This window comes from Notolepis coatsorum, assembly GCF_963971535.1.
Source record: "Notolepis coatsorum genome assembly, chromosome: 6".
NCBI lineage: Eukaryota > Metazoa > Chordata > Actinopteri > Aulopiformes > Paralepididae > Notolepis > Notolepis coatsorum.
Genome location: NC_140170.1, coordinates 141,391,646 through 141,680,003, shown reverse-complemented (window position 1 = coordinate 141,680,003; position 288,358 = coordinate 141,391,646). Strand labels below are relative to the sequence as shown.

Sequence of the window (288,358 nt, the reverse complement as noted above, 5' to 3'; positions counted from 1 at the left end):
ACAACCAAGCCTTGCAGATGTTCTTGGCCGACAAACAGTGTGAGTTTGTCCTTAATGCTCCATCAGCAAGCCACGCCGGTGGTGTTTGGGAGCGTCAGATACGAAATGTTCTGAATGCCACCCTGACTCAAAGCCAAGGCAGACTTGATGATGCCTCCCTCAGAACACTGTTTTATGAGGCCATGGCTATTGTTAATAGCCGTCCCTTAACAGTAGATGGAATAAATGACCCCACTTCTCTAGAGCCTCTGACCCCCAATCACCTAGTTCAAATGAAGTCAAATGTTGCCCTTCCGCCTCCAGGAGAGTTTGTGAGAGAGGATTTGTACAGTACAAAGCGTTGGCGCCGGGTTCAGTATCTTATTGAGCAGTTCTGGAGTCGTTGGAAGAGGGAGTACCTCCTAAACATCTCAACGCGTCAGAAGTGGCATGTGGCCCGGCGTAATCTCAAAGTTAATGATGTAGTCATCATAAAGGAGGACCTCCTCCCAAGAAACCAGTGGCAGTTGGGGCGAATAGTGGAAAGAACTGTAGACGGGGATGGCCTAGTACGAAGAGTGAGATTGCAAGTCGGAGATAGGAACTCAAAAGGGCTTGGCGCTCAGTCTAAACTCTCAACCATAGAAAGACCAGTTCAAAAGCTAGTGGTTCTCCTCGAAAGTGAATAATAGGTCGTAGACATGCATACATACAGTAGCATGACGATGCTTATTTGCATAATTTTCTAAAGTCAAGATAAATGGTCTTTTGGTCTTAAATGATTCATGATTATTTTTGTGTTGTATCATGAAGTGATTGGGGGGAGTGTAACGGACCACTTGAGATTAAACATGTCTAGACAATATCCTATAATATTCAGTATGTATGTATGCCTTGAAATGATGTGTGGGATTTTACCGAAGTTCGATACCCGTAGGCCTATATAAATCTGTCCCTATTGGCACACCGTAGATCAAAAGCTGGAAGCGCCTGTTAAGTGATGTAGTCGGCAGCAGGAAAGTTTGGTGCGTCTTTTTGTATCGCCTTTGTATTCCTGTGCGACTTTTTATCCTTTTGTATCCCCATTTATTGATTGTGTGTTTTAAACAGAAGAAAGGACCTTTTCGGTTTACATTCCTTGGAGAGCGCCGCAAGGTATGCTTTGTTGTTTATTTGATTATGGTTGTAACTTTGTATAATGTAATTTGTGAATGAATGATTTTATGTCTTGTGTAGGAATGTAATCCTTGTAGTTTTGATACCAATGTTATTTAGTTTAGTGTTTGTACTGTGCTGTGGAAACTGTTATGTGAAATGTTTGTTTGTCTGTTTATGTACGTTTCCAATGCAGTTTTCACGGTGCTAAGATGACATCACGGATGGACAATTTAATAAAGATCGTCTTATGCATCAGTCGAGACTCTGTCGTTTGGATCCAAGGGCTGTAACCAGGGCCGGACTGGGGAAATAATTCATACCGGGAGATATAGCGCGAAATATAGCCCCAATCAGGCCACTTTTTAAGTGGGGGGTCTGGGGGTCCCCCACTCGGAAATTTTTTGTTACAAAGACTTAATTTCCTGCATTCTGGTGAATTTTAGTGCATGTGAATCACAAACTAATGAGCCAACAATTGCTTAGTACAATGTACTGTTATGAACCTCAAATAAAACTGTTGTGGCACTAGCAATGGTACTCTCTCCACTTTCAAAAAGAAAAAAGCAAGAGCACAACATATTTTTCTATTTACTATTATAATACAGTTAACCACTCTCTCCACCTATTCAAACAAGGCAAGAGCACAATACCATATTCACTTTACTGATGCACTACCCATCAACAGTTAAAATAGCCCTTTACACAAACATTAAATAACAGACCTTTCATTACAATACTATAATAACAGTAGCCACTGCCAGAATAGTGACACATGTATCACGTGTGGTGAGCACACGCATGCATGCACAACGAAGACAGAAGATTGCGTTGTCTCAATCATTTTAACTATAAAATGAGCTCAAAGTATGAGCTCACTGACTGAAATTTCCAACAAAAAGCATCAATTGTCAAATAATACTGATCACATTAACTAGACTAGATGTTTTTGTTTTTTTTGATAACTTTGCAGTGATTATGTTTGTAGCCAATGTGGCAAAGGTGTGTAATCTTTGAATTATCTTGGAATTATTTTGACTCTCTCTTTCATAAATTGTTTATTCAACTTCAGCCCCAATCATAACCACCACATATTGTTTTTTGTAATGTCAGATTTAACAACTCCTTTTGGGAGTGTGCCATCTGCCATTCCATTCGCCGCCTCCACGGTCAATCAGTTGTATCGCCTGGTCCCACCTCCACCAATCACAAGCGGCAGCACGGCTCCATTGTGTGTGTGTGTGTCCGCGTGAGGGAGAGAGAGTCAGATAGTTCTCCAACTCTGTCGCAGACAGTGAAATCCTGGTTGTTCCCCACCCACCTGGTTATCTAAAAACTATCGCGCCGCGCCGCCGCCACAACTAGAAACAATGGCCTGGCAAAAAAAAAAAAAAAAAAGTATAATAAAAGAATATATATAATATTTTCTTTTTTTATATAATTTTTTTTTTATCTGTGCAGGCCAGGCCACCGGGAAAACTCACGGTGCTCCCGATGGCCAGTCCGGGCCGCCTGTAGCTGTTCCGCAACCGTTGCTATTTCCGGGGTAGGCCTGATTGGCCCCGACAGGCACGTGACCCGCCGCGGCCACGCCCCGCGGCAGCCTCAGGACGCGGCAACGAGGCTGCTGTGGTTCACAGGCGCACAGGGCACAGGCGCTTTCCGCCTTCAATGCCGCCCGCAGCATTAGGAAGGAGTTCGCGGCGCCTTTCACATCGCAGTCATCAGTCATAATAATCGCGCCGCAGTCGGCAGTCATGCAATCATTTATCATTTAACATTTGAAAGGCATACATTGTTGTATGAAATAAAATAGTATAGAGACATATGTACAGCGTCGCGCCGCAGTCGGCAGTCATGCAATCATTTATCATTTAACATTTGAAAGGCATACATTGTTGTATGAAATAAAATAGTATAGAGACATATGTACAGCGTCGCGCCGCAGTCGGCAGTCATGCAATCATTTATCATTTAACATTTGAAAGGCATACATTGTTGTATGAAATAAAATAGCGGGGAGAATATGCTCACGCGAGCGGCATCGCTGAGCTCTGGTGACGGTCTTATTGGGGCTTATGCCGAGAACAGCAGTAACACAACATTGCAACTGTTGTGTTACTGCTTTCTGACCGAATTAGTCATTCATTTGTAGCTATAAAGACATATTCATAATCCAACATATGTGTAAAGAAACAACATATTCCGATTGGAAGGACTCCCAGCTCCTTCCTGCTCGCGTCTCACAGGGCTGAGCTGTGCACGGCTTTAGTCTCACTCGAGTGAGGAGGAGCGGAACTTCGGAAGACCGCTAGTTCTCCAACATACAGCGGTGTGTTCTTCAGAATGTACCGGGAGAAACGTTTACTGTACCCCGCAGACATAATAAGCATATAAGCAGTGCTTACTAACGTTATTAGTTACGTTATTTCTGACTGAATTAGTCATTCATTTGTCTAGCACAGTCTCTAACAGTGTAACAGTAAGAAGCATTTTGGATAAAAGTATTCTGTACTTCTGTATGACAACAATGTATGCCTTTCAAATGTTAAATGATTAAATGATACACAGCGAAATCTACGCTCTCGCCTCTCATCCTGCTTTCGCCAACGGCAGCGATGTGAAAGGCGAAGCGAACTCCAGCAGTAGCGCGCTTGCCGCTGGGGCTGCCGCGGGGCGTGGCCGCGGCGGGTCACGTGCCTGTCGGGGCCAATCAGGCCTACCCCGGAAATAGCAACGGTTGCGGAACAGCTACAGGCGTCCGGGCCTGGCTGTAACAGTACTGTATATCTGTGTTAAAGTTAGAGGTTATATGATTGCTAGTAACTGTCTAACTATGCATAACTGTTTCCACTAGAGGGCGCTATAGGCGGAGCCGCTAATGCTACCGCCAGGTGGAGGGTATTTAAGGAGATGTCTCCTCCCCCTCTATCTCTTCGCACCTGCCTCTGACGGAGAGGAGAACTCATGTGCTGCTGTGTGCAATTGTAAATAATAAACCACGCCAATTAAAGGCTGAAGGGAGAAACCATGTCTCATGAACATATTATTGTCGCCCCATAGCCAGACTCTGTCAACAATCTGTATGTCATGTATGTCATAAATGTCATGATTAGATTAGATGATTAGATTAGATTAGATTTTTATATCTGTATATCTGTATGTTGTGTATGTCATAAATGTCATTATGAATTGAAAATAGGGGACCCTGATGTAAACAAGACGAAAGTCTTTCTCTGGTCTGCATCCCCTTAACAATTGTGTGTATTGAGCTGTACTGTACCCATTCTGCAATCTGTTAATTCAAGTTTTCAATCAATTCAATCAATCAATTACAGGTTTTTACGACTGCTTTGATGCATTTTGCACATCAGAGTTTCAATGTGCAAAACTCTTAACACAGAATGCTATACTGCTCATTTTGGGTTCAAAATGCAATATAGCATGCAAAATATAAATACCAGTGTCAAATCAGAGAATAGTATAATTTATGCAAAAGCTTATAACAGCACCAAAACATTATATATTTCAAACAATTAAGTGAACAACTGAACCAAATTAGATTATATGTCCTGCAAAACTGTATCATAGTGTCAGAACAGTGGATATGTTCATCGTTGAAGTTTAATTATTGGTGCACTTTTCAAATACAACGGTCATTATCAAATAATGTGGTCAAACACAATATACTTGTTACCAAAATAGACTATGCAATGGTCATTTCCTCATAACCCCTGTGATAGACTGCAGTATAGTGCTTGTGTCTTTATGAAAGACAAACAAAATATATGATTACAGTATTTGAAGTTTAATCATTACAGTAAAGAAAAATACATACAGTAATGCTCTGTATTGTACAGTAAAAACAAAAACAGTTACAGTAAACAAACTATTGTAAAGAACAGTAAAAAAGGGTTACTTGGTGCTTTTTCAATGTTCACCCAATAGTCGTGAGGCTGATTGACTGGATATTTTCGAAGACTCCGTTATCAGCTATTACAGTAACACAGAATGCTATACTGCAAATTTTTGGTTCAAAATGTAATACAGCATGCAAAATTACCGTAAAATACCAGTGTCAAATCAGAGAATAGATTATGCAAACGTTTACAGTATCACAACGAAAGACAGGGTCGTGGACGGGGTCGTGGTCGTGGCCAAGGAGGCAGAAGAACATCTGTCTCAAATGAAATTATAACCACAATTGTTGACCACGTAATACAGTAAACCGAGATCTAACACTGGCTGAAGCTGGCAGGGTGGTGCAGCCAAACCTGAACAGGTCAACGGTGGCTCATTATACGATTTTTTACAGTAAGAGAGATAATCGGTAAGTCAATATGTGTAATTTACTGTACAGTAAATGTATATTGAAATTACAGTAATTGTGAAATTGATATTGTTGTCTGTTACAGTATATTTCATAAATACTAAAAGTGTGGGTGTGAATTATTTTTGTAATTGTTATCTTTACTGTACATTAGAACTGAACGAGCAGCGCGTTTTTTTCCGTAGCCTATGTTTGCGGAGACGCTCTCTGATTGGCCACTGACGTTTCTGGTCATGTGACATCTGCGCCAATCGTGTGACGCCTGTTTCTATCACCGGTTAAGCTTAGGCACTCTTTCGAAGTTGGTTAAGGTTAGAGTTTGTCTTAGAGCAGGGCGATAGAACACCAGCCCTGATTCCAAACTCTAACCTTAACCAACTTCGAAAGAGTCACCTAAGCTTAAAGGCCAACCTTCACGTTGTATTTTTGTTCAATAAACAATGTGGACTAGGCCAACGGTGACTTTCATGAAGAAGGGAAAAAAAAGTATTGAAATTGACCCAGTTTTAGCGTTTTTATCAAACATTTTGTCTGCCCAACACAATCACCACGCACATGGATATTTTAATCAATGGTTCATAACGTGCGTGTGTAATCGAAATGATCGTCACAACAGGTGCAGGGCACCAGGGGGCTCACCAGGGGGCGCTGAGAGTCACACACAGCTAGTGGCAGGCACTGCAGGCAGAGAGCCTTGCTACCATAGATATAGGCTTGCGTACTACTAGCCGAATGAAAATGTATTTAACACGAACCTAAACTAACGTTACAACTAACCTAACGTTTGTTTAGGTTTGTGTTAACGTTAGATAATGTACAAAATAAACGTATTCCGCTGCTATAGACGTCGCTCTTTTATTTTGAAACCCCCCAGAAAGGAAGTCATTATATTAGCTTTAGTGTTAGCTCCAAAATAAAGTCTGAATTTCATGTGAGAAAAACAGCCAAGGGTCCTCAGGGCGTGAAAGCGGAACGCTCAGCCAGTATTCACATAACTAAGGTTATAGGATAACCTTTGTTATGTTTCATCACTGTCTGAGCGTTCCGCTCTACCTATGGGAACTAAAGGGGGAGCGGGACACGCAGCCACTGATAGATGCACCCCTTGAGGTCCCTTATGACCATCAAGGCGGGGAGGAGGATCCCATCCCCCGCTCGTCCTAACGAGGAGCGGGAAGATAGAACTCTGAGCCATTATGCGTAATAGGGCACAGCCACCCTAGGACGCACAACGTGAGTGGGACCATGTGTAAAAACACCCTGCGGTCCACATCCCCACACACTCCTGCTAGCCCACATGGTGGCAGGATGCAGGAGAAGTCCCGGTACTCAGGACTGCATGGGAGACAGAGCTCAGTTGTTTGGACAGTGCCTTACCCGTGTTAGGGCCACCGTAACAGACAAATAGTTGACTCGTATCACATTAGTGCTAAGACGCATCCTCTCCAAATTCAACCTCTCGGCAGCCAAGCAGGTGGTTGAAACACCAAGCCGTGTGCCTGAGAGAGGGCCTGCGGTGACCATGGTATAGGCCACGGCGGGGCCACTAGGAGTTGAATTGGGGCTGGGAACCACAAGGCTGCGCCTCGGTCCGGCGCAACCAGGATCAAAGTCCTGTGCCCCTGACGTACCTGCTCCAACAGCTGGTTTATCAGATGTATGGGGGGAAACGCATATAGAATCCCGGGTGGCCACGGGTATGTCGAGAACGCATCCACTCCCAGAGGGGGGTTGTCCTTCCGACTGACTGAGAACCACAGGGAGCACTGGTGGGACTTACTGCTTGCAAACAGGTCCACCGCCGCCTCCCCGAATCGGTTCCAGATCAGTCTGACCATGTCTGGGTCCAGTCCCCACTCGTCTGGGTGGGGACCTCCTCGTGACATCAAATCTGCACCCGCATTCTGCTAGCCGGGAATGTAGAGAGCCCTCAGGCTGAGCAGATTGTGGGATGCCCATAGCCAGAGTCTGACAGCCGCTTGGTGGAGACGGGGGGAGCGCACTCCTCCCTGTCTGTTGATATACGACGCTGACGCCATGCTGTCTGGCCTGCCCATCACATGAGGGCAGAGCCGTTTGAGGACTAGAAGCACTGCCTCCAATTCCAACACATTGATATGTAGGGTAGACAGAGCAGGCCAACTGCCTCCTACCTCGTTGGTCCGACATGTCCCCCCCATCCTGTGAGGGAGGCGTCGGAGAAGACCGTCACGTGCGACGTGCTGCTGCCCATGGGGACACCGTCGGTAAGGGTCCCTGGCTTCCTCCAGTGGTTGAGGTCCCCTATCACTGAAGTGGGGACTCTCAGGCGCCTCCGCTTGCCTCTCACAGGGTCTATTTTCATACGGAAAAACCACCTCTGTATTTTCCTCATAAAGAGGAGACCAAGCGGGACCACGGAGTGGGTAGACGCCATCCTGCCGAGCAGGCGCATTACGGACCGGGCCGTAACCGTCCTGCCAGGATGGAACTCCCTGAGCGCACCGAGAATATCCTCTCATGTCGCTCTGAGAGAGTTGCCCTCATGGAACTTGAGCTTAGAATCAAGCCCAAGTACTTCACCTGCTGGCTGGGAAGAGGAGTACTCTTCTTCCAGTTCACAGCAAAACCGAGGCTGGTAAGGTGTTCCACCACCTGCCTGGTGGCGTCTATGCTTTTACCAACCGGTTCGTGTTTCCGGGTTCCCGTTTTGTGCTCTGATTGGCCACTGACCTAAGCTAGTACGCACCCCTCGCTATGAGCGTAGAGAGAGAAATAATGCGTGGACTCTTTGAAATGGGTACGCCCTACTGCCTCCAGGAACAGCTGTTTCCGCGTGACTTTATGTGCGCTAAAGTTCAAGTTTAAAGTGCTTAGAAATGCCGGTAAATGCCGGTTCATTCATGCTTTGAGGCACGCTTCCTGACAGGATTTTATAATATTGTATTTTATAATATTGTAGCTTGACAATTTTAAGAAACTACGCTCTCAGCTGAGAGTTAAGAAACGACGCTCTCAGCAGTCACTACGCTCTCAGCTGAGAGTCAAGAAACGACGCTCTCAGCAGTCATCTTATGCAGCATCACTTTTCACATATAAAAACAAAAGTAGAACTGTAATGTGGAGTGGACTTAAACATATTTACAATTAGCAGCTCTCAGCTGAGAGTCAAGAAACGACGCTCTCAGCAGTCACTACGCTCTCAACTGAAAGTCAAGAAACGACGCTCTCAGCAGTCATCTTATGCAGCATCACTTTTCACATCAAAACAAAAGTAGAACTGTAATGTGGAGTGGACTTAAACATATTTACAATTAGCATTTTATAAAGTAGAACTGTAATGTTTACTTTCTCAGTCAGTGCTAAGTGCAGCATCCCTTTTCACATCAAAACAAAAGTAGAACTGGAATGTGGACTTTCGCATATTATTAACATTGACAAAATGTTGAGGACCAACACAGGATGATTCAAATGAATTCATTAAATGTGCTGCCCATGAAATTGGCATTCATAGTCCCATGAATACAGAGGTGCTTCACACTACTGACCGACGCAGCTGAGCTGAGAGTGTCGTTTCTTAAAATTGTATATTATAAAATCCTGTCAATACAATATTATAAAATCCTGTCAGGAAGCGTGCCTCAAAGCATGAATGAACCGGCATTTACCGGCATTTCTAAGCACTTTAAACTTACCAGAACTTTAGCGCACATAAAGTCACGCGAAAACAGCTGTTCCTGGAGGCAGTACTGTGATACGCATTTCAGTGTCCTGCTACGCTCATAGCGAGGGGGGCGTACTAGCGTAGGTCAGTGGCCAATCAGAGCGCAAAGCGGGAACCCGGAAACAAAAACCGGTTGGTAAAAGCATAGACGCTGCCTGGTGTGAGACCTGGTGACCTCCTCCGACCGGCTGAGGACCAGAATGTCATCCAGGTAGAATAAAATTCGTATTCCCTGATGATGCAGAGGTCCCAGCGCAGTCTCCAAGCACTTGGTGAAAGTGCGAGGGGCCAGAGAGTAACGGAACGGTAGTCTCTGGTATTCGTACGCTATTCCCTGAAAAAGGAAGTGCAGGAATTTCCTGTGAGGAGGGAAAATCGGGATGTGAAAGTACGCATCCTTCAGGTCTATAGAGGTGAACCAGTCTCCCACTCTGACTGCATGCAGCAGGTGTTTGACGGTCAACATTCTGAACCGTCTCACCGCAATCAATTGATTGAACGAGGACAGGTCCAGTATGGGTCTGATACCAAGAATCAAGAATCAAGAATCAAGAGGTTTATTTGTCACATACATACCAGGGCATACAGTGTGTGTGTGTGTTTGTTTTTCTATCCTGCTGGGGTCCAAGACCTGACATATCACTCACGCCGTGGGGACCCATTTTCCCCATGGGGACCGAGTCCTGGTCCCCACGGGCACGAGCATTGCAATCAATAGAAAATAGCTTTCTGATATGCCTGGTGCTGTAAAAAAAATTTTTTTTTTAAAAGGTCCCTTGGAGGTAAATTTTCAAGACTTTGTGGTATTACGGTGTGTGAGTTTGCTTGGCGGGGTCCGTTTCCTGATTCAGTGTGTGTGTGTGCCCTTGTGGTTACACACGGTATTGCGTGTGTGCGCTCTTGTGGTTACACACGGTATTGCGGTGTGTGTGTGTGTAAGTGTGTGTAATCATATAATCTATGACTGTTAGTTCAACCTCCACAACATTTGGTCATTTGTGCACATAGTAGCACTATAAAAACCATAGTCCTCATTTCATTGCACTGTAAATTAAATTACTGTATTCAAAGGATTGAACATTTTATTAACAGATTGCAGAATGGGTACAATACAGTACGGCTCAATACACACAATTGTTAACACTTTCAGAGCCGGCCGTGTTTTCCTTTTTACCCCCTTGAATGCCCATCAACCACTTCAATGTTAGCGTTAATATCGCCTAATCTATGTTTTAAATTATGGCTATGTGTCTAATCTGCCCGTCGCTTATCAATGACTCATTTTCCAGTCAACATTGTCAAAGCGGATTGTTTTTTTATCGGTTCATTTCCGTTTTATAGCATTTTGAAAAGCCCTCGTTTTCACGGAAAATAAAATGATTCCGTGATAAACGCCCTGTACTGGAATATTCTAGAACGTTGTAATTTTTCTGCCTATTTATGAATCGTTTTCAAATAAACGCTAGATTATCAATAGTATATGTGTACGTATGCACGCTGGTGCCGCAAGCTGAAAATCGATTCTCTTAGTTCCTGATCGCTCGCACAGCCAAACAGCCATATCACACATAGGGGAAAAGCTTATATCTCCTTGAAAACAGGTCTGATTATCCTAAGACTGGTCAAATAGATTCCTTACCTGAGATCAGATGGTATCCAAAAAGATTATTCCAATTCCTGATCGCCATTCCAAAAATCAATCCTTTTATTGATCCAATGCTACGTACTGTAAAGACATATTACACGCTGTTCTGATGGGCGGCTCGGGGTAGTTTCAAGTTTCTTTAATAGTTGTCATACAGAAGTACAGAATACTTTTATACAAAATGCTTCTTACTGTTACGCTCCAGAGACTGTGCTAGACAAGATAAGTATGAAATAAAATAGTATAGCATGTAAAATAGAAGTAAAAATAGAGGTCACAGTGTTCAGTATAGACATATGTACAATGTTCGATGCAGAATAGAAGTAACTGAGTTACCATACAATATACAATATACTATGTGTAGCAGGGTGGATTATCCCTGCTTCGTGGGAACGGTTGCTGGCAGTCACAAGGTAGCTGGACACAGTAGAGCTCCGTCTGACTGCACCCTCGTCTTTGGGCCTGGAGCGTCAACCTGGGACCCGGTAGTGGGAGTGAATGGGGCCCGGGATTTACCAACCTGGTTTGGTGCTCTGGTCCTCCTCGCCTCTCTGGGGCGGTCAGCAGTACTCCCCAACTCGCTCTCACTTCCCTGATTACCTCCTTGGGCCCTCCCACACCTAGTGACTGATATACCTAAATAGATTCGTCCCTCCCGCAAGCAGTACCCTCCCTTGATGACCACTAGAAACCTTACAATGAAAAGGGGAGAGTGGGGTAGGAAGGGGTTGATTATGTTAACGTTACCCACACCGAAAGAGTTGTTAAACGGCTCATGGATAGACACGCACACAGAACTCCCATCTAATTCTTTAATGTTAATTCTACTGGTCAGTTACAATGATTTAATAATAGTGACCAAATGGACTGAAGTCCCACTATAGTTCCGTTTGTAACTCCATACCTCATAAACACGTATATTATACACCCACCTCTGGGTTAATATCAGGGATAATATACTTCACTGTGTTTGACTCATCGCCCACGTCTGGGTCTTCACCCTGTATAATACCTCTGACAGGCTTTAATTATACGGCAAGAATAATACCTCTCTAGGCTTTATTTATAATACACCAGGTCTGTAACCTCCCCACAGGGAAAGGGTTAATTAGATGGGAAAATATTATTAAACACAAACACGTTATCACACTCAAAGAAAATGAAAAGAAATCACAAGGTGGGCCCACCAATACCTAACCAAGTCCTATGCTAATGCCGGCATGTATTGTTAATGGGGTACCCCTAGAACTGTGGTTAGCAACGTTAGCTTCGCCCGCAGGCTGCACCACACTGTGTACTGTGTAATAGATCCGGAGCATTGATGCTCAATTGTACTCAACCCAAAATGGCGGCCGCGCCGCACCACCACCGTCCGGGTGGCAAGATGGCGCCGAACGCTCTCGTCGCGGGTGCTAGCAGGCGGGGCTGGAGCAGGGGCAGTAGTGAGCTGAGAGCGTGTGCTGGGTGTTGGCGACCTCTGCCGGTCGGGACGATCTCCCGTGTTGGCCTGAAGTCAGCCGGTGCAGAACGGTTGTAAACAGCCGGTGCAGAGTCGACGGTGCGCATATATAAACTCGCCCTCACTCACACTGAAGCTACACTCTGGGTCCCAAACAGCCCACCTGCTACACGATTATACTGTGGCGCAACGTGGTTGACTATACCACCGGTCTTCTTCAGCGCCTAGCGCTAGGGTTGCACTGGAGTCGATATAGCCGTTAGCCGCACGCTAATTATACCGTCACACTGCTACTGTAACCCGACAACTATGGACGTCAGTCCCGTGGCTCAGTCTCTCGTACTCACGCACTATCACGGATACTCTTAAGATAACCCGTCGCTCGCTCCGGCGGGGCTCTCTGGGGGTTCTTTAACGGGGCTATTCCAAAGCACCTCCCGTTGCAGCTGCGACCGTTCACAGCAACATCCCAAGCATAAGAGGCTCGCCTTCCCTCTTCCGTCCCCATTTACTTGCTCCCCCGGCTCTCTGGTACGCTCTCTGCCTGCCACAGCCCCCTGCTGGTCGCCAACTAGCCAACTCACTAGCTGGGTGAGTGAATATGGTCCAGCGATACTGTTCATAATCCATCTTCCAGCGAGTAGACCAAGGAGGAGCCTGCGTCATTGTTCCAGGGAATATTAATGGAAACTAATTAGAATGTCTTGGTGCACAAAGGGGAGATAAAAGGCAAGTCAGCACATCTGAATAATAGGCATATTTTCAGGTTGCTACATATGCAATGTACTAATATACAATACTATATAGTGCAAAGCAGAAATGGGATGAGGTACAATTTAGGTACAATTTACAGTAAGGTGTACGAGTTGTAGTGCAAATCCTTTACCAATAAATATAAAGTGTAAAGTGTGTTTAGGTGATCTAAAGTGTGGAGAGTGGGTGCTGCAGTGTGTTGTTTGTTTAAGTGAGTGTGTGGGTGTGTGTGCTGTGTGCATTTGATGGTTGTTGCATAGTGTTTATTGTTCGTTGAGCAGCCTGATGGCCTGGGGATAGAAGCTTCTTCTGAGTCTTTCTGTGCTCGCCTTAAGACTCCGGTATCGCTTGCCTGACCGCAGCAGTTCAAAGAGGCAGTTGTTTGGGTGGCTGGAGTCCTTGATGATTCGCTTCGCCTTACCCCTGCACCGCTTGTTGTAAATGTTCTGGAGGGTGGGAAGCCCCCCTCCAATTGTGCGTTCGGCTGAACGTGTCACTCTTTGTAGTCTGCTACGGTCTTGTGCAGTGCTATTCCCAAACCAGGAGGTGATGTTGCCAGTCAGGATGCTCTCTATTGTACATGAGTAGAAGTTCTTAAGGATCTTCTGACTGACTTGGAACTTCCTTAGGCGCCTGAGGAAGTAGAGGCGTTGTCGTGCCTTCTTCACAACACTGTCAATGTGTGTGGTCCATGTCAAAACCTCGGATATGTGGGCTCCGAGGTACTTGAAACTGTTCACTCTCTCGACCTGTGCCCTGTCGATGCTGAGGGGGCTGTAGTCCTTGACCCCCGACCTCCTGAAGTCCACAATCATCTCTTTTGTTTTGCTGACGTTCAGGGAGAGGCAGTTCTCCTGACACCACTGTGACAGATTCTCTACCTCTTCCAGGAAGGCCCTCTCGTCGTTGGCAGAGATCAGGCCCACCACTACTGTGTCATCAGCAAATTTGATGATTGTGTTGTTGTTCCGCTGTGCCACGCAGTCATGTGTGTACAGGGAGTAGAGGAGGGGGCTCAGAACACAGCCCTGGGGGGCCCCTATGTTGAGCGTGATGGATGAGGAGGTGCCTGCTCTTACCACCCGGGGTCTGCCCGTCAGGAAGTCCAAGACCAGGGGCGTCCATTTCGTATGGCAAGGTATGGCACTCGCCATACCTTGGCAAATAAAAATGTAAAAAAATAAAATAAAAAAAAATTACAATTTTTTATGTTGATTTAGAATTCGAATGTCAACATTATGAACGAAGCTTCGAACTATTCGGTACAGCCCTAGCATGTTTTGATATTGTCAATTATCTCACTTTTACTAGGTGACTTTTACTGTGACTAACTGAAATATGCCAAAAAAAAGGAAAATGGACATAGGGAGTTTTTTTTATCAAAGGGCAGCAGAGACAAGTGATACAGGGACACAGGTAAGGTCTGGCTTAGTGATTATAATAGTGCAGTTCAGCATTCAGTAACCCATACTTTTTGTGAATGTGTTTTTGATACTACATTCTGTTGAACACACACCTCAAAACCGTACCTAAGGAAAATTGGCTCAATTGCAAGAAAAGTAATAGACAGTTATGATATTACATTCTGCATAATTCGTATGCAAAATATTGTGGTTCCCTGCTTTAGTCTGTTGACACATTTCTATACTAAAAATGCTTGTGTAGTCCTGTGTCATACCTAAATGTCATATAACTGAATTGTATAGAAACAACTCACCAAAAGTGACTATTGCACAACTGATTTGACAAAAAAAATCCACCAAGGGGGGGAAAACCCCCCTTCACCCCCCCCTCCCCCCTCTTCTCCATACCTTGCCTTTCACTGAAAGGACGCCACTGTCCAAGACCCACTGGCAGAGGTCATAGTTCAAGCCCAGGTCCCTGAGCTTGGCTATGAGTTTGGAGGGGACTATGGTATTGAATGCTGAGCTGTAGTCGATGAACTGCATTCTCACATAGTTCCCCTGCCTCTTGTCCAGGTGTGATGCTGCTGTGTGCAGCACATGGGCTATGGCGTCCTCCGTGGACCGGTTAGGGCGGTATGCAAATTGCAGGGGGTCCAGGTTGATGGGGAGGGAGGAACAGATGTAGCCCTTCACTAGCTTCTCAAAGCACTTCATGGCTATGGAGGTGAGAGCTACAGGGCGGTAGTCGTTGAGGCAAGCGGGCGTAGATTTTTTGGGTACAGGGATGATGGTGGACTTCTTCAGACAGGTGGGGATGACAGCCTGTTCTAAGCACAGGTTAAAGATGTCAGTGAATACCGGGGCCAGTTGGTCGGCACAGACTTTTAGGACGCGGCCGGGGATGCCGTCCGGTCCTGCTGCCTTCCTGATATTCACTTTTTTAAAGGTCCGCCTCACCTCATGCTCTGTTACCCTGAACACTGATTCTCCATCAGCAGACCCCCCCCCCATTGCCGTGGTTTGTAGGCTGGTGTTGTTATTCACAGCCTCAAACCTCGCATAGAAGGTATTGAGATCATTAGGTGGATCCAAAGAGAACCAACATCTTCTGAGCATGTCTCCTCATGTTTGGAAAGTTCTCCTCCTTGAGAGCAGAGTAGAACTCTAGCAGTGACTTAAAGTGCTCTTTCAGTAGTGAATCAGACTGCAGGTCAATGAGTTCAAGCTGAAGAACTATCAACACTGCAGGTAAAGGGAGAGGAAAACAGCTGCATTTCATCCTCAACCTTTTTGAAATCTTGAAAACGCCTTGAAAATTCATCATGCAGTGCTCCCAACATGGATGAGTACCTGTGCCGGTGATCAGCTGATGGTTTGACTTCTTTCAGGGTTTTCATGTGTTCGAGATTGTTGCTGTCTAGTTGCCTTGAAATTAATTGCAACTTTGTCATGAAGGCTTTCACATGGCTATGCATTTCATGAGCAAAAATGCCCTTGCCCTGCAGTTGTGTGTTCAGTAGGGATGGGTACCGTTCACATTTGAACCGATACGGTACCGGTACCTGTGAATCGATACCGGTACCCAACGGTACCTTTTTTCGGTACTTTAGTCTCTAAAAATGTAATCTACCTACCTCAGTTGTAAAAAAAAAAATCAAAACTTCAAATTTGATCAAAAACCACACTTTCGACAGTTTTTGGCTTGCCATTGCCCCGACTGCTTTGTTGTTGAATCAAGTCAAATCCTAGGTAAGCGTATATTGTGCGTGTGAACATTGACATGAAAAAAAATAAAAAATAAAAAATAAAAAAGATAAAAAAAGAAAATATTACATTTAAAAAATTAAAATAAAAATTATTATCATGTAATCTTTTGCGGGCCGGTCAGAATCATCCCGCGGGCCGTATTTGGCCCGCGGGCCGTACAATGCCCAGGTCTGGTCTAGACCCTTTAGAAAGGCTGGGTCCCATCAGGCTGTATACAGTCATTTGGTCCCCATAAGGTAGTATAAACCCGTAGATTTCAGATTTTAAATTTTTTTGAGAGTTTGGAAAATGTCAAGTGATTTTTGTGTTAACAACATTTCTTTTATGATTTTAGCAGTTAAAATCATGTCTCTAGACTCTTTAGAAAGGCTGGATCCCATCAGGCTGTATACAGTCATTGGTCCCCCCTGTTACGGTGGAGGTAGGTAGAATACAGTTTTGCAGAAAGGGAAAGGTATGGAGGAGGCAGAGACGAGGATTGAAGCTTGGAGAGGGAGTTTACTGTAGAATCCAGTGCAATACAAAGAACATACAGAAACTACTTAACAACCTACTCAACAAAACAACAAACACTAACACTTACTATAGGATGACAGCACAATACGGCGTGGACAGGAAACGGGGAAGGAGACAGGAGGAATGTCGCCACAAGGAAGGGAGGACAGACAGACACCTAAATACCCCAACTAATTAACAATTAGAAACACCTGGCCAACACAGAAACACAACAACCTAGACACCAGTCAATGACAAACACAAAAGCAACTCATAACAACCCAAACAGTACACCAAATCACACAAGGGAAGGGAAAGTCAATGACAGCACACACCAGGACACCACATTGATCACACTATTAATTAATGTTAAAATAGTAGTCAGGATGTCCAGTGTACTGGACCGCACCGTCTGCGGATGGCCACCAGAGGGTAGGAGACCAATGTTAGGTAGAGAGCCACTGTTGGGTGGAGGGCACTGCCCAGTGTTAGGTGGAGGGCACTGCCCAATGTTACCATCCTGCCCAGTCCAGCCAGGACCGGGCCTAGGATCGTGACACCCCCCGATGTAGCATAAACCCGTATAGGAGTGTGTGTGTGTGTGTGTGTGTGTGTGTGTGTGTGTGTGTGTGTGTGTGTGTGTGTGTGTGTGTGTGTGTGTGTGTGTGTGTGTGTGTGTGTGTGTGTGTGTGTGTGTGTGTGTGTGTGTGTGTGTGTGTGTGTGTGTGTGTGTGTGTGTGTGTGTGTGTGTGTGCTCATGTGTATTTGTGAATGGAGAGTTCAGTGTTCAGTGTTCTGATGGCCTGGGGGAAGAAGCTGAGCCGGAGTCTCTCTGTTCTTGCAGCGTGTGACCGTAGGCGCTTGCCTGACCGCAGCAGCTTAAACAGGCTGTTGTTGGGGTGGTGAGGGTCTTTCATAATTCTGCAGGCTCTGGATTTGCACCTCCTGTTATATAAGTCCTGCAGCCGGGGTGGTAGTGTAGTACCCGTAGTAGTATGCTCAGCTGAGCACACCACTCTCTGGAGTGCCTTCCTGTCCTGTGCCGTGCTGTTTCCAAACCAAGCAGTGATGTTTCCAGTCAGAATGCTCTCTACAGCCCCGGAGTAGAAGGAGTGGAGTATCTTCCCCGATACTCTGAACTTCCTTAGCCTATCTCAGGTGATAGAGGCGCTGTTTCGCCTTTTTCACCACAGAATGTGTGTAGACCATGTCAGGTCCTCTGTGATGTGGACTCCCAGGTACTTGAAACTGCTCACCCTGTCCACGATAGCCCTGTTTATCCACAGTGGCGTGTGTGTCCCCTGCAGTATTCTCCTAAAATCCACGATCAGCTCTTTGGTTTTACCAATGTTCAGGAGTAGGCTGTTATCCCGGCACCAGCGTGCCAGTACATAAACCTCCTCCCGATAGGCCTTCTTGTCATTGTTAGAGATCAGCCCCACCACCACTGTGTCGTCCGCAAACTTCACTATGGAGTTGGAGCTGAACCTGGCCACACAGTCATGTGTGTACAGTGAATACTGCAGGGGGCTGAGAACGCAGCCCTGGGGGGACCCAATACTCAGGGTGATTTTACTGGAGGTATGACCCCCCACCCTGACCACCTGGGGCCTGTCACTTAGAAAGTCCAGGATCCAGGCGCTCATGGCGGAGCTCAGACCCAGATTGATCAGCTTGTCAACCAGTCTGGTGGGGACTATGGTGTTGAAAGCTGAACTGTAGTCAATGAACAGCAATCTCACATAGTCCCCCTTCTGACTGTCAAGGTGAGATAGTGTGTTGTGTAGCACTTGGGAGACCGCATTGTCAGTGGACCTGTTTGTCCTGTATGCAAACTGCAGTGGGTCCATGTTACTGGGGAGGGAGGCACAGATGTAATCCTTGACCAGCCTCTCAAAGCATTTCATGACCACAGAGGTGAGTGCCACCGGTCTGTAGTCATTAAGGCCTGCTGGGGAGGAGTTTTTTGGCACAGGGATTATGGTAGACATTTTGAAGCAGGCAGGGACCACGGACTCAGCCAGGGATAAATTGAATATGGATGTAAATACTGGGGCCAGCTGGTTTGCACAGGACTTAAGTATTCATCCTGATATCCCATCTGGGCCTGCCGCTTTCCGAATATTTACACCCATGAACATTAATCTCACACTGTGTTCCGTCAATGAGAGAGTGTGTCCCCCCCCCGTGGATGAGCCCCCCCTTCCCGCGGCAGCCGGCGCGTCAGTGACGTCCTTAGCCGGTAAGCTAACGTCGCCACTGCTCACCCCAAACCTGGCGTAAAAGGAGTTGAGTTCATCCGCGAGAGAGGCATCGGCACTCACTATTGAGGGGGGGCTGACTTTATAATCAGTTATCGTTCGTACTCCCCGCCATAAGCCTCTCGTGTCGTTCTGTGCCATCTGTGTCTCCATCTTGTTCACATATCGCCGTTTAGCAGTTCGCACCTCCTTGCGTAGCATATAGGCTGCTACCTTATACTTTTCCATATTTCCCGATGCACGGCCCGAGTTGTAGGCAGCGGTACGAGCATTCAGGGCCACTCGGATGGAATTGTCCACCCAGTTTCTGGTTTGGGAAAACCTGCACCTTCTTCGTGGGGACAATACAGCCAGCTAACGTTGCTATAAAGCTATCAACAACATCAGCATATTCACTGATGTCACTGGAGCTCGACCGGAGCATGTCCCAGTCGACGTCCTCCAGTGCGTCTTGTAGCGTGGCCTCTGAGCTCTCGGACCACTGCTTCACCTCTCGCGACACAACAGCCTCTCAGGCTCGTTGTTTATAGCCAGAAGAAATATGTCGTCGTGGTCAGATTTACTTAGCGTTTTCGATAAAGATATATAAAGCGATATACCCCCCGTTTTCTTGGGCACCAGAAAATATCAGGAGTAGACCCCATTCATCACGTCCTCCAGTGGGACCGTGATAATGGCCTGCTTCGCCAACAGAGATTGAATCTCGTCGGCCAGGGCTATCACTGCTGCGGCCTCTGATAACAGAGTATGGTTCAAACCCATAAACGGAGGGTGAGCTGGCACTGACCTTCTAAGAATTGTAGATAGGAGGCCCGGTCCCTCCCGCTGTGCATTGCAATTGCACCCATGGTGGGACCCAGACAGAAAGGGGGGGTTTGAAACCAGGGGAACCCCCAACGTCAACTCGCTTATGCTTGTGCCAGAGGACGGATGACGCTGTTCCCCAGCTGAGCTGTGTCCCGTCTTAGTTATACACTGGGGATCACCTGCTCTGCGGCTTTACATATACACAGTGTGATCTTTACTATTCTGTGAGTAGAAAGAACCATTCTCACACTGCAACCCTGTAATGATATTACTATCATTAAAATTACGCATGCTCGACACACTGCTGCCGCTGTTAGGACCTGTGGTCTGGACAGGGGAAGCACAAGCGTAATACCCAGGCTGGTGAGGGCGGGGCTGGGGAAACCCACGCTGTGACACTACGTCCCTGTGACGCGGCCAGGGGTTCCCTCTCTGACGAGCCAAGAGCACACGCCGAGCGTGTGGTAGAAGAGCCTTCCGAAAATACAACATTCTCATAGACAGACTCACGCCTAGCAAGGGCCTGGGTATCAGCCTCTGCCATGCGAAGTGATTTGTCGGGCTGCTTACGTTTCCTGGCAGGAATAGTAATGCGGCCCAACGCCTGAGGAGGAACAGAGCCCCTATTTTCATCTTGCATACGAGGGGATGAACAAAGAGTTTTGCTAGACACAGTGCAATGAAGGCACCGGTCTAATCCCCGGGGGGGAGCCGCGCACTTCATATTCGCCTGGACCTACAGCCGCCCGGGTCTGTCGGTACCGTGGGCCCCTTGTCTCTGTTTCATTTAGCGTTTTGCATGCCAGGGTGCCCCGGGCAGGGGTCGCAAAGCCGCTGGTCAGGGGTCTCGCAGCAGCCGCTGATGAGACAGTACTCTCTCCTCTGGCTGTGGGGTGCGGGGCGGTGTGGGGGACCCGGGTATAGGCCGACGACTCCGCTGAGAAACCAAAAAGTCCATCCTCGGAGAGGGGTGCGATGAGGAGAGAGATTCTCTTCCTTCAGGGGCGACTGCTCCAACCAAAGATGTCTATGCATCAACGTTGTAAGCGTTGTCACTCTCCCTGAGGCTATAGCTTGCAGCTGTGTTAGTTGCAGTATAACCTAGGAACCCTGCACGAGGGTCTTGGCGTCATCTGGGCCCATGACCCCACCGCCCGACACCACCTTTGACAGAAAGGCAGCTAGCTGAGCAATGTTAGTCGCTGCTGCCAGGTTCTGTACTGCAGCGGTATAGGCCTCGTCAGCCATCTTCCGGGCCGACTCGCCTCCCGGCGTTGGCTTCCGGTCGGGGTGCCACTCCACTATTTCTGGGCAAAGGACCAAGGCAAGCGGCTAGTCTAAGCACGGCACGCCGGTCCTAATCCCCCTGACCAGGCCCTCTACCTGTGTAGAAGGTAGATAAGCCTCGGTCAGGCCCTTAACACTAGACACCACCTGCCCTTTAGTGACATAAGGGTTAATCGGGGGAAAACCCGGACACAGCAGGCCCTGCCCGCTGCTTGGGTCCCCCCCGAAGCACTTCCCCACCATGCCATCGGCCGGCGGGGGTACAGGGAGTGGTACCCCGTTGGCTGTGGCCGTGAACGCCATAATACTGGGGAAAACACGTAATAACATTGCTTGTTGTCTGCGTTCCCCCAGTTACCTTACCTAAGCGCGGCGCGGTTCAGCTAATGCTTGCCGCGTGATGACGCTCTCCAGCCCTCTACCAAACCGCGATGGCGATCGGGTCCAGCATCGGGCACCCAGCAATACTCCATCTGGACACACAATGTTCTTTACTTTCTGCTTTCTCTTCATAACTCCTAGTATCCACTCTTATCCGGTGCGTGTGAGCAGCCTTCTCGCATGAAAAAACTAAGGAAGGAGGAAGTATGGGCGTGGCCGTGGTAGATGTAAAGGTGCAAGTAGACGTTTTTTTCAACGAACACTCTAGGTGCTATGGACAACGAATATATCCCCATAGGTAGAGCGGAACGCTCAGACAGTGATGAAACATAACGCTATGCACTGGCAGCCTAAAGGCTCGATCAGGGCTAAGACTAAATAGATTATTATTAGAACTTAAATTACTCTCCAGAGCAGTTTTATAAATATAGACTTTTGTTCTGTGTGTTCTTTCCTCTGTGTGTGTATCTCCCTCTCTCTCTCTCTCTCTCTCTCTCTCTCTCTCTCTCTCTCTCTCTCTCACACACATGCTGTCTTTCTCACACACACACTCTCTCTCATGCACACATACTGTCTCTCTCTCTCACTTTCTCTCTCACAGACACACAGTCTCTATCTCTTTCTCTCTCACACACACACACACACACTCTCTCTCTCACACACACACGTACAGTACACACACTGTGATTTGTTCAGCACGTTCTCCTCTCTCAGAATGTCTGTGTATTTATGAGACCTGAATGCCACATAAATTCTCTTTCAGAGCTTAGTTGGCAACAACACTAAACCTGAATTCTATTCCCATCCCAGACTGTTAGCCCAGAGTACCACACCATGCATGAATGCACCGAGAGAGAGAGAGAGAGAGAGAGAGAGAGAGAGAGAGAGAGAGAGAGAGAGAGAGAGAGAGAGAGAGAGAGAGAGAGAGAGAGAGAGATACAGACAAACACACACACAAATACACATAGACAGACACACACACACACACTGTGCCAAGCAGTGGGCCGTCTGTCTCACTTATTTTTGTTAAGGCTAATGGTTTCGTTCTGGGAAAATCTCCCTTTTCCCGTGCCTTGAAAAGACCATCCTGAGAATCTCCCTTTCCCCCCAATTAAACAGACCATCCTGAGCAGGGTATGTGAAAGAGACACCACAGTATGCACGTGGAAAGGAAAGGTTTACAAAAATGTGTTTGTAGACATGCTGAAGGACAGGTGTGTGTGTGTGTGTGTGTGTGTGTGTGTGTGTGTGTGTGTGTGTGTGTGTGTGTGTGTGTGTGTGTGTGTGTGTGTGTGTGTGTGTGTGTGTGTGTGTGTGTGTGTGTGTGTGTGTGTGTGTGTGTCTCTGTGCACCACATACTGTATGTTTCATTGGGAATTGTTGTTGTATTGTGAATTCATTTGCTGGCTGCAAGATCAACTGCCCCTAATATACATCTAATACGATGTATATTATTGTCCATTTTCATGGAAACCTTAATTGTTTTACATAGCACATGGCACATACAATACACAGTACATACTGTAGACACCACCACAAGACATGATACAATAAGATAAGATAAGATATTCCTTTATTGATCCCCTTGGGGAAATTTGGGCATCAGCATGGGGGAGGGGGGAGGGGGGATACAGGTATGGGCATGGTAATAGTAGAATACATAAATAAGGCAATCAAATTATAGTAAAGATAAAACTAAGCAGTGACAATATAATTAACTCTGAATATAAGAATATGAGCAAGTAAACAGTGTAATCAAAGGTGCATATGAGGGTTTGTATGCCCTATCAGTTATATTATATATTACAATAGATATGGTCAATAAAACACATACAACAATAATATACTGAATATATACTCTGAGTAAGTAAAGTAAACAGTATAGATAAGGTACCCTAACTGGCGATCTTGTTAAAAAATACTCTACTCTATATACCTTAATCCATGAGCATAAACATGAATTGACTCCCCATACCGACTCAGTAGTAGCTGCTTTCCTATCACATCTGGGTAATCATTTTGATGATTTTTGGCCGATCATCATAGAAAATCACCATTCGCTGTAATAGGCTGTTCACTACAACACATGTCTGGCATAGCAATAAAGCAAAGTCAAACAATGTGTGGAGAGAAAGGATGACTGCCAGCAATACTACTGTTCTAACTTCTGGAAACAGACTACAGCTAAATCAAACCAGCGCTGTCACATGCACAGTTAGACAAGGGTGGTAAACTAAGTACTTTTACTCAAGTACCAGACTTAAAGCGTTTTGTGTTGATATACTGTACTGTACGTTTTTAACGTAAATCAACGTCAAGCTTCAATAGGGGCATATGTTTGTTCAATGCATGAGACTAATATGTTAGAAATAACTTTGCTCACTGAACCAACATACTGTAGGGTGACCATATTTTGATTTCCAAAAAAGAGGACATGCTGGCCCCAGCCTCGAGATACTTAATGATACTTTGCACAATCGAAGCAGGCATGGCCACCTTCATTTCACTATGTCTTGTGTATGTACTGTACTGTATGTGATGAATAAACCTCTTGAATCTTGAATCTCTACTCAAAGTTTACTCAAAGATGCCTTTATTGTTTTAACCTCTTAACATGCACCCAGAAAAGCGGGGAATTTTTCACCAATAAAAATTACTTTTAGTGCTAATGAGTAACATAGGGCTGAACATGAGTTGAACTTGTGTACTCACGTTTTTGTGTAGTAGTTGCAATATTCCAAAATAATATATATTTTTTGAATAAGCTGGAAAACACAGCAAATCCATAGCCTGAAGTCTTACGTGTGTTGTCAGGCGCCTTACAAATACATTTGATTTTGATTTGATTATCAATAAGGTGATATCTGGAACACACAAACACACTATTTTTTAAATCACATGCCATGAAACTCTGGGACCTGGCTGAATTTAAGACTGCACAAATCATGTTTAAAGCACGAAACAATTCACTCCCGGGTAACATCCAAAAATTCTGTTATAGAGAGGGGGGTTACAATTTAGAGGAGAGTCTAACTTCAAGAAACAGGCTGTTGATTCAACAATGTATGTATATTTCAGTTTGTGGAGTGAATATGAGTTGCATAAGATAATAGAGTGTACTGAAGGTATACTGAATACTGTCTATCTGTATGTCATGTATGTCATATTATGTTATGATGAATTGAAAATGGGGGACCCTGATGTAAACAAGACAAAAGTCTTTCTCTGGTCTGCATCCCCTTAACAATTGTGTGTATTGAGCCGTACTGTATTGTACCCATTCTGCAATCTGTTAATAAAGTTTTCAATCAATCAATCAATCAATCAAGGGGGTAGGAATACATACGTTTACACTTCATCCTACTCCTGCTTGTTTTTTTTTAATCTGTTTATTACTTGTTTTTTATTATTATTTATTTTCAATTTATGTTCGAAATAAATAAACGCATTCATTCAAGATATTGTGTGAGCAAAAGTATAGTTAATTTACTCATACAGTATGTAACATCCTCTGGCCTCGCGCGGATCTCACAGCTGTGCCCGCACAGTGCAATACTCCAATTCAGCCATTGGCAATTCAGCCATTGGGTGGGTGGCGCTGCTGAGCGGCCCTCACAGCGCGGCCGTCAGAGGCTAGCGCGGCCGTCAGAGCGCGGCCCAGAGAGCGCCGCTGGCTCTGCGGCTCTGCAGCTGCATGCTTCTCCGGGAGTCCGGGGTGATAATCTGGCGCGCCGCATAAAAAGTCGCACGCTGGGGCGGCTAGGTGGTGTAGTGGGCAAGGCACTCGCCACCAGTGTGGAGACGCTAGGATTCGCGTGTTCGAATCCAGCTCTCCACATTGTTTTCAGTTTAGCTGGTCGTCCGCAGTAATACACATTGGCCGTATTACGGGGAGGGAAAACTGAAGGGTGGGGATCGAACGTTGTGAACAAGCGACTCCTACAAGTCGGTTGGTGCGCCTGCGCAGTAGAATCAGGAAGTGTCGGGGGCAGCGTGAGCCTCCCACGCGTTACTCCTCGACACTGAGAGATCGAGCTGCGCAGGTGAAAAGATGCGACTACTGTTACCTCAAGTACCGGAGGGGACTTGTGCTATGTATGACTTAGTCCACATTGCAGCCGGCTTGTGGGAGGCAAGAAACAGCGTTCGTGACAGGGGAGGGTTGAATTGGATGATACGAAATTGGGATGGGAGAAAATATAGAAAAATGGGAGAAAAAGTGGATAAAAAAAAAAAAAAAGTCGCACGCCTGACATATCGGCATGTAACCGAGAACCGAGAACCGAGGCACGGATTTTGGCGATTCAGATGGCATTCGAACGGCAACGAATTGATTGATTGATTGATTGATTGATTGAAAACTTTATTAACAGATTGCAGAATGGGTACAATACAGTACAGCTCAATACACACAATTGTTAAGGGGATGCAGACCAGAGAAAGACTTTCGTCTTGTTTACATCAGGGTCCCCCAATTTCAATTCATCAGGAATGGCGCTTTAATTCGGTCATTTATATGTTCGGCGAAAAATGCAGTCCCGAGCCTTCAGATGCTCGCAAAGGGCCGTGAAACTGAAACTGAAACTGAAAAACAATGAAACCCGGACATTACCATGAATTTATAAACCCCCCCCCGGACGCCCCGGACAGGGCATGAAAAGAGGACATGTCCGGGCAAAAGAGGACGTTTGGTCACCCTAACATACTGTAAAAGAAAATGGAGACCGTAACATGTGTAAGCTAACTGGATTTAGCCGTGTAGCACACTGTAGCCTGAAATGTGTTGTAGTAAGAATTGTTAGACTGTAACACCTTGTTTAAAAGAACACGCCAACATTATGGGAAATGCGCTTACCGTCTTGTCCAGAGTCAGAAAAGAAGATATATACCAGTTTCCTCTCTGTGCATTCAGTGGAAAGCTATCCCGCTGCAAGCTAGCCTAGCTTAGCAGAAATTTATGGAAACCGATATGGATCAGCTCGCCTAGCTGTTGACCAAAAACACCTCTCCCAGAGTTTTAAGCTAGGCTAGCAGATCCGTATATGCTTCCATTCATTTGTGCTAAGCTAAGCTAGGCTAGCTTGCAACCAGATAGCTTTGAATGCACAGAGGACATCTGTATGTATCTTCTTATCTTGTCTGTCAAATATTCCATAGGTATTATATCAAAAATAACCTTGTGCCACCCAGCTATTGTTGGAGGTCTATCCATTTCAGTAAAATACTTTTTCTTGCACAGAAAGTAAGGATATAGGCTATAGGGGTCTTTTGGAATCTATACTTTTAAGTTGCATGACTGGCAGTCCAAACAATAAACACATAGGGTATTTGTCTAATTGTCCAATAGGGTTGTTGACAGAGTCACCTGGGGAGCAAAATAACAGTCATGACGACGAGGTCTTCTTTAGCCTTAACTGGCGTGGTTTATTTCATATGTACATTTCCACCACGAGACCTGCTCTCCGTGAGAGCTAGAGAGAGACAGTAAGAGATAGAAGGGGAGGGAACATTCCCTTATATGTGATACATGACGTCAGCTACAATAGCTGCGTCTCCTTACGCCTATAGCGCCCTCTTGTGGAACAGTTAAAGTGCAGTTACATTCAAGCATATTATTACTTACACTTAACATTCCCACTTATGAATGACGTGTATACTGTACAACTTTTCCAAGAAAAAATACAGTTCAAAAACATCAAAAGAACATGGCAGTCAATATTACATAACAGGCAATATTTTACACACCAAACATGACCCCTGCAAATGTTTCAATTTCAGTTTGGAGACAGGCTTGGTCATAGCGTCTGCAACCATGTCGTCTGTAGGACAGTAAACGAGTGTCATCTTTTCTTCTCTGATGACAGATCTAATGAAATGATATTTTATATCCACATGTTTACACCTCTGTCGGCACACAGGGTTTCTGGCAAGTGCAATGGTTCCCTGGTTGTCTTCATAAACAACAGTTTTCTTATATACATAGGTATCCATTCCTTCGAGCAGTTGTTCTAGATAAATACATTCCTGTATTGTCAAAGCTAGAGCCATATATTCGGCTTCACAAGTTGATAGTGCCACTGTGGGCTGTTTCTTTGTTTTCCATGACGTATTATATTATTATTCCCTACAGCCCTGTAACAACCCCAACCCACTCCCCCCTCCTTCCGTAAATGCCGCTGCCTATGACGGCTGCCAGTCTGTTTGCGGTGGTGAATATGCATATGTTTGTCTCAAGGCTCTGTACCATTATTACTATCTAAAATGTAATAATTGTGGAATATTACTGTAATGAGCTGTATGTGTATGATCCAAGCGTCCTATGATCCTCATAGGAGCATAACAGAAAAAAGCATTCCATGTGAAGGTATTCTGTATCTTTGCATGTCAACTAATAAAGAAACTTGAACTTGAAACTGTCTGTACCCATGCTCACACAATACCCTGTGGTACTTCTCCTGTCTGTGGCGTCTGTCGCCCAATCTGCATCACTATAGGCTTGAAGCCCTAAGCCCTCGCTGCTCTTTCTGAAACAAAGCTGTTTATCTGCTGTGCCTTTGAGATAACGAAAAACATGTTTTGTTGTAATCCAGTGCTCTTCTGTGGGATCAGCAAAATGCTGTGATAACTTACTCACTACAAAACATAGGTCAGGGCGAGTACATGTTGTCAAATAAATGAGGCTGCCTACAGCTTCTCTGTACATTTTTACATCTGTACATTTTTGAGCATCCTCATTGTAGTCTAGCTTTTTATCATGTGGTGTTTCCCTAGTTCTACATTCTTGCATGTCAAAACGATTCAGGATCTTTTCCACATATCTCTTCTGGGATATTTTTACACAACTGGCAGACTGTTCGAAGTTCATGCCTAGAAAATGTTTTAACCTACCTAGGTCTTTCATTTTGAATCTGGTGGAGAGCATACCTTTCACCTGCTCTAGGTTTCTAGTGTTGTCTGCTGCGATGATTAAATCATCCACCCAAAACACAATTATCACTTTTCCTGACTCTTTTGACTCCTTTGTGTAAACACAGGGGTCTACTGGGTTCTGTATTAAGTGATCTTCGATTAGGCATGTATGAAGCATCTCGTTCCAATTTCGCCCAGACTGTTTCAGGCCGTAAATGGATTTTTCTAGCTTACACACTACCTTCTCTCCTTTCTTCTCGTAACCTTCAGGTTGTTCCATATATATTTCTCTATCAATGGGCGCGTGCAGGTAGGCTGTCTTCACATCCATCTGGTGTAAAATCAAGTCGTCTTCAGCTGCCTTCTGCATCACTACCCGTACACTGGTCAGATTGGCTGTAGGGGAGAATGTCTCACCGTAGTCTATTCTTTCCATCTGACTATAACCTTTAGCTACAAACCTGGCCTTGTACTTGTCATTAGGGATGTCCCGATCGCCTTTTTTTGCTCCAGATCCGATCCCGATCATGTGATTTTAAATATCTATCGATCCGATCGTTTCCGATCCGATCTTTCACATTAGTAATCCATTTTGACGCACTTTTGTCAGAAACTGGCAGAGCGAGACAAGCCCATCTGTTGCCTATAGTCCGGGGCGCGAGCGCGGAGGCTTTTGTTATTACATTCACCCTGAGAAATGTGCTTCTGCTTCATATGAGAAATATTAAAAGTTTCAATATATGTTTGCACATTAGTATACATTCAGTGTTCGACTTACGTAATGGTCCATTCTGGTCTGAAACGCAGACGATAATCCTCAGTCACGTTATCCTCCAGGTGAAAAGTTAGTCTGAAAACTTCGCCTCCAGCCTGTCCTCCTTGCAAACATTGCAACTGGCTTGACTTTCTATTTTAAAATGCTTAGTTCCAAACCTCTGACATTAAGTCTAGCTGCTCAAGTCAGTGGATATTAACCGTGTTTCGGGAGCGACGTGTTGTACTGTTGATGTGGAGCGTGTAGCGTGTAGCCGGTCTAAATTAAAGGTAATGTGTTTGTTGCAACGGTGTAAATTAAAGGGGAATGTGTTGGGCACGGTGGTGTAGTGGTTAACACTGTCGCCTCACAGCAAGAAGGTCCAGGGTTCGATTCCCACTTGGGGACCAGGTTTCCATGATGCCAGGTACTCAGGTGGGGTATCTCCCAGGCCTTTCTGTGTGGAGTTTGCATGTTCTCCCCGTGCTCGCAAGGGTTTCCCCCCCGATAAGATAAACCCAATGGAAAAACATGCACAACAGATTGCTAACGCTGTGGCGTCCTTGACGAAGACGGACAGGAGCACTTGGATTGGTCCCCGGGGCGCGGCTCACGCTGACGCCCTATCTGCTCCCGGCTGCCCATGGGGGGAAGGACAACGGGATGGGAAAAGTGCAGAGAGACATTTCATCGGCGACTCAGTGCATGTGTGTGTGTGTTCCTGTGGGTCGCCCATCTCGCGTGTGTGTGTTAAACTGCATGACAAATAAAGACTTCTAGTCTAACAATTATTTGTTGTGGACAATTATTCTGCTCTGTGTGACAATAAATACATTAATGATGATATATTATATGTAATTTAAAACCAAAACTAAGGCCTCCGTATGAGTTTAAGACGTGGACATGGTCATGTTTGTTGAATAAAAATTTTCTTTTTTTGACTGCCGATTTTCTATTATTATTTTTTCCCGATCCCCGATCCTCTGAAAAGCACGTGATCGACGCCGATCCCGATCACGTGATATCAGGGGATATCATGGCCTCTTTAACACTTTGAGTGCCAGCAGGGGGCGCACGATTTAGTGATTGAGTGCCAGCGCTGTAGTCAATGGCAGGGCGAGCACATTTGCGAACGCATAAACTATATCTTAAATTATGGCTATGTGTCTAATACGCCCGCCGCTTATCAATGACTTGCTTGCAGTCAACATGTACGAAACGGATTGTTTTTTTATCTGTACATTTCTGTTTTATACCATTTTAAAGAACGCTCGTTTTTGTAATTTTTTTGAAAATAAAAAAGATTCTGTGATAAACGCCCTTTAGTGGAATACACAAAAAACTTTGTAATTTTTCGGCCTATTTATGAATCGTTTTCAAATAAAAGCTAGATTATCGATAGTATATGTGAACTTATGCACGCTTGAGAAGTGGGCTGAAAAATCGATTATCTATTTCCTGATCAGCACACACACACACATACACATATAGGGGACACGTTGATATATATGTGAAAAAAACTCTGATTACCCCAAGACTGGTAAAATAGATTCCTTACCTCAGATCAGATGTTCTCCAAAAAGATTATTCCAATTCCTGATCGCCATTCCAAATATCGATCGCGTTTATTGATCCAACGCTGGGTGCTCGAAACACATATTCCACGCTGTTCTGAGGGTCGGCAATGACTGAAATCAGCTTGGGTTAATGCCTGATAAGTAAAATGTGGATTCAGAATTTTTTTTTCCCCATGCATGTTCATTCAGTCCAATCCAATGGGTGCATTACCATCCGGGAGACGATAGGGGGCAGTATTTTCCCTGTTCGAGCTCAAAGCCAGTCCCAATGGTAACGGGAGGCTAGATTGATGAAAAATTTATGGAAATCGCTAATAAAAAAAATTATGATTAAATAACGAGATTTCTCGTCATTGGCACGAATGGCACGTATGGCATGAACTAACGAGATTTCTCATGGCTGGCACTCAAAGTGTTGGTCTGAGGTACACCACTCACTACTCTGTAGCAGTAATCTATGCTGGTAAGTGTACTGTCATCCTCGTCACCTTCTCTCTGGGCATAGTCTTTCAGATACTTTGGGGGTTTATGTTCCCGGGGGGGATGTCTCCCACTGCATGTGACGTCACCCTAGGGTGCTTCTTGTCATCATCCTCTGGGGGCTGTTGACCGTCTGTCTGCATGTCTGTGCTCAGTACACTAGGCTGTGGTGTCTCTCTTTCCTCACACCCTACTCTGGAGTCCAGCTCTGGCTCCTGTGTCTGTGTCTCGTTCTCATGTTGTCTTTGTGACAAACTTTACTAACCTGTGCTTTTGCACTTTCCCCTTACCAGGATAATAGACTAGAAAAGCGGGGCTGCCCTTGTCATGCCCTACAAAAAGTCCTTTTTCACACCTGGATTCGAGTTTTCCTCTGTCCTGTTGGTAAGCATAACACACTGACCCAAACTTGTGCATCCTGGCTAGATCACACCTTTTTCAGGTGTGATCAGTGCTGTATATGGGGTGGTGCCTGTGTGCCTAAAACACAGATTTCTGGTGTAAGCGGCTTCTTGTACCGCATAATGTCATAGACTCTTAGGTAAGTTACCATCTATTAGCTTACACCTAGCCATTTCGAAAAGAGTGCGTCCTTCCCTCTCTGCTATCCCGTTCTGGTGCGGGGAGTAAGGACAGGACGTCTCGTGTCTGATCTTGTTCCTTCTCAGCAGTGACTGAAACTCTCTATTTGTGAATTCTGTTCCGTTATCGGACCTTAAGCATTTTATGCTGCCATACGGAGCTACATCTGCAAGGAATTTTTCTGTGGCCTGGAGTGTGTCACTCTTTGCTCTGAGAAAGTAAACAAACACTGCCCCTGTACACACATCTGTGAAAGACTGCACATATTTAAAGCCACCTATGGACTCATTATTTACTGGACCGGCTAGATCTGTGTTAACTAGCTCAAGTGGTGTCTTTACCTTTTCCGTGGGACCTCTGTTCCTTGTTTGAGTGAACTTTCCCTTTATACACAGATCACATTCTTTGTTAGGTCTATGCTTTTCACCGTTAATGTGCATGCATACTGTCACCGCCTGCAGCTTCAGTATATCCTCGTAATTACATTGACCCATGATCTCATGCCATGTCTGAATATCATGACTGACATTACACATATCATTTTCATTACATTCTGTTTGTAGATAATACATTCTCTTGTACACCTCAATGTTAAATCTTGTACCGTCAGGCTCCACAAGAACATCGTTACCTTCATTGAAGAACACTTTGGCACCGTTTGCAGTAGCAAGATACAAGTTAAATTAACACACCACACATAAATGGGAAACAGCAGGGATATTCGCCAGGGAAATAGTTTTTAGTTCAATGTCATATCGGCTGCCTCTCCGGATATTGTAGATGTTACCAGTCCTGCACAGTCCTTGTGCAGATCACTATACTGTAAAGAAACGTTTTTATGGCACATCGTTTTTCCTGGAAGCAAGATAACAAGCATCTGAAATACATACAGAAGTTTTAAGGCAGAAAATGTATTTTATATGTAAGCAATGAGAAGTGGTAGATCATCATGTATATGCTCGAACAAGGGTGTTTGGCTCTATATATATACTGTTTTAATCAGTCTGCTTCAGGATGGAGAGGTTGGTCATGAGCCCATTGTGGAAAACTTTATAGAATGGTGTGACAAGCACTTCCTGAAGTTAAACGTGACAAAAACTAAAGAGATGGACATTGACTTCAGAAAAACCTCCCAACCATAATTAAGGGCTCACCTGTTGAGAAGGTTGATCTACTACAAGTACCTAGGAACAGTAGTTGACAACAAGTTAAACCACAATCAGAATAAAAAAAAAATCTGCAGAGACTCTACTTCCTGCGCAAACTAAACACTTTTAATGTGGACAAACTATATATTTTTTATCCACTTTTTTCTCCTCCTTTTTTTCTGTGATTTTTCTCCCATCCCAATTTCCTCTCGTGCCAATTCGCCCTCCCCTGTCTTGATCGTTGCTCGCATGTGCCCCCCACTGGTCGGTCGTAGGGAGGGTAGATAGATACTATCGCATGTCCCTCCGATACATGCGGAGTCAGCCCGCCACTTCTTTTTCACCTGCCAGCGCGGACTCTCATTGGCGATGTGTAACATGTGGGAGGCTCACACTACCCTCGCCATCTCCTGTCCTTGCTGTGCAGGCGCCCTGACCGACCTGTAGGAGTCGCTGTTTACAACGACCAGATTACCACCCACCGGCTTCCCTCCCGCTGACTCTGCCAATCGAGCCAGTATGACGGCCGGCCAAGCCGGAGGCAACGCTGACAGCCGGATTCGATACCAGTATCTCTCGCGTTGGTGACAAGCGCAATGTCCGCTGCGCCACCAGACCCGGCGCCATGGGCGGGCATTAGGGGGCCGGGCCCGCCCACTGAGTCAGCTGTGCCCACCCTGAAAAAAAATATATATATTTTTTTTTAATCAAAGTCGACTATCCAAATCCTTAGTCGGGGACAGCCCTAGTGGGCACTGATGTCAACAACAACACTACTGAAGCTAGCACGGCTTCGTTTTCTACCCTCAAGAACGTCTTTACAGAACATCGCCTTAGTATGCTTCATCGACGCAAGGCCAATTTAATTCAGTTGGCATTTGAGAAGGACTTAACAAAAAAGTTCAGGAATGAGTGGAGGGGCAGTGTTTTAAGAAGATTTCACTCTGTCCCCAAACGCCCCTTGCCGCTCTACTAATGATGGTGAGTAGCCTGTGGAGGAATTTTGTTTGCTCTTTTATGCACCTTATTTTTGTCAGTTCAGTTCAGTTTGTCAGTGAATTCAGAAGTGTTGAATAAATGGAGACTTTTCAAAGATATAGAATAGAATAGAATAGAAATTTATTATCCTGAGGGAAATTTGACACTGCAAATCACTCAACATTAAACATTTAGACAGAACAAGTCACGAATAAGAATAACAAAACAAATGGCCTAAGAATAGAATAAAATGAAATAGAATAAAAATAGAATAAAAGATACAGTAAATAAATACAGTAAAAATATACTGAAGTCTACAGTAGGTGTAATATTGCACAGTGCTGTTTAAAAAGTAAGAGTCCAGGGCCCTCATTCATCAACGTGACTTACGCACAGATATGTGCTTAAGCTGTGCGTACGACCATTTCTAAGCAAAGAGTGGGATTCATCAATTTCAACTTGAACTTGACTTCGTGCTTATATTTACGCACAGCTCGGAGCATGCGTAGCTGACGCCCAGTGGTAGAACATCGTTACTACGGCATAAGCGCTCCTCAGTTCTGCATTAGTTTCAACGCGGAAATAAGCTTCCGTGCATTAGTTTCAACACTGGCGTGTTCAACTTCTGTATGACCCGTAATTCATAATAGTTCATTGTGAAATAGCGACAGTAGTGTAATTATAACGGGCTCACACGCGAACAAGAGGTTGGCCTGCTTGTTTGGCACGGGGGGGGCAGACGCAGAACACCAACCTCCAAACGCGATTAAATATTGTTTCAAATAAAAAGCTAATTATTTTGTGTGTCATGTTTCCAAATAAGATTGGCCACGAAATGCTTTCTACTTCAATTTGTTGGTTAGAATAGATGACCTCTGTTGAAACTTCACTGAGACTAACAGTCTATTTGTGAGCTCCCGCACAGATGTGATAATAATAATAACAATAATAATAATAATAATGATAATAATAATAATAATAATAATAATAATAATAATAATAATAATAATAATAATAATAATAATAATAATAATAATAATAATAATAATAATAATAATAATAATAATAATAATAATAATAATAATAATAATAATAATAATAATAATAATAATAATAATAATAATAATAATAATAATAGCTTCATTTTATATAGCGCCTTTCAAGAGACCCAAGGCCGCTTTACATAGATAGGGGGGGGGGGGGAATAACAAAGTAACAAACATAGTGGACAGACACAACATATAAATATGATGATGGAATTCATTCAAGTCCTCTCCACCCTCGGGTCTTTGCCACCGGCACGGTCCATCGTGATATTGGAGATGGATCGAGCAATAGACTGTTACTGTAGCTGTCAAAGCTCCATCACAAATGCAGTTATGTGAATAGAAAGGGATTCCACTCAGTCAATGTTGCGATGCGCATTTGCCTGATACATGTTGTTGCTGCATGCCGGGAGGAAAGGCATGCTGCATGTTTTCAATTCATTAAATAAAACGGATACTTTTCGCAAGGGTTTACTGACTGTCATACAAATAATCAACCAACTACATACTGTAACTTTTCAGTGCACGTTCTTATTTACATTGTGACAACAGCCTTGTGAGTTCCCGCAGTGACACGCACACAGACATGATGGAATTCAAGTTCAAGTTTGTATTGATCACATATAGGCAGGCTACACATGTCGTATAGGCTACATCATACATGCATGGCAGTGAGATTCATTGTTCTTGTATATGCTCTCGTATTATTGTTTATATAGGCTACCCAATACTGACATCAAAATAGATTGTATGCCTCTAGAAATCATATGCAGCAGGTAGAAAATTGACGGAAAATCCGTCGCGATTTGGAATAAAATTGAGGAGAACTTTAATCCCTGGGTATTAATCAAACAAAACGGGAAAAGGCAGTCATATTCCAGCACGTCTTTATTAGTGTTTGCGCTGCCCAGGCAGCAATGGTTAATAGATATCATATCCGACATCACCGTACGTGTACACGTCTGTCAGCCTGTCACATAACACGCTTCCCTCGGCTTAGTCCATTTTTCCACATTTCATGGGGGTATTCCATTACCGTATATGGTTAATCGGGGCGGTTCTGGTATGCAAATACTTAAAACAGTGCACGAGCTCAAACGTAGGATCAAAGTCATATTTATCAACACGGAGAAGCATAGGACCTGTGTACGCACGGTTGATAAATCCCAATATTTCTGTGCATACACACATTCTAAATTCTGTGCTTACGTGTGGAAATAGAACATTTTCTACGTCACGTTGATGAATGAGGGCCCAGGAAGATGGTAACTGTCACTTTGTGCTCAGTGATTCCTGATGAATTGAAAATGGGGGACCCTGCTGTAAACAAGACAAAAGTCTTTCTCTGGTCTGCATCCCCTTAACAATTGTGTGTATTGAGCTGTACTGTATTGTACCCAATCTGCAATCTGTTAATAAAGTTTTCAATCAATCAATCAATCAATGCAGTGAGGCACAGTGATGCATTGTATAGTCTGATGGCTGTCGGAATGAAGGACTTCCTGTGCCGTTCAGTGCTGCATTTAGGTAGTGTGAGCATAACATGCTCCTCCTGTCAGCCAAGTCTGTGTATAGTGGGTGGGAGGGGTTTTCCCTGATGGCCTGGAGCTTAGCAAGGTTCCTCCTCTCCGCCACCCTCGCTAGAGTCCAGCTCCACCCCAACCACGCTACTGGCCTTCCTGACCATCTTATCCAGCCTGTTTGTGTCCCCTGCTCTCAGTCCGCTGCCCCAGCAGGTCTGTTATATATATCCGTTCAGTGAATGTGAATGTTCTTAAGATAGAGAGAAATTAGATTTTTCAATTGCCTCTCTGCTGTTTAGTTAGCACCGTGGGCAGCTGAAATGTATAAAAGGGAACCTGTGTTGAAAAACCATTGTGCCCCCCCGAGAAAATGTTATGCCCCCCCACTAATTTGTTTCTGCAGCCCGGTCTGTGCGCCACCCAGCCACCCTGGACAAAACATTTTTGAAAAGTTTGTCCCTTAATAACCTCTTAGTCCGGAGCCCTATTTTCAGAAAATTCGCCTAAAATACATACCTAAGCAAATGGAATATTGCTCCACTTCTACAAGGTCCATTTGCATATTCTTGGTATCTCGCGACATCTATGGACCTCAGTGAATGTATTGCCAGTGTCAGAAATATTGTGTCTATTACTAGGCTTGCTTAAATTGTGATGAAATAAAGGAGAATATGAATTATGATTTTAGTACTTTGATCATGTGAATGAAACCCTCACACAATCCCATCTTTCTAAGTACCGCCCATAAATATGACCACTCCAATCTGTCAAAGGCCTTCATCGCGTCTAAGGACATGACAGCCGTAGGGGTTGCGACATCCTTACTGGCATCAATCACGTGCAGTAAACGTCTGATATTATCCGTGACCAGTCGGCCTCGTATAAAGCCGGTCTGATCGGGGTTCACCAGAAATGTCATATGCTTTTGGAGACGGATGGCTAGCACCTTAGCAAATAGCTTGAGATCGGCTCCGAGGAGACTTAAGGGTCTATAGCTGCCACATTCAGTGGGGTCCTTATCTTTCTTGAGTAGAACAGATATAAGCGCCATATTGACATCCCTGGAAAAATTGCCCTCCTCGACTGAGTGTAAAATCATTGAGAGTAATAAGGGACCAAGTATATCCCAAAACGCAGTGTATAGCTCCGGTGGGATGCCGTCCCAACCTGGAGCCTTGCCCCGCTGCATGTCCGCAATTGCTTCCCTGAGTTCCTCCAGTGTGATAGGTTCAGTTAACTGCTTTGCGTCCTCCTCTGAGACTTGTGGTAGGTTTATTTGATCAAGATAGCCCTCCAGCTTGGCGTGATCAAGGACCACTTCTGACTCGTATAGGTTGGAATAAAATGAGCGAAATGTGTCATTGATTTTCTTGGGGTCGGTGGTTATCTCCCCCTGTTGGTTCTTAATGGCAGGGACATCCGCAAATTGATCGCTGGCCCGTATTTTCATAGCCAGTAGGTGACTAGGTCTAGAGCCATGAAAGTAGTAGTGTTGTCTTGTTCTGTGCATTTGGAATTCAGACTGTTGTCTCAAAATGGAGTTTATCTCCTTTTTCACCACTTTAATTTGGAGTTCCAGATGGTTAGAATATTTGCGCTGCATAGATGACATCAATGCTTTATGCTGCTCTTCCAATTCCACCAACTTGGATAGGCGCCCCTTGCGGAGATTGGATGCAAATAGAGTGGTATTACTCCTAATAAACCCCTTGACCGCATTCCACAGAATTCTGGGGTCTTGCACCGAACCAGCATTAAACTGCATGAATTCAACGAGTTTCTCTCTAAATTGAAGATTAAATTCATCGTTCTTCAGCAGTGTTGAGCTAAAGCGCCATCTAGGGGCACGAGACGTCAATTTGCTGAGTGAACCCTTAAGGAGGATGTATTTGTGGTCTGACAGTGCAATTGGCTTTAATTCAACGTCAAAACTCTCGAATAGCCTAGGGGAGGAGAAGACATAATCAATTCTGGAGAAAGTCTTATGTCTCGCGGAAAAGAAAGAGTAGTCTCGCGAGGTTGGGTTGAGTACCCGCCACATATCCATAACCCCGGTGTCTTTAGACCAGCCACGTAGGGCCGCGGACGCCTGCTTTTGTTCGTGGGAGACTTCATCTCTGGATTTATCAACCAATGGATCCCACATGGCATTGAAATCAGCACCCACTATGAATGAGTACTCAGGTAATTTCAGCATCTCTGTAGTGAGTGCAGTATAAAATTGTGCATCATACACATTAGGGGCGTATGCAGCTATAAGAGCAATTTTCCTGTTAGTGTATTCCATTTTTGCTATAGTGATTCGTCCTTCAGCATCCGACCACACGTCTATTAGTTTAATATTTAGCTTCCGCTTAGCCACTATGGCTACCCCCCTGGATCTAGTGCTAAAAGAGGATGAACCTATATTATGATAAAATTTGTTCGCAAGTTTAGCACTGTCAGCCTTCAAAAGATGTGTTTCACTCAGCAAAGCCACATCGACCTCCTGTCTCTTCATCCATGTAAGTACACTTGTGCGTTTATGGTGGATATTAAGCCCCCCTGAATTCCAGATAAATTCTTTTTAAATTAGCCATAGTCCAACCAGGTTGCAGTATGATTGAACATGATTCCCCTGAAGTATAGTACCATAATATATACACAACCCCACGCTAAGGACCTGTTGGGCGAGAGGAGACATACAATAGAACGAGCAAAAAGAAATAAGAAACAAAAAAAAAACGATTTTTTTCCCTATATTTTAAGGCGTACACATTAAGTCCATTGACAACATGGTTTGACTCCCAAGCATTAGCATCCTGGAGAAAAATAGAAGAAAACATAGTAGCCCCACATAGACTGAAGGACATAGCATACACTAAACTACCAATCAAGCACTGTGAACGAAAATTTGGCCCCATAATTACTCATGCGATCCGGATATGGCGTGAATCACAAAAAAAAAATCCTAACCCACAAAAATGGCACAATCATACTCCCTTATTCAATAACAATGCACTCTTAATTGGAAAACGACCTATAAGATTCCCTATATGGGAAGAGCAAGGCATACACTCATTAGGGGATGTTTTTAACAAACAGGGTTTTTGTAGTGATAAAGAAATACGCAAAAAATGTAATCTCACCAAGTCCACATGGCTTTTTCACAAACAGTTAGAGCTATGTTTGAAGTCTCACGGTGTTCCATTAGACAGACCAATTGAACACCACAGATACCACAAATTCTTCTACGCAAGAGAGACATCGAGAGGTTTTGTTTCAGAATTTTATCATCAATTACTAACGTCCTCGTATGAAACCCTCCAACTTGACTCTGTCTGGAGGAGGGATATACCAGACCTGGAAAATGACTTTGATTGGCAAGGAGCCTGGGCAAATGTCCGACTTACATCAAGGAACCCGGATCATCAACAAATCAATCTTAACTATATTCACAGGACATACTTGACTCCTATAAGACTGTGCCGAATGGGGCTTAAACAAGATTCCAAATGCACCCAATGTGCAAATGGGGACGAAGGGACATTTATGCACATGTATTGGGACTGCTCACCAGTTAAGGCATTCTGGAAAGATGTGACCCAACAAATATCAAAACTCGTATCTTGGAATATACCTGTACACCCCTCGGTATTATTATTAAATGATGTTTTTGAGTTTGCAGTGAATCCACAGCTAAAGAGATTGGTTTTATCGGGTATCACAGTAGCCAAAAAGCTGATCGCATCACGCTGGTTTCAACCGGAAAAAATGTGCCGTAAAGTTTGGTTTCTTACATATCTCGATGTAATTTACCATGAAATATCTACAGCAAGAATTCTGGGTCTCAATGAATCCAAAATAAATAAATAATAAAAGCTAGCTTATAATGGTAGTGTCTGGTTAGGTGCGAGGGATAGTGGAGGTACTTCTCAAGGTGGGGTCCGGGAGGGGGGGGTTCGAGCTGAGCATATGTGTGTAGGTTTTTTTAGATAACAGGTATTAGGGGTATATCTTATATAAGACAACTAACTAAAATGTGATCTCATTGGATGTGCCCTGACAATTAATGCTTGTATATCTTATCGTGTGTTGTCATGTTTGTTTATGTTTGTTTAAAAAATAATAAAAAAATAAAATACAAAAAAAAAAAAAGATAGAGAGAAATTAGATTTTTCAATTGCCTCTCTGCTGTTTAGTTCAGCACCGTGTGCAGCGCCAAGCAAGCCACAGCGCCGTTGTCCCAGCTGAAACGTATAAAAGGGAACCTGTGTTGAAAAACCATTGTGCCCCCCCGAGAACATTGTATGCCCCCCCACTAATTTGTTTCTGCAGCCTGGTTCAACAACCTCCTCGAATGGACGGATCATAATCATATTCAGTTTGTTTGAGTGAAGATCTTCAACCCGCCCGGTCCAAGCCAAACGGAGATAATAAACAGTAAACAAACGTAATATCCCTCGCGCCGCTTACTGGGTAGCCCAAGTGCTGTATGATAAAAAGGCAATAGATAAATAAAAATGAAAAAAGAGTATAGGGCGTCTGAATTACATTCAATTAGTCCGTAAACATATCCGTGCTGAAACAGTGCCGTATAGAGAAGTCAGTATTACCGTCTCGGGGATTGCATAAGCAGCGGATGCGAGTGGTTACCCCAATGCCTGGCTGGCTAGCTAGCCGGTGTGCTAAACGCACATGTGCAGCAAGGATGGTAGCTTGGTTAGCTTGTATGCTAGCCGAACCCACAAGTGGAATCAGCCCCGCTCCCACGGGGAAGCAGCCTGGTAGCTAGCACGCTAGCAGGCCCCGCGCGAAACCCGCCTCAGTTACCCGCTCCGGCCTCTCTCTGCCTGTCGCTCTGCGCATGCTCCACCGCAGCCCGCTCGCTCCCCCCCGTCGGAGCGACCTTGCTGTTTCTTCGGATATATTCCTCCGCCTCGGTTGGTGATTTGAACAGCCGGTTGCATGAAACCTCTCCCCGACCCGTCTTCACCTTTAACGTTGCTGGGAACAGCAGAAACACCTCCACAGCTCGCTCCCGTGCCAGGTCCATAGCTCCTGCGAACGCCCTGCGTTGTCTGGCCGTATGGTCGCTGAAGTCAGCGGAGAATCTCAACGTACATCCATTTGCACCGGAGGTTTCTGCCTGGCCTCTCTCAGTATGTGCTGCCTCATCTGGAATCTCAGGCAGCAGAAAATAAATGTGCGGGGGTACGCACGACCGCCCTTCATCTGTAGCGGGCCTGAAAATCCTGTGTGCTCTTTTGATCTCCGGCCGAGCTATCTTGGGGAACCATTTTGGGACCATTCTTTCAAGATACCCAATCGGGACGTCATCTTCCGTCTCATCAGGCAGACCGTAAATCCTCACATTGCACCTCCTTCCGCGGTCCTCCAGGTCTGCCGCCTTCAGTTCACAATCACGCAGCCTGTCCTCCAAGTTTAATATCCCCGCGACGTTGGTCTCAGCCGCCTGTACGACCGCGGACATACCCTCTTCCGCCACGGTTAACCGGGTGCCTATTACAGCCACCTCCTCTTGTAACACATCCACCCTGCCCGTTAGCTTAGCCAGGATAGCGTCCGTCTCCTCTCGGAATATCGCCCTGATGAGATCTCTATCCACCTGGTTCAGGGTTCCCAACTTGCACTGCTCATGTTTAGACATAGTTCCGACTTCTGGAAAATTAAATGGTGTAAAAAATTAAAAGTATTCAAGGATAATGTGGTCCGGTTGCTGAGCACGGAAAAATCTGCCAGCCATGCGCTGTGGGGCAAAACCGGAAGCGAGTCGGACATATATCTCTTGAAACTATTTCTTTATATTTATATCCATCTTTATATTTGTATGTGCATGTACGACTGTATTCATGTTACTGTGTTCTCAAATAAAAAATAAAAACCCACTGCCACACCTGGCAGCAGGGGGGAGGGGGAAATGCAATTATCTGTATGTTAGAACTTAGAAGTGACATTTGACTTTGTGATCCCAGCCTCAGAAAACGAGTCCTCCTATGGGGCTCAATGGCTACCATACAATGGCACCCGGCACACATCACACTACACAATGGCTGAACTAACCACCCCTCCCCCAGCACCTAGCCAGGGCCCTCATGCATCAACGTGTTCTACGCACAGATCTGTGCGTAACCCGTGCGTACGATCATTTCTAAGCAAAGAGTGGGATTCATCAACTTCAACTTGAACTTGACTTCGTGCTTACATCTGCGCACATTTCGGACCTGGCGTACCTCGCGCCCAGTGGTAGAATATATTATTACAACAAGGAAATGAGCTTCTGTGCATAATAACACTGGATGTTCTATGAACCGTAGTTCATTATAGTTCATTGTAAAATAGCAACAGTAGTGTAATTATGGTCAAAACCCTATAAATAGCATTTGGAATAATAGATCTTTCTCTCAGAATGAATGCAGCATGTCATATATGTTACGATGAATTGAAAATGGGGGACCCTGATGTAAACAAGACGAAAGTCTTTCTCTGGTCTGCATCCCCTTAACAATTGTATGTATTGAGCTGTACTGTACTGTACCCATTCTGCAATCTGTTAATAAAGTTCTCATTCATTCATTCATTCATGGTTTATATAGCGTTATCGGAATATACGGGGTGTAGGCTACTGACTGACTGCGCTCCGCGTAGCTTGATTGATTGATTGATTGAAAAGTTTATTAACAGATTGCAGAATGGGTACAGTGTACAGTACAGCTCAGTACATACAATTGTTAATTGGGGATGCAGACCAACTTTCGTCCTGTTTACATCAGGGTCCCCCATTTTCAATTCATCATAAATCATAAAGCTCAACTCGTTATTATTTTGCGCACAGACCGCCGAAACACGGGAACGTTTTGATTATATTTAAAAGGCTTTACGTTAAACGAAACAAGTGGAATTTCGAAGCTGTAAGCAGAATAAGTCATATGAATATAGTGTTCTTCCCCCTTTTTACTGTACAAGAAAGAATAGAAAACGCATTGCAATGACACCATGCAGATAGTGGACAGACTATATGATGGAATTCAAGTTCATGTATTGAAAGGCAGGATACATCATACATGCAGTGAGATTCATTGTTCTTGTATATGCTCTCGTATTATATTGTTTATATAGGCTACCCAATACTGACATCAAAATAGATTGTAGTAGTATGCCTCTAGAAATCATGCAGCAGGTAGAAAATTGACGGGAGATCCATCGCGATTTGGAATAGAATTGAGGAGAACTTTAATCCGTGGGTATTAATCAAACAACACGGGAAAAGGCAGTCATATTCCAGCGCGGTCTTTATTAGCCGACAACAAAATAGATGCCTCTAAAAATCATATAGCCAATCGAACACAACTAATAAAGGCATTCATATTGTACAGCATGGTTATAATGACACACAACACAACCAACGCCAAACAGTGGTCAACGAACGGTCTTTATTAGTATTTTGAGCTGTCCAGGCAGAATTGCAGCAATGGTCTTAGGGAGCCGTTGATATCTGACATCACCGTTTACAAATCCGCCTTTTATTTATCCACCTCCGTTACGAGGACCTCCACCTCGGTGTCTGTGTAGTTTCTCTTTTTCGTTCGCTTTGCCATCCTCCAACATTCCACGCACAGGGATTCCCTCATGGTATTTGAAGGGGAGGGCCTGACCATATTTGGTTGGTCGGGGCGGTTTTGGTATGCAAATACGTGAAAGCGTGCACGAGCTGCGGCGCAGGGCCAAGGTGGGATTCATCATGACAGGTGTGCGTAGAGCCTGCTTACGCACGTGTGATGAATGCCGACTTCCCTGTGCGTGCGCTAGTTCTAAATTCCGTGCTTACGTGTGGAAGTAGGTCAAGGTCAAAGTCCACGTTGATGAATGAGGGCCCAGGTGTGGCAGTGGGTTTACATTTTTTATTTGAGAACACAGTATTTACAATTGTACATGCACGTACAGTACATGTGTAATGTTGAATAATCACTCGGTTGGTTTAGTATAAACACTCTTTATTCAACATCAGGTATGGGTTGACTCGGAACACGACTGCATGCTTAGCCGGCTACTCCCCGGGGTGGTCCTGCGCATGCTCCGTCCTGTTATAGGCTGACTCCTGTTACACAGGTATCATGCACAGCGTAATATAGTCCCTGATGTTACTAGACATAACATTACATCTTCCCTCCTTTGAGTAGCTTAACCTGAGGGAAGTAAACCAATTAAACTATCTAGCAGTCCATGGAACATGACTACAATATTAACCTTAGCTATTTTAATTAACATATTATACTTATTATTAACGTTAGTGAATGCTTTTAGAGTTTCTTTTCAAGCCCTGTCACATGAACCTGAACTAGACTCCCGGGTCGACTACCGGTTGCCCACATAGGTGCCGAGGATTATTCTGCCTCATTGGCTCCCTACGCACTCACTATACAGTCTTTCAGGTGAAAAAGTCTTTCAGATGTGATGGCTTTTTAACCACTCTGCCTCTCAACGTGGTGACCGTGGCTGGTGTCTGGATTGGTGTCACCGTCTCTAGCTGTCGTTCGTCTGCTTCCTCCTCGATTACCCCGTCTGCTTCCTCTTCCTCCTCATGCTCGGGCTGGGGAAGTGGTGAAGTCAGCAGACGCAGGTGTCGCCTGTTCCTGCGAAGAACACCGCCTCCGGTGCGGATGAGGTATGACCTTGGGGCACTGCATTTGTCCAGGACAGTGGCAGTTGTAGTCCACCCTTTTTGACTGTCAAGTTTGACAGCAACAGCGTCACCCGGCTTGAGTAGGGGCAATGGGCGGCTTGAGTGACGTCTGTCATAGTGGTGTTTGTAGGCAGCCTTGGCTCTGGAGTCTGCTGCCCTCACCAGTCTGATGTCTGGCCACCGGGGAATAAGCTTTTCCTCCAATATGGGTACAGGAGTACGTATCTGGCGGCCCAGCATCAATTGGGCTGGACTGTATCCTGTTGCCTGGATGGGAGTTGCTCTGTAGCTGAGAAGAGCGAGGGCTGGATCCTTCTGTTTCAGAATGTGTTTAGCCGTCCTCACTGCTCTCTCAGCAGCTCCATTTGCTTGTGGGAAATGTGGGCTCGTTGTGACATGGTGAAAGTCATAGTCCTTTTCAAACTGCTGAAACTGATGCCCACAGAACTGAGGCCCATTATCCGTCACCAGGGTCGTGGGACAGCCCCACCTTGCAAAGATGGCGCTGAGGCGAGACCTCACTGTGGCGCTTGTCATGTCTGGTAGGTAGACAAGGTCGATATACCTTGAGAAGTAGTCGACTACAACCAGGTAGTTTCTTTTGTCCACTTCGCAGATATCCGCAGCCACTCTTGACCAGGGTCTGTCGGGTAGAGGCGTTGGCATGAGCGGCTCTCTGTTCTGGGTGGGTTTTGTCACCTGGCACTGTTTGCAGTGTTCTATCCACTTCTGCAGGGCTTTACCGACGCCCGGCCACCAGACGCTCTGCTTGGCGCGTTCACGGCACTTCACAATGCCCATGTGGCCGTCGTGCAGTCGTTCCACTATTACTGCCCTCATGCATTTGGGAATAACGATTCTGTCGCCATAGATGAGCAGGTTGCGGCATACTGAAAGGGAATCTTTCACTGCGTAGTATGGCATGATGTTGCTTGGCACTTTGGATGCGTATCTTGGCCAGCCATTTCTCACAAACTGTATCACCGTCTGTAGCTCTGGGTCTTCTTTTGTGCGCTCTTTAACCTCATCCAGACGTGAACTTGACATTGGCCATGCTGCCTGTGTGGCTTCCTCTAGAGCCGCTATGTCGTCTGACAGCTCAACCGTCTCCAGGTGCAGCGCTGCAGAAGGATGCCTTGAGAGCGTGTCTGCTACTACAAGCAGTTTGCCTGGGACATACACCGCTTTCGCGTTGAATCGCATCATCCTCAGGAGCAGTCGTTGACAACGAAGTGGCACTGCATCAATGTCTTTGAGGTTGAAGAGTGGGACCAATGGCTTATGGTCTGTTTGAATGGTGAAGTTGTCCAGGCCGTATAGGTATTTGGAGAACTTTTCACATGCCCAGACTGCCGCCAGACACTCCTTCTCAATCTGAGCATATCTTGTCTCAGCATCTGTCAAGGTGCGAGAACAGTATGCGACTGGCAATAATTGTCCACTGTGATTTTGAAGGAGAACACCTCCTAATCCATAGCTGCTGGCGTCGGCACTTACAACTGTCGGCTTGCTGACATCATAGAAGGCTAATATGGGCGCCTCTGTCAACATCTGCTTGACTTTAGTGAAAGCCTTGTCTTGTGCCGGGCCCCACACCCATGCTGTGTCAGCTTTCAGTAGGTCATTGAGTGGGTGTGTGACATCTGCTAGGTTGGGCAGATAGCGTCCAAGATAGTGCACCATGCCCATGACCCGCTTCAGATCTGTGGTGTTTCCAGGGGGCTGGATGTTTCTTATGGCCTCCACTTTTCCCATGTCAGGCCTGACACCACGCTTGTCCACGATGTGGCCTAAAAACTGGACCTGTGACTGTCTCAGTTTGCATTTTTCTTCGTTGAGCTTCAATCCAGCATCGCTTAGCGTTTTCAGTACCGTCTTCAGGCGTTGGTCATGCACCTCTGTGGTTTCTCCATAGACTATTATGTCATCCATGAAGGCTGCTGCACCTGCGTGGTCCTTGAGAAGATTATTCATCTCCCTCTGAAATATTTCTGGAGCGCTGGATATACCAAACGGAAGGCGGTGGAAGAAATATCTTCCGAATGGCGTGATGAACGTTGTTAATTTGGCACAGTCCTTTTCCAGAGGAATTTGCCAAAATCCTGTAGCAGCGTCCAGCAGTGAGAACATGCTTGAGCCGGCCAGCTTGGGGAGTATATCATCTAGAGTCGGTAAGATATACTTCTCTCTCTGCACGGCTTCGTTGAGGCGATTTAGTCCCACACATATTCTCACTCGACCATTCTTTCGTGGCACAACCACCATCGGGGCACACCATTCAGTTGGTTCTGTTATTTCCTCAATAACTCCACATTTGACCATCCGCTGAAGCTCCTCCTTCACTTTAGGGAGTAAGGGTACAGAGACTCTGCGAGATGTGTGGACAGAGTAGGGTACTGCACCTTCCCTCAGTTTTATTTTCACTGGGGTTGTTTTTAAAAGTCCCACTGACTCGCTGGGTACCACTGCCTCACTGGGCACATTTGTCACATTTTCCATTCTCTGTATGAGACCCATGGCTACTGACACTTCTCTGCTCAGTAGGTTGTTGACTGTGGGACCTTCCACAACATGTATGTCGAAGCAGTACTCTGTCCCTTTGTGACAAGTGAATGTTTTGAACTTGCCTTTGTTAATTAGTCTGCCCCCTGGACCATCCAAAACAGTATGTGTATACACCAGCTTCGGCCTTGTCACCAATGCGTCATAGGTGTGTTGAGAAATAACACTGGTGTCAGCTCCACTGTCTATTTTAAACTCAACCTCACCTTCCCGGAGTTGCAGTTTTATTGGCCATGGCTTATTAGAGTCCTGCACAGTGATAGAGCCCAAGAAATAATAATCATCAGGTTCGGTTTGCTCTTCTGCATACACATCACTGACCTGTAGAGTGCGACACACAATAGCGTAGTGGCCCCTCTTACCGCACTTGCGACAGTCAGCACGTCTGGCTGCGCACATATCACTCTCGGCGTGCTGGTTGCCGCACCTGTCGCAGTTGCCTTGAGCTGCATGTCTTGTGCCTGCGTGCTGCTGCTGCCTGGGGGGTCTGTAGCTGCCTCTCCTCTCTGGTTGAAATGCGCCTCTCGGCCGCGCGAAGTAAGCTCGTCTTTGTGTGTGCGTCACCTCACACAACTCTGTGGCTCCACTCTGTTCGGAAATCTGTCCCTTGATCTGTTCCGACTGCCTGGCGTGTCTGCATGCCCTCTCTAGGTTTAAATCCGACATCATTTGAAGCTTTTGTGACAATTCTTTATCCAATACTCCTATAACGATTCTGTCCCTTACATTTTCATCTTTCACAGTTCCAAAACTGCACGTGCTCGCCAACTCGTGTAAACAGCGGATGTATTCCTCCATGCTTTCTCCGTGCTTCTGTGCACGCTGGTGGAACTTTGCTCGCTCGTGTATGACGTTAACTTTCGGCACAAAATATTTGTCCAGTTTGTCCAGCACAATTGCATATACTTTTTCATCTCCGTCGGCTGTATAAACGAAGGTCTTGACGATCGATTCGGCTTCACTTCCGAGCGCGTACAGCAGAGTGCACACTTGCACTTCTTCCTCCTCTTTGTCTAATTTGGTCGCAATTCTGTACCTGTGGAATCTGCGTTTCCATTCAGGCCACTGCTCCGGATGACTGAAGTCCAAACTGCTCGGCGGTGGGAACTTTGCCATGGTTGACTTCTGACACCATGTAATGTTGAATAATCACTCGGTTGGTTTAGTATAAACACTCTTTATTCAACATCAGGTATGGGTTGACTCGGAACACGACTGCATGCTTAGCCGGCTACTCCCCGGGGTGGTCCTGCGCATGCTCCGTCCTGTTATAGGCTGACTCCTGTTACACAGGTATCATGCACAGCGTAATATAGTCCCTGATGTTACTAGACATAACATTACAACATGCACATGACATGTGATATAATTGGTAATATAAATATAATACATTTGCTCTCAACACATATACTAGGCAGCTGCTGGGTAACTAATAATAATAATAATATTGCATTTATATAAAGCTTTTCTAAACACTCAAAGCGCTTTACAATGTAGAGTGGAAATTGCCTCCTTCACCACCACTGGTAGCACCCAACCTTGGGCTACGCAGGCTCAATGGCTACCATACAATGGAACCCGGCATTGTATATCTGTTTGAATATATCTGCATATATTCCTATTTACATATCTGTATATACTATCTCTATATTTCTACATCCATACCTATACTCTTACTTGTATCACTATACATAATAATACTGTACATACATCAGATTAGCATATTTACTCAGTAGCTTTGTTATATATATATATAATTTAATCACGTATACATTGTATATTGTTAATGCACTTTACTCTGGTTAGATGCCAACTTATTTTAGTTGTACTGGACTTGTGCTGTACAATGACAATACGTTTGAATCTAATCTAATCTATATAGGTTTTACCTGCTGGTGGGGAGATTGAAACATCTTCCAGTCACAGACCCGCTTATCTAACCTTTACGCCCTCCACTGCCTCTTTTAACACATGCACAGTACATCAAACGGTTGGGGCAAGAAAATGCAATGGGTCATAATTTTTTATTCATAATCATTTTCATTTTCAGAAACTGAAGCAATTTTTTGTGAGGATAAAAAGCTTGTTTGCATAAAAAAAGAAGAAAAAAACAGATATGAGCATGCAGGCACATTGCACACACATGTGTCAGTCCCAGCTTGTCCACTCGATGAAGAGACGTCTGCATGTGTACACAGCGGTCCGGCGAACTCCCATGACCCGAGAATTCCACGTTCTCTGCCAGCCACTTTGATCCATTGTTTCAACAGAATCACTGGCAGTCAAGTTCCATTCTAGACAGGCAAAGGTGCGGAAAACCCCCTCATTCATAATTCTCTCTCTCTTTCTCTCTCTCTCTCTCTCTCTCTCTCTCTCTCTCTCTCTCTCTCTCTCTCTCTCTCTCTCTCTCTCTCTCTCTCTCTCTCTCTCTCTCTCCATCTCTCCATAAGTTTTTGGTTTCTATCTTCTCTTCACATCTCTGGTTTTCCCTCAGTTTTTCTGGCTCGCGGGGGAGGGGTCCTCCTGTTGTCTGGGGCAGTCTACCTCTGAGAGAACATCGGGGCTGAAGGTTTCAAAAGTCGATTATTTAAAAAAGAAAATCTCAATTTTCAAACATTATACCACTAATGCAAGTAGCATGCATGTCAAGAGTCTGGAGGGGTTGGCTTCGTTTGGAGAAAGAATAATTAAAACGGAAATATCGCTGCTCCCCTTAGCTACACTGTCAGTCTCTTTCTCCCTCTTCTTTCTTTCTTTCTTTCTTTTCTACCTATCTCTCTCGCCTCTCTTATTTTCTCTTTCTGTTTCTCTTCTCTCCTCTTTCTCTATCTCTGTTGTTCTCTCAATCTATATATCTTTCTTTCTTTTATATCTATCTATCTATCTCTTATTTGATCTTTCTCTTCTCTTTCTTTTTTAAAGAACTCTCTCTCTCTCTTGCACACACACATACATGCACACCAGTTTTGTGTCCATTTCCAGGCTCATCTAACGGAGTATTATTGTTGCATTAGGTTGGTCAACAAACACACACTGACCAGTAGCCTGACCAATAAATAGATGTGTGGATAGATTTAGACCTAGAGAAACAGAGGGAGATGACTGACAGGAATCCAAATAAACATACACAACACATACACACGTGCGTGTGCACATGCACGCACACACACACACTCATGGATGGACACACACACATGCATTGGGGAGACATGTGCACGACACACACATGGACACACAGGAAACAATGTTGACAGACACACATTGACACATATATATACACACACACACACACACACACACACACACACACACACACACACACATGGACACACACATGCACAGACACACATACAAACACACACAGGAAACAATGTGGACACACACACACACATACTTCTCCAGCCTCATTGACATCTCATTTATCTGACGGGTACAGTTGTTTTGGATACAGTGTCAGACAACCAGCACCTTGGCCAAATATTTTCTCAGGACCATAAATGGGAAACAGACAAAAATCATTAATGAACAGGATTTTCCGATTGGGAGCGGGCCAGTTTTCCCTGTTCCTCTGGCACTTTTGGGATGAGATTGTTCCAAAGAAGTCAACCCAGGTTTCTTGGGCTCTGCTGTTATTTGATCTGCCGTCTAACGTCCCGCGGGATGGATAGCTGTAATAATGGAATGGTGAGAGGCTATGTAATGTGTTAGACGCTGCATTGTGAGAAAGTACTCTCTTCTCTTGTTTTCACTCATTATTGGTGGTGAATAGAGGCTGAGTGTCTTTGTGACTTCCCTCCTTCTCTCCCTAAATGTACCTTTTTAACCTCTGTCTCTGTCTCAACCGGTCCCATGGAACAGCTTCATACCGCCTTCTGTCTGGCCTGCAGTGCTGAACCTTACCTGCTCTGCCCTGACCAATTCTGAGTGGTTTCTCCTGCCCCCCGGGGCATACGGCCCTGAGCTATTGTCTTGTATCTCATCCTGTATACATACGCTTGCAGTTCTATCTATTACTCAATTTCACAATTTTCTTATATACTGTGATTCTACTGTCACCATGTATGCATATGCTCACTACATGTATTTATTGCTCCATCTCCGCCCACTACAAACATGGGAACTCTCTAACCCCCAACCCCCCGCCCATCTCTCTGAGTGGTTGTCTCATAGTGTTGTCCAAGGTGGTGGATGTCTCGGGGTCTTGGCCAAGATTGCAGTCACTGTTCTACGTGCTCCACCGAGGCCATGGATCAGCTTCTTACCATCTTCTGTCCATGGTCTGTCAACATGGTTTAGAGTTCATTGCTGGGTTAAGTACTTCTATTCTATTCACATAATATGCTTACTACATATATCTATTCTATTCACATATATGCTTACCACTTGTATCTATCGCTATGTCCGCCCATCACAATCACGTGAACTGTCTAACGCCTGTCCCGTCTCCGGCTGTCTCGTAGTGATGATCGGAGTGTTGGATGTCCCGTGATGATGACCGGTAGGATGCAACCCTCTCTGCGCCGCCCCCTTGCCTCAAATAGATCTGCCATCAGTTCTATTTTTGTGCATGCTTAGCAACTGTTTCGCCTGTTTTATTGCAACACTACTATCACCGACATCTAAGAAGGGAGATCCCCCCTTGAAAGGCCCTTCTAAGGTTTCTCTCCTCCACATTGCCTGTGGTGCATTTTTTTCTATTGCTAGGTTTTAGTGAGTTTTTCCTTACCTTCGCGTGGGGTATGTCTGGGAGTGTTGCATTTATTTTATTTATTTGAAATGTTTTGGACTTTATGGTGTTTTTGTTTTGTTATTGATTTATTGTGATGTTTCTTCTTGACTTGTTTAAAGAAGACGTGTCCGGCCCATGGGGACATTAAGGTGTGTTGTCAGGCCTTACAAGGCCCAGGGTTCTGTGCTGGCTCCTACTCTGTTTGCACTTTACATGCTCCCCCTGGGAGTAATCATTAGTCAATTCAAAGAGGTCTCTTATCATTTCTACGCTGACGATATCCAATTATATGTCTCAAGCCTGAACAAACTGACAAATTATCTGCCCTCTTTGACTGCCTGACTGCTGTCAAGGATTGGATGGCAAACAACTTCCTTCAGTTAAACGCAGAAAAAACTGAGGTTCTTATTTTTTTTTTTTTTTTTTTTTTATTATTATTGCAAAACAAAAATTATTAAAAGTCAGTACTCAACACATAATCATAATGAAACTAACAGACAAGGTGGCTAAAATGACATGCAAGTACAGAACAGAAAACAAAAAAAAAGTCTATAATAATATTTTAACGTATATAGTGTATATCCAACGAAATTACCAATTATACAAATGCCTTATACAGGATATACCCCTAATACCTATTTTCTAAAACCCTACACACATATGCTCCAGCTCGAACCCCCCCCTCCCGGACCCCTCCTTGGATAGTACCTCCATTATCCCTCACTCTAACCAGACACTACCATTATAAGCTAGCTTTTATTCTCTCCACCACTTCTAACCACATTGACATTTTGGATTCGTTGAGACCCAGAATTCTTGCTGTAGATATTTCTTGATAAATCACATCGAGATATGTAAGAGACCAAACCTTCCTGCACATTTTTTCCGGTTGAAACCAGCGTGATGCGATCAGTTTTTTAGCTACTGTGATACCCGATAAAACCAATCTCTTTAGCTGTGGATTTACTGCAAACTCAAAAACATCATTCAATAGTAATACAGAGGGGTGTACTGGTATATTCCAAGATACGAGTTTTGATAATTGATGGGTCACATCTTTCCAGAATGCCTTAACTGGTGGGCAGTCCCAATACATGTGCATAAATGTCCCTTCGTCTCCATTTGTACATTGGGAGCATTTTGAGTCTTGTTTAAGGCCCATTCTGTTCAGTCTTACAGGAGTCAAGTATGTCCTGTGAATATAGTTAAGATTGATTTGTTGATGGTCCGGGTTCCTTGATGTAAGACGGACATTTGCCCATGCTTCTTGCCAATCAAAGTCACTTTCCAGGTCTGGTATATCCCTCCTCCAGACAGAGTCTAGTTGGAGGGTTTCATACGAGGACGTTAGTAATTGATAATAAAAACCTGATACAAAACTTCTCAATGTATCTCTTTCATAGAAGAATTTGTGGTATCTGTGGTGTTCAACTGGTATGTCTAATGGAACACTGTGAGACCTCAAACATAGGCGTAACTGTATGTAAAAAAGCCATGTGGACTCGGTGAGGTTAAACTTTGTGCATATTTCTCCATAACTACAAAAACCCTGGTTATTAAAAATATCCCCTAATGAGTGTATGCCTTGCTCTTCCCATATAGGGAATCTTATAGGACGTTTTTCCATTAAGAGTGCATTGTTATTGAATATGGGAGTATGATTATGCCATTTTTGAGGGTTAGGATATTTTTTTTGTGTTTCACGCCATATCCGGATTGCATGGGTAATTATGGGGCCAAATTTCCGCTCACAGTGCTTGATTGGTAGTTTAGTGTGTGCTATGTGACTGTCCTTCAGTCTATGTGGGGCTACTATGTTTTCTTCCAATTTTCTCCAGGATGCCAATGCCTGGGGATCAAACCATATTGTCAATGGTCTTAATGTGTATGCCTTAAAATATTGGAAAAATCTGGAACTGCCAAGCCACCGTCTGCTTTATTTCTCTGTGCGGTGGATCTTTTTATGCGAGGTGGTTTGTTATTCCAAATAAATTTGTATGTGGAGGAGTGTAATCTTTTCCAGTAACCCTCTGGAGGGGGTAACGGTAGCATTGAACTGATGAAGTTGATTCAAGTTTCAAGTTTCTTTAATATTTGTCATACAGAAGTACAGAATACTTTTATACAAAATGCTTCTTACTGTTACGCTCCAGAGACTGTGCAAGACAAGATAAGTATGAAATAAAATAACATAGTAAAATTAGAAGTAAAAAAATGAGGTCACAGTGTTCAGTTTAGACATGTACAATGTTCGATGCAGAATAGACGTAGTTACCATACAATATACAATACTGTGCAGTGTACTAATATACAATACTATATAGTGCAAGGCAGAAATGGGACAAGGTGCAATTTAGGTACAATTCACAGTAGGTGTACGAGTTGTAGTGCAATCCTTTATCAATAAATATAAAGTGTAAAGTGTGTTTGTGTGATCTAAAGTGTGGAGAGTGGGTGCTGCAGTGTGTTGTTTGTTTGAGTGAGTGTGTGCGTGTGGGTGTGTGTGCTGTGTGCATTTGATGGTTGTTGCATAGTGTTTATTGTTCGTTTAGCAGCCTGATGGCCTGGGGATAGAAGCTTCTTCTGAGTCTTTCTGTGCTCGCCTTAAGACTCCGGTATCGCTTGCCTGACCGCAGCAGTTCAAAGAGGCAGTTGTTCGGGTGGCTTGAGTCCTTAATAATTCTCTTAGCCTTCCCCTTGCACCGCTTGTTGTAAATGTTCTGGAGGGTGGGAAGCCCCCCTCCAATTGTGCGTTCGGCTGAACGTGTCACTCTTTGTAGTCTGCTACGGTCTTGTGCAGTGCTATTCCCAAACCAGGAGGTGATGTTGCCGGTCAGGATGCTCTCTATTGTACATGAGTAGAAGTTCCTAAGGATCTTCTGACTGACTTGGAACTTCCTTAGGCGCCTGAGGAAGTAGAGGCGTTGTCGTGCCTTCTTCACAACACTGTCAATGTGTGTGGTCCATGTCAAGTCCTCGGATATGTGGGCTCCGAGGTACTTGAAACTGTTCACTCTCTCAACCGGTGCCTTGTCGATGCTGAGGGGGCTGTAGTCCTTGACCCCCGACCTCCTGAAGTCCACAATCATCTCTTTTGTTTTGCTGACGTTCAGGGAGAGGCAGTTCTCCTGACACCACTGTGACAGGTTCTCTACCTCTTCCAGGTAGGCCCTTTCGTCGTTGGCAGAGATCAGGCCCCCCACTACTGTGTCATCAGCAAATTTGATGATGGTGTTGTTGTTCCGCTGTGCTACGCAGTCATGTGTGTACAGGGAGTAGAGGAGGGGGCTCAGAACACAGCCCTGGGGGGCCCCTATGTTGAGCGTGATGGATGAGGAGGTGCAGTTGCCGGCTCTTACCACCTGGGGTCTGCCCGTCAGGAAGTCCAAGACCCACTGGCAGAGGTCATAGTTCAAGCCCAGGTCCCTGAGCTTGGCTATGAGTTTGGAGGGGACTATGGTATTGAATGCTGAGCTGAGGTATTGAATTCTTGGTAGTACATCCATCTTAACTATTGATACCCTTGCCTGTACTGAGTTTTTAAGTTTTGCCCACCTGTCCAGGTCGTCTTTGATTTTGTTCTGTATTTTTGTGTAATTGTGCTTCACCGTTTGTCTTATGGTGGGAAATATTTCCACACCCAAGCATCTAAAATGTTTTACCATGGGTATCTAACCTGGGAGGGTTGTGTCTTTTTTTGCATGGGTGTTAAGTGGAAGGAAAGCCGACTTCGGCCAATTTATTTTAAATCCTGATAAATCACCAAAGTTCTCTATCAATTTGAGTAGATGAGGCAATGTGGTGTTGGGGCTTTGCATGAACAATATTACGTCGTCCGCATATAAACTAATTTTATGTTGTGTGCCCTTGATTAGGATTGGTTCTATGTATTGGGATTGTCTTATATATTGTGCTAAAGGCTCTAATGATAGATCGAATAGTCCGGGACTAAGAGGGCAACCCTGTCTGGCTGAGCGTGATACTGGAAAGATTTTGGAGATGAATGTACCTGTTGTAATCATGGCCGATGGGTCTTTGTATAATACTTTAATCATATCAATGAATCCTTTTCCTAACCCCATCCTTTCTAATACTGCCCATAGAAACGACCATTCCAGCCTGTCAAATGCTTTCATAGCATCCAGGGACAGCATCGCCTTAGGTATGGTGTCCTCTTTGTCTGCATCTAGTACGTGCAGTATTCGTCTTATGTTATCATTGATCAGGCGACCTCTTATGAAGCCAGTTTGGTCCGGATGAACTAAAGACGTCATATGCTTTTGTAATCTGATGGCTAATACCTTAGAGTACAGTTTGACATCGGTTCCGAGGAGGCTTAAGGGTCTGTAACTACCGCACTCGGTGGGGTCTTTGTCTTTTTTGAGAAGGACTGAAATGAGTGCAATATTGTCGTGTTTATGGAAGCTCCCCTCCTTGACTGAGTATAAGATCATATTTAGTAATAAGGGTCCAAATATGTCCCAACAAGAAAGGTACATTTCTGATGGGATACCGTCTCTTCCAGGAGCCTTACCATTTTTCATTTAGGATATGGCCTTCTTGAGTTCCTCTAATGTGATCGGTGCTTCTAACTGTTTAGCGTCGTCCTCCGAAAGTTTAGGGAGAATAATTTGATTAAGATATGTGTCCAATTTGTTTTGATCAAAGGTCGTTTCTGATTTATATAAGTCGGAGTAGAATTCTTTGAATGTATCGTTTATTATTTTGGGGCACCTGCCTACAAATACTGCTGTTGTCTTGTGCTGCGTATTTGCATTTCCGATTTGTCTGTATATTGCATTGATCTCTGTTTTTAGTACGTTAACTTGATTTTCTAGTCTAGTTGAGTTGTTGTATTTTAAAGAATTAAATAACGTTGAGTAAAGCGTTTCCAGTTCAGACAGTTTTGTGCATTGATTCTTGCGCAATATGGAGGAAAATCTATCCGTGAAATCCTTGATCATACCCTTTACCGACATCCATATTATTCTGGGGTCTTGCACCGCGTTTGCATTCTCCCGTAGGAATACTGTGAGAGCTTCTTTGAGTTGTGTAATGACTTCCTTGTTGTTAAGCAGCATCGTATTAAAACGCCATCTTGGGGCCCGGGAAGATAGTATACCAAATGTTGCTTTTAGGAGTAAATAACAGTGATCTGAAAGCGCATTGGGTATCATTTCCACTTCATATTTATCAAATAGTCTCGCCGATCGACAGGAGTACTTTCGGGTCGTGGGATTAAGTGAACGCCATAAATCATTTACCCCTGTAGTCTTTGACCAATCTTTTAATGCTTTAGATGAATTTTTTTGTTCGCTGGAAAAGGCGAGGTAAGATTTGTCCATCCTTGGATTCCAAATGGCATTAAAATCCGCACCTATTATAAATGAGTACTCGGGATGGTTTAACATTTCATCGGTTAGTGAAGTGAAGAAACCCTCTTCGTACAAATTTGGGGCATATACCGCTGCCAACGCTATTTTCCTGTTATTGTGTACAATCCTAGCTATAGTTATACGCCCCTCAGCATCCGACCATACCCCCTTTAATTCGATATTTAATTTACGTCTGACGACTATGGCTACACCTCGAGTTCTCGTACCAAAAGAAGAGTGACTAATATTATGGTATGTGTTATCCGCTAACCAGTGGAGGTTTCTCTATGACAACACGTGAAACACAAATTCACTCATAATTCATAATTATTATTAATTTACATATACCTATATATATATAAAAAAAATAAAAAAAAAATATATATACATATTATTTTTTTAATTATTATTATTATTTTTTTTTATTATAAATGTTTTCCTCTGTAAAAAAAATGCCAGTGAATTTTGTTTTCTTCAAAAATGGCCAAAATTGACAGCTCTGAGCAGGCCTGCACTGCAGTATTGCCTGCAGTAATTATTCGTGAAGAAAACTTCACAGGTGTGACCCATTGTTAAATAAATAATAAATAACAGCGAATCAAAATAGGCTATTAACTTCATCTAAGAACGGTCTGTGCAGTTAAACTCTTGCCATTGAATGGAGGGTTGATTGATTGACAGCCCTTGACATCCAATACACGGAGGTTGAATATGATTGGCAGCCTTGCAAATCCAATCAGAGATTTCTGCATTGCAAAGTCAAAATGGGTCCAGCTGCATGTGAGGAGGATAGGTTTAGCTCGGGCCAATCTCAAGTTTCTCAAGTTTCTTTATTAGTTGTCATACAGAAGTACAGAATACTTTTATACAAAATGTAACATAAAGAAGCATTTTGTATAAAAGTATTCTGTACTTCTGTATGACAACTAATAAAGAAACTTGAGAAACTTGAGATTGGCCCGAGCTAAACCTATCCTCCTCACATGCAGCTGGACCCATTTTGACTATGTGAAAGTTGAGACTATGAGAAAGTTGTTGTTTAGTAGTTAGTAAGCTGTACAGCTATAACAAGTCAGGCTAAATTAAACTTTGCGCCAACATTAGGACCGAAGTATAAACCAGCAACTGAGCAACATGAAGAAGTGGATTTATGCATCTGGATCAGAAAAAACGTTGTGGATGTAAGTATAGGCTACAGTGCTTGTATGCTAACAGTAGCTAGGCAGCTTAGCCTACATCACAATGATAATCACCAAGCTAACTTACTGTACACACTGTAGGGCTGGGCAATTAATTGAAACAGAATCGCGATATCGATTCATAGACCTATGCAATCTAATTTCTAAGTTATGACTATTTTCTTTTATTAAAAAAAAACGTTTTTTTTTTTTTTTTTTTTTTATCTGGGTTGAACATGATTTGTGGAACTCCCTCTGGTGTTGTGGTCGTGGTATTCACTGACCTTTGGGAAGTATTTCGACATGCACATGGGTATCTTAGTGGTGTAGTGTATCTTGTAGACCAGGCCCATTGCAAGTTGCTGTACTCTGTCGTCTACTCTAAGCCATCCTAGGTTGTCAAAGTGGACAGGGGTGAGGTGGGTTTTAGGAGTAAGGTCAAGCAGTAGTCTGACCAGTTTGTTTTGTGATGTTTGTAATCTTGTTTTTAGTGCCTTTGAGGTGCTTTGGTACCATGAGGTGCAAGCATAGTCGTAGTACCCTTGAATGAGTGCTCCTGTTAGAGTCTTCAAGGTATTCTTGTTTACCAGAGAGGAGATCCGGTACAGGAATCTAGTTCGTTGGTTGACTTAGTTTTATTACATTGGATCCCATTTTGTTACAGGAAAGATTTGCCTCTATAGGATGGAACCCAGGTAGGTAATTTCATCTTTCCTTTTAAGATAAAATAAGATATTCCTTTATTGATCCCCTTGGGGAAATTCAGGCATCATAGCAGCATGGGGGAAGGGGGGGGGGGGTACAGGTAGTGAAAACAACACAAGCAGTGTAAACAAATAGGTCAATATAATTTACTATCTAACTAACTGAAATATACATTATTCATTATTCACAGTATCACAGTATCCACATAAGGTGCAGTATGCATAAGGTAGTGTTATTGTCCTACTTGGGTTCCTATTAGTTCTAGGTCGATGTCTGGCAGCAGTCGCTGCCCACTGTTGTGGAGCCTGATGGCCACTGGTATGAAGGACTGTCCGAGGCGGTTAGTTGAGTGTCGGGGGGGTATGAGTCTGTGGCTTCCTTGTCACCTTCACCTAATATGTTTTGATCTGGTCAGGTGCGCTGTCACCTAAAATGTTTTGATCTGATCAGGTGCGCTGTCACCTAATATGATTTCATCTGGTCAGGTGCGCTGTCACCTAATATGTTTTCATCTGGTCAGGTCCGCTGTCACCTAATGTTAATATGTTTTCATCTGTGTCCACTGACCACTGACACACAGTGGGGGATGTTTTAAAAATATTATTTAATATATAATATAATATAATAATTTGTGCTTCACCTAAAAATTTGGTCAGCAGCCTCCACTGCCGCTAACGTATCTATGTCTTCCTCTAAAATGTGCGTTTCGCTTAGTAGAGCCACGTCCACATGTTCTTTTTTCATCAGTGTGAGTGTAACGGAGGTACCACAGTATATCCACAGTCACAGGTACAAGTAGTGACGTGGCTGTGGATGGTAAGCGGTACTGCAAGTAAACTCACTCCCCAGAGGCATCCAGACCCGGAAGCAAGAAGTGAATTCACTTCTTGCTTAGTGGTCTGTGATGCCGCCCGCGGCGCCGGCGTCCGGGGTTCAACTCCCACTCAGGGCGATCCCTTAACAGGGGTCGAATCGACTTTAAAACACAACGCAGACAAGATCACACCGGCTACATGTGGTGCCGCTAGACCCGGATGCCCTGGGTGGAGTGAGTTTAGGGGGGTGAGTGTAACGGAGGTACCGCAGTATATCCACAGTCACGATGGTACAAGTAGTTCAGTGGCTGTGGATGGTAAGCGGTACTGCAAGTAAACTCACTCCCCAGAGGCATCCAGACCCGGAAGCAAGAAGTGAATTCACTTCTTGCTTAGTGGTCTGTGATGCCGCCCGCGATGCGGGCGTCCGGGGTTCAACTCCCACTCAGGGCGATCCCTTAACAGGGGTCGAATCGACTTAACACAACGCAGACAAGATCACACCGGCTACATGAGCACGCTTTTGCGTTTGTGTTGTTTGTTTATCCCACCAGTGTTCCATATCATTATATTCAAACTAGCCATAATCTATGCATGTTTTTGTGTAGTTTTTGGTAATGCTTCTGGAGTGCAAAGCTACAATAGATGTACATCCAATTATTGAGGTCCCGTTGAGAGCCGAGCTTAAAAACATATATATATACAAATAAAAATCCCCTATTTTCCCCTCACCCAGAGAGTCATACAGGCCTGTGTTCCAAAAACACATCCTCCGCGTATGACTCTCTCCCTTAGGCCACCGGATTGCCCAAACTGAGTTTTGTAATCCTAATCTTCCTATGCTAATTGCCATAGGATCTAACATTTTCATTCTAATACAATAGAATGTCACTTTTGGTCTTGCACCTTCCCTTACTGTAATGAAATATTATGAAAAATGAAAAAAAAGAGAATAAACTTTCATCGACATATTCATTTGAACCCTCTACTAACTTATGTAGGAAACATCAGGAAAAAGGAAAAGATTGTAGAGAAATATTAACACCTTAATATGAAGAACAATGGAAAAGAACAATGTAAGATAAAAGAGAGAGAAAAAAAATAAAAATAAAAAAAAGATAAAAATAAGGAGTGAGAGATAGAATAATACTCAACGTGGAGAAGCCACTAGAACAGAATTGAGTAATTAGATGAGGTTCTTATTATAGGCTCAGAAAAAGTCACCTCAGAAGTTGCCACATGCATGGGGACCCTCTCAACAAATCTGAGGCCCAAGCTCAGAAACCTTGGTGTGATCTTTGACCAGCAGATGCGCTTTGATCACCACATTAGATCTCTGACACGTACCTGTTTTTTCCATCTACGAAACATTGCCAAACTCCGATCTGTTGTGTCCCAGGTAGAGCTGGAAATGATTATTCGTGCTTTTGTTTCATCCCGCCTGGACTATTGTAACTCCCTTTTCACTTGCCTCGATGCATCCACTTTGGGCCGGCTACAAATGGTCCAAAACGCAGCCGCTAGGCTGCTGACTAGGTCCAGAAAATATTGCCACATCACTCTCATCTTAGTTTTCCTTCACTGGCTCCCCATCAAATTCAGAATTCACTTTAAGGTTCTGGTCATCACCTATAGAGCACTCCTTGGTCAGGCACCTGCCTACATCTGCGACCTACTCCGTCCATACACCACGAACAGATCGCTCAGGTTGTCTGATCAGGGCTTGCTGGCTGTCCCCCTGTCTAGATTGAAGAAAAAAGGGGACCGAGCATTCAAAACCGTGGCCCCCAGGTTGTGGAATGCTCTGCCCTTGGACCTTAGATCTGTGGTCTCTGTAAACACTTTTAAAAAGCAGCTAAAGACTGTGCTGTTTAAACAGGCGTTTGGCGAATTATGCTCTATGTAAATCTTGTATGTCTTTTTATCTGTTTTGGCTTTTCCTGATCTTTCACGTTTTTAATTTTTTTTTTACCATGCTGCTATCTTTTGCATTTTATTGATGTTTTTACTATGTGAAGCACTTTGTGACCCTGGTCTGTGAAAGGTGCTATATAAATAAACTTTACTTACTTACTTACTTACTTACTTACTTACTTACTTACTTACTTACTTACTTACTTACTTACTTACTTACTTACTTACTTACTTACTTACTTACTTACTTACTTACTTACTTACTTACTTACCTACTTACTTACTTACTTACTTACTTACAAATAAATTTGATTTGATTTGATGTAACGGCTGCTGATTGACCCACCAGCCTTGAGCCACGCATTTGCCACATTTACCTGGCTCTAGTGGGGAGGATAAAGGTTGAAAGGTCATGTGGAACTAATGCTCAAACTTCCACAGATAAAGACCCTATGTGGAAGTCTATAGGTACGTCAAGTAACTGAGTCACTTAACGTTCTGCTCTATCTGAGCGCTGAGCAACTGCCATCTAGCATGGAAAATGGCAATGAGAAATGTTATGGTTTGGTAGGTGTGTTGGACCCAGGTGCAGGAGTACAGAACAGATACGAAGAGAGGCAGATGTTGGTTTTCAAACAAAGTACTACTTCTTTAATTAGAGTAGGTAAATGAACAAGCATACAGTGGCGGATAAACAAAAGGGGAGAAAGCAAGGTCTCCAAAACACACTAAATGGTAAATACGTCAAACGACGGTGCTACATATACACAAGATAATATAAACTCAACAACGAAATTCAATCGGCAATCAAAGTGACACCGTGATTCAAACACATACTGTAGCGAACAAACGTATCCTCCGTGGCAAGGAGCGATAAAGCTTAACATGTAGGTATACTCACGGACAGTTATATATCGTATGGCTTGCGCTCTGCGCTGCCTACTGGAATATATCCCATATCAGTCTATATACTGAATAAATTCTCCACATGTACCTATACCAGTGATGCCACAGATTACTTGTAAAAGTAATCTGATTACTGATTACTGATTACTCCTTTAAAAAGTAATCTAAGTTACTTTACTGATTACTTGATTATCAGAGTAACTTAGTTACTTTGAAAGTAACTAGGTTATGAAGTCGTCATCGTTCCCCCAACAGTTTTTTTTTAAACGCTTTATTGAAAGTGCATAAATTGTTTTTAACTTGTTTCTCTGCACATAACGTAAATTGTTAAACTAGTGCTTCAGCTTCTGTACCATCAAGTATGGTAAAGCAACAGTCTATGATGCTCACAGCATTAGAGCAGCCAGCCAGTGGTTTTACAAAACCAGTGTATCACATCTAACAAATGCAGGCTGAACTATTCAATTATATCAACTGTAACTATTAAATTGTTTTTATAAATGTCTCTCTATAAACATACAATCAGTCTCTCTTTAACATGTAAATTAACTGTAAATCTGGCAAATAAGAGCTTTTGCTCTGCCACCATCAAATATACATTAATCAAAAGGGAAAGAAACAATCTCTCTCTTTTGCTGTTGGACCTCCGAGTCCTCCTGTACCTAGTCGAAGCGTCGGCTAGTGTTGTGATTCCAGATGCTTTCAATGCAATTGGATGTGCTGTTTTTAGCGGTAGACAGTATTTTGTTTCCTCCGCATATGAATGTTTTTTTCACCCGGCTTAGCTGACACAAACGTGAAGTAGTGACTGAGGCTACGTTTAGACAAGCGTTTTGGGATGGAAGTCTGAACAGAAACCGCAATTTTAATTTTGCGTTTAGACAAGCGTTTTGGGGTGGAATTCTCCGTGCAGACGAGCCCTGCTGTCACACGATTGGCGCATATGTCACATGACGTGCTGTGAAGACCCGCCCTACTCTGCCACTGATTCGCAGACTGTGGATGGGGAATGTGATTGGACCAAAGCAGAGTCACTCACAGACAGAGGGTCCAGTCACGCCGCGGGACACATTCTTGTGTAACCCTTTCACTGCCACACGACGTCACTCCCAAATAAGAAAAACAGCTCAAAATGTATTTTTGACTGTCGAAAACGAAATAAAATACTGCATTCCGCCTGCATTATGAATTTATGATGAGATAGTAACGAAATAGTAACGCACAGCCACTTGGACAAGTAACTGCAATCAGATTACTGGCTTTTAAAGATTAACGTGTTAGATTACTATTTTCGGGGGAAAGTAATCAGATTACAATAACGCGTAACTTAGTAACGCGTTACTGGCATCACTGACCTATACACACCCATCCGCCTGGCCACACCCCCATCCGCTCCGGTGTGGCCATACTAACAGCTCCTTCCTTATTTTCACCACGGCGAGTGTCTGTATACACCACTTGAGTTTAGTGTAAAATAGTTGGAAAGGAGCTACGTTGAAGAGAAGGAGCTGCGTTGACATTATATCTTTGTTTTATCTCTCACAATTTTTCGAGGAAATACAGCGATAATGTCTTCGCCACCGGAGTGTCTAGAAGATGATGATCATTCTGACCTCCACTGGAGATTCGTGTTAGGGGCTCGCGTCGCTGAGCAATCTCCGCCGGCATTACCTCCGGCTCTGCAGTTGGACACGTTGCTTGAGAGGCGGTCGGATGTGTGGGGGCTGACGGCCCAGAGATGTGTTTGCAATGCGGGCGCCAGGTGTGTTGGTTGTGGGGGGAACAACTACACAGTTTACGAAGATCCTGCCCCAGGCTGGTATCCTTTTTTCGCTGCCTCTAGTGGTGTGGAGAGGGTTCTGGTTTGATGCCCACGTTAACATGAGCTTCTCATCGGGAGCTTTGTTTACCTGGGACCGTGTCCGAATCTGCGGTTCAATTCCCCGGGTCTCTGGACAAACGGATCCCCTCTGTCACCGTGCTGGCCGCGCTTTTCAAGATGAAAAACACCCAGCGCGAGGGAGGTGAGCTTGGTGTTTCATTATGAGAATATCTCCATGCACAAGTCGGCTATAGTCCGCGAGGGACTTGTTGCCGACACCGCTGTGTCTGGTAAACACCGTTCTAAAGAGGGACGTGTTGCCTTCTTTTTCTCTTCTCTCTTCGGATGAGAAGAGGGACAGACAGCGGCTGTCTGAAGTGTTGGCCTATATTGCTTTCTCACGTTGTATTATTGTTCAGTGGTAGCCGTTTAGCTTGCTTCTTAGCTGGGTTGAGCTAACTGTTAGCCAGTTACCTGTTTAGCTATGACATTAGCTGCCCGTACGTTCGCTCGGCTGGGAACGTTAGCTTTATGATATCAGTTAGCATAGAGTTAGCTGTTAGCTTGTGCTACAACCGTTGAACATTAGCCATGAGAATAGCAGGCCTTAGCACTCTGACTACGATGTCATCTTTGACAGAAGATGTAGTCGGGCCTGCACCATGATCGGCTGCAGGAGGGGGGCATCTCGCCTCGCTCCGGCCATAGCTGCTTTTTTTGCCCCGCCAGCGAGAGGCCTTTCGTCAACGTGGAGACCAGCCTGTGTTGCGGCCTTTCCGTCCTGCGTTCGTTGGTGCAGGTAAGGTGTCCATTGGACATTACCCCACTCTTCCTTCCTTCCCCTCCTGAATGTTTTGTTAATAACGATGTTTTTTCCAAAACGTATGTTGCTTCACTACATTTGGAGATACGACATGTGCTGTGTGTGAATTGTCTTGGTCGCTTGTATAGCTTGGGTACCGCTGGCCAAAGCTTGTGCTTTTCTCTCTACCTAGAAACAGCGTTGTTTTTTACATGAGTAAAAATGAACTGGGTTTTTGTTGTATGATGCGAAGTTGTGTGTGTTCATGTAACGTTAGACAACGTGGCTGAGCCCACAACTGGCTGAGTTACCCTACAATGCTGTGCATAGTGGCACGTGATCGAGGGATGAGTCCCTCACTCAGCTTGTGATGACAATAACAGGTGGCAAGTTTTTTTCACACATGAACAGGGCTGTACCTGTTCAAACAAGGTCTTCGGCTGTGCTGGCGTGCATGATGTAAAGCTTACTCTACACATTGGCGTCGTATCAGGGGTGGTGAGGGGTGGGTTTCCCCGGTTTTCCCCTGGGCCCCCCCCCCCCCTCCCCTCAAACATGATTTTGTTTACAATATATTGTTTCACTATGTTTTTGGGGATACGGTGTAACCCCTCAGCTTCTGCTGGGGTTGTGCTCTTGCTTAGAGAGGCAATTTTTTTCTGAAAATTGTTTGGTCGCTGTCATGTGGACTTAGCAAGGCCTGTGACCAGTACTTAATCGAGGACTTGTGTCTTCTCTCGTCATGAAAAACGGTGTTCCTCTTACGGTAGTGAGAGTGTACTTTCGCCCTTTTTTGTTGTGATGGAGGGTTGTGTGTGTCGTTAAGATCCACAACTGGGTTAGGTGTTGGCCTACAGAAGTTACATGTGTAAGCTCTTGTACCAGGGCCCTTGGCCCTCTCTTGGTCTGTGTTTTTTCTTCCTTTAGGAAAATGTGTAAAAATTCAGGTGGCAGGTTCGCACATGAGCCTATGTGAAGCTGTTACCTTGACAGGTATACATGCGCTTCATGTAGCACGCTATGACTGGTGTCATGGCTCTGCTTTGTCATTGCATCGTATCAGGGGTGAGGGGTCATGAGGGGGTGAACTGATAAACCCTCCCTCCCCTTTTTTCTGATTGGTCAGGGGGTTGGGCCTCCTGTCCTTTGGGCTTCCTGTCACGTTGCTGGGTCAGCGCGTCACAGGGTAGGGAGGGGGGGGGGGGGAGTTTCCTGGTCCTACGGCATATTTGGGCGGTGGGTCATGGAATTCCCCCCGCCATAGAGTACATCACTGGGCGCGTTTCTATTGGTTGTGAGACTTCCGTGAATTCTTTTCAGGCTCCATGTTGTGGACCTCTGTTATTGTCAAGGTGAGTTATGCGGTGCGTTGGAACTTAAAAAGAAGTTCTGCTCTGTTGTATGTGTCTTGAGCTTGGTAGGTGATGCAATGCAGTAGAGACAATTTGTTCTTCTGCTCTGCTCCCTACTAGTAGTGTATATTGGGTCACAGCCTCCTCCTCAGGGAGTTTCAGAGCCTCCTCTGTGAGTTTCAGAACCTCCCTCTCAGTGAGGGAGCCTCCTCAAGAGTTTCAGAGCCTCCTCCTCAGAGAGTCTTAGTCCAATTGTTACATGAATCTTTTTGGACACGTAGCTCAATGTTGCATATATCTTTTCAATTATTACTCACGTGGGAAGTCTCTCTCTGGGGGTTCCCTGTCTCCTCTCTTTTATAGGGCAGGGTTGACAGGGGTGTTTTCCCTCGGGCGCGTCATATGGGACCCATATCTGTGTCTTGGCCGGCTTCCTGCCGCTCTTCCAGGCGGCTTGGAGGGAACGTTATCTGGGTTCTTGTTAGAATTACCATTGATATGTTTTGGGTCTCGACGTGTACATAGTGCTGGCCCTGGGTGCTTCTGTGTGGAACCATGCATGGGCTTGCGCACCTTGGTTGCTCATCATTGAAACAGCGTTTTTATGGGGCAACTGGGATGGAGTTTTGTCTCTTCCGAGCACCAGTGTACTAGGTTAGTCTCGATGAATTCTCGTTCATCTCTGGGGGGAGATAACGGAATAGATCTAAGCATTGGTGGAGGGGTCTCACGCCTTTGGGGTGGGCCACCGGGCGCGGCTTGGTGGCGCCCTCTGTGATGTTTTAGATCGACACGTGTACCTACCCCCCTCCTGGGACTGGGGATGGCGGCGTGATTAGGACACGGGACTGGTTCTGGTCGCGCCGGACCAGGTCAGTTAACCCGTTGTCCACCAGGGCGCAGATCTGCTGTTCTGGTACCCTGAGGGACTTGTGCTTTTTCGGGGGGAAAATGCCGGGTCGGCCCGGGCGTTGCAGGGTTTGATGTTATGGAGGTGTTTGTGGTTATGTCACTGCGTGTTATCCTTCACTGTTGCTTGGTCCATATTGTGTTGTGTTGCGCTGTACTAAAGGAGCCTGGTCCTTCTCCATTCTTTTTTTGCCCCTCTCTTCTCCTGCTTGGCAGGGCTGGGAGGGGGCTGTCGAGGTGGTTCTTGTACCCCTCTGGCATCCCTGTGTACATCCCGGTCTGCTCAGGTCCGGACTCCTTCTCGTCGACCTGTTGGCCTGGGTTAACCCCTTCTTGAGAACTGAAACACTTGTACTGCTGTATAGCCAGTGTATACCCACAGTTGTGTTTTGGAGTTTTTTCTTGGGGGGGTTATAGGAACAACCGCCTCCTGTTGGGTGGTGGTTGGTTTCCAGGTGTGTTGGTAGCGGAGTCGACTCTCGGGTTAGGCCGGGCTTGACCCCGTCTGCCTGCGAGTGTGCCCCCGCACCTTTCATGACGTCTGCCAATCGTGTCTGCCTTCTCTGCCTCGGCCCCTCTAGAGGGTCGGGTTTTTTTGTGGAGGCCGCGACATGGTGCACAGCATACCGTACGCCCCTTCCGCCGGGGTGCTGTTTTCAGCAGACCCCTTTGGCGCCTGTCTAGTCCGCAGTGCTCCAGGCTCAGGTTGAGTCTTTTTGACCTGTTACCTGGATTGAGGGATCAACCTCTTTGGGGGTTGTCTCCCCGGTGCGCTGCCTGGTCCCGCTGTGGGTGTAGCTTCTTGAGTGCTTCGAGCGGCGTGCTGTAGCGGGGAAGGGCCTGCTCTTGGATGGGCCCTGTCCGATACGCTGGCGATGTGGGGGGTGGTGTCACTAGTGACCACCTGGTGGGGTCTTGATGCTGCGGCGTCGTTGGCCTCTCCAGGCCCCCTTTTCCGGTGGGTCCAATCCCTTCCTGGGGCTGGGTCCTCCTTCGCGCTCCGCTCCTACGGCCTTGCCACAGGGTTGGGTTTTTGCCTTTGACCCCGTGATATTAGGGGTTGTAACAGGGGTTTTGTTTCTTCCCGTTCGTTCCCTAGTGGCATGTGGGTTGCGCGTTTGTGTAGTCGTGGGTTCTTCTGTGGGAAGGTAAGTCCCACGGTCTGCTCACCCTGTGCGTTGAGTTGCTAAACCCTCTTCGCACAGTCGGATCCGTTATCAATTATGCGGGCTGGCGGGGACATGGGCGAGGTAAGGAAGGGCTTCAGGAGTGACACGTGGAAGGTCAGGTGAACCCGCATGGAGGTCGGGAGTAGTAGCCTGTATGCCACCGGGTTCACCTGCCGCACCACATTGAATGGACTCACAAACCGGGGGGCCAGTTTCCTGGACTCGACCCGAAGGGGAAGGTCCCGGGTTGAGAGCCATACCTTCTGATACGGATGGAAGATTGGGGCCGGACGGCGCTTGCGGTTGGCCTGATGCTGGGACCTGACCGAAGCCTTCTGGAGCGCCGCACGAACACCCCTCCAGGTCCGACTACATTGACCGACGTGGGACTGGACAGAGGGTACCTCTGCCTCCTTCTGCTCTGGAAAAAGGGGGGGGGGTTGATAGCCTTATTGGCACTGAAATGGGGACAGGCCAGTGGATGAGAATAGGAGGGTGTTGTGGGCATACTCCACCCATGCCAGTCGCCGGATTGCCGGAGATGTAGCACCTCAGCACACTCTCCAGATCCTGGTTGACGCGCTCCATCTGCCCATTGGATTGAGGGTGGAAACCGGACTGGTAGCAAAGCTTTCCAGAACCTGGAGGCAAACTGGGGATCCCAATCAGAGACCATGTCCTGCGGGAGCCCATGCACCCGAAAAACATGCTGCACCATAAGGTCAGCCATCTCCCGGGACAAACCTTCTCAGGCATTTAGGCTTAGGTTTGAATACTATTATTAATGCTATGCTGCCTCTGTTCATGTTGTGTTTCCCCGGTCTAGCTTGTGTTTAAAGCCAGTAAAACTGTAGAAGATTTGAACCCAGTATTTTGGACACTCCATCCTCTGTGAACTACCTCTCTCTCTTTGTTGTATCATATGGAGAATATCTCATTTGTGCATTGTGACGAACCCGGGAACGGGGGGACCTTGCTATTACTGACTTTGCCTTCCATTACAGGCAGGAGGACATTATTATACGCCTGGTGCTTGGAGTATACTAAAACACCCCAGTACGGACAGAACGGTTTTAGCCCGAAGGCGTGAGAGGCTACGGGAGCGGAAGGGGGTGGCGTCCTTCCGGCCCTCACCTTCGGGCCCCGGTCATAACTAAACCTTTTTTTGTAGTGTTTGTAAACTCAGCGCTTCCACTGCCCAAACCTAGGTTAGGATATGAGAGGAGTATTCTAGGCCTAGTCACCACCCCTAGCGGTGAGCAGCCCCCACTATTTTATCCCAGCCCCCTTAGTTGCTGTGTGACACTTAGTGTGTATTTACATAACCTATGTTCCCTATAATCATTTGCCGTGGCTCCCCGAGAGATGGTGTGATATCGATACCTATTTTAGGCTATTTGCAGTGAACCGTGTTTTGAGGTGTGGTGTGATTCTAGACTAGTGTGTGATAGTCATAGAGCATATAAACTGGGGATCCCAATCAGAGACCATGTCCTGCGGGAGCCCATGCACCCGAAAAACATGCTGCACCATAAGGTTAGCCATCTCCCGGGACAAACCTTCTCAGGCATTTAGGCTTAGGTTTGAATACTATTATTAATGCTATGCTGCCTCTGTTCATGTTGTGTTTCCCCGGTCTAGCTTGTGTTTAAAAGGTAACCTCATTGCATAGGTTTCCATTAAGGGTTCTCTTTACATATGTTTCCTTTAAGGGCTATCCCTTTACATATATGTTTCCAGTGTGGAGATAATCTCCTTACATATATTTAGCTAGTGTGGTGATATTCTCTTATATGTTTCCAGTGTGGAGATAATCTCCTTACATATATTTTTCTAGTGTGGTGATATTCCCTTTACACATGTTTCCAGTAAGATAATCCCTTTACACATGCTTATATTTGTGATGTGAGTTTTCTTTTTACTAATGCTTTGTGTTCACCAGTCTTGGCCATGCCTGGCCTTAAACCAGCTGGCGCTCATTAGTAATCACGGGCAGTATTTATTCCTGCCCGTTTCTCACTTCCCTGTCGCGCCATTGCCTTTGTTTTTGTTGTTCTACACTTGTGTTCGGTCGTGCTCTGTTCACCTTCACTCCTGTATTTCCCCGTGAGTCTGTTCCTTATTACTAGTCCACTTTTTTTTCAGCACTGCTTATTTTCGGGTTTTGCAGTTCGCTTTTGTTTGTTACGGTTTTAACGTGTATCACTGTTTGTTTGCAACTGCTAAGTAAAAGCCTTTTCATTTCATTCCGTCGTCTCTGCCTCTACTCTCTCTGATCGTGTTCTGCATTTGGGGTCTCCTCACCTATCCTCACACCGAACCCTTACACATATCTATCCCCCATGACACAGGAGTGACAATAAGGGCCTCTGGGATGATCGGGTGGGGGAGAGGGCGTCCGGCTTGATGTTTTTGGACCCCGGCCAAAAGGAGATGGAGAAGTGGAAGCATGTAAAGAAAATTATGCCCACCTGGCTTAGCATGCATTAAGTCGATTAGCCCCCTGAATGTAAGCCAGGTTCTTGTGGTCGGTCCAGACTATAAAGGGCTGTGCGGCCCCTCCAACCACTGCCTCCACTCCTCCAGTGCCAATTGGATGGTCAGCAACTCACGATTTCCCACATCGTAGTTGCATTCGGCCGGGGACAGCCGGCGCGAGAAAATGTGCAGGGATGCACTTTCCCGTCCTTTAAGCATTTCTGGGAGAGCACCCCCCCCCCCCCCCCCCCCCCCCCCCCCCACAACATCGGAGGTGTCCACCTCTACCAAAAATAGAACCGCAGCGTCTGGGTGGACTAGGACAGGGGCGGAGGTGTTTGAGGTCGTGGAAGGCGTGCTCTGCCTGTGGAGACCAGACAAATGCCAACAGTGAGGATTTAGTGTTTAGTGAGGGCTGTTAGAGGGGCAGCTAGGGGGCTAAAATTATGGATAAACTGTCTGTAAAAATTAGCAAACCCTAGAAAACACTGTAGCTGTTTGAGCACGGACGGACGGGGCCAGTCTAAGACTGCACTCACCTTGGCCGGATCCATGCGTAAATCCCCCCTTGTTAGAATAAACAGCTTTGACAAAAAGCTGGTGTTGGAGGAGGCACTGGAGAACCTGACGAACCTGTGTCATATCCTTGGAAAAGATAAGGATGTCGTCCAGATATACGGAGACTGACACCCCTATCAAATCCTGCAGCACATCGTTCACCAAGGCCTGGAAGACTGCGGGTGCGTTAGCCAGGCCAAAGGGCATGACCAGATACTCTGGTATACTACAGATATACTAATGGCCATTGGGTGTGTTGAAGGCAGTCTTTCACTCATCCCCCTCCCTAATCCTGACCAAATTGTAAGTGTTAAGCAGGTCTAATTTGAGAATACCTGAGCCCCCTGCAGAGACTCAAAGGCGGTGTCCATGAGGGGAAGGGGGTAGCGGTTCTTGACGGATACGTAATTTAAACCGCGATAGTCTATGCAGGGGCCCTGTCCTCCATCCTTCTTAGCCACAAAGAAGAAGCCTGCGACAGCGGGTGAGGTGGAGGGACGTATATGACCCGCGGCTAGTGCTTCCTCAATGTAGCTATTCATGGACAATGTCTCTGGACGAGAAAGGGAGAACAGACGCCCAGAGGTGGTGAGGTACCTGGCAATCTATTGTGCAGTCATATGAATAACCACTAAACTTCTTACGCAGACATTAAGGAGAAGGGGAAAATAAACAATAAAAAACAACCTTTACAGGTGGAAGCCTCAAAGTGAGTATTTAAGAAATTAAGTAAAGTCCAAAAAACAGGACGACACTCATTAAAGAGGTATTGTAGAAAAATAAATAAGCCACAAAGGCAACTCCTACAAACAGAGTTTAGTGCAATCAAGCCCACACACCTACCAACCCATGAGGCAATCAACCACAGATGCCAGTGATTGACAGCTATCCCTCACAGGAGACGAAATAGACAGCTGTCCCTCACAGAATGGAAAAATAAAGCAAAAATCATGACACTCTCCTCGAACTCTGCTCCTTCCTCACCTCCACTCCACTCTTCTCTGTCTCTCCTAGGGTTTTATGCTATGTGTGTCTCTGTGTGGGATGTGGGTGATCACGTGGTGCACAGGTGTATTCAATCAGTCCCAATGAACTCCTGTCGCGGGTGGGGGTATATGGGTGTCTGTATGGGGGTGTGGATGTACCTGCGGGATCCCAAGAGGAGGATGTGTCCCGGGATGGTCTGGAAGAGGACCTAAAGGCTTACCTGGCTGATATAACAGGCAAGTGTATATCGGCCTATGATGGGTATTCGAATCACCGTCACTGTACTGCACCATGCTGTCCCTGCTTTCTTGTCTAGATGGAGTCCAGGAAGTTCCGGTGGGAGAGTGGAGAGCCGTCTTGGGAGGATGGTGATTTTGTGCAGAAGACAGCTACAGCAGGCGAGTGCAGGACCACCAGGGGGGGGTAGCTTACTTAACGTCATGCAGTCTACACATGTGTGCCCTCTTTCTTACGCAGCCGGGGAGCGTCGTTGGAGGGAGCAAGAAGTGGATTGGCTGGCTGGCGTGGCGGGGCGGTGCCCGGAAGTACTGGCGCTGTTGAAAGGAGGATCAATGGTGGACAGTAGCAAAACGAAACGGGAGTCGAGAGGACGACACCAGAGGACGCGGAGCTGCAAGAGTACGAGGACACGCGACTCTTTTTGTCTTGTGCTTTTCTCCAGTGGAACATTTTCCTATTGCCGACTGCTGTGTTCCCCCCCCCGCTGTGGAACGGGTGGAGCCTCAGACAGGAGAGACATTGTCGCAGCACTGCACGCCGTGAGTAAATGGATACAAGATATCAGAATACGCGCCTGACAAGCGAACTGTTTCCCGAGTGGTAAATGAAGAAATAGAAGAACAGTGACTGCATTGGAATTAGGAATATTATTAGTAGCGTGGAGCTGAAGATTATCAGAACGGCATGCAGTAAGCCAGTAAAACTGTAGAAGATTTGAACCCAGTATTTTGGACACTCCATCCTCTGTGAACTACCTCTCTCTCTTTGTTGTATCATAGAATATCTAATTTGTGCATTGTGACGAACCCGGGAACGGGGGGACCTTGCTATTACTGACTTTGCCTTCCATTACAGGCAGGAGGACATTATTATACGCCTGGTGCTTGGAGTATACTAAAACACCCCAGTACGGACAGAACGGTTTTAGCCCGAAGGCGTGAGGGGCTACGGGAGCGGAAGGGGGTGGCGTCCTTCCGGCCCTCACCTTCGGGCCCCGGTCATAACTAAACCTTTTTTTGTAGTGTTTGTAAACTCAGCGCTTCCACTGCCCAAACCTAGGTTAGGATATGAGAGGAGTATTCTAGGCCTAGTCACCACCCCTAGCGGTGAGCAGCCCCCACTATTTTATCCCAGCCCCCTTAGTTGCTGTGTGACACTTAGTGTGTATTTACATGATTGATTGATTTGATTGAAAAGTTTATTAACAGATTGCAGAATGGGTACAGTACAGTACATCTCAATACATACAATTGTTAAGGGGATGCAGACCAGAGAAAGACTTTCGTCTTGTTTCCACCAGGGTCCCCCATTTTCAATTCATCATAACATATATGACATACATGACATACAGATAGACAGTACTGCTACATCTATACATTTATGACATATCAGATTTGCAAATACAGTACTGTTTGTGATACAAAAGTGTCCAGAATAGGAGTGTATATACATTTGGCGTAGAAACTGTACATTGGAGGAGGTTGGTGGGGTGGGGTTGGGTGGGTTGGGTGAGGGCTGTACATTGGAGGGGGGGGGGGGGGGGGGGGGTTGGGTAGGGGACACACACACATTTTACACTGTACATTGGAATGTTGACAAAGCCTTACTTGGTCATTTACTGTACAACTAGGTTAGGACATTTGTAGGGGCCAGTTTCGAATTGCAGTCTCACGTAGGTGTTTTTTGAGAGTGTTTTTGAAGGTGGGTAGTGATTCACATTCCTTTACAGCTTTAGGCAGGGCGTTCCACATTGATGTGGCATAATTGCGAAACGTGTTTAGTCCCTTGTTTGAGCCGAATCTGGGTTTTACATGATTTGTGGAGCTCCCTCTGGTGTTGTGATCGTGGTATTCACTGACCTTTGGGAAGTATTTTGACATGTACATGGGTACCTTGGTCGCGTAGTGTATCTTGTAGACCAGGCCCATTGCAAGTTGCTGTACTCTGTCGTCTACTCTAAGCCATCCTAGGTTGTCAAAGTGGGCAGGGGTGAGGTGGGTTCTAGGAGTCAGGTCAAGTAGTAGTCTGACTAGCTTGTTTTGAGATGTTTGTAATTTGTTTTTTAGTGCCTTTGAGGTGCTTTGGTACCATGAGGTGCAAGCATAGTCGTAGTACCCTTGAATGAGTGCTCCTGCTAGAGTCTTCAGGGTATTCTTGTTTACCAGAGAGGAGATCCGGTACAAGAATCGCGTTCGTTGGTTGACTTTTTTTATTACATTGGATGCCATTTTGTCACAGGAAAGATTAGCCTCTAGGATGGAACCCAGGTAGGTAATTTCATCTTTCCTTGTGACAATATTGTCACCCACTGTAACCGAGAAGTCGTCAGTCTTGCTGAGTTTGTTATTTGAACCGAAGAGAATGGACTCTGTTTTGCCCATGTGTAATGATAGTTTGTTGTCGGCGAGCCATATGCAGATTTTGCCTAGTTCCGAGCTGAGGGCTTTTTCAACCTGTAACTTGTTCTTGTCAGAGACCAGCAGGGCTGAGTCGTCCGCAAACAGGAACAAGTTGCAGTCACAAGCTGACGACATGTCATTTGCATAAATTAGGAATAGTAGCGGTCCTAGTATGCTTCCTTGTGGAACACCACAGCTCACTGTGAGGGGGGGGGATAGGGTACCGTTTACTTCCACCATCTGTTCCCTCCCCTCCAGGTAGGATTGTATCCAGCTCACTGATAAACTATCAAAACCAATTGCTTTTAGCTTGTCAATCAGAATGGTGTGATTGACAGTGTCGAAGGCCTTTTGTAGGTCCAGCATGACCATGCCGCAGTATTTGCCCGCGTCCACCTCTTGTTTGATGTGGTCGTTCAAGTAGAGAAGGCATGTGTCAGTGGAGTGGGATGTTCTGAAGCCAGATTGGAATTCGTAGATTAGATTTCTTTCCGCGAGGTATTTTTCGATCTGTTCGTATACTATTTTTTCCATGACTTTCGAGATGGATGTAAGGATAGAAACAGGGCGGTAGTTACCCGGGTCTAATTTGCTGCCCTTTTTGTGCAGGGGTGTTACTCTCGCAATTTTGAAGTCCTTGGGGACGTGTCCCTGTTTTATGGAGAGGTTTATTATGTGTGTGATGACTGGGGTGATGGCTGCTGCTGAGTCTCTGAGGAATTTGGAGGGGATGTTGTCATGGCCAGTGGCCTTGTTTGGTTGGAGGGCGCTCAGTTTTTTGAGTACCTCATCTGTAGTTACTATTTCCAGTTTGAAGTCGTCTTTGTGGACGCCTAGGTTCATGTAGTATGCTACTATGTGTTCTACCCCATACTGCCCTGAGTGGGAGGGTAGTTTGTTTACCAGTGTTGTGGCTATGTTTGTGAAGAAAGTGTTTAAGTAATTGGCTACATCCAGCTTGTCTGTGATGAGCGTGTTGTCCGTCTTTATGTTTATGTTTGAGAACCTGGTTTTGAGTTTTTTACTGCAGCCTAGTTGATTGTTGAGTAATTTCCAAAGTTCACGTGGTTTATTTTTGTTTTCCTCGGTTTTGTCATTGATGAAATTTTTTTTTGCAGTTTTGATCATGGAGTTTACGTCATTTCTTAGTCTGTTTCTTTCTAGTTTGAGTTCAGTCACGTGGTCTTGGAGTTCACTGCTCGTGCTTTTGGTAAGCTTTGACTGACTTTTACGAAACTCAGAGCATTTTTTGTCTCTGGCTTTCATAGCGGTCAGTATTTCAGTGTGCATCCATGGCTCAGCGCGATTTTTTACCCTGGTGGTTCTTAGGGGGGCCATTTTGTTTAGTATTGATGAAAATTTGGTTTTGAAGCCAAGCCAAGTTTCTTCAACCAGTGTACCATTGAGTTCATCTGACCAGTCCAGACTCTCCAGTTCAAGGTTAAAGGCCTCGCTAGAGTAGGTTTTGAGGTCTCTAGATGTGACTGTTTTGTGACAGCCAGCCTTTAGTTTTAGCTTTTTGCGGGTACAGAATATCATGTAATGATCACTTAACCCGCATGCTATAACCCCTTTACTGGAGATCTTGGACTTGTCAGAGGTCAGTATGAGGTCAATGGTAGTCTGAGTTGATTCACATATCCTTGTGGGTTGGGTGATTAGTTGGCTGAGGCCGTGCAGATCACAAAACCTATTGAAGGATTTGAAGACGGGTGCATTTTTTTGTTGCATATCCGTGTTCCAATCCCCAATAAGAATTTTTTCCGCATCTTCAGCTCCAGCTAAGCACACATCCAGAGTATCATAAAAACCAGTCTGTTCTGGTGGTCTATAGATTGTGCCTATTAGTACTGATTTTGCCCTTTCAAATAAGATTTCAATCCATACAGTTTCAATCTCGTCATGGTAACCTATGTTCCCTATAATCATTTGCCGTGGCTCCCCGAGAGATGGTGTGATATCGATACCTATTTTAGGCTATTTGCAGTGAACCGTGTTTTGAGGTGTGGTGTGATTCTAGACTAGTGTGTGATAGTCATAGACCCGTGTGCAGGGCAAACCCTTTTATTCACGTGTGTAGTGCCTCAGGGGCGGGGATAGGTAGCGTGGGTGGGAGCAACAGCCTGGGGGTGGGTTGACAGGAGCGCTTCCTCCTTTTAACTACCCTAGGCCTAGGAGGCGTGGGTCTTTTAAATAGGCTAACTACTAATTATTTATGTAAAGTATAACCATTGTATTAGATATCTATTTTTCCTACAATAAAAGCTTTCTTACTGATTCTCGGAGCATTCTCCTGTGTCTGTTTGTGGTCTTGGGGAAATTCGTGGTGGTAGGTCGGCTGACCCCTTTGGGAAGTGTATCCGTGCATTTGCACACCTTAGCCTTAGACCTGGATACTTCCCGTGGGGGTCTGGTGACACTCCTCCATTCTCTCCTCTGCCTGTGGCAGTAGTATCTCCCTTCCTCCACGTAGCCATGGGGAGGGGGGATGATATCTGCCACAATATTAAGAAATTCCTTGTAGCACTATTAATAGAATGAAATAAAATAGACCATTTTGAATGAGAAAGCACCATGACACTTGTATTACACAATTATGAAATCGGAAAATACATTTGTGAATTATCACAGCACATTATGTTAAAGCCACACACACACACACAAAAGTGATTACAATACCCTCTTGTGCTTCGTTCGCTGGCCTGACCTTACACTGTACAGTATATCCTGGAAAAGGTCAAAAAGCTTGTAAATGTTAAGCAAGGTGATTTATCTGCCAGGAACTTGTAATACATATTTAGATAACGGTTGTTTTATATCATTTACAATATTTAGTGGGTTTGTAATGGGGATCTTAAAGAACCTCTTACCTAACTTTAGATAGACAAAACGACTGCTGAAAAGTTCCCTTTAAAGTGTTAACACATGGGAAAGCCTCTTTATAGCACCTTAATTATTCAAGGTTATCTGGTTCATCTGATGTCAAACTGCAGCGTAAGGGTTTCTGGATGGCAGAATATTTTATTTATTGTTTTTAGCGTAATAAAAGGCCAAGTGCACACACACTGCTCACCATCTGTCATCAAGAATCTATTGTGTCTGTATTAGTCAACGCCTTGTGGAGCGTTAGGTGCCCGCTGTGTCCAGACTGTCTGTCAACAAGTGTGACAACATAGCGGCCATGGTCATAGAGCGTTTTCACAAGCTTCTGGTACTTTTAACCCCTTCTCTCCCCCTCTCCTTTCAAAATACATCTGTGTTTTTATATCACTGAACATATGCAAATAATTCTAACGTCTTAACTGTGATTGGTCAGAATGTCCGTACAGGGGGTACATCTGCTGTCTGTATAGGCTACATGCCATATGTTTGTAGATTTAATTTACTACCTGTACAAGACGATTATTGCCTGCATAAGTTCATTTTCTGCACGATAAGAGGAAATGTTATTGGCACACACATTATGAAAACAACCACCACTGCGTGTTTCATATCTTAGAACTACCAGAGCGACACACAGGAGGTCAGTATGTTAGAGCGCATACCAGTCCTCCATCCCACAGGGAGCATGATATATGATGTGTACTGTGTGTGTGTACTGTGTGTGTGTCCGTTGAGTGTTAACAGGCGTGTAGAGGAATGGAGTGATTTTGCAGAACTAAACCACTGAGTAAAATTTGGATAGCTGATTCAGCCCATATCTTTCATGGTAAAAATGTGTGTGTGTGTGTGTGTGTGTGTGTGTGTGTGTGTGTGTGTGTGTGTGTGTGTGTGTGTGTGTGTGTGTGTGTGTGTGTGTGTGTGTGTGTGTGTGTGTGTGTGTGTGTGTGTGTGTGTGTGTGTGTGTGTGTGTGTGTGTGTGTGTGTGTGTGTGTGTGTGTGTGTGTGTGTGTGTGTGTGTGTGTGTGTGTGTGTGTGCGTGCGCGTGCGTGCGTGTGTGTGTGTGTGTGTGTAAAAAGTCAAAGTGATTATTTGTCACATACACATTATACATAATAACAAAATGTTGCACTTATGTTTATGTGTGTGTCTGTCTGTCTGTTTGTCTGTCTGTCTCTCTTTCGGGTGGAAAACACCCCCCCCCCCCCCCCCCCCCAGGTGTCCCACCAGGCTGAAACACAGGAATCAAAACACAAAACAAGGCAGTATCTTGCAGAAAAATCATTTCCAAAGAAGAAGAATACAAAAACAAACAAAACAGCAGACCCTAGACTGAGAAAATCAGATAATCAGGCGAGCGCTTATTCAAAACAAACACATTTGACTGTTGCCTTGCTATTCCCTTCAGTAGAGTGAGCACAAACAGATAACAGCATGCAGAGAGGGGTTTTTGAAAAACACGTGACTGCACAGCTTGTTTGGAATCTCTTTGCTATGAGCCAGTTTAACGTTAAGAATTAAGAAGGTCGTGGGCGGCTAGGTGGTGTAGTGGGCAAGGCACTCGCCACCAGTGTGGAGACGCTAGGATTTGCGTGTTCGAATCCAGCTCTCCACATTGTTTTCAGTTTAGCTGGTCGTCCGCAGTAATACACATTGGCCGTATTACGGGGAGGGAAAACTGAAGGGTGGGGATCGAACGTTGTGAACAAGCGACTCCTACAAGTCGGTTGGTGCGCCTGCGCAGTAGAATCAGGAAGTGTCGGGGGCAGCGTGAGCCTCCCACGCGTTACTCCTCGACACTGAGAGATCGAGCTGCGCAGGTGAAAAGATGCGACTGCTGTTACCTCAAGTACCGGAGGGGACTTGTGCTATGTATGACTTAGTCCACATTGCAGCCGGCTTGTGGGAGGCAAGAAACAGCGTTCGTGACAGGGGAGGGTTGAATTGGATGATACGAAATTGGGATGGGAGAAAAATAGAAAAATGGGAGAAAAAGTGGATAAAAAAAAAGAATTAAGAAGGTCGCTAATCAATTAGACTGTATAGATCAGGATTCATCATAATCTCAATACTAATATTAATAAATGTTCTCTCATGGGACAGCTGCAGAGCCAAGGCTGCACTCATCTTGGAGCAGAGAGATAGCAAAAACAAAACAAAAACAAAACAAAAACAGAAAACATGTGACTTTTTCCACCTGTGCCCCGTTCCCCGTACCTGGATAACTGAGTTAGCCGGATAACTTTCGGTTAAGTCTGACTTAAGCCGGACTTTCCGGCTCCCCGTACCTGGATTTTCCAAATCACCATGACAACAGATCCAAAAGTTTGAGCCTGGTCGAAAGCAGGGTTTAAGTTCAAGTTAGCCGGATCAACCATCGCCACGCCCCCGCAAAGGAGTGACAGCGCGTTTCCTGAAATTATTCCCACAGTCTAGGATCTGCGTTATACCATTCTGAATTACGTTTTTGTGCTCCATTCTTCCAGAGGGGTCTTTTGAAATGTAAAATAGACCCAAAATGCTGATACTAAATTCACTTTGTCCTAAATAATGCACGTTATATACCGTGGCGCTCGCTCGGTGCAACAACAACAAAATAAAGAATATTCTAAACACGGGTCTCTCGTTCATTAATGTATAAACAATGAATTTATCCCATCTGGCACAGTGGCTCAGCGGTAGTGCTCAATCCTGGCAACCCAGCGACCGGTGTTCGAAACCCCCTGTTTCCAATATAATTTTTTTGAATATAATATTAATTATTATACGCAAAGGTAGCCTGGTTTTAAGTTAAAATATTATAAATCTACATGCATTGAGGATGTCATTCTTTATATAGCTCTCAACGTGCACCAAATTGAATTATTCCTATATTGCAAAAAGAAGGAGACGACTGGGTTTCGAACCCCGGTCGTCTGCGTGAAAGTCAAAAGAAGAACCCGTTACACCACAGAGAAGATAAGTAAAAGATCGACCATACATCAATCAATGGGTAAGGGAGCCGTATCGTTATTCTGTATAACAGTTTTACTAATTATTTTCGCTAGCAAGATCTCATTTGATTATTCAATCCAGCAGGAAAGTTTAAAGAAATATAATCTGATTGATTGAGGTAATGAGGGACTTAAAATTAGCCTATAGATAACGCATTTAACTTGTCGGCGAGGCGATTGAGCCGTACTGCAATATGTTACTAAAGTTTTAAATCAATTAATCAATCAATGCCGCTAGAGAATCAGGATCTCTGCTCTCGACACTTGCTGCCTTCTCGGCTGAGGCGGGCACGCGCATTTATCCTGGGTCTCAAGTCTGGCTTGAGGTAACGAGACTGAATCCACCTTCGAGGAACAGGAAAATCCCGGCTTCAAACATCGGGTTAACTGAAGCTGGATAATGACATCTTGATCGACTTAGTTGAACCAGGTACGGGGAACGGGGCCCTGGGCCCATAACCCAGAGACCTGGACACTGTGTATGAATCTTCAGACCAGAGACAGGGACGCCAGTGCGTCTTCAAGTGGGAGGGGGACAGTGGGAACAGATACAGTTTTTCATTGTAACCTTACCAGAGTGCCCTATTGTGCTAGTTCACCCTTGGTTAGCTTTAAATAATCCCCGCATTGACTGGTCGACAGGTCGGCTCTCACTAGAGAAGGGCTCCATGTCAGTGTTCAGCGAGTTCCCACCTACCAGACTCCCATTTCCCTCACAGCCCAAGTTAGGGATTGGTTCTGCAGGTCCTTCCTCTCTTCCCAGCCTCGACCTGACAGGGGTACCCAGCAGCCAGCACGTATTGGGACCTAGGGGAGGTGTTTAGTAAATCTCGAGCTAAAGCATTGCCTCCCCATATATCTTATAGTTACTATATCTATATCTGTACATATCCCGGACCCTAGCCTACTCTTTCTAGTTACTATATCTATATCTGTACATATCCCTTACCTATTCTTTCTAGTTACTATATCTATATCTGTACATATCCCTTACCTACTCTTACTAGTTACTATATCTATCTGTACATATCCCTTACCTACTCTTACTAGTAGTTACTATATCTGTACATATCCCTTACCTACTCTTACTACTAGTTACTATATCTATCTGTACATATCCCTAGCCTACTCTTTCTAGTTACTATATCTGTACATATCCCTTACCTACTCTTACTAGTAGTTACTATATCTATATCTGTAGATATCCCTTACCTACTCTCACTACTATATCTGTACATATCCCTTACCTACTCTTACTACTAGTTACTATATCTATCTGTACATATCCCTTACATACTCTTACTAGTAGTTACTATATCTATATCTGTACATATCCCTAGCCTATTCTTTCTAGTTACTATATCTATATCTGTACATATCCCTTACCTACTCCTACTAGTAGTTACTATATCTATATCTGTACATATCCCTAGCCTACTCTTTCTAGTTACTATATCTATATCTGTACATATCCCTTACCTATTCTTACTAGTTACTATATCTATCTGTACATATCCCTTACCTACTCTTAGTTACTATATCTGTACATATCCCTAGCTTACTCTTTCTAGTTACTATATCTGTACATATCCCTTACCTACTCTTACTACTAGTTACTATATCTATCTGTACATATCCCTTACCTACTATTACGTTCCCATTGATTGTTAGTAGGCTCGATGTCTAGTCAATGTAACATAATAAGGAGACGGTAGCCAAAGTAATCAACAAAGAATATTTAATTGATAGTTACCATGGTTTGAACAAAGGAAAAATATAAAGTAACGACAGACAAGAACACATACTGTAACTGCACAGACTGGATCAGCATCAGACACAGGGTAAGACAGAACACTTACTGTATACATGAGGGAATGACGAGACGAGACACACAGGTTGATTACAAATGGGTACACCTGGAAGGGAAACGATAAGGACTACAAAACCAGGACAGGGAACTACAGCTACATAAAATAACCTATATAAAAAAACAAAAAAAACAGGCCCACTGGCTGTGTCATTAAAACACAGGCGGGATGCGGCTATGGTCAAGCAGTTCACACCAGGCATTGACCCCATGCCCTGTGGCAGTCCCCTAGAGATGCAATGTTAAATCTTTTTGTGTGGCACATTCCATTGGCTTCAACAAATGCATGGACCGCTTACACTATACAAACTGCACACGACAGAGAGGCAGTAACCCCTCAGTCAGCCCTGCGCTCCAAGGGCACCACGCCTCCCGACAGGCCGCCCGGTCGGCTGTGAATGTGAGCTCTGTCTCTCCCAGAACCACATGGGTGCACCCCCAAAGCAACCTCTAGTCTTTTTTTTATATTTTTTTTTAGTGACACTAGGAGCATCTGCATGCAAGGGCTTTTGTTAAAACAATCACATCACACAAACTACACCACACTGACACCGACAGCAGTCCCAGCCGGCCCGGGTCAGGCCTGGCCAGGGTGTGAAAGGTGTCCAAGACGATGGTCAAGGCCGTCCAGCCGCTCAAGCAGTCTCCCCTCTACCCCCGGCCTGGATGGAACAATGACGTCATCATTCGGCTCTGCCATTTCTCCTGAAAAACAAAGGCTGTTATTATCACCGTCAACCCTAGATGGAGCCATCACCGAGACTGACACGTGTATAATGGACATAGGTACAAGCACTGACGACAGGCCGAGCTCCCCAGGACGCACGCCCTCCCGTTCTCAGACCCACCAATCCAAGCTCCCCCTCTCCAGGCTCCTGCAACAACACACACTGGGAAACACACACCGCATCCCCCATAGGCAAAGGATGGTCAGTACATTCAAGCACCGCGTCACATTGATACAACTGTGTCAAACCAATCCCCCCCATCCTTCTCAGCATGAACTCCACCCGTCATGGCCGTCGTAACTGCACCTGATGGAACAACTCCCGTATGTGCATGCGCCAGAACGTCCACCACAACGGGCCCCGCTGGAACACAAATGACATCCGACTTTATCAACACCTTACCTCCTGCCAGATTGTTACCGACGATTAATGACACTCCCTCGACAGGAAATGGCTGTCTACACCGATCACGACCAGTCCCGACACCAGATCAGATTCTAAATTAATAGTATGTAGCGGCATTTTCATAACATGCTTACCAAAAGATCTGACCATTATCCCAGCGTGCACTTTAGACCCGTTATCGAAGGGTAACACATTCCTACGAATAACTGACTGAGACACAGCAGTGTCCCTCAATATAGTCACAGGAACCTTCCTACCACCCCTGCAAAAGGATACCCACTCTTTGCTAATGAATGGTAAATAGGCTTCCATGCCTTTACCCATAGAAGTGGGTGTCACAACCAACGATATCTGCGGCATCTGCGTGGTAGGACGGTTAACCCTGTGAAGGAGGGCATAACAATTCTCCTTTATGTGTCCTTTTTTCCCACAGTGAAAACACTCGCGAGTGCCCCCCCCCCCCCCCATTCCTCGCTCATTAACCTCACCTGTGTCGCTACTGCCAGAGGCTACGGGTTTGTCACCAGAGCTCCACCTCGGTCTGCCCCCCACACTGGGACAGTCAGGCTTGACAAACAGCACTCTGTTTGTTAAAACAAACTCATCTGCAAGGCCCGCAGCCACCGAGCACTCAGCAACCTTTCGTTCGTTGATGTACATCGCCACATTATCGGGCAAACAATAGGACTTAAATTCTTCCAGAAGAATGAGCTCCCGCATTTTTACCAAGGTGTCCACTTTCTCTGACGCGCACCTGCCTATACGCCTCCGGCACCAGCTCGTAAGCCCGAAGAATGGTAGCCTTCACCGCGGCGTAATCCTGGGTGTTTGGGCAAAGTGACGCGTAAACGTGTTGTGCTTTCCCGGTGAGCGCGCTCTGGAGAAGTAATGTCCACTGGTCATTAGGCCATTTCAAAGTTGTAGCTACGTTCTCGAACATATCTGTCAACATCCCTCTCTGAAAACTGCGGGACCAGACGTAGGTGCCTAGTAACATCGAACCTATCTTCTTGATGCACTGCCCGCGCCTCTACCCCGAGTCTCCTAATCTCAAGCTCATGTGCGCGCACCCATTCTGCCTCTGCGCGATCACGCTCAACATGCTCCAGCTTGTGCGCGTGAACACGTTCCGCCACTGCCTGTTTCAACTGCTCGAATTTAAACTCCAGTTCCATCTTCCTCAGCACTAACTGGTTAGCCGAAACCGGGTCACATGTGACTACCTCCTCCTCCCCAGGGTCGCACAGAGAGCACTCGAGAACGTCCTGGGCGGTTAAAGCTTCAGCCAGCGCCAGCTTCTGCTGCTGCTTTTTCATACTTGTGACCAGCTTAACCCCATAGTGATCTGCTATCCCCGACAGCTCTTCCTTAGTGCATAAATCCAACAATCTGACCGTTGGCCTGGCCATAAAGTCACCCAATTTCACAGGCATCTTTGCCCTAGCACGGTTGCACAACTCGGAAAAACAGGGGGAGGAAGAAAACAAACAAAAAAACAAGAACCACCCCTACCATTGAGTATGACCAACCAATTAACATATACACAAAAAATTACAGAAAACGGCTTCACCCTACATGTCTGTACAGTCTGTTCCTAATGACCCTGGCCACCGCTCCACTACTGCAGTGTTTAGGATCGTCCCAACCCCAATTACTAAACACTACAACTATACACTAAATAGAGAAGAGCACTGGTATGACCTTCTGAAGCATCCACACTTAAAAATATTCGCAAGAAATTAACAAATGTCATGTGTAAAAAAATAAATAAAAAAAAACCTAAAGCCAATCCCTTAAACGTTTCCATCCCTCACTATAAGACCCCCTATATAACTAATGCTGACATACGCCGGCCTATGAGGAGCCTGACAGGGTTTTCCTACTACCCCGACCAGCATAGACGGTATGTCTACCAGGCGAAGGAAGGAACCATAGAAAATGGTCCAGCTGCCCTAGCTGGATGAAAACGCTCCCTATTGGAGAATTATTTAACAAGAGGGTATAAAGCATGGGCCACACACACGACACTGTCAAACATAATTCAAAGTGTGGATTAAGCTCAGCGGCCACCACCAAATTCCTGCTCAAATCAGTTTGGCACGAGCCCCCATATTACGTTCCCATTGACTGTTAGTAGGCTCGATGTCTAGTCAATGTAACATAATAAGGAGACGGTAGCCAAAGTAATCAACAAAGAATATTTAATTGATAGTTACCATGGTTTGAACAAAGGAAAATATAAAGTAATGACAGACAAGAACACATAACTGCACAGACAGGATCAGCATCAGACACAGGGTAAGACAGAACACTTATACATAAGGGAATGACGAGACGAGACACACCTGGGTTGATTAGAAATGGGTACACCTGGAAGGGAAACAATAAGGACTACAAAACCAGGACAGGGAACTACAGCTAGACATAACACATCACACTGGGAACGCCTGATCAAGGCACACAGACCCCACACATACTAGTAGTTACTATATCTATATCTGTACATATCCCTAGCCTACTCTTTCTAGTTACTATATCTATATCTGTACATATTAGTGTTGTCAAAAATATCGAAGTATCGATAAATATCGATACTGAATATTTAAAACAGTTACGATACTCATTTCCCGAAATACCGATACTTTCTGTAGTATCGGTACCCGCTGGCAGTGTTCTACCGGAAGTTTGTTGACACGCTGTTCAGAGCACGCTTGCCCCTCCAGCTGTTCAGAGCACGCTTCCCCCTCCAGCCCTCCCCCTCACAGAGCGAGCCGTCGGCGTCTTCACTCTTCAGTAAACATTTTAGCTGAGTGAACTAAGATGGCAGATGCAGCGCCTCCACAACTTAAAGATAAAGAAAACAGCAGAAGTGCTGTTTGGAAGTACTTCGGTTTTGAAGTAAACACAGAAGGGAAAGTTAAAGATGTCACAATGCCCATTTGCAAGCGGTGTTACAGGGCAGTGCCAACGAAAGGTGCCAACACCTCAAATATGGCAAAACACCTGAAGGACCGGCACGCGGATCTCCACAAAGAAATGAAAGAGGTTTGTGACTGAAGCATTAAACCACTAACTCTAGTTTAATACAAGATACGTTGTCTACTGATGGCGCATCATATCAACAGCTGATTCGTTGTACGTTACAGCTATTAGCTAACGTTAGATAGCTACTGCTAGTCGTTCCTCTGTTAGCTTATGCTAGCTAGCCGGCTACCGCATGGAAACGGAGTAAAATTACGTTTAAACGTTATGTCGAGGTCATACAATACTACACTCGACACGAGGTTGGTTAACGTTACCAGCCCCGGAGAAATCTCTCTCTCTCTCTCTCTCTCTCTCTCTCTCTCTCTCTCTCTCTCTCTCTCTCTCTCTCTCTCTCTCTGAGGTTAACGTTACCAGCCCCGGAGAAATCTCTCTCTCTAATGAAAATTGTTGTAGTCATATATTTTAGTCTTATTAACTAAAATATTTTAACCAAATAAAAAGCAGCAGCACTATTGCATAACTAAGTCATGTTTGCTATGTATTTCTTTCTTTAGAGAGAAACAACGGGTTTTAAAAGTCTTATATTTCTCTTTTCTTATAGTACCAGAGAGAAGCTGAGGAGAATCGACCAGCAACAGCACAGCAGCCTACCCTACCAGCATTACTTGAACAACAAAGGAAGTATCATGCAAACTCAAAGGAAGCCAAGAAACTTAACAGGGCTGTAGCAGAGTACATATGCATGGATCAGGTCCCTGTCTATACTGTTGAGAAACATGGGTTCAGACAACTGCTTGGACAGTTAAATAACAAGTATTCCCTTCCTTCACGGAACCACTTCATGTCAACTGAAATCCCTGCCCTATATAATGAAACAAAAGACAAAATCATGGAGAGCCTTAGGGGGAAACCCTTATTTTCATGCACCACTGACTTGTGGACCAGCAGGGCCACGTCCACATTCATGGCAGTAACTCTGCAGTTTATTACAGAATCCTGGGACATGCAGAGCTGGTGTTTGGGCTGTGTTGGGCTGCACTCAGAGCACACGGGGGACAGTTTGAGAGAGGCGTTGGAGGAGATGGTACATGAAACATGGAAGCTGGACATGTCAAATATGGCTGGCAGTGGCATCACCACTGATAATGCCTCAAATAACAAGAAAGCATTTAAGCAGGACTTCACATGGGTCCCCTGCTTTGGGCACAACCTTCACCTAGCCATTAGCAAGGGTCTGGATATAGGCCGTGTGTCTGCAGCACTGTCGAGGCTGAGAAAGACAGTGTCTGCCTTCAGCAGGTCACCAAAGATGTCCCGACAGCTGAAGCAGAAGCAAAAAGAGTTGCAACTGCCTGAACACAAACTGATCCATGATGAGCCGACACGCTGGGACTCAGCGTATCAAATGGTGGCGAGATTTCTGGAACAGCAGCAAGCGGTCTGTTCAGTTCTAGCCGACGATCGGAAGAAATGGCACCTCATGCCTAAAGATTCAGACATTACAATTCTTGAGACTGTAAAAGATATATTGAGCCCTGTCAGCTCTTTCACTGATGCCCTTAGTGGTGAAAAGCACACCACACTCTCCTCTGTCCTGCCCCTAATTTGGAAGTTATCTTCAACTTTGACCATTGAGGAAAATGACAGCCTCCTCAAATGTGAACTTAAAGAAAATATTGGTACAGATCTCAACGAACGATATAACGACGTCGACGGGGCTCTGCAGCTGGTGTTGAACACAGCCACGTTTCTCGACCCAAGGTTCAAGGACAGTTTTGTTATGTTAAGAGACGAGGTCAAACGAAATCTGATGGACACTCGCACTGAAACAGGAAGACAAACACCCGCTCCTCCTCCTCCATGTGCCACTGCCATGCAACCACTACCACTACCAGGCGTACCAGCGAAGAAAAGTAGAACGGATCTGAAGGGACTGTTAACCAGCATACAGGGGGAAAAGAAGGGTCAACATGGTGGTGGCGAGGATGCAGAGGACGCAGAGGCTGAACTAAAAAACGAGTTCACAATATATGAAAAGATGCCTGAACTCAGCGCAGGAGACGACCCACTCGCATGGTGGAGGACACATGAGAGAACTTTACCTCACCTTGCCCAGCTGGCGAAAAAGTATTTGTGCATCTCTGCTTCAAGCTCAGCTTCAGAACGTGTATTTAGTACGTCAGGGCTCATTTGCAGTCCAAGAAGGGCACGGCTTACAGAGGAGCACATTGACATGCTGGTGTTCCTAGCAAAAAATCTGAAAGTTGTAAAGAAACTTTAGGCTAGTACATTATTACACTACTTGCACCACCTTATGTGTGATTAGTCTGAGGCCGTTGAATAAGTGCACTACCTATTTAAAAAGAATTTAACTTGAAAATGCACTTTTTTTTTGTACTTGCACTTTAGTGCCTTTTGAATGTGTGCTTAATGCAAAAAAGTTTGAATTATTGTTTTAGTCATTCTGCTGTCTAAATGCCCTACCTCAAGAAGAATATTGTTTCATTTGCTAGTTGCTGGCTGCTACTTGAAAATGCATAAGATTGCAGTTTTTTTTTTTACTTGAGGCCTTTATATAAGGTATGATAAGGTATAAGTACTAAGTAGGTATTGTGCATCGTTCGGTTCGAGTCCTACAGTTATCAGTACCCCCATCGTTCCTGACGTTATCTGGACGCTTATCCAGGCTGGTCAGACCCCTAGTGGTGATTGCATCCGAGGAGCTCCGGGTCAAGAGCGACTGGACCTGTATATTGGATTACTCTACCCGACGACGGCGAGCCTTCCACGGCTCTTATGCTTTATGTGTATCACTAGGTAATGTAGAAGGTATGAGAAGGTGGTATGAGAAGGTATTAGAAGGTGGTATGAGAAGGTATTAGTAGGTGGTATGAAGGTATTAGAAGTTGGTATGAGAAGGTATTAGTAGGTGTAGGTGGTATGAGAAGGTATGAGAAGGTGGTATGAGAAGGTATTAGAAGGTGGTATGAGAAGGTATTAGTAGGTGGTATGAGAAGGTATGAGAAGGTGGTATGAGAAGGTATTAGTAGGTGTAATGAGAAGGTATTAGAAGGTATTAGAAGGTGGTATGAGAAGGTATTAGAAGGTGGTATGAGAAGGTATTAGTAGGTGTAATGAGAAGGTATTAGAAGGTGGTATGAGAAGGTATTAGTAGGTGGTATGAGAAGGTGGTATGAGAAGGTATTAGAAGGTTGTATGAGAAGGTATGAGAAGGTGGTATTAGTAGGTGTAATGGTATGAGAAGGTAATGCACTACCTAAGAAGAACTTGACTTGAAAATGCATAAGATTGCACTTTTTTCTTACCCTGCCTTTTGAATGTGTCCTTATTGTTTTCACTAATGCAAAAAAAAGTTTTAATTATTGTTTACTACTACTAGTACTAGTAATTTTGCTGTTGTGAAGTTATATATGTTACACATATAGCCCTCGCCCTGTTATCTTTATCAAAACTGTTACCAACTGTAATACAAACAGTTCAGTTTGTCAGGTACATGCAACACAGATTACAGTGAGTGTTTACATCTGTCTGCTTGAGAAAATACTATGTTCTAACTTCTGCATCTGCAATAAAAATGATTGAAGTGAGATGAACAGTTCTTTTTAAATGTGTGATCTAAAGATAAACAAAGGGTTTTAAAAGTGTTATATTTATCTTATCTTATAGTACCAGAGAGAAGCTGAGGAGAATCAACCAGCAACAAAAGCTAAATTTGTTTAAAAAAAAAAAAAAAAAAAATATATATATATATAATATTTTATTTTTTATTTTTTTGATATCGAAATGGTATCGAAGTATCGATACTTTTCAAGGTATCGTATCGAAGTCGAAATTCCAGTATCGTGACAACACTAGTACATATCCCTTGCCTACTCTTACTACTAGTTACTATATCTATCTGTACATTATGGTGAAGAAACGGCCCATGTTGTGCTCATTATATATCTATATAATCTCTATAGTGTGTGTGTGTGTGTGTGTGTGTGTGTGTGTGTGTGTGTGTGTGTGTGTGTGTGTGTGTGTGTGTGTGTGTGTGTGTGTGTGTGTGTGTGTGTACTGTGGTATGTGTCTATATGTGTGTGCTCACTGCGTGCCCAGTCATAATATATATATATATATAACACTGTATAACACTGTATATATAACACTGTAAATCTCATCAAAGAGAAGCCGCCTATTCTCAGTCCTTGCCCCACAATGGTGGAATGAACTACCCACCCCAGTTCAGCCGAATCCCCCCCAATCTTTCGCCGTCGACTAAAGACGCACTTCTTCAACCATTATCTGAAATAATAATAAAAAATAAAATAACCCTAACTAACCTTACTGTCATGCACTTGTCCTAATAAACTAACCTACACTGTAACACGCAACACTTTGATGAACATTGTTACTCAGCTGATAGAGTTGTACCCTTCCTGATGACTTGTCGTACAGAACTTGTAAGTCGCTTTGGATAAAAGCGTCAGCTAAATGACTAAATGTAATGTAAATCTCAGCTCTCTGTTCAACAGCTAATCAGGGGGATCTCACTCTCTCTGTCTCTCTCTCTGTCTCTCTCTCTGTCTATATCTCTGTCTCTGTCTCTCTCTCTCTCTCTCTCTCTCTCACAGGTACATTTCTATCTAAAGCCCTAATAATAATAATAGTAATGTATTCAGTAGGGGTGTAAAGGTACACGTATCCGTACTGAACCGTTTCAGTACTGGACCTAAGGTTCAGTACGGCTGTGTACCGAACGAATACAACAGTATGTTAACCACTAACAAAATAAATGTTTGCATACAGAATTGAATTCAAAACTTGATTATTAATTTCAATATGGAATATTCGTTGACAGCGGGCCGACAGCCATACAAGTACAATTAGTTACTGCACACTACATCACCCCTGAGTGGAATATGGGAAGCCAAACTTTCCTCCACTGTACCGAAAACCCGTACCGAACCGTGACTTCAAAACCGAGGTACGTACCGAACCGTGGTTTTTGTGTACCGTTACACCCCTAGTATTCAGGTAAACTTCTATCTAAAGCCCTAGCTTGTGTGTGTCACTCTAGGCCTCTTGGGTCCAGTCATTGGAATAACAAAGGAACTACAGACTGGAAGCTGGGCCTTTGTTCAGGTGTGAATTTGTCTGTGACGTTGATCACATTGAATTCTGGGAGTGTAGTCCTTTCATCAAATAGCTGAATTGAGTTTCTTCCTTTCAAAGCCCTGTACTGAGATTTAGTTAGAATGTTACCAGAATGTTTCATAGGACATTGATTGCAAACTATCGTCTCGAAAAAAAATTACATTCTGAGGGAGAAGGGGCCCAACAGCCCAGACTCTAACTAAGGCACCATAAACAAAAACACGATAACCAAGAACGAACTTCAAAAACACGAAACAAAAACCTCAGCAATGCTGAAAGAGGAGAGCACAAAAACTAGAACGGGAAACTCTTAGTAATACGAGGACCAAGAGACGAGGAACGAATAACCACTAACAAGAATAACCAACGTTGCGTTCCTCATATCAACTCTGATTGCATGCACGCTAATGACGCCACGTGCACAGGCGCTCCCGGCGCGTGCGCGCGCATACGCATAAATGTTCCCTCGCTTAAGCACAGACCAGAGCCTTATAATCATGACTCTGGCACAGACTAAAGACGATGCCTAATTGCCTCTACGAATGGAATGTAACACATTTCATTCACAAGTTAGGTGTGAATGTATCTGAGAACGTATATTTAACACACCTGACGACCGGCGCTATTGATATGCAAAGTAGCCCAGGTGGGTACTTATAGCGAGTGCAGCGCATTCCTGTGTGCACGCGCGTGCCGTGCACATCCGTGTATGTGAGTGCACGCGCTTATGCTCAAATCTTTGGCTGCACAGAGTGCAGCCTCGTCTCATGAAGAATGCATCCCTGAGAATAACCCACAAAGACTCAAGGAAACACAGAACTTAAATACACACAGCTAATTTACAAATGAGACACAAGAGGACTGATTACAACAAGAGACACCTGAGATGGGAACAGACTGACAAGACTAGATGTGACACTAAATACAAGACAAGACTGAACACTAGACAAGAGTAACACTAGAAACATAACATCAACACAAGGAATCTAACACACTAGGAACATAACACTAACAGGGGAACATGAAGGGCAAGAGACACACTGGGAGACACAGTAAAAGGGAAAGGACGCAGAGGAACATAGAAACATTAAAGATCCACCAGTGCACCAGGAGGGTATGCACCAGTGAGGGTAGTCCAAGGGTGAACGGAGGCTGTGAGGGGACTTACTATATTTATAGAGTATATTATATTGAACGGAGCTGATCCAAGATCATTGGAATAATACAATGTTGTACATTCTGTTTTATGGTGGATTTTCTCTTCCCTTCCCTTTAAGAGTTCCACAGCTGTCTAGAGTTGGGGGGGTTAACAGAGGTGAAAGTGAAACTCATGCTCAGAATAATCACTCATATACTGTATTATCACTGAGCTTAACCTCTAGTGAATGAAATAAATTGAACTTTTCCCCATTTTTCTGGGGACCACATGGAACGGCCCTCGAGGGCCCAACATTTAGAACCACTGGACTCTTCTCTTCTCTTTAATAAAATAAACCGTTTTTTCCACAGCTCCCTTACAGTATCTAAACACTGCTTGCATCTTTCAGCACGTTCTCCCTTGTGATCCATGCAATTTCACTCCCGTTATTTTCAATCAGTCCCTTGTTCCTCGTTTGACCGCATAATTTCTAGCCTGTCTACTGTCTCCTGAGTGAGGTAGACCACCAGACTCCGGCTCTCGCCCTCCGTTGTGGGCTATAGTCTTCCCCCTCGGCCACTGTGGACCACAAGCCTCATTTACCCAGCATTCCTTAGAGGGAGAGTGGAAGAGAGAGAGAGAGAGAGAGAGAGAGAGAGAGAGAGAGAGAGAGAGAGAGAGAGAGAGAGAGAGAGAGAGAGAGAGAGAGAGAGGGCGAGAGGCCTTGTGTATCAGACTATAAAATTAACATTCATTACAAACCTCTGAACCCATAAGATCAACACTTGCTCAATCCCCCACACGAGAAAAGTCTAGTTCTATTCTTAATGTATTCTATTTGATTTTATTCTATTTGATTCAGTTCTATTCTATTCTATTATGCATGAAGAGTGGGATGCGAAGAGAAGACCAGAGTATGTGGCTGACAAGGAAAAGAAAGGTCTGTGTGCATGTGCGTTCGTGGTTGTGGGTTGTCACTCATTCAGAACCCTCAGTGTAGGGCTGTCTGGGGCCTGATTTACTGGACAGTGTAAGATTAATTGAGTTATTTTACCTTTATTTATCCAGGGCAGGTTCAGCAATGCCGTTTTTCCTGCCGGTCTGGGGGATCTGGTCCCAGGCCCGCTTCTCTAACCTGTAGCCATCGCTGCCCTAACCCTAACCCTAAGAGGAACGGTCTCACATCCTGGAGATAGTTATGTCCGTTTAGCCTGATGTCTGAGAGACCTGGAAATAGAGACCTGAATCTGAATCTGAATCTAATCAGACACACAAAGCATAGACAGATTTGAATCTACAGTAACACATCTGTTCCAATACAATATACAATACAATAAATCTGTATTAGTCCCCCATGGGGGCAATTAGTTTGAGGGCAACCAACATACACAAACAGACTTAAAAATGGAAATAGAAATAAATAGAATCTTTCTATTTAAGAAAAATAAACTGAAAGAGGGGGCGGGGGAGGTACCTCCCTTTGTCTTCTGCAGGTGTAAGTGATCTGGTGGTTGGTAGAGGGCTGTTAAAGGAATGCAGCACTTCATCATTTCTGACTAGGTTTAAGAAGCAGATTTGGAAAACTCTACGTTTGGGGCAAAGCCTGAACATGAGTGAGGCATGTGTCCCCTTCCATTCATCGTGGCGGGGCGGCGAGGCGGCGTGGCTCAGGGGTAGAGCGGGGCGCCCAATGATCGAAGGGTTGGTGGTTCGAATCCCGCTCAAGCCCATGTCCATCCCATTGCCGTTGTGTCCTTGGGCAAGACACTTAACCTACTTGCCTCGTATGAATGTGTATGCATGTGAATGAATGTTGGTGGTGGTCGGAGGGGCCGTAGGCGTTGATTATTCGCCACGCTTCCGTGAGTCTGCCTCAGGGCAGCTCTGGCTGCAATTGTAGCTTACCACCACCGGTATGACTGTGTATGAACGAATAATGGACTCTGTGAAGCGCTCTGAGTCAGAGCAACAGTCAGTCAGAGAAGAGCGCTATATAAATCCAATCCATTATTATTATTATTATAGCAGGGCCCCGTTCTCCGTACCTGGCTAACTGAGTTAGCCGGATCATTTCCAGCATAGCTTGACTTAAGCCGGACCTTTCTGTTCCCCGAAGTCGGATTTTCTAAATCACCATGGTAACAGATCATAAAGTTTGAACCTGGTCCGGAGCAGGGTTAAGTTCAGTTAGCTGGATGAACCATAGCCACGCCCTCGCAAAGAAATGCCAGCTCGCTTCCTGAAATATTTCTCACAGTCTAGATCCCATTATACCAGGGGTCGGCAATAGGCGGCCCGCGGGCCGAAATTGGCCCGCCAGCAATAATATCTGGCCCCTCAGATTATTAAAAAAAATTAAAAAAAAAAAATTAAAAAAAAAATTAAATTTTTTTTTATTATAATTTTTTTTTTATCAGACAAACTAAGCTAGGCTATATGTTAGCTATAATGTCCAAATAGAGAAACTACCACCACCTAAATAATGCTTATTATACTTTGTTTTATCCATGTTGAGAGTGAATAACAGGTATAGGCAGCGAGGTGCAATGTAGCGCTTGCTCAACATGAAAAAAGTCGGTGGACAGCGCCTGATGCTGAAATAACAAACCAGCCACACCACATGTGTGGTGTGAAATTAAAACACCAGTTCAGTAAGTCATTCAAACTTTATCTTTACTTATATATGACTGTGACGGCACCACACATGTAAATAGTAACAATGCAATTAAACTGAAGTCAAATCAGAGCAAAAAAAGCTGAATCTGCTTCAAGAAGATGCGCTACATTAGGTAAGGAATTACAACAAGACACTTATTGACTAAATAAAAAATACAATTAGGCTTTTAACCCTCTAAAGCCGGGCGCAACACTAGACATGTTTTGTAAAACATTAAATATCTTTGGATTTGTTTGTGATACAGACTTGCTTTATTGTATCAGATTCGATTGTCATCTAAAAATTTAGTGCATCTCTCAGAGAATGCGCGGATGTAAAGCATAGAATCTTGAAATATCTAGATTGGTTGTTTTCCCTGGACTGCATCTAATCCACTGTATCTATCCATTTATCATATATCTATGTCTGTCACTATAGCCAATTAAAATGCTAGAAATGGTCACGTGGACTGGGAGAACCAATAGAAAATTCCTATTGTTTCTCAATAGTCCAGTGCGCTCCACAGAAAGGGCTGTCAGATAGACGCATTGGTTGCGCGTAATGTAAGATAGACCAATAAGAGATGGGCGCTTGTCTCTGGTTTTATAATAAAATGGCAAAAAGACAAAGGTATGTTCAGTGAAAATGTGTATGTTGTTTACAGTTTATTATGCCACCTATGCAGCTCGTTTATTTTGTCCATTCTCTGCCTCTGCCACAAATGTATGTCTTAGTTATAAGGTGGTCCGTCACAGAGTTAAAATGTTTTCACTATCAATATATATTAAATTAGCCATTGTTTTTGTATCCGGCCCCCCATACGATGGCTTGGAAAAAATGTGGCCCTCGGCCAAACTTAATTGAAGACCCCTGCATTATACCATTCTGAATTATGTTTTTGTGCTTCGTTTTCCTAGAGGGGGCTTTTGAAATGTATAATAATTAGAGCTGGGCCGTTAACGGCGTTAACGTGCTGCGTTATATATATATAATTAACACATTAATCTTAAAAAAAACAAAAAAAATTACATTTTTTTTTTTTTTTTACCTTTATCTACCCAGGGTAGGTTCGCTGAACACAGATGCTCTTTTTCAGGAACGCCCTGCTTCACATTCACACAGTTCCATTCACACCTGGGAGCTGCCCAGTACAACCACAGTTGACACCATTGGCCACTGAGCAACTCCACTGGAGCAGTTGATTTGCATTGGCTGATCAACTGCTGACTGGCTGATCAACTGCTTCTTTCTGTTTTGCTCCTGAGAGTGTGCTAGATACTGTACTGGTAATATTATTTATTTGTGTTAACTTCTGAATAAAACAACTTATTAAACACAAGTACATCTTATTGAACATTCTTTTGATATTTCATTACCAATTATCATAGCAAAACAGCTTTTTCAAACAGTCTGTAATGCTTTTTGGAAATGGGAGATGGGCTCATGGTGTAATGTGCCACCTGGCCTGAGAAACATAAGGAGGAAAGAAAAAGTAAGGACTTACTTCTGGTCATTATTTGGGTAGAACACACATATTTTGAATGCCTTCGGCAGTTTTTTTTTTTTTTTTAGCCATTTTAATCTAGATTAATCTAGATTAAATCCAGGATTGCAGATAGATTAATCTAGATTACAAAAATTAATCTATGCCCACCTCTAATAATAATAGAACTAAATGCTGATAATAAATCATATTCAGCCTATAGATTTACTTTGTCCTAAATAAAATAATGCACGTCATATACGGCGCTCGGAGTCGTGATACACGCTGCATGTGGTTATTTTAATAACGGCGCATTGCAAATGTGAATCCCGCGGGGATATTTTTAATGAATGAAACCTATCGGCCGTTTGGCTCTGATTAGTTTCATATATTCTCCGCTGTAGATTTGCTTAACGGAGCGCCCGGATTGTGTTTCATTCAAGCATAAAATTGAAGTGTCTATGCATGGATTGTGGTTTTTGTGGATTATGAATTACGAGGAATCTGAGGATTGTTGAATTGTATCATTACTCACACGTTATTGTGATATTGTAACTGGGATTAAAATGTCTGATGAGAATGAAATGCGCTGTTTGACGGATTTGAGCAATTGAATGAGCCGTTGACGTCACATTAATGCATTTGAGAATAAAGAGATAAAACTTCATTCAAAAGAAAAATATTCGAAACACGTGACTCTTGTATTGATGGATACACAATGGATATATCCCGTCTGGCACAGTGGTGCAACGGCTAGTGCTCACTCCTGTCAAGTGGAGACCCTAGTTCGAGACCCCGCGTTTCCAATATACTTTTTTTGGAATATAATATTAATGAATATACGCAAAAGTAGCCTAGTTTTAAGTTAAAATATTATAAATCTACATGCATTGAGGATGTCATTCTTTATATAGCTCTCAAAGTGCACCAAATTGAAGTATTTACATTGCAAAAAGAAGAAAATAAATTAGAAAAGACGGGGATTCGAACGCGGGTCGTCCGCGTGAAAGGCATAAGTACAAACCATCAGACCACGGTGCCAGACAAATAAAACATCCACCATACATCCATAAATGGATAAGAGAGCCGTATCCTTATTCTGAAATAGTTGAACTAATTATTTTCGCTAGCAAGATCTCATTTGATTATTCAATCCATAAACCTACTGCCAGCAGGCACATTTAAAGAAATATAATCTGATTGATTGGGGTAATGAGGGACTTAAAATTAGCCTATAGATTATGCATTTAACTTGTCTGCGAGGCTATTGAGCCGTACTGTATTGTACCCATTCTGCAATCTGTTAATAAAGTTTTAAATCAATCAATCAATCAATGCCGTTAGAAAATCAGGATTTCTGCGATCGACATCTGCTGTCTTTTCAGCTGAAGCGGCCGCGCGCAATTATCCTGAGTCTCAAGTCTGGTTCAAATGAACGAGACTGAATCAGCGTTCGAGGAACAGGAAAATCCCGGATTCAAACATCGGGTTAATTGAATCTGGATAATGGGACTCTTGATCGACTTAGTTGAACCAGGTACGGGGAATAGGGCCCAGGGTTCATTCCTTTATTATTATTATTATTATTATTATTATTATTATTATTATTATTATTATTATTATTATTATTATTATTATTATTATTATTATGTTTACCTATAGGGGATGTAGATATGGTCAACCAGTATGAACTGTATGAGTGCATGGTATTCATAGAAAAAAAGATTAATTATGTTAGTGACCAAATAAAAGAATGATGAAATGAAATACCATGATATTACCACCGGTATCATAATTTTAATTGGATTATAACATGGTATTGTTTAAGTACAAAAGTACATGGCGATACATAACTTTTACCATGGCAGTATCATGGTTTAAATTGGATTATATCATGGTATTATTTAAGTACAAAAGTCCATGGTTAATTTTTGGGACCTAGAATAGTCTAAATATCATACTTCTGAAGTATAAACAAACAGTAAAACAGACAATTCTGAGTCAAAGGTTCAGTACATGGCATTTGGCATTTGATTTATGCAGATGTATGACCTTATGAGCTGATCCAGTCAATTTGTTTGAGTGTGCTGTTTGCTGCTTTGCCCTGCATGGAATGTTGGGGAGTGGTTACCATGGTAACCTGCTGCTTTGCTGGGAGAAAGATTCCAAACATTCTGTGAGAAGTTGACAGTTGGTCAAACTACACCTCAAGGGAGAAATAGTTCCTTTACTGATCATTTGAAAATGGCAACATACAGTAGGCCTATAGCACCAAAAACGTACCTTTGATTCAGAAAGATAATATTACACAGAATAATATTGCTGTATTGTTTGTTTATAATTCAGAAGTATTATTTAGACTTGGTCCTCAAAATTAATGGAAGTGAATGAGGAGCCTGGGAGGAATGGTGGTGTCGACAGCGGACAACAGGGACAGCAATGGTCACTAGCTTTTAGTAGGTGACTAGATAAGACTACTGATTTTTTACAAGTTCTACTAAAGTGAATTGTCGTTTTAAGGTTTCCATCCGCAGAACATACGTTTTAATGAAATATAGGCCAAATTGCCTTTCTTATTCATTTTGCATTGATATGTTCATTATCACCATTATGCTTGGATATCTTCATCTGGTCTACAATTCACATTTGGTTTGAGTGGGAACATTTGCCATTACGCTCAAGTTCCAGTTCAACGGCATGACTGACGGTGGAATATTATTATGTAAAGCATTCTATTGCACAACCGCTTAGGCTTTTGGTAGACGGACTCCAGGTGTTTGTAATCAAACTACAAATCAGGTGACATAGATGAGGACTGTCTTCATGCTTGGACTCGTCTGTCCTATGTGTGGATGTTCAGTTGTCACAATAACTCACTTACTGGTTGCATAAAACCCACAGTGACAACCCATGAAAATGACATAACTAGGCTTTTTACTGCAAAAACAAAAATTAAAAGCATGAATAAAAACCGCTGTTCAACAAGCTCAACAATTCAACAAGCTCAACAATACCCACACTGCACCCGGCCACCCGGCCGGGGGAACCTTCCCCTCTGTCCTTCATGTCCTCTACCTCTCTCTCTCCACTTTCTCTGTCTCCTTCCCAGGGAGGAATCTTGGATTCTGGGATCTTTACACGCTCGCCCCCCCTGCAGGTGACAGGTTGGAATGACACTGCATTCCTAACCGGACGTGGGGGGACTTGATTGCTGATTACTAGCTTGAAATATGCACCACAGTGCCCTTAGATAAGGCACTTAAATCTCAGGACCTCCAAAGACATCTACTACTACTAATACTACTAAGGCGTGTGGATATAACTAAGAAGTATATGAAAGGTTAGGTTAAAAGTCAATAAAACTAGTATTTTTGAAAGACAGGATTTAGATATGGATTCTTACCATCATATTACACAGACTTAACAAATTGTGATGTGACGTTCACAAACTATCCAATTATTTTGAACGGCTCTTTAGTACGAACCAATTTGGTGGGAGCCGTTTATAATGCGATAAGGATATATATATATTGTGACGAGCCTGGTGGTGTTCAGGCTCGACACGGTTCAAAACAAACAAATTCAACCGTCCACACAAGCACAATTTCAATAAATAAAAGATATTTATTGAATAGAAGCACAACAGTCCGATGGGCCATTAGAGTAGTCGGATAACAGTCCAGGGTCAAAACACGTATCAGGCTCTTGTACAAAAAGGGAATGTTCAATACTCAGGGTTTGTCTTCCGGTCCAGGGTCAGTTATATTTCGTATATAGCTTATGCTCTGCTCTATTGGAAGTATCCCTTTAATCATATTCTATCATGAAAACTTTTCACCACGTGTACGCACCTGCCCACCTGCCTGACCACTCCCACATCCGCTCCTATATAAGAGGGGTTATGGCCATACTATCAGCTCCTTCCCTCCTTTCACCACGTGAAGTCTGTGTAAAGCACTGCTTTAAGTTTAGTGCTGAAGTAGTTAGTTAGTTATAGGAGCTGTGTTGGCATTGTCTTTTGTTTCTCCCTCTCTCACTAATTTCACGGGAGAAAGAAAGGATAATGTTGTCACCACCGGAGACTAGAGTCTAGAGCAGCGTTTCCCAAACTCTGGGTCGCCAATAAAAATAATAATAAAAAAGCTGTAGATGTGTTGATTTAGTCTACCAGTCTACCAAAAACCAAGCCCAGAATAGATCTGCTGGTTACCTCTCATTAGATTTCATTGTGCCATAGATGAAATATTATACCCCTTCTAGCATGATGTCAGGTCAGTAGAATTTTAAAATAAGTCAGTACAAATTAATCAGAATGTTGCTCAATGTTGGGGTTTAAGGTTGAGGGACGGAGGGAGGGGGTAAGAAATGGAGAGTTGAAAAAGGGGTGAGAAATAGAAAGGAGAGTAGAACATGTTTGTTCATTTAAAAGTGCTACAAAATTGTATGTACATGTTATGAGGTGGTGAGCAACTTAAAGGTGACCTGCATTGCTATTCCTAGCACTATTTGGGCAACTTTACACAATTCCTGTGAGTCTATGGAAGACATCTGTAAGGTTTATTTAAAAAAAAATCATTGTTTTATATTTCTAATGGAGTACTCAAAAGCATAATTTTCCAGCCTCAAGATTTCAGCCTGTTATTGGCCTGGCTCCGCCCATAAGCACTTTCAGTGGCAGTCATCCACACAGTCTGCGAGTGGCAGACAGAGAGAGAGAGAGAGAGAGAGAGAGAGAGAGAGAGAGAGAGAGAGAGAGAGAGAGAGAGAGAGAGAGAGAGAGAGAGAGAGAGAGAGAGAGAGAGAGAGGGGTCAAACAGGGGAGAGACTCTAACCCACTCCATAAAGCTAATCAAAACCAGAGCTTTTTTCATCTGGTTAAAAATAAATAAGGAACTTACATCAACCGAGAAAGATATCTACCTGTGTGCCACCTACATCCCCCCAATTGAATCCCTATACTACAAGGAAGACATGTTCCTAATCCTACAAGACGAAATCAACCAGTTCCAGGCTTACGGTCACATTATAGCAGTGGAGGTTTCTCTATGACAACACGTGAAACACAAATTCACTCATAATTCATAATTATTATTCATTTACATATATATATACATTTATTTTATTTATATATATATAAAAAAAAATTATTTATTATTATTTTATATTTTTTTATTAGAAAAGTTTTCCTCTGTAAAAAAAATGCCAGTGAATTTTTTCTTTTTAAAAAATGGCCAAAATTGACAGCTCTGAGCAGGCCTGCACTGCAGTAATGACTGCAGTAATTATTCGTGAAGAAAACTTCACAGGTGTGACCCAATGTTATATAAATAATAAGCCAATCGAAATAGGCTATTAACTTCGTCTAAGCACGGTCTGTGCAGTTAAACTCTTGCCATTGAATGGAGGATTGAATGATTGACAGCCCTTGCCATCCAATACATGGAGGTTGAATATGATTGGCAGCCTTGCAAATCCAATCAGAGATTGCTGCATTGCAAAGTCAAAACGGGTCCATCTGCAGGTTGGGTTTAGCTCTGGCCAATCTCAAGTTTCTCAAGTTTCTTTATTAGTTGTCATACAGAAGTACAGAATACTTTTATACAAAATGTAACAGAAATAAGCATTTTGTATAAAAGTATTCTGTACTTCTGTATGACAACTAATAAAGAAACTTGAGAAACTTGAGATTGGCCAGAGCTAAACCTAACCTCCGACCCTGCAGATGGACCCATTTTGACTGTTTGAAAGAGAAAGGAAGTAGTTTAGTTGTTGTTTAGTAGAAGTAAGCTGTACAGCTATAACAAGTAAAGTCAGGCTAAATTAAACTTTGCGCCAACATTAGGACCGAAGTATAAACCAGCAACTGAGCAACATGAAGAAGTGGACTTATGCATCTGGATCAGAAAAAACGTTGTGGATGAAAAAGTAAGTAGGCTAGTGTTTGTAAAAGCTTGTATGCTAACAGTAGCTAGCCAGCTTAGCCTACATCACAATGATAATCACCAAGCTAACTTACTGTACACACTGTAGGGCTGGGCAATTAATCAAAAAAGAATCGCGATATCGATTCATAGACCTATGCAATCTCATTTCTAAGTTATGACTATTTTTTTTTATTAAAAAAACGTTTTTTTTTTTTTTTTTTTTTACTTTTTAAATTATTTTATCTGGGTTGAACATGATTTGTGGAACTCCCTCTGGTGTTGTAGTCGTGGTATTCACTGACCTTTGGGAAGTATTTCGACATGCACATGGGTATCTTAGTGGTGTAGTGTATCTTGTAGACCAGGCAAGTTGCTGTACTCTGTCGTCTACTCTAAGCCATCCTAGGTTGTCAAAGTGGGCAGGGGTGAGGTGGGTTTTAGGAGTAAGGTCAAGCAGTAGTCTGACCAGTTTGTTTTGTGATGTTTGTAATCTTGTTTTTAGTGCCTTTGAGGTGCTTTGGTACCATGAGGTGCAAGCATAGTCGTAGTACCCTTGAATGAGTGCTCCTGTTAGAGTCTTCAAGGTATTCTTGTTTACCAGAGAGGAGATCCGGTACAAGAATCTAGTTTGTTGGTTGACTTAGTTTTATTACATTGGATCCCATTTTGTCACAGGAATGATTTGCCTCTATAGGATGGAACCCAGGTAGGGAATTTCATCTTTCCTTTTAAGATAAGATAAGATATTCCTTTATTGATTCCCTTGGGGAAATTCAGGCATCATAGCAGCATGGGGGAAGGGGGGGGGGTACATGTAGTGAAAACAACACAAGCAGTGTAAACAAATAGGTCAATATAATTTACTATCTAACTAACTGAAATATATTTTCACAGTGTCACATAAGGTGCAGTATGCATAAGGTAGTGTTATAATTTACTATCTAACTAACTGAAATATACATTATTCATTATTCACAGTATCACAGTATCCACATAAGGTGCAGTATGCCTAAGGTAGTGTAAGTTGTCCTCCTTGGGTTCCTATAAGTCCCAGGTCGATGTCTGGCAGCAGTTGCTGCCCACTGTTGTGGAGCCTGATGGCCACTGGTATGAAGGACTGTCCGAGGCGGTTAGTTGAGTGTCGGGGGGGGTATGAGTCTGTGGCTTCCTTGTCACCTTCACCTAATATGTTTTGATCTGGTCAGGTGCGCTGTCACCTAAAATGTTTTGATCTGATCAGGTGCGCTGTCACCTAATATGTTTTGATCTGGTCAGGTGGGCTGTCACCTAATATGATTTCATCTGGTCAGGTGCGCTGTCACCTAATATGATTTCATCTGGTCAGGTGCGCTGTCACCTAATGTTAATATGTTTTCATCTGTGTCCACTGACCACTGACACACAGTGGGGGATGTTTTAAAAATATAATTTAATATATAATATAATATAATAATTTGTGCTTCACCTAAAAATTTGGTCAGCAGCCTCCACTGTCTGTGGGGACCTCAATGCCAGGACAGGACGAGAACCTGACACTCTCAGCACACAGGGAGACAAACACCTACCAGGAGGTGGTCACATCCCCTCCCAAATATGCCCCCCCAGAAAGAACTATGACCAAACAACAAATAAACATGGGTCACAACTTATACAGCTCTGTCGCTCGCTGGGACTGTACATAGTTAACGGTAGGCTCCGAGGGGACACTTATGGTAGGTACACATATAGCTCATCTCTGGGTAACAGTACAGTAGACTATTTTATCACGGACCTCAGCCTATAGAGTCTCTCAGAGCGTTCACAGTCAGCCAGCAAACACCCCTGTCAGACCACAGCAAAACCACTATCTACCTGAATAGATCAACACCCAACCAGGAAATACCAAAACCAAACAAACTACACACTATTAAAAAACACTACAAATGGAAAGAAAGTAGTATGGAAGCATTCCAATCCGCTATCAAGCTACAAAAAGTCCAATTCAAATTAGACCAATTCCTAGAAAAAAACTTCCAACACAACAGCAAAAGTGTAAACGGGCCGGAAGAAAACCTCAATAACATATTTGACCTTACAGCTTTCTTATCCAACCTAAAGGCCTCAAATAGGAAAGCGAGGGGAAAAAAATAAAATATGCATGACAAATGGTATGATAATGATTGTAAAAATCTCAGGAAGAAATTAAGGAACCTATCAAACCAAAAACACAGAGACCCAGACAACCAGAACACGCGTCTCCAATACAGTGAAACACTGAAACATTACAAAAACACAGTCAGAAAAAAAGGGACCAACATGTTAGAAACCAGCTACAAGATATAGAGGAATCCATAAAAACAAACAACTTCTGGGAAAACTGGAACAAAATAAACAGAGTACACCACGAGGAGCTACCCATCCAAAATGGAGATGTATGGGTAAACCACTTCTCCAATCTCTTTAGCCCAATACAAAAAAATGAACAGCAAAAACAAATACAAGATAAACTACAAAGCCTGGAGTCAACCATAAAAGACTACCAGAACCCGCTAGACTCCCCAATTACACTACAAGAACTACAGGACAAAATAAAATCACTTAAAACCAAGAAGGCCTGCGGAGCGGATGGTATCCTAAATGAAATGATCATATTCACAGACTCCAAATTCCAATTGGCTATAAAACTCCTTAACATTGTCCTTAGCTCCGGGATCTTCCCCAATATCTGGAAGCAAGGACTCATAACACCGCTCCACAAAAAGGGAGACAAATATGACCCAAACAATTACCGTGGGATCTGTGTCAACAGCAACCTTGGAAAAATCCTCTGTATGATCATTAACCACAGACTCATACATTTCCTCACAAACAACAATACCTTGAGCAAATCACAGATTGGCTTCCTACCAAATCACCGTACAACAGACCACATTCTCACCCTCAGCACCCTAATCGACAACCAAATAAATAAAAATAAAAGCAAAGTATACTCCTGTTTCGTTGACTTCCAAAAAGCATTTGACTCAATTTGGCACAAGGGTCTGCTGTTTAAACTGTTAGATAGTGGCATTGGAGGGAAAACCTACGACCTCATAAAGTCAATGTACACCAACAACACATGTGCTGTGAGGTTTGAGGGAAAACACACAGACTTCTTCCCTCAATGCCGTGGGGTTAGACAGGGGTGCAGTTTGAGTCCAACCCTCTTCAACATATACATAAATGAACTGGCAAAAACATTGGAACAAACTGCAGCACCTGGCATCCCCCTAGCAAACACAGAAGTCAAATGCCTACTGTTTGCAGATGACCTGGTGCTGCTGTCCCCAACAAAAGAAGGGCTACAACAGCACCTTGACCTTCTGCACAAATTCTTCCAGACATGGGCACTGACAGTAAACTTAACTAAAATTATGATATTCCAAAAAAGGCCCAGCCTACAACAACAAAAACACAAATTCCTCCTAGACACAATTTCCCTAGAACACACAAAAAACTACACATATCTCGGCCTAAACATCAGTGCTACAGGGAACTTCAATCAAGCTGTGAACGACCTGAGAGACAAAGCAAGAAGGGCTTTTTATGCCATAAAAAGGAACCTCAAGTTAGACATTCCAGTCAAAATCTGGCTCAAAATATTAGACTCCGTCATAGAACCGATTTCCCTATGGTTGTGAAGTCTGGGGCGCACTTGCAAACCAAGACTTCACCAAATGGGACAAACACCCAATTGAGACTCTGCATGCAGAATTTTGCAAATCCATTCTCCGCACCCAACGGAAAACGCCAAATAATGCATGCAGAGCAGAACTAGGAAGATACCCACTAATCATAAAAATTCAAAAAAGAGCATTCAAATTCCACAATCACCTAAAAGAAAGCGACCCAGACACACTCCACAACATAGCCCTCACCCACAGAGAGACCCTCGATAGATGCCCACTCAGCCAGATGGTTCTGGGACTCTGCTCACAAACACAAGCAGAGCCACCAGACAGAAACCACACTGGACTAAATCAAATTATAAGAAAACAAAAAGAAAACTATCTGACACATTGGAAAGAAACAACCCAAAACCAGAGCAAATTGAAATGCTATTTGGCCCTAAACAGAGAGTATTCAGTGGCAGAATACCTGAGCACCGTGACTGACCCAAAACTAAGAAGATCCTTGACTAGGTACAGACTCAGCGAGCACAGCCTAGCCATTGAGAAAGGCCGCCATAGGCAGACCTGGCTCCCAAGCGAAGACAGACTATGCACCCACTGCACACAAGATGAGGTGGAAACCGAGCTCCACTTCTTAACAACCTGCCCCCTATACCAAGACATCAGAGACATATACTTCCCACAAATTGCAAACACCCAAAGAGACTTTGAAAACATGGACAATAACTCAAAACTCCCATACCTACTGGGAGAAATACAAGAATGTGCAAACACAGCAGCAAGATTTGTGAGCTGCTGTGACAAGAAAAGGACATCCAGCGGAATGCAACCACCATAAAGACTGTACAAGAAATTCCGTCTGTAATGTACTGATTTCTTTTGTTTTCTCTGTTTGATTGTTTTGTTTTGTTTGGCTTTGGCAATGTAAACGTATGTTTCCTGTCAATAAAGCCCATTTGAATTGAATTGAATTGAGAGAGAGAGAGAGAGAGAGAGAGAGAGAGAGAGAGAGAGAGAGAGAGAGAGAGAGAGAGAGAGAGAGAGAGAGAGAGAGAGAGAGAGAGAGATGGAGGAGAGAAAGAGACAAGTGGAGGAAAGGTGGAGGAGAGAGACAGAGGTGGAGGAAGAGAGAGAGAGAGAGAGAGAGAGAGAGAGAGAGAGAGAGAGAGATGAGAGAGAGAGAGAGAGAGAGAGACAGAGAGAGAGAGAGAGAGAGAGAGAGAGAGAGAGAGATGGAGGAGAGAAAGAGACAAGTGGAGGAAGAGAAACAAAAGGTGGAGGAGAGAGACAGAGGTGGAGGAAGAGAGAGAGAGAGAGAGAGAGAGAGAGAGAGAGAGAGAGAGAGAGAGAGAGAGAGAGAGAGAGAGATGGTGACTGTCCAAACATTTATATAGTCACCGAGAGACTAAACCGGGGAAATAATTCTACCTGCCAGACGCGCCGATTGTCAAGAAATCACTGCTCCAGGATACTGCGTTTGGTTACTTTATTGTGGTTAAAAACAGTTCATATAGTAACGTCATTAAAAAGCTAATCACAGCTTGATTTACTATTGTGTAGCGTGCGGTCAGCAAAGTATGACTTCCCCGTTCACCCCCTCATTACCGTACCTGAAACTCGCCGGTGAACAGCTGACGTTACTACTACTACGACACCACGTGACCCCTTTGTGAATGACGTAACCATAACAACCCGTGGTCTATACCTGTCACCAACAATGTCAGTGAATACCGGGGCCAGTTGGTCGGCACAGACTTTTAGGACGCGGCCGGGGATACCGTCCGGTCCTGCTGCCTTCCTGATATTCACTTTCTTAAAGGTCCTCCTCACCTCATGTTCTGTTATCCTGAACACTGAGTCTCCATCGGCAGTGCCCCCCCCCCCCCTCCATTGCAGTGGTTTGTAGGCTGGTATTGTTATTCACAGCCTCAAACCTCGCATAGAAGGTATTGAGATCATTTGCCAATGAGATGTCACTGTTCAGCTTGAGGGAGGTGCCTTTGTAATCTGTCATTGTTCTGAGGCCCTGCCACATACCTCTAGAGTCAGCCAGTTCAACCTTATCTCTGTAGCACCATTTTGCCTCTATTACTGTCCTTCTTACGGTGTATCTCGCCGCCTTGTTGCCTGTCACAAGCCCAGCGTTGTAGGCTGAGGTGCGCGCTTTCAGAGCCTCACGGACGGATTTGTCTACCCAGGGCTTTTGGTTTGGGTAAACTCTAATTGTGGTAGAGGGGATTGTTTCTTCTACCAAAGTACAAACAAAGTCTAGCACTGTTTCAGTGTAGTCATTAATATTGTCTGTGTTGTCACGGAACACATCCCAGTCTGCACATTCAAGTGCAGCCTGGAGTGTCTCCTCTGATTCCACAGTCCAACGCTTAACCTCTCGCGTTACTACAGGGATGCACTTGAGACTTTGTTTATACTGGGGTAGAAGAAAGATGGCGTCATGATCTGATTTGCTCAGATTAGCACTATTAAAATTACCCGCAACCACAATAGCAGCGGCAACGTTAGCTGCTTGAAGTTTGTTTACATGGGGGGGAATATACACTCCGATCAAAATGGCCGACGTTAATTCTCTCGGGAGAAAGAATGGTCGGCACTTGATTGGTTGGTTATATACTCCAGGTTTGGGGAGCAGTGGTTTGAAAGCTCCTTCACGTTGCCTGGATCACACCAATTGTTATTCAACATGAAGGCTATTCCACCTCCCCGCTTTTTACCGGATTCTTCCTCCGTGCGATCTTTTTGGTGGATGAAGAAGTGATCGGCCGGTTGAATGGCGTGGTTTGGGACGTCCGGCGTCAACCACAATATATATAGGTAGGTTTTTTTTTACTGTAAGAACAATTCGGGGATGATTTCGGGGACATGACACAGTCGAGGACAGATGACTTAATTCAGGGATTGTACTCGTAAATCATGGACGTCTTGTCACCTTTATAGGCTTATATTTCTTCATTCAAACTTTGGTGGATGCTTAATGCACACTCATGTTGGATATCATACATACATTTTACCGATTTGAGGCTTTGTTTTCAGGGGCTTTAAGTATCTAAATTTGAATCTGGTCCAAATCTTATCCTATCATTATCCTAGTGATTATTCCGTGGACAAACCAAAGATTTTAAAGACTGATAAACCATGTAACCCCCGCCCCTGTGAAAAAAAGATGAGCCATTCTTTTGAACGGCTCTTGGAAGATGCAGCTCATTTCAAAGAGCTGTAATTCCCATAATTATTAACAAATAATTTATTTCTTTGCATAATCCTCTGAGAAACACACGTGAATCTTGCCAGAGGGGAATTTGCAGTTGGAATATTTACTGGGATGGTGAATTAGCAGTTGTGGGGGCTCAGACCTGTCTACTGTAACTACCCAGTAGATAGACACACACATCTATGGGTGTGAGTGTGAAGCAGATTAAAGTGTAGTGCAACATATATAGTAATGTGTTGTGTTCTGGTTTGTCCTCAATCACATACAGTACAGTCAATGTATCTCAGTAATGGTTAACTAGAGCAGTGGTTGTCACCTTTTGTTTGGTTCACAACCCCTAAAAACAGAGGAACGCCAGTTCACAACCCCACTACTGTACATCAAGCATAAGCAGATGGGTAATCGCACAGGATATGTTTTTTCAAGTGTCCCGAGATTGAACTTGACACGCCCATAGTTTTGACTGTCGGGATGCGTGATTTCATTATTGCATTACTGTTTCAAATGGCACCTGAAACGAATTCATAATTAAGTATTTCAATATTGTTTCAATGGTAAATCAAATCTATGACAATTCAGCAGGGGAGAAATAATGACCTGGATAACAGCTACAGTATGTGCACCTACTTTGCTCCATGTTGAAGTGAAGCAGATTGATTTGTGCATTTAAAACCATCCTGTATTGATTTGACTACAATAAAAAAACAAATGACTGATATGCCAATTCGCACAAGACTAATATTATCAGATGTGTTTGCCTAAATATGGTAGGTAATCTGCGCTATAATTTTTACTTTACATATTATGAACATGGCAGATTCACACGGGATTAAGATCACAGACATTCTCCGCATTTATTGCAAATTACTAGAGGTCTCCAGGCAGGCACATTCACAGACATTTTGGAGGGAAGGGGCTCAAGCAAAAACAATGAGGAATTTCTTTGAGGGGGGGGGGGTGTTCTGCTGTGCTGTCTGGCAATTTACTCTTAATCAGCCTCTCTCTCAACCCGCCGCCTCCTCCATTAGCAATAGCTGCGACCGTGCGTGGTTGTGTGTGTCCTTGCCCCATGATCGTAGGTTATCCTATAACCCTAGTTATATGATTACTGGCAAAGCGTCTTGCTTCGCCTATTGGGACTATGCTCGCGCCTCTAGCTCAATACATAAGACAATCCCAAATGATATCTCCTGTTTCAATTCAGGGCACACATCACCATATCAGCTTATACGCAGATGATGTACTCCTGTTTATGCAGAATCCCTCCGTCTCTCTACCTCATCTGCTCAGCGTGATAGATGAATTTGGCAGCCTGTCCAGCATTAAGATCAACTGGCCAAAATCTGCTTTTCTTCCACTTAATGAGCCTGCGAAGGCCATCCTACCTGCAAACATACTTATGGTGGAGCACTTTAAATGTCTCGGGATTGAAATATTCCCCACTATTAGCCAGACGGTAAGGTATAATTACTCCAGCTTGGGTGACAGGATTACGAATGACTTCAACAGATGGTCCAAATAAAAAAAATGCATTACAGGCCTGTGCGTCAATAATTAAAATTAATATTTTACCCAGAATTAACTTTTGTTATGGTTTGAAACCGACCCCAACAGCACGGCACAGACAGGTAGTTCAGAGTTAGCCAAAAACCAGGGCGTATTTATTTACAAAATAGAAATGAGCGAAAAACAACAAAAAGCACAAGGGGAGAAATGTTCTTGGCAGAGTTGTCTGCGGCTCTGCAGCTCGTCTTCTGAGCAGAGACGGCACCGTGGCGTTGCGCCTCTGCCTCTGCTGCTCTGCAGCTACTTGACGATCCACTCGGGAAAACAGAGAGAGAGAATATGTCACAAGACGAGCGAACGGAATAACAGGCAGTCCAGTATTGTTTAGCTGAGTCAGTAACAACAACAAGCGGCTCCTCTTCAGTGTTAACCAAACACACAAAAAACAGAAAGGTCCCGAGTCCCGGAATTTGCGAGAATAACAGAGTATCCAAAAAAAGGTACGTTCCAAAACTCACCAAGGCGCAAATGCGCAAAGCGGTCTATGAGGCAGAGATCCAAAGGATGACAGAGCAAGCAACAGCGGCGACTTCCAATAGACGTCCTGGAGAGAAACAGACGAGGTACAAACACGGGGGGAACAAGCAGCAGCCAGTGGAAATCCAAAACGACCCGACACCAAACGTTAGGAACACCAGAGTATATGAAGGGCTCCACCGAGCTGATTAAAATTCACTTCAGGTGCGCGATGGTAATTAGTACTTTGAAGCGTGCGGCAACGGACCAATCCTCACAGTACCCCCCACTCCACGGGAGCCACCCGGCGACCTGCCCGGCCTCGGCTTGTCCGGATGGGAACGATGGAAGTCGGTGACCGGGGCGGGGTCCATGATGAGCTGGCGGGAGACCCAGCTCCGTTCCTCCGGACCGTATCCCTCCCAGTCCACCAGGTACTGGAACCCCTGTCCCCGCCGTCGGACGTCCATGAGCTGACGGACCTTCCACTGGGGGTGTCCGTCCACCATCTCGGGAGGAGGCGGGTCTGGAGCAGGAGGCATCAGGGGACTGAGAGAGACAGGTTTAACCCGGGACACATGAAAAGCGGGGTGAATGCTCATGGACGCAGGAAGCTTAAGACTCACCGCCGCGGGACTGAACACCCTCTGGATCTCAAAAGGACCGACGAACCGGGGGTTAAGCTTCTTGGCCGAGGATCGAAGCGGAAGATCCTTGGCGGACAACCATACCCTCTGCCCAGGGTGGTACGTCGGCGCAGGGATCCGGCGTGGGTCAGCTCCACGACTGGCGCGCCCCGATGACCGGAGCAGCGCAGTCCTGGTGATCTCCCAGACCTGACGACACCGGTCGAGATGGTCCTGCACGGAGGGAACTGCCACCTCCGACTCCTGTGCAGGGAAAAGCGGGGGTTGGTAGCCCAGGGATACCTCAAATGGCGAGAGGCCGGTGGCGGAACTGACCAGGGAGTTGATGGCGTACTCGACCCAGGGGAGGAACCGGCTCCAGGAAGCGGGTCTCTCGGCGGCAACACAACGGAGAGGAGACTCCACGCTCTGTTTCATCCTCTCTGTTTGTCCGTTAGTCTGGGGATGATAACCAGAGGAAAAACTGACTGTTGCCCCCAATCCCTTGCAAAAGGCCCGCCATACCTGGGAAGTGAACTGGGGGCCCCGGTCCGAGACGACGTCCTGGGGAAAACCATGGAGGCGGAACACGTGGCTTGTCAGGAGGTCCGCTGTCTCGGAAGCCGAGGGAAGCTTGGGAAGGGCCACGAGGTGAACCCCCTTGCTGAACCGATCCACCACAGTCAGTAGGCACGTGTTCCCCTGGGACGAAGGAAGACCTGTGACGAAGTCCAACGCCACATGAGACCAAGGGCGGCTCGGAATGGGAAGCGGCTGCAATAGCCCGGTGGGAGGCCTTGCTGCGGGCGCAGACCGCGCAGGCCAGAACAAATTCCTTGACGTCGTTCCTCATGGTGGGCCACCAGAATCGACGAGCCAGGAAGGAGAAAGTGCGATGAACGCCGGGGTGGCAGGCAAACCGTCTGGTATGGCCCCACTGGAGAACCCGGGACCGGACTGAGTCGGGGACGAAGAGGCGACGAACAGGTACGTTGCTGGGAGCGGGATGGAAACGTAGGGCACGCCTGACCACGGTCTCGAAGCCCAAGGTGACCACTCCCACCACCCTGGCCTCTGGGAGGATGGGAGTCGGATCCTCAGTGGTTGGAGCCCCCTTGGAGTGTAACCGGGACAGAGAGTCGGCCTTCGTGTTGCGGGACCCAGGGCGAAAGGTCAGCGAGAAGTCGAACCGACTGAGGAAGCTGGCCCACCTTGCCTGCCGGCCGTTGAGGCGCTTGGAAGCACGGATGTACGTCAAGTTCTTATGGTCCGTCCAAATGGTGAACGGTTCCTCGGCCCCTTCCAGCCAATGACGCCACTCCTCCAAGGCAGCCACTACCGCCAGCAGCTCCCGATTGCCAATGTCATAGTTCCTCTCGGCAGGAAGGAAACGACGTGAGTAGAAAGCGCACGGATGGACCTTCTGGTCCGTTGCCGACCGCTGAGACAAGATAGCCCCTAGTCCAGTATCCGAGGTGTCCACCTCCACAATGAACTGCCTCTTGGGGTCTGGGTGGAGCAAGAACGGGGTGGTGGTGAACCTCTTCTTGAGGGAACGGAACGCAGCGCAGGCCGCTGGAGACCAGTCAAACGGCAGGGAGGGAGAGGTTAGCCTGGTAAGTGGTTCCGCCACCTGGCTGTAGTTCCGGATGAATCTCCGGTAGAAGTTTGCGAACCCGAGGAAGCTCTGTAGCTCCTTCCGAGAGGTGGGTTCCGGCCACTCCTCCACGGCCCGGATCTTGCGAGGGTCAGCTTGGGTCAGGCCGCTCTCCACGATGAAGCCCAGGTAATCGACGGAGTCGGAGTGGAAACGGCACTTCTCTGCCTTAACGAAGAGCCGATTGTGGAGGAGGCGCTCCAGCACACGGCGGACATGCTGGACGTGTTCCTCGAGGGTCCTGGAGAAGATGGGAGCCCGGCCGGCGAGGACTGCGTCAACATGGAGAACCGTAGCGGCTGGATGGCGCAGCGACGCTGCCCGTGTCATCAACACAGGAATGCTGTGTTACCGTCGGTGCCCCGTTAGCCAGACTGCAGTTCGCTTGGCCTGCGCTCACGGTAGGAAGGTCCCGACCAGACCTTAAACATGTCTTCTTCCTTCCCTTCTAAATGTTTTGTAATAACGATGTTTTCCAAAACGGGTGTTGCTGCAATACATTGAGGATACGACGCGTGTTGTGTGTGAATTGTCTTGTCACTGGTATAGCTTCTCCATACAAATCGGGTTGTTGTTACATGTGTAAAAATGATCTGGTTAGCTGTGTTGAGAACATCATGTGTGTTCATGTACTGTGTACTCACAACTAAGGGGGTTAATTAACCTATAAAGCTATGCTTAGTGACATATGAGTGAAGAATGAATTCTTTTCTCAGCCTGTAATGACAATGAACAGTGTGTTCACATATTAACAGGTTTACCTGTTCAACTGGGCCGTATCAAGGGTAAGGTAGGAGGGGTGTTCCCCCCGGTTCCCTGGGGCTTCCCCACCCTCCTCTCAGACATGTTGTTTACAATATATTGTGTCACTGTGTTGTGGGGATACGATGTAACCAGGGGAGGAAACTAACTTTTTGGCTTACCAGCCAACTGGCGGGTATCTGATTTTTTTTACCAGCCAAATAGATTTTTTACCAGACAAAAAAAATCGCTAATTGTGATAATTACTTCTTTGTACGTCTTCGTCTAAATTGATTTTCAATCATAGTAAATTAATCACACTGTCTCTACTCTTCAAAATATTACATCATTAAATCACATATTAACATGAAAGAGGGAACTATTCTGGACTGGGTTGGGCTGAACTGGGCAGTGAAAGATGCTGGGTTGGGCTGGTCTAGGTTATACTGAATGATGAATTGAAAATGAATTGAAAATGGGGGACCCTGATGTAAACAAGACGAAAGTCTTTCTCTGGTCTGCATCCCCTTAACAATTGCATGTATTGAGCCGTACTGTACTGTACCCATTCTGCAATCTGTTAAATAAAGTTTTCATTCATCACAGCTCAACTACTAGGAATGTGTGTCTGACTCTTAAGTGCAGGAAATATTCATCAGAAAGGGGGGACATGATGGAGGGAATGGAAAGAGCAGGTTTGACAGGAGCAGGGTTGAAGGGATTGATTGATTGAAAAGTGTATTAACAGATTGCAGAATGGGTACAGTACAGTTCAATACATACAATTGTTAAGGGGATGCAGACCAGAGAAAGACTTTCGTCTTGTTTACATCAGGGTCCCCCATTTTTAATTCATCATAACATATTGGAGTGTGGAGGAAGTGGACAAGGCATTAAGCAAACAGGACTGAAATGGGGGACCCTGATGTAAACAAGACTAAAGTCCTTCTCTGGTCTGCATCCCCTTAACAATTGTGTGTATTGAGCTGTACTGTATTGTACCCATTCTGCAATCTGTTAATAAAGTTTTCAATCAATCAATACTGGGTTGGGCAGTGAAAGAACCAAGCATTTCACTGTAATGTAATAGCTAAATAAAACAAACTTGAACTTGACTTGTTACATTTGCACTCTGGTTGTATGCCAAATGTATTCTGGTTGTACTGTGCTTGTGCTGTAAGATGACAATACATTGGAACCGAATCGACAACGCTAGGGGTTCAGCAGGTGTGTTCTGAATGCCAAATATGACAACATCACCGTTGTGAAGGGCATATGGGCGAGTGGTGATATGCTGGGAAACCCGATAATAATAAAATGTCACTCGGCTGCATTTAAGCAAAGCCGCTCAGTATAGTCGTCCACTATGTTGAATGCGCGTTATGGTAGCTTGTTACATGCTAGGTAGCTAGCCGGCTAATGTTGTTGACTTGTCATTGTCATCCGACTCGAAGGAGACGCGTCGCGTGCTGTTGTTCGCCCCCATGTCAGACCGCACCGATATCCGAAAGCGACGACTCTACATGCAATTATTTTCATCCACTCATGTGTTTTTGTAAGTTTGTCTACGTTGTCAAGCCGGCTGCCGGTGGCAGGAGTTAGTAGGTCTGCGCGCAGTGGTATGTCCACTTCCCCTAGATGGGCGTCATCTTCTAGAAAACGAGTGTTCATTGGAGGAGCTTAGAGCGCATCTGTACAACGATGATGTTCATTGGTTATGGTCTGATTATTATGTGGCGCAAATGGGAGGAATCAAGGGGGGAGTCAGAGTTCGGTTTGTGTCAGTGAGCGAATCAGCAGATTGCAGAATGATTTTTTTGTTTTGTTTTGTAATTACTAGTACTCGCCAGACTGGCGAGTGCTCTTCATGAATTACTCGCCAAACGTAAAAAATACTCGCAATTGGCGAGTAAAGTGGCCTAATTTCCTCCCCTGGATGTAACCCTTAGCTTAGTAGCTGGGGTTGTGCTAAACCGCTTGAGAAACTATATTTTCCTAAAGAAAAGATTGTTTGGTCACTTTTCGTGTGTGCTTAGCAAGGCCTGTGGCCGATACTAATCGAGAATTATGTATTCTCTCGTTATGAAAAACGGCGTTCCTCTGTAGCAAGAGTGTACTTGCCATTTTTTGTGGTGATAAAGGGTTATGTGTGTATTGTGATCTATAACTGGGTTAGGTTGGCCACAGAAGCACATGTGTAAGTCTGGTACCGGGGCTCTTAAGGGGGCCCTCTCTATTCTTTGTTTTTTCCTTAGTAAAAATCAGATAGCAGGTTAGCACATGAGCTGTGTGAAGCTGTTAGACACTTCATGTAGCTGACTATGTCTGTGTCATGCTCTTTTTTGTCATTACATCGTATCATGGGTGTGGGGTCGTAAAGGGGTGAACTGGTAATCCTTTCCTCCCCTTTTGATGGGCAGGGGTTAAAACCTCCTGTCCTTCAAGGTTCCTGTCACGTTGCTGTTGGCACGTTACAGGGTAAGAGGGGGGGGGGGGGAGTTTCCTGGTCCCACGCCCTGGAAGATTGGGCGTGTGCACCGCAGAAATTCCCCCGCCATAGAGTACGTCACTGTGCGCGTCTCTGTTGGTAAGACTTCCGTGAGCTGTTCAGGTCCATATGATGGATCTGTTTCAGGGAGTGGTCAGGGCTCCTCCTCACGAAGCTCCTACTCGGGCCTTCTGTGAGTTAGGACTCTCCTTCCCTGTGAGGGAGCCTCCTCAGAGTTCAGAGCCTCCTCCTCAGATTGTCAAGGTGAGTAGGACTTCAAAAAGGAGTCCTGCTTTATTGTGTGTGTATTCGATTCAATTCGATTATTGAGTGTGTATTGGTTCAGTGCCTCCTCCTCAGAGAGCCCTAACCCAAATGTTTACATGGCTCAATGTCGCAATATATTCTTTTCAATCTATACAGCTCGCGTGGGAAGTCTCTCTGGGGATTTCCGTCTCCTCCCTATGGGAGGGTGGTGGGATGTAAAAATGTAAACAATTTTTACCCTCAGCGGCGTCACGAGGGATTCATGTCAGTCTGTGTTCTTTCTTTTTTGAATAAAAAGAGGAAGGTACATGAAGCACGACGGCTCCGTGTCGTTCTCCCAGGTGACTTGGAGGAACAATGTTTGGTGTCTTGCTAGACTATCCATTGATGTGTTTGGGTCTCGACGCATACATAGTGCTGGCTCAGGTGTGTTTCTGTTACAGAATCACACAGGGGCTAAGTGCACCTTGGTTGCTTGTTAAAACAGCGTTTTTATAGGGCAACTGGGATGGAGTTTTGTCTCTTCCGAGCGCCAGTTTACTAGGTTGTCTCGATGAATTCTCGTTCATATCTGGGGGATGTTAACAGAATAGATCTGAACATAGGTAGAGGGGTCTCACGCCCTTGGGGTGGGCCGCTGAGCACGGTCCAAATGGGACCGTCTGGGTGGCGCCCTCTTTTCATGTTTTAGATCGACACGCATACCTACCCCCTCTCCTGGAGTGGGCATGTCGGCGTGGTTAGGACACAGGACTGGTCTGGTCACGCTGGTCCAGGTCAGTTAACCCGTTGTCCGCCGGGGATGCAGATCTGCTGTTCTGGTACCTTGAGGGACTTGTGCTTTTTTCAGGAGGAAAAATGCCAGGTCGGTCCAGGTGTCACAGGGTTAGGCGCTATGGAGACCCTTTGTTGGGTACATGTTGTACTCTGCACTATCGTAATGGCTTACGGCCATACCAACCTGTACACGCCCGATCTCGTTCGATCTCGGACGCTACGCAGGTTCGGTCCTGGTTAGTACTTGGTTGGGAGACCGCCTGGGAATACCAAGTGCGGTGTGCTTAGGGCTGGTTCTCCATTCTTTTCGCTCCTCTCTCACGCGTGGCGAAGAGGGGGCTGTTGGGGTGGTCTTGGACCTCCTCTGGTAATCCTGTGCTTCCCGTGCCGCGGGGCCCGGTCCGAAATAAAGTTTCGTTGATACCGTAGGCCTGGGATAACCCTTGTTGAAAACTGAAACACTTGTACTGCGGTATAGCCAGTGTATACCCGCAGGTGTGTTTTGGAGTTTTTTCTTGAGGGGTTATAGGAACAACCACCGTCTGTGTACCGAGAGGGTGGTTGATTCCCTGGTGCGTTGGAGCAGAGTCAACTCCCGGGTTACCCGGTTGAGTGTGCCCCTGCATGTTCATGACGTCTGCCAATCATGTCAGCCTTCTCTGCCTCGACCCCTCTGTGTGGTTTTTTTTGAATGGAGGCTTTGTCATGCAACAACGCCAGCATACGCCCCTTCCGCCGGGGGGGCTGTTTTCAGCTGACTCCTTTGGCGCCTGTCTCGTCCGCAGTGCTCCAGGCTCAGGTTACAGCCTGTTGCCTGGTTTCCCCGGTGCGCTGCCTGCTTCCGTTGGTTAACCTTTTTTGTGTGCTTACGGCCATGCTGACTGCCTGTTCTGCAGGGTCAGTGTGCCAGGCGGTGTGCTATTGGGGGGAAAGGGCCCGCTTTTGGAGGGGCCTTATCCGAATACGCTGGCGATGTGGGGGGCGGTGTCACTAAGTGACCACCTGGTGGGGTCTTGATGCCTGGCGTCATTGACCTCTCCGGGCCCCCGTTTTCCAGGGGATCCAGTCCCTTCAGTGGGTCTGGGTCTTCCTTCGCGCTCCGCTGCTACGGTCTTGCCACGGGTTTGCTCTTGACCCCGTGATTTCTGGGGGCAGTAACGAGGTTGTTCCTTCCGTTCGTTCCCCGGGTGGCATGCGGGTTGTGCGTGTGTGTAGTCGTGGGGTCAAGCCACGGTCTGCTCACCCTGTGCGTTGAGTTGCTTGAGTGCCTCTTCTCACGGTCGGATCCGTCGCCCTCCCGTGAACCTCCAATAGGGGGGGTATCCTCCATTAGGGAGGGTCGGGGGGGCTCGGTCCTTCCCCGGTCTGATGGTTGTGGGGGGCCTCAGCGGGGTGTATTGTCGGGCTATGGCTCCCGCTCATCCCCTGTCATGCAGACAGGTGCTGAGCGAAGCCATAACGAAATAGAACGTTAGGTTATGGCTATAACCAAGTTCTATGAGTTATGGTGCGCTCAGCACATGGACGCCGCTGCGGCCCTTGATTTTTTCATTGTGGTGAAATTTGTTGGGAAGGAGATGAGTGTGTGGCCCCACCCCTGCTTATGTAGGTAAGCGGATGGGGGTGTGGCCAGATGAATGCTGGCATGTAAAGGTACATTTTGAAATGTATTCAGTGTATATACGCTGAAGCGAGATATATGCAGACAGGTGCTGAGCGCACCATAACTCATAGAACTTGGTTATAGCCATAACCTAACGTTTTAACATTAGGTAATAGAACTTAAACAACCTTGGGATAATGTTCTGCACAAGTTGTCATCGAACCATATGGGAGAATGTTATATTTTAAAGTTCCCGCAACGTTTCTGAATGTTAAACTAAAATAGAACGTTACCAGAATGTTACGAAATGGTTCCTCAAAAAATAACCAAATGGGAACTTTAGGCTAACGTTAGCCTAACGTTCTGTGTTTGCTGGCCCCCTTGACAGGTGCTAAACACCCATAAATACAGTGGGTAGTGCTCACTCTAACCTAGGGTTGTAACAGGTAAATCTACATGATGCTTGATGTAGACCCTGTTTGCAAAAACAATGAGTGAATGAGTGAATACACAGAAATATAACTACAGTAGGCTGGTTAACATGAAGGACAAACAAATAAACAAATGTTAGCTTCAAACAATAAGAAAATGGATAACAAAAACACAGAAGCTTCACATAAATAACACAGCACAAATCATCACAACAGGGAAAAACAGAGCTCTGCCACCAGCTCTACACACACAACATCCCAAAAAGGAAGAGAGAGAACTGAACACAAAGGGGACTATATAGGGTGTGGGAATGCTTGATTGCTGATTGGGAACAGGTGGTGGATGATTATGACTGAAACCAGGGGTGCATCTGAGAAAAGGATAAGTAGAAACAGAAGAGGGAGACAAAAACACCACAAAACAGAACCAAACAAGATATGCCTACATACATGAAGTCCATACATAAACCCCATACATAACAGTTGGCATCTTCTTATCAACACTGCTATCTAATGTTAGCAAGCCAAGCATGCATAGCGTGACCTGTGTAACGTTAAGTACTTCCGCTGGGAAAGACCATTCATCACTGCATACAACTTGGTTTAATCCAAACGTCTATTCAGAAATGTTTTATTATGGAATAAGACATTCAGGGATGTCTGTGAGTATTTTCCCTATGCCTTGGTACACTTCAGATGATGACACTGTTGACACACCCACTACGCAAAGCGTGCACTCTCTCTCTCACACACACACACACACACACACACACACACACACACACACACACACACACACACACACACACACACACACACACACACACACACACACACATTTAGAATCTGTATTTATGTCCACAAAGGACACAAATATTATCAGTGCACTTGTACATTGTGGGTTATTCTGATACAATCGTGCCCAAATTGACAATGTCAACCAAAGTTACACACACACATAGGATGATGAACCTGACAAACACACAGCTCATGGATACAGATAGCAGCGTCTTCTCCAAATTGCCCGGCTGCCAATAATTGCTGACACTGAGCAATATCTTGCTAATTGTTTGGCTCTTCTCTTCAGAAGACCGGCCATCTGAAGGCCTCTAACACCCAACTTATGGACATGACCCAGGCTTCCAAATATGAAGACTAAAAGTTTACAGTTGTAGCCGAGTTGTGATATGGTATGGTCTAACAGTTGATATTTTTACATTTTGGTTGTAAAGGCTTCCTCTAGACTGTAGTCAAACGTGCAACCAACTTCTAGGATGAGAACCTCTGTTATTCTCATTAAAAATAACAACATCGGGGGTGTTTGCTGAAATATCAGAGAACAGTGAATTGTCCCTACACAGATTGAGCATATATGGCTTCACACTGGTGTGCTTATACAGCTTATATGTTGCAGGTGACCCGAGTGTGGAACTGACACTGTCTGCAATCAGATCCACGATCCTATCATGCCTACAAATGTAGAGCCCTTTGTATGCATGACAGCCATTGAGTATGTGAGACATGGTTTCTGTTGTCTGTTCGTGACCATGGTGTATGCAGTGTGGGCTATGACTGCCAGGGAACCAGATGGAAAGGTTGAGCATTGATGGTAAAACCTGTAGCCTAGCTTTTAAAGTAAAAATGATGATGCTCTCATCAATAGCAAAAAAAAAATTAAACTGCGTGCGAGACAGAGTGGTCAGCGGCAGGGAGACAGGCAAGCTTCCCTTGCAGTTTAAGCTCAGTCCAGTGTTGACGTTGGCGTTGTTATTGTGCCGACATGAGATGGCCACGGGCATTGGTAAGTGGCAGTTCATGCCACGTTCCACAGATGTCAATGGTGGCCTTCACGGAGATGGTAGGGTCAGAGATGATCTCCTCAGAAAACATTAACAGCGTCTGAGTCCGGCCCCACCCACTCCAGGGCCACGTTGGACCAGCCGCATAGGTCATTGGTCTGGCCAGTCAGACCACACCCCGAATCCGGGGGCACGGCTGTCCAGCTTTCCACTTGCTTTCTTGTTGTAACCCAGGAAGTTTGGATCCGACCCACACGCCAGGGGGACCTTGCATCTCTGCAGGTCTAAGAACAGAGAGGCTCTGGCCTGCTCTCTGACGTGCTGGTCGTCACTGTTCAGCATGTTGTGGCAATGTACGTCCATTCAAAATTGGGAACACCCAGGCCGCCCCTCCGCATGGTATGGAATATGATGTCCCGTGTTGAGTGAGTGTTCAGTCCAGTCCATTGTCTCACCATCACACACACACACACACACACACACACACACACACACACACGCATCCACGCAATTTATTGAAAATATACGCATTATTTACTTAAATTATTCTAAAAGTATCGATACTAATAAAATGGTGTATTGAACCGTTTTTAACAGTTGGGTATTGCGATACGTTTCTAGTATCGGTGTATCGTGCGACCCTAATTAGCAGTAAATGTCAAGAGAATTTAGACTATTATTTAAAAAATTGCTTTCATTACCAATGGATGTGCACAATGAATGGAATAATAATCTTTAAGAAGGAGTCCTCAGTTTACATGGTCCTAATGCTACGCTATTTTGATACAGCCATCAGACATAGCCACCAGACATACATCCAGGCTTTCTGGTTCTGCCCCTCAGTTACTGGATTCTGGGCCAAAATATTTGATTGGTACTCGAAGGCCTATAAAATAACCGTCCAATTGGAAGCTGGACTTGCCATCTCTGGCTGCTCACAATCTACAGTACTTGATGTTGGGGATGATTGTCGCCAAGAGACTCATCCTGGTGACTGGAAATCACTGTTTCCTCCTTCCTTCCTTCCTTCCAGGCATGGATGACATGACGTCAGTCATACAGATGGAAACAATTCAATAAAAACATTCTCTGCTATCTGGGACTCATTTCTTGCTTACCTGGATGAGGCCGGGAGAGCTAAATTCTCATGGCCCTTATTTGTGATCTAACTAATGCATACCACTCTTAAGCACTTTGTACTTAAGCACTTTGCACTTGGTAGCCTAGTACTATTGTTATATTTATTTATTTTTATTTGATTTATCTTTATTTTTATATTATTTTTCTGACTTCACGGTTTATGTTGAAGTGTTTTATGAAAAGCCTCAAAATAGAAATACAAAGTTAATCTTAGGCTTTAGGGGCCAAACTAGCAGCAGATGCTGTGGAGAGAGAGAGCGTAGCAGATCCCAGAGCTAGTCCTAGTCTTCATTCACAGAGCTAGTCCCAGTCTTCATTCACAGAGCTAGTCCTAGTCTTCATTCATAGAGTTATTCATAGTCTTCATTCATAGAGTTATTCATAGTCTTCATTCATAGAGTTATTCATAGTCTTCATTCATAGAGTTATTCAGTCTTCATTCATAGAGCTAGTCCTAGTCTTCATTCCCAGAGCTAGTCCTAGTCTTCATTCCCAGAGCTAGTCCTAGTCATCATTCATAGAGCTAGTCCTAGTCTTCATTCATAGAGCTAGTCCTAGTCTTCATTCATAGAGCTAGTCCTAGTCTTCATTCATAGAGTTATTCATAGTCTTCATTATTCATAGAGTTATTCATAGACTTCATTCATAGAGTTATTCATAGTCTTCATTCATAGAGTTATTCATAGTCTTCATTCATAGAGTTCAACACACTTCATTCAACACACTGTATCCTATATAATTGTATTTGAATTCACCTTGTTTTTCTGTTTTTCTGTTTATTTACATTGAGTACAGCTTGTGTTATATTACGTTTTATTGTATTTTCTTGTATTTTTCTTTTTTTATGGCCATCTTGGTCTATGTAATTTGTTAAGTAATTGGTAAAGTATATTATTATATACTTATTGTTATGTGTCTTGTAAGCCCATATGGGCTGGGCATACATCTGTATGTAAGACACGAAAATAAAAAATATCAAATCAAATCAAAATCATAGAGTTATTCATAGTCTTCATTCATAGTTATTCAGTCTTCATTCATAGAGCTAGTCGTAGTCTTCATTCATAGAGTTATTCATAGTCTTCATTCATAGAGCTAGTCGTAGTCTTCATTCATAGAGTTATTCAGTCTTCATTCATAGAGCTAGTCGTAGTCTTCATTCATAGAGTTATTCATAGTCTTCATTCATAGAGCTAGTCCTAGTCTTCATTCATATAGCTAGTCGTAGTCTTCATTCACAGAGCTAGTCATAGTCTTCATTCATAGAGTTATTCATAGTCTTCATTCATATAGCTAGTCGTAGTCTTCATTCACAGAGCTAGTCATAGTCTTCAGTCATTGGAGGGGAAATATTTGAGAACTAATAACAATATTGCCCATTTGTACTTGACGAAGGTTGAGAGACCAAATTTGCGATGTAAATAGGCATTCAGTAATGAATATAGCTTACTGGCGGACACTTTCTAGTTCCAAATTACTTCCAGTGCAGTATGCCAGACAGGCTGGTCTGATATACTATAGGGTGTGATCTCAGGGGCGTCCATTTGGTATGGCAAGGTATGGCACTCGCCATACCTTGGCAAATAAAAATGTAAAAAAAAAAAAAATTAAATGTTATGTTGATTTAGAATTCGAATGTCAACATTATGAACGAAGCTTCGAACTATTCGGTACAGCCCTAGCATGTTTTGATATTGTCAATTATCTCACTTTTACTAGGTGACTTTTGCTGTGACTAACCCAAAAGAAAAGGAAAATGGACATAGGGACGTTTTTTAATCAAAGGGCAGCAGAGACAAGTGATACAGGGACACAGGTAAGGTCTGGCTTAGTGATTATAATAGTGCAGTTCAGCATTCAGTAACCCATACTTTTTGTGAATGTGTTTTTGATACTACATTCTGTTGAACACACACCTCAAAACCGTACCTAAGGAAAATTGGCTCAATTGCAAGAAAAGTTATAGACAGTTATGATATTACATTCTGCATAATTCGTATGCAAAATATTGTGGTTCCCTGCTTTAGTCTGTTGACACATTTCTATACTAAAAATGCTTGTGTAGTCCTGTGTCATACCTAAATGTCATATAACTGAATTGTATAGAAACAACTCACCAAAAGTGACTATTGCACAACTGATTTGACAAAAAAAATCCACCAAGGGGGGGAAACCCCCCCTTCACCCCCGCCCCCCCTCCTCGCCATACCTTGCCTTTTAGTGAAAGGACGCCACTGTGTGATCTATAAAGACTTTAATCACTGGACACAAGAGCAAAGAGACAAAGACAAAAAGATCCTGGAAAACAGCCACTCTGGCTTGCTGAAGTGTGCACATATAAATGGACATAGGCAATGCATACGCACACACATGCAGACACACGCTGATGCATGCACACACAGTAGTTACAGTCGGTCTCTCCATCACTCTTGAGTTCAATATCAGTCTAAAGTGGAAGTAATTTCTGGTACCACTCCCCCATTTGTGGTCATCTGTAAATGTACGTAAAATGTGACAGTTTAGATCAATGTTTTGCACGCACGCACGTGGGGACCAGGTTGCCATGATGCCAGGTACCCAGGTGGGGTATCTCCCAGTGGAAAAACATGCACAACAGATCGCTAACGCTGTGGCGTCCTTGACGAAGACGGGCAGGAGCACTTGGATTGGTCCCCGGGGCGCGGCTCACGTTGACGCCCTATCTGCTCCCGGCTGCCCATGGGGGGAAGGACGACGGGATGGGTTAGGCGCAGAGACTCAATCGCATCGGCGACTGAGAAAAAAGACAATGCATGTGTGTGTGTATCCCGTTGCATGCCGAATAAAGACCCCTAAAAGAGGTCCTGTATTGTTTTTTTTAACACACAACACACACTCAAAATGGGCCTATTAGCGTGCAGCAGAGGGGCTCTCTTGACATTGGGAGGAGCCGTCCTGTCAGTTAGAGGTCATAGGACAGATCGGTTCCTTTTAATCTTGTTCACATCCTCTCCTACTCCCTCTGGTCAGGTAGCGACTCCAGTGTTATTTAAGAAGTCAGCATTTTCACATAAAGTTTGATGCTAGCTGGAACACTCCAAGCCGCCGTTCCCACAAGTCTGCTTTTGGCTTCCCCCTCCACTAAAGATCCTGCCTTGTTGATGGCCGTACCACAACTCTGCAGGCAAAGTCAAATTTGGCCTGCCCTTGAGGACCTTTATTTTAAAGACCTACCCATTCACTTTGCCCCTGGGCAAGGCTTGGTATATACTGTAACACACACTGTAAAGTCCCAATCCATGATTCATTATGCCATCTACATTTTAGGCCTACATTCACACAATGTTCTTATTAAAGAGCATAATAGGAAATTAACTATGTTTTTAGGCCTTGCTTATCATAACTAAATATACTAACCGTTTATTTATGCGCATACTCATTAGTATCAACACCTGTCTGTTGCACACAGCAGGCACACTATTATGTCAGATAGGAGCATAAACATGACTTTGTCCTTGTACTCAATATGCTTAACAACAGTTTTGTCTACACACTATGTCCTGATTCTATATGAATATGTCATAGAGAAACTCAAGAAGAAAGTATCCTCTGCTTTGAAAGGCAGTAGTCACTTCTTCTCTTCTCCAGACAGATGACCTCACTGGTTAACTGTCCAGGGCTGGAAAGTGATTGACTCTTAACGATGAGAAGGTGGAGCTCTGAGCAAACACATAAAGCCACCAAAGGAATCCAGGCAATTACAGGCAATTAATCCAGGCTCCAGTTTCAGCTAGTGTATGGCTATCAGCGACGTTGTAATGGGGCAATTGAAGTGCGTGTTTGTCATCGTGGTGGTTGGGCTGTTGGCCGTTGATGTTACTGCCCAGCATTCATGGAAGATTCAGTCGCAGAGACATATACCATCGAGACCCCAGACTCCTCCGCTGCCTCACTGGCCTCAGCAGCAGCTGGAGACGCCCGTGGCAGAAGTTCCGCTTGAGAGATGCCAGGTAGAGGAGCGTATGAAGGTGCAGTGTGGACCTGGAGACGTCACCGTTGAGGAGTGTGAGGCCATCAATTGTTGTTTTGATGGTCGGTGTTACTACGGCAAAGCAGGTATGTTTATAATTGTATGCTTTGGTAACTCCTGCACAACACATTCCAAATATTAGCATCTGTTTCTATATAGGCATTATTGGAGCTTGCCCAATTTCTTACTTCTGTTGGCGTGGATGTCTGGACCCTATAGGACATTTTCCAATGACTGGCTTACACTTAAGAGTTTATACTGAACTTGGGAAATTGGCTTTTAGCGTCTGTGCTCCTGACATGTGGGAACATCATACAACAAACCCTAAAACTCTATTTTGATATCCTTTGGTCAGTTTAAAATCACCAACCATTGCACCTTAATCTTATGTTTTTAATTGATTGTACCATTTTATGAATTTGAGTTGAAATGAAGATTTGACTTTAGTCATAATTCCTTTACTGTTATTGGGAGTAACTTTGCTCTCTTCAGTGACTGTACAGTGTACCAGGGATGGCCAGTTTGTGGTGGTGGTGGCCAGGGATGCCACGCTGCCCCACATAGATGTCGACTCCGTCAGCCTGCTGGAAACTACCGATGCCTTCTGTAGCCCCGTCGGCACCAACTCTGCCTTTGCCATCTTCCAGTTCCCAGTCACTGCATGCGGCACCACCATGAATGTGGGTAGAAGGTTGCTGCAAACTGCGTAGTATTCGCTTGTATCAATGCAGACATCTTGGTAGTCAACCCAATGGGGGATTATAATTAAATGACTAGTATATTCTCACTGCCATTTTGATCTTATGTCGGGTTGGGATTCCTTTCTACCATCGGTAGAAGGCAATCCCAACCTGTGCATGACATGAGGGCAAAATGACAGCCATGTCAATGGCAAAGGGGTTGGCATTGTGCCCTTTTTAGTAAACATTTCTGAAATTGAATTGACTGCATGTTGTGAAAATACCATTACTAAGCTGAGTTTTGGTCTAGAAGACATGGGTACAAGATGGATTTGTGTAACTCTGCCAAATTTATTTTGTAGGAAGAAGGGGATTATGTGGTCTATGAGAACATCATGTCCTCTTCATATGATGTTGGAATCGGCCCCAGAGGCTCAATCACCAGGGACAGCCATTTTGAGTGGGTTCCTCAAAGTTCAATCATAGAACTCTTGTCACAGATTTTTTTTCTTTGGTATACAACTGATTTCTTCAAAATGGCTTTTTAAAAAGTTGTTCCTTCTCCCATTAGGCTGTTGTTCCAGTGTAGGTACTCTGGCACAGCAGTGGAGGCTCTAGTTATTGAAGTGAACCCTCTTCCTCCTCCTGAGCCAATCGCTGCTCAAGGACCTCTCAGGGCGGAGCTTCGATTGGCCAACGGAAAGTGCTACAACAAGGGCTGTATTGAGGGTGAGCTGACATTAACCCCATCATTACTGAACTCTTATTTCTATAGTGACTTCACTCTGCCCTGGTTTTAATTGCAGAGGAAGTGGCGTACGGTTCATTCTACAGCACAGCAGACTATCCCGTCACCAAGGTCCTGAGGGAGCCGCTGTACGTCGAGGTTCGTATCCTGGAGAGGACTGATCCCAACATCGTCTTGACTCTGGAGCACTGCTGGGCCACATCCACCCCTGACCGTGACAGCCTTCCCCAGTGGGACCTCCTGATAGATGGGTAAATGAACAACTCATGACTTGGATCAGTTTCACAACTTGGTATTTTTAGTAACCAGCTTGACATTAAAAGGATACTTGGGGATGTATTTTGAATTTCATATTTCTTCACTAGATGCTTCATACTGTAGGAAAACCTAATTAGTCATTTAACCCCCCCCTCCCCCCCCACCCCTAAGATGGCACTTTTGGCATCTCATTAAACTTGAGGGGCGGTACCAGCTATAGACTTGCCACTGTAGTACGGTTTGAGGAAAGTTATGATTCATTACATGCTGGGGTGAGATTCAGGACAGCATTGTATACTGAAGTGTCAAGAGATATCATCTGTTGAAGGGGGTATGCCAACATTATGGCTTAATATCTTAAGTCTGACAAGAAGCCAATTTCCTCTGTGCGTTCAGTAGAAGGCTATCCGGCTGCTAGCCTAGTTTAGCACAAATGCATGGAAGCAGATGGAGGGGGGGGGGGGGGAGGGACTGGACAATCCATAGCCACATCTGCTTCCATGTGTTTGTGCTGAGCTAGGCTAGCTTGCAGCCCGATAGCTTTCTACTGAATGCAGAGGAAATTGGCATCTTGTCTAGCTCTGGAGAAGACTGTAAGAGCATAATGTTGGGTGTGCCCCATAAGTAGATTAAAATAATGCTAAATTGGACGACTATTAAAATGAAGCTTTTTTTTTTTTAACAGGTGCCCTTACCAAGATGACCGTTACCAGACAAAAGTAGTCTCTGTGGACGGCTCCTCTGGGCTTCTATACCCAACCCACTACAGGCGCTTCATCGTGAGGATGTTCACCTTCGTGGATCACACTTACACTTACACTAAGGACAAGGTATGGTGGCTTCAAGCTCAAATTGTCATTGCCCAGTCTCGGCTCGAATTGTAATCATGCTCGCTGTAGTTCCTTGGCTGCTCTTAACATTCTGCAACCCCATCCCCCCTCAGGTGTTTATCCACTGTTCTACAGCAGTGTGCCTTCCTGGCAGCACTGAATCCTGTGAACAGCCATGCCATAGGCGTCAACGTGAGTCCATCTTAATTGTTGCATGTGTAACGTGTCCCCAGTAGACATTAGGGCTGGGAGGCATGCCACTTTTATATATTTATGTATAGTTCCACAAAGGTTTTTTTGTGTGCTGAATGTTTCTTGGCCTGGTAGACTGACTTGTCACTTTCTCATCTCCAGGAAGAGCTGCATTTGCAATAAGTGTTGTCCCAGGACAGAGGACTGTTGTCTCCAGTGGAGAGGTGATCTTCTCCACGCCTCAAAGCCCCTTCAAGCACAGTGTAAAGGCAGATGACTTAATATGGGACTGATATTAAAAACTTTATAAAACCAAAACCACTGACTTTGTTTCAGTTGCTAACCTATTGGGATATTTTGTGGAGGCAGATGGTACATAATGCACTCTGGCAGAAGGGAATGCTGTCCCTGGGCCAGTAACTCAAATCTGTGCTGCAGGATAACTTGTCTTATAAAAGGGAAGTACTGTATCTCATACAGTACTCGTGTTTTGCATTTATAGTCCTGACTCGAGGCATCGTGAGCATTACACACTAAATTAATGGGAACTAAACCGATCACCGTGGCTATAGCTATACTGTAATAGTGAAATATACTGTCTTCTCTGATAGTATGCATGATCTGCTTAGTGAGGCAGCCTCGGCGCACAACACGTATGTGATGTATCATTCCCGCAAAGTAGGCTTCTATTCTAATGACTTGTATTATACTAAGTCCTACTGTATGACATGTATGCATGACATCTCATTTAGTAATGGGGGGGCTACATCAACTCGAGGGACACCAACAAGCTGGTGAGGAAGGCGTCAAGCTGTTCAGACTAGAGGTGGTGGCAGAGAGGGGGATGAGAAGGAAACTGGCTGCCATCCTGGGGAATCCCTCCCACCCCCCTCTACGACGTCAAGATGAGAAGCACGTTCAGTCAGACTCATACCTAGGGATGCCCCCCGAAACCCGGTTCTAAACGGGAACCGGTACTAAATTAGAAAACTATTGATAAGCTCTGACGTTATCGGTAGTCTAAGTTAAGTTACTCCGTTTCCATAAGTGTTTAATTAGCAATCTGTTCTGTTGTTGAAAATGTAAAGTTGGGTGTCCGATGCACTGGAAACGCGAGGACGGGAAGCCGTCATGAAATTTTAGTCTTAACTAAAAGATTTTTTAACAAAATAAAAAAGCAGCACTAGGGGAGTAGGACATTTGTTTCAGTTTTAGCATGATGTTTTATAGATGGCTAGGTTAAACAGTTTTTTTTTTTTAAGTGTTCGATTGAAGTTTATTTCAAATATGCAACACAACAAACATCAAGTACAGATGGAGCCTTAAGCCGTTCAAATAATAAATGTATACTTTTTTTAATGATCTAAAAGAACTGAAGGAATCGCTAAAATCAACGATACCCATCCCTACTCACTGGCACTTGACAAGCGTGCAATCGTTCAGTATTTACATTACTAAATGGGATGTCTGGGTTTTATCACCTGTGCATTATTACATAGTTACTATTGCACTTCACTGTTACATTTGCACTCTGGTTGGATGGTGTATTGTACTTGTGCTGTAAAATGACTAAATGTAATCTCATTTTGATTGAAAACTTACAGATTGCAGAATGGGTACAGTACAGCTCAATACATACAATTGTTAAGGGGATGCAGACCAGAGAGACTTGTACAAGCAAAACTGTACATTGGAATATTGACAAAGCCATACTTGGTCATTTACTGTACATTGGAGGGGGTTGGGTTAGGACATTTGCAGGGGCCAGTTTCGAATTGCAGTCTCCCGTAGGTGTTCTTTGAGTGGTTTTGAAAGTGGGTAGTGATTCACATTACTTTACAGCTTTGGGTAGGGCGTTCCACATTGATGTGGCATAATTGCGAAACGTGTTTAGTCCCTTGTTTGAGCCGAATCTGGGTTTAACATGATTTGTGGAGCTCCCTCTGGTGTTGTGATCGTGGTATTCACTGACCTTTGGGAAGTATTTTGACATGTACATGGGTACCTTGGTCGTGTAGTGTATCTTGTAGACCAGGCCCATTGCAAGTTGCTGTACTCTGTCGTCTACTCTAAGCCATCCTAGGTTGTCAAAGTGGGCAGGGGTGAGGTGGGTTCTAGGAGTAAGGTCAAGCAGTAGTCTGACCAGTTTGTTTTGAGATGTTTGTAATTTTGTTTTTAGCGCCTTTGAGGTGCTTTGATACCATGAGGTGCAAGCATAGTCGTAGTACCCTTGAATGAGTGCTCCTGCCAGAGTCTTCAGGGTATTCTTGTTTACCAGAGAGGAGATCCGGTACAAGAATCGAGTTCGTTGGTTGACTTTTTTTTATTAAGTTTGATGCCATTTTGTCACAGGAAAGATGAGCATCTAGGATAGAACCCAGGTAGGTAATTCCATCTTTCCTTGTGACAATATTATCACCCACTGTAACTGAGAAGCCGTCGGTCTTGCTGAGTTTATTATTTGAACCAAAGAGAATGGACTCTGTTTTGCCCATGTGTAATGATAGTTTGTTATCAGCGAGCCATATGCAGATTGTCTAGTTCAGAGCTGAGGGTTTTTTCAACCTGTAACTTGTTCTTGTCAGAGACCAGCAGGGCTGAGTCGTCCGCAAACAGGAGCAAGTTGCAGTCACAAGCTGACGACATGTCATTTGCATAAATTAGGAACAGTAGCGGTCCTAGTATGCTACCTTGTGGAACACCACAGCTCACTGGGAGGGGGGGGGGGGGGGGGATAGGGTACCGTTTACCTCCACCATCTGTTTTTTCCCCTCCAGGTAGGATTGCATCCAGCTCACTGATTGACAAGATAAAAGCAATTGGTTTTAGCTTGTCAATCAGAATGGTGTGATTGACAGTGTCGAAGGTCTTTTGTAGGTCCAGCATGACATGCCGCAGTATTTGCCCGCGTCCACCTCTTGTTTACATTTACATTTACATTTAGTCATTTAGCTGACGCTTTTATCCAAAGCGACTTACAAGTTCTGTGCGACAAGACAGCAAGAAGGGTATAACTCTATCAGCTGAGTAACAATGTTCATCAAAGTGTTGCGTGTTACAGTGTAGGTTAGTTTATTAGGACAAGTGCATGACATTAAGGTTAGTCGGGGTTAGATTTTTTTTTTTTTTTTTTTTTTTTTTTTTTGATGTGGTCGTTCAAATAGCGTCAGTGGAGTGGGATGTTCTGAAGCCAGATTGGAATTCGTAGATTAGATTTTTTTCCGCAAGGTACTTTTCTACCTGTTCGTATACAATTTTTTCCATGACTTTCGCGATGGAGGTAAGGATGGAAACGGGGCGGTAGTTGCCTGGGTCTAATTTGCTGCCCTTTTTGTGCAGGGGTGTTACTCTCGCAATTTTGAAGTCCTTGGGGACGTGTCCCTGTTTTATGGAGAGGTTTATTATGTGTGTGATGACTGGGGTGATGGCGGCTGCTGAGTCTCTGAGGAATTTGGAGGGGATGTTGTCATGGCCAGTGGCCTTGTTCGGTTGGAGGGCGCTCAGTTTTTTTGAGTACCTCATCTGTTACCATTTCCAGTTTGAAATAGTCTTTGTGGACCCCAAGGTTCTTGTAGTATGCTACTATGTGTTCTACCCCATAATGCCCTGAGTGCACGGTCGTTTGTTTACCAGTGTTGTGGCTATGTTTGTGAAGAAAGTGTTTAAGTAATTGGCTACATCCAGCTTGTCTGTGATGAGCGTGTTGTCAGTCTTTATGTTTATGTTTGAGAATCTGGTTTTAAGTTTTTTTTACTGCAGCCTAGTTGATTATTGAGTAATTTCCAAAGTTCACATGGTTTGTTTTAGTTTTCTTTAGTTTTGTCATTGATGACATTTTTTTTAGCAGCTTTGATCATGAAGTTTGTCATTTCTTAGTTTGTTTCTTTCTAAGTTTGAGTTCAGTCACGTGGGCTTGGAGTTCACTGCTCGTGCTTTTGGTAAGCTTTGACTGACTTTTACGAAACTCTGAGCATTTTTTGTCTCTGGCTTTCATAGCGGTCAGTATTTCAGTGTGCATCCATGGCTCAGCGTGATTTTTTACCCTGGTGGTTCTTAGGGGGGCCATGTTGTTTAGTATTGTTGAACATCTGGTTTTGAAGCCAAGCCATGTTTCTTCAACCAGTGTACCATTGAGCTCATCTGACCAGTCCAGGCTCTCCAGTTCAAGCTTAAAGGCCTCGCTAGAGTAGGTTTTGAGGTCTCTAGATGTGACTGTTTTGTGACAGCCAGCCTTTTGCTTTAGCTTTTTGCGAGTACAGAATATCATATAATGATCACTTAACCCGAATGCTATAACCCCTTTATTGGAGATCTTGGACTTGTCAGAGGTCAGGATGAGGTCAATGGTAGTTTGAGTTGATTCCCATACCCTTGTGGGTTGGGTGATTAGCTGGCTGAGGCCGTGTAGATCACAAAACCTACTGAAGGCCTTGAAGACGGGTGCTGCTTTACGTAACATATCAGTGTTTCAGTCCCCAATACGAATTTTTTCTACGCCCTCCACCCCAGCTAAACACCCATCAAGTGTGTCATAGAAGCCACTGTATTCTGGTGGTCTATAGATTGTGCCTACTAGTACTGATTTCGCCCTTTCAAATAAGATTTCAATCCAAACAGTTTCAATTTCGTCATGGTTAAGGTCTGTACGGTTGATGAATTTGGTATCTTTGTGAATATACACACAGACGCCACCTCCATACTGGTTTCTGTCCCTCCTGACTATTGAATAGTTCTCGATTTCAATCTCTGGATCCTGTACAGATGAGTAGTTTTGTTTCTGTGAAACACAATATGTTAGCCTTACCGTTTAAAAACAATTGTCTGATTTCAGCCAGTTTGGGTCTCAGACTGTTTGTGTTTAGGTGAAATATATGAAGTCCATTTGTGTTCGTTATTTGGTTTATGTCGTCGAGTTCAAGGTGTTGATTGTCTGTGGTGTCTGGTTGACCGGGTGGCGGTAGGTGGGGAGGGGGGGGATGGGGTCCTATGTCCTTTGTTGTTAGCCCACGTTAGCTTTCTGGGTCCTTTGTCCATTGATGTTAGCCCCGTTAGCTCGCCGGCCATCGGGCGATGCCTCGCTGTTTTGGTCCCGCGACGTGCTGGGCGCCTCGATTGTGAACACTGGTTCATTCCTTCTCGCTGTGGCCTCTCGTGGGTTCTTTTGTAGAGGTGGTAGTGGAGGAATGTTGCTGTTGACTGGGTCAGCATGGTGCAATGCTGATCCTCTGCTGTTTTGCACATGCCTCCAAGTCGTCTTATAAGGAGCTGGCGGGCCGTGTTTGATTGATTGATTGAAAAGTTTATTAACAGATTGCAGAAAGGGTACAGTACAGTATAGCTCAATACATACAATTGTTAAGACGATGCAGACCTGAGAGACTTTCGTCTTGTTTCCATCAGGGTCCCCCATTTTCAATTAATCATATGACACACACGACATACAGATAGACAGTACTGCTACATCTATACATTTGACATACCAGATTTGCAAATACAGTACTGTTTGTGATACTAAAAAAAATCCAGAAAAAGAGTATATACATTTGACATAGAAACTGTGCATTGGAGGAGGTTGGGTAGGTGGGGTGGGGCTGTACATTGGAGGTGTGTGGGGGGGGGGGGTTGGGTAGGGGACACACACACACTGTACATTGGAATACTAACATACATTTGACATAGAAACTGTACATTGGAGGAGGTTGGGTAGGTTGGGTGGGGCTGTACATTGGAGGTGGGGGGGGGGGTTGGGTAGGGGGGGGCACTGTACATTGGAATACTGACAAAGCCATGCTTGGTCTTTATTGTACAACTGGGTTAGGACATTTGTAGGGGCCAGTTTCGAATTGCAGTCTCCCGTAGGTGTTCTTTGAGAGTGTTTTTGAAGGTGGGTAGTGATTCACATTCCTTTACAGCTTTGGGTAGGGCGTTCCACATTGATGTGGCATAATTGCGAAACGTGTTTAGTCCCTTGTTTGAGCTGAATCTGGGTTTTACATGATTTGTGGAGCTCCCTCTGGTGTTGTGATCGTGGTATTCACTGACCTTTGGGAAGTATTTTGACATGTACATGGGTACCTTGGTCGTGTAGTGTATCTTGTAGACCAGGCCCATTGCAAGTTGCTGTACTCTGTCGTCTACTCTAAGCCATCCTAGGTTGGCAAAGTGTGCAGGGGTGAGGTGGGTTCTAGGAGTCAGGTCAAGCAGTAGTCTGACTAGTTTGTTTTGAGATGTTTGTAATTTGGTTTTTAGTGCCTTTGAGGTGCTTTGGTACCATGAGGTGCAAGCATAGTCGTAGTACCCTTGAATGAGTGCTCCTGCCAGAGTCTTCAGGGTATTCTTGTTTACCAGAGAGGAGATCCGGTACAAGAATCGAGTTCGTTGGTTGACTTTTTTTTATTACATTGGATGCCATTTTGTCACAGGAAAGATTAGCCTCTAGGATGGAACCCAGGTAGGTAATTTCATCTTTCCTTGTGACAATATTGTCACCCACTGTAACTGAGAAGCCGTCGGTCTTGCTGAGTTTGTTATTTGAACCAAAGAGAATGGACTCTGTTTTGCCCATGTGTAATGATAGTTTGTTGTCGGCGAGCCATATGCAGATTTTGCCTAGTTCCGAGCTGAGGGTTTTTTCAACCTGTAACTTGTTCTTGTCAGAGACCAGCAGGGCTGAGTCATCCGCAAACAGGAACAAGTTGCAGTCACAAGCTGACGACATGTCATTTGCATAAATTAGGAACAGTAGTGGTCCTAGTATGCTTCCTTGTGGAACACCACAGTTCACTGTGAGGGGGGGGGGGGGGGGAGATAGGGTACCTGTATGCAAATCCCGGTGTACAAGAACATGCTTTGCAGTTTAAGAATGAGTGACTTATTTCATTCATGGGAACCCAGCTGCAAAGATTTTGGCCACTTACGTAGACCGTTTCACACGCTAAGGACTCCGGAGGAGGATTTTTGTAAATTGTTAGTAAGAAATCTTTACCAAGATATTTACAGAAGGTACTTATGAACATGTTCGAGAATGAGGACCATTGTTTTTAATAACTTCTAAGTGTGCAGCTCCATTATGTATAAAACTTAAATCTCGACTCATGTGGTGGCATACTAAATTACTCTTCGTGGGGGCAAGAACTTTACTCAGGACATCCCTAAATCCAACAGCTGATGCACATGCCACTTAATGTACTTTATGTAGATGTAATTGTGTAGACGCTATGAGCACAAGAGTTATGCCACAAGTTGAACCAAAATGAGTTCAAAGTTTCACTAAATCAAGCAGACACATGATGCATACAGACATTTTAATGTACAGTTCACCTACATATCTGTTCAAAGTACTGGCTTTGATACTGAATAGTCAATATTCAACAACCTCCAATGCATCCATACATAAGTACTGTAGCTCAACATTTACTAAGGCTATATTTTTACTGTACAAGTAATTTGTACAACATAAATCACTATTAGTGGCATTCTGCAGTAGTTTGAGAAAAGCTAAATAGAAACAAACTTAAGAGTGGAAACAAATGTAGTTGTTATACAGTACTGTAGGTCCAGATTCAGGAGACATAAACCCAGGCTCTGATACAATACATGCACTTGTAGCCCGTCATCAGCCTTGTTTAGTGAACTGCTGTGCAACAATGGGTAAACAAATTGAAACCAAAAGTAGACTACCTTAATGAAACGGGGGGTGGGGGGGCATATCTTTAGGCAGATGCAATTATCAGGGCCATGCAAAGGCTTACAAAAATGGGTTTAGAAAAACTGGAGGTAATATGGTGAGTGCTCCAGGATGTATAGCAATGCATATACACACAAGGCAAGACATATTGGAGGTATGCGTGTATAATCTAAAGCAACTACAGGTTTCTTGGGGGTGCTTTGGCCATCCAAGAGGGATGTATAGCAACCTCAAGCTCTTCTGCATGGAGCCAAAACCAGAATATGTACAACCGAGGCAGGTGAACCTTTACATTTTTGGAAGAAGGTCCACCTCAGGCTATATTCTTCCTAGTTTTACTGTACCTTTAACTATTTTTTTTTCTTTTTTTACTTTTATTTATAGCATTTTCAGCTTTTTCTGGCCACGCAGGACCGATAGAGGGAGAACGGGAGGAGAGGTAGGGAAGACATGCGGCAAATGGTCGCCGGGACTGGAAAACGAACCGGGATGACCGCTTCGCGACTCAGCGTGCTATGTGGTGTGCTATGTGGTGTGCTACTGGAGCGCCCCACTGTACCTTTAACTTGACCTTACATTTAATATGCCAATTGGAAGTTATCCTCAATGTTCGAATCCCTTCTTGTTCATCCTTCATGCACCACTTGAGGTTCAGCTATTGGATATCTTCATCTCATCTCCAATATATATTTGCGTTGACTGTTTATGGGGGAAATTATTTCCATTAAAAACTACAGTTGCTGAAGTTACAGCACAATGTTATGACCCGACAGTGAAATATGTAAATATACAGGTAAATATGTGAAGTATTTCATTACATGGGCAGACTGTAGGCACAGTCAGTATGGTTATGATGGTGGAAAATGACCCCAATGACATTCTCTCTCTCCATCATAACTAAGGTCATTCCCAGGGCAGGTGACACAGATGAGGACCGTCTTGGACTTGCCTGTCCTACTTGTGGATGTTCAGTTGTCACAATAACTCACTGGTTGCATAAAAACCCACACTGAAAACCTGTGAAAATTACATAACTAGGCTTTTTAATTTTTTTTTCTGAACTTTGTCACACATTACTGTACATCCCACCCAATATGAATGCATCATGAAGCTTTAAATATACATTTGGAAGCAGCACGTTCTACTCACTTACTCATTTGAAGATATTACGAAAGCTTTTTCACTCGTCAACATCACACAGTGCAATTTAAGAACTTCTGATAACGTTGACCAGTAGTTGTCATATAAACTGAAGTGTACTATTCAATAATAATCATGAGTCACATTTTAAATCACACCATGCAAACGGCAAACATTTCTACATGAATATTTGTTCATGACAAAGCAAAGCATGTCATAATTACTCAAAAGAAACATGATCAAAAGAGACATTTTGAATAAAGGCCAGGGTTGGAGGGTTTGCCCTTTTAAGTCTCTCCTCACTTAAAAAATAAAGAAATAAAGATTGTTGCATCTATAGGGCTGTCCTCAACATCCTCAATAGTCATAAGGAACTGTTGACTAATCAAATGGCTGATTTCATCACACATCTTAAAAATGTTTGTGTCCCACATGAAATCATGCAGAAGGTTGTCTTTAAATCTAGTGCTTACCGGAGATGTGCTCATAATTCTTCCAAGAAATAACTCATTCCTCGAGGAAAAACATCAAAATAGACTAACATTGTCTCTGTCGACAAAGACCAAATCTACGGATTAATGGAATGATTGAGCAACAGGGGGCAGCCCTTGTTGTATCTACACATTGCAGCTTCATCAGTTTCATAAGGGGTACCAAGATTTGTGCAAGATAGTGACTCTTAAGCCAGAGTACCTGACTAAGGGATAATCCACCATCAAATAGAATTCACATTATTTCTATATTACTGCAAGAGCTCAATTTCGATTTATGAATATGCTCTTTTATGACACTCTATATCACCAATCATCCATCTAAATCAGGTGTTCTTCAAATCTACCAGCACAGGAACTGAAATGAGTCAATAAAACTCACCCTGGGACCTAGTCACATTAAAACACTCATAAAGTAGAGACCCAGTCACATTAAAACATACTGGTACCATTATCAAATGGGGACCCAGTCACATTAAAACATACTGGTACCATTATCAAATGGGGAGCCAGTCACATTAAAACATACTGGTACTATTATCAAATGGGGACCGAGTCACATTAAAACATACTGGTACTATTATCAAATGGGGACCCAGTCACATTAAAACATACTGGTACTATTATCAAATGGGGACCCAGTCACATTAAAACATACTGGTACTATTATCAAATGGGGACCCAGTCACATTAAAACATACTGGTACCATTATCAAATGGGGACCCAGTCACATTAAAACATACTGGTATGATACTAGTATCAAATGGGGACCCAGTCACATTAAAACATACTGGTACTATTATCAAACGGGGACCCAGACACATTAAAACATACTGGTACTATTATCAAATGGGGACCCAGTCACATTAAAACATATTGGTATCAAGTGGGAGGGGACCCAACAGACAGTCCTGCCCCATAGTTTAGGAAACCCTGATCTAAATGAAGTTGATCACCATTCTGTAAATCAGCCATTTAAATCTTGTAGACTATTTGCAAGCCATTAAAATAGCTCTGTTTGTCTGTCTGAATCCACGATGCTTTAAAAATGCATCAATGACCTTAAGAGTTCAACGTTTCATTTGCTTCTTGAAAACTGACGTCACAAACAACACATCATGCATACTGTGTAAACTGTACACTGACCGTTGTTCAAACATGAAAACAATGACGGATGCAATGATGAAGTGAGTCGATGTTATTATTTACATTTCTTTTAATCCATGTTCTCTCTGTACAGATAGAATGAATTATGGCTATGAAAAAGAAAATGTACTAATAAGAAGATGGTTATGGAAGTACATTTATAAGTACATGGTGACAAGCTGCATCGACAGTTTGGTTGGAATGAAAAGCACCTGGCACAGAAGAGACATGTAGGTCTGTTTGAGTAGGTCTTAATATCTTTAGTGGATTTTATGTTTTGATTAATTTCATAAATCGAGAGCCTCATTTCGCTGTCGTCAGATGAAAACTCGACAAACTCGACATGGTTATGTCTCTGTGTTGCCAGCCAGTTCTTTTCTCATCCAGGAAACCCGCTGAAAACCCAATGTGTAATGTCAAAGACACATGTGTGTCAATCGGAGAATGAGGTTTCTTTTATTTATTCCTGAAAAGCTGAGCCCTTCAGAGATGCAAGGCATTCACCAAATAGCAGTGATTTATAATTATCTCTTTTTTTTGTCTTCAATCTTCAACATGATTTAATGTTGTTTTTTCCTTGTGTGTTGACCTTATTTTGTAAAAATGACAACCAAATAAAGCTGTGCAAGCACCTTTCATCTCTAAATTACAAATGATTAAGGAATTGGAACAGTTTTACACTATAAACACCCTAAACTAAACATTTCCCCCCATTCCTTCTCCATTTCGCAATGCTGTGTGCTGTGCATAAAGATATTCAAAGCTTTTATATAATAGCACACCAATTCTCAGATGCCAGACATCTAGTTAAGATGTGCGCGTGTGTGAAATGTTCAAGTCAAATTCTACTTTTATAGAATGACATGCTATATAGCTATACATAATATATATAGCAAAACCTTTTATAATGGCCCCTGGTATTCTGATCTTCTTGTGTGTGTGTGTGTGCCCGTCTCCCTCCTGAGATTACAGTACTTAACTGGGAGACAAAATATGAAAAAAACTTGAATCTTCATTTTCCAGACGCATGAGCACCAATTGAATATAGTATATACAAAATATTAAAATGTTAGGCCCAAAACTCATGTACACAGATGTATCTTTCAAAAAGCTACCAAAAACAAAATAAACCATCATCCTGTATATCCTATAGGCACCCTAGACGAAGACGTATCCCTATGCTGGTCTGGTTAAAAGCTCTGTGCTAACCTGGTTAAACGCTCTTCTCTTTTAAAAACACTGATAGATGAAGTGTTCTTGCACCGATCCGTCAAAAAGAAAAACGGATTTATGTCCTATGCATCAGTGTACACTTTACAGTACAAATGTAAAATTAAAATGTACTGCAGAATGCGTTTTTAAGTTAGGAGAGGACGTCGACTGTTATTTTAAAGCAGCCCTTAAAATACTGCAATATATCAAAATGCTAAAGAAACTAGTTTGGGATGTGTTGGGCCCATCACAGCAGCAGTGTAATGCCATATTCTGTAATTCTGTCTGTAATGTAGCCTACTTTAAAGATAACATGTTTAAAATATGCACAGGGACATGCTCTCCTTGTGCAGACAATGTTCATGGATACATTTTTCTGAATTTTTAATGGAAAAAAGGTAGAACACAAGACGTTTAAAAAAAAACATATGTAAACATGAAAAAAGAAAAAAAAAAGCAGGAAAAAAGATGCATGTTGAATAAAAAAAAGCATGATTAAAAACGCTGTTCAACAAGCTTGGCCCTGTTCCCGTAAAAACAATACCCACGATGCACTTGGGGGAACCTTCCCCTCTGTCCTTCATGTCCTCTATCTCTCTCTCTCCACTCTCTATCCTCCTCCTCCAATCAGTCCATTCTGGAAAAGTCACCTCCTCTGATCCATCAACATAGCAGAGTGTCAAGTCTCTCTCTCACTCTTCCATCTCTCTCTCTACTGTATTTTACATGTTATGGACCCCAGGAAGAATAGCCCCAGCACTGCTGTGGCTAATGGGGATCCAAATAAACTTAAACTTAAACTGTTCCCAGACTGGAATCCTTTACACCCCCCCCCCCCCTGCAGGCAAGAGGTTGGAATAACACCATATTCCTAATTGGACATGGGGGGTGGGTGGGGTTAGTACCTCTGGTGCCACCCAGAGGTTGAAACTGTAAAGTCAGTGGGGTGGGTTAGGTAGGTCAGCCTGCGGCAGGGATCAGACCTGGCTGGTAGGGTGGCAGCGGTAGGTGCAGTTCTTGGACAGGCAGTCTTGCTCTGACACACTGTCGGCACTCTGGGAACAATCCCCCTCACACTGGGACTCTGAGAGTGAGAGTGAGAGTGAGAGTGAGAGTGAGAGTGAAAGTGAGAGTGAGAGAGAGAGAGAGAGAGAGAGAGAGAGAGAGAGAGACAGACAATTTGTTGATTGATTGATGAAGATTTTGACTTACCCCTGAAACAGACTGGAAGCGGACAATTTGAACAAATCTTCACCCTCACTGGATAAACACCAATTTGCCTACCGTGAGAACAGAGCACACGTATGGCAGGGGGAGGGCAAGCGTGGAGGCCAAACCAGTTGACTGGTGCTTGTATTTTTGTAATACACATGGGGGAAACCTAGAGGGTGCAGTTTCTCGATTTAAAATGAAACACTGTGCCATGTATAAAATCCCTCAGTCATAGTCCATCAACTGTATAATTTCAGCAATAGCTCGAAGTAAAGCTTACTCTAGTAAATCCAGGAGAACATATTTTAAAACAGACACCGTTAAGAGGTGTACAAGCTCAAGAAAATATAAAAAGAAAAAAGTTACTTGAAAAAAAAACATCCAGTCAATTGCAGAAAGTTGAGTAATTGTAGTGAGAAGGTACCTGTGTCTAGAAGGCTGGTCTGACCAGGGCTCTCCTGGCTGGTTCCCAGCTGCAGCCGACGCATGTGACGAATTACCGCTGTGGCATTGAACGCTTGCTGCAGAAGAAAGGCCATGGACAACAATACAACCTAATTTATTCATAGTACTCATGACGTGTCATGCCTTTAACCCAGTTCACTGGCCACAGTTGTCATTTAAATCAGTATTGATTACAATTACCTACCAAGATGTCTGCCATAATGATGTAATAGAATACTATGGACATGGATCCCTCCAGACCATAGCAACAACTACCTAGTGATTTTCGCACATGAGTAGTTGGCTGGATCCAGATCCTTCAATCTCTGTCAGCCACACCCACTTCTGCCCTTTCCCCCCCCCCAAAATTCCTATGATAATTCTATGATTCAAGGAATTGAATTCTTTAAAAAGGGAAGAAGAGAAGAGGGTGTGGCTGACAGTTATTCAGGAGTCTTGATTCAGGCAAAAAAGAAAAAGAAAAAGCTGCTATGCCGAAAATAATGATGAAAAGATTAATATGTGTTTAAATGTTGGTAGTTTCCTTGTTGCTGAATGAAATTAAGCACATTTCAGCTATAGACACGACAGCAGCTCAGAGGTTTTCCACACGCATGCAAAGTCAGATGTTCTTAATTAACTTTATATTTCGCCTCACCCTCCACTTGCTCTTAGCAAAGTTCTTCTTGATCTGGGCGCTGACGGACTCGTGGATGTTCTTGTCCAGCGCGGTATCACCAGCGATCCTGAGTAACCCAGGAAGAAGGAACCAAGTCATGCAAAACCATTGCCAACAGAGTGTACTCGCATTACTATACTTGTGAGGACCAATTTGAGTTCTGGACATAAGGGGTGATGCGTGAGGACACTTTAGCTGGTCATCACTTTGAAATAGGCCATTTGTGAGTTATGGTTAAGCATGTAGTGGTTATGATTAGGATAAGGGGCTAGGGAATTAACATAGTCAATGGAATTTAGGAAATGTTCTGTTGAATAAAGGTTTTGGTAACTGCAACTCTGTCCTGTCTCTTCTTGATTGTGTGTGTGTGTGTGTGTGTGTGTGTGTGTGTGTGTGTGTGTGTGTGTGTGTGTGTGTGTGTGTGTGTGATTGAAAACTTTATTAACAGATTGCAGAATGGGTACAGTACAGCTCAATACATACAATTGTTAAGGGGATGCAGACCAGAGAAAGACTTTCGTCTTGTTTACATCAGGGTCCCCCATTTTCAATTCATCATAACATACAGTGTGTGTGTGTGTGTGTGTGTGTGTGTGTGTGTGTGTGTGTGTGTGTGTGTGTGTGTGTGTGTGTGTGTGTGTGTGTGTGTGTGTGTGTGTGTGTGTGTGTGTGTGTGTGTGTGTGTGTGTGTGTGTGTGTGTGTGTGTGTGTGTGTGTGTGTGTGTGTGTGTGTGTGTGTGTGTGTGTGTGTGTGTGTGTGTGTGTGTGTGTGTGTGTGTGTGTGTGTGTGTGTGTGTGTGTGTGTGTGTGTGTGTGTGTGTGTGTGTGTGTGTGTGTGTGTGTGTGTGTGTGTGTGTGTGTGTGTGTGTGTGTGTGTGTGTGTGTGTGTGTGTGTGTGTGTGTGTGTGTGTGTGTGTGTGTGTGTGTGTGTGTGTGTGTGTGTGTGTGTGTGTGTGTGTGTGTGTGTGTGTGTGTGTGTGTGTGTGTGTGTGTGTGTGTGTGTGTGTGTGTGTGTGTGTGTGTGTGTGTGTGTGTGTGTGTGTGTGTGTGTGTGTGTGTGTGTGTGTGTGTGTGTGTGTGTGTGTGTGTGTGTGTGTGTGTACCAGGGATGTTGTAGAGCCTGATCACAGGTGTAACGTATCAGAGGGTCTTTCTCCATCAGATGAACTATGAAGTCTTTGGCTGTTAAAGAAAACACAGAAACAAAACATTAGAAAAGTCTCCAATTCCTTTAAAGGGGAATGCCACCCATTTTAAGAATTTACACATGTTTTTCATGTGCCCCAGGAGGGTTAAGTCAGTATGTGTGAACATGCACCACAAGCTAGAAATCAGAGAGAGAACCCTGTGTATGTATAGAGTATGTCACTGGCAGTGATGCCAGTAACTAGTTACTAAGTAACTAGTTACTCTAATCTAATCTGATAACTTTTTTCAGTAAATAGTAATCTAACTTGTTACTTTTTACAAGCCAGTAATCTGATTACAGTTACTTTTCCAAGTGGCTGTGCGTTACTATTTAGTATCTCATAATTTACCCATAATGATAAGCCTAATTTGAGAGAACAACAAACTATAATACCATGTTTTATATTACACAACGGTTTTACAATTTTATTTTTAATTAAAATTATATTATATACATTTTCTATTTTATTTAGTTTGGGAACCACTGTCCTAGAGTGCCTGAGCAGTGGACAGCTGTGACCTTATATGGCCTGATGGCTGATGACGTCTCATGATGACCTGTCTGAGCAGCCAATCATGATTTATGACATTATGCACTTTCAATAAAGCATTATTTAAAAAAAAAAAAAAAAAATTGTCATTCTTATGTTGTGCAGCAGCAGGGACGACGACGACGACGACTTCGTAACCTAGTTACTTTCAAAGTAACTAAGTTACTTTGATAATCAAGTAATCAGTAAAGTAACTAGATTACTTTTTAAAGGAGTAATCAGTAATCAGATTATTTTTACAAGTAATCTGTGGCATCACTGGTCACTGGGATGTCAAATCTGGGACTGCTCCATAGACAATGAATAGGGCTCTTAGGTTACTTTAGAACTGCAGGCACAGCGCAAAACCACTTTCAGTCAGTCATCCTTTTCGGTAAAAGGGATACATTTTTATAAAAAAATTTAAACACAAACTGATCTGAAGACATTTAATGAAAAGGTGAAACACTGGCTGAAACCAAGCCAAACCTGCAAGCATTGATCACTGGTCATGCACTCATACATACACATGGACATGTACACACAGATAGAGGAACAAACACATGTGGACATGTACACACAGCAATAGGAACATACACACATGGACATGTACACACAAATAGAGGAACAGGCACACATGGACAAACATATATATTACTACAGAGACTACAGTACACACATGCATGCTCACGGACAAACACACCTATAAACATATGCACCTACACATATTGCCATGAATCAGGGAACACACACACATGCACACATACTGTAAGCAACACATGCAAAATCACTGTAATGTTATGTAATTATCATAATTATTGTATGATCATGTAAAGAATGTCACTATTAATTATGTGCTGATTTTAACTAACTTGGTAATGATATGTAATGACCACTTTTAAGTAGAAAAGTCTAACCAGGGATAGGGGTTGCAAATTAGCCTTGGCTAGAAATTCTACAAGCAATGGATCTGTATCTTGTTATTGTAACCTGCTACAATGTTTTCTTTTGCATTGTCCCCGACAAATACATACAGTAAATGTAATTTAGTATAATGCAGTTATAATCCCAGTCACCAATTGGGATACACCCTGCTGCCGGTGCTGGGGATCAAACCAGCAACCTTTCGGTTACTGGTTGACCTCATTACCTATTAATGTGTATATAAATACACCCATTGTTATCTTCTCATACACGGTCCTTTTACCTGAATCAGAGATATCATCCCAGTAAGGAGAGTCAAACTCATAGTCCGCCTTCAGAATCTGTTCAAACAGTTTGGCATCGTTCTCGTCGTAAAATGGAGGGTAGCCACACAACCTAGAGGAGAGGAAACGAAGAGAAGAGAAGTCACAAGGTCTGCTCATCTCTAAATTATTCATACTGTACATAAAATTATATAGGTAATGCGTAATTATTATTATTATTATTTTTTTTTGTGCTGATGATACAAATGTCTTCTGTGAGGGAGAGAACCTCCAAAAGTTGTTAATGAATGTGGCAGCTGAGCTATCCAAGCTGAAAGTGTGGTTTGATGCAAATAAATTATCATTAAATATAAAGAAAACCAAATTCATGATATTTGGTAAACGTGATATACAAGAAAACACACCGGTTGAACTAATGATTGATAGTTAGGGATGCTCGATATTGGCTTTTTTACCGATACCGATATACCGATATTGTCCAACTCTTAATTTCCGATACAGATATCAACCGATATCAACCGATACCAATATATGCAGGGTCCCCCCCCCCCCCCCCCCCAAAAACGGAATAATTTCAGGTAATTAACATTACATATCTCTTGTTGTGGAATTAACATTATGCATACATTTGACAATAAATAAAATCTGAATTTGTTCTTACTTGCTTGCCTGGGTAAATAAAGGTTATAGAAATGTAAAAAAAAAAAAAAAAAAAAAAATTGAAAACAGATAGATATTTTCCGATATCACATTTTAATGCCGATATCGGCCAATAATATCGGTAGGCCGATAATATCGGACATCCCTATTGATAGTATTAAACTAGAAAGGCTATTTGAGAATACATTTCTGGGTGTAATAATAGACCACAAACTCAACTGGAAACCTCAAGTCAAATATGTCAGAACAAAATTGGCACGAAGTGTTGGTGTTTTATGTAAGATAAGACACATTCTAAACCAAAAAACACTGTATACACTGTACTGTACGCTCTTCCTTCCATATATGAACTACTGTGCAGAAGTGTGGGGTAACACCTACAAAAGCACTCTACAACCAATATGCACCATGCAAAAAAAAGCAATAAGAATAGTCAACCATGTTGGATATTATGAACACACAAATAACTTATTTATAAAGCTACAAACATTGAAATGTATGGACCTAGTTGATTTCAAAACTGCTCTCATTGTATACAAAGCCAGATATAAATTAATCCCAGGCAACATTCAAAGATGGTTCAGAGACAGGGAAGGATAATATAATTTAAGAGGGAGAGGGAATCTTAAACAGCCAATGATGCACACTACGCTGAAAAGCATGTGCATATCCGTTTGTGGAGTGAAGTTGTGGAATGATTTACCTGAATACATCAAAATGAGTAAACATATTGCACAATTTAAAAAGCAGCTTAAAAAATACACATGTTATATTGTGTTATGTAGTGTGGTATTGTACTATTTACTGCTGTCAAGTGACTCAAGTTTTTTCTTTTTGTACTATAAATCAAAGTATAGTATATAATGTATTATACTAAATTATGTTAAATCAAGTCAAATTTAATGGAAGAAAAATTTAAATGTAAGGTAGAGATCAATAAGCTTAGCTTCCCTCTACTCCTTTTTTGAACATGTCAACAAACTAACTACATTGCTCTTGACTTTTTGCTTACCGGTAATTTCTTTTTCATTATGATTGTTATGTATGACGGAGCTTGATATTGGGATTTGTTTGGAGGAATATGGAGAATACATGTTCAAAAATAAACTTTTTCATTCATTCATTCAATTCATCTGACTTCTGACATGTAGATCATAGAAGCACTGTACCAAGGAGCTCAAACAAATGCTAGCAGGAGAGCTGCTTCCTCTTAAAATAATCTTAGTCGACCAAGACTGTTAGTAGCTTAGTTTTAGTTGACAAAGTCCTACCGGTATGACTACACACAATAATACAGTCATGAATGCAGGCAGAAAATGCTAGCTTTCTCCTCTCTTTCCTTTTTAAAGCATTTGTCTATGCTTGCCATGCACTCCCAAGTGAACCACTTGAGTTTGGCCCTGTTACACAAACAAAACTGTACCACTTATAGTATCCCTTTGCTGGCTTTGTTGTAGTATACAATTGCAAGTCACTTTGTGTCAGCTAAATTACTAAATGTAATGTAATGTTTAAAAGAAGATTAGGAAGTGTACTCTTAGTTTTTCCTTTAGTTAAGAATGTAGGATTTGTTTTTAACAGGACAGTAGGATATTTCTCTATTAAGACAGTAGGATATTTCTCTATTAAGACAGTAGGATATTTCTTTATTAAGACAGTAGGATATTTCTTTATTAAGACAGTAGAAGGGACGGTTGTGAGACATTGTAGGGGAGAAGGTTCTGGTGGGATTTACTGTAGCGTATCAATAAGAAAATGTACAGTATTCCTAGACGACGCCAAGTCAGTATTTGGGACACAGGAACTGCCGACCGTCCAGCTACTCACAGTATGTAGGAGATGACCCCAATAGACCAGCAGTCCACTGCCTTGCTGTAGGGTTTCTGAGCCAAGACTTCAGGGGCTGACAGGAAATAACACACAACCACCAGACAATAAAGTGCTTAATAAAGGGAAGCAGATTTCACCCTACAGGGAAAGATTCACCGAAGCACACGAACAGTTTAGGCCTTTATTTCTGGTGCAGACTACATCTTCATCAGACTCAAAACGTTAAGTCTATAGGCCTACACCAGAAATAAACCTAAACTGTTCCGTGTGCTTCTGTGAATCTTTCTGTTTCGCTGCTATGTCACCAGACAACCATTACTATGGATACATTTAGCTTTAAAACAAATGTGGAATTTGCAAGACTATGCATTATAAGTCAAAGAGATAAAGGTCTGCACAAAAACAAATAAATGTCAAAATTCAGGCTGACTTTGTTTCAAATCTTTTAAAATGTTTACAAAATGTTCCAAGCAGATACAAAACTTGCATAGAGCAAATATTTCAGTGTACAGGCCTTCTTCAATGTGCAGACTTTAAAACATCAGTGCTCATCTGAAAACGGAACACATCAACACTGTGGGAAATGTGTTTACCGTCTTCTCCAGAGTCAGACAAGAAGATAGATTCCAATTTCCTCTCGGTGCATTCAGTAAGTTTCAAGTTTCAAGTTTCTTTAATAGTTGTCATACAGAAGTACAGAATACTTTTGTACAAAATGCTTCTTACTGTTGCGCTCCAGAGACTGTGCATGACAAGATAAGTATGAAATAAAAACATAGTAAAAATTAGAAGTAAAAAAAGAGGTCACAGTGTTCAGTTTAGACATATGTACAATGTTCGTAGACGTAGTTACCATACAATATACAATACTGTGCAGTGTACTAATATACAATACTATATAGTGCAAGGCATAAATGGACGAGGTGCAGTTTAGGTACAATTCACAGTAGGTGTACGAGTTGTAGTGCAAATCCTTTATCAATAAATATAAAGTGTAAGTGTGTTTGTGTGATCTAAAGTGTGGAGAGTGGGTGCTGCAGTGTGTTGTTTGTAGAAAGCTATCTGTCTGCAAGCCAGCCTAGCTTAGCACAAATTAATGGAAGCATATGGACCAGCTAGCCTAGCTGGTCAAAAACCTTTCCCGTAGTTTTAATCTAGACTAGTGGTCTATATCTGCTTCCATTCATTGTGCTAAGCTAGGCTAGCTTGTAGCCAGATAGCTTTCTACTGGACGCACAGAGAGGGAATTGGAATCCATCTTCTTGTCCGACTCTGGAGAAGATGGTAAGCACATTTTGGACACATATAGTGTCATAGATGCAAAGCAATGCAGGCTTTAACTCACTCACTCTAAGCTCCCTAAGAGGTTGGTGGCTTGCTATCTGGCTGGCTCTTACTGTCGTGATGTGAAGCTGATGCCTGTTGTACAGTTTCTTCCCCTTCGGATATATATTTTTTTATTATCTCTTTTTCTTACACAGTAATGTATATTTGTATGTCTTGTATGTATGTCATAAATGTCCTGATGAATTGAAAATGGAGGACCCTTATGTAAACAAGATGAAAGTATTTTTCTGGTCTGCATCCTCTTAGCAGTTGTTTGTATTGAGCCGTACTGTATTGTACCCATTCTGCAATCTGTTAAAGTTTTCAATCAATTCAATCAATCAAGTCCACCAGCAGGGGGCAGAGTGGCTAACCGTGAGTGAGTGAATTATGGAATGACTGAGTCAGTCAGTGAGTGAGTGAGTGAGTGAGTGAGTGAGTGAGTGAGTTAGTGAGTGAGTTAGTGAGTGACATTGCTAGTGCTTTGCATATAATAACAGACTCCTAGGGTTCTTCATCTCAAGGGTTCACTTGACTTGCTCACCAACATATCCTGGCGTCCCGCAGGCCGTGGACATGACGCTGTCAGAGCCTTCGATCTTAGACAGGCCAAAGTCACTGATCATGATCTTAGAGTCTTCATCCATACTGTAGTACAACAGGTTCTCAGGCTAGAGGAGAAAGGGACAACAGCACAAGACATACCAGTAGTGGAGTGACAGTGTTTCAAAGTGGGCGCCATCTGGTAATCTCCGATTGTAACTTTAAAAACACCACTTGCTGTCACTTGCTGTAATGTTGACCTCTGGTCCCCAAACTGACCTTGAGGTCGCGGTGGACGATGCCCATATCATGGAGGTATTTAACAGCATCCAGGATCTGTTGGATGAGCTTGCTGGCATCTTTCTCTGTGTAGAAGCCCTTCTCTACGATACGGTCAAACAGCTCGCCTCCAGACACCCTGGACAGAGAGAAACCCATTGCATTCATCTACGTCGTTTTAACTGTTAAAATATCAAGTTGCCATGCTATTTCAATGGCAGCTTTTCTTTATCGTTTATGTCAAATGGAGTCAGTTTAGGTGAATAGAATAGAATAGAATAGAAAACTTTATTGCCATTTCAACACATGGTTGATTGGGATTTGTCTTGGTGCCACATACAGTACAGACATTATAAAAACATACAATATAAAAAACACAAGAATACATGCAATACAATCCCCACAATAAAAGTTTTACACAAACAATTAAAAAGAAAAAATGCTACAGTACCTAAAATAAATTGCTCAGTGTTCCAGTTTAAAGTGCATAATTTTATTGCCTTAAAGTGCATGTCGGCTGGTGCTATCCCTTGTGGTGCAAAGTGCCTGTACATTTGTACTTGAGTTCAGGTGACTGACAGCCTCGGGATATGTACTGTTTTTTAAACGGGATGTCCTGCACCTGAGACTTTGGAATCTTCTGCCAGAGGGAAGGGAGTTAAAGAGGTCGTAAGCAGGGTGAGAAGGGTCCCCGATCACCTTCTCCCCTTTCCGCCTGATTTGTGTGGCATAAATGGAGGCCAGAGGGGAGCTCATAGCCGATGATTTTTGATGCTGTGCGTACAGTTCTTTCTAGATGTCCCCTATCATGGACGGTGGTGTTTCCGTACCACACAGTCATTGAGAAGGTAAGGACACTCTCCACAGTGGCTCTGTAAAAGCTGAGCATCGCCTCCCTGGACACACCAAACTTTTTAAGCTGGCGCAGGGAGTGGAGCCTCTGTTGGGCTTTGCTAATTATGAGGCTGGTGTTAACTTCCCATTTAAAATTATCACATATGGTGATGCAGAGGAATTTAAAACTGAAATAACACCTTGTGAATTATGATGTTTGTGGAAAACCACCTGTTTCCTGAGAAAAGCTTGAATGAAGAACCTGGCAAGATTACATTGAGCTATTAGCAAAAATCGTGAATAGAAGAACGATAACACATTCCAAGCTGTGCAAAGGAGGTGAAAACTGAGTGGTTCCCGTCTCCTAAGTGGGCGGGACTTTAACACAGTCACACACACAGTCACACACAAACATTTAGACAGAACAGGTCATGAATAAGAATAACAAAACAAATCAAATTGCCTAAGATAAGAGTAGAATAAAATAGAATACAAATGGAATAAAATATACAGTAAATAAATACAGTAAAAATATACTGAGGTCTACAGTAAGTGTAGTATTGCACAGTGCTGTTTCAAAAGTAAGAGTCCAGGAAGATGGTAACTGTCACTCTGTGCTCAGTGATGCAGTGAGGCACAGTGATGCATTGTATAGTCTGATGGCTGTTGGAATGAAGGACTTCCTGTGCCGTTCAGTGCTGCATTTAGGTAGTGTGAGCCTAGCACTGAACATGCTCCTCCTGTCAGCCAAGTCTGTGTATAGTGGGTGGGAGGGGTTTTCCCTGATGGCCTGGAGCTTAGCAAGGCTCCTCCTCTCCGCCACCCTCGCTAGGGAGTCCAGCTCCACCCCAACCACGCTACTGGCCTTCCTGACCAGCTTATCCAGCCTGTTTGTGTCCCCTGCTCTCAGTCCGCTGCCCCAGCAGGTCACAGCGTACAAGAAGGCGCCCGCCACCACCGACTCATAGAACATCCTCAACATCCTTGTACAGACATTGAAGGATCTCAGCCTTCTGAGGAAGTAGAGTCGGCTCTGGCCCTTCTTGTACAGTGCCTGTTTTGACCTGTTCAGTTTGTTGTCGATGTGCACACCGAGGTATTTGTACTCCTCAACCATGTCCACATCGACTCCCCTGATGGAAACGGGGGTCACAGGTGCACTCCTCCTCCTCCTCCACCACCAGTTCCCTGGTCTTCGCCACATTTAGCTGCAGGTGGTTTTTAATCGCACCATGTGACGAAGTCCACTACCAGTTCCCGGTATTCCCTTTCGTCACAGTCCTTTATACATCCCACTATCGCAGAGTCATCAGAAAACTTCTGAAGGTGGCAGGACTCTGACCGATAGTGGAAGTCATTGGTGTATGGTGAAGAGGAAGGGAGAGAGGACTGTCCCCTGCGGGGCCCTGGTGTTGCTGACCAGTCTGTCTGACACACAGCTCCGTAGGTGCACGTACTGTGGTCTGCCCGTCAGATGGCTTATATATATATATAGCTTACCGTATATATATATATTTATTCTTACCGTATATATCTATCCACCCGTCTGTATATACCTGCACATAATAATGTTACATATCTGTAAATACTATATGTACATATACATGTCTGTACATACCTACACTTACTAGTTACGCTGCTGGCCAGTATGACTTACTACCATACCTGTGTCACTGTACATATTGGTATTACAACTCTGTACATACATCTGATTAGCACTACACCCAGTAGTACTAATTTCTGTATTATATACCCAGTTTAATCACCTGTACATTGTATATTACTATTGCACTTTACTGTTACATTTGCACTCTGTACTTGTGCTGTATAATGATAATCTAATAGGGATGAATAAAACGTGTGCCCGCTCTAGTCCAGCTCTAGTCTCCTAATGGGGGCAATAAGCCCAACAATGTAACCTGTGTTGCTCACATGGGAAATGACAGGGAGTGAGAACGACACACATCAGCTACACATCAACCAATCAAACGTTAGCTAGTTAACAATGCAACAAATTGCAGATGATTGTGACATTCGAGGTAATAACCCATCATAAACAAGAAGATGGCGATACCATTCAACTCAATGTCGGCCCAACTGAACGTTTTCACACTTGGCACCAATGTGCATTCACGTGCTACACAGTGACGTAATGACCCTTCCTTCTTTTATAGTTTACTTGGTAAGAACACAACCTCTATGTAAACAACTTCTCATTACATCCTGACAAACATCTTGTCCCAAGTCCCTTGTACTCCCATATGCCCCTGATAATGAATTATGAGATTTGTCAATGAAACATAAATATTATCCTACAATTACTACATATCTTTGAAAAAAGCTGAGCAGACACCTTTTTTCATCCACCACAAACAGCACAAAGGTATGACCAGGTGTCTGTTCACATAAGACCAGTATCATGTCACGCCAGCAGTTCCAGGTGGCACCCACACACCGTGTGTGCAGTGCACGCATGCTCATGCACACACACACTTGTTTGAAATCACAAATTAATTTAAAGTCTGAGAGGAGGAGAGAGACAGACTGGCCAACAGACAGACCAGTGGAGAGACAGACAGGTGGAAAGACAGACAGGTGGAAAGACAGAAAGGATGAGAGACAGACATGGTCATGCCCACGTGGGGAAGAAGAAAGAAAAGAAAGAAAGAAAGAAAGAAAGAAAGAAAGAAAGAAAGAAAGAAAGAAAGAAAGAAAGAAAGAAAGAAAGAAAGAAAGAAAGAAAGAAAGAAAGAAAGAAAGAAAGAAAGAAAGAAAGAAAGAAAGAAAGAAAGAAAGAAAGAAAGAAAGAAAGAAAGAAAGAAAGAAAGAAAGAAAGAAAGAAAGAAAGAACATTTTCAGTTGTTGGTTGGTTCAAAGTGACAGGGCATTTCAGCTGTGTGAACACCCCCCTGATGCTGTGTTCAGTAGAAACAGGAACACACCAGGTATCTCTCTTCCTATTAAAGACTGGAGACAAAAAATACTTCCTTTCTTTCTTATTTATTTATTCATTCATGTATTTATTTATGTCTCATTACCTAATGTTCCTGGATATATTGTATAGTATATGTACCAATATATAGTTTCTGGGGCTCAGAGATTGGATATATCATGGGCTGCCGACAACAATTTCAGAAGCTGAAGTGAGCCAAACTCATTATTGATATGGTGTTCTGGATTTAATGAGAATGATGAGACAATTTAAGAGTTTGTCTGTAACACTGTAGGGCATTGGGGCTGTATGTTCTACCCTGAGGGGAAATTCCTATTTGATTATGAGGTATATATGTCAACAGACTACAGATGGAAATTAGCTAAATCTGGTGCAAACATATTTTCATGTAACAATGATGAATGTAAATGCATTGTCTATAAATAAAAATTAAAATAAACAGATCCTGTGTTGCTGGTGCATGAGAGAGGATGAATGAAAACAACAAGACCTGTATGGAAATTACCTTTTGGAAATCACCAAGCAACATTTCTAACTATAATTCGCTAATCCAATCCTATTCCATGGGTTCTGGTTACATAGTAACATAATAGTGAATTAGGGTAATTCATACAGTACAAGTTATCTCTCTCTCTCTCTCTCTCTCTCTCTCTCTCTCTCTGACATTTAAGGATGAGGGAGGCTGACATGCTGCAGGGGTTGAGGCTATACTCCCTGGTGGTCATCATGGGTGGGTAGGGTAGGCATGCAGGTGTTTGTATGTTTGTGTGTACGTGTGTGTGCGTGTGTGTGTGCGCGCGTGTGCATGTGCGTGTGTGTGTGTGTGTGTGTGAGAGATAATTAGTGAGTGGATGAGTGAGTGCGTGCGTGCGAGAACGTGTTTGAATAGAATAGAAGTACTATATTAATCCCAGAGGGAAATTCAGCACCACAGATCACTCACAATAAACATTTAGGTAGTCAAATCTAAAATAAGAATACACTTCTTACATTCTAAAATATGTATAGTATATACATTCTAAAATATCCAGTCCAAAAATATACAGTAAAATATTCAGTAAAATGTACAGTAAGATGTAAAATGTACAGGAAGATATACAAGGATTTATACTGTTACTGAGTGTGTGTGTTTAATGTGTGTGTGTGTGTGTGTGTGTGTTACAGAGTGTGTGTGTGTGTATGTTACTGAGTGTGTGTGTGTGTGTGTGTGTGTGTGTGTGTGTGTGTGTGTGTGTGTGTGTGTGTGTCACAGAGTGAGAGAGAGAGTGTGTGTGTAGTGTACTGGGTGTGTGTAGTGTAAGGAGCATAATTAATGGCATGTGACAACGTGTGGGAGAAACGCCACAGGTAGACAGCTTCACACACACACCATCACCCTGCCAAGATACTCACAGCTGCATGACCAGGTACAGGTGGGATTTACTCTCAAAGATGTCCTCAAGAGATACGATGTTGGCATGCTTGATCCTGAGAGAGCGAGAGAGAGAGAGAGAGAGAGAGAGAGAGCGAGAGCGAGAGCGAGAGCGAGAGAAAAAGAGAGATCAAGTTAAGTCACTTGAAAAGTAGTTTTTCTGAGTGAGGCAGTAAAGGAGAAAATAATGGCTCAAACAACAAAATATGCAGGATATCATATTCCTTGGTTAACAGCACCAGACAGGCCTAGTTAAGCCGAACCTGGCCAGGCCGCTCAGGCAGGCATGATTCAACAATAGGGAGTCAGTCAGTCAGTCCGTTAGGGACATTGATTGATTGATTGATTACTTAGAAATACAGTACGGCTCAATACACACAATTGTTAAGGGGAAGCAGACCACAGAAAGACTTTAGTCTTGTTTACGTCAGGGTCCCCCATTTTCAATTCATCATAACATTTATGACATACAGATATACAGTACTGTTACATCCAGACATTTATGACATACAAGATATACAAATATACAGTACTGTTTAAGAGACAGAGTTTCTAAAAGAGAGTATATACATTTGAGGGGGAAGAAACTGTACATTGGAGGGGGGGGGGGGGGGGGTTGGACATTTACAGGGGCCAGTTTCTAATTGCAGCCTCCCGTAGGTGCTTTTTGAGAGCGGTTTTGAAGGTGGGTAGGTATTCACATTCTTTTACGGCTGTGGGTAGGGCGTTCCACATTGATGTGGCATAATTGCGAAACATGTTTAGTCCCTTGTTTGAGCCGAATCTGGGTTGAACATGATTTGTAGGCCGCCCCAAAACAAAAAGTGGTAAGATTGAGGCTCTTTTGCCTAGAGGTCGCTGTTTGACGGCATTACATATTCAACCTTTAAACCATACTCATGTAGTGCAAGACCCTGAATAGCTCGACATCTTTAAACTTTCCGAATTGGATTGAATTTTGGAATTTCAGGTTGCAACTATAGATGGTTTCAAAGTGACATTCTAACATTCTAAAAAGGACCCACGTTTATTCCCTGTTAGTTAATAGTTAATAGTTGACAGTAGAGACAATAAAGGAAGTTCACAGTAGAGACAATTAAGGAAGTTCAGAGTATCAGGGAAGATACTCCACTCCTTCTATTCCGGGGCTGTAGAGATAATTCTGACTGGGAACATCACTGCCTGGTTTGGAAACAGCACGGCCCAGGATAGGAAGGCCCTACAGAGAGTGGTGTGCCCAGCAGAATGGACTACGGGTATTGCACTACCACCCCTGCAGGACTTGTACAATAGGAGGTGCAAATCCAGAGCCTGCAGAATAATGAAGGACCCTCACCACCCCAACAACAGCCTGTTCAAGCTGCTGCAGTCAGGCAAGCGCCTCTGTATATACGCAGCAAGAACAGAGGCTAAGGCTCAGCTTCTTCCCTCAGGCCATCAGAACAATGAACACTGATCTCTCCACACACAAGCACACATGAACACACACACACACACACACCACACAACATTCTGCACTCGCTCACACACAAACGCACCATACTGTAGGTCACTTTAAACACACAAGAAAAGGACACTTTAAAGGAAGGGAAAAAGGACACTTTAAGAAAATAACTTGTTGTGATTGTTGCATAGTATAGTTAGTAACAGCAAGTATAGCATAGGGACATAGAAGTAAAACTGCACATTGTATATGAGTGTACATAGGATCCAGTGCCTTTAAGTGATTTATTAACATGTCTATTTATCATGTCTATTCTAGTTATCTTATTATTATTATTACTACTATTACTATTGTTTTATTGCACAATCGTAGCGGGCATGGCCAACCGCATTTCACTGTATGCCCTGGTATATACAGTATGTGATGAATAAACTCTTGAATCTTGAAATACACTTGGCTCCAAACTAACAACATAATTCCAGTGAAACGTCTATATTATCATTGTTATTATCAGTAGTGGTATTGGTGGTGGTGCCATGTTGATATATTATCAATGGGCCTCATGCATGAAGCGATATAAGAACAGATTTCGTTCTTAACTAGCATTTCCTCTTACTTTGTTCTTACCTGGGATTCAGCAAAGTTTTCTTATTGTTGCTTTTTTCTCAGGCAAGAACAAATTATAAGAGTGGTCGAGAGCACTCTTACCGAAATAAGAAATTCTTATCTCCACCCCTACACTCAGTCACGGTCCCTGCGATCCACGGACACTGGTCAGCTCTCCATCCCCCGAACCAGACTACGGACGTTCGGGGACAGAGCTTTCAGTGTGGCAGCTCCCACCCTCTGGAACTCCCTCCCCGCAGAACTCCGCACCACCCCAACTCTGGACTCATTTAAAAAACTGCTCAAAACCCACCTCTTCAACCTGGCCTTCAACCCCTAACTTTCTCACTTTATATGTATATGTTGTGTCTGTCCACTATGTTTGTTAATTTGTTATCTCCCCCCCCCCCTTATGTAAAGCGACCTTGGGTCCTCTGAAAGGCGCTATATAAAACGAAGTATTATTATTATTATTATTATTATTATTATTATTATTATTATTATTATTATTATTATTATTATTATTATTATTATTATTACCATAAAAAAATTAAATAAAAAAAATGCCTACCATTGGTTAATTGCCCCCAAATACGACTTTAAAAATACAGAACTTTTCAATAATAAATTATTATTATTATAACTTATTGCGTGCGTTCTGTCTGAAATGGATTATATATTGCTGTTAGAACAGTTATGCTCTGGCCGCCCAGGCCATTGATTGATTGAAGATTTTATTAACAGATTGCAGAATGGGTACAATACAGTACAGCTCAATACACATTTGTTAAGGGGAGGCAGACCAGAGAAAGACTTTCGTCTTGTTTACATCAGGATCCCCCATTTTCAATTCATAATGACATTTATGACATACACAACATACAGATATATATCATGACATTTATGACATGAAGATATGCAGTACTGTATACGTAGCATAGAACACATATTTAGAGATCGTCTATATCAGTGGTTCCCAAACTTCTGTTTTATGCGGACCACTAGATTGTTATCAAGAATATTTGCGGACCACCTCGTATGCAAACAGTAAAACATAAATAAATAAACAACTGACTTAAACCCAGTAATACACGAGACCCTCTTCTTGGACCAAGTAGGTTTCGTCGATAATCCAATGTACAGTTACCCCCACAATGTACAGTTACCCCCATCCGCAGTAACACAAATACAATCTCAGACTGGCTCATTGGAGTCTCTCTTACTGCCCGTCTCTCTCTCCCAATCTCTAAAATGTCTGTCTTTCTCTCCGTCTGTCTGTCTATCTGTCCATTTCTGTTCACACCCTCCGTCTCTGTGTCTCTCTCCCTCTCTCTCTGCCTGTCTATCAGTCTGTTTTTGTTCACACTCAGTCTCTCTCTCTCCCCCATTCTCTCATCCTTCCGTCTCTCTCTCTGGCTGTCAGTCTGACACTGATTACTATTAGCCACACTTCGCCAAGATTTACCAGCTTAAAAAAGTGTGTAAACTCCATTTAACAAATGAAAAAGGTGAGTAGCTGTGCCCTCCACTACATCTCACACCTGGATTTGAGAATCTTCACCCAGCAGTTATATACAGTCCCTTGTTAGTTGTTACTATATGTGCAGAGTCTGGAAGTCTGAGGCGCTGGGCACAGCCTTCCGATTGGCTGAAGGGAGCATTCCGTGGCCCCGGGAAAGAGTGGTTGGCTTGGTGATCAGAGAGAATGGATGAGTCACCGGCTCTGGAGGCGTTTCTTTCATTGCTCTGCCTGGTAAGTACCCACCTACCTACAGCTACTACACCTACATCACCTTGTACACACACACACACACACACACAACGATCCAAACCTGCACTCAGAGACAAGCAGGCACTCACACTAAATGATCCAAACTCCAAAATATCCTCGTCTTTACACCTACAGCAAGCAATTCAACAGTCACCCCCTCTTGCTCTGTTATCCTATCCATCATTGTGCATGCGCGTGTGTGTGTGTGTGTCTGTGTGTGTGCATGTGTGTGTGTGCATGTGTGCGTGTGTGCACGCGCATGCGCGCAGCGCGTGTGTGTGTGTATGGTGTGTGTATGGTTTTATCATATTACCACAGTTCAACGCAATGAACAACCATTTGATTACATAACAGATATCACAATTTATATCAGTTTGGGAGACAAAATGGCCACACTGTCACATGAAGAATTCTCACATATAGAGTGAACTCATACCAAGTTCCATGCCAGTGAGCCACCACTAGGGGCAGCATTGACTAAGGTTCAGCGCCGTAGAGCATGTGGGCTGAGGTGAGTTTATTCTGCTCTAAGTGTGGGTTCAGTGTAGAGCGTGTGGGATGAGGTGGGATTAGGCTGCTGTGTGTGGGTTCAGCGTCGAACAAGGTAGGCAGACAATGCGAACACAAGGCCATGTGTCTGTAATGTACTGGAGGCAGCTATAGCTGGGGATGAGTCAGTCCTCATAGATTACAGCAGTGACTAATACCCCGGTTGGGTAGCTCAGGAGATGATGTTATTCATGCTTATTCATGTGCTCAATGAGGGAGAATAACAGACTGATGAACGGATGAGTGAGGGAATGAATGGATGGATGATAGATATGTACAGTCACTGCAGAAACACTCAAGCACATGTGGATATATGTGGATATACTGTAGATGTGAATATATGGTGTGCGCACACACACATTCACACACACAAACAAACATTCACACAAACATAACACTAAGATGTGGCAGTTTAGTGCATATGCTGTTGAAAATAAAATGATTAAGGATGCCCAGATACCACCTTTTCCACAGCTGATCAATATTATTATTGTTTTGCTCATGTTCAGACTCTAGACATCAGACGTGTTGTTATCAGACTCTAGTAGCCTATTAGGGCAACTCTCCCAAAACGGATACCCTGCTTTCGCTTGGTATCTCCCTAGCCTCGATTGTGCATGGCCCATACAGTACTGTGTATTTTAACTATGAATTCATGTGTTGAATGTCTGACTGACGGATCTACAAAAACACCAAATGAGGTGACGGTGGAAAAGTCTCCCGTCTTTGAGCAGAAAGGAAGCCAGTGATCTATGAGCCAAAGACAGCATTAAGACCATAAGAGAACACACACACACACACACACACACTGAGTCTAGCAGTCTGACATATTGTTGTGTGTTGGCAGAGTGATGATGGAGTAGCACCAGAACAGATGAGGCATTGCTGTTATATTCCTACCAATACAGTCAATCCACTCTCCGCTTACGACTTCAATTACGTCTCGTCACAGCTATGCAGGTTTCCTTTTTCTTTTCTTTTTTTCTTTTAAAGTAGAGCGGACAATCCATTCCTTTAATATCCTATCTTTTTAGCGAGACAGAGGGTCTGATGAGATCTGATCCCAGGCCAGCAGGGGTACATGTGGTTCCAGAGACAGAGAAGAGACGGGTCTGGTGGGATCTGATCCCAGGCCAGCAGGGGTACACGTGTTTCCAGAGACAGAGAAGAGAAAGGTCTGGTGGGATCTGATCCCAGGCCAGCAGGGGTACACGTGGTTCCAGAGACAGAGGAGAGAAGGGTCTGGTGAGATCTGATCCCAGGCCAGCAGGGGTACATGTGGTTCCATAGGCGCAGGTCTCTTTTAAATTTTTTATTCGTTTTTCCAACTAAAGAAGAAAAGGAAAATGATGACCAATGTCTATGTTGGTTATAGAAGTAAAATATATTGTCTCATTTTCCTTTTCTTCTTTCGTTGGAAAAACTAATAAAAGTTTAAGTAATACAAAAAATTTAAATTAAAAAAAGAGACCTGCACCTCTGGAACCACATGTACCGCCGGTTTGATCCCCAGGACCAGCCGGAGAAATCTGTGTGGGGAAAGTGAACAGATCACGCTCGCCCATCGATGCCCACTGCCGGAGGTGCCCTTGAGCAAGGCACTTAAACCCCAACTGCTACCCAGGTGCGCGACTACCCACTGCATCTACAGTATATAGTGAGGATGGGTTAAACGGAGAGGACAAATTCTTGGTACATGGAAACATAAATTTCTTAATGTCATTAAAGGATGATTCTCTAGATACATGGCAGCCTACATGTTTTGGAAAAGAGCCTTTGACTGCTGTTCTCATTTCATCTAATCTTAGAGCTTTTATCCAAAGCACTTACCAAAGCCTCACATTCACCCACTGACGGCGAAGGCGACCATGCAAGGTCCAACCTGCTCATCAGGAGCAGTTAAGGGTTAAGTGTCTTGCTCAAGGACACTTCGACACACTGCCGGGAGGAGCTGAATAGAACCGGGAACGTTCCGATTACCGAATGACCACTCTACCTCCTGGGCCACTGTCACTCTTGTTAGAAGATATATTATTATTATCATTTTTCTTTTTAGATATATAAATAGATATCTATTTCAGGTCAAAAGTAATAGGGCTACCATACTTTTCCATACTTTACCATACATATGATCAAGTCATTGTTCAAGTTTCTTTAATAGTTGTCATACAGAAGTACAGAATACTTTTATACAAAATGCTTCTTACTGTTACGCTCCAGAGACTGTGCTAGACAAGATAAGTATCAAATAACATAGTATAGCATGTAAATTAGAAGTAGAAAATGAGGTCACAGTGTTCAGTATAGACATATGTACAATGTTCGATGCAGAATAGACGTAACTGAGTTACCATATAATATACAATACTATGCAGTGTACTAATATACAATACTATATAGTGCAAAGCAGAAATGGGATGAGGTACAATTTAGGTACAATTTACAGTAAGGTGTACGAGTTGTAGTGCAATCCTTTATCAATAAATATAAAGTGTGGGGAGTGGGTGCTACAGTGTGTTTGTTTAAAGTGAGTGTGTGCTATAAAGTGTGGGGAGTGGGTGCTACAGTGTGTTTGTTTAAAGTGGGTGTGTGCGTGTGGATGTGTGTGCTATGTGCGTTTGATGGTTGTTGTGTAGTGTTCATTGTTCGTTGAGCAGCCTGATGGCCTGGGGATAGAAGCTTCTTCTGAGTCTTTCTGTGCTCGCCTTGAGACTCCGGTATCGCTTGCCTGACCGCAGCAGTTCAAAGAGGCAGTTGTTCGGGTGACTGGAGTCCTTAATGATTCTCTTAGCCTTGCCCCTGCACCGCTTGTTGTAAATGTTCTGGAGGGTGGGGAGCCCCCCTCCAATTGTGCGTTCGGCTGAACGTGTCACTCTTTGTAGTCTGCTTCGGTCTTGTGCAGTGCTATTCCCAAACCAGGAGGTGATGTTGCCAGTCAGGATGCTCTCTATTGTACATGAGTAGAAGTTCTTAAGGATCTTCTGACTGACTTGGAACTTCCTTAGGCGCCTGAGGAAGTAGAGGCTTCCGTGCCTTCTTCACAACACTGTCAATGTGTGTGGTCCATGTCAAGTCCTCGGATATGTAGGCTCCGAGCCCGAGGTACTTAAAGCTGTTCACTCTCTCAACCAATGCCCCGTCGATGCTGAGGGGGCTGTAGTCCTTGACCCCCGACCTCCTGAAGTCCACAATCATCTCCTTTGTTTTGCTGACGTTCAGGGAGAGGCTGTTTTCCTGGCACCATCCCGCCAGGACCTTGACCTCTTCCAGGTAGGCCCTCTCGTCGTTTGCAGAGATCAGGCCCACCACCACTGTGTCGTCAGCAAATTTGATGATTGTGTTGCTACTCCGCTGAGCCACACAGTCGTGTGTGTACAGGGAGTAGAGGAGGGGACTCAGAACACAGCCCTGGGGGGCCCCTATGTTGAGGGTGATGGATGAGGAGGTGCAGTTGCCTGCTCTCACCACCTGGGGTCTGCCCGTCAGGAAGTCCAAGACCCACTGGCAGAGGTCATAGTTCAAGCCCAGGTCCCTGAGCTTGGCTATGAGTTTGGAGGGGACTATGGTATTGAATGCCGAACTGTAGTCGATGAATAGCATTCTCACATAGTTCCCCTTCCTCTTGTCCAGGTGTGATGCTGCGTCCTCCATGCGTCCTCCGTGGACCTGTTGGGGCGGTTTGCAAATTGCAGGGGGTCCATGTTGATGGGGAGGGAGGAGCAGATGTAGCCCTTTACTAGCTTCTCAAAGCACTTCATGGCTATGGAGGTGAGAGCTACAGGGCGGTAGTCGTTGAGGCAAGCAGGCTTGGATTTTTTGGGTACAGGGATAATAGTGGACTTCTTCAGGCAGGTGGGGATGACAGCCTGTTCTAAGGACAGGTTAAATACGTCAGTGAATACCAGGGCCAGTTGGTCGACACAGACTTTTAGGACGCGGCCGGGGATGGCGTCCGGTCCTGCTGCCTTCCTGATATTCACTTTTTAAAGGTCCGCCTCACCTCATGCTCTGTTACCCTGAACACTGAGTCTCCATCAGCAGCAGCAGACCCCCCCCCCCCCCCCCCCCACCAGGCCGTCGTTGTATGCTTTTGTGCGCGCTTTCAGAGCTTCACGGACGGATTTGTCTACCCAGGGTTTTTGATTTGGGTAAACTTTAATTGTGGTAGTGGGGATTGTTTCTTCCACCAAAGTACGAACAAAGTCCAGCACTGTCTCCGTGTAGACATTAATGTTATCTGTGTTGCGGAACACACCCCAGTCTGTGCACTCAAGCACAGCTTGGAGCGTCTCCTCTGACTACACATCCCATTTCTGCACCTCTCGCGAGACTACAGGAGTGCTCTTGATTTTTTGTTTGTACTTTGGAGAAAGAAAGATGGCCGCATGATCAGACTTCCCAAAGCCACTAGCAGAATGAGCCTTGTATCCACCCTTGAATTGCGTGTAACAGTGGTCTAAAATGTTACCGCCTCTGGTGTTACAAGTCACATGCTGATAGAAGTCAGGCAAAACCTCTCAGATTGGCGCTATTGAAATCACCCACTACTACAATGGCGGCGTTAACGTTCGCTGCTTGGAGTTTGTTTACTTCGTCGTGGAGCTTCGAGAGCGCGGCACTATTGCTGGCTTGCGGTGGAATATACACTCCGACAAGGATGATCACCGTTAACTCCCTCGGGAGGAAGAAAGGTCGACACTTGATGGTTATATATTCCAGGTTGGGGCAGCAGTGGTTCGATAATTCCTTCACGTTGGCTGGATCGCTCCAATTGTTGTTCAACATGAAGGCGATACCGCCTCCACGCTGTTTGCCGGACTCTGCTGTTCTATCCTTGCGGTGAATGAAGAAGTGATCGGCCGGTTGGATGGCGTGATCTGGGATTTCTGGCGACAGCCACGTTTCAATGAAGCAGAGAACATTGCAGTCTCTAACGTCTCTCTGAAATTTAATCCTTGCTCGGATGTCGTCCAGTTTATTGTCAATTGATTGTACATTGGCTAGTAATATACTAGGTAGTGGCGTTCGGTGTCGTCTGGTTCTCAGTCTGTTCCGGATTCCAGCTCTCTTCCCTCGCCGTCTGATGATTCCTTTGTTCCTGGGGTCAGGATCTGGTCCCATTGTCCTCAGAATCTCCACAGGCCATTGCTGCGGTTCAGAGAGCTGATCCAGGGAGTAATCCAGTCGGTAAATTTTCCTTAATCCAATGTCAATGATTGACTGACGGTCATACACATATAATGCACCAACAGTTTGTGCAAATAAAACTCTTAAAACTATAAAAATTAACAAAAGTGAGCACAGTCTCGACGGAGCGATCAGAAAGGCAGCCGGTCGTAGCAGCGCCATCCTGTTGTACCATTTCAACTATGTCGTAATTGTTGGCGCCAATTTTATGCACACTCCTACTTGATGCAACTACAAGAGACTAAGGCTGAGGTTACACCTTTCGTATCATCTTCGTATTGTTTTCTTATGCGTATCGCCGCGACGTCGTGCGCCTGAGTCACACTTTCGTTTTTTTTTTCGTTTTTGTCAGCCGAGCACACTGATGTAGTACACTGCCAAAGCAGTAGGTGGCAGTAGGTGGCAAACATGAAGGCAATTTCAACCAATCAGAACGAATGTGCCAATACACTTCCTGGTGGAAGCTCCAGCAAAGAAAATGTCAATAAGGCAGGCGCAATGCAGCAATTCTTTTTTCAGCAAAGCCTAATAAAAGTGCAATAAACAAAACGGATACATTCACTGTGTGTTCTGCCTGTCATTTGTTGATGAAACAAAACTAACATCAACACAAGTGACCACCAAGAGCGGATAGTTTAGTCTAAAAAACGATCGGTAGCATTGTTAGCTGCATGCTAACGTCAATGGAGTATGCCATTATAACAATATAGCATTGTGGCTAGAAGCTAACGTTAGCTCACGCTACTTAGTCAGCACCAAAACTGATGATATCGCGAGCTATCAGTAGTTAGATAACATTAGAGACAATGCTGTGTGTATTAAACAAAGGTGAATAGATGACTGGGCCATTTTGTTTAATGCTTGTTAAGTTGAAAGAGGAACTCTGAGCTAACAGGGTCTGAATCCTGATAGCTCACGTTAGCCAGCTGCTCATGCAATCGGTAATGCTAGCAGAATGAATGGATGTAAACTTTATTTAACATATTGCATATGGGTACAATACAATACGGCTCAATACAAACAATTGTTAAGGGAATGCAGACTGTTGTAGCTTGGACTGGGGTCCTTATAACAATAACTTGACAACACATGGTAGCTGAAGCTATTTGGGACACGGAGCTCTGTCCCAAACACACACTGTTGTCACCGGAAGGGCACGCAGATGGTATCTACTGCGCATGGGCGTTTTCGCAACAACTGCTCCGTGCTGACTACACGCTGTTGTCGACTCGTTTTTTTTGCGTATCTCCAAACGCAAACACAATTTTGCGTTTCAGCCGTATCCACAAAAAAACGCCAAAAAACGCATTTCTGTGTAGATAGGACATGAAACGTCGTCAAAAACGTATAAAAAAACGCCAGGAATACACTAGTCTAACCATAGCCTAAGCATAGTATGTGTATGTGTGATGAACAGGGATGTGTGGGTGTGCGTGTGCGTGTGTGTGTGTGTGTGTGTGCACATGCAAATGAGACACAACATGGCAAGAGAATGGGCCAATGCTTTTCATGGTCAGTCAGTCAGTCAGCGATAATCACACAGATGTCGTTCACCATCATTAGGCCTTGGCAGCAATCTTTCACTGGGTAATGACTGTCTGCTCAGGCTGGATTATAACACCCTGTCAAAGGAAGACTATAGTCTGGATTATAACACCCCTTCAAAAGAAGACTAGTCTGGCTTTGACCCCATCTGGCTTTGACCCCCCCCCCCCCCCTATTAAAGTCTTGGAATGTTTCTTAAAGAATAACACCAAGACTTTAATAGGGGGGGGGGGGGGGGGGGGGGGGGGGTCAAGATTGCTGCCTGAACGGCGCCGGTTACACCTTAGTTTCGTTTTCGTTTCATTGTCAGACGAGTTTCGCCGCAACGTAGCAGAGGCGAGTCACACTTTCGTTTTTGTCACCTGAGCACAGTGATGTAGTACACTGCCAAAGCAGTAGGTGGCATTAGGTGGCGAACATGAAGGCAATTTCAACCAATCAGAACTTGAATGTGCCAATACACTTCCTGCAAAGAAAATGTCAACAAGGCGGGCGCCTATGGGCGCCACCATTTTTGCCTATTTACCCAATGCAGCAATTCTTTTTCAGCAAAGTAAATAAAAGTGCAATAAACAAAACGGATACATTCACTGTGTGTTCTGCCTGTCATTTGTTGATGAAACAAAACTAACATCAACACAAGTGACCACCAAGAGCGGATAGTTTAGTCTAAAAAAAGATCGGTAGCTACATTGGTAGCTGCATGCTAACGTCAATGGAATATGCCATTATAACAGTATAGCATTGTGGCTAGAAGCTAACGTTAGCTCACGCTAGTTAGCCAGCACCAAACTGATGATATCGGGAGCTATCAGTAGTTAGATAACATTAGAGACAACTCTGTGTGTATTAAACAAAGGTGAATAGATGACTGGGTCATTTTGTTTAATGCTTGTTAAGTTGAAAGAGGAGCTTTGAGCTAACAGGGCCAGTGGCAGTGCTCAACCAATCGTTAATGCTAGCAGAATGAATGGATGTAAACTTTATTTAACATATTGCATAATGGGTACAATACAATACGGCTCAATACAAACAATTGTTAAGGGAATGCAGACTGTTGTAGCTTGGACTGTTTCTGTATCACAAACAGTACTGTATTTGCAAATCTGGTATGTCATAAATGTATAGATGTAGCAGTACTGAATATCTGTATGTCATGTATGTCATATATGTCCTGATGAATTGAAAATGGGGGACCCTGATGTAAACAAGACGAAAGTCTTTCTCTGGTCTGCATCCCCTTAACAATTGTGTGTATTGAGCTGTACTGTATTGTACCCATTCTGCAATCTGTTAATAAAGTTTTCAATCAATCAATCAATCAATCAAGACTGGGGTCCTTATAACAATAACTTGACAACTCAATAACACAATGGTAGCTGCAGCTATTTGGGACACGGAGCTCTGTCCCAAACACACACACACACCCACACACACACACTCTGTTGTCACCGGAAGGGCACGCAGATGGTATCTACTGCGCATGGGCGTTTTCGCAACAACAGCTCCGTGAAGGCTACACGACTGTTGTCGGCGAGTTTTGGCGCTGCTCAAAAACGGAAAACACAATTTAGCGTTTCAGTAGGGGCCACAACGTATCCGCCAAAAAACGCATTTCTGTGTAAAAGGGGCATGAAACGTATTTAAACGTATTCAAAAAATGACCACAAAAGCACTAGTCTAACACAGTGGTTCCCAAAGTCGGGGTCGCGACCCAAAGGTGGGCCGCGAGCAGCCACGGGAGGGCCGCGAGATTTAAAAAAAAAAAATCAATTTTCTTTATTTATTTTTTTTTATTTTTTTCAGGCCACTGAACTTAGAAGCAGGCCAGGACAGTGTTTCTAGTTGTATTCTAAAATTCTATTCTATTGTATTCTAAAATGTGACTATATGGTTTTATATTAACTTAATAAATAAACAAAAACTAAAAATCTACTTATTTCAACGAACATTTCAAACTAAATAACAGATTATGCACATAAAACGCTGAAAACAACCGAAGCAACAATAGTATTTTAATGAGGCTATTATTATTATTATTATTATTATTATTATTATCATTATTATTTTGCAACAAGTTAGCCCTCTCATAAATAGCACATATAAATGAATAACTAACTTGAACTAACCTAATAGGATTGAAGTGATATTTGGCTTAAAAAATCGGTCACCTGACAAAAAAAAAAGAAAAAAAAGCCTGACGATGTGCATTGGGCCGCGGCTCTCTGACGCCTTATTTTCTGGGTCCCGACCTGAAAAGTTTGGGAACCCCGGGTCTAACATGGGCCTAAACCAGTGGTACTCAGACTTGGCCAGCTCATGAACCACATTGGCAAAAGATATTAGTGAAAATATAATTAAAAAATATATATTTTGTTGGTATGGGTAGGAATCGAACACCTAACCCTAAAAATGATAAATGGAGTGCATTTATATAGCACTTTTGTCCAAAGTGCTACAATTTATACCTCACATTGATACTCTCATACCAACCATGCAAAGTGCCAACCTGCCCATCGGGAGCAGTTAGGGGTCGAGTGTCTTTTGTCAAGGTGCAATTCTACATGTTAACGGGAGGTGCCGGAATCTAACCGGGAACCTTTCGATTACCAGACGACCGCTCTACCTCCTGAGCCACTGTCAACCCGTGGCACTGTCAGCACTCCCATGGAGCTAAACAGACAGAGGTCTTATTTCCTTACCTAATGTACACCTGTAAAGCGCATTTAGAGGCTCACTTAAAACTGCAGTAGGCAGCTATGGACAAATTCGCAAGAGTGAGTTTACCTGCCCAGCATAAATAGAGCAAGCTCTGAATCACTTGTCAAGCCCATGCATGCGCAAAAAACGTTTTTTTTTTCCAGACAACCATCATGTTCTTTGTCAAAAAGTACACACAATGTGCAAAACCACCTGCCTGCTGGGACATATTTTATTTATTTATTCATTTATAATTCAAAGCCTGAGCCCTATTTTCTGAAAATACATGAAAAATTCAGCACCTTCTTGAGATCACATGTACAAAAAATCTAAGCAAATGAATAAAGGGAAGATGATTAAACAGGAGATTTTGTAGAGACAGTACTGAATTCTGCCCTCCAGACACATTTGAAATATATTATAGAATATCAGGCCTATAAATGACCTTATTATGGCCAAGTCGCACATCTATGGATCGGGCCAAATCTCCCCTTTCCAATGGGTACAATCTGGATTTAGTCAAGTCAAGTCAAGAGTTTTAATTGTCACGGCATACAAGTATACAATGAAATGCGGGTGGTCTTGCCCGCGACGATGTGCAATACAGTGGTACGTGATGCCGGTAACGCGTTACTAAGTAACGCGTTATTGTAATCTGATTACTTTCCCCCGAAAATAGTAATCTAACGCGTTAATCTTTAAAAGCCAGTAATCTGATTGCAGTTACTTGTCCAAGTGGCTGTGCATTACTATTTCGTTACTATCTCATCATAAATTCATAATGCAGGCGGAATGCAGTATTTTATTTCGTTTTCGACAGTCAAAAATACATTTTTGAGCTGTTTTTCTTATTTGGGAGTGACGTGGTGTGGCAGTGAAAGGGTTACACAAGAATGTGTCCTCGCGGCGTGACTGGACTCTCTGTCTGTGAGTGACTCTGCTTTGGCCCAATCACATTCCCCATCCACAGTCTGCGAATCAGAGGCAGAGTAGGGCGGGTCTTCACAGCACGTCATGTGACATATGCGCCAATCGTGTGACAGCAGTGCTCCGTTGCATTCGTCTGAGAATTCCACCCCAAAACGCTTGTCTAAACGAAGTGAAACCGCAAGAAGACTAGAGAGACATTTATAAAAAACAATTTAATAGTTACAGTTGATATAATTGAATAGTTCAGCCTGCATTTGTTAGATGTGAATGGATACACTGGTTTTGTAAAACCACTGGCTGGCTGCTCTAATGCTCTCCCACAGTTCTCCAGGTGGGAGAACACGAGTGACAGAGAGAGGGGAGAGAGACACACACACACACACACACACACACACACAAGCACAAGCACACACGCGCGCGCACACACACACACACACACACACACATACACACAGAGAGGGATTATATTATAATAATAATAATAATAATAATAATTATTATTATTATTATTATTATTATTATTATTATTATTATATTAGAGATGTAGGCTGTCTGGGTGGGGTTGGAGAGAAAGAGGCATGGGGTGAGAGAGAGAGAGAGAGAGAGGGGTGAGAGAGAGAGAGAGAGAGAGAGAGGGGTGAGAGAGAGAGAGAGAGAGAGAGAGAGAGAGAGAGAGAGAAAAGCTCTTATTTGCCAGATTTACAGTTAATTTACATGTTAAAGAGAGACTGATTGTATGTTTATAGAGAGACATTTATAAAAACAATTTAATAGTTACAGTTGATATAATTGAATAGTTCAGCCTGCATTTGTTAGATGTGAATGGATACACTGGTTTTGTAAAACCACTGGCTGGCTGCTCTAATGCTGTGAGCATCATAGACTGTTGCTTTACCATACTTGATGGTACAGAAGCTGAAGCACTAGTTTAACAATTTACGTTATGTGCAGAGAAACAAGTTAAAAACAATTTATGCACTTTCAATAAAGCGTTTAAAAAAAACTGTTGGGGGAACGACGACGACTTCGTAACCTAGTTACTTTCAAAGTAACTAAGTTACTCTGATAATCAAGTAATCAGTAAAGTAACTTGGATTACTTTTTAAAGGAGTAATCAGTAATCAGTAATCGGATTACTTTTACAAGTAATCTGTGGCATCACTGTACAACATATAATAGAATCCAATAAAAAAACAGTGGTACAACATATAATAGAATCCAATAAAAAAACAACATTGTGCAATAAACAGGTAACAGGTAACATGGTGTGACATCTCGGTATAGTATTTACAGAGCATATAGGACATGCTAGGTAGCTTTAGTAGTGCAATACACTGTTCCTGTTGTTATACTAATTTAAAGTGGCCTTTCCTCGTGGCCATAAGTGTGCGCGTGTGCGGCGTGAGTGTGTGCCCGCTAGTAGTAGTATCACCAGGCGTGATTCACAAACTGTGAATTAAATCTACTGTAAGTACAGTTCGTTTTTTATAATGTACATTTCTTCGCCATTTTTCATCAGATTGCAACACCGTCATTTGCTAGACATTCACAGAAAGGTAGAGAAACTAACTGTGTTCTGTTTTATGGCAATAACGTTCAGTTCTGTGGGAGATAATCCCCAAAAATAAGAGAAATAAAAAAGTCAATCCAGAAGTCAGATGATTGACGAGGGCTGGCGTGAGCTGGAAAGTGTAGTTTTTTGGAATTCGAAAGCCCATCGAAAGCCCTGGGTCTCTTCTCTCAAAAGACTACACTCAAAGTTAGGTTGCGCCAAATCCTGGCATCAATCCTCGCCTTTTTCCCCCCGACTAGTTTTCTATAACTAATATTTCACTAATATGACTTAAAATATACACGTTGACTACTGTTTTGACAGGGTTAGGGTCTTCACTCTTGGCTACATTTGAAAAAGAAACAAGACATTAATTCATACATTCTGTAGAGATGGATTTATGGCGTGAGGTCATTGTCACCGCTGTCACCGCTTGGGCTTAAGAGGTTAAAGCTGCTGGTGCCTCTGGGAGTCTGTGGAAAACCTTTGTTGCACATGCATGGTCTTGAAAAGTGATGCTTGGCAGGTAAACTCACTCTTGCTTGTTTCTCCGAAGTTGCCTACTGCAGCTTTAATTTTTTTTATATCCCTCATCATGACCACTGATGTGACTGTCTAACTGCTAAGTTTTACTAAGGCTGGGGACACACTACACTGTGAAAAATCACAAGTTCTCTCAACTTATATTTCCAATTAGCATTTTGCACTGGCTTTAAAAAAAATATTACAAGCGAACAAAAAGGCAATGCAAAAAGGTTACTAGAAAATATACAGTTGGTTCAGACAATTGGGAAGCAACAGTTGGAGATTGGAGGATCAAGAAAAGAGGGCAGGCTTGAGGTCAATCATCAGCCCTGATGATACTGTATTGTGAACATATCTACAACTCCAATCTCTACTGATCAAAGACTGAACCACAGAGGTCAACACCCAGGTCAGGACAGAGCCAAGGGGAAGATGTGATCCGAGTTCACACTGGTTTAACCGGTTGACAACTAACTGTTAAGGTTCTTAAATGTTTTCAACCCACGGCACAACCCATACGGAACAAATTTTGTTCTAAGTACCCCGAGACTAATACTGTACTACTGTAATACAGCACTAATATTTATACCATTATGCAGGGGTAGTGGACCCAACAGAAACACAGCTACACCCTATTTTGGTTCCTGACCCGTTCTGTGTCCTGTCCTGACCCGTTTTGGAATCCCATCCACAGTTCAAGGAAACATTTTATTCTCCTCTCCCACCTTCCTAATTCCTACATCCTCACGTCAGGGAAGGAGAGCTGTACAGTACAGTATATTGGCTAGGGCCACGCTCCTTCAGTAACCCAGGCAACAAGGACTCTATAAATAGCTAGTCCAATCTAGTTCAGTCATTTCCGCCACAGCCTGTAATTCCATACTTCTAAAAGAGAGGCATTTGAACTGCTCAACAATTTGTGTCTTGTCACTTCCCTTTTGTCTCTGAAATGATGGATTTATAAGACTTTGATAGGAACAACAAGGATGGACAATATCCATAAGTCTCTAGGAGCAGCAAGAAGGGACAATATCTATATGTCTCTAGGAGCAGCAAGAAGGGACAGTATCTATAAGTCAGTGATAGGAGCAACACGGAGGGACAATATCTATAAGTCTCTAGGAGCAACAAGAAGTAGGGATGCCCCGATCACATTTTTTGCCACCGATCGTCTATGAGTCATATCGGCCGATACACTGCCAATACTGATCGTTTTTGGTTTTCTTATAGCAGCTGGCAGTATTATACTGTAGGTCTAACACAGGCATTCTCAAAGTCCGGTCTAAATTATCTAATCTAATCTTAGAAACTAAGTAAAGTAAATAGTACTGGGTGTTAAGCATAACAGTATCTAAGTTCATTCACTTCTGACCATTATAGTCGAAGTATTTTCCTATGAACTGAAACGTTTAAGATGTTCTCAGTGTTCAGTTACAGCTACAGTATGAAGCACGATAGCTAATTAGCCAACAGCTGCAAAAACGAATGATGTTATAAGACATTGATATCAGGAGCTATCTGTAGCTACTGCTAGCCAGCTAGATAACGTTAGACAATGCCTCATGTATTAAACTAAAGTGAATAGTTGACTCTGTCATTTTGTTTAAACAGTAACGTTAGCTAGGTAGCTAACATTAGCTCACGGAACAACGATAGCTAGTTAGCCAACACTAGCCAACTACTGTGAAAATGAATGCCAAAATTATGATATCAGATGTTGATATCAGGAGCTATCAGTAGCTAGCCAGCTACAGTAGATAACGTTAGACAATGCCTCATGTATTAAACTAAAGTGAATAGTTGACTGGGTCATTTTGTTTAAACAGTAACGTTAGCTAGGTATCACTCGAGGTGCACTCGACTCTTGCCGGAGCATTTGTTGACATGGGTCTGTGAGGGGGAGGGGCAAGGCGTGCAGCAGCAGCAGCTGTGTGCCTGAGAGAGAAGACAGTGAGTGAGAACTCCGCTGAGAATTGGATCATGTTTTTCACGCGTGTCGTCGATCGGTTTTCACGATCGGCGAAAATAAAGCATTATCAGAATTCACAGATCTCATATTTATACTGAATATCGGCCGATACCGATCGCTGGCCGATCGATTGGGGCATCCCTAACAAGAAGGGACAGTATCTATAAGTCTCTAGGAGCAACAAGAAGCGACAGTATCTATGAGCCTGCCCACACATGAAACACAGCTCATTTCCATGACAATGATATACAAATTATACGGAGGCCATCACAGGTGCACCAAAGGAAATTACCATGTTAAGACTAGTAGGAAGGGCCCTTTCCACCGCTTCAAGTCCTGCTGTGTTGGAATTCCATTCACAACACAGAAAAGTCCACTCACTTGTGCAGGACGGCAATCTCGTTCTCAATGCTGTTCTCCTTCCCTTCCAGGGCCTTCTTGGGTATGCATTTGATAGCCACCAATTTCTGGGTCCTCTTCTCCTCCGCCAAGACGACCTCAGAGAAGGCCCCCCTGTAAATGTAAACAACAGGACAGTCCGTCAGACTGGGCTTCATTTATCACAGTCTAGCGGTGTTTACACAGAGCTCCCGCATTACATTCATCATAATGTGAAGAAGTAGAAGTCAAGCTGCCCTGGCTGCTCTCCTGACATGGGAATAAAGCGTCCCTGTCCTAAATACTACGCTTAAATGGGGATGTTGCACAATGGACTGCAGATCAGTGTCTGTTTGCTTTGTCCTCTGCCCGTGATCTTTCAAAGTGCATAAGCTGTACTAAATAGGGCATTTTGATCACATGTATAAAGGCAATGGCAAACACAAATATTCATTAAATACAAAACAATCAGCCAATAATAATGTTGATCCTTGGCCAGCAGCTGCCTTTATTGACCATAATCACATGGCAGCCACTTTGCTCTTATGTCATGCTCAGGTTGGGTTCCTTTCCACCCTGTTCCCATCTTGGGCTTGTTCGCTCATCAACTTTCTCTTTCTACCTAAAGCTGAACCTACAATATGTTTCTGATAACATTTGTAGTGGTACGTTTGATATGATATTGCTGGATCTTGAGTCACATTTAGGGCTAGATCCACAAAGAATGGATTGCACGGTTCATTATGAATTGAAAATGGGGGACCCTGATGTAAATAAGACGAAAGTCTCTCTGGTCTGCATCCCCTTAACGATTGTGTGTATTGAGCCGTACTGTATTGTACCCATTCTGCAATCTGTTAATAACATTTCCATTCAATCAATCACAGCGCAGATTGATTGATTGATTGAATAAAAATTGTATTAACAGATTGCAGAATGGGTACAATACAGTACGGCTCAATACACACAATTGTTAAGGGGATGCAGACCAGAGAAAGACTTTTGTCTTGTTTACATCAGGGTCCCCCATTTTCAATTCATAATGAATTGTAAGTAAGGGTGCAACTTGCACCGTGCAATCCATTCTTTGTGGATCTAGCCCTAAGTCTGCCAACACCTTACAGACCTTCAAGGCTTCAAGGCCTTGCTTAAAACCTACCTTTCCGCTCTATAAGGGTCATTGAGTTACTTTGCTGTTGTGTTGTGTGTAGAATGTACTTTTTTAACATTCGAAGCTTCGATTGAAGTATTCGAACGAAGCTTTGAATGTCTATAAAAAAATATATACTTCATAAAAAAATTTAAATTAAAATTAAACTAAATCCTCAATTTAAATAAAGTGATTAATCTGATTAAATGAGTCTTTTTCTTTTATTAAATAAACACGGTTGGTATAAAAGTGATGGTGACGTCTTATAGTATAATATTAGTGTAGCCTAATCTTTAACTGCAACTGTGAAGAAAACCCCCATTGGTTTAAACCGATTGAATAGACACAAAAAAAAGATGAAAAAAAATAAAAACATTTATTTTTTATTAAAAATCAAAAATTCAAATGTTGATTTAGAATTCGAATGTCAACATTATGATCGAAGCTTCGAAGCATTCGGTACAGCTCTAGTTGTGTGTCTGAGGTGTACTTATGTTCTCTTTCTGTCCGTCTGCCTGGTTCCCTGTCTCCATTGTCCTGTCTATTTATGAACTGAATATTTTCAACTTTAAACCAGTCAGCACGTTCTGCCAGTGCCATCAACCTTAGTGGTAGCAGATTTAGCCGTTATCACCATCATCAATAGTGATATCCCATTTGTTTGCTTACCGTCTACCACTATAGCCTGAATGCCACATTGTCATTCTTCTATGGTATGTAATATGTATGGTATGTGTGCCATGGCTTCAAACTGGTTGATAGCCACTGCTGTCTAGCAATGGAAATTCAAAATCATCAGTCCCATTCTGCTCTGTTTCCTTGATGCTTTCATTAAAAAACAGTTCAGCTGGTTTTGATCAAAATAATTCTGGCCGCAGTGTTGGTCCAGTGAGATTTTCCACCATGCGATGATATCATCATTCTGGACTTCTTTAAACTAAAGGGGGGAAGAAGAGGGATCTCTTTCAGTTAAAAAGAAAAGGGTCAAGTCTGTCTGTATGTCTGTCTGTTTCTTTATCAATCTATCTATCCGTCTGTCTCACACTCTATGTCTTCTAAGGGCCTCTGTCAGAGCGTCAAGGGAAAACAGCTTTTTCTCTTTCCCTCGAGTCAGTCAGTGGTCGAGTCAGTCAGTGGTCAAGTCAGTCAGTCTTTTTCAATTAAAAAGAAAAACCTTTCTTCCTCTTTTAATCTCCTTGTCTTTTTGTCGTTTGTCTGTATACATGTCTTCTAAGGACATTCCACCTGAGCAGGAAGATGTGAGCAGGCAGCAGAACACCAGTGAGTACAGTAAAAGCCAGTTGAACAGGATGTTGGCAGAGGAGCTCTAGACCTACGGCTAGGTTTCATGAAAACAAGATAACACAATTACTGTGCCACATGCCGTGTTGGTCATATTTTGCGTTGTAAATGCAGCACACCCTTCCTTCACAGCAGTGCTCTCCGTCCCTCCTCCTCAAGCCCAAACCGTAGTTTGAATGTCGTGTTGAGAGGAAGGAGGGAGGAGCCACAGCGGTTCTCCAGTTATTTTGAACCGTCTTTGGTAACTTGTAGAAGTTGATAGAAAGGTAAAACAAATTCAGGCGTCGTCATATGATGTTCTCACATCAATGAATGATCATGTTTAATAAGAATGATTTCAATATCAATTCAAATAAATCTATTAGGATTTTTGCCCTAATCGAGCAGCCCTACATATACTTCTACATGGTGTACATACTGTAGTTCCCTTATTTACTCTAACACACATCTACACCGCTTATCTTCGTTTTTAGATTTGAATGATTTTAATTATAGGACATTTAAACAGAGATGTATTGAGTTTATTAAGAGTTCTTTTTTTAAGCATGCACAGTCTGGGGGGGGGGGGGGGGGGTACACAGAGGAAGAATTTCACTGCCATTGTATAATGTGTATGTGGCAAATAAACGCACGCATATACACACCCATATGATACAGAATGATGTTTCTCTTTCACTCTCTTTCTGACTGTTTCTGTCTCCGTCTCTCTCTCTCTCTCATACAAGGCATCTCAGAAAAGACCTATTCAAATGTTTTATTTTTCACCACAAAGTAATACATCACAAACTAGTAGCCCTCAAACGTATTTATGCTGCGAGTAAGCAGAAGCATTTTTACCATTTTCCCATGACCTCGATTACCAAGCAGCCAGAGGTTTCTGGCGAGGGATGAGTTTTTGGCTGAGGTCCAGCAGCCCTACGGCTGAGACTCTGTTAAGTCTAACTGCTGTATATAATCCTCTTCATCCACCGTTACAGATCTGTAGGCCTAGGGATTCTCCTCAAAAGCACATCAGACAGAGAGAACAGTGTCCGTCAGTGGTAACACTTTAACTACATCAGACAGAAAGAACAGTATCTGTCTGGTAACACTTTAACTACATCAGACAGATAGAACAGTATCTTGTCTAGTAACACTTAAACAATATCAGACAGAAAGAACAGCGTCTGTCTGGTAACACTTGTACGCTCCTACCAGGAATCGACTATAAATATACTATACATAAGAGCAAAATGGCCACCATGTGAATATGGTCAATAGAGACTGAGCAGCTGCTCAATAAACAACTATGACGAGGCAGGTTGCATGGTTTTTTCACAAAGTTATTTTAAAATGTTCTTTTCCAAATAATGAACAGATGTTAATTGGGGTGATTCCTTTTAACCTCTTCCGCCTGTGCGGTCCAGGGGCGGACCGCAAATGACATCACGTCATAAATCAAGCTCTGCAGACCATGTCACAACAGCAGTTATAATGTATATTATCATCAATACGTTAGTTTACCAATAGGTTAAAGTGTTATTAGATAGATTTTAGTTTTAGTTTTTGTGTTGTTTTGATCGCGAAAGTCGGCCATTTTGAAAAATGTACCATCGGTAATTGTAGTAATTTTGAAGAGGACATCAAGAGCTATCAAAGAGCATTGGAACTTTTAAAAAGCGACACTTCCCAAAGGCCTCTATGGGGCTTCAAGCTAATTACTTCTGTATGAATTTTTTTAATATCTCTTATTACTCTGGATAATATACCACAAAACTGAACGTTATTGGCATATATTGGAGTGCAGTTAGTTTGTCTCCCCTATTTTGAGCATTTAGCAACGATCAGATTTGAAATCAATTTCAAAATGGCAGCACTCTGGCAGGAATAACAAACCTAGTGTACATACAGTAGATTTCATTATCTGTTCTTATGCACGCCTGGTGATACTAAATCCAAATTGAACTTGGGCATTTGAAAGATAAGATTTGGCACAATCCATAAATGTGTGAATTGGCTATAATAAGGTCATTTATAAGCCTGCTATTCTATATTCTATAATAATATTTCAAATTGCATTGGTCCGGATGAGAGAATGCAGTACTGTATCTACACAACCTTCTGTTTAATCATCTTCCCTTTATTAATTTCCTTCGATTTCTTTGTACACGTGATCTCAAGAAGGTACTGAACGAGCTCAGTGCCAGTTTTTCATGTCTGGTCATTTAGCATTTATTCACTGTCAAAGATGCAAAGAAAAATCATAATTCATATTGTCCTTTGTTTCATCACAATTTAAGCAAGCCTAGTAATAGACATAATATTTTTGACAATGGGAATACATTCACTGAGGTCCATAGATGTCCCTAGATACCAAGAACATGCAAATGGACCTTGTAGAAGTGGAGCAATATTCCATTTACTTATGTATTTTAGGCGGATTTTCAGAAAATAGGGCTCCGGGCGTTAGATTCTGAATGTTTCTAGAGACCCAACGTTCATATCAGGGACCCCATTTTCTTGCGATAGACTGGGTTAGTTAGTGGTTCCCATGGGTTAGTTAGTGGTTCCCATTGTTAAACTAAGTTGTATAGAGCTGTACTGTGCTAGGGTTACACATTACACCGAACAGAGCCAATAATGCAAAAAGGGATGATATCCAATCTGCAAAAAAAACGGAATCCCGCTCAACAAATGAAAGAAAGATATTGCTCTTCAGGGCTGCTCTCTGGAACAGCAATGACATACGGTGTGGATCATGGCTAGAATTACAGTCATCAGATCCTTTATAAAGTTGTTTTTCTGGGACCATTGTGAACAGAAAATATGTTTGATTACATAGCAGGATGTCATTTTCATTCCACATCCACCTCAGTTTGTTTTTTTACAGTGACATTCTGGTGACTTGTGGTTCTGGTAATTTTTTAGGATGACTAATGTAAAGGGAATAGAGAACCTTTCTATAGAATAATGAATGTGGATGTAGCGTTTTAACAGTTACGTTTGCATAACTGATATCTCTATCATGGTTCCTCATATATTTCTGATACCAATTTGGGATCAGCTAGTCTAGCTGTTGGCTGATCTGTATCCGCTTCCATTCATTTGTGCTAAACTAGGTTAGCTTGCAGCCGGATAGTTTTCTACTGAACGCAGAGAGAGGAAATTGTTATCCATCTTCTTGTCTGACTCTGGAGAAGACAGTAAGCGCATCTCTCATAATGTTGTCATGTGTTCCTTTAAGGCATTCTGCATCTCCACCGTTTGCCGCTATACACCCCCATCAGACATAGAGACATGCCTCGGTTTTGTATTTCTGTCTTACAAAGTGGTGGCTTAAATGGTTAGAGAAGCGAGCTTGTGACCGGAATGTCGCCAGTTCGACATTTCCCTGCCCGGAACTGGCAGGGAAAAAATCTGTGTGGGTGAAGTGAATGAATAACGCTCTCCCCTCCCTAACAAAACCCACTGCTGAAGTACCCTTGAGCAAGGCACTTAACCCACTCAGTGGGTTAATCCTGCTCAGTGACCAACAGTGTCAAGAAGAATGTACATGTACCAGATCCCAGATCTGAATGTGTGTAATGTGTGAGTATGAAGCAGGCAATTGCTGAAAAATAACATAATTATGTGCTCAGCGAATCTACCATGGGGGGAATAAATCAGATGCGTGTGTGTATACTGTATATATATATGTGTGTGTGTGTGCATGCGTATGTGTGTATGTGCGCATGCATGTGTATATGTGTGTGTATGACAGTCGTCAGCCCCTGCCTTATCTCCCGGGCCACAGATAGCAGCGATGTGTGGGAAGAGAGGAGCCATAAGCATCGCAGGGCAGAGTTCAGAGGAACCTAATCTAGGACAGGAGGAGGCAATGACTGCTTGGCTCCCTGCCAACGTCTGAGAAAAAAGCCCATGTGACCTAAAGAACACAGGACTGAATCTACAGTACAGAATACACCATTACTAGGGTAGTTGACATTCAGATCCCTGAGTAATTACCTTACTTAACTTTGAAGATTAGGTTTAAAAAAGACGTAATTGACTGTCATTCTAAAATGGCCATTCTCCAAGTGTGATCTGGAATGATCCAGAGCAGTTGGCTTCAAGGTGTTTGTGCTCTACCAAAACACAGTACCAAAACACTAACAAAACGCGGTAGCCAATGTCTGACAAGGGGAACTGAAACTAAATAGGATATTGCCATACTAAGGTTCCAATACCTTCTTATTTTCTGAGGCTACTTTCCAAACCTATTCCAGTCTTGTGTTTCACATCTGGTTCTTCCATTGCTGTGAGCCTCCATTAACAGAACAATGTTTTTGAGACATCGCCCACTCTAATGCAGCGTTCCATTCAAAGTAGGAAGTGGGAAATTCCCAGTTGGGAGGTCATAATTATTGACACCTTCAGTGTGTTCCAAGGGTCCAGCTAAAGAAAAGCAAAAAAAAGAAGCATTAATGCAGTCCAACATGGACGCTCACAAGAGGCTGATGTGGCTGGTTTCTGAGCACCAACAATATACACAGAAAACTATCCGAATTGAATGACCACATATGTATTTTTATGTTGATAATGGACCTTAGAAGTATGTTAACGGTGATGTTTACAGTTCACAGATTATGCCATGTCGTTCCATCGCATGTTTCCAAGCACATTGAAAATTCTGACTTTCCGACATGTCTGGGATGCAGAATACATCCCAAAGCTCCAGGGACTGGGACCTTGTGGTCACAGCAATGAGGTTTAACATTCCAGAGGAGGTCTGTATACAGATAGGCACAAATCCAGCTGTGTAGGGGGTCAGCAGTTCAAATACTTCTGTAGGATGTAGGGGCAGTCAGCCAACATTCTCCATACACCCCCTGGGAGACCAAGAGGACTAGCCTAGGCAGTTATTAGCTGTGACCAGCAGCTCTATAGGTTGTTGTTGGGGTGGTTGGTCCACAAAATGTCACTGTCACAGCTATTGCAAATTTGTGCTTGTAAATATCTGTCTTTGTCTTCAAAAACATGTAGTCATGAAGTTGTGTTATTAATATTCATCTCTGTGTGGCAGATTAGTACAATACATTGTGGCAGATATCATCCCTCGTCACGTGGTTATGTGAAGGAAGGGCGATACTATTGCCACGGGCAGAGGAGCAAATTGAGGAGTTGATTGAGACTGATATAATACACCTGTGCACCACGTGATCACCCACATCCCACACACACACACACAAAGAGACACACATAGCATAAAGCCCTAGGAGAGACAGAGTAAGGTTGAGTTTGTGAGGTGAGAGGTAGTTGGAAGGAGAGGTGAGAGCGAGAAGGTGTTCGTGGTACTGGACCCTGGAGTGGACTGGCTGTGAAACTGACCCTGGACCGGACGACAAACCCTGAGTATTGAACATTCCCTTTTTGTACGAGAGCCTGGAACGTGTTTTGACCCTGGACTGTATTTGGACTACTCTACTGCCTATCGGACTTGTACTTTGGATCAATAAATATCACCTGTTTATTGAAATTGTGCGGACATTGGAATTGTTTGTTTTGCATTTTCACACAGTACAATCACAGTCTGACACTGTTGGCCACTCAGCATCTCCACTGGAGCAGATGCTCAACACAGTAGATGTTTAGGGAGGGGAGACCATCATTTACTCACACTCTTATCCTCTCAGCTTCTCTCACACTACCGACAAGCAGTTTCTCTGGAACAATGGCACTTCCATAGACCACATTGTTTCAAGTAATTTTCATATAAAAAAACTACTTTGGTGAACAATCTCAATAAACTCAAACATCTTCTCAACATTGGGTCAGATTAGGACTGGCTGTCTCTGGCTTGCACGTTTCATAAATATTTTTTTCTATATCGAGATATTTACAAAATAGCCCGGAAGGCCGTTTTTAATGGGAAACCTCCCTTTTTTAGCCTAGCTGCAAAACCGTAACTCATCATAAGATAAGATAAAATAATATGTTCCTTTGTTGATCCCCTTGGGGAAATTCAGGTGTCATAGCAGCATGGGGGAGGGGGGACATCCTTCTCAGCTATGGGATGGAGTCATATGGGACCATTACAAAAGGCTCACTGACTGACACTGTTACCGTGACTGTCCTATATGTATATATGTATTTATTGTGGGATTGGGAGGTGGGAGGGGGGCGTTTTTGACGTTTTGACGTTTATGTTTGATGTCGGTTTCATGTTTGATGTAACCAGTGCTTAAAAATCTGTACCGAAAACAATTACCACCAACCATTGTTGTGTGGCATTAAAGTATCTTGTTGTTGTTGTTGTTGTTGTACAGAGCTCATTAAACATTGTTATTTGAATGTCACTAAAACCAGAGTGACTGTCGAGACTAATTTGGCATTTACCACATCATGCAGAAGGACCTCTTCAAATCTAGTGGTAACCAGAGATATGCTTATCATTTTAAATCTAGTGTCAACCAGAGATGTGCCTGTCATTTAAATCTACAACATAAAAAGAATTATATATATATGTTGATGAAAGTGGCGGCTAGGTGGTGTAGTGGACAAGGCACTCGCTACCAGTGTGGAGACGCTAGGATTCGCGTGTTCGAATCCAGCTCTCCACATTGTTTTTCAGTTTGGCTGGTCGTCCGCAGTAATACACATTGGCCGTATTACGGGGAGGGAAAAACTGAAGGGTGGGGATCGAACGTTGTGAACAAGCGACTCCTACAAGTCGGTTGGTGCGCCTGCGCAGTAGAATCAGGAAGTGTCTGGGGCAGCGTGAGCCTCCCACGCGTTACTCCTAGACACTGAGAGATCGAGCTGCGCAGGTGAAAAGATGCGACTGCTGTTACCTCAAGTACCGGAGGGGACTTGTGCTATGTATGACTTAGTCCACATTGCAGCCGGCTTGTGGGAGGCAAGAAACAGCGTTCGTGACAGGGGAGGGTTGAATTGGATGATACGAAATTGGGATGGGAGAAAATATGGAAAAATGGGAGAAAAAGTGGATCAAAAAAAAATATATGTTGATGAAAGTTTATTCTCTTTTTTTTCATTCTTCACAATATTTCATTACAGTAAGGGAAGGTGCAAGACCAAAAGCGACATTCTATTGTATTAGAATGAAAATGTTAGATCCTATGGCAATTAGCATAGGAAGATATAGGATTACAATGCTCAGTTTGGGCAATCCGGTGGACTAAGGGAGAAAGTCATACGCGGAGGATGTGTTTTTGGAACACAGGCCTGTACGACTCTCTGGGTGAGGGGAAAATAGGGGATTTTTATTTGTATATATATATGTTTTTAAGCTCGGCTCTCAACGGGACCTCAATAATTGGATGTACATCTATTGTAGCTTCGCACTCCAGAAGCATTACCAAAAACTACACAAAAACATGCATAGATTATGGCTAGTTTGAATATAATGATATGGAACACTGGTGGGATAAACAAACAACACAAACGCAAAAGCGTGCTCACACTGATGAAAAAAGAACATGTGGACGTGGCTCTACTAAGCGAAACGCACATTTTAGAGGAAGACATAGATACGTTAGCGGATAACACATACCATAATATTAGTCACTCTTCTTTTGGTACGAGAACTCGAGGTGTAGCCATAGTCGTCAGACGTAAATTAAATATCGAATTAAAAGGGGTATGGTCGGATGCTGAGGGGCGTATAACTATAGCTAGGATTGTACTAACAGGAAAATAGCGTTGGCAGCGGTATATGCCCCAAATTTGTACGAAGTGGGTTTCTTCACTTCACTAACCGATGAAATGTTAAACCATCCCGAGCACTCATTTATAATAGGTGCGGATTTTAATGCCATTTGGAACCCAAGGATGGACAAATCTTACCTCGCCTTTTCCAGCGAACAAAAAAATTCATCTAAAGCATTAAAAGATTGGTCAAAGACTACAGGGGTAAATGATTTATGGCGTTCACTTAATCCCACGACCCGAAAGTACTCCTGTCGATCGGCGAGACATAACACATTATCCAGAATTGATTATGTCTTTGCATCCCCGAGACTATTTGATAAATATGAAGTGGAAATGATACCCAATGCGCTTTCAGATCACTGTTATTTACTCCTAAAAGCAACATTTGGTATACTATCCTCCCGGGCCCCAAGATGGCGTTTTAATACTATGCTGCTTAACAACAAGGAATTCATTACACAACTCAAAGAAGCTCTCACAGTATTCCTACGGGAGAATGCAAACGCGGTGCAAGACCTCAGAATAATATGGATGTCGGTAAAGGGTATGATCAAGGATTTCACGGATAGATTTTCCTCCATATTGCGCAAAAATCAATGCACAAAACTGTCTGAACTGGAAACGCTTTACTCAACGTTATTTAATTCTTTAAAATACAACAACTCAACTAGACTAGAAAATCAAGTTAACGTACTAAAAACAGAGATCAATGCAATATACAGACAAATCGGAAATGCAAATACGCAGCACAAGACAACAGCAGTATTTCCAAGGTTCTAAACCTAGTCACCTATTAGCCATGCGATTAAGAATTAATGCAAAATGTGCAGATATAACTGCCATTAGAAAACAACAAGTACTTGTAACAGACCCCAAAATAATAAACGATACATTCAAAGAATTCTACTCCGACTTATATAATTCAGAAACGACCTTTGATCAAAACAAATTGGACACATATCTTAATCAAATTATTCTCCCTAAACTTTCGGAGGACGACGCTAAACAGTTAGAAGCACCGATCACATTAGAGGAACTCAAGAAGGCCATATCCGAAATGAAAAATGGTAAGGCTCCTGGAAGAGACGGTATCCCATCAGAAATGTACCTTTCTTGTTGGGACATATTTGGACCCTTATTACTAAATATAATCTTATACTCAGTCAAGGAGGGGAGCTTCCATAAACACGACAATATTGCACTCATTTCAGTCCTTCTCAAAAAAGACAAAGACCCCACCGAGTGCGGTAGTTACAGACCTTTAAGCCTCCTCGGAACCGATGTCAAACTGTACTCTAAGGTATTAGCCATCAGATTGCAAAAGCATATGACGTCTTTAGTTCATCCGGACCAAACTGGCTTCATAAGAGGTCGCCTGATCAATGATAACTGTGAAGTGCCACAGAACAACAGTGACCCTTTTGGAAATTGACATCCTGATTCGTTCCTTTATAACCAGTATATTCTTTATAGACTTTAAAACTGAACTCTGGTTGGAAGATAGTGAAATGATTGTTCTGCTTAAAGGAGGGTTGCCTGGTCTGCATAGGAGGTGTCTGTGAGAGCAGGCCTGCAGTGGGGAGTTAACCCTAAGGAATGTGGCCCTGAGATGCAGCAGGAGAGGAGAGTAAAGGCTGAGGTTGTGAAATTTTAGAGTAAAGGGGAGTCTTGAAACGATAGAGAGAATCTTAAAAACTATATAACAATTAAATGTTAAATGTTTACAGTAAAGTTTTCATAATGTCATGCTTATGCTTAACTGTCAGTAAGGAATAATACTAAATGATGTGTAAACTGTTTTTCTGGAGGAGGGCATCTCTGAAGATTCTCTGCTATAACCTCTAAGGAGTCTTGATAAGAAATCTTATGGATGGCCTCGCCCGGTACTGCCTGGTACCACATGGTTACCACAGGCAAACCCTTTGTTTGTTCTGAAAAATGGAGGGACTTTCTCTTACTTAAAAAACACTAGGTAACTAAAAAGTAACGCTAGTAAAAGGAGGAGGAGAGTCCATACTGACTACGTATTGTATTTGTTTGCTAAGCTAAATGTCATCCCTGTGACATCACTGTTTTTAGACCAATCGGAATATGATACAGGATCAATATAAAAATGACTGTTGCCCATTCAAGAGACAGACCTTTCGTGAGAGATTTGAAGATGTTGCTTGCAGACACCAGGCACAAGCCGTGCCAGATGAGATGTTTTTGTTTTATACTTCTTTTAACTAAATTGGAAATTTCCAATGAAGTCTCTTTTGTAACTTGCTTTTTCTAAATAAAACAGCTTTTTATAATATATCTTTTTGTATCCATTCTTCTGACCAGACGGACGGGTAAGCATTGAAATGTTGTTTGCATTGTAACTTCACCCTTTGCGTTCTGATTTATGATGAAAAGACTTTAGAAGTGTGGCTTTATCCATACGGAGGCCTAAGGAGAAAAATGTATATGTATATGGACTAAAGGTGGGTTCTGTATAAATGTGATTATCAAGTAAAGCCATACAGTGGTAATACGTGTAACCGAATAAGTGAAATGGATATCCTATGAATAGGAAAAGTCCTTCTCAGTGCAAAATAGAATAAGAATACTCCGCAACTCCAATCAATCAACCGCATGACTGGAGGGGACGGAGGGGTGTCTGTGTGAGCTTGGGTCGGCTGGGTTTAACCCCTGCAGTTTGTAGACGCATTGAGTCCTGGACATCACAGACGTCGCAGGACGCTGCTTGAAGTTGAGATGCGGCCCAATGAGTTATGGGGTTATCAATCTGACCGGGGCTTATGCCAGCACTTAATAATAACATAAGACGAATACTGCACGTACTAGATGCAGACAAAGAGGACACCACACCTAAGGCGATGCTATCCCTGGATGCTATGAAAGCATTTGACAGGCTGGAATGGTCGTTTCTATGGGCAGTATTAGAAAGGATGGGGTTAGGAAAAGGATTCATTGATATGATTAAAGTATTATACAAGGACCCATCGGCCATGATTACAACAGGCACATTCATCTCCGAAATCTTTCCGGTATCACGCTCAGCCAGACAGGGTTGCCCTCTTAGTCCCGGACTATTCTATCTATCATTAGAGCCTTTAGCACAATATATAAGACAATCCCAATACATAGAACCAATCGTAATCAAGGGCACACAACATAAAATTAGTTTATATGCGGACGACGTAATATTGTTCATGCAAAGCCCCAACACCACATTGCCTCATCTACTCAAGTTGATAGAGAACTTTGGTGATTTATCGGGATTTAAAATAAATTGGCCGAAGTCGGCTTTCCTTCCACTTAACATCCATGCAAAAAAAGACACAACCCTCCCAGGTGCGATACCCATGGTAAAACATTTTAGATGCTTGGGTGTGGAAATATTTCCCACCATAAGACAAACGGTGAAGCACAATTACACAAAAATACAGAACAAAATCAAAGACGACCTGGACAGGTGGGCAAAACTGAAAAACTCAGTACAGGCAAGGGTATCAATAGTTAAGATGGATGTATTACCAAGAATCAACTTCATCAGCTCAATGCTACCGTTACCCCCTCCAGAGGGCTACTGGAAAAGATTACACTCCTCCACATACAAATTTATTTGGAATAACAAACCACCTCGCATAAAAAGATCCACCGCACAGAGAAATAAAGCAGACGGTGGCATGGCAGTTCCAGATTTTTTGCAATATTTTAAGGCTTACACATTAAGACCATTGACAATATGGTTTGATCCCCAGGCTTTGGTATCTTGGAGAGAATTGGAAGAAAACATAGTAGCCCCACAGAGACTGAAGGACATAGCACACACTAAACTTCCAATCAAGCACTGTGAGCGGAAATTTGGCCCCATAATTACCCATGCAATCCGAACATGGCGGGAAACACAAAAAAAATATCCTAACCCTCAAAAATGGCATAATCACACTCCCATATTCAATAACAATGCACTCTTAATGGAAAAACGTCCTATAAGATTCCCTATATGGGAAGAGCAAGGCATACACTCATTAGGGGATATTTTCAATAACCAGGGCTTCTGTAGTTATGGAGAAATATGCACAAAGTTTAACCTCACCGAGTCCACATGGCTTTTTTACATACAGTTACGCCTATGTTTGAGGTCTCACAGTGTTCCATTAGAAATACCAGTTGAACACCACAGATACCACAAATTCTTCTATGAAAGAGAAACATTGGGAGGTTTTGTATCAGGTTTTTATTATCAATTACTAACGTCCTTGTTGGAGCCAAAATGCCCTTCTGTTTATTTAGTTTTATTTCAACTCACGGTGCAGAGGTGTGGCATTATTAGTCACCATGGCAACCACCACAGGGGGTGGTTACCCATATATACTGATCAGAGGGTGATGAGCCCCAGGTGCGCAAGTGGAATAGCCATACAGTTTTTGACCGTGTCTTGTCGCGTTCGAGATGTGCCGTATAGGTCGGCGGTCAGTGTTATTAGTAAAAAGAGTTTTTGTATATATATTTTGGTTGATAAGTCAATAAAAGGATTGGCATATCGAAAATGATAAGAGCTCTCTGGACATTGAATTCTTTAAGCACGCGTCTAACTCAAGCCAGTCCACTTGCCCCTCGCAGTAGGCTTATGTAAAGGAGTCTACAATAGTCAAAAACTAAGGCTCTTCGTTTGAAATGGACAATTGCCTTTGTTACTTATTGGAAGACGAGGATAATCGCGCAAGGCGCTCAAGATTCATTCAAACAGCTGATCAGCGAGACAGCGCGCTCTGCGCTCAAGATTCAACAGCTGATCAGCGGGACGTGTGATCAGCTGTTTTGGTTCACCGTTTCGCTTGGAATTGCGCGGAACGTGGACAATCTGGACCAAGCTGCCCAGCACCAGCACCGTCGGGGAGCGGACGGACCGGGAGGAGCAGCCCACCACCGTCAAGGAGCGGACGGCATCACCTGCCCCAGCACCATTTGGGCGAGGGAACGGACCAGGGAGCTGTCCATGGTACCACCGTCAAGGAGCGGACGGCATCACCTGCCCCAGCACCATTTGGGCGAGGGAACGGACCAGGGAGCTGTCCTGCGCGCAAGCAGTTTATTGAATAGCGCTCGGACAAAGAGCGCTGTTTGATGTTGAATAGCGCTCGGACAAGGAGCGCGGTTTGAAGACTTTTCGAAGTTCAAAGAATAAAGTCAAACGGCCCCGACAGCGCTGCGCAACGAACAGGTATGTAGCGCGCTACCGGTATATCTTATATGGCCATATACAAAACAAATGTGTGCACACACAGGGTCAATTGAGAAAAATATAAAAAGGGAAAATTCCAATGCATTGGTGGTATATGGTTGTGCAACCCGTTCGTGTGTGTGTCTGTCAAGGTTTGGTTAGAACGTCATGTGATGATTAACTGTGGGTTTTGTTTATTGTGATTTAACCAAAGGTACCGTTTCATATGGAATCTGTTGGTCTTATATTGCTGAAATGAATTCTGATAAAGGTGTTCAGAATCCAACAGAGACCAGCGTTATGGTTGAACAGCCCGCCACGGCTGAAACTCATTGTAAAGAACCTTCATTGGTTGAAAAGTCACAGCTCACACCCACAGTGGCTAAAACACAGTCCGAGGTGGACACAGGTAAAATCACACACAATGTTGATACCGATCAGCAGGTCACAAAACGCAAGAGTAAATTAACACCAAAAGCCCTATCGGATAAAATTGACACATTACATAAATTACATAAATCTAAATTTAACAAGGCTTCTAACTTGCAAAAAACGATTTTGGGGTTAATGCAAAGTGGATGCAAACAGGAGGTGCAATGCGCATTTATGCAATATCTCCACATATGCAAGGAAGCAGAAGCAAACCAGGAGGCTCTGTTGCCAATAGTACCTCCTGAGGAAAGGGGAAAACATGACATTTGGTTCAAAGCCAAAATGATCAATGTCAATGACTTTATTGATCACATGAATGCATGGACAAAAATGATCAAACCTGTGGAAAGTGTTAATGAGGATGAGGAGGACGTGCAAAATCGAATTAATCCAAATGACAGCATTTCTAATGTGGGAAGTAAAGAATCTGCTCACAAAGGTCACACAAGGTCTGGTACCAGCAAGTCCAGCAGGTCCAGCAGATCTTCTACCTCAGCAGCTCGCTTACAGGCCGAGGCAGATAGAGCTTCACTTGTGATTCACGCTGCAGCGTTAAAGGATAAACACGCTCTGGAGGAGCAGGAACAAATGCTAAAAAAGGATAAACACGCTCTGGAAGAGCAGGAACAGATCCTGAAACACGCTCAGGAAGCCAAGGAACAGATCCTGAAAAAGGATAAACACGCTCTGGAAGAGCAGGAACAGATCCTGAAAAAGAAAAAGGAAACGATGGAGCTTGATGCACAATTGGCAGCTACCAACGCAAGAATAGCAGTATTACAATCCCCCAGTCACCAAGCTCTTTCACTCACACAGTCCGATGGAATGGACTCCTACTACAGGAAAGGAACAAGGTTAAAGGAACCCTCAGTCACTCTCAATCCTCATGCAAAAGAATATACATCACTACCACAACAACCGTCTATGCAACCACCAGAACTGCAGCAACCATCTGCACAGCAATCATATGTGCAACAACCATCACTATGGAAACCACAAGCTATGCAACAGCAACAAGCACCCATTCAACAACCACCACCCTGGCAAATACCACAAGCTATGCAACAGCAACAAGCACTCATTCAACAACCACCACCCTGGCAAATACAACAACCTATGCACTTGATGCAGCCAACACCCATTCAACAGCCCCCATTTTGGCAAAGACAACAATCTATGTTGTTACAGCCAACTCCCATTCAAACACAACCGCCATCTTTACAAAGACAACATGTGTCTTGGGATGGAGCACAGGACAATACAACTCACATGGAAGCTCCTGTGCAGCTAACGACCCCAACTGTAATTTCACCCCAAAGCAATGAAACCTCAGTTGTATGTAACCTATTAAAAAGGCAAAATGAGATAACAGCAATGCTAGTGGAGCAGCAAACCACTCACTTACTGCCACCAAGAGAGATTCCATATTTTGATGGGGATCCTCTGCAGTACAGAACCTTTGTCAGAGCCTTTGTTCATTGTGTGGAGAAAAACACGACAAACAGAGGTTCTTGGAGAAGTACACCAGGGGTCAGCCTAAAGAGCTTGTACGTAGCTGTCAACACATGGCTCCAGACAGAGGCTATGATATGGCTAAGTACCTACTTGAACAACACTTTGGAGATGAATATAAAATCACAGCAGCTTACATGGAGAAGATGCTCAACTGGCCGCTAGTGAAGGCTGAAGACATAAAATCTCTTCAAGCCTATGCTCTTTTCCTTCGGGAGTGCTGTAATGCTATGGAGAATGTCCAGTACATGAGGGAACTCGATATGCCAGCGAACATGAAAGTATTGATTTCAAAGCTTCCATACAAGCTCTGAGAGAATTGGAGAGTCTCTGTATGTTCTATAATGGAAAAACACCATCGCAGACCACAATTCATGGATATTGTCACATTCATTGAGCGCCAGGTAAAGATGGTCTCAGACCCAGTCTTCGGAGACATTCAAAATACACCACCAAATACAGGAAGTAGACCTATGAACATGAACAGAATGAAATCACAAATTAAACCCAAATTCATAGGAGACAGTTTTGCAACCACAGTTACTATCGAAACCCATGCAAAGCAAAGAAATGCATGTGCTCACAACACCAACACTTGTGTATGTTGCTCTAAAAACCACACTCTGGATCAATGTCCTCAGATGGAGGAGAAGACACACAGGAACAAGATTACTTTTATAAGACAAAAAGGAATCTGTTTTGGCTGCCTTCGCATTGGACATCTTAGCAGGAATTGCGAGAAGCGCTTGACTTGCAAGGTGTGCAGCCAAAACCATCCCAGTGTTCTTCATATAAATCAGGAGAGAGCAAGCAACACAAACCAGCCAAAGAAACCTTCGGTGAGTAACGCACAGATCTCTTTGCAGACATGTGGACAAACAGGGGCCGGAAGCAGCAATGGGGCTCTGTCAATCTTGCCTGTACAGGTGAAGTCCGGCGAGGGAGACAACATCATTACAACATAAAACATATGCATTTTTAGATCCAGGCAGCACTGACACATTTTGTTCAGAAACCCTAATGAGAAGGCTGAACCTTACAGGAAGGAAAACACAAATCAGCTTACATACCATGGGCCCAAAGTAGGGCTGGGCGATATGACGATATTATATAAATATCGGGTACAGTTCATTAACGATACACTTTTTCAACGTATCGTGGATATCGTGATGTTTTGCCCAAGAGGATTGTGTCGCGTCAATCTGTCCACACGTTACTCGTTCATATCTCAGCCCGTGCTGAGATATGCCCATTCCGCGGTCTGTTAATAAAGTTTTCAATCAGACAGATGTATGGAAAGGCTTTTATTATAACATTCGTTGTAGTAAAATCATTATGCCTCATTTATTTATCCTGTTGAGCACTGGTCTCCTACTCGACGGCCGCGGGGAGCTAACGTTAGTAGCTTTGTTGACGTTGTTCAGCCACAGGACATTCAGGAAGTAAAAAACTAGGAGCTTGCCGATTGGTGCTAAGAACAGCAGGGCGGGTGCAAGCGCTGTGACGTAATTGGCAGACTCGACTGTCAATCAAAATTATATGTTTCCGTCAGAATGAATGAGTGAAGACTTTGTTAAAGGGTTGCAGAATGGGTACAATACAGTACAGGAGGATGAAGACCAGAAAAAGACTTTCGACTTTTTTACATAAGGGTCCTCCATTTTCAATTCATCAAAACATTTAGAGACATACATATATACAGTAGTTTCATTAAAATGCTATTGATTGATTGATTGATTGATTGATTGATTGATTGATTGATTGATTTAAAACTTTATTAACATATTGCAGAATGGGTACAGTACAGCTCAATACATACAATTGTTAAGGGGATGCAGACCAGAGAAAGACTTTAGTCTTGTTTACATCAGGGTCCCCCATTTTCAATTCATCATATTTCATATCTAAATCATATAATATCTCATTGCTAAATATATGCAATATATAATCTAATAATCTAAATCTAATATATAATATAAAAATGCTAAATGCATGGGTATTTTATTTTGTCTTTAATGTTAGCTTGCAAAATCAAATACTGTCTTGGTAAGCCTCATAATGAATTGTTTGGGGTAAAAAAGAAAAACATCGTGATGTGTATCGTGTATCGCCGAAAGGTCAGAAAATATCGTGATATCATATTTAGGCCATATCGCCCAGCCCTAGCCCAAAGGCATCGGTGTCCAGCTACATGCTGACAGACTTGGAGATCGCCAGCCTTACTGGGAAACAGTTCTATGACCTGCCCAAGGTCTACACCCAGAAGAGGATGCCCGTAACCATGAGTAACATCATTAGCCAAGAGGAGTTGGCTAAGTGGCCATACTTAGATGGGGTTGCCCTTCCTCGGATTCAAGCTGATGTGGAGTTATTGATAGGTACCAATGCCTCCAAATTGCTTGAACCTTGGGAAGTTGTGAATAGTCATGGCAATGGGCCATATGCCATTAAGACCCTATTGGGGTGGGTCATTAATGGTCCCCTATCAGGCTACAGTGAGCAGCGGAGTGAGAATGTCAACCCCGCTGCTATTGTTAATAGGATCTCTATAACAAATCTGGAGGAGTTGCTGAACAATCAGTACAACCATGATTTTAATGAAAGGTCATCAGAAGGCAAAGAGGAAATGTCGAGGGATGATATGAAGTTCATGGAAATCATGACTGATTCATGCAAACTTCAGGACGGACATTACACCTTGCAGCTTCCCTTTAAAAGGAAAGAAGTGTCTCTGCCAAACAATCAGTTTGTTGCTAGGCAACGCATCCTTGGACTGAAAAGGAGGTTTGGGAGAGATGAGAAGTTCCACCGAGACAGGATTTCTGCCATCGAAAGAACATCTGGTGTCACGCAGTGGAGGTACATTTATACCACTCAGAACCCTGCTGACAAAACTTCAAGGGGAGTTAAGGTGGATGATTTGCTGACCAACAGAAGGTGGATTGAGGGCCCTGAGTTTCTTTGGAAACCAGAGGAAGAGTGGCCAGATGGTATCTTGGAGTACAACAATTTCTGCTGATGACCCTGAGGTCAAAAAGGATCTCAACATCAATGCAGTAATTGTCGATGCACCAAGTGCCACACACCAACTGATCACCTACTTTCTAACTAGAAAAGGTTGAAGAGGTCAGTTGCTTGGATCCTGAAACTACGAAAGACTCTATTGGAGATGAATCATAAAAGAAACGGAGTCATGAGGATGCAGACAAAATGGAACAGGAAACACTGGCTGAGAGAATACTTACCTTTGCTATAGGAGCGGCAGAGGTGGAGTAAGGAGAGACAAAGTCTTGTCCCTGGAGACATTGTATTGATCGCAGACGCTACAGCCCCATGTGGTTCCTGGTTACTTGGAAGAGTCCTGGAGACCTATCCCGACAGGAAAGGACTGGTGCGTTCTGCACAAGTGTAGACCAGTAACTCAACTTTGCTTGCTTCAAGAAGCTGCAATTTAGTAGACCAGTAACTAAACTTTGCTTGCTTCAAGTAGCTGCAATTTAAAGCTTCTAATTCAGAGAATTGTTTTTTGAGTTCTTTTGTATACATTTATTGGCTCCATTATGTAAATATTATTTTGAATTGTTCCTGGCCTCCTGCCATTCTCAATTAGGGGCCGGTGTGTTGGAAAAATGCCAAAATGCCCTTCTGTTTATTTAGTTTTATTTCAACTCACGGTGCAGAGGTGTGGCATTATTAGTCACCATGGCAACCACCACAGGGGGTGGTTACCCATATATACTGATCAGAGGGTGATGAGCCCCAGGTGCGCAAGTGGAATAGCCATACAGTTTTTGACCGTGTCTTGTCGTGTTCAAGATGTGCCGTATAGGTCGGCGGTCAGTGTTATTAGTAAAAAGAGTTTTTGTATATATATTTTGGTTGATAAGTCAATAAAAGGATTGGCATATCGAAAATGATAAGAGCTCTCTGGACATTGAATTCTTTAAGCACGCGTCTAACTCAAGCCAGTCCACTTGCCCCTCGCAGTAGGCTTATGTAAAGGAGTCTACAGTCCTCGTATGAAACCCTTCAACTAGACACTGTCTGGAGGAGGGATATTCCAGACCTGGAAAGTGACTTTGATTGGCAAGAAGCATGGGCAAATGTCCGTCTTACATCAAGGAACCCGGACCATCAACAAATCAATCTTAACTATATTCACAGGACATACTTGACTCCTATAAGACTGAACAGAATGGGCCTGAAACAAGACTCAAAATGCTCCCAATGTACAAATGGAGACGAAGGGACATTTATGCACATGTATTGGGACTGCCCACCAGTTAAGGCATTCTGGAAAGATGTGACCCATCAATTATCAAAACTCGTATCTTGGAATATACCAGTACACCCCTCTGTATTGCTTTTGAATGATGTTTTTGAGTTTGCAGTAAATCCACAGCTAAAGAGATTGGTTTTATCGGGTATCACAGTAGCTAAAAAACTGATCGCATCACGCTGGTTTCAACCGGAAAAAATGTGCCGGAAAGTTTGGTCTCTTACATATCTCGATGTGATATATCAAGAAATATCTACAGCAAGAATTCTGGGTCTCAACGAATCCAAAATGTCAATGTGGGTAGAAGTGGTGGAGAGAATAAAGGCTAGCTTATAATGGTAGTGTCTGGTTAGGAGTGAAGGATAATGGAGGTACTATCCAAGGAGGGGTCCGGGAGGGGGGGGGTCGAGCTGGAGCATATGTGTGTAGGGTTTTAGAAAATAGGTATTAGGGGTATGTCCTATATAAGCATTTGTATAATTGTTAATTTCGCTGGATATACACTGTATACGGTAAAATATTATTATAGACTTTTTTTTGTCTTGTTTCTGTACTTGCATGTAATTTTAACCACCTTGACTGTTAGTTTCATTATGCATTATGTGTTGAGTACTGACTTTTAATCATTTCTGTTTTGCAATAATAAAAAAAATATAAAAAAAAAAACATAAAAATAATTACTAATTGACTAAAGCTTTCCCAGACTAAACTATTTAAGATCAAACTAAAACCAAACCAAGCGATACATTGACAAATTATTGAAGGGGTGGCAGCCATTGTAACAAATATACAAAATATAATGACACCAAATCACCAATGACCCTGATGAGGGCTATGGCTGAAATATCTGTTGATTAATATGTTTTCTGAATTTAGCATGCAACCTATATGTATAGGCTATGGACCGCTTCATGGGACTCTATGACCGTACATACAAATGGGTTTTGGTTTACTGGAATACAACAGTAACAGAAACAGGACACAGTAGCGGATTATGAAGACGTGCCTGTGTGTACGAAGGAGTGTGGTGAATATTTTACAGGTGCAGAGTAATTCAAGGACTTTGTTTGACGACGGCCTAAGCCTAGTAGTGAGGGTTTGGGATGAAGGACTGCAGAGTAAACATTGGTGTTTACCAAGGTGTTCCTGTTCCTAACAGGATACTCTTATCCGTATCGCCACCACGAGACTCTGCTCCAGGAAGAACAGACACTCTTACCAACACAACTCGCTAAGTCGTCATCGAAAGTACACAGTGACCTTTTCCAAACAGTTGGGTGTCCACTCGTAGATTCCCAATGCAACATAACTGTACGTTACTCAAGAGGCAGGCGGGAGAGAATATCAAGTGCTTTGAGAGTTAAACAATCTAAACAGCTAAATGTCAGTGGACTGACGTGGTTGATGAAAACATTCTTCTTCTATAGAGCAAACTAGTGCTCTAAAACAGCTTTCAAACCTTCACTGAGTATGCAGTTAGAACAGATGTGTGTGTGTGTGTGTGTGTGTGTGCGCGCGTGCGTGCGTGTAGGTGTGTGTGTGGCCACTAGATGGACATAATTTAAAAGTAATAATAATCATAATAAATCAATTTAAACTTTATTTACCTAGGGCAGATTAGCTGAACACTAGGTATGCTCTGGCAGACAACTGGAAAGGCCAAATTAAAGAAGTACTTTTACTATGGGGAACAAGTCTTTGTCTATACAGTAAGTCTGTAAGTCGCTTTGGATAAAAGCATAAGCTAAATGACTAAATGTAAATGTCTATAGGTTCTAAATAGACCTTGGCTTCTAAAAGTATTTCAGATAGTAGACTAGATAGTGTGACAGGCCTACTTCTGTTAGGTCCCCATGTGACAAGAGTATGAACATGAGCTGTAAGCAGGTAATAAAGACACTAGACACTATTTCTGATCTGGGTATCAGTCTGAATAAGTTTGATCCCTGCGACAGACGATACAAGGCCTTTGAATTCTTACTGTAGCCTGTGTGCATGTGTGTTTGCCATAGTGTAAGTATTTTTCCATGCAAATAATGTCTAATCTAATCCATGTTGTGTATACAATAGGCAACAAGAAGACTCTCGGACAGAGTTTCAAGTTTCAAGTTTCTTTAATAGTTGTCATACAGAAGTACAGAATACTTTTATACAAAATGCTTCTTACTGTTACGCTCCAGAGACTGTGCAAGACAAGATAAGTATGAAATAAAATAACATAGTAAAATTAGAAGTAAAAAAATGAGGTCACAGTGTTCAGTTTAGACATATGTACAATGTTCGATGCAGAATAGACGTAACGGAGTTAGACGTAACTGAGTTACCATACAATATACAATACTGTGCAGTGTACTAATATACAATACTATATAGTGCAAGGCAGAAATGGGACGAGGTGCAATTTAGGTACAATTCACAGTAGGTGTACGAGTTGTAGTGCAAATCCTTTATCAATAAATATAAAGTGTAAAGTGTGTTTGTGTGATCTAAAGTGTGGAGAGTGGGTGCTGCAGTGTGTTGTTTGTTTGAGTGAGTGTGTGCGTGTGGGTGTGTGTGCTGTGTGCATTTGATGGTTGTTGCATAGTGTTTATTGTTCGTTTAGCAGCCTGATGGCCTGGGGATAGAAGCTTCTTCTGAGTCTTTCTGTGCTCGCCTTAAGACTCCGGTATCGCTTGCCTGACCGCAGCAGTTCAAAGAGGCAGTTGTTCGGGTGGCTCGAGTCCTTAATAATTCTCTTAGCCTTCCCCTTGCACCGCTTGTTGTAAATGTTCTGGAGGGTGGGAAGCCCCCCTCCAATTGTGCGTTCGGCTGAACGTGTCACTCTTTGTAGTCTGCTACGGTCTTGTGCAGTGCTATTCCCAAACCAGGAGGTGATGTTGCCGGTCAGGATGCTCTCTATTGTACATGAGTAGAAGTTCCTAAGGATCTTCTGACTGACTTGGAACTTCCTCAGGCGCCTGAGGAAGTAGAGGCGTTGTCGTGCCTTCTGTCAATGTGTGTGGTCCATGTCAAGTCCTCGGATATGTGGGCTCCGAGGTACTTGAAACTGTTCACTCTCTCAACCGGTGCCCCGTCGATGCTGAGGGGGCTGTAGTCCTTGACCCCCGACCTCCTGAAGTCCACAATCATCTCTTTTGTTTTGCTGACGTTCAGGGAGAGGTAGTTCTCCTGACACCACTGTGACAGGTTCTCTACCTCTTCCAGGTAGGCCCTTTCGTCGTTGGCAGAGATCAGGCCCACCACTACTGTATCATCAGCAAATTTGATGATGGTGTTGTTGTTCCGCTGTGCTACGCAGTCATGTGTGTACAGGGAGTAGAGGAGGGGGCTCAGAACACAGCCCTGGGGGGCCCCTATGTTGAGCGTGATGGATGAGGAGGTGCAGTTGCCGGCTCTTACCACCTGGGGTCTGCCCGTCAGGAAGTCCAAGACCCACTGGCAGAGGTCATAGTTCAAGCCCAGGTCCCTGAGCTTGGCTATGAGTTTGGAGGGGACTATGGTATTGAATGCTGAGCTGTAGTCGATGAACAGCATTCTCACATAGTTCCCCTGCCTCTTGTCCAGGTGTGATGCTGCTGTGTGCAGCACATGGGCTATGGCGTCCTCCGTGGACCTGTTGGGGCGATATGCAAATTGCAGAGGGTCCAGGTTGATGGGGAGGGAGGAACAGATGTAGCCCTTCACTAGCTTCTCAAAGCACTTCATGGCTATGGAGGTGAGGGCTACAGGGCGGTAGTCGTTGAGGCAAGCGGGCGTAGATTTTTTGGGTACAGGGATGATGGTGGACTTCTTCAGACAGGTGGGGATGACAGCCTGTTCCAAGGACAGGTTGAAGATGTCAGTGAATACCGGGGCCAGTTGGTCGGCACAGACTTTTAGGACGCGGCCGGGGATGCCGTCCGGTCCTGCTGCCTTCCTGATATTCACTTTTTTAAAGATCCGTCTCACCTCATGCTCTGTTACCCTGAACACTGAGTCTCCATCAGCGGACCCCCCCCCCCCCCCCCCATTGCCGTGGTTTGTAGGCTGGTGTTGTTATTCACAGCCTCAAACCTCGCAGGTTATCAACCTTTTTGGCTCACAACTATTCAAAGTGTATAAAGCCTTGCAACAACCCAATTTACTTTTATTTACTCACAGGCATCCGGGTGCCACAGGGACGTATGTACGCTACTCTACAAAGCTACTGCTTGACACCAGATATTGTAGATTTTGATTTGATGTTTTTTATTTTTGTGTCTTACATACAGGTGTATGCCCAGCCCATATGGGCTTACAAGACACAAACAATAAGTATATAATAGTATACTTGACAAATTACTTGACAAATTATGACATATAGATCAAGATGGCCACAAAAAAAAGAAAATACAATAAAACGAAATATAACACAAGCTGTAAGCAATGTATGTAAACAAAGAAACAAGAGGAATTCATATACAATTATGTAGGATATAGTGTGTTTTGTCTCAAGTGCCATGCTCATCATCATAAAAAGCTCCATGGATTCTCTTAACAGTGGGCAGACACAGTCTAGTGTTTCATTGGCCGGCATGCAGCTGCAATGCATCCTCTATTCTGAAGGTTCACAGCGAGAGCCTATCCAAGGCTCAGAGGATATAATGGTTCAGAAGGATGTAATGGTCGAGTCTAAATGGTCCTCACTTTGTCTGGCCCGGAAAGATTACATGACATTCTCACTGAACGTAATTTGTATGTGGTTGAGTCTACATCAGGGTTCCCACTCTTTGACTTTTCCAGAACATTTGCAGGAATTTCTCTTGACAATCCAGGACAGTACTCACAAACGCACGGTAGGCCTAGTATTGACACATTTAACCCCAGTTTTATTCTTCCTTTTTTAATGATGCAGGGTTCATAATGAAGTGTCTCACATTCATTACAAGTGACTGCAACACACATCACTTCTAACTGTGCTATAATGTCCTCTTGCTGTTAGCAACAAGTCCTGTGTGCCGACAATTAGTCGTAAATTACGTACGTAATTGATAATGAAAGTAGTACTGTGCTGTGAAACTCAGATTATGTACTTTTTAGCTGCACAAAATGTATGTTTTTTTTAGTCATTACAGTTATGGTTTTACAATAAGCATGAGCTTGTCAAATGCCATGGTGGCCAGAACGAAGGGAGCATGGGCCACAAATTGGGCGGTGCTGCTATAAACAGTCCAGTTTCAAACTAAATACACACCTCTGGTCACCCAGCTGCAGGCCTCTTTGTCCCCCTCCCCTCGGCCAGACGTTACCGCTCTATAACATGCTCTACCTCTCGGTTTACTAAGAGCTTCTTCCCAAGTGCTGTGCGCAGCCTGAATAACTCCAAAGGCTAGTTTTGTATTGTATCCTATTTTGTTTCGGTGTGTTTATTAGTGTTATTAGTCAGGTTTGTGTGTCTGTGCATCATGCACTTTGATTATATGCACTTTTACTGTAATTTGTGCCTCTATGCATTATGCACTTAACTATGATATGCACTTTTAGGGGATGTTGATATCAATTTTAGCATTTGTGCTTTTATACAGTCTGTGTTTTTACATATTTGTCCTGTACTGTTTCTACTCTGCTCCTGTATTGGATTAGTTGTAGACACTGTGGGCTAAATCCAGAAAGAATGGATTGCACCCTTACTTACAATTCATTATGAAATGAAAATGCGGGACCCTGATGTAAACAAGACGAAAGTCTTTCTCTGGTCTGCATCCCCTTAACAATTGTGTGTATTGAGCCGTACTGCATTGTACCCATTCTGCAATCTGTTAATAAAATTTTCATTCAATCAATCACTGTGCAGATTGATTGATTGAATGAATGAACATTTTATTAGCCCCTTGCGGGACTAATAAAGTTTTTTTAATTGAATTGTAATTTTAAGAGCACTGCTCTGTTGTAATTCAAAATTGAACTATTTTATGTACGTTCCATTTTATAATTCTTAGACTATTTTTAAACCGAATAATTTTAAACTATTTTTGTCATTTGTATTACTGAATGAAACTGTAAACAGAGAACCTATTGGGATGCTAGATCCTAATGTGAAACACTGATTTACCTTACCTTGCTCATGCTCGCTTATGCCTGTATTTTTACTGTTGTAAAGCACTTTGAACTGCAACTTCTGTATGAAAAGTGCTATACAAATAAAGTAATTATTATTACTTAAATACAATGTTGTTTCATAGCTTACAACTGACACTTAAATGCAATGTTGTTTCATAGCTTACAACTGACACGCTTAAATACAATGTTGTTTCATAGCTTACAACTGACACGCTTAAATACAATGTTGTTTCATAGCTTACAACTGACACGCTTAAATACAATGTTGTTTCATAGCTTACAACTGACACGCTTAAATACAATGTTGTTTCATAGCTTACAACCGACACGCTTAAATACAATGTTGTTTCATAGCTTACAACTGACACGCTTAAATACAATGTTGTTTCATAGCTTACAACTCACACTTAAATACAATGTTGTTTCATAGCTTACAACTGACACGCTTAAATACTATGTTGTTTCATAGCTTACAAATGACACTTAAATACAATGTTGTTTCATAGCTTACAACTGACACGCTTAAATACAATGTTGTTTCATAGCTTACAACCGACACGCTTAAATACAATGTTGTTTCATAGCTTACAACTGACACGCTTAAAAATAGAATGTTGTTTCATAGCTTACAACTGACACGCTTAAATACAATGTTGTTTCATAGCTTACAACTGACACGCTTAAATACAATGTTGTTTCATAGCTTACAACTGACACGCTTAAAAATAGAATGTTGTTTCATAGCTTACAACTGACACGCTTAAATACAATGTTGTTTCATAGCTTACAACCGACACGCTTAAATACAATGTTGTTTCATAGCTTACAACTGACACGCTTAAATACAATGTTGTTTCATAGCTTACAACTGACACTTAAATACAATGTTTCATAGCTTACAACTGACACGCTTAAATACAATGTTGTTTCATAGCTTACAACTGACACGCTTAAATACAATGTTGTTTCATAGCTTACAACTGACACGCTTAAATACAATGTTGTTTCATAGCTTACAACTGACACGCTTACAGTAAATACAATGTTGTTTCATAGCTTACAACTCACACTTAAATACAATGTTGTTTCATAGCTTACAACTGACACTTAAATACAATGTTGGTTCATAGCTTACAACTGACACGCTTAAATACAATGTTGTTTCATAGCTTACAACTGACACTTAAATACAATGTTTCATAGCTTACAACTGACACGCTTAAATACAATGTTGTTTCATAGCTTACAACTGACACGCTTAAATACAATGTTGTTTCATAGCTTACAACTGACACGCTTAAATACAATGTTGTTTCATAGCTTACAACTCACACTTAAATACAATGTTGTTTCATAGCTTACAACTGACACGCTTAAATACAATGTTGTTTCATAGCTTACAACTGACACGCTTACAGTAAATACAATGTTGTTTCATAGCTTACAACTCACACTTAAATACAATGTTGTTTCATAGCTTACAACTGACACTTAAATACAATGTTGGTTCATAGCTTACAACTGACACGCTTAAATACAATGTTGTTTCATAGCTTACAACTGACACTTAAATACAATGTTGGTGCATAGTGTTACATCCCAATGTATGTGCTTCCCCAGTGTGTGTCTTGTTCTCCATTTTGTTTCCTCCCTCCAGCCAGAACCAGTCCTACACCATTGGTCCCTCCTAGGCCTGCCCTTCCATTAGCAGCACAGCACCGATTGGTGGATGGGTTTCAAGACTCCAAGACTCAATCAGTAACCATCACCCACCACCCAATCATGGATCACCACACACCTGTTAAAACATGGCTTCTCACTTCAGTGTCTCTCTCTCTGGCATGAGGCTAGGCCTAGTGATATTTTGTGACATTGTACTTTGATAATATCCCATTTTGTTTATAGGCCTTTGTGATAGTGAAAGTGCCTTTGTGTGTGTATGGCCGCAGAGAGAGCATTGTTACCTATAGATTGTTTTGTTATGTTTTCCATTCTTGTATATATTACTAATAATGTGTGTTGTTTTTCTCTCTTTTCAGGAAGCACGGATGGGGTGAGCTGCCATTTCCTTTGGATATTGTTTTCTCCTGTTTTGGTTAGGTAAGGGTAGTTTAGGTCATGTAATTTCTTTTACCATAGATTAGGTTGGTTTATTTGGAGAATAGTGGTGTTTGTTTGTTGTTTTGGCCTTGGCTCATCCTTGAGCTACAATAAATATCCTTGTTTACAAACCTGGTCCATTTCTTTCAACCAACTGTTATGTTACAGCCCTTTACCCTTAGACCCACAGGGGTCGTAACAATAGCTTACAACTGACACTTAAATGCAATGTTGTTTCATAGCTTACAACTGACACGCTTAAATACAATGTTTCATAGCTTACAACTGACACGCGAGGAAGGAAAAATAAAGCCATGCGTCAGCTGTCATCTCCCTGAACTCTGTGCCACGTTGAAAGCCCTCCGGGAGATACCCCACCTGGGTACCTGGCAACGCGACAACCTGGTCCCCAAGCGCCAGCGGGAATCAAACCCAGGACCTTCTAGCTGTGAGGAGACTGTATTAACCACTACACCACCATGCCGTTATAACTCTGTATGATAGCATGTACATTGTACAATAATGCTGTGTATACCATGTATATATATATATATATATATATACACCTTTTACATATCTGTAGATACTATATCTATACATATCCTTACCTACTCTTACTAGTAGTTATACTGCTGGCCAGTATGACTATGACCATACTGTCTTTATACTGTACATAATATTGGTATTACTCTGTTTGATTGAAAATTGTATTAACAGATTGCAGAATGGGTACAATACAGTACAGCTCAAAACACAATTATTAAGGGGATGCAGACCAGAGAAAGACTTTTCGTCTCATTTACATCAGGGTCCCCCATTTTCAATCCATCATAACATATATGACATACATGACATACAGATAGACAGTACTACTACATCTATACATTTATGACATACCAGATTTACAAATACAGTACCGTTTGTGATACAAGAAGAGTCTAAAAAAGAGTATATACATTTGACGAAGAAACTGTACATTGGAGGAGGTTGGTAGGTAGGAGGTTGGTAGGTGGAGTGGAGGGGGGGTTGGGTAGGTGGGGTGGGGGGGGACTGTACATTGGGGGTGGTGGGGGGGGTTCGGTAGGCGGGGTAACTGTACATTGGATTATCGACGAAACCTTACTTGGTCCCAAGAAGAGGGTCTCGTGTATTATTGGGTTTAATAGGACATTTATTGTACATTGGAGGGGGTTGCGTTAGGACATTTACAGGGGCCAGTTTCGAATTGCAGTCTCTCGTAGGTGCTCTTTGAGAGTGGTTTTGAAAGTGGGTAGTGATTCACATTCCTTTACAGCTGTGGGTAGGGCGTTGTTTAGTGTTTAGTCCCTTGTTTGAGCCGAATCTGGGTTTAAAGGAAAACTCCAACATTTTGGGAAATTAGCTTATTTAACATCTTCCCTGGAGTTAGACAAGAAGATACATACCTTTTTTGTCTCTGTGCATGCATTAGGCTTAGGGAACGCCCGCAGCGTTAGCGTAGCTTAGCTTCATCACTGGAAGTGGGTCAGACTTTTACCCTGAAGTTCCCTACAGTCCCCTACAGTCACGAAATACACTCCAAATAAAACTCAAACGTTCCTGTAAACATGTTGTGACCTGTGTATTTATCAAAAAATAATTGAATTCGACATTTACGTTTTCTAAGCAAATATACTCGGAACTATTTTTTGCCTAACCACTCCTCTCTGGGCGCAGTGATTTCACGCAACGCAGTGCTACTTTCTAACGTGACGCCAGTGTTTGTTTCATTTCATTCAAAGGATCCGAACCGATTGAAGTTTATGGATACCATGACTGTGGTAAGTTTTTATTTATGTTTTTAGATGGAAGGCTGTATTCCATCTGTCTAACGTTAGTGAATATTGTGAGATTGATGAATAGGACATAACGTTGCTGGACTATCGACCTAGTTAGCCTAGTGAATCCACACTCGTGGTATTATTATAACTCATTTATTGTGTAACGCTAGCCCCTTAAAACTTACCACAGTCATGGTATCCATAAACTTCAATCGGTTTGGATCCTTTGAATGAAATGAAAATTTAAACAAACACTGGTTAGCGTTAGAAAGTAGCACTGTGTTGCATGAAATCACTGCGCCCAGAGAGGCAGGGGTGAGGTGGGTTCTAGGAGTAAGGTCAAGCAGTAGTCTGACCAGTTTGTTTTGTGATGTTTGTTATTTTGTTTTTAGCGCCTTTAAGGTGCTTTGGTACCATGAGATGCAAGCATAGTCGTAGTACCCTTGAATTAGTGCTCCTGCCAGTCTTCAGGGTATTATTTTTTTTTTTGTCAAATTTTTTATTATTATTATTCACATGAAACAAGACAACACTAACCACAATACATAGAACTTCACAAGAAAATAACAAAAACAATAATAATACAGACTAACAATTTATACAGACAAAGAGAAAAGAAAACAGAGTTCAACCTTCTAAATTATAATTCCAAGGGGTACTATCTAATAAATGGTCTTTCCCAGTGTTCAGCCCCGATTCCCGGACGTGTGACCCTATAATAATAAAACGTACATCTCCAATCCACCACAAGGACCATTTTTTGAGAACACGACCCGAAAACAGAGCAATGAACCTTCATGAAAAAACAAAAACCTGTAGAGGTGTTCCATAGACTCACAGAGACCGTGTAAAAGTGGCCAACCAGTGAAGAAATAGTTAAATAGCTGCCCCCCCATAAAAACCCCAGCTAAACTCAAGAGGACAAGACAAAAGACAAGACAGACAAAACATTTCCTCCTCCCCCTCCCAAGAGACCGCCGGACTCACCCGAACACGCACCTCAACCCCGCCCAGCTGCACACGGCGGTCCTGACCTTTTCGGCTGCTGCAAACCACAGGTCAATACCTGCCTGTCCCACCCCAATCACCCGCGCTGTGGATATCTCCAGATAAATCACATCCAATAGTGTTAGGGACCAGTTAATCACTGTAAGCTTCTCAGGCTCCTTCCATCTCATTGCTATTAGCTTCTTCGCTGCTGTGACACCCGCTAGGACCAGGGGCGGAGCTAGGGGGTGGCTACTTGGGCTCAAGCCCCGAATGTTTTCTGAAAAGCCCCGAATCTATTTAAAAAAAAATAAAAGAAAATACTTTTTTTTTTTTTTTTTTTTTTGACAATTCATCATTGTTACATGAAAATATGTTTGCACCAGATTTAGCAGAAGCTAATTTCCATCTGTGGTCTATCCAGCTGCTAACTGTATTTGAGTGAGTTAAGTCTTGGTGTCATGGTAGACTCAGACCTAAGCTTTAAATCACAATCAACAAGTTGACAAAAACGTAATTCTTCCACCTTAGAAACATAGCTAAAGTACGGCCATTTATAAATCAAAAGGACGCTGAAAACCAGATCCATGCCTTTATTTCAAGCCAACTCGACTACTGTAATGCACTCCTTACCGGCCTCCCGAAGAAATACGATGATAACTATTTTATTGCAATGCACTATTGCATTATTTTATTCTATTTTACTAACTATTTTATTGCACTGCACTATTTTACTTTGTATCAGTGAATCATAGACGCCTGGCCATAAGAGCATTCGGAGCATCTCTGCTCTCCCACTATTGAACTTGGGGGAGCAAAGGTATGCTCTTGCTCCACCACTTTTTGATCATATGAAAAATATGATATATCCCCCCCCCCCAATATATAAATCTAACCATAACTACTGAGTTAACTGAGTTTTATAGTGAAAAGAGCAGCTTTATTGGTCAAGATTGAAGGCTCTATATTGCAGGACATTGCACGTACAGGTTAATTAAATTTAAAAAAAATCTGCCGTGGAGGGGGTCGTGCCTGACCCCCTCCAAACCACCCCTTGCCTGCAAAAATAAAAACAAATATATAAAAAAAAAATTAGAAAAAAAAGGCGGGCACCTATCTGGGCTAAGCCCCGGATCTCCTATAATCCTAAATCCGCCCCTGGCTAGGACAACCCTTTTTAGTTGAACAGACGCAGGTAGTGTCGTTATATCGTTCAGGAGTAGCGTAACAGCTGAGAATGGGATAGTTAAGCCACACAGCTCTGAAAGTTTGTCCGTTATTGACCTCCAGAAGCGGGCCACTGGTGGGCAATCCCAATACATATGCATATAAGTGCCAGTGGCCTTTTGAGAGCACAAAGTGCACCGAGAGTCGGTTACCAGTCCCATAGCAAATAGCTTCCTAGGTGTAAGATAGGTCCTATGAATATAATTAAAATCAATTTGCTGGTGATTGGGGTTGCGGGAAGACAATGCCACATTTGCCCAAACATCATCCCAGTCAAACTTGGGGTCCAACTCCGGGATATCCACACGCCAGATTGTATCCAATGATAGATTTTTATACGTGGATTGAATTAAGAGCGTATAAAAGTCTGAGACAAACCCTCTGGAGGTCGTCCTGTCCACTATGAGCCTGAGGAAGGGGTGTGGGTGCAGAGCTTGAGCCCACGGCACGCCATGCGCCCTCAGTGCTGACCTTAGTTGAAGATAAAGAAAGAAGGACTCACCGGGAAGATCATAAAATTCTCTTAAGTCCTGAAACGCACGGAGGCCGTTCTTATCATAAATATCCTCCAGAGTATGCACCCCCCTCCTTTGCCATTGAGGAATATTAACCGGCTTGTGCCCAATAAGTAATTGCTGGTTATTAAAAATTGGAGAGTCCAGGTGCCATGGGCATTTAACCCCACACGACCTCTGTACATTACGCCACGTTTGGATCACGTGAGTTATGATCGGTCCATACCTCAGCCGGCATTTCGAAATAGAGACAGTGGAGTACACCACATCCTGCAATCTTAGCGGTGAGACCGCCGCCGCTTCTAAGGAGCGCCAAGATACAGCATCTACAGGGTCTAGCCAGCACATCAGAGGTCTCAGTGAGAAGGACCAGAAATAAAGCTTAAAATCAGGGATTGCGAGGCCCCCATCTTGTTTCCTACATTGAGTAGTAGCTCTTTTGATTCTCGGGCGTTTGTTATTCCAGGTAAACTTAGATACCATCGATTGTACCTTGCGCCAGCGTTTCCGTTAGCCGGTAATTACCGGTATTTGACCGGCAAAATCTGTTGAAGTCCGACATATTTAATCTCTCCGGTCATAGTGTCCGGTGAAAATAGTTCCCTCTGGGCACAGTTTGATTATTTGAATTGTATTTGGATGGGCTGGAGTTGGGTGGCCTATGCGATGAACGAAACAATCATTGCGTTTGTTGTCGTTGCTTCGCTCAGCGAGAGCTTGCTGCTGGATTTGCGGAAGGCATGCAGCTGCAGACCCACAGAACCCACCAGCTTTGCTGGCACAGTGCGGTCCCCAGACCTGGAAAGCTGCTCTGCGGGTCTGCAGCTGGATGCTTCTTGCAAACTAACTGCGGCCGGCTCGCGCTGATAACAGCTTTCATTGTTGGACCGGCTGCTTGGTGGAGCAACGATGAAACGAATGTAATGAATCGTTCGTCGCATGGGCTATTTAATTTTGGCCTGTTTTGGTACGGTTCGGGTGGTCAAGTTGTGCTTGGAGGGAGTTGTTTTCACCGGACATTATGACCAGCACCAAGTCGTTGGGAGGTGGAGATATACATCACGCAAACCCACGATAATGTTGCCGTCTCTCTCTGCAAAATTTCTCAGTTCTTCGCTTGATATAATTAATACAAATGTCCAATATAACGGAATTCGTTAGTTCATAAAAATGTGATTATAACAGACTGCTGTTTAGTGTCGGACCGACTGCCCACATACGCGGTCTATTTGATTTCAAGTCAGCAGCAGCACGGAGTATCGAGGGACTTATTTTATTTGGAATATATTAATGACTGTATACGCAAAAGTAGCCTACTTTTAAGTAATAATATTATAAATCTACATGCCTTGAGGATGACATTCTTTATATAGCCTGCCTATCAATTGTTTTAAAGCTCAATAAACTATGACCGGAATTAATCTCATTTGTCCGGTAGATTGAAATCTTGCAGGTCACGGAGACCGGCAACAATTTTTTCTAACGGAAACCCTGCCTTGCGCCAGTGGTCTATTGGAGGGGGCAGGGGGAGCATTGAGCTAACAAAATGTATCCTAGGCAGAACGTTCATTTTGATTATGGAAGCACGGGCTTGTAAGGAGTTAGGAAGGGACGACCATCTGTCTAGATCCTGGCGTATTTTATCATAAGTACCAAGTGAAGTTGAACTTAGTAGTTTGACTCAGCGTGGGGAATATCTCTATACCTAAGTATTTAAAATGTTCCACTATGGGGAAGTATCAGCTGGTAGTCGCACCGCCTTGGCCAGCTCATTAAGAGGTAGGCAGGCTGATTTGTTCCAGTTAATCTTAAAGCCTGACAATTTACCAAAGTCGTCGATTATTTCCAATAATTTTGTGGCCGACCGGGAAGGGTCATCCATAAAAATCAGTAGGTCATCCGCATAGAGAGCAATTTTGTGTGGTGTATTATTGATCATTATGGGGACGATGTCCTCTGATTGCCTAATAAATTGGGCCAATGGTTCGAGGGAAAGCGTGAATAGTCCCGGGCTCAGAGGACAACCCTGTCTAGAAGATCTGGAGACTGGGAAAAGTGTGGAACAGTTTTTGCCTGTCAGTATCATTGCCGACGGCGAGGCATACAGGACTTTAATCATATGAATAAAATTATTTCCAAGACCCATGACCTCAAGTACCTTCCACAGGTATGACCATTCTAGTCTGTCAAACGCCTTCATGGCATCCAACGACAGAACAGTGGACGGAGCTGTATTGTCTTTACTGTTATCGACTACATGCAACAGCCTCCTAAGATTATCTGCAGCCAGGCGCTCCGGGATAAAACCGGTTTGATCGCAGTGTACCAATACCGTCATAAATCTCTGCAGGCGACGGGCCAGCACCTTGGCAAACACTTTTAAATCGGCCCCGAGAAGACTCAAGGGCCTATAGCTACCACAATCATTGGGATCTTTGTCCTTCTTGAGAAGTAAAGAAATCAACGCCATGTTGACATCTCTTGAGAACTCCCCTTGTTCGATAGCGTAATTGATCATATCGAGCATCAATGGACCCAGTTGGTCCCAGAAAGCTAAATACACCTCGGGTGGAATACCATCCCAGCCTGGTGCCTTACCCCTCTGCATTTCAGCAATCGTCTCCCTTAGTTCATTAAGGGTGATCGGTTTCCCCAGTTCCTTAGCCTCTTCCTCAGAAATGTGGGGTATCTCAAGCCCGCCAATGAACGATTAAAATTTAGAGTCGTCGAGATTAACCTCTGAGCTATATAACTGTGAGTAAAACTCTTTAAAAGTGTCGTTGATCTTTTTCGAATCAGTAGCGATTGTACCCTGTCGCGTCTTGATCGAGGGGATATCCGAGAAATGATCATTCGAGCATATTTTCATTGCCAATAGATGGCTAGGCCTGGAGCCGTGAAAGTAGTAATTTTGCCTTGTCCTATGTATCAAGAACTCAGACTGTTGTTTAAGTATGGAGTTTATTTCCTTCTTGACTATCTTACGTTGTGTGTTTAGTCGTTCACTATAGTTAGTTTGCAAAGATGCGTATAGATCCGCATATAATGTTTCCAGTCCTTCTAGTTTTTTTGACCGGGATTTACGTAAGTTGGAGGCGAAAAGTGTGACATGACCCCTGATAAATCCTTTCAATGCGTTCCATAGGACCCTGGGGTCATCGACCGTGCCAACATTGATCTGCAAGAATTCAGCTAGTTTACTCCTGAACTCAGAGCAGAAATCATCGTTCTTTAATAAGGTTGAGTTAAAACGCCACCTGGGAGCTCTCGTGGAGAGCCTGCCAAAGGTTGCCACAAGGAAAATCCCCTTGTGGTCCGAGAGAGCCAGGGGAACCAATGAGACGTCGAAACTATCAAACAAATTAGGGGATGCGAATGCATAGTCTATTCGAGAGAAGGTTTTGTGTCTGGCAGACCGGTGAGAGTAATCCTTGAGGGTGGGATTGGATAAGCGCCATAGGTCTGCGAGCCCAGTGTCCTGGGCCCACATCCTGAGGGCCTTAGCGGACCGTTTTTGGTCGCTTGTTTCAGAGGATCCGGACCTATCCATCTCCGCATCCCAGCACGCATTAAAATCGCCACCCACAATGGGCGGCTAGGTGGTGTAGTGGGCAAGGCACTCGCCACCAGTGTGGAGACGCTAGGATTCGCGTGTTCGAATCCAGCTCTCCACATTGTTTTCAGTTTAGCTGGTCGTCCGCAGTAATACACATTGGCCGTATTACGGGGAGGGAAAACTGAAGGGTGGGGATCGAACGTTGTGAACAAGCGACTCCTACAAGTCGGTTGGTGCGCCTGCGCAGTAGAATCAGGAAGTGTCGGGGGCAGCGTGAGCCTCCCACGCGTTACTCCTCGACACTGAGAGATCGAGCTGCGCAGGTGAAAAGATGCGACTGCTGTTACCTCAAGTACCGGAGGGGACTTGTGCTATGTATGACTTAGTCCACATTGCAGCCGGCTTGTGGGAGGCAAGAAACAGCGTTCGTGACAGGGGAGGGTTGAATTGGATGATACGAAAATTGGGATGGGAGAAAATATAGAAAAATGGGAGAAAAAGTGGATCAAAAAAAAAAAATCGCCACCCACAATGAGAGCGTATCAAGTTCAAGTTTCAAGTTTCAAGTTTCTTTAATAGTTGTCATACAGAAGTACAGAATACTTTCATACAAAATGCTTCTTACTGTTATGCTCCAGATACTGTGCTAGACAAGATAGTATCAAATAACATAGTATAGCATGTAATTTAGAAGAAGAAAATGAGGTCACAGTGTTCGGTATAGACATATGTACAATGTTCTGAGTTACCATATAATATACAATACTATGCAGTGTACTAATGTACAGTACTATCTAGTGCAAAGCAGAAATGGGATGAGGTACAATTTAGGTACAATTTACAGTAAGGTGTACGAGTTGTAGTGCAATCCTTCATCAATAAATATAAAGTGTGGGGAGTGGGTGCTACAGTGTGTTTGTTTAAAGTGGGTGTGTGCTATAAAGTGTGTGGAGTGGGTGCTACAGTGTGTTTGTTTAAAGTGAGTGTGTGCGTGTGGATGTGTGTGCTATGTGCGTTTGGTGGTTGTTGTTGTGTAGTGTTCATTCATTGTTCGTTTAGCAGCCTGATGGCCTGGGGATAGAAGCTTCTTCTGAGTCTTTCTGTGCTCGCCTTGAGACTCCGGTATCGCTTGCCTGACCGCAGCAGTTCAAAGAGGCAGTTGTTCGGGTGACTGGAGTCTTTAATGATTCTCTTAGCCTTGCCCTTGCAACGCTTGTTGTAAATGTTCTGGAGGGTGGGGAGCCCCCCTCCAATTGTGCGTTCGGCTGAACGTGTCACTCTTTGTAGTCTGCTTCGGTCTTGTGCAGTGCTATTCCCAAACCAGGAGGTGATGTTGCCGGTCAAGATGCTCTCTATTGTACATGAGTAGAAGTTCTTAAGGATCTTCTGACTGACTTGGAACTTCCTTAGGCGCCTGAGGAAGTAGAGGCGTTGTCGTGCCTTCTGCCTATCCAGTAACTTCCAACATATTCTTCGTGATTGTATTATAGAACGCTGAATCAAATGTGTTAGGGGCATACAATGCTATTATTGCCATCTTCCTATGAGAGAACTCAACTTTTGCTATAGTAATCCTTCCCTCCGTGTCCGACCACACATCCAGGACTTTGATATCAAGGTTACGTCTTGTAACTATGACGACTCCTTTCGTCTTATCATCGGCTGAGGATGAGGAGATAACGTGATATTGTCGATTTGCTAGCCTTGACACATCACCCACCAATAAATGCGTCTCACTAAGGAGAGCAATGTCAATATTTCTTCTCTTCAATAACCAAAGGACACTGGCACACTTGTGTGGGGCGTTAAGACCTCCTGCGTTCCAAATTAAAATATTCAATTTAGCCATGGTCGAGTTTGTCTAAATGCGTAGAGAACATACCAGTGCAGCCAGGCTGAGTACAGAGGCGCTGATCCAGGCGGGCCCAGACGGTCAATCCCAGGAGTTCAGAGGAGTAACAATTACACACATATAAGACAACAGTACATAAAACACATAAAAATACCACCCCAGTTACAACCCACCCTCCTTCTACTCTAAACCCTAACCCACCCGTCCTATTATAAGCCCTCCAAGGCCTAACAAAATTAATAGTTGGTTTCCGGTTGCCGACCGACCCTGCCGATTTAGGTGCGACCCAATATATTTTATGAGTTTTTAAAAAAAATATATAAAAAAAAAGAAAATCAGATTTTTTTTTCTTTTTTTTAAGAATAAAGTTTCATAGAAATCTTAGTCAAACCTTTATTATTATGGATATTAAACATGCTGGCAGAGTACATGCATCCATGTTGTTGTGAACATTTTAATTAAATAAAGAAATTCCCTATCCATAGTCGCCGTGGGAAAGAATAAAATAAAAAAATAAAATAAAATAAATTCCCTACCTACCCATGGCCAAACTGACAACCAACAGGAAACCAACAATATATTTTACTTTGCCTTATACCCACTCTCCAATCCCCTCCCTATGTCCCATCCACTAAGGATGGTCATCTTCCTATCATTTCCCACTGGAGTCATGGATCCAATAAGACACTCACCACTCCGACCCCCCTCTAGATAAACCCCTGATTAAACCCCCACTAGTCCAATAAACACAAATAATAATACAAATCAAATCAATAAAGATATCGGTCGAAAACCACCTGAGCCTTGGCCCTAACATGAGATAACCATAATGGAAAAAATAGCCATTATTATATAATAACTCAACATCACCCCTGCAACCATCTATTTCCGAGTCTGCGCTTCAACGTCGCAATGTTATAGCACAAATGGATAAAGGAAAATTCAAAACAAAATTAAATTAAAGCATACTAGCCGATAGTCTAAGGCAGGATCGGGTCACAGGTAAATTGTGCAAACAGATGTTCTTTAAACAACGACAATAATAAGAAAGGGAAAAAAGGGGGTTATGGTCAAAGTGCACACCTGTAACAGCCCCTCTGATCAGGCACAACGGCTGGAATGACATAACTTATGTAAGAATAGAATTAAACACATTCATTAACCCGGGGATGGTAATAAGCCATACCTGACACAACCTGTTATCATATATTGTTTATATATATATTCAACCGATCTTCTCCTACCGGAGCCCAAAGCTCAAAACAGCCTGGATATAAAAATAAAAGCATACAAAAAGTTAGTTAAGGACCCGATCACCGTTGAATTGTGTGAATCGATTACACTTAAACAGCAACAACAACCAAAGTGCGTAAATATTAACGGGTCTCGAATGTCCCAGCGCAGACGATAGACGCAGCCCGCTAGCTAGCCCGAGGCTAGCGCGTAAGCTAGTGATGAATCCGGATAGCACATTAGAGTCTATGAACATTGTTCAGCTAGCTCGCTAGCTTCCATATAGGCGACGCACAAGTACGACCATGAGGTCAGCATTAGCAAGTAACAGAAGTCATTGGGAAGCCCCGCTAGTTGGATGGGCAGTGGGCAGTTAGCATGTCCGGGCATGACAGCAAGTGTTTGTGAATAGCCGGCCCTAACAATGTATTCAGGCCCACATCGCCAAGTCACTCACCCGATATAGTTATCAAGCTACAGTCTCGGGTATCCCCTCGAGATATTCCTTCGCTTTAGCCAACGACCAAAATGAACGCAGACCATCGACCTTATCCAACACAGATAATTTCGCGGGAGCGAATAGCGTGGGCCTCAGGCCTAGTTTCCATAGCTTGGACATGACCAATTTGTATTCGCCTCTCTGTGCTTGAACCTCCGGCGTAAAGTCTTCGAAAATGGCCACTTTGTGATCGCCAAGCCTTAGGTTACCCCTTCTGGCACGAGCCGACCGCATGATGAGTTCCCTCTGCTGAAGCCTGTTCAGCTTGACGATGATGGGCCTCGGTTCCTTGTTCAGTCCAGGAGTGGACCTGCCCGCTCTGTAGGCCGACTCACAGACAGGAGGGGAGGGGAGGACGTCATTCCCCAGTATTTTTTGCAGCAATTCCGGCATGGTCTCAGAGAGACGGCCTTCCCCGTTGCCCTCCGGTACTCCAACAATCCTGATGTTGTAGCGTCTCTCCCGGGACTGTATTTCCACAATTACCGACTGTAGTTTGGTAACTTCAGCCTGCCTAGCCAGCAGGGAGGACTCTAGAACCACCATCTTCTCGCCCTGTAATGATACCTCCGTCGTTAGCGCAGCTAGTTCGATAGCATTAGCCGAGGAGACAGCGTGCAGGGACTCCATCTTGTCTATCAGCGGGACGACCGCCAACCTTATTTCTTCTGATATCTCTCGATGAAGTTTATCACAAAAATCCGCCAGCACTTTCCTTTGTGTTTCAGCGAAGCGTGTCTCAGATTCTGCATGGAGCTTGGCATGATCGAGAGCACAGCTTCGCTTATCTCACCGACACCGGGCGATGGTGCGGCCAGGCCCGGTGGTGGTTTGCTGGCTGGGGCGCTCATGGATCTGGTTTCCACCACCGACATCGCAGAAAGTCGAAAAAAGTCGACGACAGTTGTAACTGAGGGGTACAATTCCCTGACTGTATTGTTAGATATGATATTTAATACCACTACCTCATGTACTTTAACTTCTGGCCATCCAGTACAAGATATAAGTATGATGAACACTTTCCCACCTGATGAAACGAATCCACACAAATGTACCAAATCGAAGGTTTAATACAGCAAAAGGTGTATACAACGATCACTTAATTACATTTATGATTTGAAATATGAAATATGCACTTTTATGGCAAATGAGTATTCGTAGGTAAATCAACATTGAATGTCCAATCTCTGGTTACGCAGGGAGTAAGTATACAACCTGGAATATTTAGGAAACGATAGCGATGGTACTTAGATGATTATAGCTGGATACACTAAGGGGGGGGGGGGTGTCCCGCTGGTTGTAAGACAGTAGGAGGGGGGGGTTAGAGAAGCCGCTGGCGGTATCCCATCTGGCCGACGGTGTCTTGGGAGAATCCAAAGTCTTGGACACGGTGCCCACAGAACCTCGGACCGCAGACGAATACAGCTGGACCCTCTGTGGACGGTAGCTGCCGGTCCACAACGGAGAGACGTGAGGCGACCTCACTGGTGTAGAGCGCCGTCTCACCTGGAGTCCTCTCCGGGGGGTAGTTCCAACACTCCGCAGTGTTGGCCTTTATCCATGGAATAATCAAAGCGCCCAAAGCATAATCCAAGCCGTGGAAGGCTCGCCGTCGTCCGGGTAGAGTAATCCAATATACAGGTCCAGTCGCTCTTGGCCCGGAGCTCCTCGGATGCAAGCACCACTAGGGGTCTGCCCAGCCTGGTTAAGCGTCCAGATAACGTCAGGAACGATGGGGGTACTGATAACTTTAGAACTCTAACCGACCGATGCACCATACATAAATAGACTATTATTAGCTTAATAGAATACGTCCAACTCGACGGTATAGTGCCAAACTATGACTATTCAACTATTAATCTACACGATATCTCAATGCCTATTCTGGGCCAAGTAGGCCTTACTACACCACACGTGCGTCGTGGGGAGGCTTTGCGTCTGTCACTCTGTTGGAGGGTAAAGAACTGGACTAGAAAGAAAGTTCTACTTTACTTGCGCCATATATATATGCGCTATGAACAAATAGTACCATTCGTATTTCGCCCGACATATTCCTGCGCGGAACCGGGGCTTGCCACGACATGTTAGGCGGCACGATTGAACTTGGACCTAGGGGTATGGCAACCTGGCGCCAGGTTCTCGTCCAATGGTAGAATGAAACTATTATGGGCTGTTTAGTAGACTAAAGGGATATTCAGTGCATATTGTACAAGGAATATACAGGGGATATCAAACGATATACAAATACAATTAAATATATATATATAAATAAATATACATATTCGGTTTAATCTGATCCTTCACAACAACAGTATTTGAAACACGACGACTTAACAAGCAGACAAAAAACAAATAAAAATAAAATAAAGACTAATGGGGAGAAACGTATATTCTGCACGGTAGAAGGGAGCTCTCGTGAAACACGTCTACTCCATGATCGCTCAGCTCCGCCCCGTCTTCAGGGTATTCTTGTTTACCAGAGGAGATCCGGTACAAGAATCTTGGTTGACTTTTTTTTTTATTGCATTGGATGCCATTTTGTCACAGGAAAGATTTGCCTCTAGGATGGAACTTAGGTATGTAATTTCATCTTCATCTTCATGTCCATCTTCATCTTCATCTTTCCTTGTGACAATATTGTCACCCACTGTAACTGAGAAGCCGTCGGTCTTGCTGAGTTTGTTATTTGATCCGAAGAGAATGGACTCTGTTTTGCCCATGTGTAATGATAGTTTGTTATCAGCAAGCCAGGTGCAGATTTTGCCTAGTGCAGAGCTGAGGGTTTTTTCAACCTGTAACTTGTTCTTGTCAGAGACCAGCAGGGCTGAGTCGTCTGCGAACAAGAACAAGTTGCAGTCACAAGCTGACGACATGTCATTTGCATAAATTAGGAACAGTAGCGGTCCTAGTATGTTTCCTTGTGGAACACCACAGCTCACTGTGAGGGGGGGGATAGGGTACCGTTTACCTCCACCATCGGTTCTCTCCCCTCCAGGTAGGATTGCATCCAGCTCACTGATAGACTATCAAAACCAATTGCTTTTAGCTTGTCAATCAGAATGGAGTGATCGACAGTGTCGAAGGCTTTTTGTAGGTCCAGCATGACCATGCCGCAGTAATTGCCCGCGTCCACCTCTTGTTTGATGTGGTCGTTCAAATAGAGAAGGCATGTATCAGTGGAGTGGGATGTTCTGAAGCCAGATTGGAATTCGTAGATTCGATTTTTTTCCGCTAGGTACTTTTCAACCTGTTCGTAGACTATTTTTTCCATGACTTTCAAGATGGAGGTACGAATAGAAACAGGGCGGTAGTTGCCTGGGTCTAATTTACTGCCCTTTTTGTGCAGATGGGTCACTCTCGCAAATTTGAAGTCCTTGGGGACGTGTCCCTGTTTTATGGAGAGGTTTATTATGTGTGTGATGTGATGACTGGGGTGATGGCGGCTGCTGAGTCTCTGAGGAATTTGGAGGGGATGTTGTCATGGCCAGTGGCCTTGTTAGGTTGGAGGGCGCTCAGTTTTTTGAGTACCTCATCTGTTGTTACAATTTCCAGTTTGAAGTCGTCTTAACCGGACCCCTAGGTTTTTGTAGTAAGCTACTATGTGTTCTACCCCATAATGCCCTGAGTGGGAGGGTAGTTTGTTTACCAGTGTTGTGGCTATGTTTGTGAAGAAAATGTTTAAGTAATTGGCTACATCTAGCTTGTCTGTGATGAGTGTGTTGTCCGTCTTTATGTTTATGTTTGAGAATCTGGTTTTAAGTTTTTTACTGCAGCCTAGTTGATTGTTGAGTAATTTCCAAAGTTCACGTGGTTTGTTTTTGTTTCTCAGTTTTGTCATTGATGAAGTTCTTTTTTGCAGTTTTGATCATGGAGTTTACGTCGTTTCTTAGTCCGTTTCTTTCCAGTTTGAGTTCAGTCACGTGGGCTTGGAGTTCACTGCTCGTGCTTTTTGTAAGCTTTGACTGACTTTTACGAAACTCAAGAGCATTTTTTGTCTCTGGTTTTCATAGCGGCCAATATTTCGGAGTGCATCTACGGCTCAGCGCGATTTTTTACCCTGGTGGTTCTTAGGGGGGGCCATGTTGTTTAGTGTTGTTGAAAATTTGGTTTTGAAACCAAGCCATGTTTCTTCTACCAGTGTACCATTGAGCTCATCTGACCAGTCCAGACTCTCCAGTTCAAGGTTAAAGGCCTCGCTAGAGTAGGTTTTGAGGTCTCTAGATGTGACTGTTTTGTGACAGCCGGCCTTATGTTTTAGCTTTTTGTGGGTACAGAATATCATATAATGATCACTTAACCATTGTACACCGTCAGACACCTGTTCCAGTACTATTTCAGAAGCTTGGTTAACCACACCCATTGAGAAAGATACGTCACAAGTAGGGATGTTCGATATTATCGGCCCACCGATATTATCGGCCGATAGGCATTAAAATGTGATATCGGAAATTATCGGTATCGGTTTTCAAAAAAAAAATAAAAAAAATATATATATATATTTTTTTTTACATTTATTTAACCTTTATTTACCCAGGCAAGCAAGTAAGAACAATTCTGATTTTATTTATTGTCAAAAGTATGCATAATGTTGTGTTAATTCCACAACAAGAGCTATGTAATGTTAATTACCTGAAATTATTCAGTTTTTTGGGGGGGGGGAACCCTGCATATATCGGTATCAGTTGATATTGGTATCAGAAATTAAGAGTTGGACAATATCAGTATATCGGATATCGGTAAAAAAGCCAATATCGAACATCCCTAGTCACAAGTTTAATCACCTGTACATTGTATATTACTATTGCACTTTACTGTTACATTTGCACTCTGGTTAGATGCCAACCCTATTTTCGTTGTACTGTACTTGTGCTGTATAATGACAATAAATTAGAATCTAATCTAGTCTAATGTGGAAAAGTAGGAGGAAGAAGGAAACTTTCAGTCACTTCAGAGCGGCAGGTCTAATGGTACAGGTGCACTGTGAACTCTTGAACAAACAGGTGTGCCATCGTAAAAGATGTATTTGACTCGTCACCTACAGTAGCTGTTATGTCAAACGTAATTAACCCTTTCACTACCACACAGCAAAGGATTAACCCTTTCACAACCACACTACAGAAGCAGTCTGTAGTGTGGTAGTGAAAGGTTAACCTTCTGTAGTGTGGTAGTGAAAGGGTTAACAAGTAGTCTTCAAACAGCAAGCCATAAATATTGGCTGAAGAAAAAAACAAAACGTTCCAAGTTTATCTTCGCCTTGTGCCAAGTCCTTACATGAACCTTGTGTTGGCACTGGCAGCTCCTGCCACATTCCCCTCTCCATCCATCTGTCTGAACTGTACTTTCTGGAAGAGCAAGGAACTTACTTAACCTCTTAAGCCCGGAGCCTATTTTCTGAAAATCCGCCTAAAATACATATGGAATATTGCTCCACTTCTACAAGGCCCATTTGCATATTCTTGGTATCTAGGGACATCTATGGACCTCAGTGAATGTATTCCCAGTGTCAGAAATATTGTGTCTATTTACTAGGCTTGCTTAAATTGTGATGAAACAAAGGAGAATATGAATTATGATTTTTCTTTGCATCTTTGACAGTGAATAACACCATGCTACTAATGCTACCAAACATTAGAAACTGCCACTGATTTCATTCAGTACCTTCTTGAGATCATGTGTACAGAAAATCTAAGGAAATGAATAAAGGGAAGATGATTCAACAGAAGGTTCTGTACATACAGTACTGAATTCTCCCATCCGGACCAATGCAATTTGAAATATTATTATAGAATATAGAATAGCAGGCTTAGAAATTACCTTATTATAGCCAATTCGCAGATTTATATATATACATATATTATCTTTCAAATGGCAGAGTTCAATTTGGATTTAGTATCACCAGGCGTGCAGAACAGATAATGAAATCTACTGTACTTTTTTATTTTCACCAAGGTGCAACCGTTCATTTCAGATCTAATTGTTGCTGACTAACTGCATTTCAATATTTGTCAAAAACGTTACGTTTTGTGGTATATGATCCCGAATAATAAGATTTATTAAAAAGATGCATACAGAACTATGAACCCCATAGATCCTTTCAGGAAGTGTAGTTTTGAAAAATTCCAACTCAGATCCAGAGCTAGCGATGTCTTTCACAAAATGGCCACCAAAAAAACTACAATTCCCATGATTCAAGGTTTTCCAAAATAGTCACCTCTTGCGAAATATACAGACATTTCGAAAAGGAAAATCTATCTAATAACACTTTAACCTATTCCTACATTGAAAATAAAAACATTTATAAAAAAAAAAAAAACTATTCCTACACTAACGTATTGATGATAATATACATTATAAATGCTGTTGTGACATGGTTATGATGTTTATACTTGAATACGTTTGAAAATAAAAACGATACTTTTGTAGAACATTCTGGGGATCAGCGTTTCCGTTAGCCGGTAATTACCGGTATTTGTCCGGCAAAATCTCTTGAAGTCCGACATATTTAATTTCTCCGGTCTTAATGTCCGGTGAAAATAATTCCCTGAGTCTAAGCACAATTTGATTATTTGAATTGTATTAAAATAGGCTAAAATTAAATAGCCTATGCGATGAACGAAACGATCATTACATTTGTTTCCTCGTTGCTTCTAATAATGACAACGACGTTGTCAGCGAGAGCTTTAAAAACGTAGGTCTCGGTTCGCTTCATCGGACCAAACGCGAACCAAATAAGTGATTATTATTACCACTGCTCGCAGCACTCACTGCAAAACAAGCACACTGCATCTAATCTCTCTATCTATCTATCTATCTCTCTATCTATGTCTGTGCATCTTGGGAAGAAGGAAGAAAAAACGCGGCTTATTATTATTACCGAGGCGCGCGGCTTATTATATTATTAAAACGGCTACTTGTGGGCACTCATAAAAACACCGTGGTCTACAAGTTGTTTAGCGAGAGGATGGTGGTAATGTGCTTCAATAGAACAATGGATCAATGCCATGTCAAAACTCGGCTCCGCTGATCTGGGCTCCGCAGTACACACACAGACACACACACACGTGCGCGCGCGCACACACAGGATCGCAGCCACACACACATTTCCACTGTCCAATAGACAAGCGCCCTTTTCGACCGCGTGACATTGAGGTGGAGAGAGTAGTCACGCAAACCACGATAATGTTGCCGTTGCCGTTGTCGCTTGATATAATTAATACAAATGTCCAATATAACGGAATTCGTTAGCTCATAAAAATGTGATTATAACAGACTGCTGTTTAGTGTCGGACCGACTGCCACATACGCGGTCTATTTTATTTCAAGTCAGCAGCAGCACGGAGACGGAGTATCGAGGGACTTATTTTATTTGGAATATATTAATGACTGTATACGCAAAAGTAGCCTAGTTTTAAGTAATAATATTATAAATCTACATGCCTTGAGGATGACATTCTTTATATAGCCTGCCTATCTCAATTGTTTTAAAGCTCAATAAACTATGACCGGAATTAATCTCATTTGTCCGGTAGTTGAAATCTTGCAGGTCACGGAGACCGGCAACAATTTTTTCTAACGGAAACCCTGCTGGGGATATTGATTTATGACACGATGTCATTTCGGGACCGGTACCTGTCCCGTCGGGTGGAAGAGGTTAAAGGCAGGGATGCGTTCTTCATGGGACGGGGTTGCACTCCGTGCACCCAAAGATTTGAGCAGAAGCGCGTGCACGCACATGCACGATGTGCACGGCACGCGCGTGCACACAGGAATGCGCTGCACTCGCCAACTCGCTATAAGTACCCACCTGGGCTACTTTGCATATCAATAGCGCCGGTCGTCAGGTGTGTTAAATACGTTCTCAGATACATTCACACCTAACTTGTGAATGAAATGTTACATTCCATTCGTAGAGGCAATTAGGCACCGTCTTTAGTCTGTGCTTAATACTTTCAGTGCCCAGCAGGGGGCGCACGATTTAGTGCTTGAATGCCCACCATCCACTTCAATGTTAGTGTTAATATCGCCTAATCTATGTTTTAAATTATGGCTATGTGTCTAATCTGCCCGTCGCTTATCAATGACTCATTTTCCAGTCAACATTGTCGAAGCGGATTGTTTTTTTATCGGTTAATTTCCGTTTTATAGCATTTTTAAAAGCCCTCGTTTTCAAGGAAAATTAAAAGATTCCGTGATAAACGCCCTGTACTGGAATATTCTAGAACGTTGTCATTTTTCGGCCTATTTATGAATAGTTTTCAAATAAACGCTAGATTATCGATACTATAGTATATGTGTACGTATGCACGCTGGTGCCGTGAGCTGAAATCGATTCTCTTAGTTCCTGATCGCTCGCACAGCCAAACAGCCATATCACACATAGGGGAAAAGCTTATATCTCCGTGAAAACAGGTCTGATTATCCTAAGACTGGTAAAATAGATTCCTTACCCGAGATCAGATGGTATCCAAAAAGATTATTCCAATTCCCGATCGTCATTCCAAAAATCGATCCTTTTATTGATCCAATGCTACGTACTGTAAACACATATTCCACGCTGTTCTGAGGCTCCACAATGACTGGGATCATCTCCGGTTACATGCGTGAGAAGTAAAATGTGGATTCCGAAGTTTTTTTTTCTCATCCATTTTCATTGAGTCCATTCCAAAAGGGTGCATTACCATCTGGGAGACGATAGGGGGCGCTTTTTTCACATCTGAGCTCCTGATGGGGCTGGTTTCCCAATGGTAGACTCGGTTGATGAAATATGAATTCAGATCGCTAATAAAAAAAAAAATCACGCTAATTGTCGTGCTGGGCATTCAGGGGGCGGACTGCTAACACGTGTTATGTCGTCCGTGGCATCCAAAGTGTTAAGCGAGGGAACATTTATGCGCATGCACGGGAGCGCGCGTGCACGTGGCGTCATTAGCGTGCGTGCAATCAGAGTTGATATGAGGAACGCACCTCTGGTTAAAGGAACACGCCAACATTATGCGATTACCATTTTCTCCAGAGTCAGGCAAGAAGATAGACACCAATTTCCTCTCTCTGCATCAGTAGAAAGCTATCCGGCTGCAAGATAGTCTAGCATAGTATAATTCTATTTAAACCATGATGCCAATAGTAATATCCTGGTATTTCCATAATATCTTGGTCATCGTAGTGACCAAGAAAATATGGAAATACCATGATAATTCTTTTGGTAATACCAATTATGATCCTTTTTTTTTATTATTATTATTTTGTATAAGAGAAGAAAAGGATTCTGTGTTGCTTGTTGCTATAAATAAGATGTGACCTTCAAACGATGAAGCCCTCTGGTCCAGCAAGATGTTTGGTCAAGCAGATATGGAAACTATAAAAATGGTGGCCTGTGGAAATGTCAGTGAGACCCAGGGAAGGACCATCTGGTCCAGAGAACACTCAAAAACACCCCACCGTGATACCAGCCCCCATATATTCAGGTATGTAGAAGATATTCACTCTGACATACAGTATGGGCTATGAACAAAATATCATATCACAATATATGTTTTAGTTAATGTATATAGTTTTCCTGTACAAATTAAAATGCAATATATATATATTGTTATGTTGATATTATTGTAATACAATAGGCATGGTGTGATTTCATGAAAAATCTTAAACTGTTTGCTACAATATGAATAGCCAATATCGTGGATGACAGTATAGTAAAAATCCATACCTTTGCATGAATCCATGTGTACAGTATACCTTCATATTCAATGTACCTCCCAGCACTACTCATTTGTCTACCCAAACCATTACTAACCACACCTAACCCATTACTAACAACACCTAACCCATTACTAACAACACCTAACACATTACTAACAACACCTAATCCATTACTAACCACACCTAACCCATTACTAACTACACCTAACACATTACTAACAACACCTAACCCATTACTAACTACACCTAACCCATTACTAACTACACCTAACAAATTACTAACCACACCTAACACATTACTAACCACACCTAACCTAACACATGACTAACGACACCTAACACATGACTAACAACACCTACCACATTACTAAACACACCTACCACATGACTAACCACTCAACTCCTTAGCCACTCACACATGGATATATAGCTATGTACTGTAAAGATTAAGTTTAAGACTGCATGCACATACACACAGATCAAGTGGACTACAATTGTGCGTTTTATCTGCTAGTTTTAAAAGGAGAATTATTAAAGCCAATGATGTTTCAAGCTGATCAAATATTTTGTTGCACATGATCATACAGTCTCTATAGTAGAGTGGGTATTGTTTGAAAAATGTCAATACCAACACCATCACCGATACCTTGCATTAGATATCAATACGAGTACTTTAAATACTTGGTACAGGTTCTAAAACGGTTTGCTGTTGAGGGTGGGCAGTGGTGCAGTGCTGGTATAACTCGGTATAACAGTGTTATACCTCGGTCACTGAGGCTGAAGTACGCGCAATCGCTTTTTACATGGCATTATCCAACCGGACTCCCGGAGAAGCATGCAGCTGCAGAGCCGCAGAGCCAGCGGCGCTCTCTGGGCCGCGCGCTGACGGCCGCGCTGTGAGGCAATAGTATCCAGCTGCAGGACGAGAGCAGCCAAAAAAAACTGTGCATGCGCGCGCACGCGCGTGGAGCGTTTGACCTACTGTCAATTTGCCACTGCACCACTGAGGGTGGGCCTTCTGACTCTAGGGCAATAGCTAAAAGGCAACATGTTGATTTGTCAATCAAGTCATCTTGGATACAGAAATGCTGCTCGCAGTTGGCAGTCTCTCACCCCTCTCTTCCTCTCCTCCCCCTCCCTCTAACACAGGCTATCCTCTCTCTCTTCCTCCCTCTAATACAGGCCCTCTCCCCTCTCTCCCTCCCTCTAATACAGGCTCTCTCATCTCTCTCTCCCTCCCTCACAGGCTATATTCTCTCTCCCTCCCTCCCTCCCTCCCTCCCTCCTTCACCAATTTATATCCCCTAATCTTGCTCTCTCCCCCCTTATCTAATTTAACGCTGGTTATGAAACACAGTTCACCTGGTCCTCTGCTCCATGTTCCTAACACTGGACTGACTGCATCGTACTGGGACGTATCACTTGTGATAAGGTATCAAACTAGAACTTTCAGTTGACTCCTCAAGATATTGTTCAGCATTGTTTTCTAGCAATGTGGGTTTGTATCAATGGGGTCTATGTCTCTAATTCTAATTTTCGCACATTCGTCTAGTTTACATGTCACGAGATTCTCCCTCACTGAACTAAGCCATTCTGAAAGTTACGCGTACCTCTGACGTGTAAGAATTCTCATCTGCAAAATAACGCCCCCTCTATGTTTGTAGCCACCACAGGCACGCACACTCAACCATTATTTATTGCAGTACGCAAGCAAATGCGTGGAAAAGTTTAACAGTGAGTTAGCATTGGGTTAGCATTTTAAAACATTATGAGCAAAACGGGCAAGATACGTTCAGTTGTGCTGTTCATTTCCTAATGATATCATGCTCCACAAGCAATGGGCCAAGTCCATTTTGGATTTTTGCAAAGACGAAGGACTTTATAATGCTGCAGTGATTTCCTGGCTGTTGCTAAAGAAGGGAGCTAGCCTGTACCAAGTCTTCGGGGGGTCATCCCTATGTTCCCCGGGTTCTATGTTCCCTGCTTTAAAAAAAAAAAAAAAAAGGGTCCTATGTTCCCCGCTCCCGAAATAAAGGTTCTATGCTCCCCGGTCCCGCCCGCTCCCGAAACAAAAAAAGGGTCATATGTTCGCCGCTGAAATAAGGGTCCCATGTTCCCCGCTGAAATAAAGGCTCTGCTGCCGGCGGTGCAACAGATTCGAGTTCATCGGGAAATGTCAGTCAGTCACTCGAGTATTTTCAAGTGTTATTGACGTGTTCTTGTTCTTAATTATATCTTCTATTTCATCATGCTGCGCTCTGATCCTTGTAGGTAGAGACATAATTTGAAAGAATCCACAGGTGTTTGTAATGGATTTCAGCTTGGTACTCGGATAACAATTATCTGAAAGCCAATCAACCTTTATATCTCCCAATAAATACAATTCACAGTCTTCTTCAGTAACCCTATCGAACATATCACACAATCTATTGAAGTACCGGCTATCCGAGCTAGGGGGCCTATAACAGCAGCCAACCAATATGGGCTTTAGGTGTGGCAGCTGTACCTGCAACCAGATGGCCTCAATATCACTGATGTCAATGTCATTTTGTAGTTTTACCGGAAATAGATCACATATATAGAATGCCACTCCTCCCCCAAATCTCAAGATTCAACACAACCAATCTAATACGTCACGTTATGTGACTAGAGCGAGCAAAGGAATGGGGGACTCGGCGGCTGGTGCTTTGCCAAACAGCTGTATTGATTGCAATGCCTCGCTTGAATGAAGAACGTTCACCTGGATAACGTCAACATTCGCTTTGTGAGGATTATTGTCTGCGTTTCAGACTAAAATGGAGCAAATCATTACGTAAGTTGAACACTGTGAATGTATACTAATGAGCAAACAGATTCTCAGGGGCTCAGGGTGAATGTAATGTGAGCCGCCACGCTCGACTGGGGCTATTGAGGCAACAGAGGGGCTTGTCTCGCTTCGCCAGTTTCTGACAAAAATGTGTCAAATTGGTTACTAATGTGAAAGATCGGATCGGGAAAGATCGGTATCGGCAGATACTCAAAATCACATGATCCGGATCGGGAGCAAAAAAAAAACTAGGACATCCCTAGTTTGAATGACACTTCAGCACCAAGGCGCTGTCCACCGAACAGTTTCTCTGTTAGGACATTATAGCTAATATATATCAGACCGACTATAGCTAGTCTATATATTTCAGAGTAATAGTAAAGTAATATTCTCCAAACAATCTGCATCAGGTGCAGACTGGAGATGTTCCGATACCATTTTTTCCTTCCCGATTTGATTCCCATACCTAAGCTTTGGGTATCTGCCGATACCGATACTGATCCGATACCAGTGCATACATAAAAAAAAAAAAAAAAAATATATTATATAAATTTATATTTTTTACAGCTAGATACTGTTTTATATATACTGTTTTTTAGTAATAACTAGAAAGTAATGGTATTTATTCAACAACAGGTGATTGTATAGATTAGTATCATTAATAAATGAGTATGGGGCTGCGGCACTGCAGATATACCCTACTCCAATGATCCGCACGGACGTTAGACGTTGTTGCACTTGCTACCCAGTCTGTTAGGTAGTAGCAGATGCTCTGGCTAGTATTAACGTTTATGTTGTGATTTTCGATGCAAAATAAATATTCAATATTCTCTTTTGAGAATGCTTGCAGGTCTGCAGCCATTATTGCTGGATTATGAATAGCACCAACTTTAGCCAAGGTACCGTTATCAAGCTAAGCTAGCTGACCTAGCTCGTCTTCCCCGCATTGACATTTGATAACGTTAGTCAGCTAACGCTAGTCAGTAGCTACTTGACTTAAATACGATTCACAGTGGGTGCATTATTGTTGATAGACTGACAGTGTCAGGTCCTGGAGAAAGGACAGGCGATCATCTGATTTGATGTAACGTTAAAGCGGATGTTGTTCCAACTAGCTAGCTTTTCAGCTAATGCTATAATAACACCAGCAAGCAAAACACATCCGAGCTCCCCGTCACACCGCTCTGTCGGGGACAATGGAATTTAAGAAAGTGTATCTGCTGTTAAAATGACAAACAGCATCACACTTTAAAACACGTTCATTTTATAATCCTCACTCTCCGCAGGAGATAAATTACGTCATGGGATCGGAGGCTACACTTTCGGCGTACTCGCCGATACCCAGTGGTGCAGTCGTAATATGGGCCAAGGCCAAACGCTCCCGCGCACGCGTGCACACATGTTCCCTCGGTTGCGCACAGAACAGATGATACAACTCGTCTCATCCTTCCAGTCGGGAGATCAAGCAACCCCCCACCTACAGGGCTTGTATTTGGTTGTCGGTATCCTATTATTATGCAAAGTCTAGGTGATAAGTGCCGGCGGCCGGGGTATACGGCGCGACAAGTCATTTTTGTGTGGCCGGCCGGCACTTATCACCTAGACTTTGCATAATAATAGGATGCGCGTACTTCTGCCTCAGTGACGAAGCCCAAACGTCGTTTGACCGCGTATGCCCAGCACTGCACCCCTGCCGATACCGATACCAGCATTTTAGGCAGTATCGGAGGCATTTCCGATACTGGTATCGGAACAACTCTAGTGCAGACCACTTCTGTCTGGCGTCTATTAACTAAATTTATAATGCAATTTGGCTTTTAACTGAAGTCGGGCGCAACACTAGACATGTTTAGCAAAACATTAAATATCTTTGCGACAGTTTGTGATAAGGACTCGCCTTATTTAGTTTCGGAATCGGGATATTGTGATCAACATTGTTTCTCTCTGGCGAGAAATGAGCGGACAACGAAAATACGTCACTCGCCACTTAAAGAAATCAAAAGTGTGTATTTAACAACCTCAAAAACGTTCGAAACACACTTTATATTAACACTTTAATCGCCATGGGTTAAATTCATAATTTACCATCCCTCGCCAGCTCTATTTGTCTATGGAGAAGTTCCCCTTCTTTGCAGGGCTATAACTTTTTAAATTCTATTGCTAAATTGCCATTATTATGGCCCATTCAATGTCCTATATGTATTGTTCAGGGTGTAGCAACGTTAAACTTTTTCATTCACATATTCATACTAAAATATGGTCTAAAGTATAAGTATGTTTTTATCGTTTTCTGCAGCTTTCTCCAGAACTTGATTTATAGCTCCAAATGCATTATATTGATGATGAAATACAGTTTGATAGCAATCGGCACGAGATAAAAAATTTCAACTGGACGTGGTTCTAGAAGTTACTGCGTATCATCTGATGATGACCGGATGGGCGGGGGATCGTTTATAATTCCGTGGGCAGCGTTAGATGATTCATCCAGAGTGGGTCATATGTTCATCATAGCAGTTTATATGGAACACGTTAGAATATAACGCTGAATCTTACCGTGGCTTCCTCGCGCCGCTGGCAGATGAGCGTGGAACAGAATTGTTTCTATTATGGGATGGAGAAATGCCCGATCCATTTCCAGGTTGTATAATAGTATATACGTATAAATCATGTTGTTTTTTTGAGTTATTTGCACCGATCGATGTTCACTGTATCAAGACGGAGTCTCTCTAACGATAGCGAGTGCCCGGACCACATATGGATGAGCTCTTCCGGTTCAAAGGCTAATTTCCGGTTGGCGATCTGCCGATCGGCCAACAGATGGCGCTCTTTTTTTTTCTTTTTTTTTTTTACTTTGACCAGTCAGCTGGTTCTTTTAGCGTTTATCGCTTTTTCATCGCATTCATACTTGGTCAAGTTCGACCGACAGAAGCAGGCTGAAAGGGTTCAGATGGGGGGGAAGACACTCTGGGAAAGGCACGGCTGCCGTCCGGGATTCGAACGCGCTCAGCCCCAGATCCGTGACGAGCACGGTTGTCCACGGCGCTGAAATAGCACTCGCGGTACGTGGTGAGCTACTGGAGCTCCCCAACAGATGGCGCTCTTGAACCGCTAGAGAGTTGAGTGGAGCTTTGCAGTGTGTCTCAGGGCTCCGGAAAGGAAATATGATTTCGATGACAGATACGAGTTACGGCGTCTACGACAGAATGAGCATGGCTAGGAATGACGTCTTAACTCGTCCCCGGCGATCATAGTGTTAACTTAATAAATAAACAAAAACAAAAAATCTACTTACGTCAACGAAAATGTCCAGTAGGCCTAACTAAATAACAGATATACATCCGTTACACGCAAGCAGCGTCTGATGGCCAAATCTGTCAGACGGCACTCTTTTTAGGAAGTGCTGACTGACAGGGAAACCGCTTCCGCATTATTTCCACTCGCTCCGTTTTGCTCATAATTACAACGTATCACAGTTGATTGAGGGCGGGCGGTGGCAGATCAGCACCTTATCACGTCATAGAGCGAGTCAAATCAGAATGGCTCGCTTCAGTGGGGGGGGGGGGTTTGTCTCAGCTGACCTGAAGAAACAGGACTGGGTAGAGATTTCACATCTAGTCAGTGTTGGTACAACTCCACATTGCTAGAAAACAATGCAAACCACTGGAAAAGGCCATTTATAAGATAGAGGACCTTTAAGGTTTTTTTAAACACCCGAACCGGTTATCGGAGCCATAAATACCTCGTAACGGTCTGGCCCAAATTCACAGATAAAACACTGTAAAACACCAACGTAACGATCACCTGATCAAAAGATATACGTTGTGAAGAGGCTACGTCCCTCAGGGAGTCCTTTTGCCATCTCAGCAACACGCTTGTAGCAGGAAAGTAATTTCACACCAATTCAGCGACTGCTCGGATGACACGGTGCCGCAAGGGAAGATGAGGAGCCAGAGATTACAGTGGAGGATGAAGGAGCTAAGCGAGAAGCCGTACTGTAAGAGAGGCCTGCCAACTTAAAGGGGCACTTTCCCAAAAAACTAAGACAAAACAGACAATTTATTTCACACATAATCTCACACAAACATCCAAACTCTATTAATAGTTTTGCACATATTAATTTAGTAAACAAGTTTGATTAGGACCCTGATAAACACGACGAAAGTCTTTCTGGTCTGCATCCCCTTAACAATTGTTTGTATTGGGCGGCTACGTGGCGTAGTGGGCAATGCGCTCGCCACGAATGCAGAGACGCTGGGCGCTCCACATTGCTTTCAGTTTAGCTGGTCGTTCATACTAATACACATTGGCCGTATTAGGGGGTGGGAAACTGATGGGTGGGGATCGGGCGTTGTGGACAGCGACTCCTACAGGTCGGTTGGTGCGCCTGCGCAGTAGAATCAGGAAGTGTCGGGGGCAGCGTGAGCCTCCCACGCGTTACTCCTCGCCACTGAGAGATCGAGCTGCGCAGGTGAAAAGATGCGACTGCTGTTACCTCAAGTACCGGAGGGGACTTGTGCTATGTATGACTTAGTCCACATTGCAGCCGGCTTGTGGGAGGCAAGAAACAGCGTTTGTGACAGGGGAGGGTTGAATTGGATGATAAAGAAATTGGGATGGGAGAAAATATAGAAAATGGGAGAAAAAGTGGATAAAAAAAAAACAATCGTTTGTATTGTGCCGTACCCATTCTGCAATCTGTTAATAAAGTTTTCAATCAATCAATCAATTATGGCCACCAGTGATGTCATCAGGGACATTGAATCCCCGTCTTGTGTTAATTACAGCTCCATGAAATTATGTTAATGGTAAAAATAGCAATACCTTGTCTTATAGGGAATGCTACCTTATTATTTCATGGAGCTGTAATTAACAGAATGATTCAATGTCCCAGATGACATCACTGGTGGCCATATTCAAACTTTACTCTCAATAACTGTCAAACTAAATTAATGTGTGCAAAACTGTTTAGAGGCCTCTGTGTGTATGTGTGTGTGCGCGTGCGTGCGTGCATGTGTGTGTGTAATGTTGTTACAGGGTTGTATTACTGAGAGCAGATGGGGTTGCATAAGAGGGCTAAACAAACTCTAGGTGTATGTTTGTGTAGTGAGGAATTGCAGGCCGTGCCATGCTGAGCTGTACTGCATTGAGGGTGTTGCTGAGGCAGAGGGTTTTAGTAGAAACAGGGCTGAGGTTATAAACAAGGACATACACTTGGGGTCCATTCAGGATGTTTATGTTGTTAAGTTGGAACAGTCTACTACAGCCTGTGCAGCAGGGCTGGGAGGTAGACCCAATTTGAAGGTACAGTACACTGTATGGATTTCTAGGTAGACTTTTAAGTTAATCAAGTCAGGTGTTCCTTTAATAATCCCCCTGGGGAAATACAGGTGTCATAGCAGCATGGGGGAGGGAGGTACAGGCAGGAAAGTTAATAGAATTGTTCCTTGCAACAGTGAAAAGAAAATAATTTTTTTTTTATCCATTTTCTATATTTTCTCCCATCCCAATTTCGTATCATCCAATTCAACCCTCCCCTGTCACGGATGCTGTTTCTTGCCTCCCACAAGCCGGCTGCAATGTGGACTAAGTCATACATAGCACAAGTCCCCTCCGGTACTTGAGGTAACAGCAGTCGCATCTTTTCACCTGCGCAGCTCGATCTCTCAGTGGCGAGGAGTAACGCGTGGGAGGCTCACGCTACCCCAGACACTTCCTGATTCTACTGCGCAGGCGCACCAACCGACCTGTAGGAGTCGCTGTCCACAACGCCCGATCCCCACCCATCAGTTTCCCACCCCCTAATACGGCCAATGTGTATTAGTACGGACGACCAGCTAAACTGAAAGCAAATGTGGAGCGCTGGGCTCGAACAGGCGAGCCCAGCGTCTCCAGCATTTCGTGGTGAGCGCCTTGCCCACTACGCCACGTAGCCGCTCAAGAAAGACAATTTTGAATGAAATAGAACAATGACAATTGTATTAGAAGATAAAGACATAAAAAAAAGATATAAGTCATATCACGTTGTCTCATGAGTGTACAGGGCACAAGACTGTACACAACAAATCATGTAAATTAATGGAGAAATGTATTCATTCTTTAAATAAAAACCATGGTTGTTGTTACTCTGTTGTTCACTTGACAGACATATATAAAACAACACCCCCCCAGTAATAAGGTAACAAAACAAGCAGCTGTAAAAGATAAATTGAATAGATGCCAAAGAGCTAAAACAAGATAGGAGAGGAAATGCGAAGAGAGGGTGGGGAAAGGAGAGATGAGGAGGAGAGAAAATTAAGGGAAAGGCGAAGAAGAGAGGAAAGGATAGGAGACGAGACGAGAGGAACCGAGAGGATAGAAGACGAGATGAGAAGAGCCGAGAGGAGGGGAAAGGAGAGGAGGAGAAGGAAATACGAGGGAAGAAGAAAGTGAGAGGGAACATTTGTAGAAAAGAGAAGAGGAAAAGAGAAGAGTGGAGAAAAGGAGAAGAGGGAGAAAAGATGAGAGAAAGAAGAGAAAACAAGAAGAAGAGAAAATAAATAGAAGAGAGAAGCTCTCAGGAGGTCCTTTCCACACACACACACACACACTAGAGGCAACAGGCAGGAGGCGTGTGACTGACAGGTCACTAGTTGGCTCCCCCAGACCGGCAGGAAAAAGCTTCGGTGGAAAAGTGAGTGTAACACTCACTCCCTCCAGCCACACAGTTGAAGGTACAAGGTACTTAACCCACAATGGAGTCGCTCAGTGACCAACAGTCAGAGTGGTTGTACTGGGCAGCTGCCAGGTGTCAGTGTGTGGAACTACTGTACGTAAGTGTGAAGCAGGGTGTTGCTGGAAAAGAGCACCTGTCCTTAGCCTAACCCATCCTGGGTAAATAATAAAATACAAAATAAAGTTGTTCATTATCAATTAAAATATATTCTATTGAGAAAAATTTTTAACAAAGAGAGAACACAGAGGCAGGCTGAGAGCAGGAGAAAGGATGAACATAATGAAAGAGTAGAAAGAGAAAGACAGACAGAGATGAATAATATATGTTATATATGTTGGGAGTGCTCAGTGTGTTGCCTCACAGCGCAGACATACCAGCCACGCTCGCAGGCACTCGCGAGAACGCGCATGTGGCCGGGCACACCGACTCCGACTTCAGAGCGGGCGAAAGTGCACGGAGGAAGGCACATTTACATTGGAACAGCTGTAAATGCCTAGTCTATTGCGAAGTCAGTCCCTGTTTGAATATTTTTTTAAGATTTCCAGTTCCAGTGTTCTATTGTCCATTTTGCATGTATTGTGTACACATGTATTGCATGTGTGCAGTTATTATATAATTAATTATAATGTTAGAATTAATTTTAGAATGATGATCAGTGTGACTGTACTCCTGAAAAAGTATAGTAATATGGTTTATTTGTATTGGGAAAGATACAGACACATTAGCTGGTTGAACAACATCTATATGTGTGGTAATAATGCAGATATTGAGTGTATTTCTGTAAAAATGCGCATGGTGCACACCTCTGAATCCAACCAAAGCGAAAACGATCGCTTCCAGCCCGCTAGTCAGCCGGTTGCAGCCGGTGGGCACAGCTACGTCCGTTAACATGGGAGCGAAAGTGAAGCGCTGGTCGCCTGTCCGCCCGTCTGCCTGCCTTTGCACGCGGCTGGTGTGTCTGCGCTGTCATGCTGAGACAGTTGGTCCCTAAAGGTGACTCCCTCTCTTGGCTCTAGTCTACACTACTTCATCAAGCAGGAGTTGGACTTTATGTCTCATTCAGACTCACAAAACAAGTGTGGAGTCTTTGACGCACCTTGTGTTTACCACAAGGTGCTGTGTTGTCAACAAAGAAAATAAATGATGGAATAACAGACTGTCTGCTGTGGGTCACGTTGATCGAGTAGGACACCATGACTCGACGAGACCTTCTGATGGCAGGTGGTAATAAGAAGTTTTGAAAATGTGAATCAGTTATTGCAGCTTTAACTTTGGTTGGAGTTTTTCCATTGGTTTGGTTTTGTTTCACGTTGGCAGTTGACAAAACAAACTCTTTTACAAACAAAGCTATGTATCATGACGGCAGAGACAACCATGCAAGGTGCCAACCTGTTTATCGGGTTAAATGTGTTGCTCAAGGACACTTCAACACCCTGCCCGGGTGGAGCGGGAATCGAACCAGGAACCTTGCGATTATCTCTGCTTCACTGGGAGATTCCTGAGAGAGCTGCTATTTCTGGAACTATTTACTATGGCGTCTCTACACAAGAAAGCAGCCATGTTGGTTCATCACTTAAATCAGATGATACCTGTAACCAGGCCCGGACTGGCCATCGGGAGCACCAGGAGTTTTCCCGGGGGCCTGGCGATAAAACGATAACTATCGCGATAAATTATTTCCTCGAAATAAACATGAAACGTGGTCGCAAAGTTTCGATATCGATTTTCCAAGCTTGGATATGAGCACACGCACTAACAACCAATCAGTGAAGGAGATGGCCGACAGCGGAAGGAGACCCGGAGGTAGGACTCAACAACAAGGCTGGCTAGGCTAATTAGCTTGCACAGCGCTATTTTATATATTTACGTGCTGAGTATGTGTGTGGCGTGAATTCTGATGCCACGGTTAGAGTAGTGTGTGGTATACGGTGGACGTTGTTGCAATGTATTGGGGCGGAAATAAGTATTTTAGGGATATTTAGTACATTGGCAATATGGCTGGCTATGATAATTAGCTTGCACGGCGCAATTGTATCGTTTGGCTAGCTAGGATAATTAGCTTGCACGGCGCTATTTTATATATTTACGTGCCGAGTATGTGTGTGGCGTGAATTCTGATGCCACGGTTATAGTAGTGTGTGGTATACGGTGGACGTCGTTGCAATGTATTGGGGCGGAACAGAGTCTTTTAGGGATATTTAGTACTTTGTCATGGGATACACTGCTCGCTCTGGATAACTGCTAACGTGCGCGGACTGATGACGACATCAACTCGAGACATTCGCAGCAGAAAAACAAGTCTATTAATAGCCCGTCCATCGGCGCTGGGCATAATACGTTAATTAAACTTGACAGACATTATATCGACGATAATTATCGATATCGAGTTATATGAAAATAATTTTATAATTTTATCGCGATAACGTTTTTGGCCATATCAACCCAGCCCTAGCTTGGCCTGCCAAGTGGCCTGCATGGACCTGCATGACCCCAATTTCTTTTTTTCTCCAGTCAGGCCAATGTTTCTAGTTGCAACGGTGCAATAACAACGATGAGGTGGCAGACCTCTCAGCAGGTCTGGATTGACCACTGGGCTGGTGGCCTGTCCTGCTAAATGGCCTACAGAATTTTTTTTAAGTGCCTTGAACGCAACGCTGCACTGAGCAAGGCTGAAGCGAGGCAGCCAGCCAGGCACAGACTGACAGAAGGCTGCAGTGCTCGGCTCTACGGGTTAATTGGCTGTAATCAGCTGTCCCTCCCTCCTGTGTACCTACAGCAGTTTTGTATCATCTCACACACTTACTGTACTTTGACACCTTTACACTTCATTCATACACCCACCACGGATATATTTAGTTATTTATTATTTTAATAAATATTGGTTAAATGTTACTCCTTGTGTCATATCCCTCCTTAATGATTCACATGCGCTAAAATCCACCAGAATGCAGGAAATTAAGTCTTTGTAAAATGTTCCTAGTGGGGGACCTCCAGACCCCCGCTTAAAAAAGGGCCTGACTGGGGCTATATTTCGCACTATATTTCCCGCCCTGAATGATTTTCCCAGTCCAACCCTGCATGTAACTCTGTCTCTCTGTGTCTGTCTCAGTTTATTCAGATACCTATAAAAGTTGTGTACAGATCTCTCTCTGACACGTTACTTGTGCCTCATGTCATTCAGTGTTAATTTTGTTGACTAAAATGATGACGAAAGATGTTAGTCAACGAAGGTGTTTTTCATGACGACAACAAGACGTGACGTCACGTTATTGAAGACCATGTGACGCTAACGAGACTAAATAGTTTATTACATATTGTTGACCACAACTGAGGACACAAAAATGTCATTTACAAAAACCAGGACGAAATTTCTCTTCATGTATGTTGATATTGTTGACTAAAACAAGACGAGACAATAATTATAACTTTTCTTAATGCCATCGTCCCGAGTAGAGCAGTGTGACGGGGAGCTCCGTTATTAGCATTAGCTGAAGAGCTATTTGAAAAGCTAGTTTTAGCTTAACGTTACCTTGGCTAAAATTGGGACTATTCCTAATCCAGCTGCAAACCTGCAAGCAAAGTACAGCAAGTTGGCAAAGGAGTATTCCAAGGTAAATCACTTTTTCACCAGTAACGTTACATTGTTTGTATTTCCATCTAGCTAGCATTAGCTAGTGGCTAAACTAGCTCACGCTAACGTGGTCACTGATCGAGTCTGAGGCGGAGTCTCAAAAGAGAATGTTGAATATTTATTGTGCATTCAAAAATCACAACAGAGCCTCTGCTACTAGCTGACCTAAACGGAGCCTTCTGGTAGCAAGTGCAACAACGTATAATGTCTGTGTGGAACCAATGTACCAACAACCATTCCGTGGGTGAACTCATTGAGCTTAGTTGTCATTTAATGATACTAATACTAATCTATACAATCACCGGTTGTTGAATAAATACCATTACTCTCCAATTATTACTAAAAAACAGTATATAAATTATATTATATTATAATATATAAATTATAATGAATGCTTAACTACCCCTAAGTTACCCTAACCAGACCTAGACCACCTCTAACCAGACCTCTTCCATGTGGCACTTTAACACTGACCTCAGAATGTGATTTTATATAATGTTTTTATGCAAGCAGATTGCAATCAGTGTGTACTACTACTAGTACTACTCTGTGTTCTGTTTACTTAGTTTACAGTATCCTGTTATAGAATAAAATGCTGCCAGACACAGCAGAGAGAGAGGACAGACATGATAGAGAGGACAGACACAGCAGAGAGAGGACAGACATGGCAGAGAGAAAGGAAAGACGCAGCAAACAGAAGACAGACGGAGTTCAGCGTTGTTTCTCTGGTCAGAAACAACGTCACCACATCCGTAATGCTCTCTTTGATGCATACATTGGACCATGTCTACACCAACATATACTGTAGGAGCAACAATACATTGGACCATGTCTACACCAACATATACTGTAGGAGCAACAATACATTGGACCATGTCTACACCAACATATACTGTAGGAGCAACAATACATTGGACCATGTCTACACCATCATATATACTTCCTGTGTATCACTTGTGCCACCGACTCAGATTCCCCTAGGTTAAAAAATAAATACGCAATTTAAATCAGAAAATTTTCCATGTTGACTATTTCTGACAAGTCTTTTTCCATGAACTAAAAAGACAAAAATGTCATCCGTTTTCGTCGACTAAATCTAGACTAAAACAAAAAAGACAAAATTGAGACAAAAACTGACTAAGACTAAAATGCTCAGACATTTAGTTGACTAAAACTGACTAAACGAAAAATAAATGAAGATGACTAAATATGATGAAAACGAAAAAGGAGCACTTGACACATGACTAAGACTAAATGAAAATAGCTGCCAAAATTAACACTGATGTCATTGGACTTATCGACTCATCGTGTTTGGGGGGGGGGGGGGGGGTGTAGAGATTCCAGGGCCCTCATTCATCAACGTGTTCTACGCACAGATCTGTGCTTACCCTGTGCGTACGATCATTTCTAAGCAAAGAGTGGGATTCATCAATTTCAATTTGAACTTGACTCCGTGCTTACGTCTACGCACAGGTCAGAGCACACTTACCTGACGCCCAGTGGTAGAATATATTATTACAACAAGGAAATGAGCTTCTGTGCATAATAACACTGGCGGAGCGTAATTCATTATAGTTCATTGTAAAATAGCAACAGTAGTGTAATTATGGTCAAAACCCTATAAATAGCATTTGGAATAATAGATCTTTCTCTCAGAATGAATGCAGCATGGTTTATATAGCGTTATCGGAATATACGGGGTGTAGGCTACTGACTGACTGCGCTCCGCGTAGCTTGATTGATTGATTGATTGAAAAGTTTATTAACAGATTGCAGAATGGGTACAGTACAGTACAGCTCAGTACATACAATTGTTAATTGGGGATGCAGACCAGAGAAAGACTTTCGTCTTGTTTACATCAGGGTCCCCCATTTTCAATTCATCATAAATCATAAAGCTCAACTCGTTATTATTTTGCGCACAGACCGCAGCGGCAGAAACACGGGAACGTTTTGATTATATTTAAAAGGCTTTACGTTAAACGAAACAAGTGGAATTTCGAAGCTGTAAGCAGAATACAAGTCATATGAATATAGTGTTCTTCCCCCTTTTTACTGTATAAGAAAGAATAGAAAACGCATTGCAATGACACCAGATAGTGGACAGACTATGTATATGATGGGATTCAAGTTCGCGTTTTTGTTGATCATAGGCATGCTGTCAGAGTATGATATCTTAATCAAACATTCTAGAACATTTGTCGTCACAGATCATGTCCTAATAGAACATAGGCTATGGCATGGATCGCGTGATATTGTGTGTGGAATCCGGCTCGAAGGACCAATTGTAACTGAGGGGTACAATTCCCTGACTGTATTGATAAGTATGGTATCATTAAACCACTACCGCTTTATGTACTTTAATTACTGGCCATACAGTACACGATATATGAATATGATGAACACTTCCCACAATGAAATCGGTTCCACACAAAGGTATAATCAAGTATTTAATGGAGCAAAAGGTACATAATATACTTTACATTATTCTTTGAATGCACTTGTAAGGCAAAGGAATGTGCGTAGGCAAATCAACAATGAATGTCCATTCTCTGGTTACGCAGGAGGTGATTATACAACCTGAATCTTAGGGAATTATATCTATGGTACACTAGTAATATAGCGGGAGATACTGGAAGGGTCCCCCTGGTTGTAAGCCAGCAGGGGTAGAAGATCTGTCGGTAGTAGAGAGTCTGGTCAACGATGACTAAGGAGACTCCAGGTACAGGAGCCGGTGCAATAGCCTCTTGATCCACAGACGAATACAGCTGTTCTCCGTAGACTGTAGCTCCACAGTGAAAAAAGCTAGTCGGCCTCAGGCTCTCTGAGGCGCCGACTCGACTTGACTCCTCGCAGGGTAAATCCAACACGTGCAGGCGTCGGCGATTATCCGCTCCATAAATCACAGGACCAAAGCAAATATATTCCAGCCGCAAAGGGCTATGTAGTCGTCGGGTAGATTAATCCAGTGTACATGTCCATACGGTTCTCGTCTAGGTCTCCTCGGGTGAAAGCGCCATGTGGTCAGCCCAGCCTGGATAAGAACTCTAGCTAATACGAGGAAGCGTTGGAGATGCTGGTCACTGTAGAACTTTAACCGCACGATACACTATACACAAATAGACTATTATTGACTTAATAGAAATATGTCGCACTCGACGGTATAGTGCCAAACTCTGACAATTCAGTTATTAATTCGCACGCGGTCTCAATGCTCTATTCTGGGGCCAAACAGGCCATACTTCACTGCACGTTGTATCGTGGGTGAGGCTTCAACTTATTGGGTAACTCTTAGACTAACTGCTTCTGTATTCACCTGCGCCGTATTTATATGCACGGTGAACAAACTAGTGCCAATCTCATTTCTGTCGCGTATCCCTGGGCAAGGCCGGGCATGTCCAGACACGTCTTGACGGTGACTTTGAACCTGACTCCGAAGGCCGGTCCCTGGCGCCGGTGGACCGCTGTCCAATAGGAGAATGAAATATTATGGTCTGTAGTAGGCTAAAGGGATATTCCGTGTATATGTACAAGGAATATACAAGGGATATCAAACGATATACAAATACTATGCAATATATATCAATAAATAAATATATATATTCGGTTTAATCTGATCCTTTGTAACAGTTATTATTACTGTACCGGTACCACCCATTGTGACAACAGCCTTGTGAGTCCCGCACACAAACATGATGGAATTCAAGTTCATGTATTGAAAGGCAGGCTACATCATACATGCAGTGAGATTCATTGTTCTTGTATATGCTCTCGTATTATTGTTTATATAGGCTACCCAATACTGACATCAAAATAGATTGTAGTATGCCTCTAGAAATCATATGCAGCAGGTAGAAAATTGACGGGAGATCCATCACGATTTGGAATAAAATTGAGGATAACTTTAATCCCTGGGTATTAATCAAACAACACGGGAAAAGGCAGTCATATTCCAGCGCGGTATTTATTAGTGTTTGCAGCAATGGTTAATAGATATCATATCCGACATCACCGTAAGTGTATACGTCTGTCAGCCTGTCTCATGACACGCTTCCCTCGGCTTAGTCCATTTTTCCACATTTCATGGGTGTATTCCATTACCGTATATGGTTAATCGGGGCGTTTCTGGTATGCAAATACTTAAAACAGTGCACGAGCTCAAACGTAGGATCAAAGTCATATTCATCATGACAGGTGTGCGTAGAGCCTGCGTACGCACGTGTGATGAATCCCGACTTCCCTGTGCGTACACTGGTTCTACATTCCGTGCTTACGTGTAGAAATAGAACATGTTCTACGCACACATTGATGAATGAGGGCCCAGGACACTGCTCCAGGAATGTCCCATAACCTATTTCAAAGCGATTTTTTTGTCCCATGGAGTCTTTCTCCTTGAGATGTGCTTGATAAGACTTTACAACATCAACTCCCTTCGAAGACTCCTTCGTATCACGGGTTGTACTGAATCGTGAAACCCCATATCGGGTATTGAATCACAAGATAAGCACATCATTCCCGTCCCCAGTAAAACTACAAATGTAAAATAAAGGCTATGTGAAAGGTATTGAGCTATTTTTCCACTCAAAACTGGAACTCATTGACGCTATATGTCATTGTCTATAATGAACAGGTTCAAAAAAGATGACCAGGTTGTTGTAATAATGTGTGTCATCAGCAGGCTGTATGAGGTAAATGTGCTGTGAGGCAGACAAATCATCCATCTCCGGGAAAGAACACTGAAAAGCAACCATTGAAGAACACAGCGGAACCTTTAAAGATAACAAATACTAAATCACTAGCCACAGCCAAGATGGGTTTCCAGCAGGGGCGGACCTTCCTACAGGCGATATAGGCGGTCGCCTAGAGCGCCACCCAGAGGGGGGCGCCAAAAAAAAAAAAAAAAAAGAAAAAAAAATTAATTTTTTAAATTTTTTTTATTTAATTTTTTTTATTTTTTTGTGCAGTTTTGGCGCCCACCTCTATATCTGCAACCATTATTTTTACATTAAAAAAATTCTAACATAAGGGAAAATGAGCCAAAAATCTAAAACGGTCGGTCGGTCTGAGCCTCAGCTTTAGGTGTTCACAGTCAGAACATGCTAGAGCGCTGTGCATTGATGGGTATCGGTCAAGTGTTTATAGAATTGAACATTGAGGAAAGAAAGACTAACGTTAGAGAACTATGAAGAAAAAAGCAAAAAAAATAAAAAAAAATGTGAAAAGTGGTGAATCTCGCCTAGGGCGCCAAATGGGCTAGGTCCGCCCCTTTGGAAAGAGAGTAGTTGCTCTACGATGGATGATGCATGTTCCATCAGAGAGATGGGAACGAGAGAGAGAGAGAGAGAGAGGTTTCCTCTAATTCCCATTACAATCAATGACCAACTCAAAGGTTTACACCAAAGCTTCGAACTAACACAACACACACACTAAAGCTACAAACGAACACGTCACACACACACCAAAGCTTTGAACTAACACAACACACAGCAAAGCTTTAAACTAACAACACACACAGCAAAGCTTCAAGCTAACACAACACACACCAAAGCTTAACTAACACAACACACACCAAAGCTTCAAACTAACACAACACGCAAAGCTTCAAACAAACAACACACACCGGCACATAACAGTCCAACAGTGTGGCTATATGGGTAGAGCTCCAGACTCATGATCACCGGTTCGAACCCCAGTCAAGGCCGTTGTCGGAAAGTGGTCCCGACTTAATTTGGTCAAGAACCCAGGGCACCTGGGCGGTCAGGTGGCGTAGCGGAGATTGCGCTCGTCACCAATGCAAGAGGCTGCGGTCTCGACTCCCGGAGTCAGCATTGCTTGAGGCTTGGGCTGATCGTCATACTAACTCGTTTGGCTGGGTTAGGGGGAGGGCAAGTCATGGGTGGGAAACTGGCGTTGTGGACAGCGACGCCTACAGCTCAGGTCTGGGCGCCTGCTCAGCGGAGGCAGGACTTGATGAAGGCAGCGTGACCTCCCACGCATTACACTTCACCAATGAGAGTCCTCGCTGCCAGGTAAAAAAAAATAGTCACTGGCTGTCGTCGCGTGTGTCGGAGGAAGCGTGCGGATGACTTCAGGGTTCCCTTGTTCCGACCGGTAGGAGAACATGCGCACAACAACCAGGTAGGGGAGGGGGGGGGGGAATTGGCACAACGACTAAAATTGGGACGGGGAGAAAAAATCTGAGAAAGAGGATTAAAAAAAAAAATACTAAAAAAAGAACCGGGGCGGCTACGTGGTGCAGTGGGCAAGGCGCTCACCACGAATACTGGAGACTGGGCTTGAACAGGTTCGCCTCCCTGTTCGAGCCCAGCGCTCCACATTGCTTTCAGTTTAGCTGGTTGTCCGCACTAATACACATTGGCAGTATTAGGGGGAGGGAAACTGATGGGTGGGGATCGGGCGTTGTGGACAGCGACTCCTACAGGTCGGTTGGTGTGCCTGTGCAGTAGAATCAGGAAGCGACGGGGGCGGGGCCCCTCCAAAGCCCAGACCCCTGACGCTGAAAGATCGAGCCGCGCAGGTGGAAAGATGCGACTGCTGTTACCGCGAGTATCGGAGGGGACTCGTGCTATGTATGACTTAGTCCACATTGCAGCCGGCTTGTGGGAGGCATGAAACAGCGTTCAAAGACAGGGGAGGGTTGAATTGGATGATACGAAAATTGGGATGGGAGAAAAATAGAAAATGGGAGAAAAAAAGTGGATCAAAAATAAATAAAAAAGAACCCAAGGCACCTGTAGCAAAGAGCAGGGGGTTCCCCGACATTCCTCGCCAAATTCCCAATCAGGGCTCGGACATCAAGGCCACCTAATAATCACTCCCCCTTAATTGGCTGACATCAATCCCCATCTCCTGAGCCTTTCAGCCATTGTGTAGTGGGATGTGTGTCAGTGTATGGCAGCCATTGAGCCTGCGTAGCCCAAGGTTGGGTGCTGCACACAGTGGTGATGAAGGAGGCAATTTTGACGCTACATTATAAAAAGAGTGCGTGTCAAAAAATTTGCTATTAAATGCAATGATCATTCATTCATTCACCAAAGCTTCGAACTAACACAACACAACAAACCTCCAAACTAACAACAGAACTAAATACACAGTTGCTCCTTCGAAATCAATTCAGGCCAAGAGTAGATTGTGCAGCCAGCGAAAGCAGAAACCACTGGGTCATATCTGGGTCATGACCTATATAGACCCAGGCCAGGGCCAATCCATCACTCCTATTGATTTTAGATGATTCAACCATGTCCCCCTCCCCTGCTTCCATCACTCCCATGCCCCTTTCACCTACTGATCCATCCCTCCATGTCACAATGGATTCTGGGTTAGCAGAAAACACCACAGGGGCGGTTGTGGATTGAACAAGATGAGTACCCCCTCCCCCGCCAAGCCGCCCAGGGAGGAGCGAGCTCATTACTCTTGGCATGTGAAAATCTATAGTTCTTCTGTTTAGAACGTCAAAGAGGCAGCGTGTCCCATTTGGACGGGTTTATCGGTCAGTTGAGGAACCGCAGGACATAGCGGGACGTGATGAGCGTGTGGGAAAACAGAGAGACTTATGGGAAGAGGTCCCACTCTGGGACTAAATCAATCACACTCTAAAACTAAACCACGGCTCTTTAGAGTACAGTACTCAACATCAAGGGACGTGTGGGTTGAACGCTCAATCATCTAAGGCTGGGATGTTTTTCTTCCTTCTTACAAAGTTGCTTTAATCCATCATCGTTGAATGTTATTTAAAATCATACTTGGCCCAGAGTCTGGCTTCACTTCCAACTGTGGCTCAGTACACTGGACTTGATGATTATCAACTTGACTGGACTATAGGCCTGAATGCTTGAAGTGAAGCAGAGCAACGGCTCCTAAGGTTTCACCTTGCTGCTAACAAACGGCCAAAGCTCCTAGATGTTCTTGGAGAACACGATGAGGAAAAAGCTTAGTTTGCGTCACACAAGACAGGCCTGTCAAGATATATACAGTACACAAATAACTGAATACGAGAAGAACAAAGGCCTGTCTACGTGTCACATACGTTTGGAAATAAAGCTAGTTTTAGAAAAGTGTTTCACTGCGTAAATATTTACTTTGAAGTGTTCTACCCATGACAAGCGGTGCTGCTCATAGGGAGACGAGATGCCCAGGCTCCATTTCCTTAAGAATAAGTTAGTTCTATATCCTTCCCGTATAAGGAAAATGTGGTGGAAAGTAGCCGAAGCTGAATAACTTCGAAGAGACCTGGTTAATAGTTTATTAACTCAGTCAAAGTATCAATACAAAAATAGTCAGAGTAGGCTGGATGACTCTCAACGAGGTGACTAGCTAGGACACCCGGAATGAAAGAACCCCCACTGAATGAGGAACATCTTTATACAAAACGGGAGAGGGTGGGGGTCAATGGAATGAACATCTGGGACGGTGGAGGACTGGGGGTAGGAAGGAGAGATGAAAGAGAGAGAGAGGAAGGAATGGGAGGAGGGGTGAAGGAAAGATGGGTGAGAGAGATTAAAGAGTGGGGAGGGAGTTTTATCTACCACAATACGCGGCTGCATTCATTGTTGTAGCAAAGCAAAGACAACATCAAGTGTAATTATTTAACTTTTTCCAAGTCATTTGTGGTGTTTCTATAGTGGACTCAAAAAAGAGAGTATAAGTAGCACTGGTTAGTTTAGATGTCCTCTGGGGGGGGGGGGTGTTTGACAGTCAAACACCGTCCCGACTATGCGTAGGAGGAGTGTGGAATGAAATCTCTGGCAACAGGCCACAGAGAAAAGACAGATGTTGACCTCGGCCATGGAAGGACATAGTCATCAGGCCCCACTCATCTGTCCCTAACTAACAGGCTGAGTCATATAACTTGAGAAGACAAGACTGTTATTTGGGATGCAAGATAAGAAAGTTCTTCACAATAGCAATCAAGGAGACTTGAATCTGACGGGAGAGCGGCCGCGGGAACGGAAATATTCTCCCCTGGCTGTGACATAATGGGCCAGCTAACATTCTAACAGGTTACATCAATATTAATGTTCAAAACACATGACGGTTAAATCCACAGCTTGCCAGCAGACTTGACAGGTGATATAAAACAGTTCCATATTGGCAAACTAGGTCAATATTACCGTTTGAAACGCAGCCAAAGGAAACGGTAGTGAAGCAAAGGGATTTCTACCATCATAAGATCCTTTGTGCAGCTTCTGTGTGTAAACTAGGGTGGGGGGGTTGAAAGCATTTGATCGAAACAGATTGTCAAATCTGCTTATCGAATCCAAATCCTTTCATGTCCCTTATCTTTTGCTTTTTTACGGTAATTATTTTTTGGGAAAATACCATTTCTTAGGTAAAGAATGTGTATTGCTTTTGTTGCACTCTTTCAGCATGTTGTATAACACAACAAAATCATAAATTACTTAATATTGAACGATTGGGATTTAGGCTGAGCGTCGTTGTAGGAGAATGGAAAGTGATTTGATTAGAGATTTGTTATGACTCAGAGCTCGACGAATCTGGTTATTTTACTAACTACTAACTCATAATTATCTACCTCAACCTATAGTCTATCCATATAACACTGTATGATAGCTATGTATAATAAAACTATATATATATATTAGGGCTGGGACTTTATCGCATACATTTTGATTAATTAACTACAGAAAAAATTAAAAGTAAAAAAAATTATGCATTTAATCGCATCATGATTTTTCTTTATTGTGTAAGAATGTTACCTTTCTTTCTTTTTTAAACTTTATTTTTTAGCGTTTATTGCTTTTTCTGGTCAAGCATGACCGACAGAAACAGGTTGAATGGGATGTAGAGTAGGGGAAGACACTCTTGAGAAAATACGGCGGGTCCGGGAATCGAACTCGTGTACCCCAGATCCGTGACGAGCACGGTTGTCCCCGACGCAGAAATAGCGCCGAGATACGTGGTGAGCTATGGGAGCTCCCCAAGAATGTTACCTTTCAAAGGAGACCAGACTCATGCATGTGCTATAAGTATAAAGTATAATAAATCGCAAATTACCTTTTTTCTTCGTCTGGTTTGTTCATAAAAAAAGAGAAATTGAGATCAAGAGTTTTTATTTTCCAATGGTCAACTGTTCTGGAATGTACTTGAAAGTACTGTACTACGTTTTACTTTTACCTCGAAAGTGCTTGAGTTTACAAAAGGTCCTTTGCGCTATATATATATATATTATTCCTAAAATTGCTGCACTTTGTTAAAAATTGCGTTGGTCTGTGTAGTAGCTAATACAGGATTTTGCTGCTTAAACGTATGTATAATGTATATTCATTGATTCACTCGTATACCAAAATTTATTTGAATTGAAACATTTTGCTTTTCGTGTCAAATATTGATATGCGATTAATTTAGATTAATTAACTATAAAGTCTTGAATTAATTAAATAAAAACAAATTTAATAGAGTCCCACCACTAATAATATATATATATATATATATATATATATACACACACTAGGGCTGTCCCCGACTAAGGATTTGTATAGTCGACTGATAGTCAACTATAATTTTTTTTATATATATATATATATATATATATATATATATATATTTTTTTTTATCATTCCATTTGGGCTGTGGGGGTGCTTAATGTCTGAAGGAGTCGACTGAAGGGGGGCGCTCCAGTAGCACACCATATAGCGCGCTGAGTCGCAAAGCGGTCGTCCCGGGTTCGCTTCCCACACCCGGTGACCATTTGCCGCATGTCCTCCCCTATTCTCCTCCCGTTCTCCCCCTCCTCTGTCAGTCCTGCGTGACCAGGAAAGAAAAGCTGTAAAAACGCTAAAATAAACCTTTAAAAGAAAAGGAGTCGACTGAAGGCTTCTTGTCCTCTGCGAAAGCATGCAATTGGTCCACTGATGGATACATCTTGATATTTGTCCAGTCTAGTGTGTTCATTAGATGGGTGAAATCCTCTTTCAGTGCCTCTGTGCCCGTTTCTTAGGCAGTTAGCGTCTCTGGTATGTGCGTCATTAGCGTTAGCCACGCTTCTAGGCCTCTTTTCTTTTGGAAAGAATGAAAATGTTAATAAAATAACATTTAAAAAAGATTATAATATATATATATTTTTTTTTGCATTCGACTAAGAGGTTGGCAGTCGACTACGGCTCCTTTCAATCGATTAGTCGACTAATCGGGGTCAGCCCTAATATACACACACACACACTATATACAGTACATGTATTTATACCTGTATGAATATTTGCATATATACACCTGTATACATACCCACTATATACACAGTACAAATGCTTTATCTATATTTGTATATCCTCTTATTATTATGTTATATTATACCACTAGCTAGTATGGTTTACTACCATAGTGTATTTATATTGTATCACTGTACATTAGATAAGCATATTTACTCAGTAGCTTTGTATATCCATATAATCACCAGTTACTGTATATAGTTATGCACCTCATCGTTACCTTGCAATACATTTTCGTTGTACTGTACTTGTGCTCTATGATGACATACATTTTAATTTAATCTAATCTAACCTGAAAGCAGCTGACAGAATATAACCCTCGAGTACACCCTCTTAACCCCTGTGTACACTCTTAACCCCCGTCTACACTCTTAACCCCTGTGTGCACTCTTAACCCCTGTGTACACTCTTAACCCCCGTCTACACTCTTAACCCCTGTCTACACTCTTAACCCCCGTCTACACTCTTAACCCCCGTCTACACTCTTAACCCCCGTGTGCACTCTTAACCCCTGTGTACACTCTTAACCCCTGTGTACACTCTTAACCCCTGTGTGCACTCTTAACCCCTGTGTGCACTCTTAACCCCCGTGTGCACTCTTAACCCCCGTGTGCACTCTTAACCCCCGTGTGCACTCTTAACCCCCGTGTGCACTCTTAACCCCCGTCTACACTCTTAACCCCCGTCTACACTCTTAACCCCCGTCTACACTCTTAACCCCCGTGTGCACTCTTAACCCCTGTGTGCACTCTTAACCCCTGTCTGCACTCTTAACCCCTGTCTGCACTCTTAACCCCTGTCTGCACTCTTAACCCCTGCTCTTAACCCCTGTGTGCACTCTTAACCCCTGTGTGCACTCTTAACCCCTGTGTGCACTCTTAACCCCTGTGTGCACTCTTAACCCCTGTGTGCACTCTTAACCCCTGTGTGCACTCTTAACCCCTGTGTGCACTCTTAACCCCCGTCTACACTCTTAACCCCCGTCTACACTCTTAACCCCTGTGTGCACTCTTAACCCCTGTGTGCACTCTTAACCCCTGTGTGCACTCTTAACCCCCGTCTACACTCTTAACCCCCGTCTACACTCTTAACCCCCGTCTACACTCTTAACCCCCGTCTACACTCTTAACCCCCGTCTACACTCTTAACCCCCGTCTACACTCTTAACCCCCGTCTACACTCTTAACCCCCGTCTACACTCTTAACCCCCGTCTACACTCTTAACCCCCGTCTACACTCTTAACCCCCGTCTACACTCTTAACCCCCGTCTACACTCTTAACCCCCGTCTACACTCTTAACCCCCGTCTACACTCTTTACCCCCGTCTACACTCTTTACCCCCGTCTACACTCTTTACCCCCGTCTACACTCTTTACCCCCGTCTACACTCTTAACCCCTGTGTGCACTCTTAACCCCTGTGTGCACTCTTAACCCCTGTGTGCACTCTTAACCCCTGTGTGCACTCTTAACCCCTGTGTGCAGTCTTAACCCCTGTGTGCACTCTTTTTTTTTTGATCCACTTTTTCTCCCATTTTTCTATATTTTTCTCCCATCCCAATTTCGTATCATCCAATTCAACCCTCCCCTGTCACGAACGCTGTTTCTTGCCTCCCACAAGCCGGCTGCAATGTGGACTAAGTCATACATAGCACAAGTCCCCTCCGGTACTTGAGGTAACAGCAGTCGCATCTTTTCACCTGCGCAGCTCGATCTATCAGTGTCGAGGAGTAACGCGTGGGAGGCTCACGCTGCCCCCGACACTTCCTGATTCTACTGCGCAGGCGCACCAACCGACTTGTAGGAGTCGCTTGTTCACAACGTTCGATCCCCACCCTTCAGTTTTCCCTCCCCGTAATACGGCCAATGTGTATTACTGCGGACGACCAGCTAAACTGAAAACAATGTGGAGAGCTGGATTCGAACACGCGAATCCTAGCGTCTCCACACTGGTGGCGAGTGCCTTGCCCACTACACCACCTAGCCGCCCTCCCCCTGTGTGCACTCTTAACCCCTGTATGCACTCTTAACCCCTGTCTACACTCTTAACCCCCGTCTACACTCTTAACCCCCGTGTGCACTCTTAACCCCCGTCTACACTCTTAACCCCCGTCTACACTCTTAACCCCCGTCTACACTCTTAACCCCCGTCTACACTCTTAACCCCTGTCTACACTCTTAACCCCCATCTACACTCTTAACCCCCGTCTACACTCTTAACCCCTGTGTGCACTCTTAACCCCCGTCTACACTCTTAACCCCCGTCTACACTCTTAACCCCTGTGTGCACTCTTAACCCCTGTGTGCACTCTTAACCCCTGTGTGCACTCTTAACCCCTGTGTGCACTCTTAACCCCTGTGTGCACTCTTAACCCCGTGTGCACTCTTAACCCCTGTGTGCACTCTTAACCCCTGTGTGCACTCTTAACCCCCGTGTGCACTCTTAACCCCTGTGTGCACTCTTAACCCCTGTGTACACTCTTAACCCCCGTCTACACTCTTAACCCCTGTCAACACTCTTAACCCCTGTGTGCACTCTTAACCCCTGTGTACACTCTTAACCCCTGTGTACACTCTTAACCCCTGTGTACACTCTTAACCCCTGTGTATACTCTTAACCCCTGTCTACACTCTTAACCCCTGTGTATACTCTTAACCCCCTTCTACACTCTTAACCCCTGTGTTGCCCCCAAATAAAACAATAAAATGTTCATTACAAGCGTCTTGGGCGGAAACCTGCCAAATTTTCCACCATCTACTAAAAACACACTTCTTCAATCAATATCTGAAATGAAAAATATATATAAATTAAATTAAATCTAACCTAACCTTCTTACTTCTTACTAAAGGGCCGGTCAACGAAACACCAATGAAGGAGGGTGCCCACCTGAAGACCCCAGTGAAGCTTTTACCACTACCCCATTCAATAAAAGTGCTGATTATCTAAGGGATTGTAATATCTAGTCCTATAAGCTCAACTTGAAGTGTGTTTTTAGTCGACGGCAAAAGATTTGTCGGGATTCGGGATTCGTTTGTACAATGCAGAGTAGCTTATTTGTATTTTTTTCATCGGTCCAATGATAATAATTATTAAAACAACTGATCATTATTTTGATATCTGTAAATATGAGTTATCGACCATGACAGAAAATGTATCATCAACATCAGGCAAAATTGTAATGTCGGTACATCCATATTTTATTATATACGTCATCCGGCAACAGGATCAATGACTAATGTTTGGATTTCTTTCATGCTCCTAAAGTACAGTACAATGGAAGCTCTCTTTTCAGCGGCACATCAACGAGCCCAAGAGGACACGCTGGGGCCCCAGTCGCACAAATACACCAGTGTGGAAACTGCAACTGATTACAGTTGGGGAGAACAGGGAGCCGGAAATGGAGATGGGATTTCAAGAGACAAATGCAGCCTTGGAGTAGTCTGATACAAAAATAGAGTGGTGTTAGAGAGAGAGAGCGAGAGAGAGAGAGACAGACAGAGACAAAGAGAGGGGGGGGTGAGCAGAAGAAGAAGGAAGAGACAGAGGATTTGAGTGGATTGCAGTGAAAATACTGTTGCCAGAATGTACATCATTAATCCTGAGCCGTTTTAATTACAATAACATGAGGTGGGATGGGATTCACACACACACACACTCTTTTCATCCTTTTCTTAAACAGCTTGTCTCATTGAGCTTTACATCACATTCCTACCCCAGGCATGTGAGACAGATATACAAATAATTGAATACAAATAGCAAATAGCATCTAGTATAAAAAGAACAAATGTGTGTGCGTGTGTCATATTATGATGAGAGCTTAGAAATAAAGCTTATTAAAAAGTCCGAGTTTTATGCCGTGGTTAACAGCATAAATATTTACTTTTGCTTGTTCCACCCATGACCATAGAGCTGCTCACAGGGAGAGAAGATGCTCATTCCCTTCGACTACATACAGTAGGAGGAGTGCTTTCTTGGGGGTATAACCATCTCAATACAGAATAAAAAAGTCTGAAATAGATTTTTTTTACCCGTGTATCGAAATTTCAAACGATTCTCCTCAGACGGTTCTCCTTCTCTCGTTTTTCTATGACTTTGAAATAAAATCAGTACTTTTCTGAGCAAAACCAAGCCATATATTGTATAATATATATATATAATCTATAATCTATAATTGAATCCTTGCACTGAAGAACCACATAAGTCCATTTAATTTATAATCAATTAGTTGTTGTGGCCCTATTGTCGACTAATCGATTAGTTGATTTGATGGACAAAGGTGTAAAAAATGGGTTTCTCCACATAAAATCAGCGGTCACCAGCACTACTCTCGAGACTGTGTGTGTGTGTGTGTGTGCGCGTGCATACACCCATTGCTTTTTCACACAAGGAGAGAGTTCATCTCTATCACAATGCTCACACATGCACCAGGCGGTGATTTATTAATAGCAAATCAAAAACTTAGTTTCCATAGTGACTGTTAGTGGTCTTTATGGAAAGTGTCTCTTCTTGTTGCTAGGACAACCAGCCAGGCGATGGAAAACCGAACATGAGGCACAGCTGAGAGATGTGCTGGTGAGCTGGTGATCTTTCTGTAAACAAGCTCTCTGACCATCAAACTGAGCGCAGGGGGCAGAGGTAGGGAGGAAGGGGGAGAGAGAGAAAGAGAAGTGAGGGAAGATTTGGTTGGTCGGAGGGGTGTGTTGGCTGCTATACAATCTATGAAATGGGAGCCTCAACAGGTCTTACAATAATCTGTGTGATTATAAAACCTTGGTTGGTGGATGTTTTCCACTGTTTGCAAACCCTATGCGACACTTTCTACATTTCCCTTTCTACAGCGGCTTCAAAACGTGGCTCAGCCAATCATAATCAAGGACCATGTGGCTCAGCCAAACATAATCAAGGACCGGAACCATACCATCCAATTTTATAATTCATGATATCATAGGGAATGATACTTTTTTTTAATCATTATTCTCATTTTCATTGAAAAAGATAAAATTATCATGCTGTGATTCTTGCAGGAATCTTTATCAAACAAAGATGTTTTCTTAAAGGAAAACTCCAACATTTTGGGAAATTAGCTTATTTAACATCTTCCCTGGAGTTAGACAAGAAGATACATACCTTTTTTGTCTCTGTGCATGCATTAGGCTTAGGGAACAGCCGCTCTGTTAGCATAGCTTAGCTTCATCACTGGAAGTGGGGGGGGGGCAATAGCCTGACGTTCCCTACAGGGTCTTACAGTCACCAAATACACTCCAAATACAACTCCAAAACGTTCCTGTAAACATGTTGTGACCTGTGTATTTACCACATGGAGAAATAAAAAATTGAATTCGACAATTACGTTTTCTAAGCAGATACTCTATTTTTTGCCTAAGCATTCGTCTCTGGGCGCAGTGATTTCAGTGCTACTTTCTAACGTGACGCCGTGTTTGTTTACATTATCATTTCATTCAAATGATCCGAACCGATTGAAGTTTATGGATACCATGACTTAAAATCCTCTTACCTTGACGATTAAAAGCCTCCCCAATTTATAAAACAGTAATCCAATGGTATTGATAATATAATACTAACTACTGCACGAAGCTAACCGGAGCTAACACAGACCCGGACGGTCGCTAAAGCAAATATAATGACTTCCTTTCTGGGTTTTCAAAATAAAAGAGCGACGTCTATAGCAGCGGAAAACGTTTATTTTGTACATTATCTAACGTTAACACAAACCTAAACTAACGTTACAAGTTAACTAACCTAAAGTTAGTTTAGGTTCGTGTTAACGTTAGATAATGTACAAAATAAACGTTTTCCGCTGCTATACACGTCGCTCTTTTATTTTGAAATAAAAGACTGTAAGACCCTGTAGGGAACGTCAGGCTATTGCCCCCCCCCCGACTTCCATTGATGAAGCTAAGCTACGCTAACGGAGCGGCTGTTCCCTAAGCCTAATGCATGCACAGAGACAAAAAAGGTATGTATCTTCTTGTCTAACTCCAGGGAAGATGTTAAATAAGCTAATTTCCCAAAATGTTGGAGTTTTCCATTAAGTCTGTAGAATATGACACATTTCACCTTTATGAAATATTGTGCCTGCGATTTTGGATATTAAACTTGGCCATATTGGGATTTCGAAAAAATGTCCAGTAATTGTTCAGCCCTACTGTGGATACAAGCACATAACCCGGATAAGACTGTCAAACCAAAACAACAAGGCAAGTGTAGGGTACAAGTGGGTACAAGTGTTTCAGTTTTCAAAGGGTTAACCCAGGCCAACAGGTTGACGAGAACGAGTTCGGACCTGGGCCCGGCGGACCGGGACCTACACAGGGATGACTAGAGGGGTTAACAGAAAAACCTCCTCGACAGCCCCCTCCCATCCCCGCCCAGCAGGGGGAGGGAGGGGTGAAAACAAATAGAGAAGGACCAGGCCCCCTAACACAGCGCAAGGTACAACACAGTATGGACCAAGCACGTCACTGTGAAGGGCAACTCGTAGTGGCATACACATGACACACATCCATGACATCAATCCCCGCGACGCCCGGGCCGACCCGGCATTTTCCCCCCGGAAAAGCACAAAGTCCTTCAGGGTACCAGAACAGTAGATCTGCGCCCCGGCGGACAACGGGTTAACTGACCTGGTCCGGCGCGACCAGAACCAGTCCCGCATCCTAGTCACGCCGCCATCCCCAGTCCTAAGAGGGGGGTAGGTACGCGCGTCGATCCAAAACATCACAGAGGGCGCCACCAAGATGGTCAGCATGCGAATGCACTGCTCCTGGTGGCCCACCCCACGGGCGTGAGACCCCTCCGCCAATGTATTTATCTACCCAGTCATCTCCCCCCGGAGATGTATGTGAGCCGTCGAGTCTAATCTAGTACACTGGCGCTCGGTAGAGATTAAAAATCTCCTTCCCAGCCACCCGCATAAAAAACGCTGTTTCTATGAATTGGGCAACCAAGGCGCGCCAGCCCATAACGTCGTTTCACATCGAAAGCACCCAGGGCCAGTGCTATGTACACGTCGAGACCCAAAAAACACATCAATGGTGAATTCCAATAAGAAAAAACAGACAACGTTCCCTCCATGCTGTCTGGGACGAGCAGCAGGAAGCCGGTCAATAAGACACAGATATGGGTCTCATACGACGCATCCGAGGGTAAACCCTGTCAATACCGCTCTTTACACAAGAGGGAAAGACAGAGAATCTCCCAGAGAGACCTCCACGTGAGTAACAATTGAAAAAGATATATGTAATTATTGAGCCAAGTGACCAAAGGCCTAATACACATTTCAATAGAGAGCAGAGCAGAAAACAAACGGTTCTCAATGCATCGCATCACCCAACCTTGACAATGACAGTGGTCCGTAGTACGGAGCCTGAAAAAAACTCACGGAAGTCTCATGGCCAATAGAAAACTCGCCCAGTGATGTATTCCATGGCCGGGGAAATCCCTTGACCCACTTATCCTAATATGGCGTGGGACCAGGGAACTCCCCCCCCCCTTTGACGCGCTGACCCCACAGCTCGACAGGGAGACCAACGTACAGGAGGTCCAACCCCCTGGCCAATCAGTAAAAAGGGGGGAGGGGTTTATCAGTTGACCCCATATTACCCCACACACGATGCAATAACAAGCAGCGCATGACACCAGTTGTCTAGCATGCTACATGAAAAGCACATATACCTGCTAGGGTAAAAGCTTTATAGTTTGCACGCCAGCCACAGACGATAAACTCGTTTGTGTAAAAAACTGGCTTTTATACAAGGCTTAGCGAAAAAAACTTGCCACCCGCATTTTTACACCTTTACCAAGTAAAGAAAAAACAACAGACGTTAAAGAGAGGGTCCAAAGACCTCGGTACAATAGCTACATATGTGACCACTCAACCTAGTTGTGGACTCGATGCCACGTTTCCTAAACGTAACATGAATACACACAACCCCCTCAGATAATAAAAAAGGTAAAGTTCACTCTTACTACTGCAAGAAGAAGGCCGTCTTTTATGATGAGAGAAGACAAAGTCTTTCGACCGAGTGCTAGCCACAGGCCTTGCTAAGCACACATATAATAGCGACCAAAAAACTATTTTGAGAGAAAACTGCCCCACTCCCTAAGCAAGAACACAACCCCAAGAGTAGTTGAGGCTTTTACATCATATCCCCAATATATAGTGAATAAACACACGTTTTGTAACAAAAAATAGTCCCTCACCTCAATAGTCCTCCTCTGGTCCGGCACCCGCGCCTGCTCCAGCCAAAGGTGGCGCTGGATGAGAGTGGCCAGGGTGCGCTCCTTCCCGGTGGCTATCGCCTGCAGCTGGGTTAAGTGCAGGATGGCTCCAGCCGCCTGGGCGTGAAGGTACCGTTGATGGTCATCTAGTACCGTCCCGCCCGCCATCAGCCCAGACATGTAGCGTGCAAGCTGCGCAATGTTGGAGGTCGCAGCCAGGCTCTGTGTCGAGGCGATGTACACCTGGTCACTCCACGACGCCAACTGCCTAGCCGACTTCCCCTGGGGAACTGGTTTTCTTAACGGCTCCCACACCATTTCGGGGGAAAATATGGCTGCCATCGGGCTATCAAGCCGAGGCACCCAGCCCTTTAGCCCATGGACCAAACCCACCACCCGCGTGACTGGCATGTAGGTGGGGGTAAGGCCAACGATGCAGGATATTACCTGTCCCTGTGCCACGTAAGCCTCCATTGCTGGGAAGAATGGGCAGACAATGCCCGTCTCTCACAGGACGACGTTGCCAGAGATGACCCATCATGTCATCAGGAACACGTGCCGGCAGTGGCTGCGGCAACGCCACGCCATTAGCAGCTGCGGCGGCCGCCATGAGCTCGGGGAACAAGGCAAGCAACTCCCCTTGCATACCTTCTTCCACGTCACTCGCGTACGGGAGGCTGCACCGGGCGCCATCGTCCGAGGCGGCAGATAGCTGGGCATCTCGTCTCGGGGTGGAGGTTTTAACCCAGTCCCAGAGTACAAGGAACCCCAGGGAGACTAGCACTCCCTGCCACTCCCCGAGGGGGAGAGTGACACGTCTCCGCCGGGCCTTCGAACAAGAGAGCTCCCGCCCCCTCCATGTAATCCTCAGTTTCCATCGGAAATGGAGAAGAGGCAAGAGAACTCTCGCTCTGCTCCAGCACAACACTACAACCAGGCCACTCACCGCCGCTGCTCGCCGTCTTCCGACGAGAGCGAGCCGAGGCGAAGAGTCTGCGACGCAAATCCCCGGCCACCAGAGGAACTGTCGGCCGACTGTCCCCCGACGCGGGAACCAGGGCCGGAACCCGGCCACCTCACAGGAGATGGGGGCTCAACGGCCCCTCTGCGAAGCACACTCTCCTCCGGGCGCCGCCCAGGCGCACCTGGCTGCCACGACCGTGGAACCAGAGACGCCCCACGACGCACGGAGGACGCCGCGATAGTGAAGCGCTGGTGGAGGGTAGCGTTGTAACCGTCTAGACCCTCAGACGGTGAAGACATTATCTCTTTGCTTTTTCGGAAATTTGCGAGAGAGAAAAAACAAAGATACAATGTCAACGTAGCTCCTTTCCAACAACTATTTTGGCACTAAACTTAAAGTGGTGTGTTACAGACACTTTTCTGTGGTGAAAATAGGGAAGGAGCTGATGGTGTGGCCACGACCCCGCTTATGTAGAGGAGCGGATGTGGGCAGGCGGATGGGTGTGTGCATGTGGGGGAAATTATTCATTATTAGATTGGATAAAGGAATAGTTCCACTAAGAGCAGAACGTAAGCTATACGATCTATAACTCAGCATTTCGGGAATTACCCCAGACCGCTCTAAAACCATACTTATACTCACCACGGTATAACACAGGAACGTATGGATGGTCCCTTGGCCCCCCTCTCCCCCTTCCGCCTCCACACTAACCAAGCTCCTGACCTGATGGACTAGATTCTTCCGTGTGTTTATGTTGTGCTGTGTCGTGTCATGCTGTGCTGTATTTATGTATTTATTGTGTCATGTTGTACTGTGTTATGTATGCATTTGTATCTATGTTCCAGTTTCATGTATTTTAGAGCTATTACACTCTGTACCGATCAAGAATACCACCAACCTGGTTGTGTGGCAATAAAGGAATCTTGTATGGAAAAATTTATTCTTTTTCACATATTGAACGATAGATAGGTGATGTCAAATGTACATAATGTAATATAGTGCTCTCACCACTATCGAAGTGTACCACAAAATACCCCCAAAGTACCCCAAAGTACCACAAAATACCCCAAAGCATACCCCAAAATATCACAAAGTACCACAAAATACCCCAAAGTGCCTGGAAATATTATTCAAGCATTTAGTCTGGAGAACAGGTGTGTATATTGGACAGTAATTCAGCACTAAACAATCTGCACTGCACTACTGCCATTGTGTCATACATGAAGCTTACAGTGGGACAAGAACTTTAACATTTAGACTTACAGCTTTACTGCAGCACAGATTTACTGTATTGTAGTGTATATTAGTGTTACAGTAAAGATTTGCCAAAATTTACAGTATGGTACTGTACTGCAGCATTTTACAAGTGGGAAGCACTGTTATTGTACACTACAGTAATATGAGTTACTGTAAAGCAGTATATGTTTACTGTAATTTTACTCTGCACCACATAGGATTGCAAGACAACCTCACAGAGGTGGAAGAGGGCCCCTTTTTACTCCACAACAAGAGGAAGCCATTTGTGCAATGGTGATTGCAAACAATGCCATAAGGTTGAGAAAGATACAAAGCGCTTATAGAGGATGACAATATCGTTGGGAATATTGAATCGGTTTAATTCGCTACAATTGACAGGAGTGCTCAGGAGAAATGAAATGTGCATGAAACAATTGTAATACAATGTGCCATTTGACCGGAACAGCGTGAAGGAGATCAGTCACCAGTATGTACAGGTAAAACATGTGTTCTATGCATACTCTAATGTGCTGTAAACTGGTTACTTTGTGTAGTGCTTAAGCATTACATCAAGCGCAGGAGTGTGTTATAGGAATTAGATCATGCCTAGGGGTGGTTGTTAGGCCCGACGCGCAGCGGAGGGTCGTTAGACCGCCCCTAGGCATGATCTAATTCCTATAACACGCGACTACAAGTGGTGTAATGTCTTTTATACAATGGCCGAATTCACCCAACCTTATTGCTATAGAATAAACACACAGTAATTGAAGCATAATGGAGATTTATTCACAAAACAATCCACAGAGAAAGTAGATCCACTAGTAGACACCAAAGGGAGCTCCACAAACCATGTTAAACCCAGATAGACAGTACTGCTACATCTATACATTTATGACATACCAGATTTACAAATACAGTACTGTTTTTGTAGGGTGATTATGGTTTTTACATTGAGGTTCTGGGGTAATGTGGAGTGTTATACGAAATACCCCCCCTCCACCCCACCTACCGATCTCCTACCTACCAACCTCCTCCAATGTACAGTTTCTTCGTCAAATGTATATACTCTTTTTTAGACTCTAGACAGTACTGTATTTGTAAATCTGGTATGTCATAAATGTATAGATGTAGCAGTACTGTCTATCTGTATGTCATATATGTTATGATGCATTGAAAATGGGGGACCCTGATGTAAACAAGATGAAAGTCTTTCTCCGATCTGCATCCCCTTAACAATTGTGTGTATTGAGCTGTACTGTACCCATTCTGCAATCTGGTAATAAAATGTTCAATCAATCAATCAAATCTGAAAAAAGAAAAATTTAAATATGTTGGCCATTTTGTTTTGTTTTTAATCTCTGCGATTTTTCTTTTGTTTCACAATGAGTCATGACAAATTAATTACATAATCCATGTGTATGTAACAAACTAACATATTCCAGTTGAGTATCTTTTTTGGAGGATTCGTTCAAAAGCTATTCATACTTTCATTTTTCTATCTATGGCAGAAAAAATTAAGTAATTCGGTTGTGGGAGGGATCTTGGGTCACATGGAGTGCGTTATACTAAATAACAACCGGCAACATCACTGTTTCAGCCAATCAGAAGAAATTTGCATGCCATTGTATAACATGTATTTACATTTAGTTATTTAGCTGACGCTTTTATCCAAAGCGACTTACAAGTTCTGTACGACAAGTCATCAGGAAAGGCACGACTCTATCAGCTGAGTAACAATGTTCATCAAAGTGTTGAGTGCTACAGTGTGTAGGTTAGTTTATTAGGACAAGTGCATGACAGTAAGGTTAGTTAGGCTTAGATTTTATTTTATCTTTTTTAGATAATGGTTGAAGAAGTGAGTCTTTAGTCGACGGCGAAAGATTGAACGGGTTTCAGCTGTTCTAACTGGGGTGGGTAGTTCATTCCACCATTGTGGGGCAAGGACTAAGAAAAGGCAGGTTCTCCTTGATGACCCTCCCAGAGCTCGGATAGGAGTGGGTCTGAGACGGCCAGAAGATGCAGAGCGTAGGTGTCTTGAGGGTGTGTAGTTAGAGACCATTGACCGGAGGTAGGCAGGAGCTGTTCCCTTTGCCGCATGGTATGCCAGGTCGAGGGCCTTGAAGCGGATTCGTGCAGCAATGGGGAGCCAGTACAGGTCCCTAAGAAGTGGGGTGACATGGGCCGACTTCGGTAGGTTTGAGATCAGGCGGGCCGCTGCGTTCTGAATGAGTTGAAGAGGCTTGGTGGCAGTGGCCGGGAGGCCAGCAAGCAGTGCGTTGCGGGCAGGGCTTGACGTTAACTTTTTGGCTCACTAGCCACTGTGGCTAGTGGTTTTTCAAAGTCACTAGCCACTCAGCATTTTCACTAGCCAAAAATCCCCGCACTCGCGCCCCCACCCAAAAAGTTATAAATATAAGTCATTGGACAATGTAACTGCAAGCATTTGTTTGGACATATGATTTTGATCTGCTTTGTCAACTGACTGGATCCCAGCAAAGCACACTTCCACCTTCCCTGCTCTTGCACATCTCACATACACCAGCTCCTCCTCCATCACAGCACTGTCTGTAGAGCCATCACTCATGACAGGGGAACTTTGTGCTGGCAATAGTTTGTTTAAGTTTATTCCTTTCAGCCTCAGCAATGTAGAACATAAATTCCTTGGCTCTGTTTATGTTTCGGTATGTATTGCCAACATGCAAGCCTTTCTGCTCATCTACCCTGAAGAAAAAACAGTATGACTTAGCTATGTATTTTTCATATAACGTTAACACTGAGTGCGTTTACATGCACACTATACACCGATCATAACTCAACAATAGAGAGAGAGAGAGAGAGAGAGAGAGAGAGAGAGGGCAGCTGTCCATGGTGCTGAATATTTGCAGGGCTTTGTTAGTCTGGAGCCTGTATGCTTCTTAATGTTAAATGAATGTGGCTAGCTAACAAAACACCGTAATATTAGTTTAATAATACACATTACATAATACATGTTAGTTTGTCTAATACTCACTCGCACATCCACAAATAGTCGGTGAAGGGTCGGTCTCCCTTTCTTCCCGATTGCGTGAACGTTGCGGGAAAGCAACTTCAACTTGTCCATCTGAGCTGATTTCATTGAGACCAGGGATCTGACCGCAACACTCTCCTCTAACAGACCAGTCTTCGCCCGCATGGTAGCTAGACTATGTATGTGACCGTTTGATATTTCATGATCCTTTATCGTTTCTCATTTTAAATTGGTTGTGCCAATAACAAACGACAAGCTGTTGGACTTGTCAGTGCCATACACACGACAATCAATGCAGAACATGAACTTCTGCTGTGGATCATATCCAAGCCACTCGCGACCTGAGGGCCACTTTTCAATGAACACCCGCTTTCTTTTATTCGCCTCCTCTACTTTGTTCGTGTTTTCGGACTCAGTCTCATTATCTTTTCTATTTTTTGTTTGTTGGTGGTTTGGTTCACCGGGTCTTTTCACACCCACAATATGCCGCCACATTGTAACGTTACGTTAGCTAACGGTCTGTATTGTAACCAGTTGAGCTATTAATGTTAACAGCGTTCGTTCAGCTGTCAGCTGCCAGACACACAACACGGAAGCAACACGACACGCGCGATAGGGGCCGGGCGAAGTGGATGGGCCAATGAATGAGCACACTGTGCGCACCCAGTCCTGTGGGAGTTGTAGTATTATATAGTATGAGCTGGATTGACTTCATTATTCCAGATGCCTTTTGTAGACTACAATGTTTTTTTTTCATCGAAAAAAAAAACCACCCGCCCGATTGGCGGGTAGAATGATGCATCTACCCGCCAATGACGAATTCTACCCGCATTGGGCAGGTGTCAACGTCAAGCCCTGGTTGCGGGAGATGAGGAGTTGGGTGGCTTCTTTTGTCAGGAAGGGGCGGATCCTTCTGACGTTGCTCAGGAGGAATCTGCAGGTTCTGGTTGTCGCTGCGATGTGAGCAGAGAAGTTCAACTGGTCGTCGAGGACAACACCAAGGTTCTTGGCGGTCGGGGACACGGTCACAGCTGCATTCTCGACTGTGATGGAAAGGTCGGTCAGGGGGGAGGATTTGGCTGGCAGGTGGAGCAATTCTGTTTTGCTTAGGTTCAGTTTGAGGTGGTTGGTCGTCATCCAGGCAGAGATGTCGGACAGACAGGCCGAGATCCGCTCAGAGACGTGGATATCTGAGGGAGGGAAGGAGAGGAAGAGTTGAGTATCATCGGCATAACAATGATACGAGAAGGCATGAGACGTGATAATGTTACCCAGTGATTTAGTGTAGAGGGAGAAGAGAAGGGGTCCTAGGACCGAGCCCTGGGGGACACCCGTCCGCAGGGGGCGGGTGGCCGACAGGGTCCCTCTCCATGACACTTGGTAGGAGCGGTCATTGAGGTATGATGTCAGCCATGTCAGTGCAGAGCCAGCCACTCTCATTCCTGCGAGGAGGATCTGATGGTTGACTGTGTCGAAAGCTGCAGATAGATCTAGGAGAATCAGGACAGAGGAGAGGACTTTCGCTTTTGGTAAGTGAAGTGCCTCTGTGACCGCAATGAGGGCTGTTTCTGTGGAGTGGCCAGTCCGGAAGCCTAACTGATTATTAGGGTCTAGGAGGTCATTCTGTAAGAGATAAGCAGTAAGTTGGTTGGATACAGCATGTTCAAGTGTTTTAGAAAGGAAGGAGAGAAGAGAGACAGGACGATAGTTGCCTATGACGGTAGGGTTCAGGGTTGGTTTTTTTATGAGCGGTGTGACTCTGGCTTGTTTTAGGGAGGTGGGGACCACCCCCGAGTTGAGGGAGGAGTTGATGGTTGCAGTTAGGAATGAGAGGATGTCTGGTGCTATGGTCTGGAGGAGTGGGGAGGGTAGCTGGTCCAGCTGGCATGTAGTCGGACGGTTCAACGTTACCAGTGTCAGGGTCTCGGCTTCTGTAAAGGGAGAGAAAGATGACGGATGAGGTTCTCGGTTCAGTATTTGGAATGGGTGGGGGTTGGGAGAAGGAGCTGCGGATGTTCTCCACTTTTTCCTCAAAGATGATAGCAAAGTCTTCGGCATCGAAAGATGAGGGAGGGGGGTGGGGGGGGGGGGGGGAGTGAGGAGGGAGGACATGGTAGCATGCAGTTTGCGAAGGTTCTTGGCAGAGGCCTCGATCCTATGGTGAAAGAAAGAAGCTTTGGCATTAGTAATGGTTTTGGAGAATGTTAACAAGAGGTTGTGATATGTGTCCATGCAGTACAATATTGTATTGTATTGTCCATGTATTGTTCATAGTACAATACAGTATGTTGTCCAAAATGCATTATGTTACACAGGAACAGTTTTTATAGTTTTTCTCTCTCTCTCTTCTGGGATAAAGAGTGTACTGGAGCTGGACGCCAGGGAACCGCTGCACACATTCATATACGTTGATGATGCAGGTTTCAATCTGGCAAAAGGTAGAAGGCGTGGAAGAAATCACATTGGACAGAGAGCAACCATTGATGTCCCAGACCAACGAGCAGGGCTTGACATAAACTTTTTGGCTCACTAGCCACTGTGGCTAGTGGTTTTCCAAAGTCACTAGCCACTCAGCATTTTCACCAGCCAAAAACCACCACACTAAATAATTTTCTCATCAATACATTCCCATTTTATAGTATCATGTTCCACCATGAATGCATGAAAGGGGGGGGCGGGGGACGTCGTTTCTGATTATTAACGGCATTCGTTATTGTAGCATCATACACTGATCGGCTGGGTGGCTAATGCTAACAAGGCCTGATCAGCATGAAATCTATAAGAAATCGTTCTTAACCGTGGCCGGTTGGATCCCAAAAAGGATTTCCCAGTTATTGATCGCCATCTGGTAGATCGATATGTCCATTGGCTGATGCTATATTCCTTTACTGCATACTGAATTCGGCGTCGCAAAAGGTATTCCATGCGATCTGATGAAGGCATAGCTTCAGGCTAATAGAAAAAGTAGGCCTGAATGAAAATAATTTACATCCGGTCTGAAAACAAGGAGTACTCCATTCTCGAGACAGCACCACTACCAGGATCTGGCCGGTAATGCACTTTTCCGAATTGTTGAGAGTTGTAGTATTATGTAGCATCACTTGGATTGACTTAATTATTGCCGATACCTTTTGTAGACTACAATGTTTTTTTTTGTTCATAGAAAAAAAGTCACTATAGTCATAATAATCACTGCACTGATTATTATATTCAATATTTGATCACCAAAACCCCCCAAAAAGCATAAAAAGGGGGCCCCCCCGAGTCGATACTTTCCACAACAAATTTGTGTTTCCGCGTTCGAGTTTTGCGCTCTGATTGGCCAGGTCATGTGACATGTGCGCCAATCGTGGGACGGCAAGTTCTGCGCCTATTTCCGGGTCGAACAGCCTGCAAACTACCTAACGCCTAGTTTATCACTGGTTAAGCTTAGGAGACTCTTTCGCAGTTGGTTAAGGTTAGAGTTTGGAATCAGGGCAGGCGTTCTATCGCCATGCTCTAAGACAAACTCTAACCTTAACCAACTTCAAAAGAGCGCCTAAGCTTAACCATCCAAAAACTTGCGGTCCCACGATTGGGCGTACATGTCACATGACCTGGCCAATCAGAGACGTGGAAACACAACTTTGTTGTGGAAAGTATTCAGGCGCCCCCCCCCCCCCCCCCCCGCCCGAAAAGGGCCCTTAAAAATCGTGCTTGTGCGCTACGCTCGCTCGGTTAAAACACAGGTATAGTGCCCTTTTCAGCCTTTGAGCACCTGCCCCTCTAAAGTCATTACATGCATTACATCACTTGAAGTCGTGTTATACAAATTATACTCGGCTGCGCCTCGGGCCTAACAACCACCCATAGGCATGATCTAATTTGTATAACACACTCCGTTGCGTGATGTAATGCTTAAGTAGAGTGCTTGCAGATTTCAGGTTGAGTGGGAGCTTGTTCCAGAGGGTCGGTGCTGCGACTGCGAAAGCCCGGTTTCCCTTTGTCACCAGTCTTGTGTGGGGGATTTTTAGGCAGATTTGGTTGTTTGAACGGAGGGATCTGGAGCTGGTTGATTGGACCAGGAGTTCTTTTATGTAGGCTGGGGCGAGACCGTTTATGGCTTTGTATATGAACATGAGGATTTTTAAATGTATCCGTTGTTTTACCGGGAGCCAGTGTAGGGATACAAGGACTGGGGAGATGTGGTCCCTCATCTTGGTGCCCATCACAAGCCTTTTATTTTTGCGATTGTGCGCAGCTGGAGGAAGCAGGACTGAGCCACTGCTCGCACTTGTCTGTCGAGTTTCAGCTCGGAGTCAAAATAAGACCCCCAGGGTTTTATCAGGGTGGACAGAGTGCCCATGTTGATCTACAAATTGAATCTATTATTATTATTATTATTATTATTATTATTATTATTATTATTTTGTTGGTTATCTGGGTGACAGAGGTGGGTGTGCCAAACAGGATAATTTCAGTTTTGCTCTCATTTAACTACATGAAGTTTTGTGACATCCACTCTTTGATATCTCCCAGACAGTCTTTTAGTCTGGTTAATTGTAATACGTACACATGTTACATTTGAGATACAATAAGTAATACTTACAGCTATAATAATGTACATTATGTACCTTTTTTCCTGTAGTCAATTAGTACTTTATTTACATATTTTAAGTGAGATCGGGCTGCACAATTTGAACATACCACCAGATATAAACGCATCCATTACTACTTCCAACTTGTACTGACCACAGGGGTTATTATAACACTTCCAGACACAAAGGACAACTCCCATTCCTTGAACTTGAAGATATAATCCCATCGCCATCCTAAAACAAAGAGGTGGAGGGGAGGGGGGGGGGGGGGGGTCTGCCTGTTGTGTGTATTAGGAAAAGGCTTTCTATGAGGACGAGCCAATTACGCTTCTGTAGAGCAGAGGTGACCCCCTTAGACCCAAACACCAAGTCGTTAACAGGACTAACTTCAGCTGGGCTATAAACTCAATTTATAACAGTTGATAAAAAAGTGCTTACTTCTGCTTCTCAGTGCTGTACTAAACGGAAGAGAGGGCGGAACAATATATCACATTTTCATATATCTACGTTATATCCAATATATATATATTTTTTTACAAGGACAGATACAACCACAATGATATTATTTGTAAGCAACTGACAGGAGTTTGCCCCGGTGTTCTTTCTGTGTGGAGTTTTCTCCTGTGTTCTTTCTGTGTGGAGTTTGCCCCCGTGTTCTTTCTGTGTGGAGTTTGCCCCCGTGTTCTTTCTGTGTGGAGTTTGCCCCCGTGTTCTTTCTGTGTGGAGTTTGACCCCGTGTTCTTTCTGTGTGGAGTTTGACCCCGTGTTCTTTCTGTGTAGAGTTTGACCCCGTGTTCTCTGTGTGGAGTTTTCTCCATGTTCGCATGAGTTTCCTCAGAGTCCTCCTGTCTCCTCCCACATCATGACATGCATGCTAGGCGTAGCTACAGTGGTGCAGTAGTGGTGCTACGCAGTACCAGCACTTTTCTGAGCACAAGTATGCGCACGGATGTGCACGCGTGCGCACACAAAAATACGTTCACAACTTTCACTCGACTAGTCATCTGTGCGCGGCGCGCCAAGTACCGGCACTTATCTATCACCTAGTCTTTGCATAACAATAGCATAGCAATAGCATAACAAAGAACGAGAAGTGCAAAACCAAAATACAAGCCCTGTGGGGGTTTGCTTGAGCTGTGGAGCTCTCACTATGTGACAAATGGTCCCGACTGGAAGGATGAGACATTTCTTATAAGTTGTGCTTCAGAAGGAAACTGTCCTTCTGTAAACTGTAAGTTGCATAGTTAATTTAGTTTGTATTTACTTTTCTAGTTTAAGTAAATTCAATTAAAGAAATTGTAACTACAATATTGTATCTACAATTACATTTAAAACATTGTTTGTTTTTCAACCATATCTGTTGACAATATAATTTCTTTATATATTGAAGGCTACATCCTGCTACCTTTTTCAGCTTCTCTATTTCAAGGCAATATTTACAAAAACTAAACTAAAACTAGTAATTTCCTATACAAACATGTTTCCTACTATTTATGCATAATAATCATCTGTTCTGTGCGCACGCGAGGGAACATGTATGCGCAGGAGCGCGCGTGCACGTGGCGTCATTTAAACAGAGTACAGGCACTTCTGATATTATGACTGCACCCCTGCGTAGCTAGTCTACATACTCCATCGAAGTCATTGAAGCACCATGACCAAGGCACTGGCATTACAGCTGGAGTTGGTTGCCGGGTGCCAGACTATGGATGCCTGCTGCTCCTAAATACTTAGGATGGGTTAAATGCAGAGGTCAAATTCCTGGTGTAAGCCAAAAGAAAATAAAAATAAACAAGATTTTACTTCGCAAATAAAAACCTTCTGAATTCTGTTTCACAGCTACTGAAAACTCACCAACTCCAATCAAGTCTCACCAAGCAAATACTATATAGAATGGACTGAAGAAAAGTACTAAAGGCGTATTTGGCCCTTATTCTGCCAAATACAGAAATATTCTTTCCTAGGTTGGAGCCATAACTTAGTAACCCCCCCCCCTCAACACACATACATGTGTTTCCCAGCCACGTCTTAAATAGACATGATGCGAGCTCAGACAACAGACTCATTACAGACAGAGACCCGATATATCACTTTCACTTTCAGTCTCTCAAGGGTGGAGTGTGGAGGGCATGCATGAATGCACAGTCACACAGACACACACACACACACACGTCACACACAGTGTCATCCAAAAAGGGGATGGCAACTGTCCCTATAGTCTAGTAGAACACAGCATTATTAATAATGACCTAGTTTTGGCAAGTGGCCAAGCAAGGCAGGCTCCTCATCTGAGCCAAGTCTTCATTTATTCAGGGTCAAAGGACAGTTGAGCGAACAGGAAATCCCTAAATCATTAAGGAATGACAACTACCAACTAGGCATGTACCCATGTCAGCATCTAGTACCATCTTGCCAAACATTAGCGCAAGTTACAATGTTCTCTTGTAATCCAGTTTCTCTCCTGCTCAGTCATTCAGTGTACTTTTCAAAGTAATGAATCTGACAAAGACCAGACCAGGAACCAGACGAGGAGATTAAAATAAGACGTAAGTGTGTGGAACAGAAACCTGGTGCACCACATGGTTTCTGATCTCGCAAATCCAACCGGGTAAGAGAAACAGGGATATCCTCTCGATCAAGTGTTTCTGCCCCCAATACGAGTCATTTAATATTGAGTATCTGCCGATACAAAGTCTTGATCCAATATTTGTATTTCCCTAGATAATAATAATATAGCAGCACAGTGCACACTTCAAGTATATTAAGGTTAAATCAAACCAATCCAATGTAGGTACGATATGCTTGGTAATTGAATAGTTCTGCTTAAAGAAAAGTATAGACAATTCTTATTTATTTTATTACAAAAAAAGGATCAGAATTTGATCTGGCTTAATATAGCCAATCCAATAAATACAGATCATTAAATTATAATAATAATAATTCATTACATTTATATAGCGCTTTTCTAGACACTCAAAAGCGCTCCCCACAATCTAGGGTGGAAATTGCCTCCTTCACCACCACTGGTAGCACCCAACCTTGGGCTACGCAGGCTCAATGGCTGCCATACACTGGCACCAGGCACACATCACACTACACAGGAAACAGGGATTGATATCAGCCAATTAAGGGGAAGGGATGATTAGGTGGCCTTGATGTCAGAGACCTGATTGGGAATTTGGCCAGGAACGTCTGGGAACCCCCTACTCTTTGCGATAGGCGTCCTGGGTTCTTTAACGACCGAATTCAGTCAGGACCTCGGTTTAGCATCTCATCCGAAGGACGGCACTCGCAGCTGTACGGTGTCCCTATCACTGTAACAGGGGCATTGTTACTGACTAGTCCAGAGGACAGAGTGCCCCCTGCTGGACAACAACACCACTTTCCGACAACGGCCTTGACCGGCTCAGATTCCGATCTGATCTGACATCCCTAGGCCCATGACATAGACAAAGAAGGAATAATTATAATGTTTGTTGTGATCCATAACAGTAATAAGGCCCAATACATCCCCAGAGGCAAAATCCAGACTTATATGGACAAAAACACATGCAAACTCCCTTTCTCTTTCTGCAACTCTACAGTAAGATACGCAGTAAGTAACTCGAACAAATCAATCAAATGAAATAAAAATGTAATGAAAACCACAATAAAAAACAGCCACCAGTCGCCACATTCAGAACACAGCAATACTTCCAGAGAGTGAGAGCAGTCTCAGACAGCTAAGGGTACAGGAGGCCAGGAATCTGGTTTGGTGCAAAGACTTACGTTCCCAGGACCTCTTTGAAGTCATAGTTGTCCTTCACATCCGACGTCTTCTTTTTCCAGGCATGGCAATCGTCTCCCAGCGGCATCCTCTTGTTGTGCCGGTCGGCTACAATACTGGTGGGGAGCGGGGAGACGAGGACAGAGAGGAGAGAGAGGGAGAATAAATAGTTTGTTAACCATTTAGTACATAGGGTTCCAAAAAATCGGAACTACCCATTTAAATATGACGTTGTTACTGAATCTCTCCCATTGTGAAATGAAAAAAAATATTGAAAACAAGACCAGGAACAATAACATTGGATTCCCGTTAATCAGAAAGATCACCATTTCCCACTTTCAGACACAAGTCCAATACTTTTTTTTTTTTTTAAACTTTTTTTTTAGCGTTTATCGCTTTTCTGGTCAAGCATGACCGACAGTTGTAGGGTGAAACGGGAGAGAGAGCAGGGGGAGACATTCGGCAAATGACGGCGAGTCCGGGAATCGAACTCGGAGTCAACCAGATCCGTGACGCAGCACGGAGTCCCGCGACGCAGCGCGGTAACATGGTGTGCTACTGGAGCACCCCACAAGTCCAATACTTACCTGCATAGTGAGTCGTGACTCGTGACTAACAGCCATTTATCATAGGAGACGTGTGAAAATCATTACACTACTATAACCAGACAGATATATTTGTTCTCAGGTAACATAGGAATGCAGTAAATCCTGCTCCCTGCCTCACACACCTTCTCTTACATTTGGTATTAACCTGATTGCGAGCTTCACTATACAGCTAGGCCCATTATGAGTTTGTGGTATTTTTGTTTAATTTAGTTTTAATTTTAGAGCACAAGACACACATGACTAATAGTTTGAGTGAAAGCAATTAATGTATCTGAATACAAATAAAAAATATTTTTTAGTAAATTTAAAGCTGCACTACGTAGTTTTGGGATAGAAATACGACTCTCTAAAAAGTCTAAATATTTTGTGATATATCTTTTGTACTGGATTAATTAAGTGAAAACTGGATCCCTGGAACACTGTATGAAGCTAGGAATGATCTGTTTGGCTGTGGTGTCCTGCCCTCCCACCACATGTACAACACAAAGCAGCATCTTCTAAAAGGTTAATGTCGGTCAACATGGCTTCTAAAAGGTAATTTCTTGGATTTGTGTCGACATAAGAAACAGGTTCCAACAGTAACTAATTATTCTAGAGGTCATTTCCCTTTCTAAAATGACATACTGGAGCTTCAATATTTATTGAGATTATACTGTTGGCAAATGAACCTTTAAGCCTAAACCTCAACAACCTCAACAACCTCAACAACGCGAATACTAAAACAATCGTTTCAGTTGTCACCACCTCCCCCGACTGTGCCCAAGTTGTTTACATGCCGTTACACTGGTCAACAACATGCAGTTACGGTATTTGTTGTCATCATATGACTATTTGCCTCTCTGGGTTGTGTGAAGTTAGTGCTGGTTCATGTGCTCATTAAGCCCAACACGGGACCAGAATAGCCCTGTTCATATCAGCCCTCCTCAGTCCTCCTCCACTCCTGCTGCTTGCCTGCCTGGCTCACAGTCCCACTGCCGTGGTTACGTAACACATCGTTTAGGTTTTTGTCCATGCCATTATTTCAGTAGCGGGTCAATAATGACCCGATATGGATTCGTGGGAGGGAGAATTACCCCTTTCTGGAGTGAGTGGGAAATCATGCATTTTGGCAATTTGCTGTCAGAAGAGGACAGCAGGATACAGTGCAGCCACATGATAATCAGGTGCTTTTGTTGACCTCATCTTGGCTATTTCATCAAACCGCTCATTTCTCACATAACCTCTAAGTTAAACTGAGCTTCTTTATGTTTTATTCTCGTTTTCCCAAGAATATTTTTGTACCTGTAATTCCCATTTCTGGGCCATTTTCTTCCTTGACCCGCTGTTAAAACTAAATGTGTCACTGTACTTTGTGTATGACTGGAATGAAGCAATAGAAAGGCGGTATGAATGTAGCCCTCCGGCACTAGATATGTGATGTTACAAGAGCATGTTCTCTTATTATGCTGATGACATATAGTCAGCAACTGTTGCACACATAAAAACATGTGCTCGCTTACTGCTGTCTGAAGTTGGCATGGAAACCCAATGGAAATGCTATAGTATCCAAGAGGCAGAATTGCACTAGTGGCTAATGGCAGGTGTCAGCTGAGATGGAGGTCAGTGTAATCACTTTGATGGCAGCCGGCTGGAATTAGCCTATATGTCTCCCATAAGTGGCCATATTGAACTGCACGTAGTAAAGACCAGATATGTAGCTACCAGAGATGGATGTAAGGGGGGGGGGACATAACAGGTCAACAGAACAATGGGAATACTATGCTTCTGTGATTTTCTGTAGATAAGGCAAAACTATATTTTATACAGAGATACTGGTCATAGAGTCCTGTCTGATTCAGAAGACAGACAATGATTAGAGGGAATTTATCCAAGGATAAGTCAGGCTAGTCTACATATCTAATGACTGTACAGTTAGGCCAAATGCCTGAGTTCTACTAGAAACATTTGATCTAAGACTGTCATTTGTTTGTTGGCTGTGTCGTTTGTATTGATTATGTCATCACATGAGTCCTACTTGTTAGTTGTATTATCTATTGTGTGTTGAGCTCTGTTTTTTTATCTTTTGAATTTACTATTGTATGGTTTTTAGGTATGATTGTGTTTTATGTGGATCCCAGGAAGACTAGGTGGCTGCTATGGCACCAGCTAATTGGGATCCTTAACTAAAAACAGCTATATGGAAAATACAAAGCTGTGGGCTTTCGCAGTTGCAGTGCCGAAACTCTGGAACAAGCTCCCACTAATCTGCAAACACTGCAAAAATGCACCTTTTCTCCATAGACAATCCTTGAGCTAGTTTTGTGTTGTAGTATGTATTTATGTCTGTTCTCTGTCTGCTTGGATGGCCTGCATGTATTTTTGTCTCCGTTTTTCCTATCTTTTTGTTTTCTTCTTTTTTCTGGCACCGTGGCACAATATACATATATCATATCAAAGGCATATACTCTGGTTTACAGCTTCCTCGTTGTCACCTCAATGTCGCATCATTTACTGCAGTTTCACTGAAAGCTATTCAAATCAAAATGAGCGGAGATCTAAAATAGGCATTGGTAAGCCGCCATGCAAAGTAATGTGCTTGGGGAAAGTGACAAGAGGAAGTCCAGAGCCAACATGTGAGAGAGGCTCTGCTTCCTCAAAGGAGATCTGCAGCGCAGAGGGCCATGTGGTTCAGCTGCCCGGCGATGACTACTGTATATTATCAGTTTGCAGCTAGTAAGGTTGCCAAACCACACGCCACTCTCTTTCTCTTGGCGATTACAATCTTGTTTCCAGGCACAATTTCTTTTTCGTCTCCGTGGGAAAAAGATCCATCTACTGGAGAAAATAAATTGGGATTATATGCTCAATCCACATCTGAAAATTTATTAATTAATGGACGAATGAATGAATGATTGAATACATAAATAAATAAAACAAAGAAAAAGGGACAAGAAACTATTCTTGTTCAACATTTTATGGCCATATGTTCCTTTGGAGTTTTTGACACTTGCCAATATAAACAAACAATGGAAAAATCTATATGTGCAGGTGGTAAAAAAAACAATAGAAAAACAATAATAGCCCTACATGGTTTGGACATAATATGTATATATATTATATCAATGGAGCGTTTGAATATGAAAATATACTATTTGGAACATTCTAACCTATAGATTAACTCATTGACCGCCAGGGATTAGACGGGCCCCGTTCTATCACTGCCACGCTTTAAAAGATAGGAGTGTGTCAACTAGTTTGTAGAGCTATAACATTCTATATTATAGCTAAGGATACAATACTATGGCCCATTTGACATCACCCATCTATCAATAGTCAATTCTACTATAAACGTTGCCGTCTCTTGCCTGTACACGGTATTATTCCCAAATCAAATCTATATCATAGGTATTATGTTTCATCATGAATGCATGAAAGGGGGGGGGGGATTTTTTGATGCTTTGATCGTCACCAACGGCATACGTTGTGGAGTAACGTTACACAGACATGTTGCGATCGGGGTGAAGACATGGTTGGATCAACGCAGGATTTATAGCATATAGCCCTTACCTTCACTGGGATGTACCCAAAAAAGAATATTCCAATTATCTGATTGTGAGTCCCAGTATTGGTGTCGATCGTGTCGCCAACATAATCCACCACACATCATGCATCGGGAGCATCAGACGCTTCTCAATCCGATCGTTATAACCGCTCCATTCGCCCGACAAAGAAAAGTGAGCCCGGTGACATTTGACCGTTGCACAGGCGAAGATACAAGGTTTCAAAGGGTGCTCGATACCGCCATCTAGCTGGAATGCGGCCGGTATTGTATGGTGTCAAACATCAAAGTTAGAATAATACATACAGTATGAATATCTGTGAATACATCGACCCATTCATTTGTCTGAATAGGTGTGACACACGTCGACATGCACACCAAGAAACGTTCAAGACACTGTTGCAAATCCGCTAAAGAGGAAACAAGCATTGGGACACATTTCATACTCAAGATGCATTTCATTTCACACAACAACAACAACAACAACAACACATTTCAACTCATTCAAGCTTCCGACTAAAATCTCAAAAAGAACATTGACTGAAGGGTTCAGAAGTGAGAAAGTGGTTTTGTTTTTCAAAACAAGCAAAGATGCTACAAGATCAGAGTATAGGCTCAAGGGTTGATACTTGTGCAGGAGGAGCACTGAGGAGCAGACGGGAGCATATAGAGGAAGAGGAGAAGAGGAAGTGGAGAAGAGGAAGAGGAAAGACGCATGCAGGTAAGAACGAGAGTTTCGGAAAGTCAAAAATACCCCCCTCTCTGCTCATTCGATAACATCACTGGAGAGACCAACGGGACAAAGTCAAGCCAGCATCGAATGACCTGGAGGCACTAGGTTTAAGCAGGCTCAAGGTTTAACAAAGAGATGTACGATACAGCAGCTAAACCAGAACCACATTCTCTAAGTTCTACATGACATGCAGCATTCACCCTCGGTAAAAAGGTCAAAGTATATCATATACATGGTCGCTGTACTCACTGGTTTCCCATTCCTGTGAAGTGCAGTGGACAGAAGAAGTACACAAACACACACACACAAGTGCTGTTATGTAAAGAGGCAGTGTGATGGCAATAAGACTTTTTGACTTTGAGGGCGGACAGGACTCCTCTTTCAGATGGTGACCCGCTTAGACATGAACATGTACTTCATATAGACACGCAATAATACACACGTGCACAAACGAGGTGTATGCACACATATACACACACACAGGAAGTGGGTAGACGTGGTGGTTCATTGTAGCGGCCGGAATTTCCTAATTTACTTCCCCACTTAATTGTGAGCAGTATTGATGTGTATGTATTAGGGGTGTAACGGTACACAAGAACCACAGTTCAATACATACCTCGGTTTTGAAGTCACGGTTCGGTACGGGTTTTCGGTACAGTGGGGAAAGTTTGGCTTTCCGGCATGTTCCACTCAGGGGTGATTGTGAAAAAGTGGTTAACATACCGTTGTATTCGTTCGGTACACAGCCGTACTGAACCTTAGGTCCAGCACTGAAACGGTTCGGTACGGATACGTGTACCTTTACACCCCTAGTATGTATACATTTGCAGAGTCATCTGATATCTCAGTTTATTGTGCTCCATCGTCATTCACCTGCTGATAAGGAAAAGAAACTGAAATGTTGGGCATAAATGAACCAGATGCATGAAGATGGGATTCTCCTGAATTTGTAATTTCCTGCAAAGCTGGCCGTGTGCCTAAATGTCAACTAGGGCCTATATATAGGGTAGAACTCTTACTGGCTGCCCCCTCTTATAGGCCTTTCACATAGGATGCCACAACAGCCACACTGCCCTCTAGAAACACATTCATTCCAAAGGTTGCCGGCGGCTTTTCACTACGCTGAGCAAAGCGCAGTGCACTCCTCTGCGAGCTTTTGCACCCAAAGTTACCCAACTAGGTTGAAGTAGATTGAACTTTGGGCACTGCACGGAGTGCACGCTGTTAACGAATCCCCGCGCCACCAATCGAAAATTACATGCAGCCATGCCAGGCAGAGGGAAAGTTGATACTGGCACTAAAATGTCCTGATTTACTACAAACACATTTCAAAGCAAATGCAAGGTATGCTTAATGTAGATAATGTTATTATCTATCGCTCTACTCTCCAGTGGTGAGTGCAGCTCAAATTATTATTTACTAAGCTGATAAGTGCATCTCTGGTAAGCACGAAATTAAAATAATTCCCTCTGCATGATTGCATGGAAACAGAATCAACTAATCGTTTAGGAAACAAAGTACTATGACCATTAGTTGACAAAGAATTTCATGTCAACATCTTCTTCAAATGTGTGTAGCACTATGGGACGGGCTGCCAGGACTGAGTGACGTCCAGGAGAGCAGCCATCTTTACGCGTCTTGAACATTCACTGTCCAGCTAAACTGGGCCCCGTCCCTCGTAAATCTCCTAGTGCTGTATAATATGACGTTTGCAGTATCTGATTATCATGCTAATTTGCATCCAATTAACTCGAATGCAGGTGCAGGATTGATTTGACCAAATCCATGGAGCAGCCGCAGATTCAACAAAAAAAAATAGCTTTTTCCAGAATATTGTCCTGCTGTTGAATGCAGTCATACAGACAAGACTCATTATTGTGATGCCAGATATGTAGGCCTTATAATTATCCAACATGAAAGAAATATATAATAATAATTACAAATTACTTAAAGGTGCTAGATAACATTTTATGTAGTATAACAATTAAAATATATAATAATACATCCACAGAGCGTTTAGAAAGGTGCAGAATAAAAGTATTGCTTTTCCCCCAAATCATTTATTGAATTGAATTCATAATTTTAATTTCCCCCACTTGGAATGAACCTGTTGGAAAACATGGTTCTCTAGTGACATCTAGCGGCTGCATGTTATCTATAGCACCTTTAAATTAACCGTATAGTCACCACCCTAACAACGGATGAATTTACTAAAGTGGGGACAATCCTAAAATAACCAATCATGTGAATCAGAATAGACACCGTTGACGTACAGTGTCCTCATAGGTTCTGTCATGATAGCAAATGATGCACAATATTATCGAGGATGTCACATGAAAGTTTAGTGTTCACAAAAGAAGGAGTTGTGGTCTCACATGTGTCGATTCAACAACAAAACATATAACAGGTTATCCCACACACCAAACATTTGACACTGCTCTTGACTCCACAAACGTCTCAGTCCCATTCACAGCTATCGGGTTGTAAGGCTATGCTCAGCCAGCTACACTAACACACAGGCTGGATCCAATTGGCGTGTTGTTCATCTGGGCCACTGGTGTTCCGTGACACTCCTGAGCAAATCACCTTTCAAAGTGAGTTTATTAATTAATAAGCTGATGTCTCCGTCTGAGTCGCTGGGGAGGGAATAAAGGTGTGCCTGTCTGTGTGTGTGTGAGTGAGAGAGAGAGAGAATACCTCAAGCACTTTATTATTTTTTTTTCCTTTATTTTACCTCGAAGAAACATTGGGGTATAGTCCAATTAATAGATACACTGGGGAAATGATCCAAACTATTTATACTAAAGCAACCACTAGACTATAGACCAAATGCCCCTTTAATAATGAAAGATGGAGGATTTCTGGAGCAATGTTTGGGTTATTTTTAGATAGTCAGCTGGTGGACTTCTAAACAGCCTCACAGTGCATCACAAAGCACACACTTCCTCATGTGTATGGGGAAGAAAGGGGGAAATAACTTTCCAGTCACTAGTCTATTCCTTCAGACAAAGTCAAGTCTCTTGATGTTTGATAATCAATACAATACCTTACCGGGTACATAACGGGCATCAATCTAACAGCTATTTGTGAATGAGCGTGCTTTTTAGTCTGCGTCTCTCGTATAGCCTACGCTACGGTCTTGCACTAGGAAGTTCAGTAGCCTAATGAATTATTATATTAATAGTTGTAAGACCGCAAAGTCTTACTACAATCAACTATTTCTTTATAGAACGCAGATTGCTACAGTTACAGACCCGAGACATGCTGGATGGAGAGAGACCTGTCAAAAAGCTGACAAAGAGCAAGAGGGCATGGTATTTTCCAACATATACCTCTATTTTATGGACAAATCAATACATAGTTAAAGTTTTAGTAATGGCGGTAAAAAAAAAAGGGCATTCTTACCTTCAAATTGATGGTCTCAAAGGTCGAGTTTTGTGCCAGACTGCCTGTACCTTCCACTTCCAGTCTCGGAGCGCTCGCGGAAAAACTGTACTTGACAACCTCACCCGCAGCACTCCCTCTGACGTCAGCCAGGACAGAAGGCAAGAGGCGCGGTTCAGGAGAGAAGCAACCAATCGCCGACCTAATTCTGACATACAGGTAAACTGCTGTTTCACTATTGGTTCGTTCTCGATATGGGTGTTGAATGATCAGGTGCAAGCGTCCTCTCTCCCTCAGAGGTGCGGTGTCTATCAAGTGTTTTTATATTGCTGTACTTTTATCAGACGCGCTCAGAAGATTGTGTCAGACCCAACTCATGTTCTCCACTCTGAAGTTCCAGCTGGTAGAAGATGCAGGTTCCCTCCAATGCAGGCGAAACCATAAATATGAATTCGGATTCCTGCCTGTGTCAACATTCTAAACGCTAATAGGTAGAGCAATTTGTTGTTGACCACATAGTATAGGGGTTGTGCAAGTAAGTGTGAGTGCCTGCCTGTGTATGTGCTAAACTATTACACAAGAAAATAGGGCCATGATGTGTGTGTGTGTGTGTGTGTGTGTGTGTGTGTGTGTGTGTGTGTGTGTGTGTGTGTGTGTGCACAGTACATTTCGCAGAGTAAATTTTACTCAAAATGAGTCAATTTTACTCAGTTTGAGTAAAATTTACTCTGCGAAATTTACTGTGTGTGTGTGTGTGTGTGTGTGTGTGTGCGCGCGTGCGTGTGTGTATTAGATTAAATTCAAATTCATTGTCATTATACAGCACAACACAAGTACAGTACAACGAAAAGAAATTTGGCATCCAACCAGAGTGCAAATGTATAGTAGTAAAGTGCAACAGCAATATACAATGTACCAGTGGAGGTTATTGCATGACTACTAGTGAGGCAGTGCTTCACTAGTATACAGACGGGGGGGGGGGGGGGAAATCAAATAAAATATTATTACATATTTTATTTTATTTTATTTATTTATTTTAGACATGTTTTCCTCTGTGAAAAAAACAATGCCAGTGCATATTTTTTTCTTCAAAAATGTCCAAGTGACAGCTCTCTGACCCTGATCCCATAACACATTGATGCTGGTCAGGCTATCAGCTGTCAACCAGTCACTGGCTTCCAATCAAATACAGGATACATTTTAAAATACTACTCATCACATTTAAAGCCCTCAACAACCTTGCCCCTCCCTACCTGTCCGACCTCCTCCACCGTCACACGCCCACCCGTCGCCTTAGGTCTGCAGATGCCAACCTCCTAACACCTCCCACGACCAAGCTCCGGACCTGGGGCGACAGGGCCTTTGCTGCTGCTGCCCCCTCCCTCTGGAATGCCCTCCCCAGCCATATCCGTGATGCAAACACCCTGACATCTTTTAAATCAGCCCTCAAAACTCACCTTTTCAATCTTGCTTTTGACCTCTAATTCTGTCGGTTTTATTTTATTTTGTCATGTATTATTTTTGTTCTGGTTTGTTCTGTTTTTTTGTTTTGCCATAGTTTGTCTCTCCTGCCCATGTGAAGCGTCTTTGAGCACCTGGAAAAGCGCTATATAAAATAGATGTATTATTATTATTATTACTGCAAATTTGGTGCACTGGGCAGGGTTTAAGAATCTAATAATCCAATCAAAATAGGGTATTTGAGTTTAAAAAAGGCGGTTAGTGAGGCTTAGCTCACTTGGTTGATTGGCGTTCACGCCGTGTTACATTGTGTTGACAGCCTTGAGATCCAATCAGAGAACACCATTTCCTATCCCATGCTTTGAGAGGGCTTGGAGAGCCCTGTAGTCAGTAACATTACTGTGTAGGCAGTAGCACTGTAGGCTAAATTAAACTTTGCACCAACATTATTAGGACTGACGTATAAATCAGCAACATGGAGAGGACTTATGCATCTGGATCAGAAAAAAAGTTGAGGATGAAAAAGTAAGTACAGTGTTTGTAAAAGCTTGGATGCTAACAAGATAGTCATTTTTGTTAGCTATACCTTTAGCTTAGCTTATGATCACAATGATGATCACCAAGCTAACTTACTGTACACATTAGGGCTGGGCAATTAATCGAAAAAAAATCATGATCTCGATTCATAGACCTATGCAATCTCATTTCTAAGTTATGACGATTTTTTTTTATTAAAAAGAAAAGTTATAATTTTTTTTTAATTTTTTTTAAACTTTTTAAATGATTTTATTGAAGAAATAAGCAGCAGCTACAGTATGTTTGATAGCAGCAGCAGCTACAGTATGTGTTTGATAGCAGCAGCAGCTACAGTATGTGTTTGATAGCAGCAGCAGCACCTACAGTATGTTTGATAGCAGCAGCTACAGTATGTGTTTGATAGCAGCAGCAGCTACAGTATGTGTTTGATAGCAGCAGCAGCTACAGTATGTGTTTGATAGCAGCAGCAGCTACAGTATGTGTTTGATAGCAGCAGCAGCTACAGTATGTGTTTGATAGCAGCAGCAGCTACAGTATGTGTTTGATAGCAGCAGCAGCTACAGTATGTGTTTGATAGCAGCAGCAGCTACAGTATGTTTGACAGCAGCTACAGTGTAAATAACCCCAAGAATGGTTTATTATTTTTTGAGTAATTACCTGTGTAATATTTGTGTTTAGGAATATTTACATTTAGGGCGGCTACGTGGCGTAGTGGGCAAGGCGCTCGCCACGAATGACGGAGACGCTGGGCTTGCCTGTTCGAGCCCAGCGCTCCATATTGCTTTCAGTTTAGCTGGTCGTTCATACTAATACACATTGGCCGTATTAGGGGGTGGGAAACTGATGGGTGGGGATCGGGCGTTGTGGACAGCGACTCCTACAGGTCGGTTGGTGCGCCTGCGCAGTAGAATCAGGAAGTGTCTGGGGCAGCGTGAGTCTCCCACGCGTTACTCCTCGCCACTGAGAGATCGAGCTGCGCAGGTGAAAAGATGCGACTGCTGTTACCTCAAGTACCGGAGGGGACTTGTGCTATGTATGACTTAGTCCACATTGCAGCCGGCTTGTGGGAGGCAAGAAACAGCGTTCGTGACAGGGGAAGGTTGAATTGGATGATACGAAATTGGGATGGGAGAAAATATAGAAAAATGGGAGAAAAAGTGGATAAAAAAAAAGGAATATTTACATTTACATTTACATTTATATATAATATGAATATCCAGGACTTTTTTGTTATTAGAATTGAAGCCTGTGTGTGTGACTTTAATTTATGTAAATCCATGTCGCGAGGCAACAGTGTTTTTCGGTCGCTGTCACTGGCTTTTGTTGACAGTTTGACAGTGCATTGCGAGAGAAGGAATACGCAACAAGTTTTAATGGACCAGTATGAGGCCATATCTCTTAGGGTGAGAATGTTATTGTTTTAAAAAGGAATGTAATACGATGTAAAAGGATAAATAAAACAGTGATTATACCATGGCAACGGAGCCCTCTCCCTACCAATCTCAAGCCTGTTGGAGGAGTACAAATGTGCCAAATCAAGGCTGGAAATGACTCTCACAGAATCCCGGGATCCATTCGTCAGAGGTGCTGCTCCAACCCTAGCAACGGGGAGGAAATGGAAACCATCTGCAGCAGTTGCAGTGGCAAAGACCGCCCTCAGACACCGGGATATAGTGGGGCATGTCCAACATGGCAGAGGGGGCCTTGGATTGGAAGCAACTACACCCACATGGCAAAAGGCTAATCCAACCGAACGGCGGCACATGGTGGTGGAGGAAGTGCGCCACCAGGAGGAAGCAGCCAGGTGTGCCAAGGCAGTCTCCCAAGCCCAGCAAGGCCGGTGGATGAAGTGGGAGGGTAGGGCTGGGCGATATGACCAAAAACGTTATCGCGATAAAATTATAAAATTATTTTCATATAATTCGATATCGATAATTATCGTCGATATAATGTCTGTCAAGTTTAATTAAATTCTAATATGCTGCTGCGAATGTCTCAAGTCGAGTTGATGTCGTCATCAGTCCGCGCACGTTAACAGTTAGCCGACAAGCGGAGTATCTCATGACAATAAATATGACACTAAAATACTCTCTTCCGCCACAATATATTGAAACGACGTCCACTCCCACACTACTATAAACGTGGCCTCAGAATTCAAAACACACACATACTCGGCACGTAAATATATAAAACAGTGCCGTGCAAGCTAGGTATCCTAGCCAGCCTGTTGCTTCTAAGCGGTGTATTCCACGACAATGTGCTAAATATGACACTAAAATACTCTCTTCCGCCACAATATATTGAAACGACGTCCACTGTATACCCCACACTACTTAAACGTGGCCTCAGAATTCAAAACACACATACTCGGCACGTAAATATATAAAACAACGCTGTGCAAGCTAATTAGCCTAGCAAGCCTTGTTGTTGAGTGAGTCCTAGTACCTCTGGGTCTCCTTCCGGATCTCGTTCGCTCTCGGCCATCTCCTTCACTGATTGGTTGTTAGCTGTTGTGCGTATGCACGTCACGTCATCACGTAACGTTGGTTGTTGTTAGTGAGTATGCTGAGCCGAGGCTGAACGGAGCCAAGCTTGGAAATCGATATATCGAAACTTTGCGACCACGTTTCATGTTTATTTCGAGGAAATAATTTATCGCGATAGTTATCGTTATCGTTTTATCGCCCAGCCCTATGGGAGGGCATGGAGAGGAGGAAAATCATGTGGAACGAACTGTGGAGCATGGAGTCTAATAGGCTAAGCTTCATCATCAGAGCCACATATGATGTCCTGCCCTCACCAACCAACCTACATCTCTGGTATGGAGAGGACCCAGCCTGTCTCCAGTGTGCAGCCCCAGCAACCCTCAAACACATCTTAGTGGGTTGCAAGACCAGTCTAACTCAAGGAAGATACACCTGGCGCCATAACCAGGTACTGAAGTGCTTGGCTGCCGAACTTGAGAACAAGAGAGTAACCACCAACGCCATGCCTCTAAATGCCCAAACTACCTTCCCACGGAAAACAACCTTCATCCGGGAAGGGGAGAAACGGCGGACCAAGCCGTCACCTCCGAACTCAGGCCCACTGAACGCAGCCCGGGATTGGGAAATGCGGGTAGACCTCAGCCAGAGGCTTACCTTCCCATCTGAAATTGCAGCGACCAACCTGTGCCCAGACCTGGTCCTCTGGTCCAAATCTTGCCGGCGTGTCTTCATCGTTGAGCTGACGGTCCCATGGGAGGAAGCCATCGATGAGGCATTCGAACGGAAGAGGCTGCGATATGCCAACTTAGCAGCTGAAGCAGAGGGGCGGGGCTGGAACGTGAAGGTGTGGCCAGTGGAGGTGGGCTGCAGAGGCTTTGTAGCCAGTTCCACCACAAGGCTCCTGAAGGAAGTAGGGATCAGAGGACAGGCCCAACGAAAGGCAATCAAAGAACTTGCCACTGCAGCAGAACGGAGCAGTCACACGCATCATGGGCTGCTA

At 43.5% G+C, this 288,358-nt stretch overlaps 2 protein-coding genes across 2 annotated transcripts; one reads left to right on the top strand and one right to left on the bottom strand.

Annotated features, from left to right (window-relative positions):
* Positions 1–128,448: 128,448 nt before the first annotated feature.
* Positions 128,449–131,661, top strand: LOC311229682 (zona pellucida sperm-binding protein 4-like; the record flags this gene model as incomplete). The annotated part of the gene is made up of 8 exons (XM_084315757.1): positions 128,449–128,746; positions 129,153–129,340; positions 129,703–129,800; positions 129,912–130,069; positions 130,147–130,339; positions 131,032–131,176; positions 131,290–131,368; positions 131,531–131,661. 8 exons carry the CDS (start codon positions 128,449–128,451, stop codon positions 131,659–131,661), a joined length of 1,290 nt encoding a protein of 429 aa, XP_084171883.1.
* Positions 131,662–141,885: 10,224 nt separating this feature from the next.
* Positions 141,886–283,022, bottom strand: camk1b (calcium/calmodulin-dependent protein kinase Ib). Its single transcript, XM_084317368.1, has 12 exons — positions 282,896–283,022; positions 274,614–274,727; positions 177,302–177,433; positions 158,124–158,198; positions 152,945–153,083; positions 152,667–152,793; positions 150,794–150,869; positions 148,306–148,418; positions 146,484–146,562; positions 145,360–145,447; positions 144,682–144,778; positions 141,886–144,129 (listed from the first exon to the last, which is right to left on the bottom strand). The coding sequence occupies exons 2-12, from the start codon at positions 274,697–274,699 to the stop codon at positions 144,023–144,025; spliced, it is 1,119 nt and encodes a 372-aa protein (XP_084173494.1). The 5' UTR covers positions 274,700–274,727; positions 282,896–283,022; the 3' UTR covers positions 141,886–144,022.
* Between the last annotated feature and the right edge of the window lie 5,336 nt (positions 283,023–288,358).

Bases quoted from the DNA above. Each gene is read 5' to 3' on its own strand.
- camk1b (XM_084317368.1), bottom strand. From the start codon at position 274,699: ATGCCGCTGGGAGACGATTGCCATGCCTGGAAAAAGAAGACGTCGGAT. The intron at 158,199-177,301 runs GTGAGTGGACTT...TCGCTCTCTCAG, and splicing joins GAGATTGCCGTCCTGCACAA to GATCAAGCATGCCAACATCG. The intron at 144,130-144,681 runs GTACCTTCTCAC...TCTCACTCTCAG, and splicing joins GACCAGCCTTCTAGACACAG to AGTCCCAGTGTGAGGGGGAT.